At 38.7% G+C, this 288,358-nt stretch overlaps 3 protein-coding genes and 1 long non-coding RNA gene across 6 annotated transcripts; 3 read left to right on the top strand and 1 right to left on the bottom strand.

Moving 5' to 3' along the window:
* The first annotated feature begins 137,161 nt into the window (after nt 1–137,161).
* Nucleotides 137,162–168,345, top strand: CLNK (cytokine dependent hematopoietic cell linker). The gene is made up of 18 exons (XM_030492300.1): nt 137,162–137,186; nt 137,270–137,339; nt 138,354–138,403; nt 142,137–142,174; nt 144,590–144,752; nt 146,547–146,626; nt 146,931–146,976; nt 149,846–149,874; nt 150,197–150,216; nt 151,519–151,647; nt 154,669–154,696; nt 157,676–157,694; nt 158,797–158,872; nt 160,073–160,113; nt 162,527–162,660; nt 163,034–163,111; nt 163,242–163,397; nt 168,031–168,345. The coding sequence occupies exons 1-18, from the start codon at nt 137,162–137,164 to the stop codon at nt 168,175–168,177; spliced, it is 1,329 nt and encodes a 442-aa protein (XP_030348160.1). The 3' UTR covers nt 168,178–168,345.
* A 3,671-nt stretch (nt 168,346–172,016) lies between these two features.
* Nucleotides 172,017–184,898, bottom strand: ZNF518B (zinc finger protein 518B). Of its 3 annotated transcripts, none has more exons than XM_030492298.1 (2): nt 184,715–184,898; nt 172,017–177,561 (listed from the first exon to the last, which is right to left on the bottom strand). In XM_030492298.1, exon 2 carries the CDS (start codon nt 177,351–177,353, stop codon nt 174,111–174,113), a length of 3,243 nt encoding a protein of 1,080 aa, XP_030348158.1. In that variant the 5' UTR covers nt 177,354–177,561; nt 184,715–184,898; the 3' UTR covers nt 172,017–174,110. The 3 variants fall into 3 exon arrangements, with proteins under 3 accessions (XP_030348158.1, XP_030348159.1, XP_030348157.1); XM_030492299.1 differs by lacking the exon at nt 184,715–184,898 and adding an exon at nt 184,568–184,708; XM_030492297.1 differs by lacking the exon at nt 184,715–184,898 and adding an exon at nt 184,057–184,394.
* On the top strand, nt 184,837–221,220 carry LOC115610576. Its single transcript, XR_003992282.1, has 3 exons — nt 184,837–185,102; nt 210,557–210,651; nt 219,842–221,220. It is a non-coding gene; the product is annotated as an uncharacterized LOC115610576 (long non-coding RNA).
* A 15,319-nt stretch (nt 221,221–236,539) lies between these two features.
* Nucleotides 236,540–257,978, top strand: WDR1 (WD repeat domain 1). The gene is made up of 15 exons (XM_030492279.1): nt 236,540–236,855; nt 237,150–237,271; nt 240,939–241,029; nt 244,065–244,212; nt 245,604–245,784; nt 247,642–247,719; nt 249,779–249,859; nt 249,979–250,212; nt 251,060–251,147; nt 252,403–252,559; nt 253,233–253,320; nt 254,370–254,480; nt 254,951–255,124; nt 256,336–256,480; nt 256,773–257,978. The coding sequence occupies exons 1-15, from the start codon at nt 236,840–236,842 to the stop codon at nt 256,880–256,882; spliced, it is 1,824 nt and encodes a 607-aa protein (XP_030348139.1). The 5' UTR covers nt 236,540–236,839; the 3' UTR covers nt 256,883–257,978.
* Nucleotides 257,979–288,358: the final 30,380 nt, after the last annotated feature.

Raw genomic sequence — 288,358 nt, 5'->3', positions numbered from 1 at the left:
CCATCCTTGGAGATACTAAGAAAATGGGTAAACAAGTCTTGATAAGTCTGACCTAGATCAGTCTGCTTCCAACAGAGACTGGCAGGGATCTTTTTCAGCCTGAATTATTCAATTATGTTACAATTCCAAGAAAAGAAAAAAAATCTATCCAGGTCCTTTCTTATGAAAGAGATGGAGCTTGGGAGAAAATAGCTTGTGCTTGAGGGTTATAATATAAGAACAGGTATTCCACTTTGAGAGTGAGCATTAGAGCACAGTCGCAGACCTTAAATGGCCTGGCTGGTAGGCCAGTTTTGTGTGTTTGGTGTTTTCTTTCCCCCATGAAAAAACAATGAAGACAACAGCACAGGAACCTGCAACCAGTGCAAACCCACTTGCTAGCTGTGCTACAGCCTATGCATGAAAAAAATGTTCTATGATATTTCACTGAAACAGGTTTGTTTGGGTTTTTTTTCTTTAGCTTATTCCCTTGCCTCTTTAGTTCTCTTCTATAAGATTTCACTTACGTGTACATAAGCTTAGTACTCTCTGTTGTTTGGACTGTTCGAACTCTCTCATGCCGCTTTTGTGATTAGTATTTATCATGTGTATCAGATTTCTAAGCTAGACTTCATATCTTTCCATATCACCAACTCTCCAGCTATTTCCAAATCTCATTTCGAATCAGGCATCTTTCCATCTTTAAATCTTAATTCCTGTCCCTGCCTGCATTCACAAATAGTTGGGATACAGATTTTTGTTTGCTTATTTGTTTTCCATGATAGCGTCTAAAATAAAGCATGGATTCCATGGTTCATAACATTCCCCAATAATAGCCCAAATAGGCCCTTTTTCCCAAAACCAAGGATCTACAGAACAAACGACATTGTACATATCCCAGTGACGAGGCCTTCAGCCCTCCCTGAAAAGTCCTGATTTGGAACCCATTTCTTTTAGGAAGTTTTGTAGTTCAACTGCTAGGAAACTGGAATCAAATCAGAATCTATTCTTTCATCCCCGAAGACAGATAAACGCTAACTGTGGACTCACTTTTTTTCATGGGCATTCATTAAAAACATTTCTAAGATGCCAGTACTGAAATTACTCCCCACTTGCAGATATTGCAGTAATTATGCAGCACTCTGGTGCTAGCATAGACACCAGAGGCCCTCCCCCAGGTCTATGTTTTGTGCCACTTACCCATACATTTTTCATTATCATTTATTTTTATTAAAAATAGCTAGCCCCAACTGCCAGTTAGTCAGCTTGCACGCAGACAATGTGCTGCTCCCACAGACAAGGAAGTCAGAAGAAGAATTTTAAATGAGTTGTTTCAAAAGCGTTTATCATCTAAACCTACTTCCCAAAGCGGTACCACGGGTAGTTAAAGTGCATCTACTGACCCGATTTTCTACCTGGGAGTGAATTTCCACTAAGCACAAGGATCTCCCTAGTGGTGATAAACAGCCTTGCCATTCACTTCCATGCATTCTTTATTCATACAGATCCACACAAATGATTTTTTTTGTCTCCTCTTCGGAACATGGTTTGGCTGAGAAAGCTTTGTTCGCATAAATCTCTAAACATCTGTTCAAGTTTCTCTCATTCCCAGTCCCCATCTATTAGAAATTCTATGTACAGTCTATGGACAGTTTACTGTATCTTTATCACATAGAAAGAACTAAAAACCAACACCAAACGCAAACCCAAAAACCCCAAATAAACCAACCAAAAAGAAAAGAAACCAAAACTGGAACAAAACCCCCACCACAAACAGAAACACAAAAACCACAAAAAAACACCCCCAAGACCTCACCAGCTTTCTGCACATCAAGCAAATTCAGCTCCATATAAAAGAATCAACTTTAGACCAGCAGTTGAATCAAATACTCTTTAAATCTGAAAAGACAGAATTTAAGATGGATATAGGTGGTGTTAGATGGATATAGGTAGTGCTCAGGGCTCCAAGCAAAAGTGAACATCATCCATTATGAAAATTTGTCTTGAATCATTACGCAGTTTGTCTAGTAGTAGGCGCATCTAGGTCAAATGTTCCCAAGAGCTGGGATGCTAATGAAACAGGTTGAAATCTAGTTGTGTTTTCATTATACATTTCTATACGTTTTTAATGCAAGTTTGTACATCTCCAGTAGTAAACCCAGCACAGCCTTTTTCACAGGCCATGACATGGTTTAGTGGTAGACTTGGCAGTCCTGAGGTAAAGGTTGGACTTGATTATCTTAAAGGTCTTTTCCAACCTAGCTGATTCTATAATTCTATGATTGTACTAATCAAAATGAGTTTAAAATGTAGGATTAAGTTAGTTGGCTTTAAAATATCAATAAAGTTTGTGGGGTTGTTGATTTTTTTTTTCCTCTGGTTTGAATAAAGTTCACAGAAGGAGGACATATCGTAATATTTCTAAGATATTTATGTCTTTATTGAGGTCAGCTCTCCATTCCGCCACAATTTTCAAATGCATCAGAGAGAAATGTCAATCTGTTGTCTCTTGCTAACTCATTCTACTGCTGGTTATTGTATCTCAAGGCACTGCAGAATGGTACTTGAGGAAGCTTGAGAAGATCTCAGCCTCTAGTTTTGTCAAGCGAAAAAAAAAGAAAAGAAGACAGCTACCTATTTATCACACAACAGTATTTGAGTGCCTCATGGTATCTAATGTATTTTACACAAAAAAACAGTAAAGGGGACAGATGTGATACTGCTATAAAAGATAGGAACTGGAGACTTGTTTTTCATTGTTGAGGAGCTCAGCAGAAGAAAAAAAAGAGAAAGTAACCAAAAAGAACTGGTGCTATTTTTGAAAGCCAGTTCAAATATGTGGGATTTTAACTTTTAATTAGCATTAGAAACTGGTCTCTTTGCTTTCAGTTACCACTCTGATTGCATCTGTGGCCAATGGCCCCTACTTGACATCTCATCTGGCTTGGATGTTGCTATGGTAGCTAATACTATTTTCATGAAAGTATATAACTTTCCCAGTATGTTTCACAGATATTCCCCAAAGTGTTACCTGAACCAAACATAAAATTCTTTCATAACTGATAAAAATAAAGCATATCTTAGTCTGCTCAAGCTGCAGCTGATGGATAAACGTTATAATCATTTGCTAACTCTGGCCAGCTTAAATCTCATTCTGTGGAGGTGTTCCCCCATGCTGAGAGACAAAAAAAAAAAAAAAAAAAGAGAGATAATCTTGGCTCTGTGAGACCTGACAATTATTCCAAAAGCATGGAATTCTCCCCTGGATGGAGGTAACACTAACTCACTAACTTCAAAGTCACCTCACCACAGAAAAAAATGAAAGAATCCAGTCTTACAGTATGCTCTTCATTGAGTACAGTGGACCTGCTTCATAATAAGCAAGGAATTAAGTGAAAGAATATGAAACACTCAAGAGGGGAAAGCATACAAATATAATAAAGCTGCTCACACATTTTCAATGCGTCAAAAATGTTCTTTATCTGGCCTGCATAAAACATAGAAAGTTCTAGACTACTTTCAGGGATATGAGAAAAAGCCATCAAACAGAAAAACAGACAAAGTCACCAGCAAAGCCCTACAGAATAATGATCCAAATGTCATTTTCTTCATTTTTTAATTTGGTTTAATTTATCTAACTTGTTACGTTTTTTACCCAATAAGCATTGTACTAGGTAAAAAGACCAGACCACAGAGTCCCCTTTTCTTTAAAAGAAGCCACAATAGCTTTCGATAACACAGTTTTGACCTTATCCCGTTTTTTACAGCCTATTTGCTATTTCTAAAGTATTATTCATTGCCCATTATTATACTAATAAACTTTATTATCTTTTATAAAGCTGCCAATGGTTACATGCTTGAATGGCCCTCACAAAAGAAAGCTATAATGACAGAACAAGGTAAACCTAATAAACCATTCTTTGTTCTCAAAGTGTATTTGTGATAATGGGCCATTACCTTTTATTTATTGTTCACATAAATGCATGAGGGATTTGTACCATCTCCAGTATTAACTGTCTCATCTTGCTGAGACCATCCAAGTTTTTTGTTAACTATGCTTTGAATTTTTGGTCTCTTTAGTAAGAAGATAAAGAAGGTACTGAAAAAAATATATTCAAAATTTTCCCATACTATTCTTTTTATAGTCTCAGCAACAGTACACATGTAGACTGATCTACATGCTAAGCTTATTTTTCCTAGTTTTACACTGAGCTAATACTACCAGTTTAAGTCCCTTAGCTATGTAATAAACAGGCAGAAGATTTTAGAAGGTGAAAACCAGTACTGTTTGGACCTTTGAAATACTGCTGAAATTTAGCGGAGTGTTGCCAGCTCTATAGTTTTATATCAGAAACCAATACTAGACCCTGCATGCATGCCACACAGGCCAAAAAAAAGAGCATAATTAAAAACTAATAATAAACATCCATGGTGCATGTAGTTCCAGTACCACAAGTACTGTCTTCATAATGTCTATATACAATTTATTAGCTTCCTATAGGTGTTTTTCCTATGCTATATGGGAACAGACAACATCTTTCTTTGCAATTTAACTGCTAAAAACTGTTCATTTTAATTATGTTCAAAGTCCTTTTCTATTTAAGACTGTTAAGTATCTCTGTATTAGCAAGACCTAAACTCTTTCTTCAGTTGAGTCAAACAGATACGAAATACTGGGCTTAAGTTCCATCCAAACCACAACATCTTACCTCTTCCAATTCCACTGGAGAAAAAAACCAAACCAAACCAAAACAACAAAACCAAGCCAAAACAAAACCAAAAAAACAACCAAACAACAAATCAAAAGAAAACCACAACAAAATCACTTAAACCAGACATACAGATCAAAAGAGACTTTGTATTTCCTAAAGGTCTCTTTCTCAGTGGTATGAAAAATCAGAAAGTAGATTTTGTAATCCAAAATCTAAGCTAAACTTGTAAAAAACACCTGGGAAAACAGTCAAAGCTCTCAGACTATCAAAACATCAGCTATCAGGCTGCTTCTCAGCAAATTATGAGATCCTCCACTACTTCTGCAGACTCCAGGAGACATCACAAATGCAAATAAGCTCCAAGGTGTACATAATCACACTTATCCTGACCTCCATCTTCTCCTACACATCTTCAAGCTTTCCCTGTCAAACTAGTGGTGCAAGATGTCCTCCTAAACAAGAAAGTAATGGCTCAAAACAACATTATGCTAGGTGCATTTTGCCATAGAGCTCATCATTATCAGTTTTAGTTTTCTGACATCAGCATCTGCACACCATTTCCATCAGCTGTCATACTGAAAACCAGTGTTAAAAAGACAAAAGTCACATCCTAATTTGAACCAACACTTTTCAGCAGCATCTTGTACAACATGGGCCCAGTGCTAAAGACATCTGATGTAAATTTAAGCGGAACACCCATCAAATGCAAGACAACCATTTTTTGCAATCTGAATACTGATACAACGGTAGTAGGTTCAGACCATAGCTTCATATAATATACATTATTCAGCCAAGTTACTCATTGTAAATTATTCTTGGCCTAAGTTTATAAAAATCTTGTGAAGTTTCAGACTGTCTCCCTTTTTGAAAATCACATGGTATTTCTCTGGCTAAAGTAGCATCTGTTAGCTGGAAAGAACTTGGAGGGGGTTATGATGCTTCAGCAACATTTTCGTATTCATGTTAGCTCCATGTGTGCTTGTTCTCCCTTTAGAGGTAGCCATTGGAAATACCTTATCATACAATTAGTTTCTGTTCACATTGCAGTAGCGTGTTTATTTTTTATAAGTATTTTTGATGTACAGTACAAAGTATAGAAGGCAATATATTGTCTATCTGATCAGACAGCATTACACACTCTAGAGAACCTCAGCCATTCTGTCCTTGGATCTGGTTGTGCCATGGAATACATTTTAGAATACCTTTTTATTTTCTAGGTCTCAGAATAACAGACAATCTGCTTCATACTCTTGAAAATTTTTCCATTAGTCAAGCACCCTAGCTATTAAAAGTTAACTCCCTAGACACACACATCATGGTCAAAGTCTCTCCTAAGCAGGTAGATAACCTAAAATAAACAGTTTATCAGTATTATTTTCCTTTTAGATTCACATCAGTGCTCCTCTTAATTAAGCTATTCTTCTGTATGCTAAGTAGCCTCTAACAGGATCTGAGGCACACATAAATATGCTCATTATTATAGAAAAGCAATATTATTTTTAAATTATTCAGCTAGTATGGAAAGAAAGAGCTTCACATTATTCTTATCCAGGGAACCCGAAATAGCAACGAATATTATCAAATCAATATTCTTTGAAACATCATGGTTCTGCTTCTCACTCAACTCTAATTACAGGTAGACATCAGGGAACACATAGCTGCTTTGCCATTTTTTCTAAGTAACTGCTTACCCAAATGGTTGTACAGTGTCATAATTTGCATGTGAATTATTTAGGTTTCTATTATTAAATCAGTCTGCAAATATTCAGAAAGGGCTGCCGACTGGCAAGATTCTCAGAGATGCTATGTGTCTTTGTCAGAGGACAGAACAGCTGCCCACACTTATTAACAAAAGCAATAATTTAAAGACATGTAGGTGTCAGCGTTTGTAAATTATTTCACATAAACTCCCAATTTATCACAATCAAGACCAACTGCAATGCAATTTTTAAAAAGAAGAAAAATCAATTAGAGTGACTTATCAAAGCTGTAATTCCAGTGTGGAAGTACAGCTGACTGTGTCCTCAGCTGCCTACGGGTCCTTTCTAACACCACAGAATTCTGCTTAGGAAATCTGTTAGGAAATCACAACCAGTTTCAGTTTCTCAGGCTGAGGGTCTCATTCTGTATGATCCTGAGCAGTAACTGTGAAGAGCTGTGTGAGCTAAACAGCTCACAACACTGCTTATTTCCCTTTATAAAGCTATAAGCAGCATTCTTTGGGGAAAATGACATTAGAATCCCAGAAGCATTCAGGCTGAAAAGGACCCTGGGATCCCCTGTTCATAACAAGATAAACAGTGAATTCAGACCAGCCTTACAGCTTCGTCTAGTCTGGTCCTGAAATGCTGTATCCCTCCTTGTTATCTTGCCATAAGATGTCTTGGAGGATAATTTACTAATCAATATACACAGTCTGTCTCCTCATTTCCTTTCAGTGCACTTAAAAAAAATAGTATTGTTCTTCATTTCATTTTTCTATGCTACGTGAAATGAAGAGGACAGAGAAAGCTTGTAAAGATTGAGGCAAACGTCTGAGTAAACTCACGAGCAGGAGGAACTCAGTAGGCAGTCAAAGGGTTTGATCCTTCCCAAACAAATAGATATAAGATTTGGTGGTCAAGGGAATAATGCTGTTTCTGTGTTCATCATTTATATGTCTCCAGAAACATTAATTTACCTACCTCTGGAACATTTTTAGTGTTTTCTCACTGGTACTTCAAGCAATATATAACTCTCTGGAAATGGAGGGTAGTACTCTTTATGCTTTAAGCAACATGATACCACCTTTACTCAGTCAGGCATTCTTCCTACATTTCCAGCTGTCTGAGGCACAATTCTTCATTCTATGTACTCTCCTTGGCTTTTCCTTAATTCTCTGGAGAGCTCCATCCCATGTTGCATTGAGCACAACCACCAACAGCATGTAAGGACCATAAAGCAGTCCTCAAAAGACAGCTTTTAGGTAGAGACAATATCCCTGAGAACCAGTTTAGAAAGAAGCATCTGTCAAAGCTAAGCTTACTCTTTCCAGCTTTCCATGCCACTCGTTTGACCATAAGAAGGTTTCCAGTACAAGCATAACACAGCAGCACAAAGTCAGCTAGGCAGTCTCAGAAGCTGCATGTATTCCAGCACATATTTTACACACAGCCAAGTGGACAGGTCTTCCCCTTTGACGTGAAATATTTTTCACCTGGCTACAAGTGAATTCTGTCTTAAGGTCTACTCAGGTGAGACAACTGTTGTAATAATGTAGCAGACACACATGCTTGTGTCAGCAAGACCTAAAAGAGCAAGATTAACTGTTTCTGCAACATGAAAACTGCACATGCAATGCCAGGATGCAAGAAGAGAAGTGAGGCTATGGGCTTTTTTTAATACCATTATTATTATTTTTAATGACTCAGAAAAATAGAAAATGCAATGGGCATTTTCTGAGTTGAGCTAGTTCTGGTTACATTTGTGTGGAGTGATAGTATTACATAGCTATTCACAGCTGCTTCACAGTCACACTGTGCTGTCATTGAGCACCGTTACTGGGCTTCTGGGAACTCTTGCAGATAATGACACGTGCTTTCATTCTAGATAGAATAATCTGCATGTTCTTGAAATCCACAAGGGAGTACATCAATTAACATATCCCAGATATTAATCCATAAAACATGCTTTCATTCAGGGGGCTTGCTTTACTGTTTTTAAACAGTCTTTATCTTTCTGCTTGCATTAAATCTTTGCTTGTTTAATCAAACATTATTAATATTAAAAAAAACAAACAGAGAAAACTTCCAAAACTCCTGAGGAACAGAGGAATTTTCATTGAAGAGAGACAGGAAAATGAAACGGGAGATTTTGCATAGCTTCTATTGAAATATACAGTCTAGAGATGTGACAAATGCTTTTTTTTTCTTTAATTGTCAGATACTAAATAGTTTTATATTAAATTTGTCAGATACTACATATGATTGATGGTAAAAAATGAGTCTTCCTTGTACAGAATGGTATTTTCAGTATGTGCTTCTGAATTCAAAGTTTTTGACTCATTGCATCACCCTAGAAGGGCCAAATTGTGCTTGGGTCCTAAAGAGAAACATGGAAAGGGAAGTTGAAGAAGCTTATCCCCATATACCTCTATGTCCTTCTAGTCCTTTTGCTAAGGATGTATGGATACAAACTAGTGTCAATAGTGCCAAAAGTCTAAGTGATTTTGATATTGTGACTGTAAGTCTGCCTCCCATTCATCTCCTCCCTGACAAACAGTACCAGAATGCCCATCACAAAGGAAATATCTTCCATCCTCCCAAAAGGCAGTGCCATGGCATATACCTCAGAAATATCCCCTGCAATTTCCACCTTTTACAGATAAAAGCATCTCAGGAACTAACAAATGCTGTGGGCATTCAGCTTCCATAAAGATATTGAGATAAGTCATACTCAGTCCTAGAGCTGACAGAAACCAAATGCTGCAAAATGCTGACTTATCAGGTTGTTTTACAGGATTCTGCAAATCTTTTGGAAAACTTTCTTATTGAAAGAAATAACACCAGTAGACTGACAAGGAGACCTCTTACCTAGGAAGGGAGGTTGATGCTCATGGCCTCGCTCCAGCTAGATAAGACTAAGAACTTCCACCTGTGTTCTTGTACCCTAGCTACAGGTTGTGGTAATGGTATGTGGGTAACATATATTCAGTGAAAAAGCTCAGACATTCTTGGGTTTGTCTTAGTATGGAACTGGGGAAAAATCTCTTGAGGGAAGTCTGTGAGAATTATACTCATTAGCAATTATAAAAAATAATTTCAGGAAAAAGCAACAACAAATAACCAACAAAAGTCTTTCTGCATTTCCTGGCAGGAGTTTGTCAGGTGTTTCATCTTCAGCACAATTAAGAGGGCTTTAAAAAGAAAGGATTGTTCACAGAGGGGCAGGTTATTAGCATGTGAAGTCTTGATATTTATACTAATACCAATAAGGGCTTTAGATCTTGTGACCAAAGGCTCAGTGAAATGCAAAGTTCACACAACTGAAAATCTGATTTAAAAGTTCAAAACATTTCCATTCAGCTCTTCTTTGTACCCATATCATGGGATTTTAAGGACTCTAACTGAACATTTATAAAGACTCTATAAAGTATATCTAAAATGTAAACAACCACAAGATAAGGACCAAACCATCTCAGGATATACTCTTCCAGCTGTGTGTTCAGTGCCTCCTGCAGTAGGATTTTAGTCTGATTCTGCAGGTCCTAGATGCCAAAGCAGTGCAAATACTACAGACAGAGGTCCTCCAGTTTGGATGCCTCTGAGAATAATAAGTAAGAAAAAGAGCAAGAATAAAGGTGTTTCCTGGCATGCCAAAATCGCCCTGCAATATCTGGGTAAGTACCTACAGTCCTTCTACAAGAAATGCTTTCATATGTACAGTTAGTTACTGTGCTTTGGAGACAGAAAAGCATTTTCAGTCTTAAATAATCACACCATCACTCTACCAAGGTATGTGAATGAATGTGCAATCTGAGTATATACTGTCAATAGGCCTGCGAAATGGAATAATACTGACATAATGATCTTTTCTTGGAAAGAACTCAAAAAACTAGGTTTGCCCAGGTCATACTGACAGAAAACTGTGATGCAGGGAACAGAATATAGGTCTTCAAAGTCATAGGCTAAATGATTCTCCTACTAGAAATATTCCTCTCATGATTAAAACCAGGAACACACAAAATCAAGAAAAAAAAGACAGAGGAAAGCTCATGGATCTAAAAGACTTCACAGAGATAATTCTAAAATTTTACAGAAATAGAACGTTATAACTGTGCCATTATTTTTTAAATTGTGCCATAAAATTCTACTCAATATATTATAAGACTCTTATAATTTAGGCGATTATTTTAAAAATCCAAAGAGAATTTGTCATTGATTATGTTCTAGGAAAGTTTTCTACAAATAAATCTAAAGTGTACAGAATGGGAAACCTGGATTTACCAGGTTTACCTCTGATCCAGAAAAACATAGAAATGGATGAAGACCAAACAGACTAAAAGACTGATATTTAGATTCATCAAAATCTGGACATAGATTTTGTCCATTAATAATGGACAGTCATTATTAATGAATTCATTTTAATGCATTAGAGTCTCAGTTTTTTTCAAGATGTAAAGGATCACCTGAATAGTTCATTCAGGAGCATGATTCATCACTGTTCTCAAATATATATAGAGACAGACAACATGCACAGCATGTGATGCAGCTCTCCAATGACTTACTAGTTTAGAACCTATGCCCTTTTTGTCAAAAATGATTTAAAATTAGATTCTTAAAGATTTCTCTTCAGCCAAAGCTTTGTTATTTCTAGAGATTCATAAAGCAGCAGATTTATCAATGATAAGGTACAAAATCTCCACAGTCACTATGTATTCTAAATTGCAGAGGTTTTTTTGTAAAACTTACTTACTCCTTGAATATGCTACATCCTCCAAAGCATCTAAGCAGCAATTCTAGACACTGAAATTCTCGTGCTATCTTGACTTATTGGTGTTGCCAGTTTGCTATAGGCTTACTTTATTTCTCTAGCCCAAAGAATGAAATGGCCATGAGTCTGTCAGTTTGGAGAAACTGGTTCACTCCAGTCAGTCTCAATTCCATGAAAATAGATGTAGTAATCTTAAAAAAAACCAAAAACAAAACCAAAAAACCAAACTTTTAGATCTCTTAAATATTTTTGGTTTTAACCTGAGGAAAAAAATAAGCCAGGATAGCACTAAAATTCCTTCAACTTGCAAATGGCTATCAGGTTGGGAAAATTAAACATACTGTAGCTCAGCAAGCCTTGCCTTTTTCTTTCACCAAAAGTATAATTCTGGAGCCCCTGGACAGTGACTATGGTAGATCTCATAGAATTAGTGGTAACTGTTATGGCAATTATAATACCCTGCAACCATATTTTTTGATGTGGTGAATATTAAAAGTAGTACTCATGTAATACATTGAGTCACACTGATAAAAATATGCCAAAGTCCAACTAATGTTAGTGACATCAGCAACAGGCTCATGATGAATGGCATGTTGTGATGCTGTCAGCTCCCTCCCCCAAAGTCACTCTGTGTGCTCCAGAAAGTACAGCAATGACGGGAGCAAAGCACTGACTCAGAGAGATTTTGTTGAACTAGTCCTATAAGTCAGATTCTTACAGTGTTTACATGTGTTCACTTTTGATATTATTAAATAATATCATGATACAGACACAGGTCTAAAGCTCAACTCGTATTACATTTTATTACCTTATTATATGGTAGGTCAGTGCACATAACATGGACTGTAAACTTTAAACTACCTATTTAATCAGTCTGGATTTATTGTGACAACCACCTGTGAGACAGAGACGCCCAGTGATGGCACCACGGCTGACCATAGTGTTGCCTGAAATCAGAGAGTAGCTAAGGGAATAATTTGTAATTCAACCAACCATATCAAACAGTGAAATGGATTTATGATGGTGTTATGTGAGAGAAATGAAGGTCAGTTTTCAGCAGAGAAGGTGCTGTTGACTGCAGAAGTATGTGATGAAATTATATATAATAATATATGTATCTGTCATCCTTAAAAAACAGAAAAGAAGCTGAATGAACTTCCATTGCTCTGTGGTTTAAAAGATTCCCTCTCCCTTTCCACCACCCAAGCCAGATGATCATATCAAGAGAGTGATATGTTATTATTCATCTTACATCAGCTAAAAATAAAAACAACATGTCTTGCTGAATCTAACGTTGGGATGATATTTCATAAATTAGATTTTTTTTTTTAGCATTTCCTCAATGAAATTAATATTAAACTTAAAAAAGAAAACTCATTTGCCATAGATATCTTCTGCACAGATGGACAGAATCTTGCCAATAGTTGTTTTGTAGACTACTGCAAAAATTGGGGTATTTTTGAGCTAAATGTTATCAGAATCTGGGGGGGGGAAGGGAGAGAGGGGGGAAGAGGAAGAGCATGCTGCCTGATATCTGAAAAACTCATTTTCATTTTCTACATTATTTTTTATTATGTTAAATATGCAACTATGATCACAGCATCTCATCATCTTGTTTCACTTCACAGATGGCCGGTAGTATCTTATCTACAGATGCTTACCTGCATAAATATCTCTAAAGCTGCCAGTATAAATATAGACAAATCTGCAACAGATGCACCAGTGGGAAGAATTCTTCATGGACATAAACCCAACAACTTTCCCTGTCCTGTTTTTCTCTTTTTGATCTTGATGTGCACATCTGTGCTATCTTCACTTTAACATTGTGCTTCACCTTTACATTAATGGCCCTACCTTACCTCATCCCCACCTTCTAGTTATAATTGTGAAAATTGTTTTGCTCAGATTCTAAATTGTGCTGTTTTTTAAAAAGTGGAAAAAAAAATCCAAACATATAAAATTCTAAGGGAGGGATGGGAGAGAAAGACAAAAAGGCGTTATCTTCAAATCAGACAGCCAGGTTACCATGGAACTAAAAAAAATTATTGGGACTAGGATGATAAGTAAACACAGACAAACTGAAAGTCTCACTAATGCAGAAGAAAAAAATTAAATTCCGTAGAAACCCTCCTGCCAATTGAACATTAAATACAGCAAGATTTGAGACTTATTAATTACAGTGACACTGAAGTTTGCAAGATTGTCCAAACACTACCTGGGAATTTTATCTGTGGTCCTAGCAACTCAGCTTTTAAAGCACAATCTATAATGAAGGCTCACACCCAAATCCATCAAAGATTCAAGGATCAATTGTTATTAGAATAAGAGAAGCTAAGGTGCTTAGCAATTTGCAAGATTGCTGGAAAGAAGTATGACGTATTCATTTGAATATGGTAAAGAGTGTGAGCTGAATCAAATAAACAGTGGCTTTGTATTTAGTCCATGAGTGACTATGCTCCAGACATGATGAAAGCATAAATTAATCAAAACTAGGTCTTCAGGTGAAAGGAAAAAAAGTCTGATCCTTTTGCTAATCACCAACATAAGACTAAAGTACTGTATGGTGCAGCAACAATTTTGAACACGTCTACTTACACAATTGTGCTGTATTCTATAACAAATGCAATGCATTAGTTATACTCTCTTCTTATCCTATTTGGACCAATGGCTGTAGTTCAAGACAACATTTTGCAAGAAATAGATCAGACAATCATCTTGCAGTTTAGAAAAATAAATCAGAAAGGTATCACATTGCTTAAAAGACTTACAGAACCTTAGAAGCCCAAATAGACCACTGGTGCAACTGCTTTCTGGGGATTCTATCCGCTCACAGTGGAGGGGAAAGTTTTTCCTGACTTCAACAGAACGGTAAGAGGTCACACACAGAGTATCTAAACAGCCAGAACCATTTGAGAGGGAAAACCTGCCCAATGATTTTAAATTCATGAAGGTGTACTGGGGTCTGCAGAAAAGTTCAGTGTATACTCCAGATCTATTTTATATTGTATGTATTTGTAAGTAGGGAAGTTTTAATCAGATGTCAGGTGTTGACACAAGGATTTACAAGTAAAATTGGCTTGCAATGCAGAAACCGTAGACAGTGCATGCAGCTCCATTATGATCTTTTAGTGTAATTTTTCATTCTGCATTAAATCCTAACTTGTGAAAATTGTCTTACCTACACAATACATACGGAACTGCTGTCTGCTCTTGCAGAAGTGCAGTTATTTCTACAACCACCTCCATAAGGCAGTATGGAGTCTGCCTTGCGAACAGACACTTACTGGATGGCAGGGCTCATAAGGGCCATAGCCTTCCCTTCAGGACTGCCCAATGCTGCAAAGCCATAATTGCAGCTGTGGGTCAGCAGCTGCCAGCAAAGAATTTTCATCCTCTCTCTCACAGTACAACTGAGTGCTTGTGGAAAGCTGTCTGCTGATGCTCAACTAAAGGCAGCAACAGCAAGTGTGATTGTTTCATTCTTGTCCTGGGATGAGGATAACAACGGGTTTCTCTTTGCCTAAGAAGTATAAAGAAATATCAGTATAAATATTGATACAATAGTGACTACTGCAGGCTCATAATGTGCTCATGTAATTATAGATAGAGATATATAAAATGGAGTCTTGATTATAATCCAAATCAGATGCATTGCTGATTTATATCATTTGTTCAAAGACATATGCCTTAGAAGAACTGCATTATTATGTTAGAATTAATTACTAAAATCTTTTCCCCACTCTCCAGTATTGAAAGGAGGGGATGGGATGGTAGGCTACCAATCTGGTTTCCTTTGCTTCTAATCAAACAAGAGTGACAGTGGTTTCGGGGCAAGTGCACAGAAATCTTTTTATTTCTTAATGTAATTCAGAAAAATGCCTGCAGGTGAATCATAACAGAGAGTGCAAAATATGGTTAGGGAAGAACAGGTGTTATGGTTTTATTCCCATGCAAAATCCAAAACAGCACTGTACGGCTACTAAGAAGAGAACTAACTCTATCCCAGCTGAAACCAGGACAAGGTGTCTCGAAGCAGACTAGTTATGCTGACCTTGGTAAAGTGATTAAACCATACATCATTATGCTCCACAGTAAACTTATGTTTAGTTGAAAACAGAGTTTGAGAAAAACTATAAGAAAACACACAAAATGCCAAAGGAGGAGGGAGATCTGAGCATGACTGAATGTTGCTTTTAAGCCTATATGCTTCCTTTGGTGAAGGTTTATACATCCAATTAACATTAATGAGAAATGTGTTGTGCCCATATGCAAGCCACGAGCTGAGATCCCCTACTGCCCCTCCAAGATTTCTTTGTATGATACAAATATCGCATTGTTACATTTAAAGGATATTTTGACTTGAAAAGTTTCAGTTTTATGTTTATTCTGCCCTAATAAAAATGAATAGCAACAAAATATAATTGCTTCAGTAGTGTTTTGCAATAACATCAAGGTCTTTTATGTTTCTGCGTTTGAAAAAAACCTTCAGAAATAATGTCAATGTATTTTGCATATATCACATAATCCACATTGTATAAATCACAAAGTGATGTAAATATTGTTTTGTAAGGTGTTCATGTCATATTTCTAATGAGACAAATAATAAATCAAATGGGAGGGGGGGAGGGGGGAAGGGATTCCTTATTTGGAGAAAAAAATTAACCAGAGCTTAGATCTGCAGGAAAACTATTCCTGGTTTCAAGACAGCATGCTTCAAAGAAACAAAAAGTCTCCAAAATAGAATGAAAGACTTCAATTGTTTCCTGAAACAGATTTTAAAATGAGGAAAGTAAGGCATCTGCATTATTAATCAGAAAAACACATCCTACAAATTTTAATACTGTATTTATTATTTTCTACTGAACACAGTGTTCCTCACAACCTGACAGGGTGATGATCCCAGAACCAAAACAGATGGTCTTTAAAAAGATCTACAGATCCTCTCTCCTAATGAATCTCACGAATCCTACAGGATTTATAATAAAGCTACTCATACATATTAAAAGAACTTTACTTCTTCAGTAGCTTCCTTTAATAATATTTCTGTGAAAACAAATACCTATGTCTGGCGGGTTTTATGGCTAACTTGAGAGACATCTCCTTGCTGTTCCACCATTGCAACTGGTGCTGCAATGCTATATTCTAAGCCATAATGATTCTTATTCTTCTTCCCTTCCAGACTGGGGTGTCTGCGTATGTTTCTTCTTATCCCCAATTTCGCGCTGTCAGCTACTTCAAATTCAGACAACTTAATTTTCCCTATTAGACCTTCCATGACTTTCCCATTATACCCTCTTCGCATGGAAAAATAACAGCATCAATTTCACTGCCACTGGTTTCTTTCTCAATCCCTATCACTGCTGTGAGTCCACAGTTAACTCCTCTCCTCTATTAGTTAGACAAATGCTGACCTGTGACTTCTGCAGTTATGCCATCTGCTTCTTTTAAAATTGTCTCCTCATCCCGAAACACTGTATTTTGTTCTACCTATTACATGCTGGAAACCAATTCTATTCTATACCTTGGAAAGAGATGGTTATTTTTGTGATATGGCTTTACAATGAATCCTTGAGAGCCGCTCCTTCAGTCAGCCTCAGCAATACATGTTATGTTGGAGTGACTACATCAGCAGATGAAACAAGCACTTCTCATAGGAAGAAGGCTGTGAGAGTTTGGGTTGTTCAGCCTGGAGAAGAGAAAGCTCCAGGGAGATCTTATTGTCTTTTCAATACTTGAAGAAGGCTTATAAGAAAGATGAGAACACACTTTTTAGTAGAGCCTGTTACAATAGGTCAAGGGATAATAGCTTTAAACTGAAAGTGGGTAGAATTAGACAGAACATGAGGAAGAAATCTTTTATGATGAGGCTGGTGAAACACTGGCACAGATGGTGGTGGATGCCTCATCCCTGGAAACAGTAAGGCTCAGGGTGGACAGGGCTTTAAGCAACCTGATCTAGTTGAAGACATCCCTGCTTATTGCAGGGTGGTTGGACTAGGTGACCTTCAAAAGGCCCCTTCCAAAGTACATATACTTTGTATATTGTCAGTTACAGATAATGAAAGAATTTCTTTCTTAAAACAATATGTTGAAATATCCATCTTATATGTTTATTTATAATATTCGATCAGTGATTTAACATATTTCTACCAGGTAGCTGGTTCCTGAGGGCACCTGCAAACAACTCAAACCTTTCATAAAGTGTTCCTTTGAGAGTTAAGTGCTCCCTGGCCCAGAGAGTTACTGCACTGAAACAATGGGACTCCTAATTGCTTCAGGTTCTTCTGGCTGACCATAAAGGAAACCAGGATGAAATATGTACATTGTATTTCACAGAGTTTATCCAAGCATTCCCATGCTCTTCCCATCATCAGTTCATTATTTGAGTCCAAACACAGCCAAAAAGCCAGTGAAACTCTTAATTGAAAGTTTCAGCTGGCTTCCCACTGAAATAATATGAGACTTCAAAACCAGAAAACAACTCAAATTCCTTAAGAAATCATAGCCCAGTGGAAATCAATAGATTTAAATAGGCATAGATTTATTAAACCATATAACTTAGCACACTGACAATACGTTATCTATCCTTACTATTTTTGGTGCTTTATCCAGTCTTCTTTTTTTTTCCCCTTTTAGTATATATTTGGCTCTTTTAGTCTCTCTTTAATTCTCCCTCTCTAACCTCTGTTGTTTGTTGCTGATGTTCACTGTACCCCTATTCTTTGTGATATTGTGATGCTGTTTGTAATTTTCCATAGGAATCTTTTCCAAGGATTAGATTTTGATTAAAATTTTAAATTAGTGTATTTTACATGGTTTGAGGTCATTATATAAATGATGTGGAGCTCCAATGTACGCCTTCTAATAGCCCTCAGCTAGTAGAAATTCTCTTGTTGTTCAAGAGGAAGAGGCCTATGATTTCAGAGAAGAAAGTTGTAATTTCCTCTTCATTCATCCATTCAGTTAGCTGGTAAATGTGATTTCTGAGTACACAAGCATCCATGAATGGCTTTATAATGATCCTGCAGTAAATTAATGTGATTTAATCTGAAGAGACTTGAAGGCAGCAGCTGCATCAGATGATGTTGCCCTCCTCCTGCAATGCAACAGTAGCTTTGGTGGTACATCAGAATATCTATCTTTTGCAGAGGGGCAAACAGGACATACAAAAAAAAATCTAAGGCCATCATTTCAACTACTTAATGGTAGAACTGCTGATGAGAGAGTATAGTTTCAAAAAGAAAAGAGGTGGGCAAGTAGACCCAAAGGGAGGGAAATGTAGCCAGAAGGAAAATAAAGCTGTTGAATTAGAGCTTGCACTGTGAAACATTAAGAAGCAGAAAGTCTTTGCAAAATGTAGCTAAATTAAACCTGCAGGGCATAGACATGGCCATGAACATAAAAACCTGGACAATCCATTCACTCATAAACACTGCAGATTTTCTTGAAGGTAGAACAAGATGGGGGAAAAAAGGATGAGGAAATCAAAATTTAGAGAAGCTACTAATTATGCAACCTTAGAAAAGCATAGATATAGTAATATTTTCTCTCTGGGAAGACCTATTCCCTTGTACTGGAACCATGACACCTCTCCATCTCATTTTATCATTTTATCAATTGTCTATCTTATTTTACTTTGTCTTCCTCAGGGACTGCTCTCTTTGGTCTCCTGCCTTGACACAGATGACTGTTCTTCATGAATCCTAGCTCTTTGATCTCCTTACAGAAGACCTACGAACATGCAAACAGGAGAAAACAATTGTCCCAACCACTGTATAAGAAATATGGAGAGGATATGTTACATATCCTGCCACAACAGGTAGCAAAAAGAGAAAATAATTATTTTCTCATTTCCACTAACAGTCAAAGTAGGTGGGAATTCTGCTAAAGAGCTCAGGCTTCTGACTCAGCTTTCATATGACCTCCTGTAAAGGGTTAAGCATTCAAATTTCTGAGAGTTCATCTGTACTAACCCATTTGACCAAAACCCTCTTGTGTATGTACAGACTGTGCTTTGCAAGCTATGAATGATAAAACATCCACACATTTCTAAAAACGTACTAGTGTATAGTAATATCATATATTATTGAGTTCCTACACACAGAAATCAATACCTAGTTAAATCAAAGATTAGAAAAATGCAGAGTGGGGGAGGGTTAAAAATAATATCCAGTTAAAGCTGATGCAGCTTTAAGTAACAGATGTTTTTAATAATCTCAGTGAAATTGAATACACCTATTTTTCATTCATTTCAAAGAAAACTTTTCTTTCACAGCTCCATGTCTGCATCAGAATATTTTAATGTATTTAAAGCACTTAGCACCTTTTGTGAAATTCATGTCTTCAGATATACACAGTACTTTTTGAAAAATAAAGGCTTTTTTTTATTAAGCCTTCTAGAATATTTGACTATTACTTCTATGCTACGGTTGTTTCCACAGTCAGATCACTTACCTTCTCTTCAGTATTAGTGATAACAAGTTGGTTTTCTGCACTTATATGCATGCAATGTAAATAAGGAACAGTCATTTCACTGGTAAAAGTTTAATTTGCTGAATTATTTCCATGCTCTGGCACTGTACTGTTACATAGCCTCTGAGTTAACGTGCAGCATATGAGAGAAGTTCCTTGAAAACAGAGATGAGTGTAACTCCTTATTCATTTATTTGTAATCAGAAAAATAAACAAACTCATTTTTCCTCCCCATGAAATCAAGAAAACTCTAAAACCCCACTCTAAAGAACAATATATTCAGCCAGGCAAGTATTACTTACTCATACTTTTTGTATGAGATCAGTTAAGAAATAGACTTATCACATGGATAATGGACCTACACCAGGCAGGATATTTCTAATCTGGAAGGATGCTCTGTTAAAACAAAGATAGCAGATATGGAAAATCACATATTACTGAATTTGTTTTGCTCTGCCTAAACATTCTTGGTTAAACTATGATAATGAACAAAATTGAGATTCCCCTGCAGCCCGTGGTGCAGCCCATGGTGAGGCAGGCTGTCCCCTGCAGCCCATGAAGGTCCATGCTGGAGCAGATATCCACTTGCAGCCTGTGGAGGACCCCACACTGGAGCAGGTAGAGATGCCCTGAAGGAAATTGCCAGCAGCGGAGAGGAGCCCACACTGGAGCAGGTTTTCTGGCAGGACTTGTGACTCCGTGGGGGACCCACACTGGAGCAGTCTGCTCCTGAAGGCCTGAACCCCATGGAAGGGAGCCGCACTGGAGCAGTTCATGAAGAACTGAAGCCTGTGGGAGGGACCTGATGCTGGAACAGGCAAAGAGTGTGAGAAGGAAGGAGCAGCAGAGACAAAGTGTTAGGAACTGACTGCAACCCCCATTCCCCATTCCCCATTCCCCGTGTACTACTCAGAGGGGGGGAGGTAGAGGAGTCGGGGGTGAAGGAGAGAAGGAGCCTGAGAAGAACAGGGAAGGAATAGGTGGAGGGAAGGTGGGTTTAGTTGTTTTTTAGTTTCTCATTATACTAGTTGATTTTTAATTGGCAATAAATTAAATTAATCCTTCCAAAGTCAAGTCTGTTTTGCCCATGATGATAACCGGGGAGCAGTCTCCCTATCCTTATCCCAGCCCATGAGGTTTTTTCATTTATTTTTCACCCCCTGTTCTGAGGAGTGAGAGACCAGCTTGGTAGACATCTGGAGGACAGCCAAGGTTAACCCACCACAACTGAACATGAGGAAGAGAATTTGAATTTGTTAGCAAAAAATGTCATATTAAGATTTATATCCATACATGGGATTCAGGGTTCAAAGTAGAACAAATTTTGCCATTCTGGTGTATGTACATTAAGGTACTAAACTGTAGGAAGTGAATTTCCTACAAGAAGAAAAATCTGTCCGAATGAACTGTCACCCCCACTGCCATAGCACTTAATGCTTCCATCAACGATAAGAGGTTAATGTGAAAATAAAGAAATGTTGAAGGTGAAATTAGATAGGTTTGCAAAAAACAATATTATGCTGGCTTCATGCCAGGTGTCAGGAAAACTCACAGAATACACCCTTCAGGACTCTTCCTGAGAGGAAGGAAAGTTTGGGTGGAGTTTGGCAAAGCATAAAGCAGGAATCCCAGGCATACCCGTGAAAGGGCAGAGTGCTTAGAATAAAAGCAAATTTGCTCCTTCCAGGAAGTGAGTATCAGGTCAGTAGCTCTGTGACGTGGCTAGAAAATCAATAAACTGACTGAAGAACAGAATGTTACCCAGTAGTCATAGTTTTTCTCCTAGAAAGGAGGAAAGAAACTATTTTTTGCTAGGAACCAAGTTAAGAGGAATTTTTGGACTGCCATTTCCTGTGTGTATATATACATATTCCATATAGAGGAAATAAATACACTTATCTACTAAAGTATGACTAACAGATCTTGGAAAAATAACTAAATGTAACACAGATACTAAAAGATTACTTTTCTCAAATCTAGCAACTTGCATAGATGAGTACTACTCAGGACCAAGTTCTTAATACTTTTGGTTGCAGTGGTGGAATGTGATCCTCTTTGAAGACGAACACTAACAAGTAGCCAGAAGGGAAAGAGTGCAAAATATTTACAGGGAATAATTTGGGTCTCAGATGTCTTCATTATGCTCAGAAAGTAGAACATCAAAATGTGTGCATAGGCATGTCAGCATAAAACAGACATAAAATGTCTGCGTGCAAAAAATCTGTGTGCAATTCCCTCTCTCTCTGCAGGAGTACCTGACAGCTATTCTCATCTTTAGATATTTTAGAAGCATCTCTCTTATTTTAGATACCTAACAGAGGGTTAAAAACCAGCAAAAGTAACATTTTTGTATCTTTAACTACAAAGGTTTTAGAAAATTATTTTTAAAAAAACTTTTTGAAAATTATAATTAAGCCAACACTGAGCCCATTTTAAAATCGTGTCTCACAAGTGCGTCTGTGTAAAGGAGATGACAGTAAGTGGGCTGAAACATATGATCTGGGGTTTCACTCGCTCTTTGATTTTATAAGACCTGAAAATGGACTACAGATCACAATCATAGAACTTGGTGTTTGCCAGGGAGCTAGTGAATGTCAAGAATTAACAATTCTGGGGCTTTCTTTTAATCAATAAAACCTGTAAAGCTTAATCCAGTTCTCACAGAAGCCAAAGACAACCTACTTGTTGTCTAGTCACCCTTCTGATCACAGACCTCATGGTAACATCTACAGAAGAATTCCACTCCCATTCACTAACTTCTGCATCATGTTGGCTACATGTTGGTTGGACAAGAAAACATACCCACCTCTTTAAGCCCCACCTTGGTAAAGATTTCAAGTGTTGATAAATCCACACCTTTCCTTGGTTGATTGTGGTAGTAACTAAACAAATGTTAAAGGAGGTGTACTTCAGTTCATGCTTGAATTTGTTTAACCTTATTTCAACACGAAAAACTTCAAACTAGCAAGAACAACCAATTTTGGAAGCATTCCTGTTTCATAACTTGTCCACTTTTCAGTCTCACAGGAAGAACATATTTTGCTTCAATAGTGCTGAAATACAGCACTAGTAATTATCCTGGATTAAGAAAAGGCCTATTAAATCTTTGAGTTTGAGGGAAAGAGCATTTTCAATTCCCTCTTCTAAAAACAAACACCTTAAATCTGAGCTATATAGCAACAAAACTGTCACATAGGGAACTAATATTTAAGCCCAAAGTGGTTTTTTGAGAACACTCTGAGACTTCATCACAGATTAGATATTGAAATATAAACCTCTGCACTTTCAGACCCAGGGTATTTAAATTAGATTAAATCTTACACCATAAGTTTTTGGAGATCTGCTCCAAAACTGGATCTTACTTTCAGCTCCAATTCAGAAGGAGTAGAAACCCACGTTACAAGAAACATCATTAAATATTTCAGTCCAGAGTGGCCTCTCTCTCATAACATAATTGTGTAGAGATAGTCCATCATGAAAAATATATTCAGGAATTTCTACAGCTGAAGGAAGTTGTTTGTTCTAGAAAATTCAAATTACTTTTACTTCCACAAACTACTGTATAAAACATAGGCACTGGATTTTTTTTTAAATATGGCAACATTAATTTGACCTGATTTTAATTATTTTCTTAGCCACTGATGCTTCCTACTGCAAGACTGGAAATATGTTTGGTACCCTCTAGTGGACAAAATAGTATATAACTTCTTATGTTATCCAAAATATGTATTCCAAGACAGTGAAATGGAATGTTTTCAAGTTTAGAATGAACATGAAAATTTCTTAGGCAGATATGATCCAAAAAAGATATAATAAAAAATTATATTTACTATTTAACTTCATGCTTCTAGAGCAAACTGTGTGAACAAAGCCACATAAAAGGTTTCTTTTCTCTCTTACCGGCTGGAATGACCCACTGCAATTTCATGGCACTCATCTTAACTGTTTAGTCCCAAGGTAATGGCTGTGTATTTTTCAGAGTTCTGTCGGTAAAGGCCCAAAAGTCCCTTTCAAATGCAAGCTAAGCAAAAACTCAGCCTAGGAAACTATCATCTATTTTTTTATAATATCCTTTAGAAGAACTACAAAGTGAGGTTACTATTTAAAGATTTTTTCATCATTTTTTTCAGAAAACCAGGAGTTCCCAGCTTCTGCTGAACTCAGATTTGTACACACATGTTTTTTATCTCACTTCAGCTACTCACTAGACATTTAATGTCGGCAGATATGGATCAGACATTGTAGATTTTATTGGTTTTCTCTAAAGAGAAGCTGTGAAGACTTCACAGATTGAATTGAGGATTATTGTGGTACATAGGTGCTGCAAATATTTTTTCTTATAACAGACATTAAAAGACATCATTTAGTGAACCATTACTGGCTACCTGGAGCAAGCAGTAAATCAGATATGGTATATTTACCTTTTTTTTTCTGTAATTTGTTTTTATATCTTATCTGTCAACTTCTTTGAGGAATATGAAATTGCTTTTGGCATGTTTTCATGGTCACTACGTAATTTACACTGACTAATTTCTCTTCGTCCATGCAACTGACTGACATCACTGGTTTGACATATCAATTAACACCTTGTCAGTCTTTCCTTCCCAGATTATTCATTAGTAGGTCACCTTCACTTATATACCATCATTATATCATTTCATTGCATAGCTATTTCCATCACTAATTTGACATGTGTATTATTAGTGCGTCTGTTTTCTGGATGCAAATTAGATGAAATATAATTTGACTTGGAATTCAAGAACGTTTCCTCACGTTTTGGAAAATTTCCTAATACATATTTCACGTTCTCTTTGTCTCAGTACTTTCTTTTTTATTATCAGGTACCAAGGACTTCACACAATAAGAATTTATGTGTTTAAATCCAGTGTAGCAGCAAAGTTACATTCTTGGAAAAAGTAATAGAGCTTCCCAAGGCATAGACTTGGGTATGTCAGAATGGGATCCAAAATAGCTAGCACACAGAGTAAAGACAGATCTGCTGTTAAGCCAGTAAGGGCTCTTGGACAGGAAGATAACCAAAGTCACCCCCTTTGAGAGCACAGATTCAGAGAATCCGTCCCTTCATTGGCTTGTGAAGCAGAGACCTGTGTTCCCTGCCCCTGTGCACTACTGTTCCTACGTGGATTTTGTATTAAAATGTTTCTGGTTACAATGAACAGGAGACAGACACAAGATATGCTGTTACTATGGTTAATATCATTGTCTTTGATTTCAGAAAAATAAACAATCCTGCTTATCTGAAGGAAAGAGTAAAGCTATGCACATGCCATATGAAAATATTCTGGGGAGCCTTCCCCTCTCTGGTCCATATGACTAAACTTCTCTCATGTGAGAACAGACTAAAAACCTTCCATTGCCTTGAAAAGAAAGACGCTCGTGAGAGGACAAGGAAGTTTTAGGACAATTATCTTTTAGCCACAAGCAACAGGTAGGTGTATCCCACTAGCACCAACTCAAGATTAGATTATAAAACCACCTTTCCAAGGTTTATGCAATCTCTGTATTTCAGGCAAAATCTTTTGTTTATCTTCACGTTTGAAGAAAAATACATAAAACTTCCCTACCTCACATAGCTTTTTTTCTCAGATGTTATGATATTCATATTTATAGGACAGATTACATGTATACTATACTCCTGGGAGTTCCTCTCCAGTCTAAAAGAATGATTAGTATTTCTTTCATGCCTGAATTGAGTTCAAAATGATCTCAGCTAGAAGCAAGGGAGGGCAATCCAAATCTTTTTCTCTAACAAATCCCTTGAGCCTTACAAGGGCTCAAAAGGTAAGGCAAAATAAGAACTACCATGTAGAGCAATTGTACCACTATTTTCCTCAAAGAAATGACACCAACTGTTCTTAAAGTCAAAAAATCCAACTGCTTGTAGTAACCCAGAGAAATAACTAAATTTTGAAAACCAGTTTAATTTGGTTACTTCTATGGCTAATCATTCTTTAGCATAATGTGTTTTATAAATACCCCAGCTTTACGTAGCTCCTCTTTTTTGTTTCTATGTAGGTATATTTAACATATGGCATGTTTAGGAGAATGGGATAAATGAAGCCTGCTTCCTCAGTCTAGAAGCCTAGTAGTAACTACTTTCGTGAAGAGTTTAAAAGACCTGGCTTAAATTTTAATCCGAACATTTTTTAAAATTAGCAGATGGCTGCTTGCACTGTAGCATTATCTAACTGAAACGAGTGCTAGAAACTCTAAACACTTGTACAAGCAATGAAAATATTACTGAATTTAAATCATCAAAACAAGAAGCTCTTCTCAAAATTAGCACATCCTTTCGTGACAGAGAAGACATACACATACACCAAGTAAGGAAGACTGCTTATTTTAAGGTGTTAAATTGTACATACTGAAATAATAATGGCTTAATACTTCTAAAAGGAAGGGCACTTTAAAAGTGACAAGACATAGAAAGACATTAGCCTATTTTTCAACAAGCTATTCAGGAGAAGTATAGGCCTACTACATAGCTGCTCTCTTCATTTTTTGTTTCATTTTCACATTGGTAGCAGAAGCCAGTTACTAAAGGAGTTGCGGTTTCTGTTCCTTTAATATAAATGTTCTGATTTAATCATTATTGAGTTGATCACATCAAAGAGACCATTTCCAGTATCTGTAAGCGCTTGTCATAGCCTCTGAACACGTTTCTAGATAGTTTCACCACTTATCTCACAAGGCCACTCACTGGAATAAGGTTTCCCTGACATCATGTCCCTGGAACTGCCTGCACAGTATCCCTGGAGGAAGCTTAAGGCAGGAAGGAAACTGATTTAATAAAGGGCAGAGGCATGGTATCACCCTTTCCTCATGCTGCAAAGGCACGTGAACACTTGTAACAGACTTCCTTCTGTTCAGTAAATCAATCTTTTTTTTTTAACCTGAATATGTGTATTGTGTCACAGTAGTCTGCATATTTATTTTGCTTTTTTATAAACGGATTTCCAGTTTTCTCAATCTTTTGCAAAGAGCATGAATTTCTAAAAATTAATGATCTGCAATCCTCCATAGACAACACTTCAAAAGAAATACAGGTGGGGAACATATGTTCTCTTCTTGCCAATCTCAGCTAATCTTATGGTTTCTCATAATATCTAGCAAGGTCCTCACAGCCCACAGACTGCAGGTACTGCTGCTTATGGATTTTGACATTATCTATGCCAGTTGTGGTTTCTTCTCCCCAGCTGGCTTGTCTTATCTGTAAATGAGCCAGAAAGAATCACCGAAGTTTTTAAACTCTCAAAGAAAAGCTGGAAAAGCAAGTTAAAGGCAATTTTAAGATCTTACAGATGACCCCAAGTATTTTCCACCCGTTTTGCTAAAGATGGCTGCTTTTTATTATATTCAGGGACCCTATGCTTAAAGACAATTGAGTGACTCCCTGACTAAGACATGTGGTAGATAGATAATTTTACTGTCTTGAAGATAGTCAATCTATCTACTTTATTTTCTTATTTATGACACTACTCATACATTCATCTGGATGTAAATACTCCTGGTTCCCCCCTGTGAAAAGTGAATGGAATTAGCTCTCCAGCCACAATTTTCTCTTGTCATGTTTCTCAGCAGATTCTGTGACTCTCTGTCCTCTGACCAGGAATGCTGTCAGCATGCGGTCACCTTATGGGCAATGACAAAAAAAATGGTATCTTTCACAAATCAGTCATCTGAAATTAAAAATCTGGGTAGTGCCAGCCTCAGAGGCTTTAGGTTAGGGATTTCTTTTTCCTATTTTTTTCTCTTCCTATAAAAATAAAAACACTTTGCCTGGAAATCTGTTACAGAATTTTTTGTAGAGTACCCATATTACAAGGATACCTAATCTTGCAATCATGCACTGAATATAAGCTTAACAGAATAAACAGTGGTGTTCTTTCCTCTGCATATGTTCAGTGAACAGTTGCTACTGCAGACAGACTGTGGGAATTCACACAGACTAGCATGCCCATCTTTTGCGCAGCCCTTTTTTAGATTCAGGTGGATGACTTGGTGAGATGCTATGGGACTGTTTGATGTACAGATGCTCTGAAGCATAACAGATTTGATTAGAACAGTAGGAAGCTTGATTTCTTGTATAAGATTATCTTATGGTTTCTCCCTCATGTGCCACAGCAATAAATGAATGATAGCTCTGAAGCTAACTGGATGCTATTCAATTTAGATGATGTTTGCTTTCAAGTCAGAAATAATACAGACATAAACACAGGAAAAGCAATCTAGACAACATTATGTACCTGTCTGACCCAGGTACTGAACTTGAACAACCCAAATGAACTATAAAAATCAGATAGGTAATATTTTAAATACTACTTGAAACTTTTTTTTTCTCCTATTCCTCAGTATTTAAATCCTGCCTTCCAACCCTGCACAGACATTCTCACTTCAGTAGATGTTTCCCCTTTGAGCTTTTCCTATTTAATATATTTCAAACTGAACTCTCAAGCTGCTTGCTCACCTCTCTCTACTTCAACGGATCAGTTGAGATGGAAGGAGAAAAATAGCTCAAGCAGATGTTTCAGAAGTTAGAAATGTTAGAAGGAAAAGTGGAGGTTGCTAATGTGGATTTTATATTTGTGCATGGCAGCATTAACAGATGCTCACAGACTAATAACTACTTCTATCATTTTCCATGGAAACTGATAGTAAATTTGAATTTAAAAAGTTTCTTTGAAAAGCTCACATGGATTAATATGATTTATTGCATACAGTGAAAGGCAATGAAATTTTGCCAGAGAAGCATTTATTGTGTTTCAAACAAATGAAAATGACAGACCCTTGCCCCAAGGAATTTAGCAGGTTGTGACTTCCCTGTATTTAGGTGTACAAAATGCTGATAAGGAGAAATTAACCTCTTTACATTGAGCTTCACAAGACCTAATTATTCACAGGCCTATGCTCCTTTTTGTGTCTTTTAATAAAATAAAAGTAATGCAAAGACACCTCTAGTATATCTTGGTTGCAGTGACTACGCCTCTTAAATACGAGCAAGTAGGCTTAGTGCATGTATTTGTACACACTCCTGATTTGATTGGCTAAAGACAACTTCAAAAAAGCAGACTACCCTGAGCAGCACCAAAAGGTTTATAAACTATTGAAGGTGACTCTCTATAAGTGATGCCCTGGTGGGTGTTAAAAAAAGAAATTAAAAATTTCCAACAATTTATATCCTAGTGCACAAGTCCAAAGAGGGAGTACAAAATACGAGAAAAGCCAAGCCTGTTGATGGACTTGTTAATGCTCATCTTCCTAGTCTCTGTCTGGACTTATGTATCCAGGCTGAGGACCAGAGCAGAGATCAGTTCTAGGGAGTAACAGAAGATAGCTCAATGGAAAAGGCTATCATCTCTGACACAGACAAGCTACAGGAAACAGAAATTAGGAGCACTATTTTAGGATATTTTTTGCAGTCAAAGGTGGCTAGTGAGGGAACAGTGAGAGTTAATACAGGATACAGTACCACGAACAAGTTCAAGTTTGGTACCTGGTGGGTTAGTTACTGCACATACAAACAGTATGAAACTATTCCAACTTACATATTCAATGAGACAGTGAAACTAGGTGGTTCGCCCAAGGCCAGATAGCAAACTGTGGCAGAATGGAAAACAACAAAACCCCACTTCTCTTACACATTCTTTGTCCTATTCTGAGTGTCAGCCATAGACCTTAACTCATAGAGTTCTGGCTTGCAACAACACCTTACATAATCCCACTAAAAACCTCGATCCATTTCCCCTTGATAACAATGGCTGTCCAAAAATCCTTTGATTTCAACAAGATCTGAAGTGAATCCTTTACAAGTGAAAAATTAAGAAACCCCTCAGTTTTCAATGATAGACTCACACTACATACTGAGGTAAAAATGTTACTCATACAGTAAAAGCAGCATATGTCAAACTGTTACGGGGTTTTTTAATGCACTCTTCTAATATGCTTTATGTGTTCTATATGGAGAGATGGAAGAAGCTTGAAGCACCTGAGAGAATAAGAAATGCACAAAGCTGCAGGGAATACACTTCAGAGAATAGTCATTATGTAAGAAGCAGCAATTATATTTTAGAAGAAGTCTAGTTATTTGTGAACCAAAACTATGGTTTAAGTTTTGTTTGTAGAGCAGAAATAAATCTTTACACAGGAGAAAAACAGATTGTCATGGCAGCTGAAAAAATTCAATGGTCTTGCAAAAAATACTACACATTTAATTCAGACCTATATATATAGTTAGCACTGCGGGAGGTTTGTATTATCTTCCTCTATTTTTGAGTTATATAGTCTTTGAAGCATTTTTAATATAGAATAGGATGTAAATACTTAGTCTCTTTGTCCCTTGTTTACTTTCCTTCCCTTCCATTTATTTGTTGGGTCAGACCTTGCATCAGCTAAAGTTAACTACGTATAACTGCGCGAATGGTGTCCCCTTGCCCATGGCAGGGGGTTGGAACTAGATGATCTTTAAGGTCCCTTCCGCCCAAATCATTCTATGATTCTGTGAATTCATTAACTTCACATATGAAGGATTGGGGGGATCTTTCATACTTTTCTCAGCAGATGATCCCTTTTGCATAAGTCTTTTGCTCCGTAATTTCAAATAAAAGGCGCACAAAGTTGTGCTTAAGTGAAATTGTGAATTCCTAAGCTAAATCTGCATCAAATTTTTTTGACATTTTTTAGGTATACTTTATTGTAAGAGGACTACTTCATGAAAAGATCAGCAGGATTCATGCACACTGTTGTTTAGGTTAGTCAAACATATACTCTTAATTCTGAAGATACATTTAAATGCTGTGGTTTTGCCCTTTTGACAAAGGGTTATTGATTAGAGTATACCTACCCATATCTCACTAAAGGTGCAGTACATGTTGCAAGCTTATGCCCCAGTCTGGGCCCACTCTGAGAAGGGGCCGGACCACATGATTTCCATTGGTTGCATAGTGCTTATATTACTCTGTGATTCTCTGCTGAAGATTGGCATGAAAGCCATTTTCAGAAATTAATTTCCTATTCATTTATTAGCTATTAGTGTTTGGGGGCAGGTGATAATATAGGCATAAGTCAACATTTGTGACTGTGGGTGTTCTTTGAAGAAGTCAGTATAGAACTATTAGCATTATCCATTTTCAACACTTGACTGAGTAATGTTCTCTTAACTCCTATGATCTTGGAATCTTATTCTATGAAAAAAAAATCAGATGAGTGCTGGGATTTTACTTAGAGAAAAATAACAATATTCATATTTTCAGAAGTGAATTCTTGTATTTTTATTGGAACTAAGAATGTTTTCCAGCACATTTGCTTTCAGTATTAATTCATTCCTTAAAATACTATTAAAATAATATAAAGGAACTGTTCTTAAACTCACAAAAGCTTAATTGAGTGAAATTTGCACAGAGCTATGCTTAAGTAGTATATAGTGCTTTTCCTCTGAAATACAGTGTGACTGTGTTTTCAATATAACATTTGAGCTGGAAAATCATATCCTAAAATCATAGAATGGGTTGGGTTGGAAGGGACCTTAAGGGTCATCTAGTTCTAACCCCCCTATCGTGGGTAGGGACACCTTCCACAAGACCAGGTTGCTCAAAGTCCCAGCCAGCCTGGGCTTGCTTTAAAATGATGTCATTTGACTTAGACTATATAATTATAAAAATTTGGTTTATTTATGCTTTAAGCATTTAATACAATAATTTAAGAATAAATTAGTAAAAGGTTTTCTATATATATATAAATCTGTGTCACTAAAAATTATTTTATATTACAAAAAGGATCCAGAAATAAGTTCACTTTCATATTGCATATTAGTCTACTTTTTGATTCAATAAAATAATAGTAAAAAAAAAACTTTTAGTGACCTAATTAGTTCCAGAAGTATTGATTGAAAAGGCTCCAAAATTAATTCTACTAGTCGCAAACAAAAGGAAAAGTATCCGCCTAGTTCCTCTACCTCAGACAAGTTTCTTTTTGTTCTGTAAGGCATGCCTTTCCTCCTCTTGGTCATTCTTCTATCTATGACAGGTATTGCTGATAGGGAACCAGGCAGTACCTGCCTCTTGGGGTGTGAAAGCTTGCCTCATTCCTGCCAACACTCCTGTGAATTGGTTATATGAAAACAGGCTGTTCAGTGATCACCTAGAGCCAGAGCATCTGACAGACGTCATAGTATCGCTGAATAATTTAGACCTGGAAGGGATCTCTGGAGGTTATCTCATCCATCATCCTGCTTAAAGCAGGGCTGGCTTTGAAGTTTTATCTGGTTGTTCAGAGTCAAATTCAGTTGAGGTTCATGTACCTCCAAGGACAGAGATTCCACAGCTTCTCTGAGAAAGCTGGTCTGATCTTTCGTCACCCTCACCATGAATAATTTTTTCCTTAGATTCTGTTGGAATATCTCTCATTGAAACTTGTGTCTGTTGCACCTCACCTTCTCATTGTGCACTTCTCAGAAGAGCGGCTCCATCTTCTCTATAACTACTCATTAAAGGAAGTTAAGACAGCATGTAAGTTTCCCATATGTTTGCTTACATATCCATAACTTGATTTTACTCAACTGGATGGTACTTCACTTCGTCAGACTCTGCTGCTTAACACAGGAAACTGTAACAGACCTTATGAGGGAAAAGCTTGCTAAGTACTTCATTCATCTACACTTGCTCTCCACCACACTTACTCGACTTCCTGCATGTTGGAACAGACCACTCTTGTGCCTTGAGGAGGCTGATCTAGACTTTTCCCTCTCTGACCTTGGTGTTCCCTTTGCTGTTTCTCACTCTTTTCCCCTTCCCTCCCTTCCTCTTTTTCTGTTTGATGTTGTCCACCTTTTCTTAAACATGTTTTTCCCATAGACACCACCAACTTCACCAATGGGCTCAGCTGTGTCCTGCAGAGGGGCTGGAGTGGAGCCAGCTGTGTCCAGCATGGGTAGTTCTTGACCTCTTTCCACACTGGCCACCACTGCAGCCCTCCCACTATCTTGGAACTACACCCAGTACAATTCTACTTTTCTGTGTATTTCTGAAAGACTGTGGCAATCATAGTGCTTCCTCCTGAAGACACCCTGAAACTCTAGGGAAGTATAAACCTGCATCTTTCTGAACTATAATAAATGCTGTAAAATGCTTTACAGCTTACAGTGATGTGACTATAGATACCTGTCATTAAGAACTGGATTCAGATCAAAATTTGCAGCATATGATTCACTGGAAAGCTATACATGCTGTGCAAAATTAAAGTGGTGACTATTTCTTCTAACTTTTGCTCTAAATTTGCAATCTGTAACCTAAGATCTTAGTTGTTACTCACTTGCATTAGAGTGAATTTGTTTAATTTACTTAAGTATAATTGCTTGCAATTTATACTAATTTAGTATTACCTCCAGTTCACTTCCAACTCTATATATCATTTTCATTCAAATCTGTAGAGATGGATGCTTTTATTCTTTTGAGACATTATTTAAATGGTAAGGACATTTTTACTCGATATAGTTTTTTGCCAGAATAAAGTTACAAAACCAGCAAAATATCAACAACGCATTTCCTTCAAATGTACTGACTTAGGATTATGTAAAGTAAAAGGTGTGTGGAATTTCAAAATACTGCTCGAAGAGACTTGTATTTATTTATTTAGTCTAAAAATATGGCATTTATGTTGATAAAGATCTTGGGGTGCGAGTGGGTGAGTTGTTAGATTTTTTTACTTGAACTCCAAAATGCAATAAAAGTAAGCTAAAAAGGTAACTACAGAAAAACTTTTTCTTTTGTATAAGAATTGTTCTGTGTTTGTGGGTATTTACAGTGCATAACTGTTTATTTTGATTTCTTTGTGTCCTGCTGTGGCACAAAATTATGGTAGCAGAAGGTCAACAACGGTTTTGTACATTTCTATTGCTTATTAAATGATTGTTCCATTGTGTTTTCCTTTTATTTTTATTTCTCCAAACATAAGCTAATCTTTAGACCAACTAAACTGTTTCAGGTTGCACAACAACATTGAAACCGTGAGCTCTTTAGCCTCCAAAATAATCCCATAATACTTCTTTCCTGTGCCAACATTTTACTTATTATTGGCCCTCCAGGGCCAAGGGGCCAGAGCTACACAAATCCTGGCTCCTCCATGCTGCAGAGCTAATGCAATCCAGCTGTAAAGAGAAGCTGAATGAATGTGAGATTCCATCTCCGGAGCAGCGCACAGACACAGACTGCCTTTGAGAATCCGATCCAGAACATATTTCATTTGATCTAGTTTTTTCTGTCTAAATGCCTACACTTCTTTTTCTGCAGTATCTGTATTCCTATCCCCAAGTCATACTTTGTTATGTGTGCTTTATCTTTTCAATCTCATAAATGTATTAATTTATTTGTATGCCTTTGAGTTTTTATCCTGTCTTGCTTGCTATTCTTATGAAACACTCCTTTCACATCCACAATCTCATTTCTGACAAGTTAGTTTCATTTCCCTTTCCCCCCTACCTTATCTAAACAGTAAACCAGAAATAACATATCTCAGAAGGTAAATTTGATTGTCACCGCCACTACCAAATGTTGACATATAAGGAAGATAGCACATTTCCTTTGCATCTTCATGTCTGTTTAACCAAAGCAGCTGAAATGGAAAGAGGATTCTTGGTGTAAAAATAAGGCTTCAGTAAGGGAAAGTGTTCACCCTGTGCCTTAACAGGAAAACCAACAAATATAATGACGAGGTGCCTGTTCAGCCTCAGGAAAGGTTTCCTAATACCTCCCTCCCGAAGACTCTTTGTGGTTCTAGGCAGTAAAAAGGAAGTAGTAGACAGCATAGAAGCAAGAAAATCGGTCATGCCTTGTTTGAAAGTTCATACTGCACAGTGGTTCCTGTCCTCAAAAGCTGTTTTATTTCAGAAAAGCAGCAGGCTGAGTGCAACACATTTTGCAAAAGTTATTCACTGCAGTCTTTTGGGGGTTAAAAGAGAAGAAAAAAACCCACACAAATGAAAGCAAAACAAAACCACACAGAAGACTAAAACATAACATAGTTGCCACAGTAAAAAAAGAACCTGTGTTTTTCTAGAACAAAGCCAACATTGCATTAAGTAGTTCTGGTCAACTCTTCTTTTGATATAACAGTTTGCTTTAAAGGAAAGAATTTAAATTATGTATGTAGATCTACAGATTTTATCTTGATTTGGCTTAGACAGTAAAACTACTGCCTGGAAGATGCAGAGCTTCACTGACTCAGTCAGCATGCATGCTAACTGGTACTTGCTCACAGATAGTGAGTGGGACTTGCTGATAAGTAGTAAATGTTCCTCCTTGTCTATGACATTTATGCAATAAGGCTGTGGTTGACATTAGCCATGCACAGAATAACAAACATTTAAAATAATTTTGTGGGGTTGTTCTCAATTATTTTTGTGTTGCTTGGCATTGCACTTCCCCTTTCATTACACTGGATCAGTTTTTATCATGATGCTTAGCAGGCTGCAGTGCCTTCACAGTCAAAGCTCTAAAGTACCGGTTATGTCTGCATTACATCTCCTTCCCTGGTAATTTGATACTGTTAACCAGTCTCCTTCTTGACTGCAAAGACAGAGTTCTACAGGTACTTCTCTCTTTGACCTTTCAGGTTCAGGCTCAGAGAGGAGACCTACCTCACAGTGCCCCTTGATAAAGCTTCCATTTGCTGATAACTGTATTTAACCCATAGGGTGCACCAATCTTCTCAGTAATTCACCTGTTGCTATTCAAGCTTCAGCAGTAAAGTAACCTGATGAGCATAGGCTGATTCACTTCAAAGAAGTACTTACCATTCAATCTTCCTGGTTTTTTTTGCAAAGAGGCTTTTGTCTAGTGAGGGGAAGATGCACATCAGTGCAGTTAGTGTGCCTATGGCAGTCGGATTACACTGGCTGCACAAAGGTGCCAAGCTGCATCCAGATATAGCTCTGAGATCACCATGATACGAATCAAGTGTATCCCTCACCAGATGCTGAATGCTCCATGACGTGTGCTGCACATAGTGTTCATACAGAGTCATAAACATACAACGACTGTTCCCCTTCTTTTACTAGCCAAGATCTTATTAGATCACAATTAATCGAATACCATGATCAGTAAGCAATTTTACCTGGTACCCATACACTGAGAATCACATACACATACTACACTGTATAAAAAAACCTAAGGACTGAGAAAAGTGTCAGATAGACAGAAACAGGCAGGCAGAACAGAAGGCAATGGTAGATGCAGATACCAATATTACAAACTCTTATTAAATATTTTTAGTTCAGCTCTCAACGTCAGTGCGGATTATTTTTGAACACCAAGGACAAGTACATGAGTAACATGGGGAAACAGATTAATACAGGGAAATAGAGTAGGTGCTATTAGTAGTGAGATAAACTGATGAAAAAAAATTTTCTCCAACCTCTCCCAGTAGTGTCCAAAAAAGTGAAGAGTTTTCTAGTCACACTTCTGTACTTTCTTTCGTGGTATTATTGTAACAGCAGACAAGGAAAATTGGTCTTTTCCAACTACAGTGACTCCAACTCACGGGTCAGACAATTTGGACAAAAGCTAGGTTGGAAAGCAGGCCCTAGAGTAAAGTCTATGGAAAGGAACAAGTCTGAAAATTCCCTCTAGTCTGATAGTCCTTTTAGCTCTCAGAATACTCTTCAACACTTCTCTTAAAAAAGCCACATTTATTTTTATTTTTACAATGCATATCAAGACATAGGTCTAATTTGCCTATATTGTGTCTTAATTTATTTATGTTCTTCCACACACAACCCATGGTCTGCCACCTTCATGTGCCAGTTTTAAAATTTCTTCTGCGCCTCCCTTCATATGATCCTATTTTCTTTCTCATAACTATGCCTAAAATTGGAGCATCTTTTCAGCCGTTCTACCCACTTCCAATTTTTCTTCTTAACCAAATTCAGCACCTGCCACTAATTCTGCCCTTTTATTGGATGCTCTGATCAACATATTATGGCTCAGACAGAATGCAATATGATCTTAGGAATGCACATGCAGTTTACAAATAATTATGACATACTAAGAAAGTGAGACTGAAATTGAAGCTTTCATGCATTATATGAGAAGAAAAATGATTAAAAGGTTGGGGAGAAAAATGAAAGTAGTCTCACCATTTAAAGAAAGCGAGTGTCCTTAAAAAACATTTCCAGAACAAATCCCACCTAAACCAGAATGGGGAGAACCAGCACCTCATAGAATAATTTCATAAGTAAAAGTTTTACCAAGATCTTCACAGCCGTGCTTTTGAAATCCCATTCTGACAATTAAGACAAAGGCAATTTTAAGGATGAAGAAAGAAATAATGATCCTAGAGTTTGATGAATATGACAATTAAAATTATCTTAATTAATTTGAGATAATGATGGAATCAAAACTTGCAGATTAATGGAAGATGATAATCTAATTGCAAACCTGCTCCAGATGTGAATATACCAGAGAGAGGTAAAAGAAAGTGTCAGAGTTCAGGTTTATTTTGCTGCAAGAAGGAACATAAGGTCCTTTTTGTGAATTATACAAGAGTAAATACATTCAACTTAGGCGGTGAACTGCAAAGCATGCCATTAATATTGCTATTGGAAAACTTCAGAGCCTAGCAAGATGTAAGAAAACTACGTTTATGGAGGGAAGGCATCTCTCCAGACCTTTCCTAAAATTCCTTCCTGTGCCACCCAATAGTTTTCTTCTTCCCTCCATTACTCCAAATACATTCTGTTATTGGAAAATCCTTACTCCCTTAGGGACACTTCAGATTTGTGATATACATCCAGTGCTGCATATTACAGCAAGTGAGAGGATCTTATAGCTTGCATTCCAACAGAGAACAAATAAAAATCAAGTGCAACAGAATAAAAATCTCATACAAGCCATCCTTCTACACAATTCAGCTGAAGTATCAAGTTCTCATCAGATGACATTAATAAGAAGCATGAGTATTGCAAAACTTTTGTCTTTCTAAGCCATTTAGTAAAGTATTTCTCCCTCATGAGTTACTACTTTTCTGTCTAAACTGAGACAGTTTAATTTTGGCAAAAAAAGAAAAGGAAGACATAGACAGAAATACCGCCATTGTCACAGGCACAGTAAAGAAATAAAGTTAAATGTGACAAATTAAAAGCTGAAAGGTAGGAACTTCTCCTACATACTTAAAATAAAGTTATTTAACGAAATCTTACAGTCCCAAAGCTGGAGTGCCTTAGTGCTGACAGAAGAAACAAGAAAGGAGAAGCATGCAAGTAGCAGCCCTCAGAGCCTGCCAGTTACCTTTGATTATCATAGGACAAATATGTTACTACACTGAGATCCCTTTTTTTCAAATTCAAAAGAAGTCTAAAAAGTAAGAGTGGAATATTGCATGCAAATTATTCATAGCTCTATTAATAAACAGAAATATGCACAGAAACAAAGTTTTCTGCTATGCTTATTCTAAAGGAATATTTCAAATTGCAAAATACATGCAATAACGTTGCCTTTGGTATATGTTGCTTACTTTTTGGTCTTAAAGCAGACACAAGAAGGCTAAAATCAAGGAATTCCTATTTATGAATGGAGCTGGAATGACATCTCACATTTGTTTTTGAGAAAGAGATACAGGAGAAGCTGTGTATCACCAACCTTCAGCTGATGAGTTCTCTGCCTTTTGAAATCTTGTCCTGGGTTCAGCTGTAGCAGTCATTTTTCTCCTTCTTAGTAGCTGGAGCAGTGTTATGTTTTTGACTTCCACCCTTTACATTGTACAATTGAAAATTATATTTTGTGGCTTCACAGAAACGAATCTCATCACTGAATTTCAAGGTGTAAACCATTTCTTGTTTATATTGGGTTTGCATGGCAAGGTTTTGGTAGTGGAGGGGCTACAGGGGTAGCTTCTGTGAGAAGCTGCTAGAAGCTTCCCCTAAGTCCGATGGAGCCAATGATAGACCTGCTGCTGGCCAAGACTGAGAGCATCAGTGATGGTGGTAGCACCTCTGTGATAACATATTTAAGGAGGAGAAATACTGAGCAACTACAGCCAGGGAGAGGAGTGAGAATGTGTGAGAAAAGCAGCCCTGCAGACACCAAGGTCAGTGAAGAAGGAGGGGGAGGAGGTGCTCCAGAGATTCCCCTGCAGCCAGTGGTGCAGCCTGTGGTGCAGCCCATGGTGAGGCAGGCTGTGCCCCTCCCTCATAGACCCTGGAGGTCCATGGAGAGCAGATATCCCCCTGCAGTCCATGGAGGTCCATGGTGGAGCACATATCCGTGTGCAGCCCATGGAGGATCCCAAACCAGAGCAGGGGAATGCCCGAAGAAGGCTGTGACCCCGCGAGAAGCCCACACTGGAGCTGACTCCTGGCAGGACCTGTGGCCCCATGGAGAGAGGAGCCCACACTGGAGCAGGTTTGCTGCAGGACTGGTGACCCCACAGGGGACCCACACTGGAGCCGTCTGTTCTGGAAGGACTGAACGCCATGGAAGGGACGCACACTGGAGCAGTTCGTGAAGAACTGCAGCCTGTGAGAAGGACTCACATTGGGGAAGTTCGTGAAGGACTGCCTCCTGTGGGAGGGACCCCACGCTGGAGCAGGCAAGAGTGCAAGGAGTCCTCCCCTGAGGAGGAAGGAGCAGCAGAGACAACATGTGATGAACTGACCACAACCTCCATTCCCTGTCCCCTGCACTGCTGCAGAGAGGAGCGAAAGAAAATTGGGAATGAAGATGAGCCCAGGAAGAAGGGAGGGGTGGTGGGGAAGGTGTTTTAAGATTTAGTTTTTATTTCTCATTATCTTACTCTGATTAGATTGTTAGTAAATCAAATTGACTTTTTCCCCAAGTCCAGTCTGTTTTGCCTGTGACAGTAACTGGTGAGTGATCTCTCCCTGTCCTTATCTCCACCCATGAGCTTTTCATTATATTTCGTCTCCCCTGTCTAGCTGAGGAAGGGAGTGATAGAGCAGTTTGGTGGGCACCTGGTGTCCAACCAGGGTCAACCTGCCACACTTGTGTCACTGTTTTTAATGCACATTCTGTTTTATCAGCTCACTATTTAAAAAAGAATATTATTTTTTTCAGAGACTCATTTCTTATAAATACTGAACTTTGTACATATTGAGATAGACTTTATTTTATTTTGGAAAATGTTTAGAAATCTCAAACTTTTCCTTTCTACTTTTACCTTGAAACATACTGTATTGCCTGTACGTATTTAGTAAAATACATTTTCATTTAGATTTTAACACATTTCTGAGGGAAGAGAAAGTATTTTCCCACTTTCTTTCTAACATGACGGAACAGGACTAGAAGACTAAAATCAAATTTTTTCCTTCCAACTGTTTGGACATACAAAATATTTGAAAAAAGTAATCTGAGAAACAAATTTCAACAGTGCAATTGCTGTTGGAAAATGTTTGGAGAAAAAAAAAATCAGTACTGCTTACAGATCTGGATGTCCAACTGGCTTTCTAGTCTAACAGACAGATTGTTTAGACTATGCATAAAGCAAGAAAATACTCCAAATGTTGTGTGTACGCCACCTCTGCGAGCTACTGGAAGGACATTATTGCTTTTAAAAAAAACCTGTGAAAATACTTACTTATTAATCCATTTTTACCCTAGGAGTTAGATTCTTAATGTTTTATATATATAAAAAAAAAGCTAAATCCCAACTGATTATGAGCTTTCAAAAAAGGGACACAGTAGGTCAACATAAACTGTTTTTTAAAATTGGAAAAGCCTGCAAAGAACAATTAAAAACCCCAACAGAACACTGCAGCAAAACACATCAAATAAGAATTAATCTACAGAGTAATGTTCCATTTTTGCCAAGACCACTATCACTTGCTTTTATATGTGTCAATTTTGTTGACTTCATTGAATACAACTACATACAAGTCTTCCCAGAGTTAAGATCTAATTTATGAATTGGAGATAGTAATAGTAAAAATACAAATTATTTAAGATATCTAAACTTAATTTTGAATTCTGTTTACAACAGAAAGATGGCATTCTATCTAACTACAGCAGAAACTTAATGAAAAGTATTTTCTTTATTCTGTTTTTTTCTTTAGTATTTGGAGTTGTAAAAACACATCAAAATAGACAAGGTTTTCAGGATATGCAAGTATACCACAAAAATAAATCTGTATTTCAAGCCAGAATTTGTGCTAAGACACTATTTCCCATCACAATTTACAAAGATATGTTCCAGGTGTTCTCTAATTAGCAGAGTAGCAGACTTTGCTGTTGTCATTCACACTATCTGTGTTCACAGATCTACATCACATTCAGCAGCTTCTTAATCCCTCAAAGGCATTTTGTAAAATGTAAAGGAAAAAGCAGATTATGAACTCTGAAAGATCATTGTAACCTATGTCAACTCAGCCTTTCTTACAGCAGCTTTATCCTTTTATCCCTTAGAAACATCAAAACTCACTTTTAGCAGCACACAAAAATTCCTGTCTAAAATATTTTTGTCACATACATCTGTTTCTCCTGACAGAAACTTTCACCACTTCCTTTCCCATTAATGGGTTGGATCAATTGTGCCATATTCAGAAAATAGAGAGTAATATCTTTCCTCTTAATTCCTTTCTCCAGTCAAGGACTTGGGGAACTCAGGTAAACAAGAAGCTAAATTACAGGTCAGAAATCCATGATAGCAGGAGACAACATAGCATAATAATAGGTTCTTTCTAATCTATTTAATCACCTGTGTATATTAGTAAGCTCTTCTGTGACATTCAGTCATATCACCCTTGCACAGATTCAGTCTGCTGGGGTTTTTAACCTCTACTTCATTAACTAATCTATTCCTCGCACTGGCACTCATCTGGAATTGGACTCTGAAGCTTCTAAAATGAAGCTGTCATTAATTTACTGTGAATATATTCACACTCTAGATATTTAATTTACTTATGTCATCTTCAAAAAAAGAGCCACAATCACAAAATAATACTGTTCTTTTTTTTTACACCCATTTTTATATAGTGTTTTCAACCACTGATCTCAAGACAATCTTTACAAGAATCAATTATAATTGCCTTCACTTTTGCTCTAGACAATCAATTAAATACAGTTTTTATGAGCTGGTTACCAGTGACTATGTTTGAGTTTCCTAAACGTAAACATAGACTGAAATACTGCTAATGGGGAACCTCTTGTGACACAAAACCAATGGGGTAAGTGTGCAAATTTGCAATGACATTTCCATAGGCTAAGTGCTTAGAAAAAAAATCTGGGGAGGAAAGTGAGGTACAATACCATTTTCTTTCTTGTATTGACTCAGTTTTATTACCACTAATCAGTGCACTTATCGTCATTTTGGTATTTCCTTTACCATTGATTAACTCAGAATTTTGTCTTCATAAGCTAAAAATTACAACTATTAAGGTCAATGCAGTTACACTGCTATAAAGCCTGGGTTAGTTATCAGTTTAAAATATTTCCAGATCATTAGCCATGTGGAGGTTGACATTTCAGCATGCAATTAAAGGCTGGAAATGCATCAGGCCATGTGCAAATAACACTTGGTGTGATATACGATTTCTACTGATGCTTCAGAGATTCTATGGTGACTTTCTAAAATGTTTTCCACGTTACCTTTTCTTTTACTATGAAGAGGAATATTATTTCTTGCCCAGGCATCACTGATTTACTGAGATATTCTCTAGAGCTATGATTCATCAAAGTGAAAGCCAAATAAATGCCACACTGGTGTATATATAAGAACAAGTATTGCCTAGTTGAGCTTGTGTCACTACAAATCACCTCACCAGACACTGGCATTATTCCTTTTCTTAGACTCAGTGGGTCATTTCTACCTCCCGGTAAACACATGTTTGCAGGTAATGTTTGCACCCAGTTGGTTGATTTGAAGTTTCTGCACAGTGTGAAGGCCAGAGTTCAAGTTGGAGCCTCAGGCTTGGAAGCCATGAGAAAAAGCCCAAGCTTTTGAAAGCCATAGCTTTTTTGTCCCTGAGTTAGTAGGGTAGTATGCAAGTTTAATAAGCTAAAATCCTTATAAGGCAGGATTGCTTTCATCATCTGTTATGTTATTATTTACACATAAAAAAGACAAAGACAACATATGAAAGTAGATGTACATCCACTTAAAACTAGGTAGTGACATAAAAGAATAAAGAGGTAAATGCATCACATAAAAGAATAAAGAGGTAAATGCATCACATAAAAGCAACTCTTCCAACCTTTTTTCATGGTAGGCTTTAAAGGAGCATTCATAACCACAGCATGTAGCATATTGAAATCTGGATTTATAGTTCAAGAACCAAAACCCTATTTCAAATGTACAGCTTTGGAGAACAGAATTAAGCACAATATAAGAATTTATTTACTCTACTGCACTGATTGAACTTGTCAAGGAAATGAGTAAATGAAACTTGCTGTATTTGTACTTGCTAGCCAAAATACGGAAATTAAGACATATTACAAACACATTTGAAGCAGTAAAAAATATTCAGACAGTGGCGAAGAAAGGTTAAGGATTGTTGGTTCCAGTAAGACTTACTCAGCAAAGCAAGTTCCATGCTGAAATATAACCACTGTCTATCCAGCACTACAACTTTAAAAAAAAAAACAAACAGGTGCAAACTCTGTGATACGTTTGCATGCAATGTGAACCAGTGAAATTGTATAATATAACTTGTGCTCCAGACCTTTTTACAAGAAAGAACTAGAAATAAATTAATCAAGGCCCCAGTATTAGTAAAATAGAGAATTCTTTTCATTTTAATTGACCAATTCAAATTCTTCAGCATTTGTAGGAAAGGCTGGAGCCTTAAACAGTATAATGACTGGTTATGAGTCTGGATTCCAAATTATTTAAATCTTAAAATATTCTAAATCATTGTAAAATGCTGAGAATATTCAGTATATTCTGGAATTCATCATTCTCAGAAAAATCTGACAACAGTGTTTGTGTGGCCATATGCCATAGGCTTTTAATGATTAAAAGTGCTTAGGTATCTTTGCTTCATAAAACCTAAACAATCAGATGATCAAAACTACTTATTGCAGGTTGTTGTGCTATATGACTTCTTTGTTGTTGCTGTTTGCCTTTAGGAAACTGAAAAATCCAAATTGCTTTGTGGGTATTTCTTGTAGGAACAAATTTGGAACTTTCCAGAGAAATATTTCAGCTACATTAGCTGGGAAAAGAAACCTGGCCTTCACCATCTGCGGTCTAAAAAACGCGGCTTCCTGGTGACATGAAACCAAGCCTTGAAGAAGCACCAAAGCCTCTTACAGAATTTGATGTATTTTTGATCCTGTTAATGCTTCAATGTGAGGATACAATCATATTTGATGCAATAATTATTAACGTGGCTATATATTTCAAATAATTGGTAAGGTTAACACAGTTTATTAGAAGGCTAATAAAGTTTAATCTTATTCAAACAGGTGCAGAGTGCACATTCTTATGGAGAAAAAAGTATTTACAGCTGTTGTGAGCAAGCCTAAAATAATTATGGAAATCATTAACCAGAGCCAATTGAACAAATTGTGTTTAAATTACACACAACTGTGGGCTCCTGGCTTAAAACAAAATTATGTGGTTTATTTGCTTCTCCACATTTTCCTTGCTGTTCTCTCTTCTTTAAAGCATGAATTCCTTTATATTCATGTATTCTTTCAGGCAGAGCGAGGTATTTATCATTAAGCTTCCTTCTACTAAGCAGGACATCTGTGCATGTTTATTTAACCAGCTTCAAGATTGAATCTGCAATTTCCTTATTTGAATGGTTATTCCTAATGCCTCCAATGGAGATGGCTCTGTAAGAATTGCAACTATTGTTTTCAAATCCTGTTCCTTTTCTCCACAGTTCACAGAATTCAGGACATGCTTTTAGGTACAGAAATTAGGAAGTCTCATAAAACAAAAGAATTTCTTGCTTCAAAACAGCAAGAAGAATTATAGGTATAGAAAATATGTCTTTGGTGGCTGGAGAGAAATGAAATATTTGAGTTCTTGTCTTAAAGATATGCTTTGCCTGGTAGCTTATTTCCTCACCTGTTAAAAATGGGCCTAAAAAAGGAAAGCTAATGAAAATGACACGAAGTTCCCCTGATTAAGACTAAAACTGGGAGTGTCAGACTTCTATTCCCAGCCTTACTCTTGCTTTCTCTATGAACAGCTAACTGTAGGAGCAGTCTTATAAAGAGTATGAATATTAAATCGCTTGCTATGTAACAACTTGACTACTACACTAGAGATGGTGTGGTCCTTGCCTAACAGCTGCTTGAAGAGCAGCCTTGCAGAACACAAGGTCCTGAACTTCCTTGTGGGAGCTGGTAAATCCAAGGTTCTTGGTTTTATCCTATTAAGGCTAGGAAGCATCAATGTCAGCAGTATTTTTTATACATATAATCTGCACTGTCAGTATTATGTGTATTCCAAGCAGAGCTGTCAATTTTAGGCCTTTCAAAGAATTTAGGCTCAGGGGTGTCTGAGCTGTAAATTTCAGACAGGCACAAGAGTGAGACAAGTAACAAGCATGCAACTCTGCTGTGAGGGTAGCAGTTCTTCACTTGCCAAGAAGAAATGAAGGCACCTAGGAATTTGATCTGGTAAAACTGAGTCTACTGTACAATTCTACATGTATAAGTAAGACAGGAGTTTTGTGGATTTGTTAGCCACTTAAATTTTGTTGATTTGTTACACAATGACAGATGCTTATGAATGTCATCAACAATTAACTCTTGATCTATAGACAATTTGAGAGAAAAAAACTGCCTGCTGAATAGTTCTCAAGTTGTAGATAAACTGGAAAAGTTTGTAATTATCTGTCAGTTTGTATAGTTCAAACATCAATAATTGAACTGTTAATATATACATAATTTCTCATCCAAAACAAATGTAAGGTTTCTAGTGCCAGTACAGAGGAATAGATCTATTAAGAAAACAGTCGATGAATACATTCAAATTGACGTTCTCTTTAAAATTCTAATAAAACTAATATGTACACATAAGATTGTGCATCGCATATAAGATTGTGAACAGCATATTATGGGATTTTAGCAACAGAAAAGATGACAGCTGGAGTCAGGTGTATCAGAATATTCTGAAGAAAAGTCAATGGAATATTGATTTCAACGCCTCTATAATGTTCCCTAGTAGCCCATTTGAAGAAACAAGAACATACGGATAAAATTAGTAGTTCCACTACATAAACTTCCTGACCAATTACATGACACCATAGTTGTGTAGTAATCCACCACATACAGTCATTCACATGTTTTTTCAGTTTTGTCACAGGAGGTCCAATTAACAAAAAAAAAAAATAAACCTAATTGAAGAGATAATGAAAGGCATTTCTCAGAGAAGGCTCAGACTTTCCTCTGATACTAATTCACATCTTGTTGAGGCAGAGCTTAATCTCATATGAACTTCTTGAGAACAATTAGACAAAAAAAAAAGGCTTCTTCACTCTTTTTCAGTACAGTACTTAACTGCGTTGTAATCAAGTGCACATTATAATTCTCCTCCTTTGATCTTCATAAATCCTCCTTTCTGCTAAACATAGACCTAAGTATGAGTAGGTAACCCAGTAGGTAATAGAAGTGTCATGCAGGCATTTTCCTATATCATGGCGTTTAATTTTAGCATATTTTTTAGGAACAATCTTTCTAGAAGAGCAATAGTATTTAAAACAAAAACTTGGCATAAAGAAGTGGCTGTTTTGCTTTCTCCTTGAATTCTGTATCACCAACACATGAAACTGGTTTTCTTATTGGCAGTTGTCAAATGCCAATTGTTAATTAAAATCATATCAGTAGAATCACTAGTTTCTTTCTTACATATGGTAACTAGTAGTAAAAATGAAATAGTACCTGTACTAGTTTTTTTATTGTCCTGCATTGCATAAAAACAAAAGAACAAATGAAAACAGACATTCAAATGAAAACATGTAGGTATTTATCTCATCTCCAACTACGGCAAAAAAGCAAATGCTTAGGAAATGAGCATAAAATCAGAATTATAATCCAAATTATACTTTGCATATAGTCCCTTAAGTTTCCAAACATAGAATTCTTATGTTTCAGATTCATTAAGGAAGATAAAGAATGCTAGTCTTTTTTGAGGTCAAATAAATTACTGTAGATCTTCATTACATCTACCAGGACCAAGATCTGACTAGCTGATATTAACAAACCTCATTTACCCTGATGAGGTCTGATAACCCTTAGAATTCATTTATTTTTTCTTCAAGTTGATTCCCTGTTCATAGTGATAAGGAAAAGGAATGTCTTCATTATTCTTGCTTGAGTACAATAACCTGCATACTTTCACTAATTGTTATGTTATTTGAGCTGGTAGCATATCCCAACCCAGCTTTTTGGAGTTTGTGCACTTCAGACTCAAAACTTTGAATGAATCGGGCTTTTTGATACACTTTTGTATATCAAAAGCTCATTTTCAAATGCAAAATCTCATGAACTTTTGACTCTCTTCTGTTTCTTTTTATTATATCCGTTTCTATTTTAAAGGGATAAAAATTGCGCTAATTAAATTGGATGTGTGAAAGTGTGTTATAGACCTCTTAAACCACTATAGAGATACAAAAGGAAGACTAACATGTCAGCAGTTGGATTCTTAGTAAATATATCAGCATGAAGGAAAAATCAATATTTTTACAGAAAGTAGAATAAAAGATGAAAACCAATGAATCACATGGAAGCCCATAATCTTGTGAGTGTCATATCAGCCTGGCAGGCATTCATTTTGGATAAGTAATCTTAATATCACAGGATAAAGATTATATAAAGGAGTTGCCAATATTTTGTTATGGAAATGAGAATATTCAGGGTTAAAACAGAGCCGAGCGATTTCTTTTCATCACCGACTGAGAAGATCAGCAAAATCTCACATGGAGCATCTTTCTGCATCTCTGTGGGAATTCTGCTTCTTGTGATCTGCTGCTGCCAGATTTAATGTGCTGAATTTATTATATACGAAGTTGTCTGACTCACAAGTCCTTTTTATTTCCTCAGCACATATACTGCTTTATGCTGTTCAACAGCATAAAATGGTTAACCAGAGCATGATTTTGCACTATATACTCTATAATACAACAAAAAAAGGACATGGCTATCAAATATATTAATTAAGTACTAAAAATAAGTGTGTGTGCCACCTGCATGTTATTCATAAAACAGCCTCTAATTCCTTCTGCAGGTTCCTCTATAAAACGTTCATCACATGCAATGATTCTTGTTGTTGATCTCTGACCACATCATCTGTCATCCCTGAGGAAGGCATTAGTCTGTTCAGAACAAGAAGTCATTTTTTTAGTCTATAAGATATCTGAACAATTAATAACATTAACATCTTTCCTCCATTTTCTTATTTGAACCATAGGAAGCAGAGCCCCAGCTGAGAGCAGGGCCCCTTTCTTACTGGGATTGGTGTTATCACTGCATCTCTCAGTGGTATCAGTGTGGAAGCAAGGGTGGGACTGTGCATAACTGCGCTGCACAGTCACCTTTATCTGGACATCTTTTACCTTGCACACAATGTACACAATTTAAGATTAGTCAGATATCATTTATCGGCTAACATAGTAAATAGCAAGGACTAACATACAGGTAGCATAAGTATTAACCTGCTTACCAACCCCCTGCCGGGGACACATACAGCTAATGACCCTCTCCCAGCCAGGCAACTGTCAGGCCAGTGGGGAAGAGCTGAATGTTACTTCTTGGAACTGACTGATTCTTAATGTTGCTGAGCTGCTGTCTTCTAATGCTCTGCTTTGTCTTGTTTGTTTTATACTTCTTCCTATAGGTATTTTTCCTCTTGTACGCTTGAGCTACTGACTACTATCTTAGCTACTACACTTTTGTTTGTTTTACTTTTCTTATCTTGCACAGCTATAGTTCATATACTTTCTTATTTCTTAATAATTTTCTCAGTAAAACTGAGCCTTAGACACAGACCTGTCAGATACCAAACCAGGCCTGGATGACATTCAGCTGAACCCTTAGGCTATGGGTTACAAGAGCAGCAGCATTCACAGCTGAACAGATTTACTCAGTGTTAATGGATTATACTCTGGCCATCCCTGCTGAACTCAATGCCTTATCTACTAGGCCACATTGCCTACCTTCAATAACGGCACGTACATAGTAGCATTGCCCAAACCACTATGCTAAAGTGGTTAACACCATTAAGATTACAATCATTATTCAACATTTGCAGATGTAGTTGAGTTAGTGATATCACCCACTTCACTGTTTTTTCTATTTATACATTCTGATATAGACTAATCATGTGATCACCCACTCATTTAAATGGGAGTCCTGCATTATTTAGCCCTCATTTAGGAAGGAGCTATTCAATATGCTGTTGCCTTGCACTTTCAGTGCCTTATTTGTTGCACATTATTAAAGACAATTATTAATTGCTTATGTCATTCCCCATGAAGTTCACCCCTGCAGTTAATTACAAAGTTTAACTACAAATTTTGGCTGTGCCAGGATAGTTTCGATCTCCCTTCTAGGCTGGAAGACATTTACATAATACTTATTGTTGCTTCCACTCATGACATTAAAACACTCTAGCATCAAATAACCTTAAATATTGGTTTAAATATGGTTTATTCTTGTATCAATAGCAGCTGATAATCAAGTGTTAACAACCTTTTCCTTCAACTCTTGATTGTCACAAAAAGTAAAGGCATTTAGAGTCAGGAAACACCACAGGTCTGAACGAAGTCATTTAAAAGAGCAAGCCTATAAAAACAGGGCCTACAGCATTGGTGTCAAGTAAGGATTTAACTGCAGTGCATTCTTCTGTTTGCAGGAATTCTCAAACTCTATGCCTGTTCAAGGATCCAGAGAGAAAGAAAGATTGATGAAGAGATATTGAGGGAAATGTATCTGCAAACAGTTTAATTCACTGACTGTGAGTAAAAAAACACAAACCTCTAGGTAACAGCTATTTCCAAGACTGAATTTTACTAGAGACTCCTGGCTCCTTTTAGACCCTGATTTCTTTTTTCTATCTGTACAGCTAGGTCCAGTCCCAGTTCCAGTCTCTGAGTCCTTGAAAGGTGAACCAAAACACCGAATATATATTTTATGTAAGCAAGGGATGTGTACCAAGCACACAACCACCTGTTCTTCTCCAGTTTAACAAGAAAGATTTTATTGTGCTAATTGCTAAGGCAATGTAAGAAATGTGGGTTGAAGAGTAAAACTTTGCATCTGAACCAACACAATAAAAAGGAGGTGTCTAAATCTCACACATAACTCCCATTCAAATAGGTGTATTTGGTGTCTATCATCAGTGCTCATTACCTAATATATTCTTTCTTGTCCCCAGGAATCATGTAAGCAGGACATCCCCACCCAAATCTGGGCATTCTGGATAAAATGAACAAAAATTCTCATTTTATAAGATGGCAGTGAACAGATACCAGTTGTCTGCATGAAGTTTATTTTTGCTTTATATTTTTGGCCAAAATTAGGTGTTTCCTTGAATATAATTTCTATTGTGTTTGTGATCAGCATATCAATTACCTAGCAGTCTTGACTAGTATTTTTGCTATATGTTAGTATTTCCAAAATCCTTAATCATCCCTGTCAACCTACGAAAATCATATTGTCATAATGCACCAATGTAACTCAGTCCATAGAAACCTAAGAATGAATACTCTTCTAGCAAAATAAATAACATGTATATTTTATTTTCTTTCCTATATGTAATGAGCTATGCAGATAAAAATAGGCTCACAGAACAGAGGGTTATACTGTTTCAGTAGGAAATCAAATCCTCCGCTAGGTCACAATCTCATTACGTCTGACTTTCCCACTTAAAGTTTCTTTTCTCAGATTTATTTTAGACTTTAGAAAGCAAGTTTTTTGGAGTACAGATTCGTAATTAATTCGTTCCAATTAATAATGGTATAATTTGGGGATCTATTAATTAGTAATGAGAGGTTGTACTTTCCACAAATATACTTTCAGTTTTTCATTTTCTAGAGTTTTCACACTTACAACACCTTTTTTTTTTTTTTCCCAGCAAAAGCAACATGAGCTAGATATTTTGCTTTCTATTTGGAGAAACTCCATATAGTTGAATGTAACTTGAAAATAACTATGCCCAAAGTTTCTTGAAGTAAGGACTACTGATTATTCTTTCACTTGTGCAGCTCAAGTTCAGTGCTATTCATCTGCTGTATTGCATACATGAGGTATTGCCTGATACAGGATCCTGATTTCTTAATAAGAATTTTGCATTTTGGCAGTCAGTGAGTCTGTCTTGGATAATTTATGAACTCCTTTGCTCACAAATCAAACTGATTCAGTTCTGGAGAAATCCATGGACAAATTTTTTGTGTGCAACAACATGATGCATGTTTTCCATGATGAAGTGATATTCTCCTAACCCCCCATCTTTCTGTAGATGTTAAGCACTGATAATCTCCACTTTGCGGAAAAGACCTCTCTGATTTATAACACTCCTGCTTACTAATTTTGCTATAAAGGCCTATTAGCTGGCTGAAGTGCTCAAATGAGTCAGTAGTAAAATAGCCATTGCAGCAAGGTCTTGTCTACTACCAATGTACCTAACTTCTCCCATTTAATAAGAAAAAAATAATAATAATAGTAACAGCTGTCCCAGGTCTTGTTCACTGTTTCAGGTTCAGTTTTCTATGAGTCAATTATTGTTATGTTTGCTAGAATGTATTTCAACAACACAATTTAGCAGGAAGCAGTAAGTGGGGAAAGTGGAAAGGACACAGCCAGAGGCCAGCAAAATGTAAAACACAAATATAATCTCATACTAAAATTAAACATAGAAATGAAGATTACCCTGCTGATTTTCCTGGCATGAGCACTGTTAAGGTACAAGCTTTCACAGAGCTATGGTTTTGTTGGTGGTTTTTGTGTGGTTTTTGTTTTCGAAGTGTTTTTTGGTTGGTTGGTTGGTTTTGTGGTGTGCTTGGAGGGGGGATTGTGGGGGTTTTTTCACCACTTTACCTCTTCCTTAGTAGTTTAGGCATTTTGCAGGTTTGAAGTTTACCAGCAACAGTACTGCATCTGTTATCATTTGTCATTGAAGTAATTTTCTGCTTAAGAGACACTTGATGGCTTACAGTTTGTTCCTTCCTGTGCCCTCTGCAGTCCTACTAATCTAACAAACCTAAGTTCCTTTATAGCAACCTGTCAATGTGGAAGTGACCCAGGGCTGCTACCCACTTCATTAGAGTTTACACCTTCTTATCTGTCTTTAGTTTGCAGTTATATAGAGAGTTTGAAGGAGATGAGAGAATTACCAGCAAATTGGATATATATTTTTTGTTAGGTAGTCGAATTTATACAGGTCTGTATAAGTAAATATCTGCCTTTAAGGCAGCTTATTTGGCCAAGCCTTTTTGCTTCCATTCTTAGTATATATGCTCTCTTTAAAGTACTGTAAATCTAACCGTCCCCTAAATCACCTTGGAGACTTCTCTTCTGTCAAACAGAATAGGATTAAAGTTATCAAGAGTATTCCAAAGTATATGTCTTTCTAAAAATCATAATACTGGTTTTATTTTATGCTTACGACAATGCAAAAGAATTATTGGTTTATCCAAAGACAGCAAAGAGACTTTCTGAAAGTACTGAAAGGGATTCTGAATTAGAATGATGAAGTGCCTAATGGCAGAAAGCAGCTATCATTACAATATATGCAAGTCAGGCTTTTCCTAAAAAGTATTTTGCTCTAGAATGTATTATTTGGTGAATAAACTTGACTTTCATTTGCCTCTCTCATGTTCTCTTGCCTTTGCTATTATACTAGGGTATTTTATAGCCATGTGAATTCAAACCAAAATGTGAACATTGCAGAGTGTTTCCTGCTAAAGGACTGGTCTAAAAAGTCCAGAAAAATTTACAATAAATGGCAACATATATCTGGTGAAGACTTGCTGGTCGCTTTCTCTAGCAAAGTTATAAGATTCTGTAAGCCTGGCACTTCATTAAGTAAATGTCTTCAATTTTAAAATGCAGTGTCTCACTCTAATTTGGATACTTCTAATGTTACAGAAGATTTTTATGTTGCAGTTACTGAAAATAGCTTAGCTATCTAGTTTCTGAATCATTATTTTAATACTTTGAAGTATAACCATAATAGAATCACTTCATACTCCTGTAAAAATCCAGGAGCAAAGCTAAAAGAAAGCAATAGGATCATCCAGGATTGTTAATAATGATAACGAGTAAATGGACTAAGTAAAGGACAAAGAACATCTCAGGATATAACTGCTTAAGGAAATGGTAAGGAAAAAAAGCTAACACCATGGAACACTATGAAAACTAGGCTCTAGGAGAAAGTTTTACAATAGAAGTCAAAATTCCATTTCCACCAACAGCACTAAACAGGACCTTTAATATCACTGGCACAATGAGCTTTGACAATCACTTTGCCATGAGCTACGGAGACTCAAAGACAAAAACATCTGCTTGAGGCTTTGAAGGCCAGCTAGAGAATTTTTCTATACAACTCCCAATAACTAGTGCATGGCTAAGGTTGTTTGGTTTTTGCAGGGTTGATTTGGGGTGTGGGGGACTGCTTGGGCTTTTTTGGTGAACTTTAAACAGCTTAACCACATTCTTGTCCCAGTCCTACTTAAACCCACAGAAAAACATCAAAACCATTCCTAGCTGCTTCTTCATAGGTGTAAAAGATAACGCAGTTCTTTTCCCCCAGTATCTCCAGCTTGCTGAGTGCCACTCTTGACTAAAAAAAGGAAGCAAACAGTCTAACAATACACATGCTGGAGTGTACTTAGCTATTGATAGCTCATAATGCCTTTTAGAAAAGACGGGTTTAATGGCCCAAAATACAAGGCCAAAATCAAATTCTCTTTCTTCCCTCCCATGCACTAAAGAACAACACATGCGCACATGCACACACACTGGTTGAGAAACAACACACACTGGCTGGGAAAGGCATTCTTCACCCTGGAAAAAAAAGCTGTATAAAAATTAGAAAATAGCTGCCCAAGGGACAAGTTTGGCTTCCTGGTTTCAAAAAGCAAATCAGGTGGACGCTTTTACAAGCACTAGCTCATCTATCACATGGACTTCCATGGACTGATGGAAAGGGGAAAATCAGATAAATGGACTCACAGCTGCACAAATGCATAAAAACAAAGGTAGTTTTCTACACCAAAGACTTAACTCAGCATGTATTCAATCAAGATTTTATTCTTCTATCTTGGTAATTAGGCTGAAGATAAAATGTACTTTCTTCTCACATTTCTGCTCTTTTTTGTACAAACAAAACTGCTGTCCTCTGCTATACTTCCTCTGTAGTTCTTACTTACATTTTAAAAAGCTTAATGAACAATTTATTATAGAACAAGTTACTCTGTGCTGCATTTCATGGAAAAATCTTAGCATGAAAGCTGAATGCCACTGTATTATTTTGCAGATGTTATTGGGTTGGGGTTTTTTTTTTTTTTTCAAATAAGGAAAATATCAAATGAAATTAATTGTGACAAATCACATCAGAAAGAATCAATACAAAAGAAAAAGAAAAAAAAAAAAATTAAACACCTCAAAACTGAAATACAAGCTACCACACCTCACAAGTACAGAAGCAAAGTTTCTGAAGGTGGAAGCTGCTGCTATAGAGTACATCTAGGCAACAACAGCATGGATTCCCAGCTCTGTGCCATAGGTCTGCTCTTGTTCCATATTTGCACTGCAGTGTCACCACTCCTTACCCTCAATATTAAGATTTCACATGCGTTATCCTCTTTACACTTCCTTCTTCTAAAAAAGCAGGGCCCAATCCTATCCCTGCCTATCTTCACACCCCCCATACTCTACCCAGGTTCTCCCACTTCATCTCTAGCCTTTCTATGTCACATTAGCTCAAATGGTACTCAAAAAGTACGATTCTTCTGCAAACAAAACAAGATGGGAAACAAGTTATGTACATATAGAAGCAATTTGCCCACAAGTACAGTTGGTTGTACGTAGAAGTTTATCTTGGAGACCAAATGAGAACTTCCTTACAGAAAATTGCATTACTATCATTTTAAAGTGATCACATTCCCTCATTGGTAAATGTGACACGGGTTCATAACAGCTGATACAGTCACCCTGAAATCACCTAAAATGAAGAATGAGATTTGAAAAAAATAAATAGCCAGCAGTTTGAAGCACTTTATCTACAGTGTATTAACGATGTACTTAAGAAAGTTTAGGAAAGATTACTACAAGGACATAGAAACTATTCACAACTCTTTAAAAGTTATCTGCATCACATGTTTAAAAAAAAAAGTCATAATTTAAAACCATGTACCTCTTTTGCATACGATAGAAGACTGTTCTGTACATATGCCTTCCAGTGGGTGAGGGGGAAACAACCAACATAGCTTACCCAGGTTCAGAAGAGGTACCACTCAAGACTAGTTTCAACAAGATCTGATGACCACAGAAAGATTATGGAGGCTACTTGTCTTCAATGAGCAATTTACACACTACTGGAGTCCATAAATAAACTATAAAAAGAGTAGTGAATTTATTTCTAAAACCCACAACATTTTCAGTAGGCTTCACTGTGCCAGCAAAGGTTCAGATATGCATGGAAAAAGAACTCTTGGACCACATGAAAAGAAGACTGGAAAATCTCCTTAGTGGAAATGATTACCCAGTCTGCAGCAATAGTTCATCAAGATGCACAACCAAAAGCTTGATTGAACACTAGCAGGTGAATTGCATCTTTTTTGAGCTGATATAAAATCCAGTTCTCTAGTACTAGAAACAACATTAAGTTTTAAATTTTCAGGTAGGGGTAACATATCAACATCCTAGTCTTAAACTATATTGCAAGTGCAGTTAAGAAACAAAATAGTCTGTTGGAATTAGCATGTTTGCTAAGGGGTGGTATGCTTCATCAATGTGTTACAGGAGATGATTTCAGCTGCAGAGAGAAGCTAGGACTGACAAGCTAAATAGTCTCGAAATTTCCATGTGGGCAGGATGTATTCTGCTCAGCCTTTACCACTGGAACCCTCCAACAACCTTGGCTGCCAGCCAACATTCACAATCTCTTGAAACAGAATCAGTAGGCAGAAGACCTATTTCTTGGGCTGTTTCCATTTTTTTTGGCTAATAGTAGAATTTGCACTTCAGCCAGCTGGCCGGGGTCTCCAAATGCTCTTAAAATCTGCATAGAAATTCAGTGTAACTAATTTCTAAAAAGGTAAAAGGTATCTGAGATCAAAAACCCTACCAATGCCATTTATTCAAAAACAAGGCTCCCCCATCTGTATTTCTTGCTACTTCCATTATGTTAATTAGAAATATATTTAACAAAGAAGGCCTAATTTTGAGCCTAGTGCAAACCATTCTCTGTGAAACAATGAAAGCATCACATATATCCAATAGCAGAACTTGGTTGTAAAGGAATAGGTTATTGGAATGGAGGAAGCATTGTATCTTATTTCTATAGGTTCAGACAAAAGGCATAATTTGAAGGGTATTGTTGTATAACACTGAGCTTTTGATTTATGGACATTCTTTGGGGTTTGGGGTTTTTTTTTGTGTGTAACATATTTCATTTCAGATAACGGTATTAGCATAAGAAAGCAATATTAGTGATGGAAAGACATCTGTCCTTATTCTTAGGGACAGAGCTTGTGACAATGTTTACCAACAAGGCTGTCCAAATTTCCTAAGGAAAGACCTAGTTTTTACTTGCTCATGCTATCATGAACTTTGAAGTCATTTAGGCTGGAATTTTTCATGCTCCAAATGCCTATGTCAAGTGATTTGGGTGTGCACGTGCAAGGAAAGCTTCAGACCAAACAAGATCAAAGTAAAAGAGCTTGTCTTGACAAACTGACAAAAACCAAAGAATCATTCATTTAAGGCTTACAAACTGTGTGCTTTGTTGCAAAGAGCTGCAAAGCTTATCTTGCATATTCTTTTCACTTAATCTGAGAGCATTTGATCAGATTTAACCACATTTTACCTCTTCACAAAGTGTTACAGACTACTGCAGAAGAAGTCAGAAGCTCCGTCTGCTTGCTATAGCTAAGTAACTCGGGGGAAAAAATTAAAAACCATGTATACGATCATTAGAATCCTGCTGGACTTGGGTAGCTTAATTATCTGCTAATTGTGGCTGCAGCTGTCAAGGGGTCTGTATGAATTTCCATTTCCTTACTGCTCTAGACCATGCTGTGTGCAGGCTGTAAACCGAAGAGGAACACAGAAACAAGATCTGTCCACTATTTCCAATGTCTCCATCTAAACAATATCAAAAAGCAGACAACTACCTTCATCAGCTCTAAAGAAACATAGCATGTCAGAAGTGAAAAAAGGGGAGACAGGGATCCTGGGCAAGAGATTGGGACTGAAGCTGTGGAAAGTACTAATGATGGAGAAGACATGATACACATGATGAATGGCACTGACTGAGGCCAAACCAGATAGCAGAATAATATATGGTCCTGTAATGATTTTATACACCCATAAAACGAGGAAGTCATATTTACATATAATAAAATAGGCCCAAACAAACAGCTTCTGTCATTTTCTGATGTTGGGGTGTTTCTGTTCAATTGTAGTATCATTTCTCCTGTTTCTCCTTTTCCTAACTCAGGAATATTCTCTGTATCTGCATGTACCTACATGAAAAAGACAATTAAATGAGAAACTGTGACATTTAGTATGACCGAGATACACTCTCTACTCACAGCAGCAATTCAGCCCTTTTGTTAGAATATCTCCCCAAATTATTCAGCTTGCATTTTCAGGACTGGAATGAGTTGGTGAAATTAACGAACTTTATCTTTTGACTAATTTTAGGAAATGGCCCTTTCCCAGAGTTCCATCTTTCCCTCTACTGGTATTATTAACAACCGCAGATTTAACTCTTACTGGGAATCTTGTGTTCATGTTTCATTGGTTACTTTTGACTATAATTAAGACAAGTTGTTAACAGTTTATTGTTCATCTTATTATAATGCTATAAATAGGTTGAACTATTATATTAAAAAGGAGACTGAAAGGAGATACAGCCATTCACAAACTTTCTTCTAGTCATAATTTGAATAAACAAGTTTGTTTGTTGTGATAATTCAGTAACATGGAAGAAACTGAAGACACGTCAAGCATTCTTATCAATAGTTTGCTTCTCCCAGTCACCACTCTAGGCTTGGGGCTGTATGTTACCAGGAACGCTGTTCTTCAGAACTTGTAATTGTACTTCAATAGCTAATGCACTTCGAATAGCAGCACCAGGAACACAAGAAGGGCTTTGGAAAATATATATAATCTTGTAATAAAAAAAAAAAAAATTGGTTATTTGATTTTGAGAAGGATTTAAGGATGTTGGCTCGTTAGAAATAAGTTAACATTTTCTTGGGATTTAAGTTAGGATTAGTGTTTATTTATTAAATCCACTGATTTGTAGGAAATATAGTTTCCCACAAAAGTATTATATTCACATAGAACTAAAGCTGATAACATACGAGGAACATAATTAAAAGAGTAATTTTCCCATAGTCAAGTTATGTTAATCCTGGGAATGCATACTTATGTTTAAATTTCAAAGAAGTCCATGAACTCCAGGGAAAAAAAAAAAATCTTAATCAAAATCTACATAAAAAGTACAGAAATTAGTGGGTTTTGCATCTCCTAATGATGTACATCTACACTAAGGTTCTCTTCAGTCTATTTCTTGCATAATTTTAACTATAGGTTTTCTAGGTTTATATGTTCAATTCAAGGATAACTGACATATTCAACCGCTATCTTTTATCTTAAATTAATGTTAATGTGAATTGAGCTAAACTGCAGGACTCTTTTGATTCAAAATAGATAGCACTATTCAACATGATTATAAATTACAAATTAGTTTTTTTAAAGTTTCCTAATTGTTCTAATAGAAATCAGTAGAAATAATTTTTTTTTTAAGTAAGAATGCTTGTACAATCTCAAACTTCCACATTAGGACAGTGAAGTTAATATTTATCAAGAAAGAATTACACAAGAAATACATTTTTACAGAGTTTGGTAAAAGTAAACATTATCTAAATCTCATAATTTATAGTCCCTTTTCAGGTCTTTCTTTTCACCCTGTTTGGAACAGCCCATCTAATTTTCTTTTAGACATGTTTTAAACCATTCAATAAAGAAAATATTGCAACATTTGGATAATGTAAGATTGAAAAAGAAATAGATTTCTGTTGGAAGTTAGTAACTCTAGAGTGTGAAAACAATTCTGCTCATCCTAAGAGTATTCACAGCATTGATTAGGGAAAAGCTAAACTTTGATATCAGCATGATTTTTGTTTCTTTAATATTTTAATGGCAAGGGTTTTTCAACTAGAATTTTTAAGCAAAGATTATTTATACTGCAAGAAGCAATATTATTTAAAATGGTTCTTTCTACCTTATTTGCACAACTGCCAGAGGAACTAAACTATTCTGGATGGAAAAAGCGCAAAACCCAAAACCTGTCAAAAATCAAATGCCGTAACATCAAGGAAAAGATAAAGTTCTTCAGTTAGAAAGATTCAGATATTACTAGGCAAACAAAACTAACACAGCCACAGATTTCTATCAGCTTATAAAACAGCTAGAGATACAGCCTTAAAACAGCAACAAGCTTAATGTACTGCACATCACTCACTACAACAGACCACACACACAACCCCAGAAAGGCTCTCAGTGTTAGTTTTATTCATCATATGTCAAGAACTGCCATCTGTCTTAAACTGCATACATTCTCTCATTTGCTAAAATCAAGACAGGGCAGCAAAATGTTAGCCCAGAACCCTCCTCTGCACTACTTTCTACAGCCACTCCCTAAGGTCCTTTAAACTTAACAGCTAATGACCTGTAAGACCAAATAAATAAATCAATAAATAAAATACTTGCCATGATTTGACAGTTCTTAGTCACATGTGAGAAAACACTACACTCTTCAGCTACAAGGGGAAAAAGAGCCAAGTAAACTACCATTATCCCCTTCATCTATCATGCAAGGCCAGAGACAGCGTACTTTGCTTCCTCTTAATCCAAATTAATTGACTCCAGGTGCCCCTCTGCAGGAGTGGTGGTGGGAAGAATCACTCATTTAAGGGTTTTGACAGGTCCTATATAGTACTGCAGCGTTCAAATGCTTCACTGTTATTAGTATTAACAGCTTATTCTTCAAAAGGTTTTTGCCATCTGAAGCACTAGAAGACTGTGTTTTCACTTCCGAGAGTAAAAATGGGGCAATTATGGGAATTATGAGAAAAAATATAAGGTGAGCCAGAAAGGTTAAATTTCAACAGGCCCAGCTTGTGGAATCCTAAGGCTGTCTGCAGGGGAAAATTCCCAGTGTGTTAGAAGGATAAATAAGACACAGGAAATAAATCCCTCTTCAGGTATCCAGTGAATTTACACCTCCAGTTACTTCGTTCTTCTTTCACCACGTATGCAAGCTTTTAAAGGAGAAGTGCACATTGATTTTAGGTTATGGCAATGTAATATTAAGTTGCGACGTTTCAAAAGTGACACTGACTTAGGAGTTCTACTGTAAACTGCATAATCACTCAGAAGTTCAAGTTCTATGGAAAGCTCTTTTGAATATACGAACAGGAATTGCTAACATAAAACATGCATATACGTTGATATGTACGACAATTTAAATCATATTGGATCAGCCACATAATGATAAAAAATGACCCTGTATATTTTTGAAACTGTCATTCAGAGTTCAAAAACCAGTAGAAATAGTGCAGTTTCACTATATGATTTCCTACACTTCAAGGAGAAAACAAACCATTAGAACATGTACACTCATTTCTAGTCTGCAACCAGATATCCCACCTTAAGCCAGATACACTTTTTAATTGAGATGTTAATAAAACTGACAACTGACCTTGGGACTGTCTAGACTATGTATAGAAACATTTTTGGCCACTATTTGTAGTTTCAGACTGCTGTTTTGACAATAGTCTAGAGCTCTAGAGATTCATGTCTGTCAAAGTCCCTCCTTCTGTACAAAATTTGCTCCACTTAATTTTAAACAGATGGAAATTAGAAAAAAAACAATTATCACTCATAACCATGGCTGGCATAGAACAGATTGGGGTGACATGGCCAGACAATTCTGCTACTTAGAGATGAGGACATTTTTTCCTGACTGCAAGTCAGTCAAGCTCAAGTAACCCATTCAAACCCAAAGAGGAGAGCAAATTATGCAAGTCAAACAAGCACAAGCAGCTCTATAGCCCTCAGGGCTCTAGTTCGTTGTTCCCACATCTCATCTATAACTATAACTCACCCAAAGACCCAAAGAATCAGGGAAAAAACAGAAACAAACCAAAACCAAAAACAAACAAACACAAAAACACACACAAAAAAAAAAAAAACCCACCAAAAAAAAAAAACCAAAATACCAAAAACACAAACCTCAGAACATATCTTGGCAATCTGTAGCTTCTTCAGTTGTCCACACCAAAGCATGCAATGATTCCCTATACATTTGTTTTGCATGCATTGAAACAATGCATCTAGGTCTGTTTTGCAGGAAAAACTCTCCCTAAGACAACTAAAGCAGAGTGACAAATACAAGCAGAATATTGAGGTTTGTTCATTTCTTAGCCCTTAAGCTCTCACCCAGCTTACAACAACTTTTATATTTATTAAAAACTATTCTCAAATCTCATCTATTGTATTATAGTACTAAAGAAACCATGAAGGAGAATTTCTGAAATAGTCTTTAGAACATATCTTAAGAAAACTTTCAAACTAATAATACTCAAAATGTATTGTGAAACGCCAAGAATCCATCATTCCCATTGCGAAGTTCAGAGGAAAAAAATCTGCTCTATAAGGATATTCTGATAATAGAAACCTGGAAAGCTAATCTTAAAAAAAAAAAAAAAAAATACCACTTTTTCCCCTGTTGGGATGCCATGCTATGACATAAAAAGTAAAAGAATAGTAAACCAATTCCAGTCTCTCTAGAACAGGTCCCAAAATCTTTCAGTTACAAAGTCCTGTTTCAGCTCAATAGAATAATTTGTAATTTAAAAGGAAAAGTAATAAACCGGATTTTATACTAGGAGAGCAACCTAATCAAGGAGGTGTTGAATGCTCATAATGAGACTTTACCAGGAAATCTGGAGATTGGTTTATTACCTACTTATATGTTATTTGAATTCAAATCCTATTTATAAACTCAGGCACATTCTCTGCTAGGTCATTCCAATTACTCAGTATATAATTCAGCTTCTGAATCAATTCTATCAAGATGAAGATGATGCACTTGATGAGATCCTATTTGCTGAACAACTGTGGACAAAAGCTTCCTTCATAAAAGAAATTAAAAAACCCCATGAGTAGGTAAGACAAAATGGAAAGTTGCTCTACAAATGCAGGCTTGTTTTCTGTGGTACAATGAGTCACAGCGTAGCGTTTGCATGGTGGAGTGTTACTTACAGATGGAACTGTCAAAATCAGGTTTTCATTATACAGGATGACAAATGTAGTCCTCACAGGAGAAACTTCTCGGCATAATGAAATCTAATCTCTCTAGTTTCAACACTGGTGTCTGTACTTTTATAAATAGATCGAGAAGACTGGAAGGCAAAAGATTCACTGCCTGTTCATTTCTGTTTCCTCAACATCCCTGTGATTACTACTTGTTTTAAAGGGGTTTCACACCTTATCACTATCTTTGCCAGCTGTGACCATATAGCAAGAGAAATGGCAAGGAGACAATGCTCATAACTTAAAAGGTTTCTTCCTCCTATGTACAGCTGGTTTCTTCTGTTTCTGCTCTGTAACTCAGTCGTGCCCAGCTGGTAGAACACAGCAAGTATTACAAACAAGATCTGCCAGACCTATACCAGTTTGGTCCAGCTCAGCTCTCTGATTTTTTTCTCTACCATGAGTTTACGCACATCTTCGGATCCTCTGGTGCATTTGGAATATGTGACTAAATGGACAGTATCACAGTTATCTTTTCTGGCTTTCCTTAATCATTTGCTACAGAATCAGCTTTTCCTGTGACTCCTTGTTTATTCCACAATGAACATGTCTTACTAACAGTCTCATAGCTTTTTTTTTTTCTTGTTTGTTTTACATTGCAACAAGGTAGGAATTTGTCCACAATAATCTTAAACTTTAGCATCTTTAACCTTTTGCGCTGTGACTCCCTTTGAGTATGGTGGGTTTAGTGGCTTACGAACTGAGGACGATGGGAAGGAGATCAAATTAGTGGCTGAAAGTCAAGAAGTGCATCTAAGCTCCAGTTTCTGTACCAAAGTTGTCAAAATGGGCAGTAGAAGCCAGCAAAGCTGGAGGGAGAAGCACTACAGTGAACCTTGGACTCATATCATATAGTCTGCTTTCAGAAAAGATTGAGAATTTCTGTTTTCCAGAATAAAATATAGAAAACAAGAAAAAGTTTTGCTTTTCCACAAAGAGGTTTCAATGCTTATATGGCCATCAAATACTTATGTTTCTCAACTACAACAGAATTCACTCAAGCACCTGTGTATATCCACTGAGCTACATATCTCTCCAAAAGAGAAATATTTTTCCATCCAGTAAGGCAGGTTGGTTCAGAGACTAGCAGACATGCATACTGTCAGGGCAAAACCGGGAGCACAACATTCTGCTTCAATTCCTACTTTCATCTTGGACATTTAATCCACTTTTACTGTATCCTTAGGTCACAAATTATATTAATTAATGCATTATTAATGACAACATTTATTTATAAATATTTTCCCCGATCAGTATCTCTGTGGATAAAGATGAAAGGATGTATCTGCTTCATACTGTGCTTTAGAAAATGAGATTTGCAGATAGACAGCAAAGCCTGTGTTACATAAAACACAACTAATATTTTCTGTTCCATAACCAAAAAAAATATATATATATATCTGCAAAGATTACACAAAGCACAGAATCGGAAGATCACACAATGGTTTGGGCTGGAAGAGATCTCTAAACATCTTCTAGTTCCAGCCCTCCTGCCATGGGCAGGGACAATAACTGGCTGCTAGTCTCTAAAACTGTTTTATCTTGTAAAGCCCACAACTGGAGACATAAGGTTATTTTTAAATTGGATTATTTTGGTCTAGTTTCATTTATAAAATTGAGCAACTGCTCTTCATCTAGTATACCACTTTTTCAAAGAAAACGCAAAAATCTTTCTTAAATGCCATGAAGATTCACATTTGACATATAAGTATCTAAGATGAAATTCATATGTACATTACAGGATCAAATATTCTTAAACCCTGTACAAGATCTCATTGTTTTTCATTGTGGTCATCTACATAGGGGAAGAAAGTACGCTATAAGGAGTTACAGAAAAGGAAAATAAAGCAAGCACGGAGATTCCATTAGATCAGGAATCAAGACAATTGCCAAGATATGACAGTACTCTCAATGATAGTAGGAAAGAATTCACTCTCTTCCTTGGTCTCATCCCTTAAAATTACTGGTTGCTTGAAACATCTTTCATCTTTCCTGTTACAGCCTAATATCCAGTCCAGGTAACAAACTTGGCAATAGCGTTACTACACTTTTATGAAGTTTGATGTTTCCATAACATTTTTTTGTATTATTACCTATATTAATTGAGCTACATGACATGATTACATTGGTATTCTGGTATAGTTTATTCCATTTCCCAATCAGGAGTAAATTCTGTTTCTTGACAACTGGAAGAACACTCAATGGTAAAGTTTATAAACTGTGGTCAATAAGGAAGTCACTATACTGCTAACTGTTTTGAAGGTGAGTCCTTGAACCAAGTCCTTATATATAATCCACCAAGTCTGGAAGAGGTTACAGATCAGAGAAAGTCAATCTCTGCACTATTTGTACATTAAAAAGTTGTTTCAAGCAGGAAAAAGGCAGGTTTGATTAAAATGAGGGTCAGCGACCAAGAAGAGTGAAAAATCCTCCCCAAAAAATAACCATTTGGACCATTAGTAACACCACTGAAGACACACAGCTGAATTTGGACCCTATTGGTTAGTTTGCTTTCAGCTGTTAGAGACAGCATGAGAGGAATCATTAATTTGCTTCTGCTTGTGAATATACCTGATTATATCTGAAAACTGATTTCAAATCTACAGTTTCTCTGGGACAGGAAGAACAGAGGTTTCCTGCTATATTCTGAGAGTGCTGGGACTACTTGCATTCACAGCACTTGGTGAGAAAGCAAATTATGACATCTGATGGATTTACACAATTCCTCTTTTCTTATTTAGTTGCCATGGGCTACTTCTAATGATCCAGCTGCACAAATGTACTTCAGAAGCTACTCTTGGCAGTGAGTGAATGGCTGACAGAAGAATCAGGGACAGTTCTTGCTTTTACACTTAGAAATTTATCCCCAAATATGTAAGTTTTTTTTTTTTTGTTGTTTTAATATTTTGGGATTCAGTTAGTGAGCCATGGCAAAGAAATGTAGATTTTACGTTTTCCTCCTAGCATTACTCCACTGGGGGAGTCAGCCCTGTCATATGACAGTAAGAAAAAGACCATATATTTCAGGAGGAATCGCTTTCTTATAACCGAGAACTCTATTACTTAATAAAGAAACCAGTGTTCTCTTCAGAGCTAGTTGCTGCCTTTCTTCTTCAACCCACTGCCTTTGCTGTAATTTTAAGGAAAACATATATATATAGCTCACAAACTCCAGACAGGTGAATCTTCTGCCACATACATGAAGTATGAACTTGATATTAGGGCTCCATATCTAGATGTTCTGCTGCCAGGGGCTTCAGACCACTATTGAGCCAGAGTATCATTTTAGCTTGTTCACCCTTCAGTTTCCACCCAGTGTCATTTCTGCCCATGTGCATCTTGCCAACATCTGTGATTATGAGAAATAAACGTGATATTCAAGAGAAATAAAAGGTTGAAAGTCAGAGTTATTATAAATTATTATAAATTAAGAAGATGGAGCACAGATTCACTTTTATATCCTTAAGGAACAATGAAGGTTATACTGTGATCAGTACTTAAAGCTGTCTTCATTTGCTCTCGTTCAGCGTGAGTTCACTTTTCAGATGGTCCCTCTTGTGTTTGTTGGAGTGTGTGCAAACTTCAGTACTGGTATATGCAGAAACAAACAGCTGTTTGCTTGTCAAGTCAGTTATAATATCCATAATAACTAGTTTGCACAAACCAACATGCACTTGTATGCAGTAAACAGATGGCATCACATTTTTCCCACCTGATGCAAACACTTTTTAAAAGCTTTTACAAATATTGCTTTAGGAGAGTTAACAGTGTCAAACGCAAACATATTTAGCACCTCTTTTCAGTTCTAATTCAAGATATTGATGCATTTGGTCTTTCTCTATCCATATCCATATGCCTTGAGACATATTATCCCTCAGATACAATCCTTGAATGTAATTGGGCAGTGTTCTAGGGAGAGGGATGTTTGACAATGATGTAACTGGTAAGATTACTTCTCCATAAAAGCTTTTTATTTTAACCATAAGAAATAACTTTGTTTAACCCCCTGAATGGCAGCTGAATATTATTTACTGACCTTGTCTTAGGACACAAGTCATAGTCATTTCCGTGCCTTCTGACCCCTTTCATTTGCTTTTCTTTGCACAAAAGGGACAAGCGCTCTCTGCTTGATCACCTATAGCAGCTTGTGTCAGAACCAGCAGTTCAATGTGCAGGACAAATGTGTGCAACACCACACAAAATAACGAGCTGACAGATCTGGCAGGATTTGCCTCACTTAATTCTAAATTCCTTCATCTGAGCTAGCTTGCTAGCCTCACTTTACCTCAATAAGAAGAAAGAGGCACTGCTGGATACACAGCTCATGTTACTTTATTTAGATTTACTTTATCTGAAAACACACTATATTGATTATATTGACTATAAAGGGTGACTAGGACAATTGACTCCTGATGTAGACACTAGCTGTCTGATCAAAAGATCTTTCTATTTTAAGTGGGAGGCAAGATACAAGTCACTACTGCAAACCCGCAGACAATTGATGTAGATTCTCTCACAGCTCTAAGGCAACAGCTAAACAGACAATATTGACCCGCTTCAACCTGTTGATATAAATAATGACAAATAAGACAAATACTTATTAATAATACAAATTGGTGCAAGTTCTTACACTAAGAGCTTTGCTGTTTTGTGGATTGTTGGTTTTGTTTGTATCAGACTTAGGCTGAAAACAAATTTAAGGCAGTGATTTACATTAGTATAAAACCAATGGCAAACAAACTGCAACCAGACACGCCTAAATTAGGGAGAAAGTTTCTTTTTAAACTGACACGTAATTCAAAAATGATATTACTGAAATTAATAAATATTTCCATAACCCTGTAGAATCTGATTCTTGGAAACTTTGGCTCTAGCCTCACAGAACAGACTCAGCCAGAGAGAGGGAAGTCTCATGTAAGCCACCTTTGTGATCTGATGATCTTGACCTGCAGCTTACTCTAAAGAAATGTAAGGTTTATATCTTCTTTATTGGGCACCCATCTGTGTCCCCCTGCCAGCTCCCTACCTAGAAAGTCTCTTACTCTCTCATTCTCTTTCAGAAGCTGCGATGCCAATGCAGTATTGCTGATAGTCGCCACACTCCATCCCCAAATCCATTGGTTTTGTCATATCTCCAGAAGACAAACATAAAATAAGGAGAGCAACTGGGAGATTGTACCACTGAAGGTCATTCTTGTTTTCAAAACCACTCACAGTGTTATCTGCAGGACTTCAGGGGAAAAAAAAAAAGAATTTTCTTTCATAAAAAGCAGCAAGATTTTGACAGTTGTTCTCAACTCTCATCAGTATAAAACTGAGACATATTTTCATTTCTCTCAAAGGGAAGGTGTCACAGTCAGTTTCAAATCCCTCGTCCCACCAAGCAGAACAGAACAGAAGTACAGTCTTGTCTCATGCATTCCAAGAGACAATGTAAAGGGGCCTCTCATCTTTGTATGCCAAGTCTGGAAAAGCTTTCCAAATTTTATTATCAGAACTATCATTTTTCTACAGAGCATTTTGGTTTCAACAGCCAAATGTTTCATTGTTTTTTCTTTCTGATTTTGTTTTTAATCTACTTTGGTTATAGAGACTGCCAAAGTAGCAGAGAGAGAAGATGCTGCAGTGCTCATGCCTAACTCTATAGACATACTGTTTATTTGGGAAAAAAAAAAGAATCTTCTAAAACCACATTAAAAAAGACAGAGTAAGACTAACGAAGAACCATCAGGAAAAAGGATGTTTGCAATGCTGTGCCTTCACAGTGTCTTTGGCAGACAGAAAGACTTTGAAGAAGAACCAACTCCATCTTTCCATCCACTTCTCTCTCTCACAGTTCCATAAGCAGTATGAAGTAAAACAGTAAAGTCAATGAATAGCATGAAGTAAAGCAGAAGTATGAGCAGTCTGGGGGCCTGTAGCTGATGTTATGTCCTGACACAGTGTTCGTCTGCAAAGCACAGTGCTCTATTGCACAGTCACTTTTCCTGGCTTCCTTTAATAACAAAAATAAAATGCAGGACAATGCAGTGTAGAAAAGAAAAAATATTTACAAGTAGAAATGACACATTTAGAGGAACACAGGGTCTCTGTGTTCTGTATCAAAATGCTCAGAGTTGAATAGATATACAGATGCAGTGTCAAATAAAGAGTCTAAAATAAACAGTGTGATTTAAAAAACCCAACCAAACACCTAGACTGTTGCTGACTTAATTTCTTTTTTAATATGTGATTAAGATTTAATCTCTCATTGTGGTAGGAAAACAAAAATGAAAAATAAAGACATTCAGACAGCAGATTAACAAATTCGTGAGAACACTGGCTGAAAGCACAATGACAATGTTTACCCTCTTCCTCAGTAAATTTATAAGTGAGCAGTCATTGGCAATAACAAATACTGTATATTTCTGTGAGCACATTGTGGTGCTCATTTCTGACAAAACCTGTGAGTAATCGAAGTTTCAGACACTTCACTCTCATGGCACTAGCATTCAGGACAGCAATAAAAGGAAAGTCAGGAGCAAGAGCAAGAAAAGAATGAATTTCAGCAGAGAGTTATTATGAAGGACAGGAGGACAACCTCGCTACAGAAGGAAAGCTGCTGGTAACTTCAGTATCTGATTCAATGATCAGGTACAAGTCACAGAGGAGTGTCTTGGCATCTAGTCCTGTGTAACTGAACTTAGTGTGGAACTGTATCATGAATTTGTAGTTATTTTGTTTGCTGATCAACTATTAACACTAATTTAAAAATAAACAGACAAACAAAAAAAACCCAGAAAAAAAAAAAACCAACTGTAAACCAACTTAACAGCTTCTATTTCCAAGTTATGCCAATACATTTGCATATTTTTATAGAATCCATATATTATGACATACTACTAATACAAACTTTCATTTCAGTGAAGATCAAAGTCTCCTTTTCCAAATGCCGATCCTTTAGATGTTTCTGAAATATAGGATACTTTTATTTAGGTTAGATCTACTTTTATTTAGATCTAGACACCAAAGTATCAAAGTAGATTTGCATCTCGGTTAAAACATATCTTCCCAGCTCACATCAGAAAACTCTGAAAAACACTCCACAAGCTGACGATTGGTTATCTTAATTCACTAAGCCACAAGTCCCATATGCTGAGCCTTAGGACACTGAAATAGAGCATCTGTTCTACTGTACCACATTGCACAATTAGACGACTGTGAAAACCTGACTTCTTCTAAATGGTTCAAAGCAAGTGGGAAACCTATTTCAGATAAATCAACAGACACAAAGAGTCCAAAACCTTTAAGCTGTTTTCCAAATTAAGCTACAGCTCCACTTCTTGCTCTCTTTTTCCAAAGCCATATGTTGCTTTTGCTTTTTATTGTTTAATATACTATTTAAATGTCTCATGTTCTCCTTATCCCCATCAATGTTTATCATTGCTATTCAGTTTGGTGATGTGATGCTCTGCTTAGCTTGTTCCAACTTGTACTTTTCTACATTTAGAGGATTAAGAGTATTATTAACTCAAGCTCCCTGGGAAAAAAAAAAAAAAAAAGAAAAAAGAAAAAAGACAAATTTATAAAGGTTTAAAGGTTATATAAATTATCCTGGAAAATATTATCATGTAGCTGTAAATATGATGTAAGGGAGAGGGGGAAAAAGACTTAGAATACTTCAGGACTACTAGGTATAAATGCAGAATTACCAACAAATGATTACAGAATAATGCTGTAATCTTAGTTTGTCTTTCAGGCAAGCATTAACCACAAAACATAGCAAAAAAGAACTGCAAGAAATCATAGATTTGTAGAATAGTTGATGTTGGAATGGACTTGTTGAGATCATCTAAGTCCAACCTCCCTATTCAAGCAGCATCACCTAGAGCCAGTTCTCCAGAACCACATCCAGTTGTTCTCTGGGCAACCTGTGCCAGTGCTTGGCCACTGTCAGATTAAAGAAGTGCTTTCTTGTGTTCAGATCAAACTCAATATTTTTTCATTTGTGCCCATTGCTTCTTGTCCCATCAGTGGGCACTACTGGGAAAAGCCTGGCTCCTTTGGCTTCATTCCCTCTCATCAAGATGGAATACACACTGATAAAATCCCCCCTGAGCCTTCTCTTCTCCATGTTGAACAGTCACAGCTCCCTTAGCCTCTCCACATACAAAAGATGCTTCAATCCCTTATTCATCTTTGTGGTCGTTTGTAGGCCCTTTGGGCTCACTGTAGTCCGTCAATATCACCAGGTACCGGTGATCCCAGTAAATCCAAATAAGCCCAAATAAGTTTGTGCGTTGCTTTCTAGAATGTTATAGGGGGAAAAAACCCAACAACAACAAAACCCATCACAAAATCTATTGTAAATGAGAAGAAAAAATTACAAGAGGATTTTGCATATCACACGTTCATTTTTTGTATTTGTATTTCATTCTCTTTTAGATCAATGAAAGACTTGGTGGACACAAAAAGCAGAGGGACACTTGCTGAAACATGCAGAAAGAGGACAAACCAGTGAAGAAAAAGGAAACCGAGTAAATCACATAGTTCATGTCTGATTTGTTTCTTACAGATGTACAGCCACCCTGATACAAAAGAAAGCAGTGAGGCAGTGGTACAGGAGCAGTAGTTGACAGTTAACAAAAAGCACAGTCCAAGGCACCCTTGTAAAAATGAGGAAATCAAGTAAGCAATTTACAGCACCAACAATCTGTGGGAAGATTCATCAAAGTATACTGAATGGATACTCTGGAGTGTGTATGCACAAGGAAATATAAGCTAGAAACCTGTTCAAACCTTACCTGGATACTCATTGTTTCCTCACATAACACTTATTTTCTCATTGTTCTGCTCTGGGCTTCTTCCCTGACTGAAATGATCAGACATACATATTGGGTTTACACATATGTGCTCTGGCTCTTTTCTGTGACTATGTTGGATACTATTCTGCTGATACAGGCACCAAAGATGCCTGCAAGCCCAGATTCACTTGTTTTAATTTTTCAGCAAAACCCCAGATGTGCCAAGAAGCTGCCACACTGTCCTCAGTGTAGCTCTGCCTTATTTTGGCCTTCATACCCCATTACAGTATGTTGACAGTCCTACTCAGAGTTTTTATGCCAATGTTGTCCTTAGGTCACCATTCATTGGAGACAACCTACCATGAGCCCTGCCATTCCCAAGATTATGTTTTTATGAGTATATAGCATAAAGGTCTCAAACTCTGTCCCTTGTGACTGCACAATTCTGTAAGAAAGTATACAAGAAAATGGCTGAGGTGTCAGCCACAACCTCTTCACAATACCACCTCTCGTACTCCAACATAAACTTTAGAAGCTCAAAGGCACTGACATGGAGAATCTTGCACCTTTTGCAGTATATGAAGCAAAAGCTATGGAGCACATCTTCTTACCTGAGACACGTAACAAGCAAACAACTAAAGTGTCTTCTTTACTATTTTTAATTCACGTATTTCTCTTCCTCTCACAATTTATGATAGATTTAAAGTCATTATTTTCTCTCTGGGCATAGAGTTCAGGAAGGATAACAACAAAAATTGGTATAAATGGTATAAATCAGACCACTGACTTTTGTGTCAATTCATGACTATTAAGTTTCAGTGTTTTAAGTCTGCTTTCTCTTTTCCACCTACAAACATTTTAAATCATACTTTTGGTTACAACTTTGTCTTTTCCTCTTTTTCTGTCATACATCCACAACACAATTCTTTTGCTGCTCTCTGCAAAGTACAAAGAGCTCTCAAATAGCTCATCTGATGCTACTACAATTTTCCATCTCATATATTTGTTTATTTTTCTCTCTTGCAGGAATTTTGATTTTTTCAAACAGACACATAGGTGCAATTATTTTTACCTCATTTTATGCACCCTGCTGTGTATGTCTATAGGCTCACAGTCAAATGTCTGCTTCCTCAGCAGCTGATAATCTTCCAAGCTCTGTGGGACTTGTTTACTAGTCTATGCCAAAGGGGCACAATGTTTTTTGAGTGGCTCTAGTAGAGAGATGTTGAATTTTTTACCAAGAGGAAAATCAATGGAGAGCAAAAGCCAGGATGAATTTGCGTTCATTTAATTAACTCAAAAAAGCACATTTTCAAATGAGGGTCACATTTACTCAAGTCTGCTACAGTAAAGACATAAACCTCATCATTATTTGGGCTGTTTTTTCAGCTAAAGCATAAACGTCCAATCAGAACCTGAGCTAAGGAAATTAGAATGGGATTTTGTTTCTTTCTTAAAATATCCACATTAAACTACTGGCAGATGATGTCAGATATTCAGCATCAGTATCTAAACCCACCATATAGTCTAAGTAAGGTCTTAATCATGCTAAATTTGTAGCGGCTCTATAACCAGTTTGTGCTGTTGAATCAGACCATTGCTTTTTTTTTTTTTTTTGAAGCAACCACCTACTCTATGACATAAATAAGATGAAAAAAATAAGTTTGGGGTTTTTTTTCCCTGTGCTCTATTGTGTATGGAAGACAAATGGTCCCACTAGACAACAGAACCTAACTATTTCATGTACTTACATGTCCTTTCCTGATTCAGCCTCTGGGTGTGCTGGGCAAGTAATTTCATTTCTGCTTTTCCTGTGAAGCAGTAATAATACTACAGACCTCCACTGCAATTGCTTTGAGATTTAATGACAGAAACAAAATAGAGGAGATGGGAATTACCATAATATGATAATAGTAATTTAATTGTTCACAAATCACTAAAACTAAAATCACGAGGTAGTGCAATAACCTTAAAATAGTATGCAATTTCACCTTTTGAAGACCACTCTGCTGTGCATTTGCTAAACAGTATACAGTGGTTCCAAACATATATTTTTTCAAGAAGAAACTATTACTTGCCACCTAGAGGTATAGCAATTATCAGCAGCGTGACTGATAGGCAATAATTTATGATGGATTATTGATTTTTTTCTGTGAAAGTTGAGCATTTGTTTTAATATACTTGGGTATCTTCAGCATGCTCAGACTTTCCTTTCCTTTCCTACTGAATGGAATAGCTATTAACTACTTCTGTTAAAATACCAACTGTCTGGACAAGCTCTATGCAAAATTCAACACAACCAGATTTGAGTAAAAGGTAGAGCTGTAACAGCATCCCTCTGAGATGCATTCCCTTATGGGGGCAAATGGAGAAATTACCTGCTTTAAATTTATCAGCTGAAAGTTCCCAGTCTTACAAGACTTTTCTAGAGTCTTGCTATTAGAGTCATACTAAACATAATCTTCAGAAAATAATTCTGGTTTTGACATCATTTAAACAGCTTGCATTAGTTGAGATAGCAAGATTTAAAATTATGTGTGCTGAATAGCAGGAATCAGCATCAGATTCTACAGGTCTGGCTAATGTCATAATAGTTACAGTAGGACATTTATACCAAGATACCAGGGTATGTTTTCCCATTTGTTTTCCCAAAAATAAAAATAAACAGGCCCCTCACTCACATCCACCAAGTACCTTTGGTGAGTATAATTTCAGGAATAAGGTGTAAAATAGCTATTCTACTGAAATGCATGAATTTTCTGATTAAGATAATTTCGTGTGTAGCTTTGACTGTGGTTAATTGCTTTACTAGTGCTGAAATATGATTAAGTGGTCATAACAGCTGCTCAAGATACAGCTGTATGTTTCTCTTGACAGTGTTAAAGCACACAACAAATTGAAACAGCTATCTAGGAAACAAAGAGAATGTTTTTTCTTGTATTCTAACCAGAATCTTTTTTCCTATATTCTAACCAATGTCTTCTCTCCCAGGGGGAGTCTGGGAAAATGAAAAAAAAGATATATACCAAGAGAAATTATATGACTGCTTTTCTCCTAGGGTCCTCACCAGAACAAACACATGGATACCAGGGAGCAACCAGTCAGACATCATTTGATATGAAGAATAAAATAAGTGCATCAGCCTCAAGAAGGATGAAAGGAGTAACGGCTCAAGTACCAGATCAAACTTCAGGTATCTTGCTGAGGTAGCTGTCAGATTTCTTCTGTCATGTGTTATAGACTCACCAGATGAAACAAATTGCTATATAATGGTTGAAAACCTTCGCTAATATTCGACTATGATAACCTTTCTTCTTTACACAACATACAATTCAGGTGTTTGAAATGAACAGAATAATATAGGAAGCTACAACACAAGTGATAGACATAGTCATTAGATTAGAAATGGGAAAAGTTATCTTCTGCAGATTGAATATCTGAGACTTAAATATACAAAGTAAAACAAACATCCATAATAGAACAAAGATGGAATGAGGTTAGAGGGTAACAGTAATTAATTCTGAAAATATTTATTTTGTTCCCTTCCATTTGACATATTCACTAGCTTTTTAGTTTATTATTACAATCACTGGATTGTATTGGTAATGAGCTGTGTACTTTGGTTTGATTTTAATATATTGCCATTAAGATTTAGCAGCCTAATGAAATAAGAATAAATAAAATTTTTCATGTGAAAGCATCTCTCATATGCAATATTGCTATATTACAATATGTTTTGTAAGCTCTCTATGTATCTACATAAAGTACTATGCTTAGATGGAATACATAGTAATGAAAATTACTAATTATTCCTTAGCTTCACAAGTTGGGCCATATGGGAGATATTCAGACGTTTTCCTTTAGGGAACCTATATTTCAGAAGAAAGATAGAAACACATTTGAGGGTACATTCTAATCTAATACACAAAGCCTTTGAAATAGTACTATGGATATGCTATACACTCCAGAATTCCGATTTTAAGCAAGCATGTATTAAAAATTTGCTTAGAAAATTTATATTGAGTAATGAACTTTTAGCTTTCTTGACTCAGACATGAAGTTCCATACAGCAAGAACAAGAATCCTTTCTCCATTGGTGTAGCATTTCTTTGAGATAGCTAAACCTAAGTTCTTGCAGAAATTCCCTGCATTAACAAATCAAATCACCAGTTGTTTACACAGACCTTTACCCTTCAATTATTTAGAGTCAGTTAAGACACATTTCTTTACATACACAAGCGGCACGACTGTTGTCACATATACTAACATAAATAGATACATCACTACTTACAAAGTTCAATGCCAAAAATTCATAATATCACAAACTATAAAATTAAGCAGTGGATCCAGGAAGCCTGAACACAGTTCACTGGCCCACAAAACCATTTTAGAGGTAAGGAAGCTGAGCACAGGGCAGAGACAGTGCAATGACCTTTAGACTTCCCAAGTGGATGGCAGTGCTCATTACTGCTGATTCCAACTCAAACGAACTTATAGATAAATTCTTCAGTGGGTTCTGACAGGATAGGTCACCTAAGTTCTGCAGAGAGGTATTTCTGAAACGCCAAACTACTTTCAGCACGATTCTTAAGATTATGCTGAAAATCAACTACACACTTAACATTTGAACCTTTAGGAAGGTCACACACACCCTGGGAGCAATTGTTATTCAAATGATTAGTGGTTTAATATCATTTTTCCTTTCTTTGTTCTTCAAATCCACATTAATTTGGGGAAGATAAAATCTTCAATACCATGTTTCAAAATTGTAAGCAAAACAGTTACCCATGTAATATTTTCTTTCTTAACATGTTTTCTGTAAAATGATAGTATATTTTTTGCAATTCTACTACAAATAACCATTTTACAGAAAAAAGCAGTAGGCCAAATGAAATCTGTGGTGCAATTCTACTGTAAATTGATGGCATTATTCTCAGGATGCACTTGGCCATTATTTTCTGCCAAGACGGCACATTCATGTCTCTAGAAAGCTAAAGGAGTTTAGGTAAATCCTTTTCATCTCTAAACTGGAACCTTTTCCTACTGTGTTTGAATTAAATGCATTAACGCACTGAGGCCCACAGAACAAACTGTATTTCTGGGCCTGGAAACTTCTGTTACATCCAGTGTAATGAAGTAAAATATCCTTTGAGGGTGGGGTGCCAATTGCAACTGCACTTTACTGTGAAGCAAAGGGTATATCTTATAAAAAGATCCCTTCCCAATATGAAAAAGAGGATTTCACTTTTGTCTCTGGTGTGCTTGTAAATTAAGATGGGTGAGTCTCCTTGACATTGATGACTTTCTCAGTTGACTTCAGATCCAAACAATGTTCCATCTTCCCATACAATTCAGTTGCAAGTGTGTGAACTGGAAATAAAGCACATTAGAAACTTCTGTCTCAAGATCAAACAGTTCCACATATTATGTGTTATTAGAGCCAATGATTTCCTTTAACAGGGGGGAAAAAAAAAAAAAAAGAAAAACAAAACTAACCAAACCAAAACCAAAACCACCACATTCTATGTTTGACGTCATGACCCATCCCTGATCTTTATACATCAGGCACGGAAAAACCCACACTCAGAGTACCAAGTGCTTCCCAGTCAGCTCAGGATAGGCACTAGCATTGGCCAGTCAGTCTAGTATTCCTAGTCAGACTGGCCAAAGGCATGGTCTCAAACACTGACCGTGGACTGGGGTCCTTGCTCAGATCATAAAACTCTTCAGTGCACTTGTTTTTAATCCTGTAATCAGTGCCTGGAGCCCACACTCGCATTTGCATACTCTTTGTCAAAGCGTCATGCAGTCTTTTACTATTCCTTGGCTTCTCTGAATTCCACATTAAGCCTTCTTTTAGACAAATAGAGCAGAAAACAGGAGAGCACAAACTTAGCCATGCTCAGCCAGGCTTAAACAAGGAATATGGAGCATCCTTGACTCTTAAAAGCATTTCAGAATTGAAGTGATATTCTGTTCCTCTGTTGAGAAAAGCAGCCCTTTCTTTCTGCCATGCAGGCAAGCTGCTCTGCAGCTCAAGTTGCTGCAAGAAGACAGCCAACTGTTATAAGGAGCTGGACCAGCAATTCTGAAGCAGAGGATGGTCCTTAACTGCTGTATCATGCTTTCCCACAAGCCCTCCAGAATTTGCCACAAACTTGCTGTGGAACACATCATATCAGATTTGCCTGGGCAAGCATAGACACGCACTGAGCACTTACCACAAAATACAGGTCAGGCTGAAACTAGTACACCCCCTGTGTCATCAGCCAGGTTCCACCATTCCTCCTTCAGTTAGAAATAAAACTGAGCTGCTGATCATTAGCAGTCACTGAAGTTCCCGTGTCATTTTTCTTCATTATTTTATCACTGGTTATCCAAGCCTGATTCTGGACAGGTTATTGTATTCTACTTGTGTCATGCTCCTTGTTATCCTTAAATTGAATTGGATATTCTCCCTCACATCCCTTCCTAAACTGATAAATATCTGTAAACAAGTTTCCATTTCACTGCTTCTAACTGACCGATGCAATTCCTGTAATTATTTCAGCCTTTTGCAGTTGTTATACTGAAACTGCTCCAGTTAGTGCTGCTGTTTTTTCCTAATATTCCCTGTATCCAACACTATTTATAAAAGATCAAATCAACATATCACATACCCACACTTGCTATAACTAGAAAAACAACTTATCGGACCAGTTCTTTCTAAAAAATCTGTCCCAAATAGAAATGTATTAAATGAAATTACAAAGCAAAAGAATTAGCATGTGATACCTATTGGATAATGTAACCTTAATCTTACTTATCTCATAGCAATTACGGCACTGATGATTTAAGATAAGGGACACAGCATGAGGTACTTTCATAAAACTGTAAGGATTATAACTGACAATAATCAAAACAATAAATGAAACTGCAATTAGCCTTGTAATTATCCTGTTTTCGTAAATATGTATGAATTTACTGAGGAAAGGAAAGGCTTGGCTATTTTATCTTACTGGCTTCTTATCACTTGTCACAAACAGTAACTACTCTACATTCTGTCACTATATCCCCCCTTCACTCCCAGTCCATGACCTTCCAGTATGATGGGATTCTGTTTTCAGCAGAACATGGAATAGATACAGATTCTTTGCACACCATCAACTTGGATGCTAAAAGCTGGCCTCCACAAATTTAACAGAAACACCTGCCAAAATTCCATAGCCTCCTTTCTTACCTTGTATATTCTGGGACCAAAAGTGTTTGATACATAGTTGAGAAAATCCATGGATAAAATTATGCATATCTACTACAGAAAAATCTCCCAAAACTATTGGATTTTTACCGGAAATAAAGAAAAACCAAGTGATACAACTAAAATGATGTCATTTGCATAGCTCTTTCTGACTATAGATTTTTATCATAAATGCATCTAAAGCCAACTTTTTAATGGCTCACAGTCCCTCAAATCTTCAATTCTAACAGTTCTCATTTTCCTTTCACAGCTCAGTCTCCTCAATCCCCCACATTCTGTCCTTCAAAAGTGTCTGTCTTTCCAATGGCTAGTTTTCTAAGGACACAGATAATTGGTCTCATACACCTTTTAACCTGTTCTCAGAGATGAAGACAAGCCAAATTCTAACATACTGTCTTTAGGGAAAACACATTTAGCTCACCATTGCAGGTCTAGAAGCCCATTTCTTTGAGAGACCTAGAAGGATCCACAATTCCTTTACAGCCTTTCCATTCTGAAGAATTCAGCAAGATTTAATCCCTTAGGTCAAGTTCTAAGGAAAAAAAAAAAATATATATATATAATCCAGTGGAAATTTATGATGTACAGACACTTTCACCAGGTCAGTACCCTCCTGATTTAAAACACTGTCTCTGGGAGTCCTTCCTTATATTTATCAAAGGAAATTAAAATGGAGTATCTTTCAGCTCCAAGCATATAATCAAAACAAAATTGGTTATCCACTAAATCCATTTGCTGATGTGACTAATGGGAATCATTGATCTAGTAAGTGAGCCTTAATTACAGCTTTGATTTGACGATATTTTGTTCTATTTGCAATAGATGTAATAGTAAAAACTCAGTAATAATTTATACAGAAGAACAACTTTGATTTTATTAGAAAGTTAAGCAAGCAATGTAAAAAAAAAAGTACACAAATGGAAGAGCAAATGGATCCCCAATCATCCTCACCACACCACTGTTAGACAACACTGGCTTTGTTTTGGTTCATTCCAACTAGCCCTTTACAAGACAGCTCTTCTATAGAGAGGACAAGTCCTAAGATATTCAGACATGAGCTAGTCATTGGCATTTATACTGAGGACCGATGGTCATTTCTTGGCCTTCCTTTACTTAGCAATATGGACAAGGAACACAAAGGAACACAATCCTGACAAGGAACATAAACCCTGACAGCTTCAGAGAGTTCAGGAAAGCAATCTGTGGACCACAGGACTCTACTTCCAAATTAAACCCAGACCATTCACATCATTGCATAGGGATCACATCGAATTCTTATGGACTAATACGGCAAACAAAATCTGTAAATATACTCTGTCAGCCCAACATTTTAACAAGTTGTTTCAAACAGCTTTATGAGGCTTTTTGAGAAGAGAATAAGAACATGGTCTGAGTACAGTCCTGCAACATGCAAGGTTTAAATAGCTATAGGTCATTTAGATCTTAAATACTTCCACATAAAGAGACAACTGAAATTATGAAGAGACATGATGTAAATTGTATGGACTGTTCAGTGCTCAGTAATAGAAATAGTGACCTTTTAAAACTGACAGAGTGGATTTGAGAATCGATGGCACTACCACTTCCCTAAAATGCAAGTTTTACATCAAGGAGATGGATGTAACAGGATATGCCATCACCAGAACCTAACAGCACAGTTTCTGATTTCAGTAAACAACAGGTCTGTTCCTGGAATACACCTTTCATGTGCTACAATGAAAGCTTGATTGAAGATCCCAGGCTGTCAAGAACAGACAGCATTAGTGACAGGAATTGGATTCCTCTCATCCAAATAGTGATGTCCAGTAATGGAGCTGAAGACCCATTCAGCTCCTTGGAGCGTAAGACTTTTGAGTAGCACAAAACCCAAAGCATTTGGAAGAAAAGGCACAACGCAGAAAGGAAGGAAATTCACCTTTGAAAATTAGTGTTTGTTCTGAGTAAGTATTGCACTGATTATTTGCATGTGGCTGGTTGCAGACCTCAAATAACAGAATAAATTAGGTCTGCATAGGAATATCTAAGCATACTCACTTTTTTAAAAAGCCCGAATTTTATACAGCATCTACCCTTTCTGACTCACCCATCTTCCCTCTTCAGTTCAGATCTTTTAACTTCCTTTTAGTGTAGTTGTTCATTCTTCTCTTTACAGTATGTACTTATTCATCACTGGATTTTTTCTTCTGTGCTGCAGCAGCTTCTGCTTTACACACTTCTGGGTTTTGAGGGTTTGCTTAGTTTGGAGTTTTAACCTTCTCATTATTGTTTCAGCTTCTTTTTCTCCTTTCCTTTGCCTTGTTATTTTTATTTCTCAACTGCTCCCAGAAGACCATGCTTTCTGCTCTATCAGATGTTGATCTTATGCACATCTTTATCATACCCCAATTCTGACCTTTCAATTGTTCCTTTTTTTTTTTTTTTTTTTTTTTATTATTTTGTTTACATTTTTCAGCTGTGGCTTACATCCACATCCTTTCTGTTCCTTTGGTAATACCCCTCTGCCTTTCTCCCACCTGATCTCCACTTTACTTTCCACTAATAGGATCGATCTCCATTCACTGCTTTCAGATTCATGCCTTTCAACACCTTTGAGGCTTCCTGTTCTACCTAAGAGCTAAAGTAAAAGGAACATCAGGCACAATATGAAGAAGGAACCTCATTAAATACAGTATAATTATTATTTTCTTACTTTTGCTTAATGTTATCAACATCTAATTGCTGTGATTCTAATACATACAACCTTTGCTAACATAGGAAAATCCTAGAAATTTTAGTTGGGACTATTCTGTGGTTTCATGAGGTCGTTTAGAAGAAGAGAGTTTACTATACATTTTTACTCATACAACACCGAACAGATGCAATTATGCCATTCTAAACATTTTAATCTCCATATGGAAAGACCTATAAACTGTATTAACTCAGGGCTGTGCTACATTAAATTAAACATATCCCCAAGGAGGTTTCTCAGTGTTATGACTGCAGTTTATATATTGCAACTTCTGTGTACCAGCAAGACCTCAGATGATTTAAATAGCCCTCAGGCTTGACCATTACAACTGAATGCAGTCATTTAAATGATTTGTTATATTTTCCTAACTAAGAGGAAAGTGGAACTGTCTGGTACATAATTTTATTTAATGTAAAAAAAATTATGAATTTATTTTTCTGCTTGTTTCTGCCAGCTGTTTACTCCTTGCAGCTAACAAGATGGTGGCAGCACCTGTTTTTATTTTTAATTCCATAACAATAAAGAAAAAGGAGTATAAATTTTAGGTCAGGCATTATAGAGAATATAAGACTCTTTTGTACAAACTAGAGGTTTCTTCTGTTGTCTACGGTTGATTTTAAACTTACTTTGCTTTATGGATCTCTTTCTGAGGTTACTTTCAATAGCGCCATTAAGGTATAGTTGTATGTACATGGATGCAACATCGAATTTCATGTGCGGTAAAAAAAATGAAATTCATCTTTTTCTAAACCAACATGTTAATATAGGAAAAGACAAAGCCTTTTACATAAAGCAGACTTCTTCATTGCCCATTTCCAGTGGGATCACCATGAAGATTCAGGGGGTTGTTTAAACATTTAAAGCATATACCTATGGCACTTCAGCTAGAGGCAAGATTTTCTACCCAATCAGACAAAAGGACACAAAATCAGCTCTTATCACAGGGCAGAATACTGCTAGCTAGAATGATTTACTAACAACTCTGCTTTGTTTTCTGACAAAGCAGAAGCACTGAGACATAAAACGCTTTATCACACCATTTCTGATAGACAGCTAAAAAAATTCAGAGAGCACATAGTGTTTTCTGACAAAACTGATTAGAGATTGCCGCTGTAAATTCTTTCATTGTCTATCCAAACCTACCGCATGCAGTAATGTACTCACTATTACAGAGATAATGTCTCGCACTGCTCTTCTTCCTCACCTGTCTGCATTTATCTTGACATAATTCTACAAGAGAAGGGGAAAGGCAAAGAAAGAAGATATATTTAATTTGTTTACAAAGTAGGGCCAGTTATGACACTCTTCAGATATATTCATCAGCCTCATGTTTTATCCAATGCGTATTTCTTCACTTTGAGACTTTGAGTATTTTAAAGTGTCTAATATCTCCAGTGCTCCCAAGTACTGTTATGCACACTGCAAAAGGACTCAGGATCAAAAGGACCAAAATCATTGCTAGGTTCATCACTGCTTAAAAATTAACATTTGCTTTTACATTTACGTTGTTCCTCCTTTTGCTTCTACATCCATTTATCTCCCTCTCCCAAGCACACCTTTCATGACAGCATTTATTCTGATTTATTCTATGTCAGTGATATTTTAGGATATATGGGATTGTGCTAGATTCTAGTGGTTCAGTACCTGCATCATATAGGATTATGAGACATAACCCACAACTTTATTGGCATAGCAGTTGCACTGACTGTCTTAGTTACTAATGGGGATAATAATGCTGTGAGCTGTGACATGCTCAGTACAACTACACCACCTATATGCCAGCATACATAAATTCTGAAAATTATCAGGGCTATACATATATTCTGCTATTGTACCTGATGAGTGACTGTTCCAGAAAGATAACAGTAGGATTTTAAAATTCCTGAAATCTGTGCATTCCTCCATTTTATCTTTTTAAGTTAAACTATCCCAGAATTTTACTTCATGCATTCTTAGTCCGGACAAGTTGGAGTAGCTCAGTAGCTGTTTCACATAAAAGCCTTACCCATGTTCACAGTCTAGGCCCTTCTTCCTTTATTTTTAAATGGACACTGACATTCACTGCCTCCTCTTAAGGAGACACTGATTATACGTATTTCTCCTATTTCTTCTCTTTTCTATTATCTAACACCAAGATGTCACTATTATGCTTTTTTCCCCTCTGTGCAAGAGAAAATAGTCTATTAAATATACCTTTTGCTTATGTGGGAGTTTTTTTCCCAACAGTAGTTTTCCTGACATAATTCTTAATTTGTGATTTAAATACATATATTTTACATATAAATTATGGATTGGATGTATAGATTACACAACACACAGGCAAAACAAGAGAGAGACATGCAAGTGGCACTTCAACATACTTGCAATTATTGTGTGTATTTTCCATCTTAATTTTACTTGGATGTGATGAAATGTAAACGTTAGCAAATAGGTATTTCACATATTGAAGATTTTTCTGACTCTGTTTCAGTAATTTGTGATAAGGGTGTATTGCCCCTTCCAAGGATACGTGAAGAAATTATACCCTTCTTCAAATATTATCTCCAAACTAGAGAATCTAGAATTAGTCTGAAACCAGCATAAAGAATATTTATTTTCAGAGTACTATCTAAAAAACACACATTCCAATTCTTTCCTTTTTTATTTTTAGCAGAGGTATTGCAAATCAAGAGCTTTATGGGAGAGAAAAAAATAAACTACAAATAAAATGGGTAAATGGAGTGAATAAAATCACATAAATGAATATAAACCAAAACATATTTATAGAATGGAGGAAAACAAAAAAAAAGAAGGAATAAAACCAGCTTTAAAATTAGCTCTTAAAAGTCTGAGGTGCTGGACCAAGAGCTTCCAAAGCAGATATATAAAGCCTCTTGGGGTTGTACAAATGATCAGTGAAGTCATGAACTTGATGGAAATTCTATTGCAGAAGTGGCTTTTGCAACCAGAAGTGTTGATACCCAATATAAACTGGGAAACAACACCTGCCAGAGAAACCAGGCTCTCAGACTTACAAAGAACTTCACTTAAAATCGTAGACTCACAATACAATGATAAATAAAATATAGTGTATTGCAGATAAAACACAGAGAATTTACATACAAAAGTATCAAATGAGTATCTGGGTAGTAAATGAAAAAGAAATATTTGTGTTCAAAACTTCAAATACTAACTTGAATACCACTAATGAATGGCCATTTCACTGGGAAGGCAGCTAACTTCAGTTTAGAGACACAGTTTCACAGATGCAGGAGACCAAACCCAATGGAAACTGGAGGCTGTTCCTGAATGTAAGCTTAGTGCAAGGCAAATACCATTTTAAAGCACAGCACTTCCTTATAATCCTGTCTCTAACACCAAATTATTTTCTTACTCTGCATGAGGTAAGTGAACATTATTATATGATTCTCAATTACATAAGGCAAATAAATACATCTATTACTAATTTCAAATTGTTTTATATTTAAAAGCAAAACTATTGGTCTATTTTGGATCAAGCCACCTTTCAGTCTTTGCTCATGAAAAGCCCTGAATTCTTTTGTTATTTCTGATTCTTCTCCCTCTTAGCAGTTTCTAGTCATCGTATTTCCTATTCACATAACTAATGGCAAACTGAGGCCGTATTATCTGTGACTTTTATTTATGCTTTGCCTATATTTATTTAAGCTTTTTTAAGATTATTTTGGACTATCAAATGAATTAAGGCTTGATGACAAAACTCAGAAATAAGGTCAAGAGTCTGGAAATAAGGTCACCTTTGAATGCAACTGAAAATGCTGCTGTGGAGAAAGAAGATCTCTCTATATTGACAGAGAGGGTTAAAGAACAGCCTCAAAGCTGCTTTGTCTATATGCGTTATTTAACTCAGATACTAATAACAACTCCAAAACGAAGAAACTTTCTCCCGCTGTCTACATGAATAAAGAGAAAGACAGCTTCACTGGCATGAGATTTCTACTCAAATATCTTCCAAAGATACTTGGCGAACCACCATAACTTACACGGAGTCAGCACTAATTAGCAGTTAAACTTAGGCAAGGATAACTTCCATCTTAAAACCAGGAATTTAGTTTTGGCAACAGAAATTTTGCTTAAGAGTTTCAGATATGTTAATTCTCCGCTTGAGTGTCATATGGACTATACGGTTCAGAAATTAATAACAGATAATGATATGGAGATGATTTTCTGGAAGAGTGCAAAGCAAAGAGCATCTTTACTGAAGCCTCAGAGGACAACAGCACAAATGAGTGATCTCTGCACAGCACTCTCCTAGTCAGTCACTATATAATTTTGAAATCCCTAAATCTAAATGAGATGTGGGAAGTATGAGGACTGGGCCTGGCATCACTTACTGAGGCAATTTTCCTCACAGGCATATCAAAATTGTAGTTATACTTGCTGAAACCAAATTAGAAGCAAGATTCATAGGACAAGAGAGGCAAAATGATAATGGTAAGGATAGTTTGCCTTTTGTAGGCATATGTGGCTAGGCAAAGAATCACTTAATAGCTTCCTGCCAACCTCATGTTCCTTTTTTCTTTTGTTATGGAGGTGTCATACTTTATAATCAACTTTATGTTATTTCTTTTCCTCTCTTCCCTCTGCTTCCCCACTACCTCAGTTCTCTTTACTCCATTTTCAACTTGCAAAATCCAACAATCCAAGCAGACAAAGTAAGAATTTCCATGCTGGGTCAGACAAAATGTCCATCGACAGCATTTGCTGTCTCTGGCTGTCCCCAGTTGCTAATACTAACAGAACAGCTTAAGCCCTGAAGTATAATGTTGGACATCATTTCAAAATAAGGGCCATAATATTTTTTTACACTGATGGGTACTCCTTCTGCCTACCAATATGTCCCTTCCTCCAAACAAACTGCTAGCATCTTGATGTTTGATATTGAGCTAGAGTCTTACACATACAAGGGAAAAGGGTGGGGAAGATGGAGAATTTAATCAATCCACATAGAGAATTTCATGATTTATTTCAGTCTCATTTTCCTCTTGTGTTGTCCTGTTTGCCCTATCAGCCCAACATGCCAGATTTAAGAAAGTTTATTCATGCTTCACTGTCATTTTTCTTCAAACACTATTAAAGCACTGATATTTAGAAATTCCAATTTAGTTAAAGGTGAAGGTTTCGGTTTTGTAAGTATCTATCTTTAGAAATCAGATGCTTAAGCAGAAACATGAAGGTATCAAAGTGTGGCTGAATGTCAATTTCTGGATTACTGGTCTTCATCTGAACTTTTAACATCTGGCATTTTACTCAACTCCCTAAAGAACATGCTTCCTAAGTGATAATACTGTGGAGAACATGACACAAGCTAATTAGCACTAACACTTGAAGTGTTGATTTATCATCAGAAGTGAAACCTGCTATAGGAAGGAAAGGAAGATTACTGGTAAATGTAAATAAATGCTGGTGATTAGCATTTATAATCTTTATTTTACTGGTACACACAAAAAAATGCAAAAGGAGGTTTCCACAGAGAGCCTGTATGGAAATATCAGCACCTGTACCGTGGGGGAAGAAGGAAATAGGTGGTAGCAGATGGAGTAGTCACATAGAATCATAGAATCATAGAATAGTAAGGGTTGGAAAGGACCTTAGAGATCATCTAGTTCCAACCCCCCTGCCATGGGCAGGGACACCTTGCCCTAAACCATGTGGTCCAAGGCTCTGTCCAACCTGGCCTCGAACACCGCCAGGGATGGAGCATCCACAACCTCCCTGGGCAACCCATTCCAGTGCTTCACCACCCTCACTGTAAAGAACTTCTTCCTTATATCTAATCTAAACTTCCCCTGTTTAAGTTTGAACCCATTACCCCTTGTCCTACCACTACAGTCCCTAAGGAAGAGTCCCTCCCCAGCATCCTCATAGACCCCCTTCAGATACTGGAAGGCTGCTATGAGGTCTCCACACAGCCTTCTCTTCTCCAGGCTGAACAGCCCCAACTTTCTCAGCCTGTCTTCATACGGGAGGTGCTCCAGCCCTCTTATCATCCTCATGGCCCTCCTCTGGACTCGCTCCAACAGCTCCATGTTCTTTTTATGTTGAGGACACCAGAACTGTACGCAGTACTTCAAGTGAGGTCACACAAGAGCAGAGTAGAGGGGCAGGATCACCTCCTTCGACCTGCTGGTCACGCTTCTTTTGATGCAGCCCAGGATACGGTTGGCTTTCTGGGCTGCAAGCGCACACTGCCGGCTCATGTTAAGCTTCTTGTCAACCAACACCCCCAAGTCCTTCTCTGCAAGGCTGCTCTGAATCTCTTCTCTGCCCAACCTGCAGCAGTGCCTGGGATTGCCCCGACCCAGGTGTAGGACCTTACACTTGGCTTGGTTAAACTTCGTAAGGTTGGCATCGGCCCACCTCACAAGCGTGTCCAGGTCCCTCTGGATGGCATCCCTTCCCTCCAGCGTATCAACCGAACCACACAGCTTGGTGTCATCAGCAAACTTGCTGGGGTCGCACTCAATCCCACTGTCCATGTCACCGACAAACATGTTGAACAGGACCGGTCCCAACACCGATCCCTGAGGGACACCACTCGTTATGGGTTTCCAACTGGACATCGAGCCATTTACCATAACTCTTTGCGTGCGGCCATCGAGCCAGTTTTTTATCCACCAAGTGGTCCATCTATCAAATTGATGTCTCTCCAATTTAGAGACAAGGATGTCATGCGGGACAGTGTCGAACGCTTTGCACAAGTCCAGGTAGATGACGTCAACTGCTCTGCCCCTGTCCATCAGTTCCGTGGCTCCATCATAGAAGGCCACCAAATTGGTCAGGCAGGATTTCCCCTTAGTGAAGCCATGTTGGCTGTCACCAACCACCTCGTTGTTTTTCATGTGCCTTAGCATGTTTTCCAGGAGAAACTGTTCCAAGATTTTGCCAGGCACAGAGGTGAGACTGACTGGTCTGTAGTTTCCTGGGTCTTCCACCTTCCCCTTCTTGAAAATGGGGGTTATATTACCCTTCTTCCAGTCATCGGGAACTTCACCTGACTGCCAGGATTTCTCGAATAAGATGGACAGTGGCTTAGCAACTTCATTCGCCAGCTCCTTCAGGACCCGTGGGTGGATTTCATCAGGTCCCATGGACTTGTGCACGTTCAGGTTCTTAAGATGGTCTCGAACCTGATCCTCTCCTACAGTGGGCCTAAGGTCTTCATTTTCACAGTCCCTGCATTTGCTTTCCAAGACTTTAGTGGTGTGGTCAGAGCATTTGCTGGTGAAGATGGAGGCAAAGAAGTCATTAAGAACCTCAGCCTTCTCCAAATCCAGGGTAGCCAGTTCTCCCAATAGCTTCCGGAGAGGGCCCACATTGTCCCTAGTCTGTCTTTTATTTGCTACGTAGCTATAGAAGTCTTTCCTGTTATCTTTTACATCCCTTGCCAAACTTAATTCTAGCTGGGCCTTAGCTTTCCTAACCTGGTCCCTAGCTTCTCGGGCAATGCTCCTGTATTCTTCCCAGGCCGCCTGTCCTTGCTTCCACCCTCTATAAGCTTCTTTTTTCCCTCTAAGTTTCCTCAGTAGCTCTTTGTCCATCCATGGAGGTCTCCTGGCCCTCCTGCCGCACTTTCTTCTAGTCGGGATGCAACACTCTTGAGCACGTAGCAGGTGATCCTTGAATACCAACCAGCAGTCTTGGGCCCCCCTGCCCTGTAGGACTATATCCCATGGAACCTTACTAAGCAGGTTCCTGAAGAGGCCAAAGTCTGCTCTCCTGAAGTCCAGGGCAGTGAGCTTGCTGCATGCTCTTCTCACTGTCCTGAGGATCTCAAACTCAACCATCTCGTGATCACTAGAGCCAAGGCTGCCCTGGAGCGTCACATTTCCAACCAGTCCCTCCCTGTTGGTGAGCACAAGGTCCAGCATGGCACCTCTCCTCGTCGGCTCCTCTACTGCTTGAAAGAGGAAGTTGTCTTCACACAATTGAGGAACCTCCTGGATTGCTTGTGCCGGGCCGTACTGTCCCTCCAACAGATATCAGGATGGTTGAAGTCCCCCATGAGGACAAGGGCCTGTGAGCGTGAGGCTGCTCCTATCTGTCTGTACAGCGCTTCATCCACAGAGTCCTCTTGATCAGGCGGCCTGTAACAGATCCCCACCGTAATGTCCCCCATTGCTGTTTTCCCTTTGATCCTGACCCACAAACACTCTGTTACCTCATCACCCGTCCCCAGACAGAGTTCCATACTCTCTAGCCTATCACTGACATAGATAGCAATGCCCTCTCCCCGTCTGCCTGGCCTATCTTTTCTAAACAGCCTGTAACATTCCATTCCGACATTCCAGTCATAGGAGCCATCCCACCATGTTTCTGTGATACCAATGACATCATATTCCCGTAGCCTTGCACACATCTCTAATTCCTCTTGCTTGTTCCCCATACTACGGGCGTTTGTATAGAGGCACCTTAGCCGAGCTCCAAATGCAGCCGACTCAACGGCTGGGGCAGCTGGAACATCTCTACATCACTCCAAGCACTTATTACAGCTGCTGGCAACTGACCAGGAGTGTTGGGATGGATCAATGCTCCCCTCCCCCAACACATCTAGTTTAAAGCTCTCTTGACCAGCCTGGCAAGCCTCCTACCAAAACAGCTCTTCCCCTTCTTTGTCAGACCAGCTCCATCAGCCTCCAGTAGATCTGGCCTCCCAAATGGAGCCCCATGTTCTAAATAGCCAAACCCCTGACTATGGCACCAGCATTCCAACCATTTATTAACCTGCCAAACACGCCTAGCTTTTTTAAGGTCCTCCCCTTTGTCCTGGAGAATCTATGAAAAAACTATCTGAGCTCCAGAGCCCCTAACCACCTCTCCCAGGGCTCTGTAGTCCTTCTTAATGTTCTCCAGGCTACTGCTATCTATATCTCTAGCACCCACATGGACCACTAGAAGGGGGTAATAGTCAGCAGGACTTACTAGAGCAGGCAGCCTCTCAGCAACATCCTTGATCTGAGCCCCCGGCAGGCAACACACCTCCCTCGAGACTGGATCAGGCCGGCAGATGGGTGCCTCTGTGCCTTTCAAAGTAGAGTCCCCTACTACTATGACCCTCCGCTTTTTCCTGGAGGCACCAGTAGTGATCCTCTTTACTGGTGCATCAGCGGGATGCTCATTAGGTGTGGTGGGTGCTTTCTCATTAGCCCCCTGCAGAACTGCGAAGCGGTTCTGGGTGGGGACATCAGATTTAGGAGGAAGCCCCTTGTTGTTAATTGTCCTCTTCCTCCTTTTTTTGTTAGTTTTTCTCGTAACTAATTCCCAGCTTCCTGGGTTGCTGCCCTCCTTCTTTCCTATACGAGCAATGCTGGACATTTGCGGCCCCTGCGCAGTTTGGGCCTGGAGCAAGCAGCCCAGCTTCCTCTCAGCTTCCCTGGCATCTTTTAGCTCTCCAACAGCCTCCCGCAGCTCAGCCACCTGCTGCAGGAGGACCTCCACCAGGGCGCACCGAGTGCAGAACTGTCCATTGCGCACCCTCGCCTCAAGAGACCAGTCGAGGCACTTTCTACACTCCGAGGTCTGCGCCGCAGCCTCCCCTCTCATCGGCTCTGTCTGGGTGCCTACGCTGGCCACCGCCGGGGCAGAGCTCCCAGAGCGGGCCCTGGTCCTGAGGCGAGCGCTCACCATCCCTCTCGCTGCCCGCTCGCCCTGCCTGCGCCAACTGCCGTGCCACGCCCTGACTGCCCGCCCTGGTCGCTCGCGCTCCCTGGGATGGGTTTTTCCCCACTGAGGGCTGGTGCCGTCACTCCTGGCGCCGCCCCCTGTGAGTCAGCTGCTCGCGTGAGCTGAGCTGCCGGCTCCTGGGCAAGTCCTGTAAAGGACTTGACGCTCCCTCGGTCGCTCTTCCCGCTCTGAACTGAGGCTCCAGGACGCTGTGCTTCCCCCCGCTCCGGTGTTAAAGGCGTCCTCTCTGGAGATACTCACCTCGGCAATTCATGGCCTCTTCACCTTCTCTGCTTTCAAACAAGTGCTTTCTGTTACCAGTTCTACAGCTAAAATGAGAAGGCATGGCAGGTACAGGCTACATGAGAAGCCGGAAGAAAGTATGGGTTCCAAATCACAAGAACCCAGTAAGCCTCTATACTGGAAGGGATTTGAATGTGCTTTCAGTGCACTGGTTGGAATAGCAGCCACAAAGGAAGCTGTAAAAATTACCAGGTAAACTCTGCTGATTGATGCTGGATTGATGCCTGTAGAGATGCTAACTATGACATCCTCACTGGGTTGCCTTTTAGACTCACAAAAAGTAAAAAGCCTTGAATTGTCCTTGCACTAGACATCTATATTTTGAAGAACAAAGGACTGGAGAAATAATCTCATTCTTAGTCTACATTAGCCATCTACACTCTGTAGTCAATGAAGAAAGATGGATACTGAGAAAGGTAATTAATCTCATCCATTTTAAGGTGGAATGAAGCTCTCTGGAGATATTTCTCACCACTGACTAGAGAGTGAACTTGGAAGACTACCTTAGATTAGAGATGTATCTTTTTTGATGGCTGAATTAAACAAGATTAATCTAGGCAAAAGTTACTAGAACTTCTAGAAATCCATTTATTTTTCTTTCAAATCAGGTTCCCTGCAATCACTGGGAACAGTACAGATGAGTACATTTTCTCTGCTCATTAATTTTAATTCAATAACATTCCTTACTTAGCCTAATATAAATTTCTTCAAAGATGCCATATTCTGCTCAAGCCTAATAAATTTCTACTAACCCTTCAACTCTTTAATTTTTGAAATAGATTAGTTTAACCCTACATCATAAATTATGCAGTATTTCAGTTTATTTTAAAAGTCTGAACAGTAGTGATGAGATGTAAAATTTCTGTTCATTAATTCTCTGACAAGTTTCCATTTTATCTTTTTAACTGTTAATGGCTGTTTAAAAGAAAAATCTATAGGCACTATCATATTGGAGAGCTAGCATTAAGTAATTAGTAAAAAATGTTATTTTAGTTCAACAGAAAGACTTTAGCAGCTTGCTTTTCTTTGCTGGAATGACTTTAGGTTTTAGTTGTACATATCCTGCCAGGGCCTGTGCTTCTTGCTTTGACATATGAAGATGTAAAATCCTCCCATCAAACTTGCACAGGGTAACTTTTGATCAAGAGGCACATGGATAGGCAACACTCCATATTTTTTCTGCTTAAAATCCCTCTTTTCCTCTCTGGAGCAAATGCAAAGGAAAGGTGAAGAATGAGTTGGACTTTGGTTAAGTCGTTAGCAGACCACTCTGCACCACTGAACTGGCATTAGCCAGCAGCTCATTAACAGTCCATGGAGCTCGACAGCATTTGGATGAACAGTATTTCAGAAGAATGCCTGGGTAGAATACCACGTAGAAAGGATAATAAGTGAGGAAACTTGAATCTTGATCCAGTCAGTAATTGAAGAGAAACAATCTATCCCTCAGTTATTAGTTGTTAGCAATGAAAGTTAACATAAATAAATAAATAAATAAATAAATGCACTAAGTTTTGCTACTTCTAATGTTTATGGCTGAATGATAAATATTACTATAAATAACACTACTGATTGAACTATGGGAACCTTTTGGATGACCAAAACTCAAGAATTTTCTGCAGATTGCTTATTTATGGCGCTATTTGGAAATTCCAAATTCTTAATGAACTTTTGTACATTTTGTACCCCTTCGGGGGAAAAAATCCCCAAAAACAAACCAAACTACAAAAACCAAACAACCAAAAACCAAATTGTCAAATACATTCCATTCATCAAATCCAGAAATATCAGTAACATCCTTCTGCTTAGGGGACATACAGTGCCACCTGGGTACACAGTGGTAACAAATAGTATAAAACTTGAAGAGTTAAAAGAACAGTTTGCCACATGCCTTAAGAATAACTGGCTCAGAGCAACCCAATCAGTCTAGGCCTGCCTGAGCAGGGGGATGGATTAAGATGGGCTCTGGTTGTCCCTTTCCACAAAAATGATGATTCTGTAACATTACTGTCACTGGGTGCCAACAAACAGTCTGTAATGCTGCTCAGCAATAAAGCAGATGAAGTAAAGCTATACTGTTAGCTTGACCCTTGGAGATTCATACAGGCAAAGCTTGTGACAGGAGGTGATGCAGTGGGACAAAGCATAATATTATACACTTGATAAAGGTTAATAATTAGATGCAAGTCTAAAAGGGCCTAATTCATATATTAAGATGCTTAGAAGAGACTCCTCAAACTTATACCTGAATGTGGGCCACTACAGATTGCTGAGTAGGTTGGAATCACTACCTTGGCTTTACATTTATGATGCTTGTCAATACTCAGTGACATTCTAAATGGGCAAGGAATTAGACAAGGAAAAGTAAACAAGAAGAGTTGTGAATGGGAAAGGCAAAGAACAGATAAAAGAAGTATGTGATATTTTAAAACAAAATTCAATGCTTTATAATTAGGTTTTTTATATATTCAAGCATAAATCCATTAATAATTATATAATCAGTGAAATTTCTGTCAATATGGGTTGTTACTTCACGAGTTAAGATTTGAAAGACATTTCATTGACATTTAAATGACTGTATTTTTTCTTTTTATTGTTGAGAATTTGACAAAGGTAGTAGAAAGAAGTGGTGTTTGGAGCAAGGCTCCTGTGTGCAGGTTTCTGCTAGAACCTCTCAGAAGGGTACCTACGTGGTAGGTAGCTGAGAACAGAGAGCTGTAAAGCCTTTCACACCACACATTATGTTTCTGACTGAACCCTGCAAACTAGGTCAGGCCCCAGATGCTTTCACAGGGATTTGTCTCATCTATGTGAGGTGTGTGAGACTGCAGAGAAGATTTTTAACTTCCTGTGGGCCACCTCAGCAGTTAAAACACATTAATACTGGTGGTTTGGTGGTTAGCATCTGCTCCATAATGCTGGTGAATGCTGCACTAACAGTCTTACTAGCTCATGCCCACTGTTTTCTTTCTTTTTTTTTTTTCTTGAGAAAAACAGAGCAATTGCCCATAAGTTTTATAGTATCGTGGATGGTTCTGAAGTAGTGTTTATCTAGAAATCACCCTTTCCAGGGCTCAGCTGACACCAGTCATACCCAAGTGCTCCTGACACGCCTTAAAAACATGGGTCTTCACAGTCCATTACTTGATTCAACTAAATTATCTATAAAATGTTTTAATTAATTTCCAAAGGCGTTGCCAATGTTATTCTGTGTTCCCTGTACAAATACTCATCTATCCTGATTGTTATGAAATATCTGAATAAATAGAAATACCTTTAATCCTGCATGAATAGCTGAGGTTTAGATTCTATTTTCTGAAGAATGACTCTATAAAATGAAATCCTACTACTAATTAAAATTAGCATACAATTAAAAATGGGAAGAAAATAATACAGAGTTTAGAAAGTAATGACGTTCCCTCCACAGGCATACTTGTCCCAGGATATTTCCACATAGCTGTTCCAGAAGATTCTTGGATAGAATTAACTAGTGCAAAGAACAACAGATAAGCAAGGCCCCACTTTGTAAATGAGTGTGATGTTACTGTTATTTGTAAATAAATCTTTTGTTGCCCTTTTCTTGTCAGAAAGCTGTCCTTAGAACTGAATTTTTCATGAACTTCAGATTTTTTAACTCAGTTTTTCTTATTAAAATATAGTTTTCAACTTCCCAGTTTGCTCTATTTCAACCTGCTCAGGAAAAAAAAAAAATTTTCTAATACTCCCTATAGGCATTCTAAACCAGTTGTAATGTAGATATAGCATATCTATATGACTATAAAGATTTAATATGTAACTCCAGGCTACATTGATTTAGCCTTTATCATACTATAGGAACAGTTATGTATGTGCTTCTTTTCATACTCGTCCATAATTTCAATGACTCCCACAGCACACTGCAAGCAGGAGGAAGGGCTCCCTCTTTCCCTCACCTCCCACCTCTCATTGCCTTGACAAAGAGGCTGATGTTAATTCATGGTTAATGCAGGTCTATTAGTGATACACACGTCTTACTAAGTAAGTTTCCTGCTTACCATTTGGCAGTTTTACCACAAGCTGTGTCGGGAACATGCTGTCACTTATTTGAAGAGGCTCCATATTTTTGTTTTGAAAATGAGCATGCATTGCTTGATTGTTAAATTTAAATATGAACCACCCTCCTATCAAGCATTAATAGCTAGGATAGAATAATTTACGAACCATGTGGCCAAACATTGCATTGACCATTGGATTGCAACTAACCTTGTCCAAAAATACTTTCAGGACATTTGTTAGAGGATTCTTGGAAAAATTCCTTCCTGATCAATCTCCAACAGTGAGGCGTTTTAGAAGGGAATACTAGCCAGTGAATTGGTGTTTTACATATCAGCTCTTCAGGACTTTGAAATGTTTACCAGCAGTAAATTTAAGAATTTGATTTTTCAGGGAGAGAGTTAAATCTGTGTCCAAAAAAACCCATTGTCCAATACCATATGATAATCTGATTTTGGGACTATGCAACCCCTGTTATCCTCCTAACATAGGTCTAGTTGATATCTACACCTGGATCCAGACCAGTTTATTTTTATCAAACATTAAACTTGGTATTTCCAGTATTTTTAATAGTGCTGCTTACTGTGCCAGTGTTTGTTTTCCACTAACACTTACTATCTAATGGAAAGAATTTAAGCTTTAAGCTTTTTTCCAGTCTGTTGCTCAGCACATGAAAGCACTGCCAATTTTCAGTTTTCTTAAGATAGATTTTAAAATAGAAAATAGTTGATACCAGTGCAATATTTGCTTGTAAATAATGGGAAGTTTACACAAGTCTCCCTTACTTCCTTCATGAGTCCAGTCCTTCAGTTTTGGCAAATATCACTGAAATGATGCATCAGGATCAAAGTGTCCTGCACAGGTGGAGTCAGGGATGCCCACTTTAAGAACCCAGCCTTCAAACATTAAAGTCATTGATTAAGTAGCAAATATAGTTCTGATAAACTAGAATCAACTGCCAGTAATGTAAGGCATGTTTTCTGAAGAAAATTGGTGGTAGGAAAGAATGTCCTCATGAGAACATTGTGTCACTATGGTGTAAAAGGCACAAAAATCCTTTTCTTCCCAGATATGAAAGCCAAAGTAAAAAACCAACCTTTAGGAATTGTATGATTTTCTAATTCCTCAGAACAAGAAAGTGTTTTTCCTTCTGGATTTACAGTTTCCAGATGTTTCAAGATTATAATGCCAGCCTAAGTTCTGATTTGACATCAAAAGGAAAAAAAAAGAATAACAAGTTTCAAAGAGAAGAAAGGGACAAAACATGTTTGTTGGAAACATCTTCATACATTTTTAAAAGAAATTATTACTATTAAATGTCACACATGTTTCCCTGCAAAAGTGACTTCTTCCAAAGCACTGATACTTCATACCCACAGAATAGATCCTGGGCAAACCACTCAGCTATTTTATGTCTCCATTTACGCAGTTATAAGGCTCAGGAGGATACGAGGTTTACCTGCTGAGCCTTACAGGATCCTTACTTTCCTCACACCCTTTCTGTTACAGGCTGTGTAATTGTTTAATTTGTTTATTCAGAATTACTACAAGTTGACATGGGTTTGATCCTTTACAAGGTTATATCTGGGCAGCAGGTAGAAAAGCTGTTTCATTTTCTTTGGTCCAGCATGTGCACGCTGAGTCAAGGAAACCTGGAAAATGGGGAAGGTTACTCCTTCCTCCAGGGCAGCTGAGGAAGAAAAGCCAGTGGGAAAAAAGCAATACTCAGCACTCTGGTGGTATCAGATCCCAGAGTGCTTTCTTGAAAGAAAGGCACCTTAAACAATTCATCAATATGTAACCAAGCTGGGCATGTGCTAACTTTTTTTTTTTTTTTAATAGATTTGGATAAATAAATTTTGGATCACTTAATCCAATATTATCCTTTTTTAATTTAATAACTACTTTGTATTTTTACAACAAAACCTGAATTCAGGATCTTTGGTAAAATCCTGTTTTTTTACTAAGCCTTTCAGGGATAAAGAAATCAAAACAGCTTTGTGTTTCACAGCTACAAGGCACTTTTAGTCAGTACTCTGCCACAAACTCTCTCAAGGCTTGTGTTTTTGTAGTCCTAGCAAGTTTTGGCATCTTCAGTTTTTCCCTCTGCACTTTGGCTTGCTTCTGCCTATCTTTGAATACCTCCTTGGCACAAATTGACCAAATAAAAACATTCTACCTAAACAGGTCCAACCTCTAAGGGATAATACACATGTGTTTTTTTCTATTTGGAAAATTTTATCTCCTACTGTTTCCGCAGTCATAAGTTCAAGGCAGGGCTATATCCACACTCAGCCAAGCTTTTCTAAGCTTCATTAGCTTTATACTAATAAGTATTGAATTTATTTCTTATTCTTTAAAATAGGCTATTCTTGTATTCACTTTGAGTTTCCCATTAAGATAATGAATTTTTAAATACCTTTTTTACCTCAGTATCTTTATTGTCTTGGTAAAACTTGCATATTTCAAAATTACTTAGTATTTTTTAAAAAGGGTATTTATCAGAGGTATTTGTTGGTATTGAGAGATATTTATTGCAGTGCCAACAAACACCTCATCTTCCTTTGTGACAAAGAAATTCTTTCATCCCTCTTCTGCCAAGTGGTTGTTAGGGGAGTTTAGACAATAAAAAAATGGTAAAGGTTGGTGGCCTCTCATTGTGAAATGCAGTATGTGGTTTCACATACTGTGTTAGAGGATGAATTTTGGTCTCCAACCTCTGTGTGTCCCCAGCTCCTGGCTAATGCATAGCACTGTTCTGGGGTATTTCCCCTCTTAAGCAGCTAACTGATTCTTGTGAAACCTGATTCTTTTTTCCCATCTTAGAAGAAGACAGCTTCTCCCTCCAGCTGCTCTCTCCTTTGAAAGTGTCACACAAATTCTTTTGATTGATTTATTCTACCTTCTAACTTGTGTCAAATGTGTATACTCATACACACTTGTTCCGGTAACAATTTTGTTTAGGTTAAATAACTCTTCCCTCCCTGTTATTTTCCCTCCTAGTACAGACAATCTCCTTCCAGACTTTGTTATACAAGCTGTTGCTGTTCATTTTCATCAAATATCCATCTTCTTCTTCATCTCCTTCCATGTGGAATTTCATTTTATTTCCAAATAAGATACTAGGAATCATTCTTGTTCCACACCAACCTACAACAATATTTACTTAGGGATCTGTGTTGGGAAACCATGTCATGAGAAAGTAGATGTTGAACATTGTAATTCTTTTTAATTTATGAGGGAAAACAGACTTGAGATGATTCAAAAAGAAAGCAGATAATAATGGCAACACAAACACACCCATATCCACCTTAAGCCAAATTTTAGCAAAGAGCTATCAATGACTAGGGAAACCTATAAAAATTTAAACCCTGTGAACATTCTGATAAAAAATTCACAGTAAAACTGTGGCTTCTCTAGAGTGATAAAATAATTGGCCTCTGTTTTCCTAGGAATGTGAGAATTTTTTTTAAGTCTTCTAGCTGTAACCATGTAATCTTCTGTTAAGAAACTTTCCAGATTTTTCTTCCAAATGAAGAATACAAATGGCCATCTCCTACCAGCCCTTTTTATGCCCCATTTAACATCTGTCTTCCTGTTTCACAAGCTACAAGTTATCTGTTTCACACTAGCAGTTAAACAGGTACTTAACTTTTCTGCCAAATTGGCAGCTGTCAGGAAAAGAGTAAATTATTTTACTTAAGCCCACAGTTTGGAGGATAAAATAATATGCCTAAAACATTTCAGTCATTGTATAGCATCCAACTCGAAGCCAATAAAATTTCATACAAGCACAAAGATGTGTCTGTGTTAGAGTGGTCTGAGACTAGGACCACAAACTGCAGGACTCAGAATCCATTATGGAATGATGTTCAGAGGAAGGTAATTTCCCTGTGATGTTCACATAGGTTAAATGTGCAAAAAAAACTTACTCAGCATGAGTCCCACCCACATACAACTAATAAGAACATTATAGTTGAACATGTTTGTTTCCATATATTCACCCTAGGTGCTCCTGTCTCTCCTGATTGCAGGATAGAGGTTATTTCTATCCCTACTATTCTTTTCATATACATTTGAGTCATATGCCAGTTTTTGTACAAAGGTATACCATGATATTTAAACATTAGCTGTATCAATCTACATACAGCTCTATGAATTTGTTTCCTACCCTAGTTGTCCCCCTAAAGTTGACTAGTTGTCCCCCTGAAAGTCAGCTTCCCAACAAGATATGATTCCAGTGAGAATTTAGTACAGAAGCCTCAGCCACAAGAATACAAGACTACTTCTTGTGGCTGGCTCAACAGAACCTCATTATTTTCTGACAACTCCTTAGGTACACTTGTTTTGAAAACACTGTGAAATAGGTTGCATTTAAATATGTAGTGGTGCTGAAAACACAGCCTGATTCAAAACAAAAGCAACAGAATGTCAAGAGTGGCTAATTTTAGAAGAGGTAAAACTGAATAGTTTAAAACTTATCTTTTCAATGCCAGTTTTTCAGTTTCCAGCTCAGCTTAGGTCTATTCTTCATCCTCTTTTTCCCTCACCAAAGCTTTACTCCTGCTTATCCCTGCCTTTCTATTTAAAAAAGAAAATGAACAGAAAACCCACGCTAACCTCAGCTCCCCAGCTCCAACCCTAAACTTGAGCCCCCATGCCATTCCTCATTTTCTTGAAAACTATGAAGCCCAGTATGAGAGTGTGCAGTACGTGTCAGTACATCTGTAGGTAGCCTCATTGATCTTCATCTCTGGACATTCAAAGCAAAGTTACTAAATGAGGCCATTCAAGAACTGAAGTATTTGGAAGTATTTTGGATGAGGAAAAAATTACTGAACATTGAAGGCTGCTGGAGGAGTTTTTGAGGGGTTTTAAACAGATTTTTAATTCATGTCTCCCCAGGTTAGCACACCATCACTTTAACAACCAGTAGCCTGATTCTCTGCTCAACCCATTTGCATAGTTTACTACCTTTTTGCATAGCTTGCAATGATTTAAGAGATATGTAGTAGAAAATCAACATCCATATCCCAGATTTCTTCACCTAGCTAGACTAAGAAAGCCTTAAAGTCAAAAAAATATTTCAGCTCTAAGTTTGTTTTCCAGATTTCTCTGTATTTGAGCAAATTACTGGTTTTAATTTTAATTATTTTCTTTTTACTTTTAGGTTCTTTCTGTTGCTAGCCTCATGATTGTAAATGTATGTCACTAAAATTGTATTCCATTGCCTTTAAATAAAAAAATAAATCCATACATTTTTATTTTAAAACCCCTCAGTATTTATTTTGGAGGGTGTTTGTGGTTTTTTAATAATATAGGATTTACATATTCAAGCTTTCCTCTGAGGGTTAGAAACAATTCTCTTTTGAGGGAAAGCTGAATGTCACATAAACACATGACCTTGGGCCTATGGTCTGTTAGAGAAAAATAATATATATTGCAAGACTCACCCATGAGAATTGGCAGCAGTGAGTGCAATGCTGATCTTTCAATCATCATAACAGAATGTTTGGAATAAAATATATAAAATCAGAATAAAATGTGACAAATATTTCTATCGGTCTCAGTTGTATAAAAGTCTATTTATATGCAGTGTACAAGCCAAATCTAAGTTGGCATAGTCCCTGTAAACCAGAATGTGGAAGAAAGTTGAAGACAAATATGAATAATACTTGTTTAAGAGCAAAAGCTTCTCGGAATCTCAATAAAAGTAATTCTGTTGAAGCCAAGATAAAAATTTCTTATTTTATTTTCCTCATGTCATGTATCTCTAGTGACTGTTTAGTAAGCTGTAGAAATGGATTTTTAAAAACAGCATTAACATGTAAAGATGGATATGTGAGGCTTTGCTATGCTTCTTTCCATAGCATAAAACAAAGTCACAGCATAAAATAACAATTGTAAGCCATAACTTCTAAGAAATTGAGAGTCACACTCTATCAATTTGTCCATAACAGGATGATGTTTTTCTTACAGTACTTAACACCATGATGCCTTCTCGTGGTACATACCTGAGTTTATTTTTCAGTATTTTCAGTGCACTTTAAGCTAGGTTCTACTTGAGAATCCCAACAAAATATATTATGTTATCTGAAACAGATGTATCTGTTGTTTCAGAAACTTCAGCCACTTATGAAAGTGATTACTTGAGTGCCCAGAAGCAATAATCATTGTCTGGGAAAAATATACTGAAAAAATTGGAATTATCCAAATCAGGTTTTTGTCACACACAGCAGTAGCGGAATGAAGAACTTACTGGAAGTTAGTTTGTGATCAGCCTTCCCCCAGTAACACTGTTCATTGCTGTAAGAAAGACAGTTCTCATTCTGTAGACTGCTATTTCATAGGGTCATCGTTCTTAAAACACCTGCTCTTTTCTATTCTTACTTCATTCCATGCACTTTTAGGAATCATTCCATGGGCTATTTGAAATAACCATCTGCATTTACATTAAATATGTAGTGGTAAAGCACAGTACTGCTCACTGGTGTGTATTCTTGACACGCATATACATAACTAAACACACGGCCCAATTAGTTGACACAGTCATTCAGTTCAAAGCATCAGACGTGAAAGTCCTAGAGAACATTTTCAATATAATTGTCTTCTCAACATCCTTGTCAGGTGGAGAAATTGTTTGCTATTTGGGAAGAGTTAGCTTTTGGTGGAGAATACTGTTGAATTACATCCAGTCAGCAGAATGGAAGGATATACACTGAGAAGCATGGGCCAAGATGAAAAATGCTGTAGGAACTGCACACTGCATAGAAACAGAGTCTTATGTGATCAGCAGTGGTAAGCAGTCCTTCAGTGTCTTTAAGGACTAAACTTAAAAAATCAATCTGAAGAACGAAAAAAAAGCTAAAACCACATATATGACATCAGCATAAGAAGACACTGACACACTCATTCTGGTATATACTGAAGAACTCTTTCTCCTTTGGTTTGCTAAATGCTTTTGATCTCATTTAGTATAATGGCAGGCATTTTTAACTTTTGTACTACCATGTTATAAAAGTTACCTTTCCTGTAGTATATAGGAGGGAATTATATACTGGAAATTAAAATAATTTACAGACTCATTTTAGCATATTAAATAGATAAAGCAAATATAAGTAAAGCAAATGCAAAGCAATAATAAAAATATGAAGCTAGCCTGTAGGTTTGCTTGCAAAATGGTGAATACATTGTATACAGCTAGATCCCTAGAGTGGTATTTCCTCTATATTTTAAAAGAGGAATATTATAGAAAAGTTAACCTGGAAATGATTGTATGTAACAAAACTAACAGTACATAAGAGACTCTGCCAAGAATGACAGGCTAATTAGAGGTTCTGTCAATAAACAATTATGGGCTAACACCCAGTGTTAGTAAGACCACTGCTGGCAATGATGTACCTTCTCTGTTATCCACAGATGAAGGATGCGAAAATGCAAAGGCAGTTCAAAGGAGGGCCAAAATAATGAACTAGGGAATAGGAAAAATAAGCCCCATGATATGAGACTTAAAGAGCTCAACTTAAAAAATAAGTGCTTGATCATGAATACATGAAATAGCTTCTTGAGAGTGGGAGGCCTTTGAACCTTGCTGACAATGACATAACAAGAACCAATGACTGGAAATGGAAATTAGATGACTCGACTTCAAAGTAGCTGAAAGTTCACAAAAGATGAATTTTCCGAGAAATGACACCGATTAAATACTTCAACAACTCAGCTTTACTAACACCTTGAGCCTGTAAAGTGAGATATTTCTCCAGAACACAATTAATTTCTCTTTGGGAAGAAATTGTGATCATGGCTTGTGATCGTGGTATGAAAGGAAGAATAAGGCTGAAGAATCTTTCTGGGTTTGAATTCTTTGGACTGGATTAATATCAGTCATGTCTTTTATTTCTGAGCTCCAGGGAGACCAACAGTTGCATGCACATCCCCCACATGCTCTGTAGTTCTGCATTAAGATAAAGAATAGAAATTTCATGCTTTGGGATTTGTCAAAATGCCTGTAAAGTATCAAAAAATAACAGTTTTTCCTCGATGCTTTCTTGGGTGCCAAGTGGTCAAGGGTTCTTACCTCCCTCAGAAGCAACAGAGTTTAGCTATGGGGAAGGGTAAGACATGTAGAAGTATAAACCTATGAGCCTCCCAACTAGTATAATTTATAAATAAATTAAAATATAAAAATTAAGTTGGTGTAGGGAAATGAATTTCCTCTCCAGTGAGAATGGAAGAAACCTTAATTTTTCACAATTTCTGACTTAAAATGAGTAGTTCTCTTTCTCAATGTCCTTGTCACTGCAGAAAACTCACTTCATAGTTACATGTCATAAACATTTATGTTCTGAGTATTTAAATATTGGTCTTGCCTGATGATCTGTAATATAAACAAGATCAAACAAGATGTTCTCATGGACTACTGGCCTTTGACCTACTTAATTTCTTTAAATTAAATGAATTAAAAGTAATTTAAAAATTTTAAAAACTTACATTTACCATCTGGCTAGTGTAAGCAAAAGGTGAGATTTACATATATACAATATCTACATATATATATATGTATGCATGCTGTATGTATATGATTAATGTACCCAAATAGGGAAATTTTACTAACATAGCCTTCCTTTTCCTTGTGCTACTAAAATGTGATCAGATTTCTATATGTGCTATTACTAATCCATTTCTTATAATTTTTATGTTCTTGTAGCACTCAGAAACTCAGAATCCAAACCAAGAACAATATTTTTCTCATTTCCTGCCTTGGCCCAAATGACTCGGTTATTTCTAAGCTGGATACAAAGGATGATTGTAATATTTTGCGCATGTATAAAAAATTTTAAATATATTTAAACTGTATAAAAAAAACCCTCACCTTTTTATGTACAAATCTAGTATTCCGATACCCAGACTTTAAAGCAGTTTGGGAAACAGAAATTACATTTATGTTACAGATTTTTTTCTATTCGGAAAAAATACCTGTATTTCAAAATTTTATGCAAACTAAATAGTCCCATAATTCTGTAGTTGCTTAGATGAACTGACATGTAAGTTTTCTGAATTTCTAGGGGAATCTTGCCAGTGATGACTCTGAGAAGTCCCCTCCTTGAAGACTACTTAGAATGCTTCGATGTCTTAGCTCCCTTTTGTGAAGGTGGAGCTGAGCTGTGTGGCTAGAGACTGCGTTCCTCAGTCAGAGATGTTTAGATGGTGCTGCCTGAGGTTGTGGCCTCTGGAGCCACATCAAGGCAGGTTGCCCAACAGCTGGGTCACCAGAGCTCCCAGGCTGCCTTCCTCTGGAAAGATCTCTGGCAGAATGGACCAGTGTTTCCAGAATGCAGTGTTTCCCTTGGGAAATGAGGTACCCAAGGTTTTCAGAGTCAGAGCTGCCAGCTATCTTGTGTCAGAGCATCCTGTATGGGATGACTACATTGGTGAATTGGATGTGCTTTGGAGTTCTATAGAATGATAAGCATTCTGAAAACTTAGATTTTTGTCATGTTAGAGTGGACTTCCAAAATTAATGGAAGTTTTTTACCTGGATTCCTCAGTTCCCCATCAGTCAAATTTGGATAATATCATGCCGTCACCTCCCAAGGGTGCTGTGAAGATTTATTAGTTAGTGTTTATGAAGCACTCAGATACGACAGTGGTGGTGCCATAGGAAAGTCTGTTAAGACTGTCAAGAAAGTAAGTAATTACTCTGGCTTCAAAGCACACTTCCATCAACATGCACTAAAAAGACGAGGCACGAACTGAACAGTGAAAAAAGAATAAACTGTTTCTCAGCAAAACCTACTTACTGAATGTATTTAGCAAGGCATCCTAATGCTTTTAAATAAGAAATTAAACTGGGGAAAAGAGAATCTGAACAAGTTTATCCACACAGAAATTATGGCATTTCTTAAAGTCTGAGTGCTGACTGTGCAACTTCCACAAAGCTCTTCTAATGCTGAATCTTTGTATAATCTCTCAAAGATTAAAACATAGTAAGATATGGTTTACCATATTTATTTAATGTATTTAATGTATCACACATCCAGTATTATGTTTTAATCTCTATGTTTACCTAAATGATAATCTAGCTGCTGAACTCTACAGTGAACATTCCTTCAGCAAATAGTTTTATTAACCAAAATCTTAGTTTAAGTAGCGTGTTTCAGGAAATATGACCAACCACAAAAAGTTTAAATTGAAAGAAAAGTACCTACAAAAAGCATGAGCATATGCAGAGTTCTTCAAGTTTGTTAAACACAGTGTGAGTTTTTACTAATTTCTTTCTAAAATCAGTCAACTCCCATTTGATTAAGTGTATCACCAGTAAAATTTTGATGTATTAAGTCTTGAGTCATACTCAAGCACAAGATATGTTAATTTTATTAAGAAAAAACTCTAATCTTATGTTGCAACCAAATATCACAAAAGGGATGCTCAGAATTCACTGCCCCAGCCATTGAACCTAAGTTCCACTTCTGGTAGAAAACACCTAAACTGGGAATGTGCAGGAACCCAACAAGAGGTACTGAATTGTCATATAGATAGGCCAGCTCAGCTCACCAAACATTATATTTCACAAAGGAAAAGATAAGTGATCATCTGGTCAAGAGTATTTTGTCTTGGTTCCTGACTTGTGCTTCCTGCTGAGCTTTGAGCTTAGCATCAGCTGAAAGTCTGTTATACTGAGGGTGGACACTGCCTTTTGTACAGGCAGCAAGTCCTCCCTAACGCTTTTTTTTCACCTCTATACCAGGCCAGAGCCTCATGCACAGGTATAATGCCTAATGAGAATTGTGCATCTATGTAGACAATGTTTAATCAGTCCTATATCAATGAATCAATGTATTTATGTCTTCAATACCTGATACTGAGGTACACAATGTACTGATGGGCTAATTTTAACAGCTTGAAAACCCTTCATATGAAACCTTTTCAGCGCTTGCATAAAACTTAAAAATAAAAAATAAAAAAAAATAAAAAAAAAAAAAGAAACCTTAAAGTAACCTTACTTCTCATCTCTGGAATTTGGAGTCCAGGTTGACTGTGTTCTGGAAAAAAATGAAAAGACAGAATATGGCATGTTATTTTTATGCATATGGGGATTATGACAGTGACACTGAAACATAGATGTATTAGAAGATACAGAAAAGTAACTGCCCCAGCTGTTCCTTCATGCCCCAGTGAGACACTGAATAAGTTATCTTGTCATATCAGCAGAATTGGAAGAGACAGAAATGAAGCAGGTTTTTCATTTTTTAAATGCAGAGGAATCAGCAATGCTTTGCTGTTCCTTTTGGCAATCCCACATTAACACCAGGCAGCCGTGCGCCAGGGTGCATCCTCCTCCCAAAAGCATGCTTATGTTGATGGGGAATTTCAAAATATTTCACAAAAGTATCCCTGGCTTTATTTAAAACTTAGCATTGAACTCCTTTTCCTCAAACCCAAGCTTGATCAGAGAGACATTCACTGCAAATTACATGGACGAACCAAAACACTCTTCTTTCCACAAAAGAATTGTTTTCAGCAACTTTTACCCAAGCTCATATTTGACAGCTGCATTATTTAAAGCCACAAATTGAGTACAAAGTACTACCTAAGTTGAAAGGAGCTAAGCTGCTAATGATTTGTGCTAAGTTTTTAAATTAGCATATTCTAGAGGTAGCTGAATTGGAATAAAATATGAATGGAGACTATAATCATTGTTCAGCAGGCCTGATACGGTTTTATTTCTTAAGCAGTGTTAAAACTTTCATCTGATTTAAATCAGGCTTCCTGGCAGCACAGTGTGCAGATTTCAAATGCTGTGGCTCTGGAAAAGCAAAACAAAACAAAACTCACTCAAATGAGTTAATATCAATGAAACTTGATTTGTTACCAGTCAAAACTGTTTGCTTCAGTAAATTTTTGTACCTCACAGACAGACATTTTTGCTACATGCATATATCACATTCCTAGTCAACTTGGAAGAAAGTGGATGACTGTAATGAAAAGAAGTAGACCAAAAATATTCATAAACTTGATCAAAGTGTGATGTCCAGGTCCAAAAAAGGCAGCATTTATCTTTGCCAAGAAAAAAACTTTTAATAGAATTTAATAAAGTGAAACTTTTCAACGTGATGAGAAGAAGGGTTTCATATTGACCTACAGAAATTTACATTCTCTCCAGGTTCTCTGTATAGAGAATGGAAATAGAGCACTTCAGAGAGCATAAAAGGATGCTGCTCTGAATCGTTAAGAAAAACTCAGTCTCCCTCCATTGCCCATAGTGAACGGTCTCGGGCATTAAGCTTGGCACCTAAAGCTTACACTGTACAAATGGAAAAGGTTAAAAAGAGTTATCAACTGAAACAAAGCCAAACATATCATTGTGCTCCAAAATTTCAGCTTTTTCACTTCTCCAGAAGTTACTTATCTTTCATTTTGACCTGGATTAATGTAAGTGATGCAAGTGATCCCCATGGTGGGATGGCTCCTATGACTGGAGTGTTGGAATGGAAGGTTACAGGCTCTTTAGAAAAGACAGGCCCAGCAAACAGGGAGGGAGAGTTGCTATTTACATCAGTGATAGGCTGGAGAGTATGGAGCTCTGTCTGGGGACAGGTGATCTGTCAACAGAGAGTTTGTGGGTCAGGGTTAAAGGGAAAACAGCGATGGGGGACATTACTGTGGGGATCTGCTACAGACTACCTAATCAAGAGGACTCTGTGGGTGAAGCGCTGTACAGACAGATAGGAGCAGCCTCACGCTCACAGGCCCTTGTCCTCATGGGGGACTTCAACCATCCTGATATCTGTTGGAGGGACAGTACGGCCCGGCACAAGCAATCCAGGAGGTTCCTCGATTGTGTACAAGACAACTTCCTCCTGCAAGTAACAGAGGAGCCGAGAAGGAGAGGTGCCATGCTTGACCTCGTGCTCACCAACAGGGAAGGGCTGGTTGGAAATGTGATGCGCCAGGGCAGCCTTGGCTGTAGCGACCATGAGATGGTCAAGTTCAAGATCCTCAGGACAGTGAGAAGAGCATGCAGCAAGCTCACTGCCCTGGACTTCAAGAGAGCAGACTTTGGCCTCTTCAGGAACCTGCTTAGTAAGGTTCCATGGGATATAGTCCTACAGGGCAGGGGGGCCCAAGACTGCTGGTTGATATTCGAGGATCACCTGCTACGTGCTCAGGAGTGTTGCATCCCAACTAGAAAGAAGTGCGGCAGGAGGGCCAGGAGACCTCCATGGATGGATAAGGAGCGGCTGAGGAAACTTAGAGGGAAAAAAGAAGCTTATAGAGGGTGGAAGTGAGGACAGGCGGCCTGGGAAGAATAGAGGGGTATTGTCTGGGAAGCTAGGGGCCAGGTTAGGATAGCTAAGGCCCAGTTAGAATTAAACCTGGCAAGGCATGTGAAAGATAACAGGAGAGGATTCTATAGATATGTAGAAAATAAAAGACAGACTAGGGACAATGTGGGCCCTCTCCGGAAGCTATCAGGAGAACTGGCTACCATGGATTTGGAGAAGGCTGAGGTTCTTAATGACTTCTTTGCCTCCATCTTCACCAGCAAATGCTCTGACCACACCACGAAAGTCTTGGAAAGCAAATGCAGGGACTGTGAGAATGAAGACCTTAGGACCACTGTAGGAGAGGATCAGGTTCGAGACCATCTTAAGAACCTGAACGTGCACAAGTCCATGGGACCTGATGAAATCCACCCACGGGTCCTGAAGGAGCTGGCGAATGAAGTTGCTAAACCACTGTCCATCTTATTCGAAAAATCCTGGCAGTCAGGTGAAGTTCCCGATGACTGGAAGAAGGGTAATATAACCCCCATTTTCAAGAAGGGGAAGGTGGAAGACCCAGGAAACTACAGACCAGTCAGTCTCACCTCTGTGCCTGGCAAAATCTTGGAACAGTTTCTCCTGGAAAACATGCTAAGGCACATGAAAAACAACGAGGTGGTTGGTGACAGCCAACATGGCTTCACTAAGGGGAAATCCTGCCTGACCAATTTGGTGGCCTTCTATGATGGAGCCACGGAACTGATGGACAGGGGCAGAGCAGTTGACGTCATCTACCTGGACTTGTGCAAAGCGTTCGACACTGTCCCGCATGACATCCTTGTCTCTAAATTGGAGAGACATCAATTTGATAGATGGACCACTCGGTGGATAAAGAACTGGCTCGATGGCCGCACACAAAGAGTTGTGGTAAATGGCTCGATGTCCAGTTGGAAACCCGTAATGAGTGGCGTCCCTCAGGGATCGGTGTTGGGACCGGTCCTGTTCAACATCTTTGTTGGCGACATGGACAGTGGTATTGAGTGCGCCCTCAGCAAGTTTGCCGACGACACCAAGCTGTGTGGTTCAGTTGATACGCTGGAGGGAAGGGATGCCATCCAGAGGGACCTTGACAGGCTTGTGAGGTGGGCCAATGCCAACCTTATGAAGTTTAACCAAGCCAAGTGTAAGGTCCTACACCTGGGTCAGGGCAATCCCAGGCACTGCAACAGGTTGGGCAGAGAAGAGATTCAGAGCAGCCCTGCAGAGAAGGACTTGGGGGTGTTGGTTGACAAGAAGCTTAACATGAGCTGGCAGTGTGCGCTTGCAGCCCAGAAAGCCAACCGTATCCTGGGCTGCATCAAAAGAAGAGTGACCAGCAGGTCGAAGGAGGTGATCCTGCCCCTCTACTATGCTCTTCTGAGACCTCACTTGGAGTACTGCGTACAGTTCTGGTATCCTCAAGATAAAAAGGACATGGAGCTGTTGGAGCGAGTCCAGAGGAGGGCTACGAGGATGATAAGAGGGCTGGAGCACCTCCCGTATGAAGACAGGCTGAGAGAGCTGGGGCTGTTCAACCTGGAGAAGAGAAGGCTGCGTGGAGACCTCATAGCAGCCTTCCAGTATCTGAAGGGGGTCTATAAGGGTGCTGGGGAGGGACTCTTCCTTAGGGACTGTAGTGGTAGGACAAGGGGTAATGGGTTCAAACTTAAACAGGGGAAGTTTAGATTAGATATAAGGAAGAAGTTCTTTACAGTGAGGGTGGTGAAGCACTGGAATGGGTTGCCCAGGGAGGTTGTGGATGCTCCATCCCTGGCAGTGTTCAAGGCCAGGTTGGACAGAGCCTTGGACCATGTGGTTTAGGGCGAGGTGTCCCTGCCCATGGCAGGGGGGTTGGAACTAGATGATCTTAAGGTCCTTTCCAACCCTTACGATTCTATGATTCTATGATTCTATTTACTCATTCCGGCTTTCCTCAGCACAGAGTTTGCATGTACCCAGATAAGACAGAAGATTCCTCCCAAGCACACATACTTTGAACCCTTTTTTCAGCCCTTTCACTGACATGGGAAAGGCAACAAGTTTTTATTCCCTATATGTCAAAGCTGAGCTTTTTCTTCATTCCAGTTTCTCTAGATCCCTCTACATTGTGCTGTAAAAGCTGTCTCTTTGTGCTTACTTTCCCATCATAATTCATCAGCTCTTGCACTCAAAAATCGTTATGTTGTTAGAAACCAAGTTTGGCAATTCTGGCATTTCATCCTCTGTTGATGGCTACCTGTAGTACTTCAAAATGTAAGGGATGTCCCCAGGCTGTTATGACTAACAATATAATTGACTAAAAAGAAAAATAAAAGGTGCAGAAATAAAAGGGAAGTTAAATGGACATCTGAATGTAGGACTTTCAGCTCTTCAGCCAAGAATTAAAGGGAATAAAGAGAAAAGACAATGTCCTCCAAACCAGAAAGAGTAATGTACAATCCATTCTTATCTCTGCATCATAGAGAAAAAAATCTGTATATCTATTTAGTTCATTAAAGGGCACTTCTACTGGCCCTGTTAAGCCTCAGGTCTTCAATATGGTAGGCCTGCAAGAGCAGGGGAGAGAAGAGCATCCTCCTCAGTACATGAGGACTTGCAGGTCCAAGGGTGCCCAGCATGTTCGGGCACATTCAGCCTGTCCCGCAGGCAGTCTATAGGTTGCATACGCAGGCAGCCATGCAGATGGAGAGCTTGCAGGAGACAAAGCATGCTGTGTTTACATCTGTCCTGAGATGATGCTCTTTCAGAGGCATAAAGACACAGACACTGAGTACCTCCACTGTAAATGAGACATTTTCTTGCAATGAACAGCTTGGATATTAAAGTAGTAATGTACCATTTACTAAAGGCAAAGTAATATCGATGTCAACTATAATGTCAAAAGAACTTTTTCTGAAGAGACTTTGAGGGAATTTAGCAGCTAATTACTTCAAGATGCTGAGAAATTTTCTGAGGAGGTGAGATTTTTCAGCTTCCCCTGATTGATATAGCAGCTCAGTTCTTACAGTTAAGCTTTTGTCAATGCCTGTTACTCCGGGACAACAGTTACCAAAGAAATTTGGAGACTAGTCACTCAACAGCAGTGGCATGTACCTTGCTGTTCAGCTTTAAAAAAGATGAACATTTCTCACAAATACTTTTGTATGATCCACAAAGTCATTAAGGAAGGTTTGTTCCCTTGGAATCAAGTAGTGCTTTTATAAATGGTACCTATGTGAACTTTCTGAACACAGTCTGAAAAAAACCAAACGTTTAATTTGAAATACCAAAATAAACTGTTTCAAAATGGCTGATTTTTTTTTTCTTCTTCAATTTTTCTTCAGCTGAACAATTACAGTTACCCAGTGGTAACTGAGTCTACAAGTGGATGCAGGTCAACTGAAATTATTTTGATCAGCAACTAAAGCAAATAAACCTAGGCAAAAAAATACCATAGTCATAGACTCGTAATCACAGCACAAAAGACAGTCCCACCAGACACTGCCTTAGAGCTCCAGACCTTTCTGTTCTGTAAAACATGAGCAAGGACAGACTTCTGGAACAAAAACAAAAGTCACGTTAGAATTGCTTCAGTCAAATGAAACCCTGATCTGAACAGAGAGTAAGAGAGGATGAACAGCTCTGGAGGCACCTCAGCATTATGCAACCAGAAAGGTCCAACCTGCAATGGACAGTATTGGTGCCATCATGCCATTTTTCCTGTGTTAAATCTCCTAAGAATTCCTGTAGTCCCTCCCCCTCAGCAGGACAGCTGCCCATAGCACCATGAGAAAAGAAAGAAGAAAACTGAATTTGCAGGTTGTTTTACAAATGACATCATAGAGTTCATCTTCAGTCTCCAAAAGAACAATTAAAGAACAGTAGGACTTCTGTTGACTCCAATTATTCTAAATCAGGACTCTAGTTTTGCAGCATATAATTATAAATATTTCCATCTGCCATAATGATGGCTCCATGTAACTTATGAATTATATTTTATTTATCCAAACAGTACCATAAATGCAATGGCTTCAAATGTTTGCATTGAAAATACCAAATAAAAACATAACATGCTTTCCAAATACAGACAACATATAGATTGATTTGGGGGCCATATGCTGAACTAATTGAGTATTGGAATTACCTATTCCATTTTTAACTGATTTCTTGCATGAAGAGCAGATTTTCAGATAAAATACTCTTTTTTTCCTGAGAAATACAACAAGCGTACAACAAAGCTGTTGTAGGGGTAGTCAGCATACAACTGAAGCTATTTGTTTCAATGATTCCATTACAAAGATTTATTGGGGCTATTCTGTGAGTGCCCCATGCAGGATAACTTCTGGGCTCTCTCAAATGCTGCCATCTTGTTATGCTGGACACCATTGTATACTACAGACAGATGCTCTCAAGAGGTACAGCTTTCTCCCACAGCAGCATTATTTTTTTACCAAATGGGTTTTTTAGTAGAAAATATATATTTATCAAAGTATCTTTTAGTAAATTACATACATTTTTCTATTTACATATAGGTCTTATGTTTTAAACTGCAAGGAAAAACACAGTAGTCCCATACATAGGTACAAAAATCTACTGAAATCCTTTAAAACCATATGTGAGAATAAGCACATTGCTCCCTAAATACTAATTTCTTTTGAGAAACAGAAAATGGAAATAGTTAAACATGTCTTAAAATAATTTATATGCTCTTTGAAAAGCTTAAGAAGATGAGAAAATTTAAAATCAGGAGGAATAATTATTTCCCCCCCCCATCCCTCTTAAAATTAAGAAGCAGACTATCAAATGAAATTTTCTCTTTCAGTGCTAAGATTTGAAATGGCTATTGCCACGGAGACAGAGTCACTGAATGTGGGTTAAGGTAGAGAAGAGTGAGAGAGTGTGTTCTCTGTCTTATCTCGCTCTGAGGCAGATTCACAGAGAGGAAATATCGGGTATTTACCGGTCAGGTCTTATAGTGCTGATTGGTGCCTGGACGTGTGGTAGCCATCCACAGGAAACTCACCAAAAACCTGCAGAATATTCTTCCACTTACACTGTTTCAACCTATCAGTATCAGTGACTGTCAGATAGCTTGTTGAAGCATTTAGCAAGGGTGCACAAAAATTGCTAGACAAAGGAAACCATCTCGGCCTTGTGCTAGCTCCGAACCCACTCGCCCTGAAAGAAAGCATCTGTGAGTTGCCCTTATTTCTTCCTACGCTCTTCTGCTTTTAAAAGGTTTCTGGTGAAGAAAATAGTTTTAACCAAGGCATTAGCTTGTGTTCCACAGTCTGCTTTTGTTCCAGCAGGTACCTACTGAGACTTGAAACACAAGGATTGCATGGGATGCAGGTCCTGGAAATAGTCTGCCACCTTGGGCAGCCTCATGGCATACAGCAAAAGCTTGTGCCTGCCTTTTTAAATTGCTTCCTTTTCTTTTCCCTTAAGCAAATCAAGAGAGCCTCTACCACGCAACTGGGACTTTTTTGACTAATTCCACTGCATGTGTTTTCTGCATTGCCAATTTATGTTTCCGGGTAGAAGTAATGTGTTAGAACAGCATGATGAAGTTACACTTAATAAACCAACGCAAATAGTTTCCTAAATAACTGTCTTTACAGAGAACTTTGGAACCTCCTATTAGTGATATATTTTATTACTGTGAAGCTTCTGTTTGCATTCCTGGCAAAAGAAGGAATCTAATTAATGTGGTATTAAAATAAATTGAGCAACATGCTAATTATTGCTAGAAACAAATTAGTGAAACCAGATTGTATCATTTAAATCAGATAAATAAGTACTTCCTCCTACATGTGACTGTTTGCTGTTGTTGTGAAGACAGACTTTGCAAATAATCTTGACAGTGCCATTTGACAACTGCCTTACACTTTCCGGCAAAATGACTTTCAGTTTCTACCATTGTTCCCTCTTGTACTAAATACAATTGGCCTGGTACTACAGAACCCTTCAAAAGGAGATAGAGCAGGACACCAGCAGCATAAAAATTAAACTTCCAAACATTCCTGCACCTTAACTGTAATCTTACAACTGATTTTCTGAACCAGGCATACAGTGGAGCCTACATCAGCTTTCATTTCTTTCCATTAAACTTTATTGTGAGAACACAGAATAACCAGTGTAAAGTTTACATGATGCCTCTGTAATGCCACTGTCTCTGCATGAAGATCTGGCTCCTGGTAGACATTTTTAGCTATTTATAACTCTTACGATACAGGAGACAGATTGAGTTAATTATTTACAGAACTGAAACCCTTGACTAAGGTGACAGCTTTTGACACTTAGCTATGCTTTTTACAAACTCTTAGTGGCTTGGAGTCTTCTTTTTCTTGCTTCTTTTTAAATTGAATGGAAGCACCCCATCCGAGCCCCACTTATGGGAGAGTATTTTGTTGGTTATTCTGACTAAGATGAGCACGACTGCCATGTGCCCCTGCATCAGTTTGCTTGGCAAGGGGCCTCTGCACTGTGGGGTTTTAGCCAAAAGAAACAGACACTCTTCTTGACTCCTGCACAATGCGCTGCATGTCTCTGTGTCCCCGCACTCAATGGACAGAAGGAGAAAGGCAGTGTAAAGCACATCAAAAGGCCATTGCATTTTTGTTGCCTGCAAAGTATTTTTGTGGCCCTGCTGAAAAACAGACACACAGCTATGATTTGTTGATTGTCAATCACCTACTCCTCTTTTAATCCATGGAACACCTACATTTACAATTTGGGTCAAGTCAATTTACTAGTCTAAATGATTGCAAAACTTTTTCTTAATCAATAACAGACAACTCTGGTAATTTGACTAAGTGTATTTATTCCAAGAATTTTATTTCCAAAGACCCCCATGCCTACAGCAAAGGCAGCCACCAAAATTCAGTAGGTGTAGACTGCTTACCACAACAGTTGTATGGAGGAACTTTGTATAGTATTAATTCTGTGCTGTGAGTGATTTCCAGATAGGTTTAGTAAGAAACAAGAAGGTATTTCTATAAATTAGCTGAATAGTATTTGGATGATCCACCAAGTTCTTCCTAGAGCTCCCTGGCATCTTTCTCAGTTGAATCCGCTAATGTTTCTGAAGTTTTCTCCCTACTTCATCTTACATCCCCACTACTGACAACCTCAATCTTTCAATCCTATCAAAGCAAGGCTTAGAAATATTGTAAGGTTTGATATTTTTCATGTGAATTTTCTCTTTTTGTCTTCCCTCTAATTTAGACCTTCTACTTTTAAGCTCCATTCTACATCAAAATCCTTAGAAATATTCAAAAAAAGAGATTATTACCTAACTCTATGAAATTATTAAATTCCAATAATCCTTTCATTTGCAATACTGTAAATTACTGGTAATTGTTGGAATTATAAGTTTTGCAATTTGGCTTATGCTGTCTTTGAATATTTTGAAACAAGTTTAACAAGTGAAAAGACCCAAGCTTTTTACAGATGATCTTTTTGATCCAATATCTCACATTCGATAGCCAATTTTCAGATAACTTTCTTCAGAATATTAAGCTATTTTCAGATATCTGAAGCATAATGTTTGATATTTAAGACAGGAAAAATAGCTTTTCTTCTCTTGTTATGGATTAAGAGAAGTCAACATTCTTGGTGAACTTTTTAAGAACCAGTCATTTAGACAAAAGTGCTGTTTCTTGCACATCTTCCAGAATTTTAATCCTTTTTTAAGTTTAAAAAGTAATTAAGGAACACTTTTTCTAGTCAGGTGTTCCTCTGTTTCTACTGTGACTGCTTACTGTGAATCACAAGCCCGTCGGCTATTTCTGCTACCACAAAGACATTATTGTGATTTCAGATAAAGAGCAACCTGCCACAGAAATCTACCAAGATTTGTTCCACAAACACAGAATAAATATAATCAGTACAGGAAAACAGCAGGAGAAAATTAACTGTAGAAAAACAAACCATTTTGGTTCACTGCCGATATAATTCAGCAATAGCTAAAATTGTGTTAAGGCATTTTTAACTAAACTGAATGTGCATACTCCCCTGTAAATAGAAAGCTTAAGAATTTTTGTCTGTGAATTTAAGGCCAATTTTAAATGAAAATGTGAAATAGGGCAGTGAAGATAGTAGAAAGCTCAGAAACAGTTGGTATCATAAAGTTGTGAGGCCCTGCCATTTGACAAGTAGCTGCACATTAGGAGAGAAGATAACAAGTCTATTTTTTACTCTCACTACAGCTATTAAGCTGAGAGAAAATAATGGCAGTGGACAGTACTAGAGACAGAGTAAATGGAAAAAGTTATAAATTCCTTTTTTATGTCCAAGTTATGTGACTACTAAGGTTTCTATTAGGAAATCCCAGGCAGAGACAAGCAGACAATTGAAAAATTGATTGAGTCATCAGCTTAAAAGACTTGGCAATACAATAGCTGACAACTCTGAAACAGCTTTTAGAATTCTACGTTTCCCCAAAAAAACTGTAAAACCAAACTTTTAAAAATTGTGTGTATCGTCTATATTTTAACTCCTTCATGGTGTACAAATGGAGATAACATTAAAGCCACTTTTAAAAACATGATCACGCTATATACTTTCTGATGCTGGTCATAGTTGTCATCACATCTTCAAACAGACTAACTCCTGTCAAAATTGACGCATTTGCTCTTCAGAATAGATGATAACTCAAATTAAGTCCTTTTCTAGTCTAGTTAAAAGTATTCAAAAAAACCAAAAAAAACCCCAACCAAATGCATACATCTTGATTTTTAAGACTCTAAATAAAAAATGTATTCGCTTTTTTTCACAGCGTCTTTTGAAGATTTGCATTTCCGTGAATCAGGAATCATGAACAAGGAGTAAGTACTGTACCTGAATGTTTGCCAACCTCTTTGGCACTCTATACTTAGCTGTTTTTGCATTTGATTAGTGATGTTAATTTTATGCTTCACTCATGCTGAAGGTTATGTGGCAGTCTCACAGTCTATCCATGTCTTCTGTAATCTGTTACTGCCTTCTACTTTTGTCCTTTCTGAAACCGCCCTCGCCTGCTTTATATCCTAGTTCTCAAATCACTCCTTCAGGATGATTTCTGAAGGGTGTTCTCAATTCCACCATACTTCCTCTAGCATCCAGTATATAAAACTCATCCGTCCTTCTAGCAGAGCATTTGAGGGATTTTAAAGGTTAAAGAGCCATCAGCCAGATGCTACTCATACAGTGTGATTGCAAGTGCTGATGGAATGCAGCAGGGCAGTGAAGCCATGAACAAATTACACATATGCAACTTTGAGCAAACGTCAGAAGAAAAGGAAACCTACAGATCTTCTGATTTCTGGGAAAAACAGCTGCAGCACTCTAGAATCATAAAATCATAGAATTGACTAGGTTCAAAAAGACCTTTAAGATCATCAAGTCCAACCTTTAGAGTTAGCTTGTAGGAACCTCTAGTAGTAACAGTGTGGATGGGCAAACAAAGTCTAGGCTTGATTCTGAAGCCAGCTAAAATACACTGAACACATGGCCAGAGTCATATAGGGATTCAGTAGCATGTGCTAGCAAGGAATGCAAGCTTTTCAAATCCCACTGTAACATTCCTCTTCATTGAGAAACTGTCTCCTTTTCAACAGGGACATTTTCAAAGCAGTTCCAGAATCATATATTAATGGATAGCTCTAAGAATATGTTTAAATAACCATGGGTAATAAATGTACCTTACAATTATTATTGTGTTACAAATTATCCCTAAAAATATTTCTCTTGTGTAAACCTCTGAAGTGAACAACTCATCTGGGAGATGGAGTCAATAACTTCTTGCTTTCTTTATGTGTTTTGTTGTGGGTTTTTTCCTCACATACTTCTCCAAATTTATATCTGCCCCTTGCAAAAAAAAAGAAACAAAACATTGAGACAGAACTGAGAGGAAAGGACTGAAAGGGGCTTTTGTGTTTGAGATATTTTTCCTAAAGGAAATCTAATTCTCTAATAAGGTGACCCATCTTTCTTCTATGATGTGAAATCTTCATTTTGCCTCCTACCCATAGGGAGTATCTGAATTTCCACTCAGGCTACCTCACTTACACCACTTACATTGGCGTTGCAATGTTGTACCACTCTAATCTATCTTCATTTTAGGGTGGCTTTGCTTCTGGGTAGCATCACAAATATGCTAGGTGTTCATGCAGTGAACACCTAGCAGCATATTGACTGCCTGGAAGTGCTATGTGCTGCATCAGGATTCAACAGCACACACAGAAAGGAAATATTCAGCACTGAAGTTTATTCCCTTTGTTGCAGACCAATTCAGTTATAAGGAACAGAACAACCCCAATGCTGCCAGGAATGTATTTTTTATTTCAAAACATGCCTTAGGTAATTGAGAGTAATTGTTAAAATTGACAGTGGGAAACAACTTCCCAAATCAGTCTTTGGTGTAAGATTTTTCTGTGTCAGACTTCTCATAGATTTACCTTCTTTCTTCTTTATATTTCTCATGCTTTACCTTTTGCATCTCTCCCCACATTACCTCTTCTCCATGTTTTTTTTCCCATGTTTCCTCCAGCACACCCAAATGATAGGAGCCACCATGTACAACCTTCCTTTAAAGACACCCATTCTTTTAACAGCTCCTCTGACTATCATGAAAATGTATTTCAACAATTGTAAAGCTTTAATTTGCTGTAATACATAAGTGAACAAACCACAGAACGGTTGAGGTTGGAAGGGACATCTGGAGGTTATCTAGTCCAGCCCCGCTGCCCAAGCAGGATCAGCTAGAACAGGCTGCTCAGGGCTGTGTCCAGTTGAGTTCTGAATATCTCCAAGGATGGCTACTCCACAATATCTGTGGGTAAACTGTGCCAGTGTTTGACCACCCTCAGAGTAAAGAAGTTTTTTCTTGTGTGTAAACGGAGTTTCCTGGGTTTCGCTGTGTGCCCATAGACTCTTGTCCTGTCACTGCACACCACTGAGAAGAGCTGGGCTTCCTCTTTGCTCCCTCCTCAGGTATTTATAAACCCCGATAAGGTCCCCCCCAAGCCTTCTGTTTTCCAGACTGAGCAGTCTTGGCTCTCTCAGGCTCTCCTTGTATGAAAGATGCTCTGGTCCCTTAATTATCTTTGCGCCTTTTCACTGAACTCATTCCAGCAAGTCCATGTCTTTCTTTTACTGGTTAGCCTGAAGTTTCATACTCTAGGTGTGGCCTCGCCAGTGCTAAGGAGTCACCTTCCTTAACCTTGCTGGCAACACTTCTCCTAATGCAACTCAGGATGCAGCTGGTCTTCTTTGTTGCAAGGGCTTTGTTGCTGGCTCATGTTCAACTTGGTGTCCACCAGGACCCCCAGGTCCTTCTCCGCCAAGCTGCTTTCCATCCCCAAAGTGGACTGGTGCATGGAGCTACTCCTTCCCAGGCACAGGACTCTGCTTTTCCCTTTCTTGAGCTTCATGAGGTTCCTCTCTGCCCATTTCTCCAACCTGTTGAGGACCCTCTGAATGGCAGCACACTCAAGTGGTACCAACTACTCCTCCCAGTTTTTTATCTTCTAAAAACCTGCAGTCTGAACTCCGACACATCGTGCAGATCATTAATGAAAGTATTAAATAGTATGTGCCCCAGTATCAACCACTGGGGTGCACCGCTAGTGACTGGCCTCCAGCTGGGCTTTGTGCTACTGATCACAACCCTCTAGGCCTGGCTATTCAGCCACTTTTTGATCCTCTTCACTGCCTGCTTATCTAACCCACATTCAGCTTGTCTGTGGCATGAATCATATATGTAAACCCTATTATGCTGCAGCTCCTTTTCCTGTTCTTTTCTCATTCTTCTGATAGCATGTTAGAAGGGATGTTATCTTATCCCATACATATTTCAATGCCCCTGCAATTCCCAGAGTGGGGCAGGTGTGTGTGTGTGTTTGGATGGAGGAATCCACCCTCTGAATAGTGTAGGAGCTGTGCAGCTCAGGGGGCAGTAATAGTTGAGCATTTAATTTTGCTTCAAGTTTTGAGTTATGCTAATCGGTAGTTTTCTCCCAAGGACACAACCATATTTCACTTTTTTCATATGTTGGCTTCAGGGTAGAACTGAAATTTGCAGGGAACATAAGGGAGGCCATGTAATTTCTTAGTTACAGGCTTGCAAAACCCTCAGGTTGTGCATATCACAGAGGCTGTGACAGAAGCTGTAATTCAGAACACATTATTTCCAGCAGCAACAGATTGTGAGTTGGAGAGGGGGAGTTGTTGGGGTTTTATGAAGCTATGGCACTCCTTTGTTCAGGTTCAGGTCCATCAGTCAGGATCACTTCACGACATTTCCACAAAGAGCAGGATGCTGCAGCTTCTGCTTACCACCCCACTAGAAATGATACAGATCTGTGAAAAAGGTTTGTTTTCACAGAAAAGTTCAGCCTCTACTTCATTTTCTGCTGTGGTTATTTTTAGGCACTCCAGACACCAAGAAAATACTACTGCAGAAACACCCTGTAGCTACCAGATCTTGTAAAGAAATAGCCAACTTACTTAAACTAGTTAGCTCTCTACTGATGGTAACATACTGACAGTAGCTCACTGCTCAATAAAACCAGAGTATTTACCCCCATGAACAGGCAAGGCTTGTAGCTCTCAATTTAACTTTAGCTTCAGCAGATTCACCTCGGCTGAAGTCCCTCTAGTAACTGAATTAAAGATACGCAGTTAGGTTTTATGCATGGGGTGGAGGGTGAATATCATAGGGGCAGTACCATAATAACCTGTGAAAAAATCATGTTCTGCCAGGTAACTCTGGTCAATTCTTTACAGTAAAAGTTGTGCATATAAATGGCAATATTGGGTCATTCTGGCTTAAAAATGATACCTATGCTGCACTTGCAGATGTTTTTCTTGTTCAGCTGGGAAAAGGGAGACTTCAATTATCAGTGCTCAGGCTTAGCTAAAGGAGAAGACTTCACAAATACCCATTTTCTGAGCTATCACAAAAAATACAATGCATGTTTTAGGAAGTTAGGCTTTCATGGCCCACTGGACCTAGGAACAAGAAGTGGCAAATCTGATTTAGAAAATTATGAACAGTTCCTGAGGTCTTGCCAGGTTTATCAGACATATACTTTGCTATAGCTTTTATAGATGTAAAATATGTAGCTAGTCAGCTCTCCATCCTAGTTTGCCTACCTTTCTGAGACTGATTTATCAGTAGGGGGACTTACCCAATGTGAGCCTATAATTTTGAAGGTGTTCAAAAAAGTATCTGAAATTATGATAAAATATGAATTTGGACCACAACACACAGCATTCTGTAAATACAGAAATTCACTAATCACTGAATGAACTGCTGTAGTCCCTCTTCCGGCAGTAACCGGAACCAGTTACTGGCAGTCACTGGCAGTTACTGGTTACTGGCAGTAACCAGTTACTGCCTAACCAGTATAATTTTTGTGTAAAAACCTATGTATATAAAATCACTTAGCATTTGTCATATCAGAGTTATAGTAAGCAAAATAATACATAACACATAAGAGATGCATAAGATATTTTTCTCTCCTATCAAAAGAAACCAAAACAAAACAAAAACCCAAAGCCATTTATTCCCTCTAACTTAGAAATCAATGAGAAATAAATACCTAAATACCTTTAAATCCATAAGCTTAAAATATGTTAAAGTCAACATCCTCTTTCATCCTCAAGCAAAGACATTCTGAAAATCTCGCAAAGCTTTGCTGCAGTCAGGCCTCTAGCACAAAAAGCAAAGGCATAACCTAATACTCTTGATATTTTTAACTAAGACCATGAAAGAAAATAATGTCTAAAATGGTATTGTCTTACAAAATAACATAAAAGAGAACAACCTTTGTGGTTCACCCTTCCACATACTCTCGTTCTGTGTGTGCAATATAGAAATGGGGCCAACACAGAGTTTCTCATCCTCTTTTCTGTTTTTATTTCATTTTCTCACAAAGCTGACCAGAGGGATGGAACGTGTGGCTGAGATTATCCTCTTCAAGGTCTCATAACAGCCATGCAATATATCACCTTAAAAAAATGTTTTTTAAATGAACAAGTTGCCCTTGAGGCCGAAGACTGGTGAAACCTCCCATGCTAGATAAAACCACCACTTTCAGTTTCAGCTACAGCCCCTGCTGTGACTGCTCTTTTGAAGTGCTCACAGGTAGGGGCAGCTCAGCACAGAAAGCCCTGCTGTTTTAAAGCAAGGAGCCTGAACCCAGGGAGCAGCTTACTTTCTACCTCTTCTGGAAAAACTCCTGCTGAGCTACAGGCAGAGGTATTCAAATATAGTGATAGGTACATTGGAAATTTTGCAACTGATTAAATGAAACTTTGCATGGGAAAGAGGCTTAAATTTAAGCCAAGGTCTTTGCACCGAACTGTAACATAGTTATAAACCGAATTTTAACCTGTGTTTTAAGGCTGGTGGCTTACCTTTGCTATGGAAGTGGATTGTTAACTACACCTGAGACTGAAGATGTTGTGGTATCACCTGCATCTAAAGTAGATACAGGGATGTCTCTCTGCATTGAAAAGCAAGTCTTTAAGTCAAGTTCCAACTAAGCTACAGCAAATATAAAGCCAATGTTTTAAGACAGCAGGTTTCTTTTTCTGCAGAGAGGAGCGTCAACCCCAGCTGTGAGTACTTCAAAGGCATAGATGCCACAGCTGGAACTAGAGCTAGAATTAAGATGCCAGCTTCAACACATGCTAGGTTTTATGATCCAAAGTTTTCCAGCATCAGTTTTATGAGTGTACACATTTTAATAAATTACAAGTCATCTATAACACTAATTTGCAATTTTAAATATAGCTACACTCTAAAATATTATTTAGATGAAATAGACGTTTTAGCATTTTTGAATTATTTACATGTCAGAGGCCTTCCTTTCCAAAGGATCACAAATATACCTCCTGTAGTTTTGCAAGGTGCTGAAAGTAAGATTTGCCTTTACTGCCATGTCAGGTAGAACTGTTCCTATGATCAATCAAGGCCCCTGAAATATTTATACAATATACTGAGGAATGACTTCACAACCTAGCCAAGTACAGTGTTCACTGCAAAAAGGCCAGTGCTGCTATACAGAGAGATAGCATTATTCCTCAGACTTTATTCAGAAATCACCAAAACACTTCCAGAACACAGCCTGTCATGTGAAGGGAGAAGTAAGAGCAAGACTGCAGCTTTTGCCACTCTGCAACTGGCAAGGTAAGTGAGAACAATCTCCTCACCACAGAGACACTGCATTCAGGGGAAGCTCAGTTCATGCTGGGGAAAAGCACTGATTTTATAATATTATTTAAAAAAACCCCAATCCCTATGATACATTTTCAAATAGTATTTCCTAGATTAATCCCGAGACCTCCCTATGTTATCCCTGTTCCACAAACAGGTAATTCTGCCATTGTCCATCTGCTGAGTTTGGAGTCTAAAGAAAAGATCTAGACATAGGCAAGACACACAAAAGGAAAACTCCCTGCTGGTCCATTGTCCACAGGGTATTTAGCCAGCAGGAGTGGAAAAGTATCTTAAGAACAGGCTTTTTGGAGGCTGTCAATTCCAATTTTTAGTTGTGGGTTTTCTTTCCTCTGAAATGAAGCTCTGCTTTTAAGAGTTTGCCCTTTTATTTTTAATGAAAAAGCTAAGTCAATAATTTACAGCCTTGCTGACAAAAAGGTCTCTTAAAAAACTTCTGAAGATTTTCCTGGTCTTAATTATTTGGTGAACAAAGCATTTTGGTTTATTTGGCTTTATTTATATGTTTCCCCTCCTTCAGAAATAAAATTAAGAGGACAAAAATATAGAGAATGGGATGAAATTAGAAGGGAAAACTAAAATAAACTGATGTTTGATGCTTCCTGAGAGTCCTTTCTACATACTCATTACAGCTTCCATTTCCTCCCTTCCTCCTCTGGGCAAGAGGCAATACTCCATTTTACTAGCCCACAATGAGAAACAATACAACGTTTTCTATCTGGCCAGTCTAGAATTACTGTCAATTAAGCTGCTCTGTGCAAGAGACATTAAAGGGTATCTCTTGTTCCATACTGGGGTTTACATTTTGTCCACAGCTATGAAGCTTTTTCAGTCTTTTTAACAAGGGCAGTATAATGTCTTTGGAGAGAATATATGCTTGCCCTTTTCTTACTGCGACTTAAAGTATAATAGAGAGCTATGGAGTAAATATAATGCTGTAATTAACTGGAGTGGCTCTGCTGATGTTATTAACCATGAGCGTGTAACTCAAGTGGCTTCTGAATAGCCTCAAAGCCCCAGGAGTGAAATACAGCTCTGTATTCACTTCATAGCCATCTGTTATTATTAAAATATGCTGGATTTTTCAGTTAATGCTGGAAGTTTTAAAGTAAGACATTGCTATGAGATGTTGGAAAATGCGTTTCTAGATGGTACATGATTGCGGGGCCAGGCAAAAATTATAATACATTGGTACTAAACATTAGTTTTACTTACTGTGTCACAGCAGACATGCATGTAATGCTGATTACCCATTTTTTTCCCAATGCAACATTCTTTTTCATTCTAATTCTTCATTCTGAGCAGTTTATGTACTTCCAACATAACTATAGCCTGCATTAGGGAGGAGTGGAAAGCATATAGTTCAAAGCCACTATGGCTCTCCCTGCTCTGTGGTACAGAGCCCAGCTTGTGTGAGTTGTTGTAGCTTTATTAAGGTCAATGTTCCAGCAACTAAAAAGCAGCTGATGCTCCTGTGGTTTTGATCTGAACACACTCATGATTTTCTTCTCATCTGCTTCCCTTCACGTACTAAACATTTATATTTCAGAATTGCATGCTCAAAATTTCACCTTTCAATTCACATGGAAACACTTGAAAGTTTTTATTTTTAAGGTGCTTATGCCATCTCTGGCCCCTGAGAAAGCAAGACAGGAACCCTGGCTGGGAGACCAAAGCTTTAGCAGGCATCAATCCTTAAGCTTTTAGCACAGAATTGGAATTTCCTGGTTTTTTTGCAGCTTCCCTTATTACATGCAACATCACTGCAGTGCTATTTTTAGAAATAGAAGATATTTCAGGATAAATTGTTGAAAAATGAAACTGGTCACAACAGGTTACTAATCACTCAAAAGAATCTAACAAACTGGGCAAGGCAGATCTCACCTTTTTCCTTTATAATAGTACTCTGGCCAAGTGTCTCAAGTACAGCCAAGTATCCACAAGCCTCTGTCAAGCCACTGTAGTTGTGTGGAAAGAACTGGGAGTTGAGATGAAGACAGTCAAGTAGAATTCTGAATCCAGTTGCTGACAGGTGGGGAGATGCGATTGTGGAGCATGTTTAATCAGATCTAGGACTGGAGTTTGAGACTAAAGTAACATGACTCTGCAAGATGTTTGGGATTAGATGAAGGATGATGCTGCTGCTGCTATGGATAAAGACATTATGTTTGTTTGGGGCTATATTAAAACTAGCACTAGAACTGGAGTTAATGTAAAGTTCTCAGTAAGAACTGAAAAGATAGTTGTGTTGTTGAATGCCAGTGCAACCCACAAGGCAGCAAATGCACGTTACCGAAGGTGGCTTTACAGATGGATATGTTTTGTTGAGACACAATAACATCTGGGGCAAAGATGAGGGAATTAGATGAGCATGAACTGAAATTAATATGCTGCTGGATTTGATTGAACTGGTAGAGTTAGGATGAGAACAGCCTCCAGGGATGCAAAGCCAGGAGCCAAGCGAGATGCTGGGACCACTGGGGAAGAGGTCTTGTCAGCCAGAGCTCATCATACCACCCCAGTGGGACAAGCATGGTATACCCAGGGGTGGTAGCCAGGTTCAGCCAAGGGTCCACATCAGACAAGTATGTGGCAGTGAGGCAGGGCCAAGGCCAAGCTGGGAAGTCAGTTTTGCTGGTCAGGGTTACAATCATGTCTGACGAGGGTAATGAGGGTCAGACACAGCCCAGTGGTTAGTGGGCAGGTTCAAAGTCAGGCTGGGAAGTCCTTTTGTGAGTTAGGATCTGAAGCAACAATGTCCGTGGACAGACATGGGCATGACTGTGGCTGAGCTGGAGACTGAAACTTCTGTAACATTCATTGTGTAGGGTCTGACAGCCCCCAGGTGAGATGAAAAAGGGATCCTGGACCATAGGCAGGGGTGGGGAAAGGCCCCAAGTGAAGCTGGTCAGGGCCTTGAGAGTAGAGATGATGAGTAGTTGCAGGAGTCCCTGAGTACCTTTAGGTTTTTCAGAACTGGGATTGAGGCTCAAGACCTAAACCCCATGGAATTAGGATGTAGGCTGACAGCAGAGGCAGCATGATTATGTCTGTGGAAGGTTTCACAGAAATATAGTTAAGGTTAAGTTCCACTCAGAGAATAAGTGGTTAGTAAAAGGCATGGTTCTCACCTGGTTAGTCAACACTTAAGAGGATCCGCCAATCTAACTGTCCCCGCCCAATCAAAACTTTTACACATTATAGAAAGGGATAAAGTCCCTGTAGTGCACATAAAGAACATGCTGGGGACATGCTGGGGACAGATGAGGTTATGCCTGCCTTGGGCAGAGACAAAGCCATCCTTGAGATTACTTTCCACCAGGACCTGGGTGCATTTGGTGAGTAATGTGGAAGGGTGGGGAAGTCTGATGTGTACCTCAAAGGGATTTGATTTTGGCTGAGAATAGCCACTGATTTGAATTGTATGTTTATTGCTATATGATAATGTATGTCATCACTACTATAGTTGCTATATGTCATATCAATGGTATTACAGTAAGGGTAAGAATTTCCCAGATTAATGAAGAATGAATTCTGATGAAACTGAGCAAAGTGCAGTAGTGACAGAACTGAACAAGCATAGCAGTGATGGAAGCAGAACTGGCTTCAACAGTTTTTAGTATGTTAATTCATGTTAGTGAAATAAAATAATCTTCTTGCAGCACACGCTCAGACTTGGCAGCCTTTCAGCTGCCAAAGAGTTCCTTCTTCTTTCGGTAGCATCCTGATGATGCTACTGGTGACATCTGCAGAGAAAAGTACAAGATTTTTGCAGCCCTCTGTCTGCAACATGAAATGTCTATTGCTGTCAAAAGAGAATATCTCTGTGGCTATCATTGACACCTTGACAGCAGGAAGGAAAAATAAAAATTATTGACGCACAGGAATACAAATGCAAAATCAAACAACCTCAGAATAGATGTTTTTAGTAATAGAAAGTAATTCTTTTGAAAAAGTGTAGGCACATGCAGAGCAAGGTACAGAGTTTGTGGAATGGTTTTGCAGTGACGGCCATGAGGATAAATGTTGCTTTCCTTTTAATTCTCCTGGACTTCTTTCTCTAGGTTCTGTTCCCTATTCTTATGAATGAAAGAATGCCAAAAATGGTCATTTTGGATGTATAGATGTTATTGAATAAAGCTTTTAATTGTTGTAAATTCATTAAGTTTTACTTTAAAATATAGCTAAGCTCTTCAGCTTTCACCAAAGATACTGCTGAAGTATCTTCTCCCCTGCGATGGAGCCCACCAGTTCTCATTTGACTGCCTTTCCCAGCATAAGTTTTTATTTGCAGGTATTTTGGACATGCTTCCTGGACATTTAACCTTGCATTGTTCAGTTTGGGTGTGGAGGTCAGAGTTTGACATTTTTTTAAGTATCATGTTACGGCTATATGGTGAATCTCCATTTCATTTTGCTGTGTTCCTTTATTTAGCCAGAATATATATCTATGCAATAGCATGTGCATATGAAAGTATTCTGCAGTATGCTAGAACAAGGACATGCAGTAATGGTACCGCTATCGAAAATGGCAAGTTGGAAAAGCATTTCCTGTTTTTTGACAGACTTCTATTGTAAAGAAAGATATTATAGGAATCTGATCAAAACCCTTTTGAAATCAGTAGGGATTTTCCCACAAACTTATTTGGCTGTAGGTCATTCATTGGATTATGAATGAGCTTGCTGATGAAATGATGTAATATTAATGATTCTGCCATTAGTGCAGAAATAGCAGAGGTGAAGGAGATGTTTTGAGAAGGTTATGCCATTAAGTCAGCACTATTGATTTTTACCAAGTAGCCTAACCACTGTGCTCTCCCCAGATATGAAAACACTATGTTTGGTCTCTGCTCCTCTAAGCAATGTCTAACAGCAACTGAAGTTGCTACATGCAAGAAATAAACACAGAAATAAAAAATAAACAATTGAGTATAACTGGAAGAAATTAATTAGTCCAGTGTGGAGCCAAGCCCCATACATGGTCTGATTCCGAAACCACTTCATGCAGAAAGGATGGCTATTGAGAACTTAGAGGTTTTATCCCCTTCAAATCTCCATGCATCACAGACAAACTTGACCTAAGAAGTTTGTGCTGATACATTATGAGAACCCAGTGTCCAGTTATTCACAGAATAGTTTGTTTGTAGTTCCTGGACTCTGCTTCTGCTTCTGTTGAATGCCTTTCAAGGAGAGAAGGACTGGGACAAGGAGTAAAGATCAGGCTGCAGTTGAAAGTGATGATTTAAGAAATCTTTTCTAAAAGGAACTTTTTGCCACTTGTAAAATGTGTCTGGTTTTCATCTTTGCCAGCTGCCAGAATCAGGCACTTACAAAAGCTTCAGAAACAGCAAGCTCTATTCCCCCCCAGTCCCTCACCTTTTGTAAGCTTTTCATGTAGACATCTAACATTTCACCTACATACGTGTCTGTAGCTGTCAGGCAGCATGAACTTAAGTCCCAGGTAGACTGGGTAGCTGGCAGCGCACTGCCAATATCCAGCCATGATTTCTGTAGGGTTTACGCCCTGCAGAGTGGAGTACAACTGCTGAAGAGTGGTCAAAAGCAAGAAGAGGATTTATCTGGGATTAGTCAGGAACAGATGCAGATGGCAATCTAAGCCTGATCAAGAACATGATTTTTTTACATTAAGTTGGATAATTGACAAAGAAAGAGGAAAAGAGAGAAAAAAAATCTCCAAAATGGAGTTTTGTTTGTTGTTGGTTTTTAATTTTCAGGGGCGCTTAGATAGAGCTAGAGAAAAGCCAGTCTTCAAACATGAATGCCTACAACGGCAGGTTAATTCAAACGTGTAATTTATACATCAGGAGTGATATGAATGTTGAAATAAGCAAATATAACCTATTCAGGAAAGACCCTTCTCTTTCTCCCAAACTGTAGCACTTCTTACATTTGATTGTTCAGTGTGAGTTCTACAGATTGCTACATCAAGACACAAAATATTCTGTGAAAATTACAGGTAATTAATAGATGTTGTTTTCCAGTCAGACCCTTACAGAAGCCACTAGTTTATTGTTTGCTGTCCTCCATGGAGAACTTTGTGTTTAGGAAATGCTGATGGCTGTTTTTCTAACAAAACACAAAAAGGTAATTTATTTATTTTTTTAATCATCAAATTAATTATTTTTGTTTATTTGCTGATTATCCAAAAATTCCAAAAAGATGCATATAAATGAAAGAACTGGCTACGCAGGTACTTGCTTGCTTTCATTTTTACTTGGAAGAACAACTGTTACACTTTAATACAGCGTGGAAATTCCTCCTGTGAGAATACTTGGAGCAATCATTTTCATTCACCTATAAACTGGATTTCATTGGCAACCTGTAACTACAGTGTAATGCTGTTGGTTTCACAGATACTAAGGATGTGAATATAGGTTTACACTGCAATAGCTGTAAACTGGAGTGCTTCAGTGTACACTGTTCTTTTCTCTAGATACGTATTTCTCTCCTACCTTGGGCAGGGTAATTTTATTCTCCCTGGATACGAAAAGCCATATTTTAGGTTGGACTCTGTGACTGTGAGGGAGGGATCAAGCACTTACATTATTATATTTATATGCAGATTACTCCACCTTGACTCAGAATGAAATTAAATTAAAAAAGCTGCTTACCTATTAGTGCCTTCCTATAGCAGACAGCAAGGAAGGACAGAAATGGCCTTTTCTTTGAGTTCTATCTCATTATTTGCCTGTCATGCACTATAGGTCTGCTCAAGTTGTTTTAAGATTTGCTGTTGTACAGAAGCAGCAAACCATCAGCATAACAGGAAAAAGGAGGGAGTTTTGATTCAGGCACTTAACTCTGAGCCAAATGTCTTCTGAAACAGCAGGTTTGCCTAGGGCTAAGGGGAAGATTGCCAGACTCTAGCATGCGCTAGAAAGAGCATACACCCTGGGTGTAATAACAACAACCTGGGCAGTGCTGGGTTGCACAGCACCTCCCCAAATTCTCTGGCAAGTAGCTATAGCCAGCACAGCATCCTCTGAGATAAGATATCATCTGTCTGGCTTCTTGTCTGCTACCAGGATGTTGCTCATCTGCAGAGAAGGGAGATAAACCGTCAGCTCCTCTGACCACTGAGACTAGGATACCTAGGTGAATAGGTATTTAGGCAAGTGGGGAAACCTTTAGCTCCCTTTTTCACACCAAGAAGTTCCCAAAAGGTCTGGTAAAAGGTAACCCCAAGTTTTCAAGCACTAGTGAGAGAAGCAAAAAGTTAAATATTTTCCCTCTAACTTTCCCGGGTAAATAGGGGTTTTCACTCTTCATTACAAAATGCAATGGCAGAGATAAGCAATGTATCCTGAACTGTGGACTTAAAAAGTCAGTAAAAATAACTTGGTAGGTAACAACATAGAACAAGTCTGAAAATTGTACTGCTTAAAAGAGAGAGGCAACAGAGAAATTAGTTTAAATTATATATAGATGAACATTCTGAAGGACATATATTGCAGGCAGAACTATCTTTAGATGGAATGTTTTCCAATTTTGTATGTCCTCTGAAAACGTTTGCATTAGCAGAATCTTCATGAAAAACTAACCCACGATCTTTTCCCATTCACATCTTTGCTCTTTAATCCAAGAGAAACTCTCAGCCATTTAGATATGAAAAAATCCCAAGGGGTTGCACAGAATCAAAGCAATGTAAAAATGAAAATAGTCACAGGGATGCAACCCTGAACCTCTACAAAGTGTTAAAATCACCCCTGGACCAAACTGAGATGAGGCATTGTAATTGAATGACTCCCACTTCTATGATCAAAACCCACAGTGTTTCAAGAGCCACTTTTTGTTGTTACTTTATTACTATAAGCCATTTCACATGCACACTCACTTCAGTATTTAGCTGCTTGGACTGAAAGATGTGAAAGCCCTATATGATAGATTTGGTTCATTTGTGGTTTTCCTCATCTTCTCATAGAATACATAATTTCAGGTGAGTTCAAGAAAACTTGCTGAGAGACCAGTTTTATTCACACTTAACAATCATTTCTATTTCAATCCACTATTTGCCTAATTTTCCTGCTCTATACTGTGCCATGGCAGAGCTGCTATTGTAGATAAGAAGGTGCTTGGCACAAACATGCACAGTAATATGAACAATAACCATGGGTCCCAAAGCCTCCCACTAGCATTCTTTTCAGTGTCAAATGTCTATGGTTACCTTTAAGGTACCTGCAGCCCCTGTCTCTCCTGACAGCATCTCTTCTGCCAGCAAGTCACTGCCAGACTTGTAGTTTAAACTACATGAACTACAAACTACATGCTTAAGCAAGCACATATTATTAATGAAGCTGCATGGTATTACCCTGTGCAATGAATACCACTAAGGAGACATACAGGAAGGGTTAGGCAAGGAGAAGGCAGGCTCATGATTCATATTATTTTATTCAGGGGCAAAACTTTCATGCCACACCTCCCTGAGGAATCTTTGCAATGTGGTTCAGATTATATTGCAGCACTTCATAGAATCGTGTCATATAATGGTTTGGGTTGGGAGGGACCTTAAAGATCATGTAGTTCCAACCCCCTGCCATGGGCAGGGGCACCTTCCACTAGAGCAGGTTGCTCAAAGCCCCGTCCAATCTGGTCTTCAACACTGCCAGGGATGGGGCAGCCACAGCTTCTATGGGCAACCTGTGCCAGCGCCTCAGCACCCTCACAGGGAAGAATTTTTTCCTAATACTTAATCTAAATCTACCCTCTTTCAGCAGCCTGATTTTCCATCAGACTGCCAAGCAGATCTCTTCATTGGAGCACATCTTGTGACTGACCCATTCTCCCATTTAGCCTGGAGAAGAAACAACTGAAAGGGGATCTTATCAGTGTGTACAAATATCTTAATGGCCGCTGTCAAGAGGATGGGGCCAGACTCTTTTCAGTGGTGCCCAGCAACAGGGTAAAGGGTAATGGGCACAAACTGAAACACAGGAAGTTTCACCTGAATATGAAGAATTTTACTTTGAGGGTGACAGAGCTCTGGAACAGGCTGCCCAGAGTGATTGTGGAGTCTCCTACTCTTGAGATACTCAAAACCCACCCAGACATGATCCTGTGGGACATGAATCCTGGACATTCAACCTGTTATAGGTGAATCTGCTTTGGTGGGGGTTGGGGGGGTGTGTGTGGTTAGACTAGGTGATCTCCAGAGGTCCCTTCCAACCCCAACCATTCTGTGTTTCTGTGAGCCAGCACCCCCAAGTCTCTTCTTGAGTCTTATCTCAACCCATTCTCCATCCAGTTTCTGTCTGTGCTTGGGATTGCCCTGACCCACACACAGGACCTTGCATTTGGCTTGAAGCGTCCAAAACCACTCTGTTGCAGTGTGAATGTTTTATCTTATTCAATAGGAGTTGTGGGAAGAAAACTGTGCCAAACACCAAATCTTTTCCAGGCATTTCTCTGCACAGCATGGTGTCACGCATAACAACAAAAAACAAATCTCAGTTTTGCTTTAGTAATGGCTTAGAAGTCTCTGTGACTATTTGCAATTAAGGTTGAGTAAAATATTTTCTTCTTTTACAAGATCATGCCTTACTATAGTGCCATCCTTTTCTTAGCCACAAGATCACAAGTGATCACTTATCACTTTTTGTTTTTAATCTCTCCTATCCAGCACAAAGTCACCTGGCTAGGATTCATTACAGCAATTCCCAAAAAGATACACATAAAGGTACATTCTGTGTATTCTAATTGTCACCCTGAATACTTGTATTAACCACTACTAGAAAAGTGGGATTCATAAGACATTTGCCAAGGGACCTGTTTCCCTGATAAAGCTAGTTTGAATACTTTTTAATATTTTGCTTATTAATGCAGTTTGGCACTCAGGAAATGTCTGTATTCAACATTCCTAAAATCTGCTTTTAACCAGCACAATAATTAATTAATGTTCATTGCATTTGTGTTTCTGTGGGGTTATCTGAACTGATATTATGCTGATTGGTTGATGTATTTATACATATAATTTCAAACGTTGCCAGGGAAACCTAGAACCCTCTTTTTCTGAAGAAAATAATTCACATTAATTGTGCCAGTCATCATTTTTTAATAGTTTTGCCAGTGATCAGTAACATAATTATTCTAAGAGAATATAGCCTTTAATATTTATTATTATATTCCTAACACTTTAGGCAAAAAAGTCCAGAACAAGTCTCCTAGATGGCACACTTGGAGGACCACAGCTGTAGTAAATAAGTTAGTTAATCATATGAGCATCTGTTTTATGGGTTTTTTTTCTAATGTCACAACATTAAATACATTGCTCCTGCGGATGATCTTATTACTGATTCATAAAACTGACCTTTAAAAATTAAAAGCAGGAAAAAAAAGCCCCATTTTAGGGCAATATCTGGAACATATTTCAGAAAAGTGGTTAGGCCCTTACCTCAGACCCAGGCGATGTTTATATGCCTGTGTCAAAACTGTGATCCTGAAACCCCTGTGACAGCTGAAAGGTCAAATGACCCTTCCCTCCTTTCCCTTTGGCTTTGCCTGCCTGTGTACATGTGGCGGGCTGACCCTGGCCGGCAGCAAAGCCCCACACAGCCACTTGCTCATTGCAACCCATGGGACAGTGGAGACGGAAGAGTAAAAAGGAGAAAAGATGTGGGCCGAGATAACTACACTTTAATGGGTAAAGCAAAAGTAGGTCAAGGGAGGGGATTATCCTTCTACTCAGCATTCATGAGACCCCACCTGCAGTACTGCGTTCAGGTCTGGGGTCCCCAACACAAGAAGGATGTAGACCTGTTGGAGCGAGTCCAGAGGAGGCCACAAAGATACTCAGAGCGCTGGAGCACCTCTGCTATGAAGACAGGCTGAGAGAGTTGTGGTTGTTCAGTCTGGAGAAAACTCCGGGGAGACCTTAGAGCAGCCTTCTAGTACCTAAAGCGGCTGACAAGAAATCTGGAGAGGGACTTTTTACAAGGGTATGTAGTGATAGGACAAGAAGAAATGGTTTTATGATGACACAGGGTAGATTTAGATTAGATACTAGGAAGAAATTGCAAAAATAAGTAACCACAAAACCAGATAATCACTAATATTTAACCAATAAGGAACTGCTTCTGAATATTTTGGGCTAAATTATGTCATTTACAATCTCGCATGAAGAAGGATTTGACACATTGAGTATTGCAGGGCTTTGGAATGTAGTAATTGATTGAACAAAATGTCAGGCAGTATTTAACTGTTTCATGTAAAGAATTGCAGTCAGAGGAGAGCTATTTAATACAATAGCTACTTTTGTTGTTTCACCATTGAAAAGGAAGAAAAAAGAGAGAATAAAGATAGGAAAAAAATGGGCTTTTCTATCCTTTAATGATCTGTACTTCAGCTACTGACTTAGCCACCTTTTATTCCTGGCAAGTAAAATTTACCCTAGTAATAATCCCCTTAAATGCTGTGAAATAAATCAATTTTCAAATAGAGTGACTTACAATTTACCTCATCATTTCATGACTCTTGGAAATCTTACGATTTTTGAAACAGAAACTTTTAGACATCCAATTCATCATAAATTAATCATAATTTATTACAACAGAACCCATCAAGATGAATTGAGTTGACATTAATGTAAATGTCATCCTCATTTCTGTAGGTGTTCCATTACAATTTGTCTGCAGTTAAATATTAGTCAATCATCACTTAAAATGAATCCCCTTGATTTCTCTCCCCAGTATATCTTCTGGCCATACATAATGTAACTTGAATCTTGAGCTGAATGGGTATTGCTGCTCTGTTTGTGCCACTAAACTGCACTGTCATGGACACACAATTTAGGGTTTTGTATCTGGTCAGTCTGGATTGAGTATAATAAAAGGAAAAGTTATAGAACATAGCCAGTTAAGTGAAATTCCACATTCCCCTTAAGTTCAAAAAGGTGAAAGTGTCTTAAATTGCACAGAAAAAGGTCCCACCTTTGTGCAGAAGGGAGCAATCTTGCTGTAACACTGGCCAGCTTTGGCCTTATAATTACATATGGGGATTTTAAAAATGGTATAGCTGTATTTTAAGGAAAAAATGGTGAGACTTCTTGTAATCTCTTTAGGCAAGGTGGGGGTTTTATTAACATAAATCATCCAAAAGGTTCCAAAAGTCCTCACAGTCTGAACCCATGATAAGTTCCTGACAAATCCTGTACTTCTGAGCCATTTGTGCTGCTAGTTACCAGTAACATGTATGTAGTTCTGAAGGACACATGGAAATAGCCAGCAACAGAGGTATTGAACCTCCGTGCAGCATCTCACACAGGGACAAAACCCAAACTAAACAGACTAAAATAGTTCCCTGCTGCAGGCAAGGGAGAACCTGCAGAAGGTCACTCTTCAGGTGTGTGTTGGGAAATTCACCACCAGAAGTGTCAGGGAGGAGGAATGAAGTAAATTCAAAGGCACAAAAATCATATTTACCATATGTATAATGTTCATATGCAATAGATTTTTGCATTTGTAATATACACTGCCTTGGAGGGTGTTCAGGAAAGATTTTTGCAAAGAAAGAAATTATTCTTTTAAAAGACAAAAAAATTACACATGAATGATAAAAAGCATAGAGATGGCAGAAATCAGTTACCTGTTTGTATTCCTGATGCTCCAGAGAGAGAACTCAGCAGTATAGATTCAATCATTTAACCAAAATTCTCTATGGTTACAGCAACTCTCCAAGCATTCCTCTCCCCCTAACTCCAGAGCTGAAAATAAAATCCTATCTTCCTATTCTTCTAGAATTTGCATCTTTGCATTTTTGCCTTTTAGCATTTCCACACTGACAGAGAGAATTAATTATTAATGTGCACATTCAGATATTGATTGAAGTGGGGGTTTGTTGTTGTGGTGGGGTTTTTTTTTAATGGGATTTGGGGGCATGTTTATAAAGAAAATTTGAAACTTGATTTGGCAACACTGATTATAGGATCTATGAATTTAAAGGAATTTGGGCAGGACTAGGTCCAAGTGACATTGTTCAAGAGATCATCTTTAAAATCTGTAGGAATTATTCAGTGAGATAATCCTAACTCTTTTGATGCAAACACTGAAGTCTCTGGTTGATAAAGGGTAACACCTGAAATCATCTCAGTGTTTGTTTCAAGGATTTACAGATCAGAATTATTTTACATGAGTAAAATTATGAGCTCTAAGTGGGGCTCAAGAGCAACCAGAAGTAGAGAGGCCAAGAGAACTGTCCTCTGTTGCTTTGATAGCTACGTCGGTGGTGTTTAGCAAGTATTTTATTAGCAATAGAGAACTGTGAATAGGTGTCCCTGAGTTTTAATTTCTATTCAGTTGTACAAGAGTTTAAGTGCCCTATTCTAAAGAAACCAAAACACTGGATGCAGAAATTCCATTTCCAGCTTTTTGTTCTCTCAGCAGGAAATTATTCATTTTCCCACACAGAATCATAGAACGGTTTGGGTTGGAAAGGACCTTAAGATCATCTAGTTCCAACTCCCTGCCATGGACAGGGACGCCTCACACTAGACCATGTCACCCAAGACTCCATCCAACCCGGGTTGAACACTGCCTGGGGTGGAGCATTCACCACATCTTTGGGCAACCCGCTCCAGTGCGTCACCACCCTCACAGTAAAGAACTTCTTCCTTATACCTAACCTAAACTTCCCCTGTTTAACATAGTTGAAAACAACAAGCAAATCAGCAAAATATTTAGAAAATGGAAATATTTGAGGTAGAAAATATCTTTACATATATGCATTTCCCAGATTCGAAAATTTGTCTTTCAATTGTCCTCACGCTCATGCTTCTTTCCTACTAACTGCCGCTTCCTAACAGTAAACTTTGCTCAGTTCTGTCAGAGCTAACAGGAAAATGATAGTGCATCGCCCAGCAGATTCAAACAGCAGGAAGACAACTTTGCCAGAAAATAAGTAAGTACATAAATTACTTTTTAAAGCACTGATAAGCAACATCAATACAAGTTTTATTATTGATGTGTTCATGCTTTAAGCTGCAGATAGCAAAAGACCAGATGACTTTTATGTGGTTTACAGCCTGCTCACTGAACAGGAAACCACTCAGCTCTACTCTTTGTTCAAAAGCTGCTGCTAACCTACATTATTTGTAATTCTAAGAGTGGGACACTTGAAACTCACATATTTGTGCTGGTATTTCAAAACTTTGGCAATTTGAGGGTGAATGCTTAGATACTAGGCAAAACAAGTGTGCATTAAAGCAGTCTTTATGTGATCCCTGGCCATAACTTCATTGAAAAACTTTGTTATTGCTGTTGTTTCTTAATACTAAGCACTACTACTGCAATGATCCATAGATGTTGCTGGACAGGCTGATACAGAGCTAAGGTCCAGTGGGTAAAGAGGTTGATGGTGAGAGAACAATCATCCAGTGCACCAGAGTAAGGTCAAGATCCATTTATGTGTTTCTTCCACACTCAATTTATCTCATATATTCCCTATGGTACAGTAACAGCAGGATGGAAGAATATCACATCAGGACTGGGGGAAATTATTATGCTTATTCTGCTGGCTGGCAGAATGGGAAGGGAGCCACGTGCAGTGGCACAGCTGCATGCTAAAGAGAGGTTTAGCTCCTATCTCCCTAAGCAAATTCATCCCTTGAACAATATACTGAATATGTTAAAGCATCAATAAGGCTATTACGATATTTATGTCTAAAATGAATGTTTGTAAAATGAGCAGAGCTCTCTGTAACTGCATCAAACTTGGAGCTACAAGTAAACAAAAATGTAAGGCTTGACACAAGATTGTTGAATTTCTAAATCTGCCAACTCATTTTTCAAATTTAACTATTATCCTTGTAGCTTTCACTCATTCTGTTAAGCTAGACACTTCGAGAAGTTTCATAGAACAATGGCAATTTCTAATATTTAAATGGATTGTTTTTTTCTTTTTTTATGTCTATAGATCTTGCCCAAACATATGTGCAGGAATGAATTTGGATATACATCCAACAGGTAAAATTCTTTCAGTACTGAAAAAGGAAGTACTACAGCCTGTCTTTTTACCATACTTATTACTCAGCATCAGTGATAGTTTGTAAGATGTAGGCATGAATAGATCAGACCATTGTATGACCATAAAAGTTAAAATTAATTGTAAGAAAAAAGGAAAAGAAATAGATACCCACTAAGTGGAAATTGGATAACCACTAACAAAGAAAGCAAAAAGGTGTTTACTGCTGGAGTACTGCAAAAAGCCATCAGCAACTCATCCACTTGTTGGAAAACATTAATTTGATTGATGACTTCAAGAAAGCATCTGAGGGATGCTTTCCTTTTTCCTCTGCCACCAGTCATGAAAAAGTCCCCTCTTTTTGCTGTTTGCTGTTCAAAAACAATGTGACAATTACACAGGATCTCAAAATCTGATTCCATGACAGGTTATGGTCAGCAGTAAGCATTTGTTTGAATCACACTGATTTCAAAAGTAAAACACTGCTACTATTTAAATCAGTGGAAAATGATACCACATTTCACAACTGTAGCTGAGCTAAGAGATACTTAATGCAAAACATATGAAACTATCTAACTAAACATGGGCACAACTTGTCAGATGAATGTCTTTGGTATACCATATCTTTATTGTGTTATGTGAAGTTTGCTTAAATGCATTCAGTATCCATACAATACAGAAAATTTAGATCTAGGGCTGGAAAAGAAGTTCTGGAAAAAAACCCAGCAGCCAATCACCTTATTGCAAATCTTTTATTTCCTGTGGGTAATTAGCCATATCACAAAAGCTAGCCATAACTGGCATTTATTCACATACCTTTTTCACATGCTCTGAAGTGAAGCCTGCCTAGCCTTTTTCTTGGTCCTGGAATTAAACCTATGCAATTCCAGAAGCTTCTACGACTTTTACCTAACCCCTCCAGAGGCTAAAGGAATATGCCCGTATACTTAACAGGACAAGGTTTTACATCATACTTTTGGACCAGACAGAAATAAAGTGACTCTGAAAACTCCTATGCAGGTTCTTCCTTGCAGCATTTCCAGCCTCATTTTTCTCTACTGAAGTGGTTGGGAGACACCCTGTCAGGATCACAAGGTTTATTAAAATACAACCCACAATACTGCTTTCTGTCACTGGCTAAAACACCACAGTGACTAAAAAACAGTGTGTTCATGACTCATGGAAGTCTATAGGAACAGATTTACCTTCTGCTTTCTCATTTAAAGAAGGGCTATGTTTGTGACATTGGGTTTTCATGTACAGATTGCTAACCTGTCACCCTTTGGAATAGACTTTTTTTAGATCACTATGAAAAGCAGGCAAGGCTGCCACAAAATGTACACCATTTTATTCCCTTGCAAATTAAAGACAAACTAATTCCTTCCCTTTTGTTCTTTGACATCAGGCATTTTCTTTCAACTGGCAGAAACACACCCAATGCCTTACTATTTTTGTAACTGATATACTCCGTTTATTAATTTCACAGAGGATTGTAGCAAAGCACCAAAATATTTTCAGACTGAATAAAATATGATCAATCCCTGTAGCTTGTGGAGACTCTGACTCCTGCCAGCTCTAAGACTTCAGCTTGCAGTGAAAAAATATTGATGCCAGAAGGTCTAGCTGATTGCAAGTACCTGGTACAAAGATTTTGTCCTCTTTCATCCCTGTACAACAGTGCACCAGAAGCCAGGATATTTGAAGATGTCCCTGCTCATCGTGGGGGGGTTCAATAGATGACCTTCCAACCCAAACAATTCTATGATTCTATGATAAATTGGATATTCCAGGGGTGAAACTCTTCAACAGTCTTCCTCTACCCAGGTGACACGCAGCACTTCTCATTCTGAAGGCTGATATGTACAGCGTAGCTGACAGTGAAATTTTCATCTTCACTACCAAAATGTCATCCTTAAATAACAGGAGGAGTAGGTTCTAGATGGTTTCCACACCTCAGCTAGAGCAGAGCAAATATATGGGCATACACCTTATGTAAAGGGAATGCCTGCAGGAGAGCAGCAATGCTGCCTCTCCCTTCACTTGCACTGTGCACATGAGGAGTTAGAAGAAAGGGAGAGAGAGGGCCGGAGTTCATCCAAACCATAGTGATTCCTGCGTAACAGAATAGATTATAAACTAACCTGGACATCAAAGTGTAAACTGATGTTGAATAGTAATAAATCACCCTAAAGGTTTGTGTCAAACAGTCTCTTTTAGCATTAAGCCATGAAATACATGGCTAGTAACTTTGATATTTACCACTGTTACTCATTTCCTATTACTGAGGATAGAATAACCATGTGTTTAAGATACTGACTGCCTTTTTCCATTATTATATTGCTACCACCTAGTTATCCTTGTCTGCATCAGTTTTCCTCAGTGTTGTCATTGCTTTAACTGGGCTTACTTCTGATTTGCACAAGCATAACTAAACAGAAAATCAGGCAACTAGTTTGCATGAATAATTCTCCCTTCTCTCCCCCCGTGGATGACCCTCCAGCAATAAAAGTACTCTGTATATTGAATAAATGAACATTCAATGCCATCTGCTGGGGTACACAAAATTCTGCAATACCAGGCTCATGCAGTATCCAGAACTTAAAAGTACAATAGTGACAAATGTAAAGAGGCTGTTTCAGTAAAGACTGGCTTCTTCCACAGCTGGTAGGGAGGGTTTTGGGATGCTGCCCATCCTTCTCACTCTTCAACACAGGGTACAACACTTGGGCCAAATGTGGGTCTGGTTTTAACTCTCTCCTTGACATAAAAACATTTCAGTCCACAACTGTCCCTTCCTCCTAAGCATTAGAGCATGTTGTAATTATATGTTATAGGTTAGGCTTAACAGAAGGACTTTCATGCTCTGCTTTTAAAATCAGGTTATTATGTAGTCACAGATGCAAGATTTCTTCATGCAAGAATTCAAGGTGCAAGGACTGCTTCAAGAGTCCAGAATAGGAGCATGTACTGGGCAAGGAACCATGGCTGTTCTGCATTAAACAGTCACTGGATTAAATGTGTAAAACAGGTTAAGGGCAGAACTTGGCAGCCTTTACTCAAGCGAACTCACTCTCCTGTTCACGAGCAATTTGGCCCTGTAACTCATGCTCTCCTGGCTATACCATAAGAAAACTTCCATGGCTGACAGCCACTACCTAGAATAGTTTACAACCTGATAGCTGGAATGTTCTCGGTTTTGGACAATGTGAATTTGGAGCTTCTCAAGCTGAAACCAGGAGGCCAATTTCAAGGGCAAATGCTGTACTACTACTGAAAAGACATCAGCACAACTCATTTTCCAGTTCGGTCTTGAAAGCAGAAGATCAGATTTTCTTCTGCCACTAAAGGAACAAGATATGTTTCTATTCAGAAGTGAGATTTCCAGACCAGGATCCCCAAGCTCACCAGGGTGAGCCCTTACCACTCTTCTGCGTTCTGCACCAAGCAGCAAAACTCAGAAGAGAGAAAGGAGTTTAAGCACATCCTTCTCTGGGTATTTTCTGTGGGCGGGCTTAGATGTGCTAGTGGTTGTGAATCCCATTTCCACACAGCTACTTCGTCATGCATGGCATAGATCAACAAATTCATGGGTAGATTTGCTTTATCTCCTTCATTTTAGTATCTGTAAAATACTCTGCAGTTGGAAGATTATTATTCCTTTACATAACTTATTAGTAATTGTATCATTTTCTACAGAATAACACCTGCTGATATTTTTTTCTCCATTTCATACAGAAAACAGAAGAACTATTCCTGCTAATACCTGTAATTTTGTAAGTATCACACTGTTCTTCCTAAAATTTTACTTTTCTTTCACTTCTTGATGTCTGTTAATACTGTCTTGGCTATAACACTGGTAACAGAAAATGTAATCCTCACTGTTTGTTAATGCAAAATAAAGCATGAGAATTTTGAAGTATATATGAGAACATTTACCTTGTTTCAGTGGGAGCTAGATTTGAGAAGTGACTCACTCACTTGTCAATTCTCCACTTATGGTCTGAATGTAAAACACACCTTTATCATAAGATTATGCGAAAATAACAGGATTCAAACTGAACAAGCATGTAAGTCATAAACCTCAAGGTTTAATATGTAACCAATGCAAATGAAAGGTGAAAAGCTAACAGTACACATTTCAATGTCTTCCCATTTGTATCTGAAAGCTGGTTTTGAGTTTCAGCTCAGGCATACAAGAAAAGACTGCAAACACATCACAAGTCAGAGAGAGATGAAAAGAGAGCACAAGTCTATTGCTTAATAAGCAAGTAGAACAAGTAAAGATGACTAAAGAAGGTTGATGCAATCAATACTTTGGCTGCTTCAGGTTTCATAGAAAGGTTAATTATAATCTGACATTGTATGGCATTAATACCAACTAGAAGGCAGTAATAGCGTGGAGCGGAGTAAGGAAGGAACAGCTAGGAGAATATTTACTTATGCTTAAGCACTTAAGGAACTATTTGAAGTATTTTCTGAGACATTAATTGATTATCTTTGCAAACTCTCCAAGGAGTCCTGAGTTCCTAAAGCAATGGAAAAGAACAGTGGCAACCTCAATTTCTTACAAGAATGAAAGCAAATCCTGAGGTTCATTGGACACCTGGAAAGACTGTTAAGCAAAGTCAGTCTGAAAGCATCTTTTGGAAATAATAAGTCTGACTATGTAAAAAATTGCTAATGTGAACATGAAGAACATCTCATCAACTCCTCAAACCAAAGTAATTTCCTTCTCAACAGAAATATGACCATATGGGGAGAAAGAAAATGATAGATGTAATGAATCTTCATGTTTCTTAGGTCTTTGACATTTCCCGGAAGAGTGTCACAAGTAGAAACCCAGAAACCTGGTCTAGATGAAAATGTGTGAAGTGTTTGCACAATTCAGCCTAGCTGACAGTAGTCTACTATTGAACTGGAAAGTTATGCAGCAGCAGAGCCTGAAAACCCAGGTGTCCTGCAGGGGTCTGTCTAGGCTGTGGTGAGGGGTTTTTTAGGTACTGTTATAAAAAGGCAAACCTCACCCTGAAATGTACTGTCAAGAATACTTCTTGGAGGTCTGCCTGATGTTGTATTAAAGATGCATACAACGTGGAGAGAGTTCACAGGAAAATAACTCTGGGGATATGAGGTTCAAAATCTTTTAAGCTGGTTGGCAACTTGTGAAAGCTTTAAAGAATTGTACTTGCTTACTGGGAAGACTAAGAGAAAATATAATTATAGGCATTAAGGATAATAAAGGTTGAAATAAAGTGGAGAGTAATCAATTTTTTTAGTGTCCTTTGAGCGTAAAACAAATTGGTTTAATTTTTAGCACTCAAGAAAAAGCATGAACTGAAAGGAAAGTTAACTAGTGGAAGAAACCTCAGGAAGCTATTGATTCCCCATTACTAGCGAGTTCAAGAAGATATTAAAACAATCAGGGAAGATCCAAGTGCATAGATGCACCTATACTGTCTCTGGTAGCAAAATGTGACTTACAAAGACACTGGGTACCCTCAGGTGAGGTCACTCAGCAGTAGTCTCAGCTCAGTGCTGTGTGTGCATGTCTCCTCCTGAAGGAAGTCAGCAGTTACATTCCAGCGTGTAAACAGTGAGTACGAAGGCTGGAGCAGAACTCCAGAAAGTAATCTTGAACAAATCTAGCACAAGTGTACAGACACATCCAGAGACATCCCGCGACACTCTCAGCACCACATTTCTGAGGACTCCATTTGCTATGGTGTTCACTTGGACTGCACAGTTGCTAGCACAAATTCCCCAAAACAGTGCATGTTTTTTCTTTAAAAAGTGTGACATTTTTGATGAGCTAGTTAATATGTTCTTGCAAGTAACATATGTAAACAGTCAGTACACTATAAATACCACATGGATAATAATATAATGAAAGGCACAGTTTCAAATGTCTGCAATAATCATAAAATTAAACACTCCTATTATATTTTTAAGAGTGGTGACAGGCCAAATTCAGAGAGAAATCTAAACTGTCTCCCAAATGGGTATTTTATTAATCTAAATACAAGTTTAAATCCTCAAAACCCTTGCTCAACTACTTTCCATCCCTTCAATTTCCACCAGAAATTTCTCTGTGCACAAAAAAAGTATTGTTCTGGTAATCAAGTATTTCTAATCTGAAATTAACCTTTATCTTAAATTTGTATCATCTGTGTATCTCTTCTTCTATACAGAATGAAGATTTGACAATCAAGGGCAAAAATGACTTACAATCTTCCTCCAAGGTATCTGAGGAAGAAGAAGGTGATTATGAGACTGTAAATTCTTCCACTCTGGAGGCCATCCATGCTTTGAAAATCCTTCCTGCCAAACCTCTACAAGAATCCGAATATGCAGGTAATTCTTGCTGTCTGTGGGAAGTGAGCCAAACCTAGAGGTAAATAGGAACAGTACAGACTTGGGGCTTTCAGGGACGTGGCATCCACAGCATCTCTGGGCAACCCATCCCCATGTCTCACCACCCTCACAATGAAGAATTTTTTCCTAATATCTAATCTAAATCTGCATCTACCCTCTTTCAGCAGTCTGATTTTCCATCAGACTGCCAAGCAGATCTGTTCATTACAGCTCCATCTTGCAGCTGACCCCATTTGTCACCCTCTTTTACTGATTTTTCATGACAATTGATGAAATGCAGCAGGAATATTCTTTGTGTGGCACATTGCTTTTGTAATTTTAATATTACCTTTGCAGGAGAAATTCTAAGATCCCATTCCTCCTGGAATGTGCAAAATAATGACTGCTCAAACTACAACCATTTCAGAAAAGCTCACTGCTATTTAAAACCTAGAAAACTACGATGGAAAACGTATTAATGAAACTTTCCTCCAGATGATAATTTGCAGATGAGGAAATGTAGTATTCTTTTTAAAGGCTTTCTCTGCCACTTTCAATAGCGGCAATAAGCAATTACTTGGAGTGTATTTCTCAGGCATTCTTAGCCTTGCAAGATAGCTGCATTAATCAAGTTTGGGTTTACTAAAGCTATTCTAAGTCACATTTAATGCCCAAACATACATAGCCAATTAATATCCCGTTTATGGAAGTGAAATATCATCCTAGCTATCCGTTGCTCAAAGCCATTATAAACACTCTGTGGAGGTTTTAAATCATTCAATAACAGAGGAAATCCAGGATCAATATATGTACGAAAGCTTACTCCAGCTCACATCAAAGTCAGCAAATATTTTTGTGGGAGTTTGATATTTAAGCAAATAGGTCAATTTTAACGCAAATAAATTTATCAGTGTGTGAGCAGATAACAATCAGTCTGCACATCCAGATATTCTTCATTATGTTCCAAACACTCATTTGCACATTTTAGTTGGAAATCTGAAGTAAATTCCAAATACTGGTTTTATTTTGGTTAGTAGAAAAGACTTTCAGTCAGCATCTTTAGTTGCTTATGTAAGACTGTCCTGAAATACCAAAAAGACAGCATTTTTGTTTTCTGATTTCAAAGAAAACACATTAATCAAAAAGCTCTTTTTTGCCTGTGTGTTATGCCCTGTAACTATAATGTGGCAGGATACAAGACTGAGAAAAGGTCTGAAAATGTATTTCAAACAGGCAAAACTCAATGCTAACATCCCATTTTGCCACCTTTCCTAGACAAATAACGATACCCTTGAGATGATACAAAATTAATGACTCAAAAAACCATGCTAGTGTATAACCTGTGCATTTCTTTTAAATGGCCATGGGTGCAATATTCGTTAAAAGACAAATTGAAAATTAAAAAGCTCTCCAGAGAGTAACCCCCCCAAACACCCTTTGCAAAACCAGAACAACACAACAGCATTACCAAGAACAAAGCTTTAAATGAAAAACAAATTCACTAATCTATTCACAGTTTAGGTCAAATGTCTGCCTTAACTGTGTATCAGCTTATGAAGACTTTTTTTCTTAACCACAGTGAGGAGGTTAACTGCAAAGCTTTCACCAGGGTCATGCTTATGTCCTCAATACAGCTCCTAAAGTAACAGTTAATTTTTTTAAAGGAAAAAATTAACAAGCAATAAAAATGGTAAGTTCTGACCTGAAAAACATATTTTGAACATTAAAACCTCTTCTTCTTAAAACATTGTATTACTGAATTACACAGGCTTGATTTTTCTTCCTCTTTTACAGATAAACGTTGTTTAAGGCCTTCAGGTACCACTTCCCCAATGAACAGTCAGCACGCATCTCAGACCCCTCAATACTTAGCTGTAAGTAAAGATCTTAAATGCTATTCACAAATAGATTTCCCATTTTCTGTAATATCATTTAAAGTTAAGTGCAGTCTATTTACAGTCTTAGCCACATAACATTCGATTGTACAAGGTCACACAAGTTCCTGTGAGTCGTTCCTGTTTCACTTTGCGCCAACGTCTTCACCACTTGCTTTCACTTTTTGATGCTGGGGATCTACCAAGTATTAGGGGCATCCCAGTCAGGAGCGGTGCCATTTCCACTAGCCATAGTTTCAAAGACAATGACTAACATCACATCTCTATTTTGTTTTATTAACAGAAACACCCATCTGTTCCGGAGGGGAGGAGCACACCAAGTGTTAGAGGTATAATAACAAAATATACCCATTTCTGCAATCAGAAATACAAACTATTGCTTCCATATTTAGCTTATGTACATGAGAAGAGATTGTAGATGATAGAGTAGACATGGTTTTCAGAACAGCAGCTGCTTTCCAGAATAATCATACTGCAATTTTCACGATACTGTTTCAACTATCTGATATCAAACTATTTGCAAAAGGAGATAGATCTATCTTATGAGCTCCCTATTCCTCAAGGGGAAGAAAAAAAGCAATTCAATTTAATAATCAGGTTTTCCTTTTTCCTACAATCGTTAAGACATAATGGGGAGGTGCAGGGGAAGCCTGTGTGTCCTAAACTGTTCCACCAAAAGACTGCAAGATCCCTGCTATGCTTTCCTTCTCCTTCTCATGATTTCATGGGTTTTGGCTCCCTATCTTTCTCAGGCATTTTGTATTAATACATTGTAAAGCATAATCTAATAAGTATTTTTAAACAGTAATATCAACTTTAGCAACTCCTATTAAGGATTTACATTTACAACTATTTACAAAAATAGTTAACTATTTACAAAAGCTATCTGACAATGTTCTCCTACTAAGAATATGCTAATTACATGGTATATCACCTACCTTATACTTTTTCTCCACTGTTTTACCTTTAACTGCAAATTTGCTCCAAAACTCTATAATTTTGAGTCACAATTATACCTTTAGTTTTTGTTTCTTCTGTTTTGTTTCTTGTGGTGAAATCAGAGACAAACTGCTATCTTATTCTTCAAGAATCTAATGAGGTGTCCAACTATTAAATCCTTTAATTGATGGGTTTACAAAATCATAAGATTATTTTAAATGTAAGTTTCCATGTACTTTTCTTTATTCAATATACTTTAGATGTAAAAATATCTCATAAAGCCAACTACTGAAGGTTTAAATATCTCATTAACCTTGAAAAGGAATTATATTTTTTCTTATCATTTTCAAATCTTTGAACCACATGCTAAATACGGTCAAAAAGAATGCAATTACCAAGCCAGGAAAATACAATCCTTTCTATATTTGCTGCAATGGCTGATTTTCTGAGAGTAATATTGTACTTGATCAGCCAGGAAAATAACACAAAGAATTCCATGCAAAACAGAATTTGTTTATCTTTTTCCTTTTAATATAACAAGCCAAATAATTTTTACAGGTTATGAGAAAATGAGCACTGTAAAGCTTGCAAAATGAAAGGTTAGATTAACTTTTGTGAGCAAATCCTGATGTAGTTTGTAAAAAAGCTGAATTGAGAGAAATTTGAGCAAGCCAGCTTCAAAATCTGCAGAAATCGGTTGGCAAGGTCCCACTGACAGTTTGCCAGTTTAGATAAAGCTTCAGATTCCACCAGGATTCAGTAGGTTGGATCTACATGTTAGTCTGCCTCCATGACATGTGTGCTGACATTAAGAAAGATGAACCAAAGACAGTGTAAGCAGGTAAAATAAACTCTGCAGTTTGGGAATGCAACTTATGCATATTTTTAGTACATCCTGAGCTAATAGTGCTTACAGAAGACTCTATTATTTTCAAATAATAACTACACCATTATTAAATGTATCTCAACATTTGTTCTCCCGCTCAGTGCTGCTAAGTGGCTTTGCCACAAGATGGCATGAACAGCACAGAAGAATTTTTATCAAGTTATTCTCTAGAATTGTTAAACATTTAAGGTACCATTATTTTATTCAGAGCAATTTGTTATGGTTTACTTGAAGGAGAACTTCCTGCATCTCTGTTTGCATTAGTTAGGATTTCAGTATGTAGGACTTCTGAAAATATTTTCAGAATCTAAATCTAACGCAAACAGAGTAAGATGGGGATCTCATTAATAAGATGTCCTATGTTCATTTAAATAACCAGTCATATTTTGATACATTTAATTGCAAAAAGAAATAGATCTACTTTCATTGCTTTTCAAGATTTTTATAAATTTCTGTACAAAAAAATCAAAACAGACAAAAAAATGCATTCCAAAGAACTTGATAAGATACATACATAAAGTCTTTGAATAATATTTAAATTTACAATACCTGAACAAATATGACCCTCTAATGTTTCATTCTGAAAGCCAGGGGCAAAACCAAAGCTCACCCTCTTTTATCAAGTATCATGACAAATTTTTAATTTTATTTTATAATTTAAGCTGGGGGGGGGGGGGGGGGGGGGACAAACAACAACCGAGCTTGGTTTTTTTCCTGCTTTAGCTGATTCTTAGTTATGTCTCTTAAGAATGAGTGTTTGTGAGTGATATTAAAAGATTTATTTGCTGCATCACAGGAAGTTTCTCTATATTTCTATGATCACCATAATTATCTAAGTACACTTAGTTTTGTGTTTTATGTGGAGAGAAACACAAATGGTTGAGAATAAGATGGACCTGAATCCATCTGTGAATCCATCCTTAAGACTAAATAAAGTACAGATCAAATAAAATCTACTTGACTTCTAACAAGCCTTATCCAGAGCCCATCGGCCTCATGTGCAGAACAGCTAAGAAAACGGGCGCTTGCGTGACCTCTATCTTAGGGCTAGGCTGTGACTCGCCTCTATTCCCACACATAACAACCTCCCACTGAACCTCCAAAGCTTCCAGCTTCTAGGTTCACAGAAATTAATGCTCCCTCTTAAGTAACAGTAAGAAGATGCAGATGTGAGAGAGAGGATGAATGCTGTTCAGACAGCAACATGACTGTGGAGCAGAGAGTTCTGGAGGCAGAGCCACAGCAGGGTTGGGGACTTATTATTATTGTTGTTATTATTGTCATTCTAACAATAATACCAGAATAAAGCTATACCTTTATTTGTGAATTATATGGGTAGCACACTATTAACAATTATTAATAATTATTTTTAGGAGAACGAATGAAAATACATGGACCCCAGGTAAGCAGAATATCTCATCAATTAAAATTTTTGCCATTTAATATATTTTTGAAAGCAGGCTGCAATTTTGCTAGCACTATATAAAGCATATGAGAACTCAAATTTGCAGTCCTACCTTATCTCACTAACTTGCATTCATGGCTTATGTAGATGCCTTTTACCCCTTGGTGATTTTAAAATGGCATATTAAAGTATGATGGTATGTCCTCTAAAACCTTTAACTGTTGACACAGGCATGCCTGCTTCATCTAAATTCTTTACATTTCTCTTAGTAAAACAAGGAAAAAAGCTGACACAGATTTTTGTTTCCTCTCTTTCCCAGGAACCTGTGCCTCCCCCACGGTAAGATCACTTAAGAGATTGCTTGCCTGCGGCCCTTGGGGAACACAATGCTAATGAATGCTCACATCCATCTGCACCACTTATGGTAACAGATGACTGGAAGTGAGACTGCATCCTTTTACTACCTGGTTCTGTCTGGACTCCTTTATGTTCTGATATGAACTTAGGGAGAACAAAACATGAGCTGTAAGTGTTCATAGCAGGAGCTCAGGCCTGCATCTTCAAAATCAACTTGGCTGGGCCTACGACCAAGTCAAACCCCTAGAAATCTTGAATCTGGTTCAACCCAGATTCAGACTGTTGGGAAAAAAATCTTCCATCAATTTGTGTTGGTGCCTTAGGCTCTGTTCACCATGATATTACTGACTTCATTGCCCCTTAAATCTTTCTGCTATTTTTTTTTTGCTACAACTCTAAATCACGTCCATAGAAATCAAGTAGGATATTGCCACTTACACAGAAGATGAATCAAGCTCTATTCCACGAATGTATTCTTCTGTTATGCACATTTGCAAAAAATTAATCACTTCTTTGAATTTTCAACCCCAAACAATAACTCCTACCATTAAAACATCCTTCCAACAAGTTATCCAGGACTAACAAGCTTACTCCTTCATGCCTACACTGACTGCCATAAAAGCTATAAAGAAATTTAAAATATTATTAAAAGTACAGACATATTTAATTATTCCTCAAGTTAAAATATGAAGTAGGAGCATAAAAGGACAGTGTAGCTTCACGGTACCTCCCCAGGAGCCCACCACTGAAGGGCAGGTCTGCAGCACAGCATGAATGCACCTCCGGTTTGACTCACCCAGCTCTATGTGCTGCAGCTTCCAGCTGGAGCTGGGCTGCAACTGGCTGGGCTCAGAGCACAAGCAGACTGTGCCCACACCTGCCAGAAAACACTGGGCTGGCATTAACTGCAAGTCCTCTGGCATGAAGAGCATTTTGTCTATGTGTCAGAACAGCAGCATACTCCCTGGCTGGACCTTAAACACAGCCATATCCACCCAGAAATATCAGCACTGGAGAGCTGCACTGGGCACACAGTGGTGAAGCACACAAAAATGGGGTTAAGTGGCATGTAACACAGTAACGTCTTGCAAATGTAGAATATTATCCGATATTACTATTGTTACTGAAGGGCCCCAGGAAGCTCCTGGACCAGAACTAAGCTCAGCACAAATACATTGAAATGCTCTCAGAAAATTCCAGTGTTTTACTTCTTGTCCTCAGAACACTGTTCCTTGCCTCCTTTATTCTCTAATAGTTTTTCAAATTCTCCTTTGACCTCCCTAGGCCTCTGAAGACACTGCCAAAGCAGTATCAGCCACTTCCTCCAGAGCCGAAGACAAGCAGCCAGTTCTTTCACACAAGGAAAGTGCTCAGCCAAGCTCACACCTTCCCAATATCAGCAAAAGTCACAAGGTAGGACTGCATTCCTCATCCTCATTCCCCAAGAACCAAAACACTGTCCCCAGTCAAACCACAAGGCCTTACCTCCATCACACCTCTGCTTTTACTTAAGAAGAAAAAACGTTATTCTTTTGACAGCTGTGAATAATTGAGAAGTGGAATTTAGCGTAATGTGACACTAGCAGTTTTTAAAGAAAAAACTGCCAAAATAATGGTGAAGAAGTAAAGGAGCAGAAAAGTAGGCAGAACTTTCATTAACACTTTCAGGTTTGTCTTACTTTTTCTTACTAACATTTAGAGGTTTTGCAACTACTTTTAAGCAGAAACAATTGCATCTGCTTAGCACAGCTGGTGAATCAAGGGAAGGAGGAAATACACTGACCACACCAGAAAAACAGAAATACACTCCACATTCCAAGGACATTACATTCAGCAAAAGAAATGACTAATCTGTAGCCAGAAGTCTTTCTCCATCCCTTAAGACCAATGAATAGAGGCTACGAGTCACTTCTTGCTCTTTCCATCTTGCCCTCCTCTGTTGTGCAACGCCCATGTTCATCCAGCATCCTGACACAGCAGTGTGGATGAGTCCTGAAGCACAAACTGCTTATGTCCAGCTGTATGACCAAGCATCTGTCTGGTTATGAGTCTCATTGCTTTTTTCACACGTGTATCTAGTCAGAGGCATGTCTGCTCTTGCTGTGTGACCGCAATGCACATTCATAAATGGGGATGGTGGAGGACACATGGTAGGAAAAGGAATGACACACATCCAGAGGCCACAGGATAAAACACTCAAATGCCTCTTGACAGAAATCTATTGCAGCCAGAAGTTTGGACACAACTGAGCTGTGTCAATCCTGTCCATTCTTCCTTAAATGGTTTTAATTTCAGTTCATCTGAATGGAATTTTGATTCATTTTATAAAGGTCACTACAATTCCTGTGAGGGGAAGCTTACAAATAAATGAAATAATCTTCTGCTTATAGTTAAGTATATACTTAAGAAGCAAGCTCTAAGTATGGGTTGGTGGGATTTTTTCCTGAATGGTGCTTAAATTCTTTCTTGGATTAGCTTCCAAAAACTGTTGGTTAAGACATTTTATTAATATGAATATCAGGTGTGTGATCTGACCTTCAGCTGCAAAGTTCCCAATCCCACGACTGATCCCCTCCCTCGGTAGGGCAGCACACACATTGAAAGCTCTGTGAGAACTGTTATAAATTGTGTTTGCCAGCAGACATCAGTACACAGAGCACTTGGATTTGAAAGGTCCGATTATAAAGCCAAATTCTGTAATATAAATACATGTCATTTCTTATTCTAGAAGTAAAAGGCAGCAGCAAATATCATAATCACCAAACTCCACTTCTCATTGCAGTTATAGATACCGAAATATTTCTAATAGTTTGTTTTGGGGATTTTTATAGTGTTAGGTTTTTAATCACATGAGTAAGAGAGCAGTGGCACAGTCTAAGACCACACATGATCTGGGGAAGGCACACAAGCACTTCACTCAAAATATTTCTCACCCATCTCCAGTCCAGTCACAGCTTTGTAAGGAGAAAACATACATATAAGATGCAGTGGGGAGGAGTACGGCACTACAGCCATTATCTGCTAGACTGTAAGCAGAGCTGTCAAACCGCAGATGTGACTTAAGAGTCTTGTTTTCCAACAAGATTTGGAAGACTTATAAAATTAAACACTTCATTATTTACACACTTTATAAATACCATGATAAAAAATAATAATAATAGGTATGTCCAGGATCCTGGAATGTATCTTAGAAGCTTTGGTGTGATTTAAACATTTAAGGCCTGTGGTAATCTGGCCGTGCAAGTGACAAGTCCCTGGCAAGACCGGCGAGCACACCTTTATTACCCCTGAACTGTACCATGCACCCAATGTCCTCAATATAAGCTTTCACACATCAAATAATGACCTTGGAAGACAAGCTAACAAATTTTAGAAGCTAACACAAAGGCAACTATTCAAACTCAAAACAGTTCCTCTCCTTTCTCCTAACCTTCCCGAAACATTCACCTAGCAAATAATTCCCAAATTTCTCAAGTCTTTAACCCTCTATGCTGATGTTTTCAGCACAGACACCAGGAAGAGACTCATTCTCACCAAACAAGTGTTGAAAAATAGCTCCCAGAGTTTTCTATACTGTGTCTTCCTTTTGCACTCTCTCTGATTTGGCAAAATAACTCCATGTCATTCTCTCACAGTCCAGGAGGTAAGCTAAGCAGGGACTAAATCCTGGAGCCTTCACAAAACTACTCAAAGTTTATCCACACCTTATGTTGCAAAAAAACTTCTAAAATCTGGTCCTCTGCCTCTTTTATTACAAGATACATACTGCTAAAAGGCATGAGTGTTCACCATACCCAAGACATCTAACAAAAGATGTTATAATCAATACATTGTCACTTTTTGTGGGGATAGTACTTTCTGACGAACCTTCTCAGGAAAGGCAGATAATCCTGTTGATCAGCATGTCAGAAGGCAGAAAAATACCTAAACACCTACTTGAACCAGGACCATGAGGAGCACTCTCCATTCCTCTTTTCCTGGTTGCACTTCTTTTCCTTTACACTTTCCATTCTGCCTCTCTAAATGTTTCATTTTTGAAACCCTTCAGTCTTAAAGGAAGCAATCTCCATTAATAGTTGACTTTAAAGTTCATAAAACGACTTTTTGGCATGAGATTGGAAGTGTTGAAGAAAGCTGATAATCATTTATATCTCTTCTCCCCTCCTCCCAGAATAAATCCTTAATAAAGACTTCTCTCATTAACCATAATGAATTCAGAGGATGCAATTCCTTTTTATGGAAGCCCATAACCTTCTCCTGCAAAAAATTTATGGAAAAAAATAACCAGCCTCTGCACTTCTATAGCAGTAATAAAATCCTTCTCTCGCCAAGGGCTGTTAATTTTCAGTGATGATGTAATCAAAGTATTTAAGTACCAAAAATTATTTTTATTTTATGATAATGAAATGGTTTGTATATAATTTTCTTTTCCAGACATCTATCTGTTAAAGAACTAAACAAAGTAAGTAATCATCTTTGTATATATTAGGACCATAAAAACCACACACATTTCATGGTTGCACAGCTTCTCTTGTTACAGTATTTTAGCCTATTTGGTAAAAATACTATAATGATCATATTAGCTTTGGGTCATAAAAGTATCTTTAACGTGTGTAGCATTTTCAATACCACTACTTTCTGAATGGTAGATCAGTTCCTGAAGTTGCTTGCAGAAATAAAAATATACATACAGTGCAATGCTACCTTCCCAAGTATCCACATAAAAGCATATCTGACAACTGCCAGACGTTGCAGACGCCTATGAATGATGAGCAGTGGGAGAGACGTTATGTTCCAGAGAAATAGAGATTCCACAGCTTTTCAAAAGCAGACAACTAGAATTATAAGGGCAATAGAGGAGTATAATAGTATTACTTTGATGTAAATACAAGGCTACCTCAAAAATAAGATGATCCTGTTCAATAAGAGAAATAAAAATCAAGATATTTTCTATCTAGAATGAACCTCATCTGTTACTCCTCAGCTCCTTTCCCCCTCTCCTCCCCTTTCTCCTTCCCTAGGGCCTCTCACAAGCCCTGTGCAGCTGGCTGTGTCCAGAGGGCAGAACCTGAGAGGCGCGATACTGGGAAGGCACCTATAGGCATATATAAAGCAGAAAGCCATAACTTTTACAGAGACTGGCAAAGACAAGTGATTTGGGTTTTTTTCCTCCAGATCCCAATTTCTGTAAAAAAAATTTTAACAAGTTCCTTCACTTTCTGCTTGGGCCAATGAAGTAAAGCAGAGGTGCAGCATTAAAAGGGCTTAGATATGGCAAGTGGTTTCCTATAAGGCGTATTTAAGAGATACACTCCCTACAATAATGTTCTATTTACTGCACTAATACATTTCCATTGCATTGGTTTTTTATCTCATTGCAAGGGAAAGGAAGAAAGAAAGGAATTCCTACAGTAGCTAAGCCCACCCATTTCCTACCACAGCAGACTGTAGCACAAATCCATAGACTGGTCTAGCTCTAACTTTGAAATCCTTTTGAGTTTTTCTTCTCCACAGTTCTGACTGGGAACCTGTCCCAAACCTCACTCCTCCTGTGGTTAGAAACTTTTTGTTTTAAACATATTGATTTGATTGCAATATTGTAATTAACATTAATTGTAAAAAAATGATATATTGGCAAGAAAATATTTTAACACGAAATGCTTTGTCGTGTCCTAGATACCAACTCATTACAAACAAGACATGAAAAAACCCCCAAGAACAATAAATATCTTACTTCTGTAACTAATATTTCTGGCTGGGCACTGTACAGCTGCACAGATACTGCAGCTCCTAACAGGCTCATAGTTTGGCTACATCTTAAGGAGAAATATTGTGTATCTCAGAACACGGAAAAGATAAGATTTAATTTGGATCACTTCCCATTCATGTAGCTCTGAAGACATAAATAGTTTCAGTGTAACCTAGAGGAGGAGACAGTGTGCCCTTGTCAGAGTTTCATACACCAAATGGCAGGTCGATAGGTTTGAGGGTAGGAGTACCCTTCACCAGGTGCAGACAGGCTGTCAGGAAAGGGTCAAAAGGAGCTCAATTGGAAAGGACAAATGAAAAATCCTGCCCCCAGATGAACTGGCCCCCTTGACAGCAGCTCTGCTTTAAAGGACCTGTGGACCATAGGCTGAACTTGAGCCACTGATGTGCCCTTGGTGGCCATAAAGCTAAGACCATATTGAGCTGTATCAACAGAAGAACAGCCAAGAGACCAAGGGAAGGGTCTATTCACTTTTACCCATCACTCACTAGACAACACCTGGAGTACTTTACAAGGCTACAGCTGACAGAGAGGAGTTGGTCAGCAGAGGCTCACCAGTACAGCCAGGGAGCACAGCACCTCCCTGTGAAATGAGGCTGGTGAGGCTGGGCTTTGGGGGAACCCAATAGCCTGCCAGTGCCTAAGGGATGACTACCAAGAAGGCAGAGCATGATACTTTACAGGGTGCACAGTGAAAGTACTAGAGGCAATGATCTTGAGATGAGAGAGGTTACAACTAGAAGTAAGGAGGAAAAATTAATTTTGAGGGTATTTATGAGGGTGTTGGAACAGGTTGCCCAGAGAGGTTGTGAAATCTGGAGGTTTGCAAGACCCAGCTGGTCAAAGCTCATCTCACAGTTCACCGTGCTTTAAGCAGGAGCTTGGACTAGAGACCTGCCTGCCTAGGTCCCTTCCGACCTGAATGAGACTGAATTTCTAAGTAATGGGTAAACATTATTCAGGAAGTAATCTTTAAGGAAAGCTCAAAGTGCAATATCTACAAAGAGTAAAACATTTTATCCTTTAATACTTATGTATTATAGTCTTGTATGTAACAAATTAACAAAATCATTACTATTCCCATATCAAAACAATACAGAAACACAGTGAATTTATGAGTCAAACTCCGGTCTTCAGATACCTGCCTATCATTTACTTCTTTGTAATATAATATGCTGAATTAAGACTCACCACATAGTGATTTTGAACAAAGTGCCAAATTATTTTTGATATATTTTTAATATATTTTGCATTATTTTGACTGCCATGACAGTCAAAATAATTGTACTGCCAGTTAAGGAGCCTGAAAAGAAATGACTGATTTTAATCTTTGCATACTGTACCTCCAGTCAGTCAAAATCAATCTCTTGATTTAATACAAGATCAATGAAGGAAAACCATATTGTGAGTTAAACTGATGCACAACAGTCAATATGAAATGGTGATCACTGCACTAAACCATTATGTTCACTTATACACCTAAAAATTCAGTTCTCGTTGCCAGTGGACTGAGATCAGCATTCCACCTGAGTTTTTGACAAAGTGATCAGGTATTAATGATTGAATGCCTATATATTGTTTTAAAATTAAAAGGGAGTTGGGCCTGTTGGGGTAAGTTCAAGTTGGTAATCAAAAGAAAAATATTTACTCTCTATGTTCTTTTATATATAGGCACCTGGAAGAGAACAAGGTTAGTATTTAATACTCTGGCATTAATTTGTTTGTCTTTCCTTTACATTCCAAGAACAAAACATTCTGCTATTAAAGTTCCAGCTGAAGTAACCAGGATAAGCCCCTGACATCTATCCTGCTATGTAGCATCAGGCTGTCTGGCTCTATATTTACGAGTAAGAGACACCCCTCAGGTATATGTCTACTGAGAACAGAGAGATTTAGAGTGACCTCAAGAGTTGGGGAAGATGTAATGGAAAAGGGGAATTAACTTGGCATTAACTACAGCTATCTGGGGAACCAGGGTACCACATTCGTTCTAAGCAAATCAAAGCCTTAAGGTTCTGAGGAAAATAAGAGTGCTGGAACCTAAACCTGAGGGAAGGATATCCATAGAAGAAAAGACCAGATTAATCTGATCTGCACAGAGAATATTTCTCTTTATCTTGCTCTTCTACCATAATTTGAGGGTGAGAATTTTGAAAGAAAGTTTTTTAACAGCTGTAGGTTTTTAAAACTACAAAACAAAACAAAAATGTTTTGAAAACATGTCAATTCTTTAGAGTACATTTAGCTTTTTAAAAACAGCTTAAGCCACTCACTGTGTACATATGCATGGAAGGTCCATTAAAAAAATGTTACTCTGACATACTTTGAAGATAGATACAGGCTACACAATTTTTATGCTCTTTATACCTTCGTGTTTATGAGTTCATAATTTCCTCTGGCATTTCCTTTTGCAGATTAAGGCAGTTTCCTGATTTTCAGCTAGAAATAGTATTGACTGCATTAATACATTCAATGCCTATCTATCCTGTCCTATAAAAAGGATTTATGAACCCTCCATATACTTCTAGTACACCATTCTACATTATTTACCATTACGTTAAGCCATATTTGGCATCAGCAAAACCTGTAACATTTGGTACCAGTATAAATGTTTCCCACTGAAATCGTTAGCTGACTCATTTAAGCCAGACTGATGCAGCCTACGAGGTTTTCCTATTGAACTGCCTCCTCCTCCTCATGTATGAATTTAGTTAATTTATTTCACAGTAGTTACTAGATACTGTCAAAGTTACATGTTAGAGGAAATAAGTTCTTATTCTTTTTATGAATAGTTACAGATTTGGGGAAGAAGCCTGACATATATATTCAAGCACAACAGCATAAATCAAAGCATCATCCTGAAGCCAGGTAAGAATACAAGAATTTCATGAGTTTGTACTACATGCTTCAAGGACTAAACATTCTACCCTAGAAAATAATATTTCACTATGCAATAAAAGCAAGATATCACTTTCTGATGCCATGTACTGATATATTATGTCTTGCCCTGATGTGTGACAAGAATCATCTTTGGGAATTGCTTTCAAGCTATTGTAATTGCACATTCAACTTTTATCTTTAATAGCATACTACTGTATTACATTTTTGCCTCACTTTCCATGATAGGGTGTTAGATATACTGTATAAAGCAGCTCTGCTATCTCCAGCCTCAACATTTCCTCTTCCCTTTATTTCTTGTTTTCATAAACAAAGAATACACACCTGGCCTTTCAAAGGACAATTATTCTTCCACAGACATCTGCCACAGCTGCTCCTATTTTTCTTTCGTAACCTACACAAATCTTTCTTTTCTAAATGTGCTTTATGTTCTTTTATGTTCTAAATGTGCTTTTTTAAATGTGCTATATCCTCCTAAAGTACTCAACAAAAACCAGAAGTATAGGATAAAGTATATAGGAAATATATGAATGATTCAATATCTTTCCTAGACAAATACTGAATCTTACATCTAGCCTTGTTTCCAATGATGGCATTTCTCCAAGATAAAATTATTGTCTGGAGTACACATGACAGTATTTGTGACCCCTACTATTTTGTTTCTTCTTGTGTGGCACCAGTGGCTCTCTTATGTGAAGTTATTTGGTCGGTGCTCGTCCCAGTGTAACCATTCTAATTAATAGCACAACAAAATACCAGCTGGGTACTCAGCAGCGGTCTAGAAAATCAGGAAGGACAGGGAACAACTGATCCCTGGGTCTTCCTATAGAAGGATGGGGAACATCAGGGAACATGCTCAAAACGGATAAAAGCAAATTGTGCTTCACTACACACGCAGTTAAAATGTGAAACTCTTGCCAAATTCTCTTGCGGAGGGTAAATATTTATACAGCTTCAAAAAGTGGCTCATGAAATTAATGGGAAATCTGTCAAAAGATGCTAAATAAAAAATGACCACCCAAAACTCAGAAAGGCCCAAAGCTGCAATTAGTAGAGGAAGGGGTATTCTGGGGAAGCACAGCTATGCATTGCTCTCTAATTTGCCTCTTAAATACTGCTGCTAACAGAAATAGTTTTCTGACGTTACTTTCATTCATTGCTTTTTCCTAGCCTTCAGTGCAAGCAGAGCTCTAAAAACATTTGCAGCTCAGGTAAGAACCAGAGATTGCTTTGAAAACTAGATCAGGTGTGGATAAATAAGAAACAGATCCATGTTTCTATGTGTGTATGTCTACAGTGAGGATTTTCAATGCATGGAGTTAGTACAAAGGGAATGTAAAAGCAAACCAGCGGAAAACAAGTAAAACAATGGCACAGGCAATAGCAATGAAGAAACAATCAGAGTTACTTGCACAGCTACACCCCATGCCCAACCTTGAATGCAAGTGTTGAATCATTGTAGCCCCCAAACCCAGAATAGGAAGGGGATTTAGACAAGCTACTAAAGGACGATGGGGAGAGGAAAAGAAGGCAAATTGCTTGGGCACAGAAAGAGCCACAGAGAAAGTGCATGCTGTGAGCACAACTGTCTGCTTTTCCAGGCAGAGATTAAATCAGCTGGGCTAAATGGAAGCTACAGATGTTCAGGACATTGTAGAGCGGTTACTATGGGTTTAATGCCTTGTGTAAACAAATAAACTGATCTTTGATGAAATTGCTTTAGATTTATCCCAGATTCCTAGAGGGAAGGACTTGTAGGTGCCATTATCAGGCAGGTCTGTCAAATAATTATGTTTGAAAATAGGACTTCCCCTGGACTGTGTGGCTTTACCTAAAGGAACATCCTGCAAGTCAACATTAATATTGTTCAGTTTTGGCCCCCGCTATACAAATGAGAGCTGTTGTTAACTCCATTCCAGCCAGACCCAGAACATGAGCATTGCAAGATTATTTTCCACTTCTTGTCCCACAGCTTAAGACATACCAGAAAAAAATTGCACAGAACATACACAGCACCAGTCACAAAGCAAACATGGTCCTAGCCATGGGGTCTCTTATTAAAAATAAAATATTTGGGGATAGCCACAAAAAATGCAATGTGAACACAAATGCCAAAATCAGGAGCCAAAAAGCTGAAGGGTGACACACTCACACTGTGACAGCTCAAACTGATTACAGAAACAAAATGTAGATGTCTGGTCCCAGACCCTTTGTACAGTGATTTCATTTCTGAATGCACCAATTGCCTGCTGAAGATCATAGCTGTTTGTCTACTGAGATCAGCAGACATTTTTTACTGTCTTAAAAACAAATGTAATGCTGTTATAAACCAGAACATGCTAAATGTATGTATGAAACAAGGGAACACAGTGAAAATTATTACTCTTCTGTAAAAGAATATCTTCCACATAAGATTTCTTTAGTATTCTGTGATATACAATGTACAGACAGAAAAATAATAAACTGATAAGCATGAACAATAGATAAAACATAATGAAATACTACTTTGGCAAACAGTGCTGTCTCTTGTGACAGTAACCAGAAGGAAAAGATGGAAGCCATTGATAATAGTTTTTCTCATTTACTCTTAAAATAGACACTATGTCATTTCTCCCACCAGCATTGCATGAAATAAACAAAAATGCTTTCTATTGTAGAGCAGGATATGATGGTTTTTATCTTCAATTAACCATTTTATCCCCATGTCACGTACCTGCAAACTGCATTTGACCTATACATTGAAAGCAAGCCCTTGCTTTTCTCAGGCTGTTTCCACTGAATCCTCTTTGGTCTCAGCCCGAGCCTCCCACATTACCCCACACTTTGTGTTCCTGACCCATGCGAGCTTCCCAGTGACCTGGCAAGCTGGGTCCAGCTGGTAAATGGCAGCCCTAAGCCTACAGACAGTAAATGACATTTGCTTTGGGAGGGCAGTTTTCAGATATGTGCACTCCCTCAGTCAGTTGCCATCCTAGCAGTGAAGTATGAACCAGGAACACACAGCCAGGGACTATCACCTTCATCTTTTTCCTAATGCAAGAGCAACCTCACTTCTTGGTCCTAAATTTTTTAATTGAAACAAGCCCCAGAGCACACTGAAGTTTCTCAGCATGGCAGAACCTCTGAATCCTTTAAGGTTTCAACAGCTGGGTAGAAATAATGCTAGCTGGTAATGGGATAATAAGGGGCTTTAATATGATCCAACATAACAGCAGCTCTGATCCAACACAAATAAAAGGGGCTCAAAAGGTGGCAGTAGAACAGAATGAACCATTACACTTCTCCTATATTTATAATTTTATTTAGCATTTGCTATTTTATTAGTAGTTTATCTTGAATATTTTGCTATGTGCGCAAGAACCTGGCAGAGTGATGATAATTAAAAACCACCAGGAAACCAATGTGTTAAATCTCTTGGGGCATGAATCTGAAATCACTGGTTCTGCATTAGTACAAGACTACTCATGACTGACTGCTCTAAATTTTAAAGGTTAATATCACAATAGTGTACTTCTAAAATGTAAATGCTATTCTCAGACTTACTAAATAAAACTGAGGGTAAAATGAAACTATGACTTTAGTTTAAAAAATACAACTTTTTTTCTTCTGAATTTACTTTTACAGGGTCCATGTTAAATGTAGCAAATTTGTCAGTGAAGAAGTCACCGTCTCCTACACAGTACACAGCATGCAAAACTACTTCAAAACACTCACTTGCAAACCAGGAAATGCAATCCCCTACTCAACCCACTGAAAAGGTAAAGAACACTTTGCTTGATGGAGACAGGTTTCTAGAAAGCAGGATTATCCCTATAGGGCACACACCCAGACACCATTAAGAATGGATGTCTTCTGAAAACCCAGGAAGTTAAATGGTCTGGAAGCTGTTGGTATTCAGCACTCTTGAAAACAGTCCAATATGAGCTCTTCAAGCCACTGATAAGAATTTAGATGTATAATTTGATTCAGATTTCCTAAAGTACTTCTCAATAGAGATGCATTACAATTATTTTTATAAACTGCACTAAACTTGCTTTAAATGCAGATTAGATATAGTTTGTTTTCACCAGCTTTTGCTTCTGCCAGCTGTGGTTAATTTCCATACACTGATTATGCTATCTTAAAATTAAGGACTTAAACAAATATGAATGGTACATTGGAGAATATGGTCGCCATGAAGCAGAGAAGGCACTGTTACAGGAAAACACTGTAAGTACAATTTGTCCCAAATCCTAGGGTGTAAACTCTTGGAGAAAACAACTGTAAACTGTCCACAATGGTTTAAAAGTTTTGTTGTGAGCTAACCATGCAATCAATAATTTAAATCTGTGTCATTCAGGATGAGACATTCTTGGTTAGAGATTGTTCAAAGAAATCAAAAACTGAACCGTATGTTTTGGTTGTCTATTACGGAAGAAGAGTATACAACATTAAAGTACGTTTTCTGGAAGACAGCCAACAATACGCACTGGGAACAGGGCTTAGAGGAGATGATGTAAGTAAAATCCAATCTACTCTTACAAGTCTATTGCTTTTATGTCACATTTCACAAGTTCTTAATACTAAAGATTAGTGACAAACTCTCCCATGTAACAAACTTGCTAATTCATTGAAGTTTCTTTCACAATACTCTCATTTTGACAAGTTTCACCAACTTCAAAATAATAATTTAAAAACAAATTTTACGCATCAGGCTCAAATTCAGTTTTAAATCAATGTGAAAATTTTCCAAGTACTTATAGAATACTTCTACTTTAAGTAACGCGTGCAAAGTAAAAAGTCCTCCTTCACAGGTATACATATTTTTTTGCATATTTTTTGTTACAAATACAAGCAGGTATTTTAAAATAGATATAACTCCACGTATCTGACAGCAAAGTCTGTGGCTTTTATTGCCACACAGTATTTCTTATTGTATGTCTCATACACCAAAAGGGGAATTAGTATCTTTTTTAAAAAAATGAGGAAATAGGACAAAAGTTGTCATGGATGTTCAGAAGCAATTAAACCATGTGAGTCCCCACCAACCAGTTTTTTAGATATAGTAAATTTCAATTAGGAAATCCTTTTAGATTAGTAATACTTTTTTATGTAATTAAATTCAATTATATTCATGAGAAGTGTCCAATTAAATTAAATTAAATTAAATTAAATTACCTGAATAACATGTAAAAGAAAATTACCTGAATAACATGTAAAAGAAAATTACCTGAATAACATGTAAAAAATTTTTTCTGAACTAGAAAGAAGGAGAACATAATCCCTTCCCATCTCAGGAAATACCAAAATATATGACTTTGTTCCAACGTGTGCCAGAAAGTACGCATCTTGAACAGTGGGTCTGGACTGATAATAGTCAAATTGGAAAGTTATAATTCCAGAATAAGGATTTCAGGCATCTAGTTAACAAGCAACAGTATGTCTAAGACTTGGCTCTACCAGGTCAAATCTGTAATCATGACATATTACCTTAAGCCTTCTTTTTTGAGTATTGTTTCTTTTTAATTCAGAAATGCTCCCATAGATCAACTACAACACAAAAATTTCAGAACTGCTTTGCTAGTCAGATGTGTAGTGCCAGGGAGCCACAGAGATGACAGACTCCTATTTCTATGCATTACTCTCAGCAGCAGACATGAAAATAGAATTAACTGGGCATGAAGAACATAGGCAATCATGAACAATCAGTGGCACCAACCTTGCTCAGAAGATCTACTTCCACCTCAAGCAGTCTCAAAGGATTCACAAAAAAGCTCTTTCTTGAAAACTGCCTCCTCAGCTTCTACAGCTTGCTTACGGTTCTTATCTCAGGAGGATGAAAACAATTTGTAATGCTGTGAATTACAGCAAAATTGCTGCCTGTACTTTTCCGGTGCCTGTTAAAACAACTTTCCAGAGTGCTCTACATTATTCCTCCACAGGGAAACCCTTTGTTACACTGTATTTTGCAGTATGTGATGCAGACAGACCAGCTGCTTTATCTAGGATAGCTGAATATTCCCTCTTAACCTGCCAAAGAGAAAGAAACCTAAACAACAATAAACAGGTGCAGACCTACTACATTTCTTTCCAGTTGGTGATTTTATTCAGAGGTTCAGCTCTGCAGTATGTTTGCACTTTTGGATTAGTCTATTTTCATCCACTAAAAATACGTTTTTCCTTACATGTATTATTCAAAGTTTTCCCTGTCCTATTGCAACTTCTGATTTTTCATGTACAGTTTACAAGATGTTAACACTTTGTATCATCAAAGATTATTTTTGATTAACAATTATTTTTTAAAATATATTTTAAATTCAACTTTCATGAGGGCTTTCATTATTAGTTCTTATGGAGCCATAAAGGGTCTATAAGACCATAAAGGGGGGAAAAAGCATTGCTCATCAGACTTTTATGTTAGAAGTAACTGAAGTTCCACACAGCCAAATTAGTATCAAGCTAGAATATAATGAAATACAATTGGGGGGGGGGAGGGGAGGAGGGGAAATCCACCACTATGTTAGTGGAGCTGTATCTTTTGTTAGCAATTTAGCCACAGATGTTCACACCTACATACATATTTAACATATTATACTGAGCTCACGAAAGGCCAAATCACATAAAGCTATAAAGATCAGGTCCCAGATGGATCATATGCATGAAATTTAAGCATTTACATTCAAAACTGCTGTCCTGAGCACCCTTTACTTGGCTGCCGCCTTCTCTACTCCAGTCAGTTTCAATATTAAAGATCCAGAGATCCCTGTAACTATGCTTATTTCATATACATAGTTCTTTTGAAGAAATCAAAACCTTGCTCACATTTAAAGTTGATCATGACAAAAAAATCGAGATTTTTATCTCCCTTGCAAAACTAGATCTCCCACACACAAAATACATGTTTTAGCATGCAGCAGGAGGCTGAACTCACAATGCAGCAACTGAAAACCAAAGGCAGAAGTAGGCTCCTCTTCAATTCAGTGCCTCTTTGACACAGAAGCTTAGAGCACAGCCTGATCTAGATCTCTGGATCTTGTTGTTCTGGCCACAGATATTTCCTCCATCCTCACCGCTCCCTATCACCATTTGCAGCTAATTTTCATTTTCAAAACATCGGTCATACAGGTCATATCATTTCAATTCAGTTCATTTCAAAGTGAGTCAAAGTGAGATGGTAGCTCCATCTACCTTCATCAGCCATTAAAGTGGCCTGACTCATCAGAATAGATGAGGGAGCACTTTCACCATGCCTTCCACTGACAGCATTATGTCAAAAGCTACCACCAGGAAAATGGACTCTGTGATCACCTCTCAGGGGATGCTCTGCAGCTTAAATGACAGTTCAAGGATGAACCACTCTCATTCAGAATGTGCAACATATAGCCCGGATTCCTACCACCATCTCAACACAATTCAAAACCACGCCTTTCACAAGCAATCCTTGCAACCTTATTCTTATCTCACCAGAACAGTCTGGAGACCAAACCTAGGACATTCCTATGACAGCAGAGATCGGTTTGAGTCTCTTCAGACAATGAAGGGAAAATAATGAATCAAAGTATTGAGTTTTCTTCATCTTTATGCCTAACAAAGCGTAGGGTGCCATTAAAAGAGCTGAAAACATAAACTTCTGGACTATCAGTGCTAGTCACCTTAACGTCTAAGTCAATTTCATGTTCTAGCAGCCAAGAAGAGACTCAGAGCTTAGTATTTTAAATCTCACTGAGTACAAGATGAAATAAAACAGGGGGAAAAAAAAAAAAACACAACAAAAAACCCTAAGTAACACTGGAGACATTTTTCCTTCATTACCAAAAAGCTACAGCTTAAAAGTACACTGATGAATAACAAGCAAAGCCAAGTTAAATTTCCAAAGCAGGTGAAGAATTACAGTAAGACCTTTTACTTTTGCAACCAACAAAAAACATTAGAAAATAGGAAAAGAGCTGGCACTGACAAAGAGTAAGTTTAGAATTTAAAAAAAATTAGGATTACTTTGGTTTGGCATGAAATACAAATCACAGGTTTCCCTAGATGTCTAGTAGCAACAGTGACCTTGAACAGAAGACAAAGACAAAACAGCGAAGTGGAAGAAATGTATAGAAGTAAAAATTATCAAAACTAAAGTTTGAAAATACACTGGTTTTGAGATCAAATAGTCTTCATCTTAATTCAGGAACAATTTCATCTCATCATAGATTTAATCAGATTCTCTATTAGCTAGATGTGGATCAGTTGGAGATGACAGAGACTGCCATAAGATACTATCACATACACAATGAATGCCATGCCTGCAGTAAACGTGATATAAGACAGACATAGGATAAGTATTAATGTACCAGTAAGCTTTCATTACTGTGTACAGTTCTAGTGATGTCATACCAATGAGTCTAAAGACTAGCTCAAGAGGAGAAATAGTGGTGTGATGAGAGCATAAGGAAGCAAACCATTTAAACTGAAGCACTGCTAACTGTTGGAATGGCAGGATTAAGAGACTCCCACACCAGGACAGATGATTTTAAATACCTCACATAGCTTTCTGTTGCTGTTTGATCAGTTCAGGAACCTTGAACCACACCTTTATCATTTTAGGAATGAGCTTGGAGGATGTAATTTTTTTGAATACTAGAAAATAAGACTAAAACCCTGTGGAGACCTTTCTTGTTCCATAAATTAAAGGGATTTTATAGCAACTTTCTCAGTAAACTGAATGGGAAAATAAAAGGTATATTTAAAAAGGTACAAAGAAACCTGCAGTGTAAAGTATTACGTACTGCTAATTAAGTGTAACTTTTGACAGTGAGTAATGATTTATATTTGCTGTATCTTTACAAAATCTATGATTACATCTGGCATCACAAACTTTTACATGTGATACTGCATTCTCAGGGCTTAGACATGCTCCCCTTTTGCCCTAAGCAGCCAGCTGCCTTCTCTTACAGAAGAGACACACACAAAGGGAAAAAGAGGATTAAAATCTGGTGGTTTTCCTTTTATGATTGCTTTAATCTAATCTAATCTAATCACAATTCTATGCAAAGTATTACCTATTTCAAATACTGTCATTTGCAAGTCTTTTAATGGTATAGATAAAACCATCTAGCAATTTCATTTTCAGTCACTGATTACAATTTTTCTTTCTCCCTCAGAAATTTAATTCTGTAAAAGAGATCATTGACTTCTACAAATGTGTTCCCATCACACTCATTGATGGAAAGGATAAATCAGGAATGCAGAGAGAACAATGTTACCTTACATATCCATTCCAGTTGCGCAAAAGATGCTTTCTGCCTTAATATTACCGATGTGTTTGTATAGAACAATTATTTAAATGTCTCAAAAATCAGATTAGCCTTTGAGTGAAGAGCTCCCCATAATATTATGAAGCACTCCAAATTGTTCCACTAAAAATTCCTCTCTAACTGACAACACAGATCAACTCAATTTTTTTATTTGTTTTTAACTTCAAGGATACAGGTAAAGTATATGCCACTATATTAATTCACAGACAATTGTTAAAAGAGACTGATACCTTGACAATGATTGAGCAATTTGCTTATCTTGCACTCTACCTTCTAACACGAGATGAAAACTGAACTCAGTCTTGCTTACTTAAATGTTACCGAAGCTGTTAGTAGCAAAACTTAATAAAGCATTCTTGTCACATAAAAAGTATTCTTGCTTCTAAAAATACACGTGAAATGCTACTTATCCGAGTCCTCACTGTTTAACGATTTCATTCAGTGTGTGCATGTGTTTGCACAAGAACAACCTGTGCTCAGCAGCCACTGAAGTCAGTGGGTGTCAGATGATGCTCACAGTTATCGGAGCAGACTATAAAGCTAGCTTTAATTATGCAAATTCTATTACTTAACTAACACTTATTCTTTAGCTTAAGTAGCAGATACTCCATATCAGAGTCTTCAAACACTTGGATAGTAAAACCATTATGCAAACAGTCCCTTTGAATTCATATCACGTGCAAATAATAGAGATAAAAATCATCAGTAGAAACTGTAGATGTGCTTCAAACTCATCAAGAAAGCATGTTCCAGTGTGTATTTTTCCAGTTAAAAAATACATTAATATTTATTCATATAATTTGAAGTTTGGGAGGCTTAACTAAATTCATTTTAAATATGAAGGCAAACTTAGTATCTCTCTGCAAACCATCCATAATCTTCCTTTTTAAACACACTCAGAATCATAGAATCATAGAATAGTTAGGGTTGGAAAGGACCTTAAGATCATCTAGTTCCAACCCCCCTGCCATGGGCAGGGACACCTCGCACTAAACCATGTCGCCCAAGATTCCACCAAACCTGGCCTTGAACACCGCCAGGGACGGAGCATTCACAACTCCCTTAGGCAACCCATTCCAGCGCCTCACCACCCTCACTGTAAAGAACTTCTTCCTTATAGCTAATCTAAACTTCCCCTGTTTAAGTTTGAACCCATTACCCCTTGTGCTATCACTACAGCCCCTAATGAAGAGACCCTCCCCAGCATCCTTATAGGCTCCCTTCAGGTACTGGAAGGCTGCTATGAGGTCTCCACACAGCCTTCTCTTCTCCAGGCTGAACAGCCCCGACTCTCTCAGCCTGTCTTCATACGGGAGGTGCTCCAGCCCTCTTATCATCCTCGTGGCCCTCCTCTGGACTCGCTCCAACAGCTCCATGACCTTTTTATGTTGAGGACACCAGAACTGTACACAGTACTCCAAGTGAGGTCTCACGAAAGCAGAGTAGAGGAGCAGGATCACCTCCTTTGACCTGCTGATCACGCTTCTTTTGATGCAGCCCAGGATATGGTTGGCTTTCTGGGCTGTGAGCTTACACTGAAGCCGGCTCACGTTCAGTTTCTCATCAACCAACACCCCCAAGTCCTTCTCTGCAGGGCTGCTCTGAATCTCTTCTCTGCCTAACCTGTAGCTGTGCCTGGGATTGCCCCGACCCAGGTGTAGGACCTTGCACTTGGCTTGGTTGAACTTCATGAGGTTGGCATTGGCCCACCTCACAAGCGTGTCAAGGTCCCTCTGGATGGCATCCCTTCCCTCCAGCGTATCAACCAAACCACACAGCTTGGTGTCGTCGGCAAACTTGCTGAGCGTGCACTCAATCCCATGGAGGTGTCCATGTCACCAACAAAGATGTTGAACAAGACAGGTCCCAACACCAATCCCTGAGGGACACCACTCGTTACTGGTCTCCAAGTGGACATTGAGCCATTGGCCACACCACTTTGAGTGCGGCCATCAAGCCAGTTCTTTATCCACTGAGTGGTCCATCTATCAAATTGATGTCTCTCCAATTTAGAGACAAGGATGTCATGCAGGACAGTGTCGAACGGAACATTTTGCACAAGTCCAGGTAGATGACATCAACTGCTCTGCCCCTGTCCATCAGTTCTGTAGCCCCATCATAGAAGGCCACCAAATTGGTCAGGCAGGATTTCCCCTTAGTGAAGCCATGCTGGCTGTCACCAACCACCTCATCGTTTTTCATGTGCCGTAGCATGCTTTCCACAAGAATCTGCTCCAAGATTTTTCCAGGCACAGAGGTGAGACTGACTGGTCTGTAGTTCCCTGGGTCTTCCATTTTCCCTGTCTTGAAAATAGGAGTTATATTACCCATTTTCCAGTCATCAGGAACTTCACCTGACTGCCATGTTTTTTCAAATATGATGGACAGTGTCTTAGCAACTTCATTCACCAGCTCCTTCAGGACCCGTGGATGGATTTCATCAGGTCCCATGGACTTGTGCACGTTCAGGTTCTTAAGATGGTCTTGAACCTGATTCTCTCCTACTGAGGGCCTAAAGTCTTCATTCTCACAGTCCCTACATCTGCCTTCGAAGACTTTCGTGGTGTGGTCAGAGCATTTGCTAGTGAAGACTGAGGCAAAGAAGTCATTAAGAACCTCAGCCTTCTCCAAATCCAGGGTAGCCAGTTCTCCCAATAGCTTCCGGAGAGGGCCCACATTGTCCCTAGTCTGTGTTTTATTTGCTATGTAGCTATAGAAGTCTTTCCTGTTACCTTTCACATCCCTTGCCAGATTTAATTCTAACTGGGCCTTAGCTTTCCTAACCTGGCCCCTAGCTTCCCGGACAATACCCCTGTATTCTTCCCAGGCTGCTTGTCCTCACTTCCACCTTTCATAAGCTTCTTTTTTCCCCTCTAAGTTTCCTCAGCAGCTCCTTATCCATCCATGGCGGTCTCCTGGCCCTCCTGCCGCACTTCCTTCTAGTTGGGATGCAACAGTCCTGAGCACGTAGCAGGTGATCCTTGAATATCAACCAGCAGTCTTGGGCCCCCCTGCCCTCTAGGACTATATCCCATGCAACCCTACTAAGCAGGTTCCTGAAGAGGCCAAAGTCTGCTCTCTTGAAGTCCAGGGCAGTGAGTTTGCTGCATTCAGAAGTTTAACTAGGAAACTGGAATATATTGAGAAAGCAACCTTAGAAAGCAACTCTATCCTTACCAAACAGGAACAAGAATAATAAAAACATTCAAGCCCAAAACATGACATTCCAGTTTATGATGCAGTATGTAGTGGCACAAACGAACTCTAAAAAAAAAATAAATCAGCAGTTGCTTATCTCCTCACAACCTTTTTATTTCTTAATTCTGCACCAAAACGAAAAAGAACATTCACTGTAATTATTTCTCTCAAACCACTGAGACTGTTAAACTTGAAGGAAATTATTCTGACATGACATTATCTAAAAATAAGAATGAAAACGAACAAACCAGAAGCTGCTAAGTAGAGTTTGGCAGAGCTCATAAAAAGGAAAAGAGGCGTGTTGTAATCTGCTTTAAGAGTTTCACAGCCACTATCCAATTTAACTGACAAAAGGTTTTCATGTTAAAACAAAAAAAAAAAATCTAAATTAAATCTATGATTTAATCATTAAATCATATCTACGATTTAATTTAGATAACAGATTATGGCAGTGACATAGAAAGCTTCGCAGATGTTTACTAAAACGGTAAACCTGCTTACAAAAGACAAGCATTACTAGTATACTTAAACCATCTAAAGTTTATAAAGCTGAGGAGCAACACTTCATTTATGCCTCCCTCAGCACAGCTTTCATGAGGACTGTTCTAATTTTGCCAGTGAAAACCCATACGAAGCAAATTCAAAACTATTTATTTAGTAGCCTCTACAGAAACAAAATTAATTCAAACAGGAACCTGGACTGAAGGAGTTAAAACAAAGGAGTAATTTTAACCATGTTTTTTTCTTCTGTTAACAATTTCAGTATTTATTACATGTGACATGCTGCAATTTTAAAATGAAACCTGTTTTCAGAACTGAAAATGCAAATAGTACTGTTAGGTTTGGCATCAAAGTATATGAAGTGAAAAAAAACCCTCTAGTGTACTTATCTAAAAAAATAGAATTCCATTTGAATACAAAATGAGAACTGTCATTTCATTTTTCTTGACAAAACTGACAAAAGAAAATTTGTTCTGTGGAACAGGTTAGTCTGATACAAATAATACAAAAGTTTTCCATGTGTACATGACGAAAAAGATCTTAAAGCACCATCTGAAGGACTTTAACACTGTATTGCAAAACGATGGGAAAGCAATGTTTTAACTAGTTTTGAAAATAAGCCTCAGTCAGATGTAGTTTTAAAATATATACATTTCAATGCAGATACAATACATACTTTATCAAAACAATGTATAATCTGCTGAAGTATATAAAAAAAATATTCCCAGCTTAAACTGTTTACAAAACCACACCAACAGTGAAAAGAGTTAGGGACTATGAGTTTTTCAAGAGTAGTCCCAGTTAAAACACAGAACACACATCCAGCATTAGAGTCAGTATTGATTTTCTTACCTGTAAAACTGTAAGAAGCTATTTTAACTGTAAATATGTGCTTCAACATAGTTCGTTCTATATGGTTTTAAAATTATTTAAAATTGACAAGATGAATAAAAACATGTATTGTTCATGTACAGAAACATTAGACTTCAGTATCATCTATCCCTTTTCTTCACTAAAAACTTCAAATTTGGCCCTGATTTAGTAAAGTGTTCAAGCAACTGAGTGATGTTTACACTGCACTGAAGTCAGTAGATACACGTTAGACATACTATATGTAACTAGGCACATGCTTGTATGAATTAAGACCTACAAAAAATATATTCTAACAATATCTAAATTCTTAAGATTAAGAAAGATGAAAGATTGCACCGAAAATCTGGTTCAACACTGTCAATGTAAAGGCTGTGCAGCATCGTTTCTCATTTTGAAAGTCGTCTTCTTCAGCAAGTTCCCCCTGTAAATAAGCATTAACTCACCAACTAGAGTTCTAACCAAATGCCCAATTATGTAGATGTGTTTCTATCAGGCTATACACACATGGTGGTAGAGGGTTTATGTTTGGTTATTACTTCCTTAGATTTCAGAACAGTCTTGAGTCCATATAGAGAAAAGCTTCACACCTATCAGTCCAAGCCTGACAATACTCCGGCTCTGCCTATTCAGAACAAAGACGGTTCAGAAAGCTCACAGTGTCCTGCTCTCTCACATCTACCCAATACAGGCTAGGTAAAAACTAAGTACTACACAAAATTAAACTTTTCAGTGCTATCTGACCTAGTGGGAGTAACTCTGATCCCCCAGATTGTTCATTTGCACCCTTGTATCTCCTCTGAAGTCAGCAGAAGTGGTTTTGTTTCACTGAAACAGAGTACTTGATTTTAAGTTTTACTTTTTATATGTGGTGCTTAACTCGCCACTAAAACCTATCGTACACAATTGCTGCCCACAGAGGATCAGAAGTGCTTTTCAGTACATGTATGCTCAATCTCTGAAACACCATGCTGTAATAAAACAATCTAAACCCTGTTAAATTTACAAAGATATCATCACCTAGGATTTTAATCCACACAGACCTAGCACAAATGAGTTACAGCACAGTATCCTAGCACACAGAGAATGGTAACTAGAAAGATGTTTGCATAGCAAATCTTTTCCAAATTTCTCCTATAGACAGATGAAGTTGAACTCCAATACAGTTTTCAAACATTAGAGTGCAAAGTAGTGCTTAATCCTATCAGCTTTTCTGTATTTCTAACTCTGCTCTCTTCTTCCACTTCGCTCACAGTAGACACCTTTTGGCAAAATAAAGCAGTTATCTGAATCTTCCTTTCCAAGCAAGTTAGTGGCACTCATTAAAATAACAGGGGAAACTTCCCCTAGTCTCTCACTTAATGCTTTTGTGATGGAAGAGAAAGAACATCCCAACCCTTGGTTGCCTCTATCAAGTGCCTCTGTCCATGACTTATCCATTCTTCTTGGTCCATATACACTCTTCCACAAAACCAACACTTAAACAGACACTGAAGAGTTTCACCTGGTGAAGTTTCCACCACTTGGTAGTTGTTTTTATGGGTCTTTTTTAGTTTCATTTTTAGCATACTCCGCTTTTTTGCTTGATTTCCTGTCTCAACGTTCTGAAGAGTAAGACGCTTTCGATAACGTTTGATGCCAAGACAACTACTTGTCCTTTCTGACAAAACTACTTTCAGGACTTGACCTTTATACTTGTTGATAGTCTTCATGACATTAATTATCTCTGGCGTGTCAACATCAGGATGGTTTAGTACCACAACTGGCTGGTTACGACGAGGGCATTTTATCAACTGATTTGTTCTCAGAGGGACAAGCCGAAGACGTCTTGCTGTCAAAAGATACGACATGTCAGAACTTGAACTGTTTTCTGATTGGGTTCTTGTTTTCCTCCTAGGAAGTTCCCTGAAGCCTGCTTGTTTTACCTTGTTTTTGGGACCTAGCTGACTTTTTGAATAGGGTTTGCTTTGCTTACTCACATTACTGCTTTTCTGCAACAGTACACCAGTTTGTTTGCTATTATTTTTAACACTTGCCTCTCGCTTTGGTCTTTTCCTGAGCGATATAGTTCGGGACTCAGCATTCATCTCACTCTGATTAGGTAAACGTGGCAAATTACTGCTAGCTGTCTCAGAAACACTCACAGGAACCGGGCGAGGCAGAAACATTTCATTGCAATACACAGAAGGAGCTGATGTTTCACTCCTGTTTTCTATTCCATTTGAGTTTTGACTGCTAGTAGCATTCAGCACTCTCAGCATTGTCCCTTTAGGGATAAACACTGGAGTAGCAACATGTGAATTTTTAGTTACCCTGTTTTTAGATGTACTTGCAAATGTAACCAGCCGATCTTTACTGTGTTCTTCACTACTAATCACACTGTTTCTACCATGCGCTTGAGGTAACAGCGCAGGCTGTTCCACTTCAGAGGCAGGAACAATCCTCTCACAGCTCACTGAATTTTCTTGAGGGGAAATCACCTTTTTACTAGAAGCTTGACATCTCAAAGGCATGGATTTTATGTTAGATTCAGCAGCAGACATGAGCTGAGCAATCTTCCTACACAGCAATGTTGCTGACTTCTTATTGCATGTTGAGTCATCCCATCTGACACCCTCTGGAACGTTTTCAGTCCCAGAGCTAAGAGAAAATACAGATGAAATAACAGGTCCCTCAAAAGGATTGCCTTTATTTTCCTTCTTCTGTAGCTCTAATGATTCCAGAAGACGAGCATTCTTTCGACTTATGGTTCCGGCTCTCTTCACTTTGCTAAAGCCAAAAGTCATGTCCTCACAAGGTGGAGTTTTAGCGACATGCAAGTTTTTTCCTGCTTCAGAAGATGTAACAGATTTTTCATCAAAACCCTTACCACCTAAATGTGTTTCTGTAGAGCTGACTGGCAGACTCCTACATTCTTTGTCATCCCTCTTTAGAGGCAATGTATCCTTTTGTTTAATGACTGCAGAAGAAGAATTTTTTCCCTCCTGACCAGCCTCTACTGAAGTGTTCTTGGAACTTTTATCTTCAGAAATAGCAGCATATTTTGGAGGGGGTATATCCACACCTTCGTAACAATGAAGGTCATAATGTAAGTTATTTTTTCCATCTACTTTCCACCTTGAGGATTTAAAATCACTTTTTTTTTCCGTATTATTCATCACCAGAGACGGAGAACAAAGTTCTATAACACCTGAATGGACATCAACACCCTTCACCAAATGAAAGCATAATTTTGATGCATCTTCTCTCTGTATACATAGAGAGTTACAGTCCGAGAGTTGAGAATCAGAAAAACAAAGACATTCAGAATTCTTGTCATGTGTACTATCCAAATTAAGCTGGTTACTAACACTGGATAATTTGTCTACATTCACTTCCATCATTAGTAACTCATTTTGAGATACAGAAGATGGGTTTTTTCCTTCTGCAGATCGTTCTATACTTCCGTTCTCAAGTTGTTCTTCAGCACTGTTCACGGGCTTACAAGTTGCTTCTTTCATAGGGATTAGTTTAAGAACCAGCTGTTGTGCTCCATTCACTATTTTAATCTCTACTATTTGCGCTAAACAGTTAGAAGGAACTACAAATTCAGATGGTGCAATTACTGTTAAAGGCATCCCAGGCTGTAAAGGCTCTGTTTTTGGAGAATAAACCTCGACTTCCACACTTTGATTCTCACATATGCCTATTTCCGATGGCTCCAATATTGGTTTATTCTGGACTGATGCTGTGTTTATGCTACATTCTACATCATGAGACAAACAGGCCCTTTTAGTTGCTTTACGTGGAATTTCACAAACCACATTTGAAGACAAATTTGAAAGTTCATTCTGAAAAGGAATTTTATCATATTTCAGCTTTTCAAATAAAGTGCTTTGAGTTGGCTTCTTTTGCTTGTGGTTTATGATAGTATTTGACAGTCGTTTTGTGGGTGTTTCATGTACTCTTCTCGTATGTTTTACTATGTAGTCATGTCTAACAGCACCATATTCGCAGTACTTACACTGATACGGAAAAGTTCCAGTGTGTTTCACCAAATGTCTCTGGAACTCTCCTTTGGTGTAGGATACGTAACTACAGTGGGAACAAATAAATTTAATTTCTTCATGTTGACCTACATGCTTTTTATACTGTAAAGGATCCTTTGTTGAAAATCTGCATTTATCACAGTAGTATTTACCTGGCAGAAAGTTTTTAACTTTAAATGTTTTCTGGGTTTTACTTGGAGATTTTTTTTCTCGTCTTTGAAAGTCTACACCATTAGCACCCTCAGGAACAAAATGGAAAGCTGGTGGTGGAATATGACTGCACTTCTTGCAGATGAAATTTTTGTCTTCAGTCCACCCAAGCTTCTTACGTTTTTCTATATCTTGCACTGAAATTTTCTGAACACTTCTGCATTTTATACAGCTTATCAGTGACAACTTATTGTTCTCAGCCTCAGTCCCTTGGTAACAGCAGTTTTGGTCATCATCTCCTTTTGACGGATTCGTTTTATCCTCAGAAGATTGCTTTGGGGATGTAGTTAAGGAATTATTTTTATCATTAACTTGGCCAGGGTACAACGTTGGTAAAATTTCCCTCATCTTTTTCAACTGCATTTCAGAAGATGTGACTCTGCACCAGTTTTGTCAAACACAGCAGCAACAGACAGAATGTTTTCTTGGTATTAGTCTTGTGTATGTTGCTTATCGATCAATCATTCAGGCCACCAATCTGCAGAATATACACTTTGGAAGAAACGGCGCTCAAGCAACTGCATCCATATTATATTCCGTGTTCTTAATTTTATTCAATCAACTTGCAGCACTAAAGAATAAAAAGCAGAAGATTAAGTCAGTTACAATTCACTGACTACTGAAATACAATGAATTAGTAATTTAACTATTAGTGGACTACAGCCGGATTACAGGGTGCAACTCTACTGTTAATATACCACTGACTGTATTCTGCACATACAAACATCAAGAAAAACATACCAAATTCAATAACCCTTTAACATCTGCTCTTATTAAAAATGTTCACAAATTCATACAATTATCTGCTATACATCAAAACCTAAAGAGCTCATGCTATTTCTTCCATGTCATGACACATTTCACATTTAAGAAATGTATTTAGAAGCCTAACAAGAAAGACACTTGGTAACAGAACTGAGCAGCAGAATATGATTTCAGTTCATATACAGCCCTTAACTCAGGAAAAGATACTATGAAACACTGCAAGTGTCACTTACTTGTGATTCGCAGTAGGATCACAAAAGGAGAGTGATTACAGTGATTAGTAGAAACACGCAACTATGAGTTTGATTTTGAATACAAGGGGTTTTAAGTTGGCATGGAATTCCTGAAGTACAGAAGGAATTGGTGCCAATGTTTCAGATCCAGTCTTTAACAGTAATTCATAAAAAGATGTGATTTGTACTTCACCTATTCTGAAAGTAATGAAGTCAAAACAATCTGCAGCTGCAAAATTAATTCCTTTCACTTTTATTAATATCCCAGTGTAATCGCTACTCTGTATGGGGACAAGCATATAAATAATTCACTCCATCCTGATAATACAGAATGTGTCCATCAAGCAAAATAAACACTCCCTCTGCAGTGACAGGCAGAAAGAGAACAGTAATATCAGTGTAAGACCAACACATTAACTAGTGCTGTATACTTGGCCCCACAGGTTCCAACACTCTTACTGTCTCTCTTCTATATTTAACATGAACAAGATCTCAACCTTCAAGCTTCTGCCAAGACTATGAGACCACTGTTATTTGGAAAATAAACAACTAAATTAGCCTTTTGAGAAACACATAAACCAAAACAAGATCCAAAGCTAACACCAACAAGTAAAATCTGCTGAACGTCTTTCTTATCCAAACATTCTTACTTACAGACATGCTGTTGCACAGATCTGCATTCATGTATAGAACCTATTTGATGAGGTTATTTCAGGACTCCTTGAGTTTTCAATACATCTTACAGAAGACATATGCTTCTGAAATCCAGTTCCTCTCCAAGTCTATCAACAGTGAACAGGTCCTGATTTGGGCTCCAGAAGTACAGCACTGAGATCACCTAAGTAGCATCCTGTTACAATAATCCTACACAAATGAGAAAAATTTACACTATAGTACATCTCCCCAATGGCTTGAGACAGGAGTCAGCATCTGATCCAGAAAGCTTTTCTGGCAGCTCCCTATACTCCATCTGCCAATAACTGCTATAGGAATGCTGACCTAAAGATGGGGCTCTGCAAAGAGCAAGTATACAATGTAACCTCAAATAACAGTAAACCTAAGTCAGAAAACTGGTTAGGGACAACATAATGGGCTTTCCGCTCTTTAGCACATGGATGGCTGCACACCTGTGAAACTCCCCAGTAGGTAGTTCTTAGGACTGTAATAATCTCATCTCATTGCAATGCAGACAGCTGTACATCCTCATGTGCAAAATCCCTACTTCCTGATGTGAAAAACAAATCGATGGCAGCCTCCCAGGAAGGAGGAAAGTATACATGACTACTGTATCATGATCTGAAGATTTACTTTTTTACGCAATTCTAATGTTGTTAACATTATGCCCTCTATTATCCAGACTCTAAAGAGGAATGAAAAGCAAATGTTTCTGGTAGTCTCTGGTGGACCATTCTTGCCCTGCTACTACCACTTCTTAGACTTAAGACGAAGCTTGCTGACACATTAGTGTGATGGTAGGCCTATGTTCAGGAGATCCATTGTATTATTTCAGGAGAAAGACAGAGATCTTGATTAGCTCAAGATCCAGACCAAAGATAGAATCATAGAATGGTTAGGGTTGGAAAGAACCTCAAGATCATCTAGTTCCAATCCCCTGCCATGGGCAGGGACAACTTCCACTAGACCAGGTTGCTCAAGGCCCTGTCCAGCCTGGCCTTGAAGACTGCCAGGGATGGAGCCTTCATACTTCCTTGGGCAACCTGTTCCAGTGCCTCACCCTCTCACAGTAAAGAGCTTCTTCCTTATATCTAACCTAAATTTCCCCTGTTTAAGTTTGAACCCACCACCCCTTGCCCTATCACTACAGTCCCCGATGAAAAGTCCCCCTCCGGCATCCTTGTAGGCCCCCTTCAGATACCAGAAGGCTGCTATGTGGTCTCCATGCAGTCTTCTCTTCTGCAGGCTGAACAACCCCAATTTTCTTAGCCTGTCTTCATATGGGAGGTGCATCTAGCAAAGATGCTTTGAAGATTTCTACATGGCTTTAAGAAAGACCTAAAATTGCATTTGAAAGGAAAGGGTGAAGTTAGATCAATATTTGCCTTTTTTTGCTGTTAACAGCTATCAATTGATACTGAAACTGCCCTCCATATGAAAAGATAAGTATAGAGCATTCTATGCCATCAACATCCTTGACCACAAAAAACAGTTTAAAAACACACGGAGTTTTCTTATGTTCTTTTAACACTGTAAACTTTATCTGACAACATGAAAAAGGATCCACTACCTTTAAAGTGCAGGAAAGAACAAAAACCACTGTGAAACATTTACTAGACAGATCTGGGCCTCTCAGTCCAAGAGGATACTAGGAAAATTTAAGAGGTAATTCAAAGAACAGGCTGGTAATGCTTCTAAACTTTACTAACTCAAACAGCTTTATATATGAATGTGAAAACAAACAGGTTTGTCATGGTTTAAACGCAAATGCAAGTTTTCACCTGTGACAAACAGCATGTTGCTAGAATCCGGGTTTCTAATGTTGGAGTTACTGCAACTGTATTTCAGATGTATAGTGGGTTGATTTTAGCCAGCAGCCAAGCAGCCACACAGCTGCTTGCTGGCTCCCTTCTCTTCCCTGGTTATCAAAGGAAGTGAATTGGAGAAAAAGAGTGAGAAAACCTACGGGTCGGGACAAAGGCAGCTTAATAGGTGACAGAAAGAGGCGGGGAGGTTATGCAAAGGAAATCAGTCTTCCACCTTCCACAAGCAGACCGATGCCTACCCAATCTCCAAGTAACAGCCACCTTGGAAGCCAATCCCCCTCTCTGCTCATTCTTCCTCTACTTCCAGTTTTCGCTGCTGAGCATGACATTATACGGCATGGACTATCCCCTTGACCAATTCTGGTTAGCTGTTCCAGTAGTGTGCCCTTCCAGTCACTTGCCCACCCCATGCCTACTCGCTGCAGTGGAGGAAGAGAGGGGTATAAAAGAAAACCTTGACATTGTGCAAACACAGTTCAGCAACAATCAAAACACCGGTGTTTTATCAACACTGATTTAGCCACAGATCCAAAACACAGCACTGTACAGGCTGCTATGAAGAAATTTAACTCTATCCCATCCAGACCAAGTACAAGCTGAAAAAAAACTGAATAACCATTGATGCTGAAGTGACATAGCTGTTGTATCCCTACCTAGTTATTCACCAATCTTTCCTGAACACTGAACAGTTAATATGAAAAGGTTTTATGCTAACAGGTCCACTTTATTATTATTTTGGACAAAACAAGCACAAAAGTACATTGTAATTTCATTTTTATATTAAACATATATATATATTTGGGGGGTTTTGGCTACTTCAGAAGAATGAGATCATCAGCTTAGAGAGGTGATGCAATCCAGCATCCATTCACTCTGCATGGGGAGGGGAAGCGGGGAAAAAGATTCCCCTGAACATTTGTTTTGACATTTAAAGAGTTAACAGAGACATGCTTCAGAAGATCTAATTAGAAGATACATATTCAATTTTTCAAGTTACAATCAAACATAGCGCACACAGACCAATCCAAAGATATCATTAAAGGAAGACCTGAAAGTCTACATGGAATCTGAATGGCAAACACGGGAACAGGACGGCTGAAGAATGGAGTAAGAAACACTAGCAGTGTTAAAATCAATTCCAGTCACTGTTTTTACAGGAATGGATTCAAAAAAAGTTTGTAAGAAATATTCTGCAATGCAATAAGGTACCTGAATTAGGAGAAATTTAAAAAATTTACAGGCCCTAGTCTGGGGGGGGGGAGGGGGTGGGAATAAATAAATTGGAAGCAAAAACTTAGAGGCACATGGAAAAAGGACAGCAGAAGGAAGATAAACCAAACTTTCTCACTCACTCTTCCTATAAAACACCTACAATTCAGTGACATAAAGAAGTTGGGTATCATAAAAAGAAACATTCCCGCCTTTCACACACTAGAATATCCTGAACCTTGCTGCTCAAGACAGAGATCAATAGATCTGCAGGAGTCAAAAGGCATTCCAAACAGTGGATACCACATGTACATAAAGGTTAGAAAACAAGGATCAATTAAACCCAAGAAAAAAAGGAAGAAACATCCTCTGCAGCCTGGCAGATTCATGCAGCACAAGGTTGTTTGCACTGCAGTAGATTACAAATCATTAATGTGGCCACTGTCAGACAAGAGCTGCCAGTGTCTTCCCATTATTCTGTACTCCTGAAATATCCATTTACTTCAAATATATTAATCCTTTGTTCATCATTTAAAAGAAAAATATGCATTCTCTAGTGGTTTAGTTCCCTTTTTTATCTCAAATTCTATACTACTATCAATAAAATGGGTGTGACGAGCATCATGCATTTATCATATGTGACCAAATAAATAAGACCTGACTTTGGTAAAACACACACCACACACATGAAATTCACGACTGCATCCAACAAGCAAGGCCAGCTTCAGTATTGAAAAGCCCATATAAATGACCTCCTAAGAGAAACAAGCTTAAACAGGATTGGAAGACACTGAGCATCACTGCATGAGGAAGATGCAGTGTGTAAAACTGGAGTCTCTGAAAAGCTTAAATCACTTCGTAAACTTAAAATTATCATGTCTGTTTTTTACAATAATATATATAGCATATACTGCCCATTTAGCATCAGCTATCTCTGTTAAGCAGAGGTAACTGTTCTACTGACCCAACTATGTGGCCGCCAATTACCCAGTCACTAATTTTTGGCCTAATGACTGGGAAAGATCCAGCGTGCTTCACTTAGGTGTAATATATTGTCCTAATTAAAAGAATTGATTCTGTATTTTAAAAAAGCGATTCAAATACATCAAAGAAATTTCATCTACAATTATTTCTTCTTAAAAAGACACCTTGTTTCACAATAACAGCTAATCACAGTCATAACACTTTTGAATCCTAAATTCATATTAATTTTTTCCATCAAAATGAATGGGTAATGTCAATGCAGAGAATTAAGAAGAGCAAAGAATACACATCAGGTTTTTAGAGCTTACTTTTATTATAAAAAATACATTTATTTCACTCTACAGAAAAGAATTAAATACATTCAAAATTTTTACTACTTGTTAAGTAAAATACTGTTTAAAAGTAGATCACTTTTCTGAATGTATAGGTGAAAAAATGTCCAGTTTATTGACATTTATTGACGTTGTATAAAGGCAAGTACATATATGCATTGTACTGAAATGGAGGTCTGCTTCTCTGTGGCTCTAGGACTGATGCTTAGGTTTATCTGTATCTGAAAGATATACATTTCTGACATACCATTCAACTGCTTGGTGGTCTTCTTGCAATAAGCTTAGCTAGTTATTCTCATCTAACTACTGTATCACAAGTAGTATTTTAGAGTGTGCTCAGAGGTGTTTATACAGTCATTTATCATTATATATATGATAAAACTTTAAATTTATGCTGCACATCTCATCATTTCACACAACTTGCAACCATTTTCAAAATCTTTCTGTATATCCAAAGCATACTGACTAATATTCAGCATCACCTCACTCTAAGCTTTAAGGCCTGTATGCAATAAAGCAAAGAAGTATGGCACTGAAGAAAATGGGAGAGGAGGAGGGAGAGTTCCATTAAAACTACATATTCCTCCATTCCCAGTTCTCAAAACGCTCATGCAGATGCTAAAATTCATTTCCACAGATTTAATTCTTGCTAGAATTAGCCATATGCTATCTGCACGTGCAAGAAAAGGGCCTTGCCTCTAACCATCTACTGTAGTAACAATGCAGAACAGAATGCTAGCAAAATCCTGAATATACCATTGGTCTTCTTAATAATAAAACAGACTTTTTTATTGAATATGTATTTCAGGACACTTTGGCTATATCTATGGTAACACTGGATCACTTATTTAGAAGAAATCCAAGTCGTTTTATATGTCTAAATTATCTTAAGTTTCCAATGTAATACTTTGCCATGATAGAACCTCTTGCAACAAAATTTAATGTAGGATTTAATTAAGCAAATCCTATGCCCAAAGAAGAGCACAATTTACGTACAAAACACAGGATTTTTCTATTTTGCTCAATAGCACAAGTTACTAACCCGAAAGCTTCTTTTCTTCAGGAAGACGACCAAGATGACAAACCTGGACAACAGCTTTACAGTCCAGAGGAGTCTGAAGCAGTCTGATGGCGTCCACGAGACAGCAGCACCCGGCAGCCAACACCACAAAACCCCCTTTGCTTGGGCAGCCAGCCCACCCGCAGAGACGTGCTGCCGCCCCTCGGGGGGCACAGGGGCCTCCCTCGCTCCGAGCCCGTCCCCACAGCCCGAGCGCCGCCGCTGCCCCAGTGGAGGCGGCCGCGCGGGCGACGGACCCTCCGCAGGCCTCGCAGCCCTCCGCCCGCCGCCGCCGGGGTGGCGCCTCCGCCCTCACAGCCGCGCAGTGCCGCCGCCGGCCCGCAGGGGGCAGCACCGCGCAGCCCGCCGGGCCGCAGCCCGCGCTCTCCGCCGGGACCCCGGGACCCCCGCGCGGGGCGGGCAGGGCGGCGGCGAGCAGAGGGCGGCACGGCGCTAGACCGGCTGGCACCGGGAGAGGGTGTACGAGGCTCACCTGGCTCGGAGGAGGAGTAGGACGAGGACATAGCGGGGCTGCCTCCCTCAGGGGCAGACCCCGCCACCGCTCCCCTTGTCTCCAGGCGCACACGAAACGCCGACCCTCACCCTCCAGGGCCCGCAGCTCCCGCCCTGAGGTACTTACCCCAGCGAGGGCGCGGGCGAGCCCCCCGCCGCCGCCGCCGCCTCAAGACGGCCCACCGCCCACCGCGGCGACGGAACTGACCTCAGCGGCCGCGGCGGCGCCGCGCCGCCCCATTGGCCAGCGCCGCAACACCGCTCCCGCCGGCGGCGCCGTGTAGAGCTCTACTGAGGGCCCCGGTCGCGGCGGCGGCGGCGCAGGCGCGGTGCGGTGCGGTGCGGTGCGGTGCGGTGCGGTGCGGCGCGGCGGGGAGGGCCCCGGCGCTGAGGTAGCACCTCGGGGAGCATGGAGCTGTCAGCGGCGTGGGGCTCCGCACTGCCCGAGGGCACAGCATGGGCCGTGGGGGATGAAGGTGGACGGGTCCTGAGGCACCTGCGAGGTGCAGGCGAAGGTATGCATGGTGCGCGCCGTCGAGTTGTTGCCTGCTGGCTGTCCCTCAAGGGTTCTGGCATGACAGCAGGCGGAAGGAAGAGCGGTTGTTCCCAGTAATCTCTCTACGCTCCCCTTGGTACCACCGTGTGTTACTAGGCTATGGCGTGGGCATACCCTACAGGTGAATTGCTCAGTTCAGTGGTACGATGACAGTAGTTGCGTATTTTCAGCTGCTTTGTATAAAATCCAAATTTCCCATCAAATAAGCTGTTCGCAGTCAAATTCGAAGGGAGGAACAAGAATTTTGGCTGCCAGCATCTTGCCCCCTAAAAGTACCTTTAACATCACTGCAGTATCTGACCGCTCTGCTTAAAAAGAAAACCATATTTAACATGGGGCTCAGTGTCTTTCTGGGTGGCATCTATGAAATGGAGCATTTTGGTACATGCCTTCAGAGTTAAACCCTGTTTTGCTGATTGTTCTGTTAGCATGGATTTCTCTGTGATAAGAGGAATCATGAGCAAGTTACAACTTCAGATCGGTTTTGCACTGGAACGGTTGGAAACGGGGATTGAGCAATCCTTACCATTATCTATGCACAAACATGGATCTTCAGGGATCTCGGATTTTGGGATGGGCTCTTCAGGTCACAAAAAAAGGAAAGGGAGAGCTAAAGCTATCAGACAGGGAACTCTGGGGGAAAAGAATCCGCTCAGCTATGAATTTTTTAGTTCCGAAATGAGATTATGCCCTCAGCCTGTTACATGTTTTGATCAGCAGAGTTAACAGTGTTCTTTGGAACACTGTAGTTTGTTGAACGTTTTTAAAACTTGTGAAGAAGGTCTTCTGGCTGATAGAGCCTATTGGGATTTCTAGAAAGCTTTTGGCAAAGGCTGTCAAAGAAACTAAGCGGTAATGCCATAAGACCAAATGTCCTGGAATTAATAATTGGTTAAAGACAGAGCACAGAAAGTGGGAGTGAGTGTGCAGTATTTGTAGTATAGAGGTCACAGGTGCACTGTTGTAGCAACTCCTGCTTGTACCCATTCTACATGCTCACAGGTGACTTGGGAAAGGGGCTGGTCAATCAAGTGACAGCCTTCTGATGATATATGAAGCTATTCAGGGGCTTAAGGAGAAAAGCCCACTGAAGATCTGCAGAAGGATCTTATGAAACCAAATAACTAGGCAGTAAAATGCCAGATTGCATTTTGAATAGATAAGCGATGCACTCTGGAGAAGAACATCCTAATTTCAAATATAAAATGATGAGCTCCAATATGACTAGTACTGTGCAGGAGCAAAATCTTGGACTTACCATATGTTTCTGTGAAAATCTCACTTCAATGCTTAATAGAGTTCAGAAAAACAAACTGTATCCTGAGATTTGAAAAGGAACAGAGAACAAAGCATCCTTATGCAGCTGTGTAATTTCATTATCTGACCACATCTTGAAAGCTGTTAGTGGTTCTGAGTTCCCTCAGCTCAGCAAAGACAGAATAATAGGGGGAAAGTTTCAATGAAAGGTAAAAAGGATGAACAAAGGTACTTTGCTCTTAACTTCCATGAAAGGAACAACTAAGCTTCTGTCTGAAAGAACAAAGACGATTATTGATATAACAAAGGGCTAAAAATCGTGTACATTGTAATGTAAAGAATTGTGAGTGGAAGTTGTGTATGTGGGTCCCATGAAAGCCACCAGGGACAATTTGCACTTACTGACTTGTGTCAGCTACTCTGAAAAGGTGATTGTGTGATGTTACAAAAATTCACTTTCCCAACTATTATGTCAGTCAGTCTTTATAATATGAAAGTGTATTGACTTTGTTAATATGTATTGGTTCACGTTATACACTGCAATGTAAGGAGATGGTGGAATTTTACTGGAGGCTTCGATATTGTTCATGCTCAACTAAAACAAACTAAAAGATAGCCCAGCCCTGGAAATAAGGACTTTGTTTCTTGGGAGCAGAGAGCTGTCCACAAAGGATAAAGGATACCCATGGACAAGCCAGATAAAGCCAGCACCTTAGCCCCTCTAAAATGTCTTTGAAACCCTCCCAGTGTTCTCTGGCATCATAGATAAGTAACTGTAGCAAGACTGACTCCAGGGATGTCTGGATCAATAGGCAAGCAGCAAGAACGCTGCAGAAATACAGCTGCTTTGCAGCTTTCACTATGATTAGTAACTGGTAGTGTGGGTCTTAGTCAAATTATAAGAGCCCTGTGTAAAAATCACATTCTTGGTGGCCCAACTTGGCTGGGACACCTCGTGCTTGTGAATAAATATTTACCCTTAAAATTCTATACTTTGTTTCCTAACCTCTCTTGGTCTGCAGGCCAGTTGCACAGTTGCAAATTTTTGTAACAGTGAGCTCCACTTAACAGATTGCTTTCTTCAAAACCAGCAAAATTAGAAACATTCCTAAAATAAAAGACGATATTCTGTAACAAAGGTCATAAGTCAGTAAATAGTTTGCTAGTTAAAATATTTTTCCAGCTCATCTCTCTGTATCTGAAACAGTCCAGAGTGTGATAAATAGTCTTCATATCACTAAAATGGAAACAGTTATCTGATACACAGCACTGATAAAGCACTTTTACTGCTCTTAGATATATCTAGCTATATGTCTAGCTAGCCTGCTCTGAACTTAGAAAAGCAATTGCCTGTAGCAAATGCAAATAGATTGTTCAGTATTTAAATAAGGACAAACTAAACAACGTCATCCAGAAGAGGCTTTGCTATGGAAAGCTTGAGAGTCAATTTGCATCTTCCTCAGTGTTTTTCAGCTACATAAATTCAGTCCCTTCCCTGCTTTTTCTAACCTTGCCTTCAAAGCTACTCCATTTCCTTTCCCTATCATGCGAATGCTTCCTGCAAAGATGAGTCAGACCTTATCACTCCGTTTGTGTTTGCCATTTGCCAGTCTACTTTAGTGACCTCTGAATTCCCAGGTCTTTTGTTCCTTCTCAATTTGTCCTGTGACTCACCTACCCTGCAGGGCTAGTTAGGCACTTGCTGAGGACCTAAAGTCCTCACTTAGTGGTAAGGGTTGTTACCCAAGTAGGAGATGCTGGTGGTAATGCTACTAATTGGCAAATAGAAGCAGCATCCAAGCAAGTAGCCTATTTTACTTCACAGTGGGTCTTAGTTTCTACAGCAAAGACACGATGCCCTTCCTGCATCCTTTGCACCATTGCTGTCCCCAGTGAGTCTGGTCCCGTCATGCACTGTGGAACACCCACATGCCAGGAATTCACCACGACTACTCTGCTGCTATTGGACGTGTTGTCAGCTTGCATTTCTTTTCACCCTCTAACAACATAACATGAAAAGCTGATCGTGGCTTGTAGAGCCATGAGAGCCACAGGCAGACAGTTGCTGCTGTAGAGCTTCGGCTTTGCAGCTCTACTGCAAAGCTATGAAACAGCTGTGTTTGGACAAGGCTCAGGAGGAAAAAGAATAAAGAGGGTGAGTAAATGGGCTACAAGATTAACCAGGTGCATTAGGAGCTTCTCTTGGAACAGCTTTGCTTACTAAATTCACAAGCTCTCCCAAAAGTAAGAAAGCAATGTACTTGAAAACCCAAGAAAACCAGCAGAGATAACCCACACTGAAAATGAGAAAGGACACTTTTTAAAGACATACAGAATTTGTCTCTGAGCCGCTGCAGTAATATGACAGCTTCTCCTACCCCCCTTCAGGACACTATCATAACGATAGTCAGGTGGATATTTTTATTCACTCTAGGCTGCAATAATGCAATAGCAGAGTCTATTGAACTCTGGGAATGGAGAAGAAAGAGCTTCTTTTGGGTATATATTATGTGAATGCACTTTGTAAATCTGAATTATGTTGAGTGGGACATTTTGGCTTCCAGGGTGAAAATATACTACTTTGAAAGCGTTCAGAGCATTTAGAAAAGAAAAATGCGATCTTTGTTTTCTGAAATGTGCAAGCACAAGCTGCATACAGTGACAATACTCAGGATTTAAAATAGTAGCAAAAGAAGTTTCAATTCTGGAAGTTTCCCAGCACCTCATAATGCAGGCTTGGACTTTGAAACTGAAGGAACCAGCTTAGCTGTTGCTTTGCATTTCTGCAGGTGATCTTAATGCGGTAAGATTCATTCCTGCTTCAAGGGGCTAAGCAAAGTGCATACATTATATGATGCATTCTAGAGGTTTCTTTTAATATGGGTTGCTGCTAATTACCAGAGTGCTCCCTCCTGCTATTTTGTGTGATTGGAGGGCGTTAGGACTGTTAAAAAGAGTCAAGAGGGTAATTTTACATTATGATGTTAATTTCTGCATCTGTATTTTTAAAAGCGTTGCATGGCTGTAGGAGGCTCGGATTTTGCGGTACCAAGCACACAACTACTGGTTATCTGTTGCTCTCTAGTGGCCAACGTGCAACCCTGCTGCTGTACTCTATCAAGATTGCCTTCAGGCTTTGTTATCGGAGTGTATTACTGTCACATTATAAACTCCTCTGCAGACATTCACCCTCAGTTTAAGGAAATATAAGAAAGAAATGTTTTTTCTCTCCAGCCTTGGGGGAGAAAAAAATACAAGTCTCTTGCATTTTTCTGTCTTCTCTTGCCCCAATATTTCTAGCATTTCCAACATTTCCACCCACCTCCCTATTTGTCTGGGACCTCACGAACTCGTAGATAGCATCTCTTTTCTCCGCACCAAAACGTACACAGACAAAGCCTCACTCCCCTGTTCCTGAGCTACATGGCAGTGCCTAGTTCTGCCTATTGCCAAGCAAAACATGTTTTGATGGGCTAGTAGCAAGCAAGGCAGAACAGCTACTAGTTGGGTTAATTTAGCTGTCACTCCTTCAGCAAACAACCAGGTTTTACAGTCTTACAGGGAACCCATTCTCATATAGACCTATATTCATTTATCAAGTTGTTTCATTTGGGAAACAGATTTAAGCATGAAGACGAAGACTGTGGGCTGTGTGATCACATAAGCCCTGTTCCCTTGGGAAATCAGGTTAACAGATGAAAGTTAAGGTGAAGAGAGAGAAGATAACTGAGATTATGGGCAGGGCAGAAACTGGAGTGAGGTTCTGAACTACAGGAGATGGGAAGCTTCTGCAATGGCTTTTCAGCAGACAGACTGTGAGCAATCATTAATTTGGGGGTGACTTGGGCACTTCTGTGAAGAGCAGCACGCAGTGATTACCTGCAGGAAAGAGACCAAAGTTAAGCCAGAGCCCCTTCCAGCTCTGTGTTCCCTGTTCATGGTTAGAGAAAAGCCCCTGGGATAAGGACCCACGGACCACCACTGTCAGCTGGCACATTTCCAGTGGCAGCCCCACAGTGGCACCACTGCCAACAGGCAGTGGTGGGGATCCCAGTGCACCCCATAGTTTCCTAAAGGAGAACAGGGATGAAATATGAAGTGAGAGAAAACAAAAATTAAAACTAGATTAAAAACACACACAGTTACAAGTGACCAGTTCTCTCTCACCACTTATTTTTATGGCTTATGGCTATTCCTTAACATTGGAAGCTATCTAAGGATAGAAAAACAGTATTAGCCAAGCAATAAAATGTGCTCATGATAAAGATATATCCTGTAAACAAATACAGTAAGAGAAATCTGAAACAGTATTGCATTTTACACAAAAAGTAGAAAAACAGTGCTTAGCCAGATACCATTAACATGTCTTAATAGTCTTTTCAGACTTTTCATATACAGTCTGCAGGTTCACTAATAGTGATAATAGTATATTTTAGGTAGAATAAATACACTGCTAGATATTTGTTTCATTTCTAAATATATACACATAGAGTAACACAAGCCATTACTACTGTATGGTGGTATAATCTGGTGAAAACAAACCTTGCAGTAATCCTGTTCAAACAGCCATGAACACCCAGTGCTTTCCTAGCAACCACTGCCATCAGCAGTGGCCCCTCAGGCTTAATTCCTCTGTTTCAGATTCTCTCAAGGGGTGTTCATACAAGGAAAAATATACCTACCTGGGAGAAATAGGAGAGGCTGACCACACAGTGAGCAAACAGGAGGAAAAATCACTGTGGGTGTTCTCTTACCTATATTAGCGCTAGCTGCTATGAGATAACAAAACTACATCTTTTTTCTTTAGAAATTAACTGTTTTCATACTTTGGTGAAAGCAGATTTGCCTCACTGCGGTAGGGGCCTCATTCCCCTGACTTACTAAAATTTCAAAGGTGCCTTAACTTCTTTTTCAAGAATTGTAACTATTATAAGAGCAGGTAATTGGTCATTCTGTGAAGTTTCTGTTTTGTCATCTATGAGGAAATTAAAGACGGGGGAAGATCATCCCTTTTAAATCTATACATATGCAAATTCTGCAAAAGCAGTAGAGGAGGTCTTAAATTCCTGGCATTCCTTTATTTAAAAGTATTTGCCCTATGACTTTTTATAAAAAGATCCTAGTTCAATATTAAAGAAAATATTCAAGAGTAATGTAAATCCTGAAGACTGCGCAGTGTGTGCCTTTTTCTTTAGAATAAATGAAGCAGGGCCAAAGATAAATTTCAGGCAATTGTTTGTTTTTCTCCAGTAGCTCAGAAATTCAGGTCATCATTGTTGCTTGTATCCATGCGGTTTAATTCCTGAAGAAATAAAGGTGATGAATTAATAGAAATAAATGGGTTTAGTCATTCTTAGGATTCTAGAATTAGTAAATACCTGCTTCAGTCAAGCCTGAGAAATGCATTTTCTTTCTCCTTCTCAACATCCCAAACCACTGAAGCTGCTGTGTCAGCACAGAGCACTGAGAATGGCATGAGACATGGGTGTGCTTTATGAAATACAAGCCCTTCAATACATCCTTGAGACACAATGTGATATCAAAACTGCCTCATTCTGGATCAAAATCACATTTAAGGGGCATCTTTTAATTTCTTATCTTAGCAAGGCATGAGAAGATTAAAAGTTTATAGTTCTAGCTTAAATTTTTCCTGAATCTGTAGATTGCTGGAAAATATCTCAGACGTCTGATAGTTAGGGATCCCAGTGCTGCACCCATATGGTTTAAGAGAGAAGAATGTAGTTTTTGGGTCAGTTTTGCACAACCTCACTACTGTCAAACTGGTTTATCGTTTGACACAAAAGAGCCTGTATTTTAGAAAATGCTCCAGAGTCACAGATTTTCCATACTTGAGACCCATGGGATTTTAAAGTTTCCTGCTGCTATGACAACTGTAGCAATAAATTCATGTTAAATAGCCTTTTGATGAGTCACAAGTGTTTATTAAACTCTTCGTGGTGAACTACTGCTTCCATTCAAAGAGTCACATTGCTCTTTCATAGTAATGTCTTAAGGGGAGTGAGCAAGCGGCTGTGTGGTACTGAGTTGCTGGCTGGGGTTAAACCACGACAAGTAATTTTTCACTCTCTACAATCTAATATTAAGGAACAAAAATGTTTTGGGTTTGTGCAGTCACAAAAGAAATCTTTGCAAATTCCTTGATCTTCAGACATAGTCCCAAGCGCAGTGAGAGGAAACATTGCGTCACATTACCAAACAGCTGCAAAATAAAGCACCAAAATATTGGATATTCACAAATCTAAAAAACAACTTGTTAAGCATCAAATACAACATACTGAATTCTATACATTCCGAGTTATCACCTCTACTGTTGATCAGAAATTAGATCTGATAAACACTATCACACTTGCTCCCTATGCACTGCAACTATAGATGTTTGTATTTTAAATGTGCTATAAGAGAAAGGTGGTAAACAATAAATTACTTAAAGGAAGGCTAAAAAATAAGGATTTTTTTTTTTAGTATAACCACTTTCAGTCCCACATACTTAATGTTGCTTTCTCCCCTTTGGAGCTTTAAACCTCCTTAGCTCTATAGACAAACTCAAAAGGCCAAACATAACTGGTGCTGTGCAAGAGCTTGGATGAGTAATCGGGGGAGTCTCTTAGGCTTCAGCATTTAGCTGCCTAAAGTCTAGTTTGATGGCATCAGACATGTTTGAGGACTGATATACCTCATTCCTTTTGCAGCTTTTACATGCTACATTGGAAGGAAAAAGATTTGAGCAGCTTATGATGGGGGGAGACCTAGATATAAATATATTCTGAAATTTTATTAGTTTTTTACACAAGTTTAGTGTTGTAATCATCACTGAAAAAAAATGCGTACAGTTCTCATTTTAAATAGAAGTCAGTTAATTGACTTTGAACAGGTAACACATGCAGCTAATCTTTTTTATGCACCTAATGAGCTTATTTGGCTTTTTGAAGTCAATTTGATGTCTCAGCAGGCATCCTTAGTGATATTTTTAGTTGCAGTAAATAATTTCGTAAAGTAATGAGGTAAACAACAGGGAAATCTTTAGTCAAATTAGAATTAGAAGAGTAGAATACATTTCCTAGCACTGCAAATTGGTATTTTTTGCAAGAAAAATATAGTCTTCCATCTCCATTCCTGGAAACCGTTCAATATAAGGGAACCAACAACAATAACATTCCAATGGAGACATTCTTTATGCTGTTACTTTACTGTAGTGCATTTAATTCTGCATTAATATTGCTCTGAGTTAAAATTGTTTAAATTCATTGAGTCCTTAAAGGGAACTATTCTTCTGCATAAGATCTCGAGTTTAGAATTGCAACTTTAAGCAGTGGTTTTACTGTAGAAGGAAGGAATTAGTCTGGTTCCACATTATTACTGAGACTTTTTCTTGGAGTCCTGCCTAAAAAAAACTAAAACTGTAGAGCAGTTCAACAAACATGGATTAATTTAAATTAATACTATTTTTGGATATTAAGAGCTCCAAAAATGGTTTATTTAAGGTCTTTTAGTGCTTATAAATCTCGATGGCCCCAAGACCTTATCTACCTCTTTAGTTACTAACAGGACTTTAAAGCCCTTACCCAGCACACATCACTGACTTATTTAATAACACAAAATGCTATATTGTTTGCGATACCTTTGACTATATTTCTTCAGAACTAAAATTAAGATGTGCAAATAGCTCCCCCTTTTACATTCTGTCACCCAATTTTACCAATGTTAATTTTATCTCATTTCTGTTCCTATTTTTTTATGATAAATTCCTATCAAGACACTTCAATTAGAAACATCATGAGGCCTGTATTCAATTCTGTATTTAAAAGTCCATCATCAGTGGATCAAAACAAAATATGGAAGTATGATCTGTTCTTTTTATGCGCAGAAATGGATTCCTTGCTGCCATCTTTATTCCAAGTTCCAAAGGCAGGATTCAAATCCGCTAAAGCTGATGGAAGTCTTTCCAGTGATTTTCACTGGGCTTTGGTCAAGCTCCAAATGACCTAGATAATTATGTCAATGAACAGGCTGAAACTCATTGAATCTGCTTGTTTACAGAAGCGATGAAGCAGGTCAAAATTCTCATTTAATCCCTCTATACTAGATAGACCACTGATGAAACAGCACACTCGTAAAAGGGAGATTTTAAAGACACAGACCTGAAAGAACCTGCTGTACATGTCACTTAATTACTTTAGTTCTCTGATTTTAATTTCTCTTCATACAACCTCCTTCAAACTGGACATTTCAGAATTAACTTAAGAATGCTATTTCTGCTCCCTGTCTTTGTTTCCAAGTATTTCTGACATTGGCAAAATGGATGCATGCACACAATGTTGTAGAGTGCAGTGCAAAGACCTTAAAGTTTGAAGGGAGTTTTAACCCATCGGTACCCCGAGGATATGGTTTAGTGGCAGACTTGACAGTGTTAGGTCAGTGGTCAAACTCAATGATCATAAAGGTATCTTCCAACCTAAATGAATCTATGATTCTGTGAATATTCTGAGTGGTCTCAAAGACTAAAAACTGTAAAATGGAAAAATATACTGGATTGATACTGCTGTACACCTCCACTGGAATGCTGCAAGTAGAGAAATGAGATATGATCATAACAAAATTTAAATCTATTCAAAAGCCTTTTTGTTACCTCTTTTTCTTTAGCCTGTAACTGCACATACGTAAAATCTGAATCAGGTATACCACTGTTTCAGTGCACTCTTATCCACCACCACCAGGACAAGAAATATTGCCTGTTTTCCATCTGTTCGCCTTATTCAAACATCACGTGTTGTACCTTCAAAATTGCTGATAGCCTCTTTCCCCAGGGAGGTTTCTTTAACAAATGTTTAGTATAATCAGCAAACAGTTAATGATGAATTTTGGTCAGAACAGAAGGTGTTTGTTGTGAAAGAAGGTAAGACAAATTGGGAAGACACATTTCCAGCAGTTTCCAGATCTGTGGTGCTGGCACAACGGAGTTTTACACAACAGAAGAAAAACATCTCTATCCTTAAGGGCGTAAATGCACAACATCATAGGTAATGGCAGGAGAATTAGTGACAATATGGAATGTTGTATGGATCTATGAACTCACAATTGCTTCATATGTTCCTGAATCTCAAAAAATATTGCAACATGACCAACCATATTTTGCCAGATGACAATATAAGTTTTGTAAAAAACAATAATCCAAAAAATCAGGAAATACCATACTTAGTACATTCCACATGGAATATACATGCTACTGAAGGAAAAGTGGGTATTTATAAAGGACTTCCAAGGAATGAGAAAAGCAAAGTGGGATCAAAATAAAGGATGATAGATGTAATTTAACAATAACAAAAAGATGAATATTACCTCATGAGAAAAAGCATTAGGACATTTTTATTTTTTAGAAAGAACTGCATATGGCCCAAGGTAGAAATCTGGGACTGTCTTGCGTGATGAAAACCTTGTTGAATTAAAATCTGCTTCTGGATAAAAAGAGGGGATATTAACCTTTTCTATTCAAATTAGGCATGGATTTGAAGCAGAATTTAAATTGAGTAGTAGCCTGGAAGCTTTGATTTGCATCAAATAATTGGATATGTACTTCCAACATGCAAAGCAGGCAGCAGCTGAAAATGATCTGAAGCACACCAAGATTTTCAAAATCATCACTGGATCATTGGTAACAAAGGCCAGGAGTATTGGGAACAAAACCAAGAGTGAGAAAAGTATTAAAGATCAGATGATTCACACAGAAAAACTTCACATATAAAATAACAGCCTCTCCAACTGCTCCAACCATTCAGGGGAAAGGTCTTTTCATTGGAATTGAGAATTTTATTAAAATGTCAACTACGTGCTCAAGTGCTGAGGTCAGACAAACAAACCAAATGCTAGAAATGGGAAAGAAAGAACTAGAGAACAGAACGGGGAACAGTAATTTTTCTTTATATGAAACCTGTGTGTCTGCACCTTGGGTATTCTGGGATGTTATGACTCTCCCACCCCAGGGATTAGAATGGGTTCAGAGAAGGGCAACGGGGGTGATCAGGGTCTGGACCGGCTCCGTGAGGAAGAAGTGCTAGCGTGAGAAAGAAACTGCTGAGGAGGGAATACAATAGAGGCCTCTACAGCCATTAGCAACACAGAGAATACATAAAGGACAATTGTTTTTACAATCCAAGAGACAGGGGTTTTATTCACAAATAAAGCAAGCAGGCAGCAGATGCAGAACAAACAGGAGGCAATCTTTCACACAATGAGTAAATAAACTACAAAAATCCTAGTGATAGTGCTGTTCATTGTAAAAGTGTATATGAATTCAGTAAGTGACTGAGCAAATGCAAGAAGAAATATCTACAGAGGCCTAAGTACAGGGACATCACTCTCAGAATCACTACGTAACTACTGGTTTTTGTACTGTGCACTAGGCATCTGCTGTTGATTGCTACAGGTTGCTGAGTTAGAAGGACCTTTGGCCCAATGTACCATTTTTATGCTCTTGGGCTGCTGCAGTTATGTGCTTGTATCTTAATTTGTATTGTGCATCAGGTTGTTGCGTCAGGTTGATATACAATACAAATTATCTTCCACCCTGTTAGAAAGAAACTATAGGAACAACAGAGAGCAGTTACTAGGGATCAGTAAGCTGTAATAAATAGCAAGCTATTGATGGTGATTTTACCATCAAAAATAGCAATAGGCATTTCTTACAGAAGGGCAGATTTGTTACCACACAAGCAGAAGCAATAAGTTGAAGTGAAATAACAAGATTGTAACTTACAAGTCCAAAGGCATTTGGGATTCTTTAGTATGCTGAAATTTAAGTTGCTCATTGATGTTTGGCTCAGATTTCAGAAAATAGCATTATTGCTTTATGAATTCTATATAATATGAATACCTGCAATATCTATTTTTATATTTTTCCTCCATAAACCAATTTTATAATCCACAAGAATGGACTCAAAGCTTGGGACACTTTGTTTGTGGACTTTGGATGTTAAAAAAGGTGGAAGCTTAGAGACAGAGACAAGAAGTTTATTAAATAAGCATAGGAATGAACACTAGTAGTGTTAAAGTGAGAGCTCAGTGAGAAGGTCTGTCCAAAAAATCTTTTCAGATGTAGCAGTAGAATGGTGAGTGAGAACAGTTAAGACAAACCTCTCTGTCTTTTAAAGGTTCTCCAAGAAGACTTTTAAAGACTGTAGTGATACTATGATATTTCCAGACAGAAAACCTCACTCTTGATTTTACAGGGATTAAAGCGTATCCTTCAGATGTTACTGTTCCTCTCTCTGTTTTCAATACCTGAATTCAGTTCCTTGGCTGAACTAGTTTATGGGAGGATTTATTGTTCATATCATCTGTCTGTGCTGCACAGCAATCCCACACTGATTGCTCCTCAGGATAATTATGCTCCCTTAGCAAGGCTGTGGAGGCATAGATGGGGCCTCCATATGTGGGCACCATATTCAAAGGCTAATATAGCCTACTGACACTGATCTTGGGCTCCTTCTAGTGTCAACAGTCGAAGCCGGGATTCTTCAGCAAGAGCTTCAGAAGGGAGTGAAACTCCAATTTCGCCACTTTGAATTTCACTCTGGAGAGCTTCTCTCTCTACACTGATACAGGGAGCTTGGGCAATGGGGCTTATGCTAATACTGAGATTTGGGATGTTATTCCCCTTTGAAGATCTGGCACTGTGTGCCATAAGCCCACTGAATTTCACAGTAGCATAGCAAAAGACCCTGAGAGTGCAGGCAGAAGATAACAGCGTGGGCCAGGATCCATGCTGGAGGGTAAACGCAAACCACAGAAGGTCAGTGACTCATCAGTGCAGGAATTCAGCCCTGGGAGCTGAGCAGAGCTGGTTTTAGGGCACCATAGAGAACAGAGATGTATCTAACCATGTCAAACATCCCATATACAGTGAAAACACAAAGATAACAGGGAACTATAAATAATAATTACAGTCTCTACTAGGGAACAAAGGAAGAGCAGAAATAAAGGAATGGCTCCAGCATCCTCTCTTCCAGTTACAGGGCAGTAATGTCTGAGAAATGTCACTGCTCCACCACAGCTGCCACCTCCATCACCTTCAGTACAGAAGGAGCACATTCTGATTTGCCACTCCCCACATTTTGCTCCTGTGATCCAGCAGTTATATGTAAAGAGTTTCTTTTACCAAATAATCAGGTTATGTAAATAAGTATGTTGAAGAGCAACTTTTACACATGACAGTGTGATTTATTACCACAGCGCTTGAACCCTCTAGCCAACTCCCTCCAGTTCATATACTGGGTATGACGTGCTGTGGTATGGAATACCCCTTTGGCTAGTTTGGGTCAGCTGTCCTGTCTTTGCTCCTTCCTGGCTTCTTGTGCCACTCCACATTGGCAGAGCATGAGAGACTGAGAAGTCTTTGATATAGAATAAGCACTACTTAGCCACAACTAAAATATTGGTGTATTATCAACATTATTTTCATACTAAATCCAAAACACAGCACTGTACCAGCTACTAGGAAGAAAATTAACTATGCCAGCCAAATCCAGGACAACTGTGAAAATACCTGTTAGTGGAGGGAGACAAAAATGAAGCAATGACTTCATAAATCTCAATAGCTTTTACATAGTGTTTAAAAAATTAACACTTGGACACGCACAAAAAATCATTTCCAGAGTATATAACTCTATTCTACCTATCAATGTACAATAGTCACCAATGAATAACTGCTAAGCTGTGAAACTGTTGCTGTATTCCTTCATTAGTAAAATATGCCATATATAGTGTATCCCATTGCTGAATGGACTGGATTTTGTTGCCTGCCTAAAAGACTTCTTGTGTATCATGAAATAGTCTTCCTGGTGAAGTAAAGGGAACCTTATTTCCTCCTGTAGGACTATTCTGACAGTAGAGCAAAATATTCAGGTGCTCCTTGAACCATGACACTCTTTGAGAGCTTTAGTAGCTAAGCTCCTAGAAATTTCCTGCAGTCTCTCCTTTGCAGCACCCATCATTATTTCCCTAATTATTTTCTTAAGGTTGTTTCTGGCATTATGCCTGATGTACACCTAGAAGTTTGCTTCATATGAAGTTATACTTTTATTACCGCACCTTTCAATGATAGGCTCTGGAATTCAGTCATTATAATGCTAATATCACCCTAGATTAGGCAGCTCCCATACTATCTGTTCACAGCTAAGAGCCAGTGATGCACTGCATGGGTGAACCTCATCTGCATGTTTCTATTAAGGATGCTCGTCAAATACACGAACTTTATAGCTCATCAGGTACACACACTTGCACTGGAGTAGAAGTTGGGGAATGTTTACTTCTTAATATTAAGAACCAACATAATACAACAATGAAATGCAGGATATATCTGCCAAAATGATCTTTGTTGAGAGAGATGAGACAGTCCTTATTTTAGGGGAGAAGTGTCATAAGAAATCTCCAAGTATGTTAGAGAACTTCAAGGAAAGGACTGATAAAGGAGAATTGTTCTGATAAATGTAACCTTTGACATAAAGCCTGGATGAAGAGAGAGGTTCCTGACTGTTGGGGCCAGCAAAGAGCCTACAATAGGTTGGCTGATTGCAAGCAGACTTTAGATTTAATTTTTTATATAAGAAGATTAAAGCACAGTTTTCTTTCCCTTTTTTTCTACTGATGCCTTTTACAAACACTTGTAACCGTGTAGCAGTTCTGACTGTTTGAGATTTGCAAATAAATACTTTACACTCCACGTATCTTAATCTAAATCAAGTGAAATGTGATGTCAGCCTTTGGATAATATTATACAACTTTATTCCTGTGGCGGTTATATTCCTTAAAAGCCGGAAACTGGAATTTTCGATGAGGACATTATTTCCCAACAGACTGTTGCAGGATATTCAGCTGGTAATAGGGTGGTTTTACACAAAAGCTACTCAGGACAGTTTAAGATCTGGGATCACATGGGTCAAAGACAGACGTTTCTTCTAGTGATTAGCAGAAGCTCTCTGGGCTAGTGTAATACACTGAGGACTGTGCCTGATACCCAGCAGTCCCCGGGGACAGACAGCTTAGCACACTTTATTCATTAATTGTGAGAATGCATTAAGAATTCTTCTCCTACTTTCTATACAGTAATCATTATTGCACTCATTACTGAGTTGATTGCAGTAAGCAGTCATGACTTTAATACTTATCACATCACCTCTTTAAAAGAAGTACATATAAGCACTAAATAATACAGAGATTTAGTAACAGCATTGGAAATGAAATCCAGGTATCTAATGAAATTATACTAATCTAAGCTCACAATGTTAAAATGCAACACAAAGCAGAATAGGTAATTGGAATGTAGGCAAAAAACTTGTTACATTTAAATTAAGGGACAGTTTTTATGGCTCGAGTTAGACTAAAACCATACAAAAATATAAACCAAGCTAAAACTTCCCATTGCTTCTTATTTTCGGTAGAACTACAGCCTGAACTTAGCATATGAACAAAAGAATAGAGCATGTGCCTCTATAAAAAAATAGAGTGAACAAAAGAAAAGAGCCAGCATGTTAAATTCAAATGACAGTTGTCTCATATTTGTAATAGTGAAAAACAAAATCAGAATAGAAACAAAGTCTAAGAAACATCACTTACTTTCTTCATGTTTAACCTTTTTTCTCTATGTGAAAGAAAAGGCTTCTTGGAAAAAGGACAATTAAATAGGACAAAATCCTTTCATATGTTTCATATTGAAAAAAAAGAATTAAAGTTCCGGTAGTTATAAGAAAAATACAGTAATACATTATAAACTGTTTGCTAATCAATAGGAGAACAATATTTGAAAAGATAAATGTCATATCCAGTCAATACAAAGGAAATCCTCTTGGTTTCACCTTATATTCTGAATAACATAAATATTATTTTATAAATGTGTCCCAGCTCATACCCTGTTGAAAAACTGCAGGAGAAATGGTTCAGAGTGGTAGCAGGCCACGAGGTTGCTTTGTGCCTGCGCCTCTGCCACTGCACTGCTTTGTCCTACTTCCAGTGCAGGCTCTTTGGAAGACAGCAGGAGCCTGATCCCATGCTTTTTGTTCTCTGTCTTTACATCATTTTTCTGGTGTTACTGCTCTGGTGGGTGTGCTCAGCCCTGCTACCTCAGCAGCATGAAGGAGTTCCCAGCAGCACAGGACCTAACAGACTCAAGAGATGAGATGCTGTGTGCTGAGTATTGACTGAATCACTAAACTTTTTTGTTATGGCTCCATCCAGGATATTTGCTAAAAGCTTCCTGTCAGTGACACACTGCAACAGTGAAGGCTTCAAATGTATCGCAACTGCCAGCCAGCTGTAAATAGCAACCAGTTGCATTTGACGAGTCAGACCAGTGCAAGAATAGAGCTTGAGGAATCTATTTTTGTTTGGAATAGAACCAAACCTTAACCATAATTCTGTCCAAATGATAAAACTGAAGCTGCAGTGCATTTGAAAAAGAGGATTGCTATTAAATAAAAACTGAATATTGAAAACCTTCTTGATGAGGACAAAAATGTCAAATAAATGTTTGCAATCTGGATGTAGCTGTGGAAAGTTGTCACGATTAAAGTCACTGATTGAGGTGTGAGGCATAAAACAGATAATTCAATTACTTCTTCAAAGAGAAGACTGGAATGAGAGGTAGGTATATCAGAATTCTTTTATTTACCCCCCCAACAGCACCAAACAACAAAACATGGCTCAACCATGAGGCAAAATTTGCAGTTAATGACCAGTAATTAAAAAAGTGAAAAACAAATCTAAAATAAATGCAAAGTGAGGCAGAAACAGAGGCAGCACTATTTGGGGAAGATGGTCAAGAAGATACAGATTAACATCACAATGACTAACTCAAATGGCAGCTGTGGCAGCAGTCAGTTGATCTGCTAACACTGAGGGGAGATCGTTCCTTTGCACAGAGTTGCAGATACAGACTTCTTACTGAGAGAAGCAATATAACTTTAAATAGACGTCAAATTATAGTAATTAGAAAATGTAAATTATAGAGCCTGATGTTAGATTATTCTCCTAGACGTCAGATGATTTGTAAGATGCCTGAGCTACTTCTGAAACCCCGGGGATCCTGGCAGGAAATGGGCTTGCCCTGGCAGAGCAGGATGTGATGTGTTACCAGCTCTACTGGAGCCTGCTAAAACAAAAGCAAACATTTTCAGATGGAATAGCTGACCTTTGGTTACTCTTATAATGTTCTATTACAATGCCAGCTGGAAACATCAGCCATCTCCTTTATTGCCAAATCCTTACCAGCTTCAGTAAACACTGCAAGGAAATAAAAAACCCTACCTGAATGAGCATTTTTGGCCCATGTATATATGCAAATATCAATTTCTGCTACCAAGAGGTCAAAGGTAGAAGTTAGTGTAATATGGCCTTCATATTTTACAGTTGAACTCCCCCATGAATGTGTCTAGATTATAGTTTCTTTTTTTTTTTTTTTTGTCTGATAAATGCTAAAATCCTTCTATTGTTGGCAGGTTGGAACTTTGGTAAAATGGAAATTTTGCACAGAAAGAAGTAGATAATTTAGCAGAGGTACCACTTTAACCTTGGTGGAAAACAGAAAGCTAAAAAGGGCCATTTTTTGCTGAGCTTAAAGGGAGCTAAAAATGTGGGTTTCCTTTCTTTAAAAGATTGTTTGGAGAAATGCCATCAGAACAAATCTTTCTACATCATTCTTTACCAATAAATAAACATTTGCAGTATTTAATGCAGTTAACAAACAAGACTAGTTCCTCCAAACTGGAATTCAAGATGTCTTTTATTTTACCAGACCTCCTACTCCCAGCCCATCTGGAACCCATTCTGGCTCTGTGTTCTGGAATGTGTAATACAACTATTGATTAACCATTTCTTAAAACAGCACCATTTACAATACAGTACTAAGTGTCCATTTCCCATAAGGTTAAACATCGGCATGAACTGATTTTTCAGTTAGGCAGGATGGATTTGTCTTTACTATTTTCTATGGGTTGTTGTATGGTTGTTAGCTTAATTTTTTTTCCATAATGACCCAATTCTTCTGGAATCAACAACACTCAGAAGGTTCGTTACACTGCAACACTCAGCTGAAATGCTGTAAAACTGCCCAAGATTTCAATTTATTTGAGGACAGTATTTTAGTTCACAATTACATCTTCGAATCTGACGTTTGCAATACATCAAATTGTGAGATTTACTTGCTTCTTAACAGGGAAAGATAATCTCTGTCTGTCCTAAATAATTTCAGAATAGTAGAAGTTATTACTATGCTTTGAATCTTTCCTCTTATGTGACTTACAGCCTGTTTTCAAGCTCAGACTAGGCAGAGTTTCATAGCCTTTGAAATCTAGTCCATTTCTTGTCATAGGACTGTGGGTGGATTTGGCTAGAAAACTTCTTGATGATAGATATTGTTGTGGTATAATTTCATTCTGAAGACACACCAAATTTTTCTGCCTTGTATTCCCTGTCTTGTCGATCCCTGTTTGACAGCCAGGATTTTTAAACTACTTTTAGCCTTGCCAACAATATGTTTTATTCAAATATTTCATCAGCTAAAGGGAATTTCATTCAGATAATGTGAGTGATGTGAAAGCTAGATCCCTTGTTAGACTCCTTTTTTAAAGATTTTCTTGCAAGTCTCAATGAATCAATGTCTCCTGGATGTCACTTTCCTCTCTATTTCGGTCACAGCAACAGAACACTGAATTGCATAGATTAGTACTACAAAAAGTCAAAAATGCTGAAGTTTAGAGAAATTAAAAGACTGAATCTGAGATCCACCAGCTGCCTTTTCCTCAGAATGACAATGCAGACTAGTTCACAGCTATTCTCTAAAAGCTCAGCCTGCCATTCCTATAAATGAAAATAACTTATACCCTGCACTTGTAGCCGATTTCTTGTAAATGGTCTGAATAATAATCACTCTTGGGACAATGCTTAAATTATCCTTCTGTGCCATGGGTTGATTTCTCAGCATGACAGTTCTCATATTTGTGTGGTTGTTTACTTCCTTTCCCTTTAACAGATAGGGAAGGAGCATATGCTGTGGCCTCAATACGACACAGGCAGAGCATGTTTCAAAAACCACATGTATAGTCTTTGTGGAGAACTCGCACATGCTGCTACAAGGCACAGAAAGCTAGTTTCTTGCTAAATGTAGCTATCTTGCTTCATAGGGCAAAAAAAGAGATGTGGGAGAAAGGAAGAGAACTGGGAGCAGCTGAAGCCTTCTCCTACATCCTTCTTTATTATTTTGCCATGCTGACCCACCTTGGGTAGGTGACCCAGGCTCAGGAAGAGTAATTGGAAAGCTGACTTTCACAAATCTTCACTATGCAGATGATGCACTAAACTGAAAGAACATCAGAAATACTTGAATACTTGAATGCAGACTGCCCTGGTGAGGTCATCTCATCTCCTCATCTCATCTCCAGAGTTGAAAACAATTACATGCAGGTGCAACACTGCTCTTCCAAGGCCTGCAATGCTGCCCTCCCGCTTGGCGTTCACACTCTTCAGCTACAACTGCCTCTGTATTGAGACTGAGCTGCAATACGTGTCCCATCATGTATAGCTGTGGCTTAGATGGTAAACTGATCAAGAGATGTTGCTGTCTTCTGAGGCCATGATGCTGAAGAGCCATCTTACTGCATCTTGTGCCTATGTTCAGAATGGCAATTGTATTGGTGTCAGCACATAAAGGATGTGGTTCAGAGCAGAATTCAAAGCTCCCAAAAACATGCAGTGAAAGAGCACAAGAAGGAACAATGCACTGTCAAGTTACTAAAGCCTTTTGAGAGAATAATTATAATTTTTGTTGGTCCTCTGTCCTTGTGAGACCCCTGAACACTGACTGTCATTTCTTAAAATTATGTCTGTCTTTTTACAGCCTTTTGAAACTTCACGAGTGTCTGTCAGTCCCGCCGTGAGCCTCAGAGCATCAGGACTCACCATTTAAGCAGCACTGCTGGGCAAATTCCCCTTCTAATTATGTGCATGGAGAGCACAGAGGAAAATTTCCCCCAGATGTGCTGCAACACTGGCAACAGGCAGCTCAGAGCAGTGTAGGTAGCTCGCACACATCCATGGCAACACTGTGCAAGCAGTGCCTGAGGAATGGTCTGAGCTTCTCCCCTGCAGTAGGGCTTCAGCCTTGACCAAGGAGGTGAGGGCACAGTGGTTGCTGCTGCTTGGCACAGTAGTGACAAGCCCTCAAGCAGGGCTCATGTATATATGGAGTTATTATTCACTTCTCTCCTAGGAAGCTTACAGCGAAGACAACATAAGACAACATTTAATGTTGACAGCTGCTATTTAAGACTGCATTTAAGCATGTTTTCCAAAATTACAACATTCCTGTAGCATTACACTGTCAACCAATTAATTACACAGGGTGAACTACCTTGGTGTCTTGAGTGTGAGACCTTTTACAGAACAATCATTTTATAGAACAATCCCTTAACCCACGGGAACGCAGGTATAAATGCATAATACTGGATCTACAGAAGCTACCTCAAAATTTATGCTAACATCAGTGCCAATTATTCTGGAAAAAAAGAATTGGCTTGATTCAGTGTTTGAATACTGTCTGATAGTAACATACAGACATTTAGAGCAGGCTGTGCAATGTAGTCACTGGGACTCTATGCACAGGAATCCTGGGGACTTTTCTTTTGTCTGATGGGCTTGTTGGTTAATTTGAGCAAATCGCCTCATTGCTGGTCCTATGTCACCTGCAAGAATGCTACAAGGAGCAGTGTCTAAGACGGTTACAGGTGTCTTAATGCAGAAGACAATGAGAAACCATATATCCTTCTAGAAATGAGAAACGGACCTGGCTAGAGCGCCTCAGCTCCTCAAAGAGACAGCTAATCCTGTGCACCAATACATATCCCTGAATTTCAAACTGAAAGTTTCAAAAATAACTCACACAGGTAATAATTATTCTGTGTATTTGGAGATTTGACAAACAGAAAATAATACAGTAGACAAAATCCCATTAAAGCAAAGAAAATGCTCTGTAGCAAAACTTCTCTTGCACTATTTCTATTCTCTGCATGGCAGAAACATATACCACAAAATGTCAAATGGGGATAAAAAGACTGAACTCCTCCAAATTTCTTTAGGATATCTTTCAAAAATTAAACATGGATGGAGTTTTGTAATTTCTGATCACACCCCAATACATAGCGAAGTGCAGAAATGAAGATCTTCCCAATTTGCCCATAAAATTCAATAGCAAATTTTTACATGACAAATGATGTGACTCATGGAAAGAAGCAGTAAATATATTCTTAGAAACTGACTACAGCTACTTGTTATTTTGACCAGCAATGCAACCAATCTTGCAGTTCAAGAGAGGAGCAAAATTTTAGGCAAACTTACTTAAACACTCTCTGTAGTCTAAGAAACATAAATAAACAAGTAAATGGGGGAGAATACTGAATCAGTTGCGTAGAGATCAAAACCTTCAACAGATATTATATAGAGAGATATAGATATTCAGATATATTGATATATGGGGAGATTATGCATTCACATAAATGTATTTAAATAAGCAACCATGCCAAATCGGTCACTGTTTGAAATGCACAATATTACAAAGAAATCTGTGTTCTTAGAAAACTGCTACAAAACCAAAAATATGAGATAGGTCAAATTAAGATAAGTGAGAAGGTGTTTCCTGGGCCAAATAGCTTTATGACAAATGTTTATAGCATGAGTTAAAAAATTAAAAATAATAACAGGAGGTGGGTGGTGTTTTTATATCTCTGAGAAATTACAATACCCTAATGCTTGCACCAAATTTGGTGAGGACTGACAGCTATAATGCTAATGAATAAAAAAGAAAAATAATATAAGCTTCTGATTTGTACATTTGAAGAATGTTAGATATGATGACTAATGATATCTTATACAAGATTTTTATTTAGAAGCAGAGATTCAGAAATATGAAGTGACAGTCTGAAAAAGAATCAAATCAAACCTCTTTAAGTACAGAATTCATATACAATCACATCTATAATGTCAAATGTAACCCATACAACTATAGAAAATGGATTTGATTGATTGTGAATTGTAACACATTCTGCTGCTTATTCATTGTTTAAACAGGGAATGCATAAAATGGAGCATGACATAGTACCAGAAACTACCACAATAATGTCAAACCTACAGTAGACCAACAAGCCTGCTTGAGCCAGGTTTCAAGACATGCACATATGAGCCAACTCTAGTCTTAGAGTTTTGTGGTTGCTCCAGTATAAGTTAACCATAAAAATAAAAGATTAAAGCCTCTTCTGAGAAACATACCTGGACATGGCATAACCCTGCTATTGTGGCACCTCACTAGTTCAACTTGCTCCTCAGGTTAGAATTTTAATGAGGAGCAGTGCTTCTTGGCACTTCTGCTCCCATTCTTACTTTGCTGAACTAGCGAAATGCAGGCTATCCAGGAAATCAGACCACTGATGTGTGGTATGGCTCTATAAATCAGGAGGCTTGTTCCTGGACCATTTAATAGGAGTGTGCAAAAAATAATAGAGAAAAATAAATACATTTTGAGGCTTAAATCCACTTCAAACAACTCTCCAGTGCTGGAAGAAAATATTTATGACCTTGCAAATTGAAAAAGTTACAGATACTACAAGGATATTTCACCATGAGGCCTAGCTATGAAAGACAGTGAAACCAGGAAAGAGGAATTGCAGTATTTTATAGACCACACTAGCCACTGCACTAGTCTTTGACTACACTACAAGGTATCTCATCTCCAAAACAGGCAGTAGATTATTCATGTATGCCATCTGTAATTGTCCCGAATACAACCAGTGACTCCAGTAACCAGTTAGCAATTATAACTATGGGAATAATGACTGTAGCAATTATGATGACATTCTTCTTCCTGCTAATGGTAAACTATGACAGGAAAGATGCATTTTTTACATGCTATAATAGTTAATGTGAGGGATGTTTTGTGAGTCCAAATATATAAGCTTTGAATTCAGGCCTCTTTGGACCAGATGCTACTAGTTAAAATGCATCCTGCTCCACACTGTTCCTGGATAATAATATGACTTCGGACTCCTGACTACTCATTAGGACAAAGATAGGCTACATTAATGTCTTGCCTTTCCAGAGTTGCATGTGAAAGAGGAAACATGAGTCATGGTGTCATGAGCCATGACAACAACTCCTGGAAATTTTAGACATCTTCATCACATGTACATTATTGATTTTCACTATGGGAGGTATGCAAACATTCCTTTACTCTTGCCTTGCCAGTTTCTTTTACTACCCCAGTAATCCAGAGAATCAAAAAAATGGATTAATTAATTAATGTTTTATTCAGACAATACATACTAAGAATGATATATCAATTACAAAAACCAGCAACCGGTACAGAAACATCCAGTGCTGTACTAGCACAGGTTTATCCTCTGAACATCGGTTATGAGTAGTATGTCTGTTTTTACAATATTAATAAGCAATGCCACAATGGATTGCAATATGGATAGCTTTCCCTAAGAACATTCAGAATATTTTGTGTGCTATGCCTATGAAGATGCAGCACTTCTAAAAGAAGTGACCAAGAGAAGTGAAATTATTACCAAAGTACCAGCTTAATATATTATGTACAGGAATAGGACTGTCATCGTTTTGAGTGAGGTACCATTAAATGTACCACAGGTGACTATGGACTATGTGGTTTACACACCTCCACACTACAAAATGCAGCAAGGGCAAAGAATGGAGTCCAAAGGATATTTCTTCAACTGTTTTTCAAATCAAGCTTGTAATACATAATACTATCCTTTGCTTGAATGTGTTGGACATGTTTCAGACAATCTATGAATGAAATAAGTAGCTGTGGCTCACAGATTTCAGTTACTGAATGCTCATCAGTGAAAATATACACATCATTCTTGTGCAGCTTTTATCAACCCTAATATAATTAATGCCCAAAGCTCTAATTAATCTGACATTCCTCTTTTATATGGCAATGCAAATCCCCTCTCCCAGTGGGTCAGAATACAGGATTCTTGCCATTTTTCCCTGTGTAAAACAAGTTTTCCCACCAGTGTTCATCAGTCATTTTATAGTGAATAAACCATAATGTCAGCCCTAGCAGTGGTTTTCTGGGCATACACTAAGTAAGGGCACAGGCGAAGAACAGTGTTTGTGACTGCTCCTTTGCTAAGCATCAGGCTCACCTAGTTTATTATTTTCAGGATCAGGGCGGAATTATTCCCCTTCCTCCTCTGGCAGACAGTCCTGAGCATTGAGAGTTCATCCTCCATGAAGCAGGGAGGGGTTGAGATGGGAGATTTCTGCTGGTCAGTGGAGTGCTGCTGCTTTGCAGAAGGTAAAAGGAGCCTCAGGGGCTGTGACTGACTTTATGAGATACATGGAAATTGTCACTGTAATCCATTGGCTTGCAGGCTCTCAGGCCTTTCTGTTGTCGGTCACCAGTCTGCTATAGCAATGGTCTCTGTATAGCTAATTTCCCTCCAACATCCACAGCTGAGGTGTAGCAAACAGACCAGCATTTTGTGAGACCTGAACACAAGCTAGCTGACACTGCTGGAAGAGATCAAAGCGAACTTTAAGGAGTTTAAGGCATTAAGGAGAGGGTTGAGAATAAAGGAGAAGAGAAAGGGTGAATTATTACTATTATTAATAATAATAATAATAATACAGAAAACTGAGAGACCCCTGAGGGCACTAACAGGGTTTAATTGCCCAGACCAGCATCCACAGTGACCCCAACCCACGCACACAGGATCCACAATTCAGCTCAGACCTGGGTACTCCACCCCGCTCAAGCTGCCTTGCCAAATGTGTCTGTCTCTGGTCCCATCTCCTTTTGCTGCTCACCAGCAGCTCATGCAGCGCATGTCTGTGGAGAAGAAGCATCACTAGAAACACCATAAGGTGGTAGAAGAGATCTGTAACAGGAAAGGATTGATGAGGAAGTGAGATATAACCATAATAATGATATTTCTTGCCTTTTCTAGGTGTATTTCTTGCAAACTAGTCTGTTTCTTTCATTATTTTTAAGGAAAAAAAGTATAATGAAGAAAGAATCTAATGAAGCTTGTGATCGTGACTAACCATTCCTTATTTTGTTTTAAAATTTTATAGTTTTCCGGATCCAGCCAAGATGAGAAGGCACTTACAATTCATTCTTGGGGTCAGCAGACAAAGGAGTAAAGAGTTCTGGTGATTGGAATTCAAAGGTGGATATTTTATTTATTTATTTATTTTTAAATAGTACAGGGTTTCAGAAAGTAATTACTGTATAACAGAAGGCAGGTTTGATTTGTCTACAGAGCAAAAACATCTCTGCCAGCAATATTTCTATCAAGGGATTGCAGAGTGCTACTGTTACAATGTAAGCCCATTTGCAAATACCACGAGTAATAAACTAGGGCAACTGTGATTATGTTTGAGGAAAGCTCTATCGCCTGACAGTTTTGTGGGCAGTTTTTTCCACCTTTCCACCATTTGTCCCTGCCCATAAGCAAAATACAAATTATAGTTTCAAAGCCACAAAGATGGGTTATTTTTAATTTCACAAAATTTACCAGTTTTTATACTCTGGCAAATCTTCAATGTCAATAAAGAAAAATGCTCAGAAAGGATAAGGAAGGGAAGACGAGCTCTTTCTTCATTGCTCAGTTCAAGGAAGGTCGGCACTGGGGGACTATTTCTCTGTCCTTTTCGCAAAACATCATTCTTCTTCTTCCAAATAGTTAATGACAGTTTACATGGTTCAGAGAACTTGTAGTTTGACTGGAAGACAGTAATGTGCTGCAAGATCGAGGGTACATCTGAAGGTGTGTTACCATACAGATCAGGCATTTCATCCCATTCATTCTGTATAACTAGGCAAAAAACCCTATTCTTTTAATGCTATTATATTACTTTAAGGAGAGAAATAATTACAGCTGTATGTCCAGTGATCAAAAATAGCTGTCATATCTCTAAGAGAAATTATATTTTTGTGGTTGGAGATCTAGATCCAATATAGATGCTTCAAAAGCCTAATGGTTAATTCTTCTTATCCACTCCAACCAATAAACACCTGCTAAAGAGGTTAGGGTGATATAAGCATGCCTTCAAAAGCCACTGTTTGCTCTGAGTAGACTCCCCTGGCTGAAGCATCCTGTTGAACAGATGAGAACCTGCTTCCCTGGGATCTCCTTGCAGGTGGACTCAGAGGGACCCAGCACAGAAGCACACAAGACATTTTCTTAAGTATTTTCATGACAAGGGTATATATCTCTTTTTTGAGGCCAACTTTATTCTTACCTTAACATAGCTCCTCTCTTACTTGTGAAGGATGACTTGCATCTGACAAGACCTGAGTACAAGACCTTGAACTTCAATTTTGTGCTGTGACTTTCATGCCAGCTTTAACTGTAGAGTAGCAAAGGTTGTTTAGTTCTTACTCTGTGAAATTCTGTCCCTCTTATGTTTTGACAATGCATTGAAGTCCAATGCAATCAGAATTTTTCATTTTGAAGTACTTACTGAGTCACAGTCGTAAGAGAAGGTTTCAAACAAGACCAGTCCGAGGACTGATGGTCACAGGCCTATCTCGGTCACTGCTCTGTGACCTGATACATTCCATTGCAGCACAGCCCACTGTTGCCTCCTTTTTCACCAGTTCATTATCCATTCTTGTTCTAATTCCCATCTGCTATGCCTTAGCTAGCACTTTCCCATATAGAGCCTTTGGGTTATAGGAAGGCTACTAGGAGAGTACTTGATTAATAAACCCTGACAGCATCCATCTACCTAATATTTAACAACTTGAACAGAAATGTCAAGGACATTTTAAAACAAAATGAGTCAATAACATGGTGTTTACAGAAAGCTGTATGAGATCCATATCGTTTCCTTTCCCTAGAAAATAAGAAAGAACTATCAAGACAGCCGTATGCCATCTACCCTGGTACATTTATATTGTATTTTATCCTGCTTTCCAGGGTAAAATGTTTTTAATTATTCTTTAAAATCTGTACAAGAGATTTACATGCTTCATGAGCTTCAAAATTTATACACTTACTGTTGTTGCTGTAATTGTCCTAATTCAGGTGGCTTGTCAGGCCACAAAAGTCAGGGTGGTTTTCTGAATCTGGAGACTTTAGTTTACCAAGAAAGATCTCCTCAACACAAGCAGAACAGCCAAACAAGAACTATGAGCTATATTTTGTTTTGTTTATTTTAGCACACTTCAGGTGAATTAAAGAATAAAACTGATCAGGCTTGAAAGAGTTTCTTTTGACCCACATTCGTCACAGCTAGTGCGCATCATCTGCCAGTTCTGAAGGGAAGCAGTAATCAAATGTGACATGCACAAAAATAAAACAAGTTAAATTGTATGAATAAGAGTGTTAGCAGGCAGTAAGGCAGACACTTGAGTATCTTTGCCCCTTGAGCATGCTCAAACCTACCTCTTTGCTTCCCAACTTGGGACGCAGATCCAAGGATAATTCCAGGCTGTGCAGCCCTGAGCTGATCCTCTGTTCCTCACTGTAGGATCCAGTCGGGGCCGTGTTTCAGGAAGGGCTCTAACATTTTCTCCTGACATCACCAAAGACCCTCCTCATTCTATGGCCAAGAGAAAATCCAAATTTAAATCTAAAAGACATCATAAGCCCAGACTTACACTATTATATGGGATCTGGCTGGGGTGGGTTTAATTTTCTTCAGGGCACCCCATATGGGGCTATGTTTTAGATTTGTGCTGGAAACACTGTGGATAATTCAGGGATGTTTTCATTACTGCTGAGCAGTGCTTACACAGAATCAAGGCCTTTTCTACTCCTCACCCCGTGAGCAGACTGAGGGTGAGCAAGAGGTTCGAGGGGACACAGCCAGGACAGCTTACCCTAACTGACCCCATAGGGATATTCCATACAGTATGACATCATATAGAGCAATTTTGGGGTTTTTTAGTTTCTTTCTATTTTAATCCCTTTACTTATTAAACTGTATTCTATCTGAACCCGTGACTTTTCTTATTTCTGCCCTTCCAATTCTCTCCCCCACCCCACTGAGGGCAGTGAGCAAGCAGCTCTGTGGGGCTGAGCTACCATCCAGGGTGATCACACCACAGTCCTTTTCAGCACCCAACATGGGGCACAGAGCATTCAGGACAATGACAAGATCAAGATTTGATCAGAGCATGCCAGGGGGAACTAGTTATTATACCTCATTAGCAGTTGCAGTTGCTGGTTGTAATGTTGATTGACTTGTTCTCAACACTTATTTGTTGCCTTACCTGCTCTGTGCCATGCTCCATCTCTTGCTGAACATCAAATCTGAGAGTTTTTTAGAGGCTGGTTGTGTGTTTTGCAGTTTGCTGTGCTGTGCAGCACTTGGTTGTGTTTTGCCAAGGAGAATTATGCTAAAAGTTCACTGGCCTTGAGACTAATCTAATATTTGGCCCCTGCATTGCAGCCATCTCGGTACCTCAGGAACCATCTCATGGAGATAATTAATAACTACACCTTTTCCCTCTGAGAGCAAATTTGCGGATGAAATTAAGAATGACACCTTTCCCTTCTTCTCCTGTGAGAAGGTGGCTCTTCAGTCCCTTCAGCATCCTTGGGTAACCAGAATGTCCATGCTATGTGTCTCAAGAATCTGTTTCTGGCTTTTCCTAAGGTTAACCGACTATTCAGGAATTTCACTCAGGGATATGGCCTGATGCAGTGTAGTCATTGGTAGCAACATGCATGGGAGAATATGGGCAGGTACCTAGAACAGTTTTCACCTCTGAGGGTGTGGGACTTCACCCCAAACAAGTGCGGAACGAAGGGGAAATCTGATGTGTACCTCGAAGAGCATTAACCTTGAGTGAAAATAATCCACGATTTTAATTACATGGTGCCATTGCTGTATGATGCCACTGCTGCATGATGATGTACATCACCACTAACAGCAGAATACCATCAAGTTAAAAAGGCTGGTTTGGTCCAAAATGAGCAGCGAGCATACAGTATACGAAAGACTGGAGTCTACCTACAGGATCTGGCTTCTGAACACTTTTCTTTAAGCCAAAGTGACTCCACATTTGACCCATTAGAGCACTGCTGTGTTTAAGGTGTCTCACCTACACTTGGCCCTGCGTATAATGCGAGCACATATACAGCATCAGGAACTGGCTGGCACCAGTGCGGGGTGAGGCAGGGCTGCTGGGTCACAACCGTGTAAGGCAGAGAGCCAAACCCAGCCAAAAGGGGAAGAGAGGACATGATTAAAAACCCAGATCTCATCTTTACTAAAACCAGATCAGCCTGATCACCCCATCTGCCCAAAAGGAAGGCTATGCCACCACCTGTCCATAAGGAAAATCCATCTGGACCTAGCAGAGATGCTTGTTTGTATAATAAATGAGTTTGCATTGATTACACGACTCTGTCCTCCTGTCCCACTTTTACTCACAGGCCAGTACTGTAATGCTACATGTAACACTGTCTGACTGATCAGGCCAACATAATGACATCCAGGGCTGGCATGATAAGCACAATACATATATATTCTCTCATCCTCTCATACAGTTTAACTCTGTATTTTCAGATTGATTTTTCACAGCAGTAACAGCATACACCAAGTACCTTTTTGCTTCCCAACTTATGCTTTCTGCATTTTTATATGGAGAAATACAAAGTTTAAAAAACAACTCCAGAACTAGAGAAAATTGCAGATATTAAATATACACAGATCCACAAAATTGTTTTGAATTGAGACTGCACACTTTTAACTGAGAATGAGCTCTGTATTTTACATACTGTAAAGGATGAACCTATTGTTCACAATTACTGACTGGCCTCTAGCAAAGAGCACTTACAGCTCTGGGAATGCAACTCCCCAGGCTGGGAAAGACAGGATTTTATAATTAAATCACAGCAGCTAGTAAAGAAAATGTTTAATTGATTATTTACTGTTTTAATAGACATAATACTAACATAATATAAGAAAGCTCTCTACTTATCATCAATATGTTACATGTGTGTATATATATATACACATGTAACAAATATATATGTTACATATATATGATCTTAAGGTCCTTTCCAACCCTAGCTATTCTGTGATTCTATGATTCTATGATATATATCCAGTACATATATACACACTGGATTCAGATTCTTCTCCATCCATAGCTTTGTAAAATGTTGCCTTTCATGGCTGTTGTTAAAATTCCTGTTTGTTTCTAAAAAAAATGTAAATAAAACACTTTTCATCCAGTTTAATTTTCATTAAATGTTGGTTTACTAGGTACATTACAGGTCCTAGTAACACAGGAATGTTGCAGCTAAATCAGCGTGTATTATTTCAATTTGTGATGGTGAAATAAGAACCACGTGCAAGTCTGTTTGAGCATGATAAGAACAGGAACAAACGTTCAGTCTATGTTTGGCTTGAGATTGTCAGCATTTTAATATTATGTGGCAGGCAAAATGCTACAATGGAAGTGGGAACAGATGGGGAAAACATTAATGCTTTCCTAGACTGCAGAACACAACTGGATATTGCACTTCAATTGTCACAAGGCTCTCCTATGCACATATCATCTCACATTCATCTGATAGGCAAAGTGATGAAAGGTAATATTTTAATAAGTTAAAACTACGGCATTCATGCTGCAAATGAACATCACAGAATCATAGAATCAGAATTATAGAATCATAGAATGGTTTGGGTTGGAAAGGACCTTAAGATCCTCTAGTTCCATCACCCCTGCCATCATCTTCCTTAATGAGTAGGTATCATCAGCTATGAGATAAATGTACAATGGGGTCAGTGAGGAAGAAATATCAGAGGACTTCACCCAAATTTAAAGGTATTTTAAATGCAGGGGCAAGAGAGATCTCTCAGCTCCTTTTCTGGAACACTTACAGAAAAAAAGCCCTGGGATTGAAAAATATTGCCAAAGAAACACATTTTATTCTGAAATTTGTTCCCAGTGTCCGCACTTGCATTCCCAATCACCATCTCAACACAACAAGAAATGTCACCCAGTATAACAAAAAAGGTTGCTCATATATGCAATATAATAAAAAATACAGCTTGCATCTTAAAACCTACAGCAGTATGTTACCAGATTTCTCACAGTTACTTGTGAGGCATTGCAGTTAGGCAGGTAAAAGAGATAACAGTCAGAGCTAGACCTTTGGAAAGCTTGCAGTCCTGCAGATGGACATAGGTTAAGACAGGGAGACACCAGAGAGTCAAGCCTTTACGCTAGCACATTGTTAAAGAACTGGTAATGTGTGAAGTTTTATAGAGTCTCTTGGGTTCCCAGAAATACTTCATGAAAGTATAATACTCTTTAGGAAAGTTTTGAACCTCTGATGGCAGGTCTGGCTCTAAATATACAGTGTGGAAGAAGTCCTGCAGAGATAAATAAAGTAAGAAAATAACGCAGAGAAAAGACTGGAGCCATTACTGGAGCAAGGGAGCAAGAGAGATCAGACTGCTGAATGAGATAGAGATACAAGGGCCTTCAAGACAAAGATAAGACTTTTAAACCAGCCAGTGGAAATGGGCAAAAAGGGGAAACCATGGCAGGTGTAGCAGAGTGTTGTGTTGTGAGTGATGGGGAGTGAAGAGAGACAGTTCCCAGCAAGGCTGCAAGGAAAGAAGTTATAGCAAGAGAGGAGAGATACCTGAAGGACGGCGGGTATGGTTAACCTGTATTTAATTGAATGGAGGGAAGGAGCAGAAAGACATGTTATGAGCCTGAGCATCAGGATGGAGCTGTTCTCAGAAGCAATAGAGAAGGGCAGCAATGAGAGGGTTAATCCCGAGCTGCTGGCGAGTCACACTCTGCCGTGCCAGGGACAGTCTGCAGCACAGCACTGGACACACAACGCAAGGACAGGTGGATTCATGATTCACCAGTGAAAAACAAATAACAAATAGTTCAAGAAGTTGTTCAGGGTTAACACAGAAAACAATGAGTTGAGCGCCATACCACAAACTGCAGAACATTTGCTGTCTTTGTCCAAAGCTGTGTACTGATGTCCTGGATTCTGCTGTGACCTAACTCCAACTTTTTCCATTTTACTTTCAGCTAGGCTGTCTGATACAAGCAAGAGGGAATTTTTTCCCTAATGTGAGTCTTTGCCTTATAATTCAAAATGGACCAGGCACTTAACAGATATATAGGCAAACAAGTTATCTGTACCACGTCTTATATATGAAATACTAAGAAGTTGTCAGTTACAAGAAAATTCATGAACATATTAAAAAATCTTGAATGCATGTATGTATAGTAGGAAATTATATTTTAGGATATTCCTCTAAGGCAGGTTTTATTAGCTAATAACTGTTGCTGCCTAATTTCTTCAGATAAAAATAATTTTTGAAAGATTAACAAAAGAACAGAAGCAAATACTCAGAAAGAGAATTAAACAAACTTGTTCCTTATTCAGTAAAATACGATTAGTAATATTTCTATGTCTTAATCTGCCTCCTGGAGGGGTACTTTTAAGACATGCAGCATATAACTAGGCATTAATGAATGTAATCCTGACATTTGTTCGTACAATAAAACTTAACAGATACCACTGTCCCATTCTTTTCAGGATAACTTGGAAACCTGAATAAATTTAGAATTAAGAAGTAAAATTGCATAGGGGAATACATTTGACAGAGCTGTTGTTAATCTCTTCTCTATGGACCAAGGCTAAACAGACACTTCTCACTTTCAATCATCCAAATATCAACCACCCAGCAGTTTATGGCTGGCAGCAACAGCTGTAATACAGTTTAGGGGAGTAAACAGCAGCCAATAAGAGTTCTCATCACCTTCTGATCACTGTAGGAACCAAAAAGTTTATGTCAGCAATTTCTAAAAGTATAGTGGATTTTAATTCTGTACCAGGAAGAGAGATGAATTGAAAGTGAGGGCAGTGCTAGACAAGGAGAATAGGGTCAGAAGAATACCTGTATCTTTCCTGCCCTACTAGAAAAAGTGCAATATCATCTACCAGGCAGTGTCCCCTGCCCAGCATGGAGCAGGCAGCCTCACACTTTGCATTTAGGTTAGCAGCTGCCACAAAAAGCTCTTCAAGCAAGCCTGAAGCTGCCATTTCCCCAAAAGGTGCAGAAAGCCCACTAACCAATAACAGAATATAATACTATTCTGATAATAAAGTTAAAAGATAGAGTCGGCTTAGTAGAAAAGGATAACTACTTATACACACAGCAAAAATTGTCTATATTGTTGGTATGGTCTCTAAGGACTAAATTTAACTGGAGTTATTGAGCAGTTTCAGAGAAGATATCTCTGCTACTTCTTGCCTCCAGGAAGACAGGTGTACACTCCTGGGGGGTACCAGGAATATCCCTGGGAACAGTGTCACAAAACATGAACTCACCAGTTTTGACTGGTAAGAAGAACAGAAATTCCTGGATTTCAGCCTAAGATCTCAGGAGACAACATAAGCAGGGATGAGACTGGCAAGTGAATGAGCACCAGTTCAGAAACATCAAACCTACTGTAATATCTCCATGTCTCAGTAAAAATGGATGCAGGCAGATACTATAAATATTTCATATGTAATTGGCTCTACATTTAACAGTGATTGCAATGGGGAAGAGTAAATTCTGACTCTTGTCATTCTGAACAAGGACTCTCCTGGAAGACAGGCATTGATTAATGATACCATCCTCTGAAATCCGAGTCACAGAGTCCTTCAGATTTCAAGAACATTATAAACTGAATTTATGCATCCTTCCCAGTTCACTGAACTCACTGTTTCATTATGTCACATTTGATTGCAAGAGAAGACTCTAGACCATAACTGGCTGATATTTTTCATGTTTTCTCATTGCACATTGACATAACATTTGGAAAAAGTTGTATTTTTGAGCAGGAAATTTTATAAGGCGGCTGTAGTCACTCAGATCAAATATATTTGCCTTTGGTCTTTATGCTTCTAAGCTATTTTCAGTTCACATTTTTGACCTGATCTTACCTGTGTCTCATAATGGTACTCTACTAATGAGACTGGAATGTATTCTCAGCAAGAAGATAAGCTACCCTTTGACTTCTTTTAGAGAGAGATTCTCACAGTTGGAGCATCTTCATTGTCTAGGAACATTTATAACTGGCTGAAGGATTCCTTTCATGTCTTCACTTACTTAACCAGATCCAAAGTGCAGATAATGGCAAGTCCTGGAATCCTGATCACTGCAAAAAGCCATTAAGGTCACTGCTAGGGATGAGCATTGGAAATTACAGTCTCTGGCAAAAAGAGCTCCAGATAATGCTCAAGATGATGCCCAAGCTTACCCTTCCTTTAAATTCAGAGCAAGTAGGTATAAGCAGGAGTATAATAACCTCAGCTGTTTAACTGCTGTTTTCATTTTTTAAATTAAGGTTTTAATTTTTACTTTTTTTAGGCATAATCACTAAAAAGATCCTAAGAAATCCACATGCTTTTATGTCACTGGATCAAGTCAATCTGTCTGGACTGTCTGCCCATCTCCAGGACAAGAGGAAGAAAAGGTGTGATACTACAGGCAGAAAATCTTGCTCCATTTGTTCCTCTCACACGCAAGTTGATAGAATCACAAAACCCCATAGAAATCACCACATTTCTTCTGAGCACACAGTAAAAAGACCTTATTATTTAGACATTATAAGGTAGATGTATCAGGTTACAGAGGTCATAGCTTCCCGGCATACTCTTGTCTTGTGTGGTAGTTCTGCCACTGGAAAATCTTTCTCCCCTTCTAAAGACAAAGTTCTCCCTCCTCATCCTGGATGCAGTCAACCCTGACACCATATATATATGGGAACATGAGAAACAATCCTGATAGATGAAATAGTTTTATTTTTATCTCCCTCACTTGTGACAGATTAAATGGATAAAAACACTTAAGACCACTGACAATAAAATAGTGGGCAGAGACAATCAAGATTGGCAGCTGGACATAATTTCTACAACCAAACGAAAGAGAAACTGTGTCATCTGCAACATGGATTCTGAACCTGGCTAACTATTTTCATTGTAACTTCAGTTGGGGATGCACTGCTTTGCATGTCCCATCTGTCTACCAACCACATACATGTGGTAATACATAACCGAAGTTAGACCCTTGCCATGTCCTATGGAGGTTGCAACCTCAAATCCAGTATCTGCTATAAGAATGAGTTAAAAAGATTACTGGGGCGGGAGAGGAGGGAGGAGGAAAGGGGGCTGGGGAGGTATGATACTGGGAAGAAAACAAGGCTAAGACAGGTTTCATGGAGTGGAGCAGATCCTGGTTTGAAACCTATCTAAGCTCTTGACACTAGATGTCGTTGCCACCACGTCTCCCAGGGGGACAGCCGGCTCCTGGTGCAGGGCTGCTTCAGAGCTTTGCTGGCAGAGGCGTGTCATTTGCAATATTGAGGAATATAAACCTTTTGCTCTTGTTGCTGTAAATTCAACTGCCTTTTTCTTCAGCCTGTTTTTAGTACTATCAGACATAGACTGATGCCTGCACAGAGATGGCCAGTCAGGAAGAGACACTATGGAGAAGCCTCGATTCCTTGGGAAAGTCCCCAACACCCAGGAGGGATGTCACATGCCTACAATTCTGCACCTGAGTTATGTCTGTGTATATAAGGATATACATCGATAGATATCACTGTCTGTGCATGCACATTGCTGGCATGAAGGCTTGTTCCAGTTTCACAGGCGCTGTTGGTGGGGAGGCATGTGGCAGCATCCTCTTCAGTGCCTTGCATTTTTCTGTGAGGGTGATGAAGGATTTTCTTCAATCAAATCAGCATTCCATTGGTCCCTGATTCGTTCACATGCAGGATTTAAAATTTTTCATCCTTCGGCGTAGCGCCAAGAAAATCCCCCTGCTCTCTGTCATACTGACCCAGATGTAGCTGGGGAGGTTGTAAATAGTGTATTAAGGTTGCACCATGAAAAATGCTAGTAAATTAAAAATAGGAAACAATCCTATACAGCTGGGAGGTGGAGCATCATGTTTAGGAGAGGAAAAAATACCATATTAAGTTAGTGGAGCATCCAATTAGCTCAGTATCTGTTTTCTAACAAAGTTTTTCTAAGAAGGTAGAAAAAAGTGATGCTCTTGATGATTAGAGAATTACTGACCTCCAGGAAATATTACCATTGAATCCTCAAGAATTACAAGTTTCAGTTTGCTCCAATACAGAGAATTTATATTTTTATAACTCTAGTCTTATGAACCATAAAACTCTCTTGAGGTATTTAATGATTCTCAAAAACAAGTAACTCCAAGATTTTATTAACTAGATTTTTGTACCTTTTAAAGCATTGAAACTCACAGTTGCATACTGCAGTTCTCACCCACCTTTTGAAGAATGCTTCAATAGAAGGAATTTCTTTAACTGAAAGTGGTGCATTTCTGAATCCAAAGAATCTGAAAGAGAATTTATTTTGTCCAGTTTTGGGTCACCTACTACCAGAAAGATAGATGAGGCATCCCAGAGGGGGATCAACAAGGAGGTCTTGGGCTGGAGCACCTGCCTTAAGTGGAAGGGCTGAGGGAGCTGGCCTTGTTTAGCCTGAAGAAGAGTCAGCTTCAAGGGAGGCCCAATAGCAGCTTTCAAATTCAGAAGCTGCACTGAGATTCAGCTCCGTGTTAGTGCAGCTGCCTCTGCTTTTGGATAGCTGGGCACATGGGAAGGAGCAAGCTTGCCCCTGCTATCACAGAAACAGAAGGCCACAGTTCCTTGCTTTCCTGTGCTTTTATCCCTCCCTCTGTGAAACAGGAACACCACAACCTCTTTTTTCACCTTTGTCTCTGTCTATCTGAGCTGCAAATTCTTTGCCTGTCACTATCAATGTGTGCCGTATCTAAAGCAGCTGGTCTCCGTTAGGGTTTCTCATCACAGTGATGACACAGATAGATAGTCAAAGTCACTGGAGTGCTCAGTTAAATCTGCAGGAGTGTTTTCAGAGGTTGAGGGCTGCCATCTGCAGTTTTTAGCTATGTTTTCAAGGATTAGGATTTTCATAAACCAGATGTCAACAGAAGCTATTGTTCTCAGAGACTGCTGCACCACTTGTAAGAAAAATTCCAAGTTATTTATCATCTGCATAACAGGCATAATCTGTCAGACATCTCCATTTTCAAAGAAAGTGTATTGAGACATAGAGCAGGCATTCTTCATCTGTAACTGGATTTCTTAATTTTGCCTTTAGATACTTTTCCCTAAAACTGTGACAATCCTATTATGCTCTTCTTAATTTTTCAGAAGGACTTTTTCTTTCAGTAATTTATTAATGTTCTTTGATCTACAGGCAGCATTAGCAGAACAGTATTTTGGCAGTAGCTCAAACTGCATCTTTCATTTCATTATGTTTATTTTTATTCTCAAAATAATCCTTAAGCCATCCTGCACATTTTTGTGTAATACTAAGTGGTTCCTAAAAAGGACTTTTTATCTTTTGGTTCTCTGATGCTACTGGGTTTGACGTTGATCCATATATGGATGCAGTACATTAACTTTGCCAGATCTGAAGTACTGGCAGCCTTCTTCACTCATTTCTGCAGCTAGGGGAAGCTCTATCTCCACTCCAGCCATGCATCCTGCAACTTCACTGTTTCCAGAAATGTATCAGAGAAGTTATCATGGGGACCTCTTTCTTTGCAGGAATGAATCAGCTTAACCAACAGGATCTGCTTTGTTAAACTCTAATTTGCTGCAGAGATTCTGGTTTGCCAGAATGAAATGTCATGATAGGACAGCTAAACAAACACTTATACTTCCCTCATCCCTAAACAACAACCAGTGGTTCTCATTGAGGAGCCACTTTCTGCTTCATTCAGAGAGGCCAAAGAACGCATTTTCAATGCAATCCAAAATGCTGTGTTTGCTTGTGCAGATCCTGAGAGCGTAACACATCAGCCCATGTAATGGTGCAGTATGACTGTGGGGAACATGGCTGACCTGACTTGAACACAAGGAAGAAATCCTGTGTTTTCACCCTTCTATGTTTTGCTGCTCAAAGTACACCAGCAAGATAGATGTTTACTCAGGAGTGTCTACAGAAGCATGGTTCCTGTGGAAAAGCCCTAGCCCAGCACACAGAGTGAAAAACAGTTCCCTCAGATTTACACTGACCTCATGGCAGAGCTGCTGCTTCCCAAGCGCACTCACTCAGTTCTGCGTTCCTCATGTTCTCACATCATCTGCATTTCTCAATCCCCACACTCACACACAGGCAGTCCTGCTGGGCTGAAGTTAATATTGCATGACTGCTTTCTGAGGAGAAAAGGAAAAGAAAAAGAAAATAGAAATTCCTTTTATTTTTAGACTATGGCACAGTTTCAGATGATCCTGGACTCATTTCTACACCGACTGACACTTGCCATCAATCTCACTGATCTGTAAAGAAAACAGTTGTAAATTTTTTTTAATCCTGTATCCTTGTTAGAAAGGCCCTGGGAGTAAGCTGAAACCCAAGTGAGAAGCAAGAGCTACTTTTCCCTCTTGCTTGTTCACCTGTCAGCATCGCCTCTGCCCATTCCCTCAGCAAATTCAGGCTTTCTGGAATGTGGGAGGCATATCAGATGGTGTCTGTCTACATCAAAGACAAAATAATGCTGTTACACAGAATGTAGAGCTCTTATGTTTTGGTCCTTTTCAATAATTCTTCCTGGAAAATATGCCTTCACAGTCAGAATATAACTTTTATAAATGCTCCTTTAATAATGACTAGTCTTCCTTTGGGAAACCATAACCACCCTACCGTTTTCCTTCACTTAGGAAATTAAACATCTATCTAAACAGAGGTTGTTTATGCTTAGAAGTCTCAGAATGCTAAGGCAGTGCTGCAAGGTATCTAGTCTTTAATATATCTCACTGGGTACAGACCAGCTCTATTATTTGAAAGTATTAGCATCTGTAGGCAAAGTATCATTGTCAGAAGGCAATGTATTCCCAGTAGGCACATGCACACAGTGTGCATATATATGACGTATATACATACCCAGACATACAGATAACAGATACAAAAAGCATTCACACAAATACACTGAGAAACCACAGGAAATTTGCTTCTCTTCTCTCAAGGCTCTTTCTCCACTGCCAAACTACAGCACCGGTAACTTTCACACCCCAAGTGTCTGTGCACAACTTGATTGCCTATTTCTTTTCCCAAAACCAGAGAAACCGTAATGCCTGTTGCCACAAAATGCCAAAAGGAGTTGTTACATTTGGCTGCCTCTATTTGCTAAAATTATTAATGCTGCTTAACAATTTAGTTTTATTGATGATACATTGGGGCAGACTTGTTTTCTATTACTTAAATGCAAACAACCAATAAGTAAAGCATTTCCCTATTTTTAGGTTTTGGAAGAGACAAGTCATGCTGCATTTTTAGACTTTGAACATATGCCTGAAGCAAGCCATTGCTGCATTCTAGTTTCCTCAGAAATGGGCTTTTGTGACTGTAGTGAGCATCCATCCATCCATCCATCCATCCATCCATCCATCCATCCATCCATCCAGTCAGCCAGCCAGCCAGCCAACCAGCCATCAATGCCCCTCACAATTTGTGAGCCATTGTCTAGTATCAGCCAGGTTTGACAGAGAATTGTAGTCCCAAAGATAATGAGATTCCTACAAGTTTCACCAGTTGTTCCAGTATTTAAACGGTGGCTACAACAAAGATGGAGACTCTCTTTTTACAAGGTGTCATACGGAAAAGACATGGGGTGATGGATGTAGGGCATAACTTACTCCTGGGGAGATTAGACTGAACACAAGAGGAAAATATTTCACAATGAGAACAATCAGCTACTGGAACAATCTCCCCAGGGAAGTGGTGGATTCCTCAATATTGGACACTTTTAGCATTCAGCTGGACAGCATGCTGGACATCCAGTCTAGGTCATGCTTTGCCGAGAAAGGTTGGACCAGATGATCCTTGAGGTCCCTTTCAATTTGGTATTCTATGATTCTATGATTATGATTCCATGCTTATGATTCCATTTTCATGAAACCTGTAGGAACATAATTGTCTTCAAAGCAGAGGAAAACAACATAAATTAGAGTCCCTCAAGGTAAGCCCCCCCCCCGCCGCCACCTCCCCCCATAAAAACTCAACAGTCTTCTGTCTGCCCTGCCAAAACCCAAACAGCATCACCATAGCTCCATACTGGACACAGCTGTACTGAAGTAACATATGAGAAAGACTTGTGTGGCAATGATGGTTAGCTATTAAGTGAAGGTTACTGGAGGCATTACAAGTGCAAAGAATGTCACAGGGGACACAGGAAGAGAATCCTGATGTAGTACAGCATGAGGAGTGTATATAGAGTACACTAAGCCTTATAAATCAGGCATTATGAGTTCCATCATTAATGCAGTAAGTTATTCTTCTGAGACTTTAATGTAGAAAGTATCTCTCTGTTTTCCTAAAGAAATTCAATTTGAGGAAATGTTCTAGTGTCTGAATTTCCACTTCAATATGCAAAAAGAGCTCTGTATTTGTGCTGTCTGAGCTGAGATGCCCCATGTAAAAGCCGAAAAAAAGAGCACTTTGGATGACCAAGCTTGCCTGAAATGTGCCTTTCTTCATTGCTTGTCGTCTTCAAAACTAAACTATTTTACTGAAGCTACTAACATGCATTGGTGTGTTGCCATAGAACTTCTGGGAAAAAAAGCATTAATCCAAATTTCAAAGGTCCTTCGGTACACATAAATGAATAATTTAATATGAGTTTATCTAAGGTGTTTCTTATGTGTGCACAAAAAGCATTCTGTAGTAAAATCAAAATTGTGTGCTGTTTCATGACTACTTACAAGTTACTGCTTCTGCACTGCTGTGAATGAACAGCAGCAATACTGTGCTCTGAGTCTGGTGAAGGACCATTAGGATGCTTTTTGAAATTACTAAGATATGACATTTATGCAAAGAAAGGAAAACAAGGATACTTGCACAGCTCAGGAAGATGGGCTTATTAGTCAGTGCTTATTCATGCACTGACTAATGTGAGATGTCACTTGTACAGAACCAAATGTCTCCACAGCCTGCAGCACTGCAGGCCCACAGGTGGTCTCCAGACAGTAGCAGTCTTCCCCTTAGATCAGAAAATACTCTCTTTAAACTATGTTGATATTTTTCACAATGCACAGTTAAAAATTATAGTCAGCCTGTCCCTGAGCAGCAATTGTCTTCCCCCAGGCAATTCCCCCAGTTTATATACTGGGCATGACGTGCTGTGGTATGGAATACCCCTTTGGCTAGTTTGGGTCAGGCGTCCTGTCTCGGCTTCCTCCTGGCTTCCCGTGCCCCTCCTCACTGGTAGAGCATGAGAGACTGAAAAGTCCTTGATCAGGGTAAGTGCTACTTGGCAACAACTAAAACATTGGTGTGCTATCAGCATTGTTCTCAGACTAGAGCCAAAAAACAGAACTGTACCATCTACTAGGAAGAAAATTAACTCTATCCCAGCTGAAACCAGGGTAAGGGGACATATGGTGACTGACACAACTGTTTGCTCAAAAGCCATATTTTATACAGCTCCATTCTTTGCAAATTATAACAAGAGACTCAAAACTCTTGTCCATTGTGACTCTGAGGTTCACAGAGCATGTATAAAAACAGTGACTAGCAACCACCCTCTGTTAATCACAATTCTACTCTTCTGTGAAGGTAACTGTTTCTTTACATACTCAATACTGCAGTGTACTTGGCCATGTCAGGGTGGTCTCTCTCTTCTCAGTACTGAGTCCTGCAAAGCCTGATGTGGTAAATAATGGCTTTTAGGTGCTGAAGTTCATGGTTGAGAATATATCATACCTATAAATTCACTGTTCTACACTGAGAGAACCAGCATCTGAATGATTTAACAATTCTATCTGCCAGAAATGTTTTTAGAACATAAATCCTCAGTGTTCCTGAAATAGCAACAGTAAAAAAAAAAAATAAAAAAAAATAAATAAACAAAAATCAAAGCTCTTAGCATGTATTTTACTGTGCTATACTGGGACTTGTAAACTGGGTGATTTAAAAAGTTCTTAAAGTCAATACCGGGTGCCCTAGATTATGGATGCTGCATTAAATTTGAATGTGGGGAGAATGTGCTCTTAGTTGCTTTCCCATATGTGTAAAAGCTGGGTACAGCATCATGATGCAAGAATAGATGTTTCCATGCAAAACAACTAACTGTAGATGCAAATCCAAATGAAAGTCCATACTTTGAATAATTCAGTCTTGACCTTAAAGCAACAAGAGTGAATTTGTAAGAACACATGGTGTTATTTATAATACCTTTTTGAATTAAATGGCCAGGTGTATGTACGTGCATGTGTCCTTGTGCCTCTGCATGTAACTGATAAACGGATTGCTAAAGGGTTAATTGTGTGTTGCTAGAATTTGGTATATATTGTGGGTTAACCAGAACTATACTAGCTGACCGCCCATTGACTAGGGAGGAATGGACTAGACCATCTCCGGAGGTCCCTTCTAACCTCAACAATTCTGCTATTCTGTGATATTTTATTTAAGTATTATGTACAGAATGAAACATACTTGCTATCAACCATTTGGTATTTAAGATATCATTAAACCCTTGGAAGCAGATTAACTGAGATGCAGTGTGAATATACATTAATGAAGTAGCTATAGATGCATTCCCACCTCAAAGCACTTTGCGTGTTTGTTCAGTTTCATCCACCTGCATCTCTCATTATTCTGCTCTTCAATTGTGTATCCTCAGTAGAAATGCCCCTTGTGTATTTAAATCTCTGTGGACACCCACAGCTACATGCTGCCCTTTGACTTCCAATTCATGAGCAATTCTCATATAGGAAAACAACAGTAGTGTTGCCTTGTAATGAACGTGGCCCCACACTGAGACACAGGACTTTTCTTGCTCCAGCGTAGAGCTTTTCCCAGTGTCCATCTCAAGACCATGCAAGCAAGTGTGCGCAGCCAGAAAGGCGACCTGTTTAGAAGGGGAAAACTGAAAGAAGAAAATGTCTGCGAACATGTTCTGCCACAACAGAAGTGAAGATGTGACCATCTACAGGAAATATTCTCCATCACAAACTCAATCATTTCTAGAATTTTTCCTTTTTAGTGAGGAATGTCATCTAATGTCATCTAACAAACAGGCACACAGGACAATCTAGTGCTCCCGCCAGTAAGTGCTGTTAAGCCTCTTGTCTAAGAACGTGCCATCATTAACAATCATGTCAAAATCCTCACCAACATCACAGAGTTCTCTTTCTAAAAATTCAAAAGTCTTCCTTATAATATTTGGCTAACATGAGTTGATCCAAGAGGTGTATGCCTACAGTAATTCATAGATATGTTGTCTCACATGTAAACTGATCCAAAATCTATTTTCCCTCATTTTCAATTGTTACATAGCCCAAAGATGCTCACAGGTGGCACAACAATCAATATATGACTTGATAAAACAGTTTAATATCTCCCTACGATGTTTCCATTAGATGCACAGATATTGCAGGTGATTTCTTTGGTGCAACAACACAGAAACATTTAGGTTTTAACTTCTATGTAAAGACCTAATTCTCAGTGGTTTCAGTGGGAAGAGGTCAATTTAAATAGGATTTAAACATTTGATTCCCTTAAGGATGTAAGCCTTTGTCTTTCTATAGCAGATAGATCACTGATACTTTCTGGACAGTTCAGTGTTGATGATTTTAGCTTTTGGCTCTTTAGGCGTTGTGAAAGTTAGTCATTACATATGATCAAGAAATTCTAGGAGAAATTTAGATCATTATCAACTATATTTAGCAACCCACTTTTAAAGCATGAATAACTCCACTCTTAAAAAAACAACTCTGTCATAATGTCTGCACGCAGAGGAATAGAGCTGTGGTGGCCATGTGAAGCTTCACAGCTATATTTAATTTTTGTTCTGCCACTTCGCATTGCATTTTCTGCATGTACATTAAAGCCTTCCGAAACAGAAGTTTTCTTTTTGTACTGCCTAGCAAGTATTAAATTTGTGAATCATTGAACTTTACAGACCTAAAGTTATTGGAAAGACTCTTACTGAATATACTGCAGTTTGATTAGTAGCATGTTAGAACTACTTGCTATGCAATAGGAGGAGTTTCCTGACATTTAACACATTGAATCCCCTGAGTATAGTCATTTAAGAAATTGGTTACAAATAGAGTTAATCTAATCTCACTTAAGGAGCTTCTCAGCTAAGAGGCTTTGATTCCCCTTCCAGTGGGGTCATCTTGGCAGACTCTACTTAAAAATCAAGCTCAGAGAAGCTCATGGAAAACAAAGGTCTCTTAAGAATACTTAAATAGTTCGGAATCAGATTTTCACAACATGGAAAATGATACCAACCTGGCTATAGTTCATTTCAACACTGTCCTTGTAAATGTTGCACAAGTAAGAGTTCCCTTTGTTAGACTGAGTAATCCCCCACGTACATGAACATTTTGGTGGTTATATATTGGAGCTGAGAAAGTGGCACTTCCAGAGCTCTTAGTATTGCTTTTTGGATTACACTTTTTTCTGGATACACCATCACATCTTCTTCACTACACTCATTTCAGTAGTTCCCTGTAGTTAGAGGAATTATTCTGTGACACTACTGCTTTTCTGAAGTCTTTTGCCTCTCTTTCTTTGTTCCTCTTGCCTACCAGGCTTCTTTCTAATTTGCATATGTCAGTCTTTGTCTGACTCATTTGCTTAATTAAGATTACAGTTTTGCTCTACTAATGAGAACAAAACCCAACTCCTAAAGAGCTTGTTAATGTAGAATGGAGAAACAGTGTTAGGATTCTAATTCTTGGAAAGCAATCTAATCTCCAGTGCAAGATTAATATTAATATTAATATTAATATTAGGAGGAAGAACCTTTTTATGCCTCGAGAGATAACAAATATTCCTTATGTTATTAACTATCCTATAGGAACTTTAACTTACATACAGGCTACCACCAGAAGGCTAAAGAACAACTTTCAAATTTGGATTCCTCAAGGTAATTACTTTGAGTTGTTTCTTGTATAGGTCTGATTTTTCTGGTGGTACACACATGCACGCATCTTAATGGAGGTGAAGCAACATGCACATATTCACTTCATCTGAAAATCAGGCGACCTTATTTAGACACCTAAATGACATTCCTTTACATTCTCAGCTTTGACAATTTTAGTTTTGATTCCAGCTGTTAAAAATCAGAGCACACTGAATCCAAGCAAGTACAGAGAATGGCACTGGAGAACTACTGTACCCCAGAGAGCTGTATTTTACAATGTGCAGTGTCACATGGCAGGCAAAATTATTTTGGTTCTTATTAGTGGCATTAGTGGTATGCTACAGGGAGCAGAGACTAGGTCACCAGCAAAACGTGACAACTATAAATGGAGTTGCACATTATCAGTTGCAAAGCTTACATGTAGGAAAGAGCACCATGACTCAAAATAAAATGCTGATGTCAGATTTGAACACCATATATGGCATCAAGAGCTCCAGCAAATGAAGGACACTGCCCTAAGCCTCAGGGGCGTCCCAGGCACATGCATGGTAGCTGGAAGTCAATGCATTTTTTAAAAGTCTGTATTTGGCCATAATACTGTTAATTCTTTTTTGAAATAGCTAAAACTCTTTGTATGATGAGAAATTTCAAAGATTTTTATTTGTCTCCAATATACTTTCACATTTCTCCTTATGTTGATAACAGCACTGTAACCAAGCCTTTCTTGTCAGACCAACAATGAACATTTAGAAAGGGATATGTTTTGTTTGTAGCTCCGTCTTACTACAGACAGTGTACAATACATCTCTGGGAAGAACAAAAGCTTGCCTGTTTTAGAAGCAGCTATGTATTCCTTTTGTTAAGACAGGTATGACTTCTGTGCATGGCAGTAGACATGGAAACATTGCTAATATCAGTGCAGTCGTCGTAACAAATGTATAATGTGTTCTGTTACATGACAACACTGTCTTGTAATCCCAGATATAATAAAGATCCTTTTTTACGCCACTTAAGCTTATTAGGAAGATGGGAGCTTTAACTGCTCAACAATTTTGGCACTCGTGAATTTTCTTATTTAATGTGGTTTAGGCTGGAGGTATAAATATATATGGTTCTCCAAGCCTTCATTACAAAAGATCATGATCTCATCTGCTGCAGTTAGGATAATTTTCAACAAAATAGAATACAGTAGCCCATAACCTGTATCATGTTGCAGACACCAGTCAAAGCTATATGCTCGAGGACACAGAATTCCCACAGTACATTCAAGTAATAATTCACATGGGCGAATTTATGCGTACTTCCAGGTGATGTATACTTTATGCCTTTAATCGGGAAAACAATCGTTTTTCTTCTTAGTTAAGGCAATTACAGATACCATTCTAATGTATACATCATCTTAAGTGTTATCTTTGTGACTGAATTCAGTGAAGGAATTCGACTGGAAGTTAGCCTGTAGCAAAGAATTCCATGGGTTAATTATACAGCACTCCTTCTATCCCTTCTAAATCAACTGCCTCTTAATTTCAATGACTGTCCCCTTAAGAAGGTGAAAAGAATCTAATTGCCTCCCTGTGGAAAACTTGTAACTGCCTATGCCTCTGATACTCACTTTTATACTCCCGTGCTGTATTTTTGTGCAGTTTAACTCGATCATGTATCAAAATGTCTTCCTTCCCCTTAGCTGTTAATTATTTTGTGATATCCTTAGGTTATTTCTGACACATTTCCTGACAAGATGGCCAAAATAGGGTGCTATATAACTAGTAAAAAACACAGACTGGGCCAATACAACAGATTTATTCTTTCTTTCTTTTTTTCTTTTTTTTTTTTTTTTTAAATTTCCATATCTTTTTCCTTTCCTTTATACAGCTGAGGATATTACAGGTGTGTCCTTACAGTTTTGTCAGTGTTACTGACAAAAACTACCTTTGTTGAGGCAGAATTTAGTGTAATGATACATATTCTTGTCTTACTAATAGCTCCAGGTAAAGCTATATTGATTCATATTGATTCAAACATAAAGAGGGATATAGCTTCTGGAGAAGGAGGATCAAACCCAGTACTTTATCAGATAAACCTGTACTTCAGAGTATCTGAGCTTGACGTTATGTATCTTGAAAAAGAGCACAGAACTTTGGCCTTTCCAGAAAAGTCCTTATATGATCCTCAGCCTAAAGTGTCAACTGCCAAAACCTTTTATTGGCTTTTTAGGGCTCCCAGAGTTCTTTTCAACACACAGAGGTCATAGAAAGACAGGGATTCTGCAATCATTTCTTATTGCTGGGGCACATGAAGTGCACGAGTGGTTACTATTTCAAATGTCTCATGTCATTCAAGTTTTCCCTCATATTTTCCCTTGGCTCTCTAACAAAGGTGAGAACCCATAAAAAAGAACTAACCAATGGTTAGCTCCGTAACAGCTGAAATGAATCTATAACGGCATTGCTGATTTTGTAGTACCAGAGTATTTGTCTTGTTGGTATCTGTAATAAATACTTTATTTATAACATCTAAAGAACCTACATATTGACATCTGTCATTCTAAAGTCTCACCATAATAGCAGTAGATATGATGTGTAACATTGCCTTTCATTTCAAACTTCTTGTTCCATTTCTATTTGACTATTTAGAAGCAGTTTTCACCATTTAGACCTCAAAATAAGGAGATCTTTAAACCAGCTGCAGCCTGGAAAGAAACTGACAGCACAAAGAAGTATTTTATTTAACATTCCTTTTAGAAAAGCTGATGGCTACTCAGCATCAGACAAAACTTGTGTATAAATGCAATGCTATGCTAAGTGATGTGGAAATACCAAAAGACTGTGAAGTACTTTCTAAGGAGTTGTTAACGTGTGCCCGAGGCTATACTGCTGAGTTGCAAATTTAAGGGGTGTGTTTCCATCAGTATTCAAGTCATATTTGTCAGTGAGCAAGGAGAACAGTAAATAAAGCTAAAAAACCATGAAAAGATGCTATAAATTTTAGAAATGCCACGTGCTGAGCAATGCAGCAGCATAATCTTTGATTTATTTTCATTACTTTCTTAGCTAATGGTCTGAAGTCCAGCCCTCAGTCCACACACCTTCTTCACACAATGTTGTCATTTATGTGCATTGTTATCTTAAAGCTGGCCCGGAGCCTTAAGCATAACATTAGCATTCAACCCTAAATACCTTAACAACATCTTTGATACCACATGCCTAATGATAGACATCTATATGCCTGAAGAACTGAAACTGCAGGTTATGAGCCTTCTGGAATAGAAATTGATCATTACATATTTTACAAGCCAGTATATGTATCTGTGACCAACTAAATAACTTTTGGGTATTCTTTAAATTAACCTAATATGAAGTCCATGCCGTCACCATGTAATTAATGCTATGAAGATGAAGTATATGGGCTAACAGTTGGCACATTCACACTCTTCAAAAATACATAGTGAAACTTAGCTTTCCAAAATATAAAGAAATGTCTTAATAGATGCCAAGCGCAAGCCCAGGGGTGGTGGCCTTTTCTGGCAGGTTTAATACGTCAGAATGAAGCAGCTAGCACTTGCTGCCCACCTTTCTGCCAAAGACTACCATCTCCACAGGTATGCTGGTGTAAACTGACATTGGGCAGACAGATCCCCATGTAGTCATTCAAAAGAAAATCCCCACAACAGCTGGGAGCAGCAACTTCTTCGACTATTCCAAATAAATCTGCCACCAAATACGAGTCAGCTGTGATTCCCCAAGAGGCTGAGCACTTGCAGCTTGACCTGGCTGGAAATCTCTGTTCAAACACCAAGACTGTTAAGCATGAGGACAGTTGTGGAAACATGAAAGACTCGCTAACCAAATTAACAAAAATTAAGTCAAGTCTTTGCAGAGGGAAAGTAACAATTAATCAGTTCCATCCCCCTCTATGAGCTGAAAAATGGAACACTCCTGGAACACCAGGGATGCAAGGAGTCTTACCAGTCTACCTCAGATCTGGATATCTTGCCTCTTAAGTACTTGAGGCACCTAAAAAGAAATAAAAATCACTTCTGAAACTGACTTCACATTTTTCACAGGAGTATCTGCAGACATACTTGCTACTTCCAAGCCTAGGCCATTAGTTGGATATTTATGAGAAGCTAATGAATAAGAGATCTGTAGTACATTAGCTACATCATTTCAAGTCAGTATCAAACTTAAACTAAAAATCTCAAGATGTAAGCAGAGGTTGGCACTGTAAGAAACTACAAAAGCAACCCTTACAGGGAAAGAAAATATCTTCTATGAACTAACGTAGCTGAAAACATGTAAACATGATTCTGGGCACTTAAGATTTTATTAATGTACATAAGAGATAATAGAGCTCTGGTGCACAAAAACATCTTACGGCCAACGCAGAATCTTTGTCTTCAGCAGGAAATACTGAGGTAATAGATACATTTATTCATTTATATAGATTCATTTATTTTTGAAAAAAATCCAAACAGGTAAAGAAAAACACCACTCTTTTCACATGGATAATTTGGTTTTTACTGGGCACATGGCAATCATTAAAGAAAAATATAACTATGAAGCCACACACTGGACAAGCGAGAAGCCCCAGTCTGTATAGTGCACAAGTGAAAAATACAGAAACCTCTTACAGCAATCCCAACACAGTTGTACGCTGCCCTCAATACTCCTTAAGTATAGTGGCTACACAAGCCAACTCAGGACAGATTCTTGGGAAATTTCAGCATCCTTTTGTCCTGAAATGCCCATACCTGTGTGCATGAAAACCTCTATAACTCTGTACTGCAATGCAGATTCTTTCTGCATTTGAGAATCTAAAGCTTTATTTACCTTCCCCTCCCCCCTGCTCTCCCAGCCCCTAAAAGAAAATCCCACAGCACTTCCCCCATGCCTGTTTTACAGGACTATTGGCCAAGAACATATCAGGAGCATTGCTACTTCTATATACTATATTCACATGCTGTGCAAGGCAGTCCTCTCATACCCACCTGCCCTGATGCTTTATGAAGCAAGTTAAAGGGACATCCCACTTTATGAATGTGACAAAAGCACAAACCAGCACCCATTTCAGGAGTTTCTGCCAATTATGTGTAAATGCTTTGCCTCGCTGAACCAAGGAACTGATGGTATACTCATGATTTATATTAATTGCATTAGAAGGAAAAAAAAAATCAATTTATTCAAAGCTATACAGGAGACATTAATGAGATAGTATGTGATTCTCCCTAAAGCTTGCTGCCCACGTTAATTTAAGTAGACATCCCACTTGGCCTCAGGGTCAATTCTTGAGATGAACTTCCCGTTTGTAAAGCACATCAGCAATATCTGGACTTGAATGGCACAAAACTGTGGGGACATGTCCCGTTAATAAATGTTTAAGGGGTGAGGTTAAGACTGAGCTTCAAGGGAATACTGACCGTGGACAGGAAGTGCCTTCCAACACGTTTGTAAAAGGAGGAAATCAAGGAGCAGAAGACCTGCATAGCCTCTCTTGCAGAAGGGTACTAAAGCAGGCTCCATCCCTTCTAACAGGTATGACGGTTCCCAAGCAAAACTAAAGGTCTGTCCTGCCCTCTCGGTAACTTAAGGCACACACGCGGTGCCCCAACAGCTATCACCGGGACAAATCCCCCACAGCAGCCACGTTTAGTGATGCCGCGGGAGTGAAGAGAGCGGGAGCTGCCCCACAGCCGCTCACCACCCACAAGCGGTGAGAAACGGGCGACAGCGCAATGCAGGGTGTCCCCCCACCTCCTTCTCCGCACAGGCGCAGCTCCCGCGGCATTCCCAGGCCCGCCCGTCTCCCCGCTCCCCGCCTTCCCTCGGGATCAGCGCGGATTTCCCCTCACGGCTCCCCCGCTGCACACCCTCCGGGCTGTCACCATGGCAACGCCGCTGACCGTCCCCTCAGCGGCTTCACCCGCGCTAGCGCGCATGCGCCTGCCCCGCGCATGCCCCGAGGAGACCCGCGGCTGGGTGGTGAGGGGTGTGTATGCGCATGCGGAGCCTGCCTTGAGGCTCTCACTGTGAGTCCGGGCAGAGCCAGCGTGTGGCGCCCGCCGCGGCTCCCCCGGACCGCCCGCCCTCCCTCCCGCCGCGGCCTGTGCGCAGCTCCCTGCCGGGGCGGGGCCGGCTCCTGCGGCCGCCCCAGCGCAGCCCCCGCCGGGCCCGTCCGAGCCGACGGCATTTCCGGGGGAGGGAGCGGGGCGCGGGCTGGCGGGGAGCGGCGCGGCGCTAGCAGAGTTGACTATATATGGTCAAAGGCAGGGGAGAGCGGCGGGCCGTGCGGGCGCTTCCTGGTTCGTGCCGCTGGGCGCCGCGGGGTTGAGGCGGCGGCGGCGGGAGCAGAGCGAGAGGCCGCTCCGCCTGCGCCGCGCCGGGCTGCGCTCGCCGCCCTTCCTTCCAGCGCCACCGCAGTAACAAGTGGGCGAAGATGCCGTACGAGATCAGTAAGCCCGCCGGGGGGGACCGGAGCGGCGAGGGGATGGGGACCGGGACCAGGGCCGGGGGGCGGCGGTGGGGAGCGCTGTTGGCGGGGGAAGCGCCGGGCGGCCCGCCGCCGCCCTGGAGGCGGGCGCGGAGCCGGCGGTTCTTCACAGCCCGGTGACAGCAACAAGTGACCGCGCCTGCCGGCAGGGCGTTTGGCTGCGAGGCTGATGTCTGGTACGGCCACGAATAAACCCTATTTTCCTTTTCTGTTTATGTATTTTTTATTCTCTTTTTTTTTTCTCCTGTTCCTATAGAAAAAGTGTTCGCCAGCCTCCCGCAGGTTGAACGAGGCGTTTCCAAAATTATCGGAGGTGATCCTAAGGGCAACAATTTTCTTTATACCAATGGAAAATGTGTCGTCATCAGAAACGTTGATGTAATGTATCCTGATTTATTTCGTTTCGTAGTGTAGAGCTTTCGCTAAGTTTCGTTTTGTTTCCCAGCCCCTCTCCTTTAATAGCCCGTGTTTCATTCTCACTTTGTGATTTCCATTGAGGTCACGGATCTGTGATCCGCAGCAGGGCAGTAAGCAGGGTGCATGACTTGGGCAGAAAACCACGGACAGACACTGCAGAAACCTGTAGCAAATCTCAGTACAGTGTGCAGTTCTGTCCCTCCCTTTGCATAGGAATTACAGACAAGAGACTGGTATATTCAGGTTGGCCCTGTTCATCTCCTCAAGTATTGCTATTAAGTTGAGTGTTGTGTTTGCCTAATATATGAACACTTCCCCATTTGCTGTGTTGGGCCTTCAGCTTGTAAGAGAAACATGCAAATACTTGCAAACCCCGTCTTTAAATGTATTAGTTATTTAAATGTATTAGTCCGTAGCTTCTTCCTCCACCCCTGCACTCCAGGAATCAAAACTGTTGTCAGTTGCTTTCAAGCTGCATGCATGTTGAGTTCTCAGCCTTGGTCACAGGGAACTTTCCTCATCTATTAGCTATTAGAATGCCCCAGTTAATGTTTTCAGTGGTGTGGAGGTTTGGGTTATTTAATTCGCTGGTAGTAACTAGAGAAATGTTAAGGGAGTTATTTAAATGACTTCTTTTCAAAGATGGCATCCCTTTGAGAAGTACGGAGGAAACATGTCTAGGCTATTGTCTTGCTACGGCTTCTCAGAAATACTTTTCTTCAAAGTAAATGCTTGTTCTTTAGAAAATCAGATTCTCCTCTAGATTTACTTTCCTCTCTTACTGCAGATTTGGCCTGCAGTGAGGAGGGCTGCAGGGGGCCAGGTCATACCTCTCTGGAATTTTTAGGTCTCCACAACAATGGATTTGTTTATGGCTGCTTCTGTGAATTACCTTTATAAAGTTAATTTTTTATGAGCTGTTTTCCTGATTTATCTCATTGCTCCCATTATATTCGGATTATCTCTTCTGTCATGCTGTAATATGGAAATGCTATTAGTACCTTACTACTTTTTGCAAATTTCGTGTTTGGTAACAGTTTAAATTCATCCACTTAAAAACAAAACTAAGCTTGCACTTTGGTTTCAGTGCCTCAGTGTAATGTTGTAAGAGTGTTTCACTCTTAGTAGCAAGTGAAGTTCAATTTTCTGAAACCAGAAGCACCACTTAAACACTGTAGTGGCACATAGAGTGATGAGAGAAGGGAGAAAAGCCACTTTGCTTACGTTAAAGTTTTTGCTGAAGTTATGAATTGTGACTTCTCCACTGCACTGTAATTAGTGCTCATCTGTCCCTACTTTGGAGGTTAAATTAGAAGTAAACAATTTGCTTTTATCTTCCTGAATCAGCTCACTGAAGATTTGCCTGATGCAAATGTCAGTCCTAGTGTGAGCCAGAGCTCTGAGCACACGGCACAATCTGAGTACAGGCAAGGTGGGATTGTGGGAATTCAGATTTAGGCTGTTTAAACTCTCAAGGGAATGAAAGTCGTAAATCCTTGGGTTTTATGGTGTAATTGATGCCGATAGGCAAACTGACCTAACTGGCAAGGAGAATCTGCTACTGTTAATAATTGACAGGTGATGTTCTGCAGACAAATACAGAATGTATTGTAGCAGTGACACAAAAACTGACCAGATCCTGTGCTATGGCTTTTGTGTTGGAGAATGTTGCGGTTTGTTCATAACCCAACATAGAAGTGCGTCCACTTGTAGTTGAGAGCCATGCCTTTTCTGAATAATGTAGAAGCCTCTATCATAGTTTGCAACAACGAAATTAAATACTGGGAGGTCTGTATGTAATCCCTCAGTGAACAGTACTCCAATGAAATGGTTGTGTTCTAATTAAAAAAAAACCAAAACAGGTCATCAAAATGCGTTGATCACCTTTCTCTTAAGTCTGAAGCTGTCTAGTGTTAGCTAATCAGTGGTGATGGGTATAGGATTCAGGATTAATGCTTGATCTTTGAGCATGATGTAGAGGCTTTCTTTAGCAAGAGAAAGTCCGGGAACAGTTCTGGAAAAACACTGTGAGGACTAGTGATATTTGTAAGGTTTCATACCTCATTAATATTTTACTGTTTTCGTGGATCTAAGCCTACTTTGAAACTTGGAACTTAAACTGCTCACTTTCATACGTGGCTCTAGTTTCAGTGTTCAAAACAAGCCACATAAGCTTGCTCTTCTTGTTGAATCCGGAATTAGGAAAACTCTGTTTTCCGCAGCTAACACTATAATCTTATCCTAAAATCTTTTTTAGATTCTTCATGAATCTATTTACTGTATCTTAGATTTGGCAGTCTGTCTTCCATTTAACCCCTTAAGTCAGTCTGTTAAGACCAGTCTCTTATTAGCTTCCTGGACTCTTGAAGATTCTTGCTGTAAAATAGCAGCTACTTATGTATGCCATTAATAATGAAGGGGAGGGGGGGTATTTGAGCTCCCTGAACTTGTGGGTGATGCAGCTACAGAATGGGGAGAACATTATCATGTCTTGCTTAGATAAAATCAGTTACACACAAAATGGAGAGAGGTACATGCTGTAAATGCAGATGATTGTGACTTAAGTAGGGCTATAATGCACTCAAGCAATTTATAAAAGCAGGGATGAAAAAGAGCTTCTTGCATGAGTAAGCTGTATTCTGTCTCCTGAGATGTAACAGTACTGCATCAGCAAGAACTCTTGCAAGCAGGAGGTTGTCTGCTTTCTAACACAGAGCGGGTGTTTTAGTTTTTCCTGATTGGATAGCTGAGTCGTACCATAATATCAGGTGGTTTTCTGGTTTGGTTGAATAAATCTGTGTTAATAAATCATAGCAGTTAAAATGGACTTTTGGTTTGACCATATGAGTCAAGTTTCTGGAGCTTGAAGATACTTGTTAACTTGCAGAATTTTATTTTTTCTAAGGAATGTATTACTGTTGTGTATTACTGCTCTATGTACTGTATTTGGAAGAGGTGCAGAATGTCTGTTTTCCCACGGTTCATCTGAGAGCAGATTTTGCCTTGATGTCATCCTTTTCTGATTTGTGTGGCACCTCCATAGTTTAACACTTACTGAACTGTTAAGACACAGAGTCAGTTTTACTGTCAGACCTGAAGCACTGGAAAACATGTTTTAAGACTAAAGAGAGAAAATCATTATGAGGTGGCACTGAATTTCTTTCAGAATTCCAACTCTTGGTATTAGGGAAAATATCTTTTCCTGTGCTATTCTACCAGCTTTCTAAACAGATTGCAGTCAGTAAGAAAGAGCAAGCCTTGTACACCTCATAGGTTACTGAGTGCACTTGGGTACATGGTGATGATTAGCAGCCATGCACTGTCATTAACCATATGCTTAATTTTCATACTCTACTATAGTAGAACTTTTGGATGTGTGCTGCAAAGCACAGCTTGTTTAGTATTCTGCTTGGATAGCTGACTTACCTGGGCCAGTCCTATAAAAAGAAACCTGATGCTTGGCCTAATATTTTCAAGGTTTTTCTACCTTTCAGGAGGTATTGGAGAGGAAACGGTCACAACAGTTCTGGCTGTGTGAGCAGTTGTTCTGAGTTTTGTCTTTGAATGTCTGATTTTATTCCTTTGAAAACCAGGAAATACAACTTTTCTTTTTTGTTCTTTAAACTAGAATCCTGCAATTGCTGACATCTACACTGAGCATGCCCATCAGGTTGTAGTTGCCAAGTATGCTCCCAGTGGATTCTACATAGCATCTGGAGGTAAAGTATCAGCGTGCATGCTGCATGGGATATGTGGACAGAGCTGTTGAAGTGCTTGATGCAAAACTTGCTGGCAAAATAGAGTAGTAACACTTCACGTTTGTGTACAGAAGGTGCACAGTTAATGTAACATGCTTCAATGGAATTACATATACATGCCTGAGGAAGGAATGATTTCTGTAGTAGTTCCTCTAACCTCTTTCCAAAGTAGTGAGTTTAATGACATGCTTGGTCTTAAAAGTTATTTAAATCAAAAAGATCATGGAAATGAACTTTAAATACTTGTTATGAAACATTAATGAGAACAAATCATTAGTGTAATGAAGACTTGTGTATGTGCAGCAGAATGGAAACTTATTTCTGAAATACAATACTATTGTCTTTGTTAATAAACTTTGATTCTTTGGCAGCAGGGGCAGGATTCTTGAAGAGCACATACCCCTTTCTTTTCCCTCTTCTGTTCTTCCTGGCTAAACTTGGCAAGACTTGTCATGACTTTTCTCGCATTTGTAACCTGAACTAAAAAAGCTTTCTTTGGCAAGTTGACAGGGGAAGAGGCTGATTCTCAGTTTCTATGTAATGCATGTGAATCAACCTGAGAATGGGTAACATAAATTTCTACAGCATAAGTTTCCTGGATTGTTAGTGGAAGTTGCTGCAGTTTTTGGTGACTTAGAAAGACCTAAACTCTCCCCCCCCGTGCCCTTTTAAATAGAAGCTTGCTTCAAATAATCTGTTTTTCAAGAGGACTGGTATACTGTTGAAGAATATTGATAAATATAATACTATAACTTCAATTTCTTAAAAATTTTTGCAGCTAATCAGTGGATTTCTTTAACATCTGCTTGCCATTGTCAAATAGAAATGCTTCAGAAGCACATAATGTGCCCAGATACAGAAATACTTTCTAAGTGATATATCTGAAAAAAAACCAAAACCATTCTGAGTATGAACTCCTTAGAAAGGGAGTCCAGACTCATGCAGAGGTCTTAATAGAATTAGTAGAATTAGAATTTCTCTTTCAGCAATGTAAAAGGTATAGTATTTTTAAAAATGTAAAATTGGCTTTTTGCACATCAGAGACGTATTAGAATATGTATCTTTTGAGTACTGAGGAACTCAAACAGTGTTTTTAAGAACAGTGATAGCACAGCTTCTTGAGTTTTCTTTTCATTTTTTTCTCCCATCCCAGTCTGAAAGGAACCAGAGCCAGGACTTCCTTGGCTCAGTCTCGTGTGTGGACCATATGTCAAATTGAATACCTTCTTAAAATCCAGTTTGCATTCTTTATTCTACAGCTCTAGGTTTATGCTGTACTTATCCCTCAAAATGACCATGTATTCTGTTCTTGTAGCCTTGTAGATTTTCAGTCCTCTATAAAAGAACAGTAATATATACATAGTCTGATCTGTGAAGAAGTTTTTCAGTAATGATCAGCTTAAGGAAGCTCCTTGCTCATCAGGGAATATTCAGTTGACTTTTTTTCAGATGTTGTGTCATACCCAAGTAAAGGAGTTTAGGCTGCAGTATTTCCCTTAGAAAGTGTCTTCTGCATGTCATTTATAAATAGTTCTGTGGTACTGCTGAGCATGGGGTCTGAAGATAGTATCAGGCTGTTTAAGCTGTTTCTAAGTATAACATGTAAGATTCATTTCTCTATCTATAAATCTGCAGTAGCTGTGCAACCTGCATTAATACTTCATGTGCTTGATGAGACAGACCTTTGGCAATCTGCTTTGTGGCTTTTATGGTAATTTCTCTTACTGCAGTCGTAACAGATGTAGTAATGGGACATACCACAAAGTTAAAGCTATATGTGTCCTATCTATTAATAGATGGAGCAAACAATTAGATTTTGAACTCTACATTAGAATTCTGCTTCAATAACGCATTCTGTAAAATGGAGGATTATGTGTCTGTCCTTTTAGCAGAAGGGTGAGGGGTCCATGATCAGGTCCCACAGATGCAGGGTTGCTGTATGTTTAAATTGAGCTGTAAAGATGCACCAATAAATGGCGAACAGAACTCAAAAGTGTTATGCTAAGGTGACAGATACGTGTTTTAGCACGTGGTTTGTTCTAAAACAGTGGCGTTTATAAAGGGTTCCAATACGCACAGAATTTGCTGTGTGGGTATAGAACAGTTCCTCTGGTAATTTTTAAACCTGATAATGCTGCAACACAGTAATTGCTCTGAATAGAAGCAAGCTCTAGGGCTATGCAAGGAAATTTTTATTATATTAAGCCTTAAATTGTTATGACCTGTGCTGTGTCTGCCACTTGTGACATTACAACGCTTGAACATAGTGTTGGATTCCTTTGTAGTAATCCAGAGAGTGTGGATATCCACTCACAACGTGAAGTGTGTACATGCTTCTGTATAGAAAAACTATACTGGTGTGTGCATGAATTGAGTTCTGTGGGAAAAAATTGCTTTGTGTGTTTAGATATACGTGGTATTTGGATGCAAAATGGGTTTGTTTTGAAAATATAAAAAAATCTGAGATATTAATTGTAGTGCATCAGCCGCTATCTATCAGATTGCTCGCTTACTGTAGATGCTGGGTGGCTTCCCAATGAGTATGGGTAAGCTATCTTGTAGTTGTTGGGGGGGATAGGCTAGTATGGTTGTTGGTTTTGTTTGGTTTTGGAATTGGGGCCGAGGGGTTGTGTGGATTTTGTTTTGGGGTTTTCTCTGTGTAGCACAGATACTGAACACATACTGGCTGTACATTAGAGTTGCTACCCTCTTACTGTGCATTTTTTTTACATGTCTGCAAAAGTTGTCTCCGTGTTGTATTTATTGCTGCCTGTCTTGAACATTAGTATCTGGTTAAAAACATAGTTCAGTGAAACAGATGTAGTCATCAGTGCTCCTCAATCAAGTAATTTGTAGTAATTGTAATAGGGCAGGAAAAGAGGTTCCCTAGTACAAGTGTTCACTGTAGCTGAAAATCTGTATCCTGGCAGATTGCTGAGTCATGTGACTGAGTCATGCTGGAACAACAATAGTTATATTCTATTTTATTATGGCAGATGTCTCTGGAAAGCTGAGAATCTGGGATACTACACAGAAAGAACACCTACTGAAGTATGAGTATCAGCCATTTGCAGGAAAAATAAAGGACCTTGCTTGGACTGAAGACAGCAAAAGAATTGCTGTGGTTGGAGAAGGAAGGGAAAAGTGAGTAATTGTTTTTTGTGTGTATACGTGCATAGATGGTAAACCTCTGTATTCTAACAAAGCAGGTTCTTTGCAGAAAGCTTTTAACTGTTCAAGAGAAGAAAATCGTGGCCTGTTCCCTGTTTCAACTTCAAGTTGTGCTGTTCTGCAGGAGAATTCTTTATGTAGTCTTTGACAGCTGTAAAACTGCTTGAAGAGCACAATTGTTAGAATTGCTCAGTTTAAAAATTCTGGGGATCTTGTTTGATTTTTAGAGTTGAGTATTATGTTCAGTTGTAGCTGTTAGTATGCCTTCGGTATAAGAAGGTATTCTAATTCTGATAGAGTGGGAAGGAAGAAACACCAGACAGTTCTCCTCCTCCTTCTCTTACACCTCCTATATTGAGAGGACATGACTGAATAAGAGTATGAAAATAAAGGAAAAAAAGTGTATCTGAATTTTTGCCCTTGGCAACACACCCATATTTTTAGGCTTTATTATGGTAATTAAATAAAATCACAACCAGTTGTCCTAATCTGACCGAGGTGCCCATTAATCAGGCTTGTGTCCTTTTTTCGTGTTTAAAGACTTGACAGATCTTTAAGGCAGAGTAGTCTTATGCCTAAAGGTGTGAAAAACATAGTGTGGTCCTGTTCCCTGACCTCCTACATAATTTTTTAATCACAGTCATGTACTGTGTCTTCATATTTGAGAGAGATTTTGTCCTTCATCACTCCCTCCGCCTCCACCTGCCCCTGGGTACATACTGTGTATATTTGTTCTCTTACCTCAAACTCTCCCAGTTTCTTGTTAGGTGAGTGCACTTTCAGTCTAGAATTTTGCTGAAGTTATTCTATAGATTCCCTTTATAACAGCGTTGCTCTGGTACTTTAATCCACTGTATTGATTATACTGTGGGGTTTTTTTTTCCCCAGGTAATTTTAAAGGAAGAACTGACTAATACTGTTATAACTCTTCTTCCTTAAACCTTTAAGTAATAATAGTTGTAAAAGTGGTGTACCCAATTTAGACTAAATAATCAGATTAATGATCTGTTGTAATTGTTATCCTAGCTTTTCACATTTGGTGTAATGACTAGGCAGGCAGAATAATTTATTGCTTTTTAAAACTGACTGAAGACTACCTTTTTGATCTCTGAATTTTAGAAGCTTTATACATAAAATTTGCTTGTCTGTCCCCTTCAGCAAATGTCTCCTATTGAAGATTAGATTCTCTCTCCAGCAAGGTCTCAAATAGCCTTCAGGGAACTATGAGGAGCTTGCATGAGATTAATAAGATGACCTATTTTCTTTTCTTTGAGTGCGCTCAGATCTGCTGTTTGCAGATCCTCAAGGAGTTAATCTACGTGTAACTTTTATGAATTGTAGTTATTGTGTGCTTCTCTAACTAGATTCGGAGCAGTGTTCCTGTGGGATAGTGGTTCTTCTGTTGGCGAGATTACTGGGCACAACAAAGTGATCAATAGTGTGGACATTAAACAAACGAGACCATATCGTCTGGCAACTGGCAGTGATGACAACTGTGCCGCTTTCTTTGAGGGACCGCCATTCAAGTTCAAGTTTACAATGAGTGTGAGTTTAAATTGAGCTGTAGCTCTGCTAAAATGTGCAGCAAGTTGACTAAAAGCTTTCCAACAAGCTTGCAGTTCTTGTCACAGCTAGCTGTCATTACAGAAGTTCTTAGCTCCCCCATTTGAGGCATAGTTGGTGTCAAGTGGCCTTCTTAAACCTGTGCATAACTGAAGGCTTGCCTTAGGCCAAGAGAACTGAAATAAATGATTAAGAAGAAAACCTGAAGCACTTTTTTCAAATTTCTTTTTTGGCTCTTCATCCTCTTCCATAACAGCAGAAGCAGGATGTTTCATTGGCCCTATTGTTGCTTTCTGAGCGTTGCTTCCCAGTGCAGACATGTAGAATTTCTTAATACTTTCCAAGGTGCTTGGTTCAAGAAATTTGGTGGTGTGAATGGAGTTTTCCAATCTGCTTAAGAGTGCTCAAATCTGAAATCCCATGGCAGCTTAGAAAAGGGCGTGTGTAGATATTTGAAAACATAACTGTTTTCTATAACGAGGAATGGGCATGTAACTTTTGGGGTCAGTTTTTGTTTCTGCATTTCTTTTAACTTTTTGTTTCATATTCTATGAGTTAAAATCTCTTATGTAAATGAAACAAAGCCTGGAATTACCACATTTAAGACATTCATCATTACTGGAGGCCAAAGAAGATAAAAAGCCAAAAGCTACTGCGGCTGTTTCTGGTGGCAGAAGACATGTCTCTTGCCTCAAAAAAAAAAAAACCCACAAAACCAAAAAAACCCCAAACAAACCAACGATTGCAGAGATCCTGGATGTTACTGTAGTCATAAATTCAAAATATTTAGTTCTTTTATTTTTAAAACAACAGTAGTAGGCTTTTTATTTTCTTAAATATGTGCCTTGAGTACTCTTCATACACTGACTTTTAGTAAGGATTCCATTGCGGTTCTAGAAAAGGAATTGTTTTGAGCTCTGCAATCCAATGAAATGATGTAGTTGCCTAATATATTTCTGAACTTAAGTTGATACTTGCATTTTGCTAAGCTGGTTCTTTTTGAACTCTCAAGTCTGAATTGCTTACCAGTGCTGCTTAGACTTGTATGTGATGCAGTCTTTCTTTTAAAGTGATATTTGAGTTGATATATCTGATTCTGTTATATGGTTTAGAGCTTGAGGTATCATCAGGAAAAAGAAAGTATAGTTAAAGTAGGTTAGAACCTGCCTTTCATAATACTAAAAATAGTCTCCCAAATCTCTTTGCATTGGCCTCATTGTGGTGCTTCCCTATTTAACGCGTGTTTTCAAGTTAACATGGTTTGAATAGTCTCCTACTTGTAAATAGGCTATTTGGGGAGCATACATCAGTCTTGCCTGGCTACTTCACAGAGCTACCATTAATGCAGTCTCCCAGAAATGAGATTCCGGTAAAATAATGATCTATTCTTCATGCCTGTGTTTTTTTACAATAAGAAAGATGAAATATTGTTCTATGAATAAAACTTACTTGTGCAATGAAGCAAGAGTTAAAATCTGAACAATGTTGCAGAAGAAGACAGTGACCAGAGGGGAGGAATCCCATGTTTGCATCTAGCCTGCAGCTGAGGGTTTTATTTCCTGCCTATCCCTGAAACTGGGTACTCGTTCATGTGGCATTGTGCTAAGTTGTTTGAACTACATGGGTACTGATGCCACAGTTTGTTCTCTGAACTATTCTCAATCCCTATGATCCTCTTCAGATAGAGGCTAGACTTGCTCCATAGCAATTCTCTCCATCTTTCTACACAGCTAATTTATGGCTCGCATGTAAGAGAACTTCATTGTTACTGGATTGTCTTCTATGTAAAAAGGGTCTGTTCTTATTTTGTGTTCTGATTCTTTCTTTTTTTCCCTACAGGACCATACGCGGTTTGTAAACTGTGTGAGGTTTTCTCCTGATGGGAACAGATTTGCTACAGCTAGTGCAGATGGCCAGGTAAAAACAAAGAAACTCTTTTTGTAGTGATTTTAGCACAAGAAGACTTTCTTGTGCATTTTGGGAATAGAGTTAGTATTGTAAAATACATGTTGCTTTTTTTTTCATGCCAAGAAATGATTGGCTTAAACTTTTAAATATTCTCCTGTAAAACTGTAGCAACTGACAACCAGACTGTTCTTACTCAGCTTTTTTCTCTATACTATCTCCCTAGCATATTACTTCTCCTACAGGTTATTTTGGCAAGAGCATATTAGACTTTTGGGATATATATGTCCTTATGATTGTGAGAAGTCTGGTTGAAATACTGAACTCATAGGTAGCCCCATGTGGACTCCCTGCTGATAAGGGCAGGTTTGACAATGATACTGTTACCATAGGTAGCTCTTCCTCCTAAGAAGGCACATTCCCATGACTGTAGTGCTAAGCGTCACAGGAGGAGCCAAAAATCTAACATCTTCCAGAATTTCAAATGTCAGGATCCAATGTACAGAGTAGCTTGTTGTGATTATTTACAATCGGCATCTCATTTGTTTAGTCTTAAATACTAAATGCAGGAATATTTGTGCTGCTTCCTCAAAAATCTAGTGTTTGATAAACGTGTAAGCATGCCATGTAACAAAAGAATGAGCAGATTCTCCTGGAAGGCATGCTAAGGCACATGAAAAACAATGAAGTGGTTGGTGACAGCCAACATGGTTTTACTAAGGGGAAATCCTGCCTGGCCAATTTGGTGGCCTTCTATGTTGGGGCTACGGAACTGGTGGACAGGGGCAGAGCAGTTGACGTCATCTACCTGAACTTGTGCAAAGCGTTCGACACTGTCTCGCACGACATCCTTGTCTCTAAATTGGAGAGACATCAATTTGATGGATGGACCACTCAGTGAATAAAGAACTGGCTGGATGGCCGCATGCAAAGTGTTGTGGTCAACGGCTCTATGTCCAGTTGGAAACCCGTAACGAGTGGTGTCCCTCAGGGATCGGTGTTGGGACCTGTCTTGTTCAACATCTTTGTTGGCGACATGGACAGTGGGATTGAGTGCGCCCTCAGCAAGTTTGCCGACAACACCAAGCTGTGTGGTTCGGTTGATACGCTGGAGGGAAGGGATGCCATCCAGAGGGACCTTGACACGCTTGTGAGGTGGGCCGATGCCAACCTTATGAAGTTTAACCAAGCCAAGTGTAAGGTCCTACACCTGGGTAGGGGCAATCCCAGGCACTGCTACAGGTTAGGCAGAGAAGAGATTCAGAGCAGTCCTGTGGAGAAGGACTTGGGGGTGTTGGTTGATGAAAAGCTGAACATGAGCTGGCTTCAGTGTGTGCTCACAGCCCAGAAAGCCAACCGTATCCTGGGCTGCATCAAAAGAAGCGTGACCAGCAGGTCGAAAGAGGTGATCCTGCCCCTCTACTCTGCTCTCGTGAGACCTCACTTGGACTATTGTGTACACTTCTGGTGTCCTCAACATAAAAAGGTCATGGAGCTGTTGGAGCGAGTCCAGAGGAGGGCCATGAGGATGATAAGAGGGCTGGAGCACCTCCCATATGAAGACAGGCTGAGAAAGTTGGGGCTGTTCAGCCTGCAGAAGAGAAGGCTGCATAGAGACCTCATAGCAGCCTTCCAGTACCTGAAGGGGGTCTATAAGGATGCTGGGGAGGGACTCTTCCTTAGGGACTGTAGTGGTAGGACAAGGGGTAATGGATTTAAACTTAAACAGGGGAAGTTTACATTAGCTATAAGGAAGAAGTTCTTTACAGTGAGGGTGATGAAGCACTGGAGTGGGTTGCCCAAGGAAGTTGTGAATGCTCCATCCCTGGCGGTGCTCAAGGGCAGGTTGGACAGACCCTTGGGTGACATGGTTTAGTGCGAGGTGTCCCTGCCCATGGCAGGGGCTTTGGAACTAGATCATCTTAAGGTCCTTTCCAACCCTAACTATTCTATGATTCTATGATCTGCATAGTGCAAGTAACAGTGTTTCAGTTCTTTGTTTTTTGGTTTGTTTTTTTTTTCCTTGTTACTGCTTTTCTTTTTAATTTGTATGTCTGTGTGCTCTCTTAAGATTTTTATCTATGATGGGAAGACTGGAGAGAAAGTGTGTGCTCTTGGTGGAGGCAAAGCTCATGATGGAGGTATTTATGCAGTAAGTATCACTTCATTTGTGCAAATGATCCGTAGTATTTCATTACCAAGTTCATGGACTGTTAAGTCTTGCAATAATAAATGCATTTACTATCTTGTGGTGACATTTGTTTTTTACAGATTAGTTGGAGCCCTGACAGTAGTCAGTTGCTTTCTGCTTCCGGAGATAAAACTGCTAAAATCTGGGATGTTGGTGCTAATTCTATTGTCAATACTTTTAACATGGGATCAAACGTGTTGGATCAACAGTTGGGTTGCTTGTGGCAGAAAGACCATTTACTCACTATCTCCCTGTCCGGCTATATCAATTATTTGGACAAGAACAATCCAAATAAGCCTTTACGTGTCATAAAGGTAGGTTAAACTTCTTGTTGCACCCATTTCTGCAATAAATGACTCAGTGGTTGAAGCTGTCCAGATGGAGCAGTAACTGTTGAAAACTGGTTTTGTTAAGTTAGCATTACCAGACAAGCTGTGTGTTGCTGACTCTTGAAGTCACACAAGTCACGTGAATCGAGAAGTTAAAATGTTACATGCGTGAGGCTGTACTTTGTGCAAACACTACAGGCTGATTTTGTTTTCAGTTAAGGTTATCAACTTATCTTTCATAGCAGCTTTTAACCATTCTGGAGATGCAAAAAGAAATAGAGCATAAATAGAAAACTACCAGTGGTGTCTCATTCTATCAGACCTAGTGTATCGTGAACAAGGTGACCAGGGTTACTGTGCAGTTGAGCTTTAATTTTAGAATTTAAAGAGTTCTCTGACACAGCACTCTCCTGGGAACTTACATTTTTACATGAACTAGAAACAGACGTCCCAGATTCTTGCTATTGGTGCTATAATTCAGGCAGTTGATATGGGTACGTGGCCATATTTCATCCTCTTCCATGAATCATAAAGTGCCTGAAAATCGAACTTTGTCGATGAAAAGGCCATGAAAGTGTTCTGGCCCAGCAGGCTAATAAGGATTTTCATAGTGCCCATTCATTCTCTTTAAGGACTAGTAAATGGGAATAGCAATTCTGCAACTGTTAAGTGACTGCAGTGTTAATTAATGATTTGTATTCTGGGTAATTTTTAATGCTTATGAGAAAAAATATTTTCTGAATAACCTGTAGTTCTTCTGAAATAGGTTGGATCTATGTATGTGTTAGGATGAAGAATTGCCCATCAATAATTATTTGTGTTCTATTCACAGGGTCATAGTAAATCAATTCAGTGTCTTACAGTGCATAAAAACGGTGGAAAGTCCTATATTTACTCTGGAAGTAATGATGGTCATATTAATATCCTTTGAATGATAGTGGTATTTGTTCTAGCCTTATAGTCTGAGAACTCATTAGGAGGAAAAAAAAAAAAAAAGCTTTGCCAGAGACGCAAACTTATGTTTATTGAACTCAACTGAATAGAAGTTAATTTTGCTTTCCCTTAACTTGCCTGTTGTACTGTTTGCCTTTACACTTGCCTGCTAAATATGAACCAGTTCTAAATTTCCAGTTGTCACTTCTTTGTGGTACATAAATTGTTAGTATGGAGGAGCAAGTAAATATATAAATTAGCTTCTCATAACTTTTCATGTGTTGTCATACATGCAAAATATGTATTGCTATCAGTTACATACAATAGATCTTAGCATGTTCTGAAAGTCGCGTATCTTGTTTTTCAGATGTTCAGGACAAAGAAAAGCTTTCTGACCTATCTCTGACCCATTAACATGCATTTCTTTTTACAGTTGTGTTTTTCCTCTACTGTATTATGGTGTGGTTTTGAAGTTCTGTGACATACTGATTGTGTTCTTCATTTGGTATCCCAAATGTCATCAGGCTTTCTCACTGATGACTTTCTCACTGAAGAGAACTTGTACTACTTTTGAGACTTTATTTCAGTCCTGTTGGTTTCTGGAGCAAAACACTGGGAATGCAGCCTGGTTTGCAAAGGGCAAGTTAAAGGGTGAGGTTGGGATATGTTCAGCTAGGAGACTGTTGGCTTTAATTCAGTGTCCTGAAGCTTATAAATAAAACTGCAGTCCTTCATCCTGCCTGCTGTGGGGCATTAAAATGGTGTCACATTGGCAGAAATGATAGTAAATATAGGACTGGTGTCTTTACAAACTTGTAGTATAGTGTTAGTAGTTCAAACTGATGTTAACATATAGCATCAGGGAAAGCCAGTGTTGCAGGACTTCTATGATTCTTTAAAAAGTATTTCCTGTTCTCAGAGCTGATGCTAATTGCTCCAGGATTTGCTACTGTTTGTGATAGGTCATTTAGCTCATTACAGAACAGCAGAGGTTCATTTAATAAATATTTTGAGGGTGTGAGGTTGGCTGAACCCTGGATTGTCGAGTCTCCATCCTTAGAGATACTCAAAACCCAGCGGAATGGGCAGCCTGTTGTAGCTGACACTGAGTTGAGCAGCAGGTTGGACTAAATGATCTCAAGAGATACCTTCTAACCTTAGCTATTTGGTCAATTTAACTTTTTATGATGCCATATCTGACTGCACCAGTAACTCCAAATGTTCCTTAATTCTATTGTGCACATTATTGGGATTCTGAAACTGGAGAGAATGATGGCTTTTCTGGGAAAGGTCATACAAACCAGGTTTCTAGAATGGCAGTGGATGAAATGGATCAGCTGGTCACCTGCAGTATGGATGATACTGTGCGCTACACCAACCTTAGCAGAAGGGACTACAGGTTAGTTAAAATGTTGCCTTTTATTGTAGCACTGCAGCCCTAATTATTTTACACCAAGAGTTTTGTTGACTTATATGGCAAAGAAATTTATGCTACAATTTATTCAGGTTTTAAGTTACCATGGAAACTGTATAGAAATGATTGCTTTACCAACCTTGCTTTTTTCTGTGAGAACAAGAAATGCATCCCAGACTTTTCAATTTGTCTCATCCCTTCCACAGGTTAGATAGAGATCAATCTTGTATCGGGTGGTTTAGTTAGGGGACTGTGGGAAGGCTGCCCACTTTCTGATTCACAGATACCCAGGAATATTGGTAATAAATGTGGTTAGGAAGGGCAGGACATGGCTGTTTCTTCATGTAGGCCACAATTGAAGCAAAAAACTTCAAGAAATCTAGTAAGATCACCAATTAGTTTAAAGAAAAATAAATGAATTCCAGTGTAGTAACATTGACTTTCACTTAGCAGGTATACTATTTGATCAAGATACTAATGCTTTAAACAGTAAACAGAAGGAAGCTTTGCAGATTATTAAAAAATAAATCTTTAAATTATACATGATCATTAATATCATTAGTATTACCTGAATAGGCAATTCTAAGTAATGTTAGTGTGGAATAATTTTTTCTGCTTTGTCCTTCATGCTTCTCCATTTTGGCGCACCTTCCTCCAGTGGCCAGGATGCTGTGAAAATGGATGTTCAGCCAAAATGTTTAGCTGTGGGTCCTGGTGGCTATACTGTAGTGCTATGCATTGGACAAGTAAGTATTGACTTGTGACTTATCAACACAATTGCTCTGTTAATAGTGCTGTGTATGGTAACATGATAGTTTCCAACAAACTTGTTTAGTATAGGATCACCTTGTACATCTGCAGAATTTCCTAGTGAGAGCTATAGGGAACATAATTTAGCAGGATACTTGCTAGGCTTGTCTTTTCGCATCCTGTAGCAATTTGACAGTCTTATGTATAGATTTAAATCTCACATGGTCGGTTGTGTGAATGCATCAGTTATCAGTACAGTTTTGTGCTAGAAGGCTACAGCATCTGAATCATGCTCTTGCCTGATCTGTTCAGTACCGTGATTTTGGGGAAAGGATGTCTTGTTCCTGCGTTATGTGGGGTTTTTTTGTGTGGGGGTGTTTTTTTTTTTTTTTGTAACTAATCCAAGTAGCCCATTAACTAATGCTGTTGTACAGCATAGGTAGCTCTAGCTTGCTTGCCAGTAATATTAAGATGACGCAAAACTAGAGACATTGCACCAAGGCTATCTTGTATCAAAGCATGCTTAACTTCAAATGATTCGTGCCTTCTCTATAGATGCTGGTTTTATGCTTGGAACTTTGAGTAGGGTTGTCCAAACTTGTTTTCCATGTGAGTTATAATTCCAGTTGTCCATAGTATAGAACTGGATACAAAGTAGCCCTTAAAATTTAACACTGCAGTATTAACTTGCTACTAATTTGGTCTTCCAAACCAGGAATGGAGTAAGCGTTGCTAAAAATACTGTTTTGTCCGTGGTGTTCATGTTCAGACCAAATGAGGCAAAGCTGAAGGCAGTAGAGCATGCCCTGCACTACCTAATTTAGAGCACATAGGTACTGCAGTACAGCAGATTAGTTAGTCACCACACGTAGGCATTTATTTCTCTTGATTAAAAAAATTGAAGCTATTCCCTTAAGTTCAGAATATAGTAGAGTTGTGAGCAATCGGAGAGTATTTGTATTTATGACTGAACTTTCTGACTTAGTCATAGTTTTGCATTGCGCACTTTGAAGAAGGGTCTTAGTTTCTAGTTTTGTATTTGCAGATTGTCTTGATGAAAGATAAGAAAAAATGTTTTGCAATGGATGACCTTGGCTATGAGCCAGAAGCTGTAGCCATTCACCCTGGAGGAGGTACAGCAGCAGTGGGAGGAGCGGTAAGGTTGCACTTTCATAAACCTGTATTGATTTGAACATTGTACCTAGTAACAGAAACATTTAACTCTAGGACATGTGTTGATTGTAGGTAGGAGATTGTAGGTGGCAATTTATAACAGCAATGTTCCAACAAGTAAACTATGTCTAATAGGTATTCCTGGACTTCTAATTCCCCAGGTTCTCCTGCCATTGTCACCTAACTTTTTATCTTGTATTTGCTGGTTTTAAATTGTCAAATTGTTTTTACTGACTACTGTTACTTGAAGTAGGTAAATTCTAGAAACCAGGTCTGTATTCGAGACTTGGTGGATTGTAGCCAGTGTGAATAACAGGTTCTTTAAACTAGTTTTTAATATAAACACTACCAGATAGAGCTGATGCAAAACATTCCTGAAATTCAGTAAGCCTTCCTCTTTCTATTGCAAAGTGATTTTTGTACCTTTTCCCCTTCTTCACTATTAATTTGCAGGATGGGAATGTCCGTTTGTATTCAATCCAAGGAACCTCTTTGAAAAATGATGAGAAGTCTTTGGAAGCTAAGGGTCCTGTTACTGACCTGGCATATTCTCACGATGGTGCCTTTCTTGCAGTCTGTGATGCAAACAAAGTTGTCACTGTCTTTAGTGTTGCTGATGGCTATGCGGTAAGAATTGTTGTTTAAAAACAAATTGGCTTTTCATGTCTAAACCTGTTGTGGTGAAATATAGTGCAGCAGCTGAGACTTAATTGTTAAATCACTGATGTATATTTGGTGTTTCTGTGACTGTTTAACTGATATTTTTAGTTAGTGTCAATTTTTGTTCACAACAGCCTTTGTGAAGCTTCCACATCGTAAGAATAGATGAGGAAATGTACAGCATGGGTTGGCTACTGGGAAAACACTCAAACCCATCTAATAGCAAACACATGGTGAAAGGCTTGGATCTCCACAGGCCAGCAGTAGTTAAATATAAAAGATTACAAAGTAATCAGTACAAAGTGATTACTTGTTCCTTGTTTTGACCAGCTGAATCACTAGTGTGGCAGGGTGTTTCTTTTTGTGTGGGGTTTTTGTTTGGTTAGTTTGGGTTTTTTTGGGTGGATTCTTTTTTGTTATTTTGAGTTTGTTGGTTTTTTTTAAGGGGAAAAAAGGTCAACAAAATACATGCATGCCTGTTAGAGAACTGGTGTGCATTTCTGTAAAATAGACAAGAATACAGGTTCAGCTTGATAAGAATCATGCAGTATAGCAAAATTGAATTAAATAAAGCAGACTTGGCAATAAAATCCTGCTGGCTGTGGCACACGGTTTACCTTGGTAAGAAGTAAGCAGTGAAAGGGATACATTAGGGCAGGGAATCTTACTTTATCCCTCCATTTAGTGTGTTAACCAAGAACCAAAGAATGGGCAGTTTCCAGTTTTCAGCTGAGTAGTCAGTATGTGTATCAGCCTGTAAAATCATTCAGGTAACTGAAACCACACTGAACTAAAAAACGCAGATGGCATTTCACAAAAACATTCCATTTTCTAAGTAAAAATTGAAAGAATTTTGCTTTTAGAAACATCTGTGGGATTCTTTTAAAAGTCTCTAAACGAAAAGTGACTTATTGCATATGCACTTCACAGATCCAGCTTTCATAAAAGAAGTCTTAGCTCTTTTTGCAAAAGGTTTGGATTTTATTGGCCTGATAAGTGTTTAAATAAATAGCATAAGATGAAGCCACCAGTTGGTTTTAGGGCATCCATCTGTACTGAGATGTTCATTGTCTGAACTATTGCACTAGCTTCTTGTAATGCTACAAGTTAAAAGCCAGGGATTTCCTGAAGTAGCTTAAGCTAATGAAGTAACACTGTATCTTTTAACTTTCAAATAGGAACATAATGTCTTTTACGGACACCATGCAAAAATTGTTTGTGTTGCCTGGTCTCCTGACAATGAACACTTTGCTTCTGGGGGCATGGACATGATGGTATATGTTTGGACTGTAAGTGATCCAGAGACTAGAGTGAAGATACCAGGTATGTTTCCTTCGAAAGATTACTTTTGAGAGTTGCTAGTAGTTCTCGAAATCCAACACAGTACCTGCTTTCTAGAATTAAGCTTTGAATGTTTTCCCAAGCTAATTTAGCCTTCATGTTAATCTCTGTGTAGCTACAATAGCCAGAACTCTTCTGTTGTTTTTGTAGTGACTTTTTAAAATATGAAGCTACTATTTAATACAGCTGAAAATCACATCTGGAATATGTACTAAAGTTGTTTGGTCAGCCTCACCTTCCTAATTCTCTTCCGTTATTTCGCACTGCCATACAGATGCACACAGACTACATCATGTAAGCGGCTTGGCATGGCTGGATGAACACACTCTGGTAACAACATCCCATGATGCTTCTGTCAAAGAGTGGTCTATCTCCTACAATTGAAATAATCCCTCTCTTTGGAAGGACCTAATCAGGGACTAGAACTACTGCAGTGGAACATAGCATTTCTCTTAAAGAATCTGTATTGGCCTCTGGGTCTGCTATCATATCCTCATATCTTTACAGGGTGTTCATATCTGTAATTAAATGTACTTTGAAAGCTTTAGCCAGTAACAGTTTGCACATGAAAAGCACTTAAATTATGTCTGGAGCTTAACCTTTGTGCTGAACATTCCAGAGGCAACAGCCAAGTGAGTTGGTGTGAAAGATTCAGGTGTGAAAGATCCAAACTCAATCAGTTGTTCTTTTCTAACCAAGAAACATGAGACTGTACAGCATGAGAGTAATACTTCTCATTTTTTCTAATTACAGAACATTTCTGTACTAGCGGTCATAGTAAGAGTATTTAGTTGTGATCCGAAACCAATCAAGCTGTGTGCAGCTACTGTATATTGCTTTGCTTCTCTGTACTGCACCAAACTGTTGCCTCAGATTTTCTCCTCCAGATAACAAAATGGGGTACATACATAATAAACTTTTTATGTATTTCATGTCAAAGCTTTGTGGTTTATTTTAAGGTGGAAGTGTGGGGTTTTGATGTACTTACTGTTGTGGGTATAATGTTTACAAATAATCATTGTGGCAACTTCTTGCTTCAGAAACACATTTGTTACTTTCATGGATTAAGAATGTCTGGTCATTTCAATGTCAGAAAAAATCATTCTGTTTCAAAGATTAAAGATATTTTCTGTTTGAAGGAGGAGAAGCATGTTATTGTTTAAAAAAAATGCAGTACTTCTACCACCTTTTTGAAAATACAGGAATTAAAGTGAAGCATTGTTATGACTTGAAGTGATTTTTTTTAAAAGGTAGTGTTTGCTGAGTAAGTTTTATGCCTTTGCATGTGCAGAACAGTTGCATGGAAGCTGTTATCTCCTGCGAACAGGTTGTGATCTTGTGTTTAGTTCCCTTCTCACACTCTACAACACACTTCAATGATGTGAAGCCAGCAGTCCAACAAGGGTGGAGGAGGACACTCTGATGCAAAGTGATAGGAAGATTTGTTACCATCTCTAGTGGCCAAAAGAAGCTGGTGTTGTCCAGAACTTTAGAAGACTTAATAAAGAAAAGTTTGAGGGTTTGTTTTGGTTTGGGTTTTTTTTTTTTTTTTCCCCCCCCTAAGTCATCACTTAAGTCTTTTTTAAGTCTTCTTCAGTGCTCTTTAATTTTTATTAAGCTTTCTTTTCTGTGTGGACTTGTGTGGTGTTTTTTTGTTTTGTTTTTTTTTACCAATCATATTTCTAATGACATTAATTATACAGCAAATAAAAGGCTTTTGCTGCTTCTCATACTGTGGACCATTGCTCAATTGCTGAAAAAGAATTGCCTGTCATAAATTACTTTGAAACATCTTTTTAAAAGGAAAAATGTTTATTTCTGTTCAGAAGTGGTGACCGGATGTCTTCTGGCATGCAAACCAATATACACATTAGAATAGTTGACATGGGTTTTAGCTAAGCAGCAGAATATTTTGCATCATGGTTTCTTTGTGCTTGGTGCATCTGTCCATTAGCAGTTTTGCCTGTCTGTTTATTAACAATGCAAGGATAAGTTTCAGAAAAGGGCATGTTTGAAATCAGGCAGAAGATCCAAATGAACAAGATTTCTCAGTGTCTAGCTCCTAACCCTTGTTCTGCTGTTGCTGGTTGTACCAGTCCCTGTGCAATTCATCCATTGTTCCCCAAGTCCCATCTGAAAAAGTTGCTATTGAATCTGCTCAGTGGGTTCCTGTTGTAGTTGAATCCCTGTCAGTTAAGTAATGATAAAAGACGGAAGAAACAAAGTTATGTGGATGTTTGTGGGCAAAGAACAGAATTTGCTGGAAAATGCTTTTTGTAAGAGGCGGGCCTGCTAGTGAAACACGGTTTTTTTGAGGGAAATGGCATAATTTGCTGAAGCCTCCTACCACTACAACTGGTTTCTTTCCTGCACTTCAGAGCTTGTGCACCATGTTTGGAAGGCGATGTATAGGATGAGGTATTTTTTTGATACCTAAAAGACCTTGTAACACTGCTCCTGCAGAATGCTGGTTAGCTAGAAACCCTGTATTGAGACTTGTTTGGTTGCCTGCCTTTGAGGGTGGTTGCTCATGCTTCAGCTTCCATGGGATTTGTTTATTGGCATACGGCTTAAGCTTCTTATTCCGTAAGGACTAAAATGGTCTTTGTAGTTGGATAGCAAATCCTGACTACAAAACTGAAAGGATATTCTACTCTTGGACCAAATGTCATAGCCCAGGCTGATTGTTGATCCAGCATTGGCAGCTTACAAACCGAGTCCAGCTGTAGCCCTGAATCAGGCTTCTACATTCCTTGTATTTGCCCCAGACGAAAAAGTCTTGCACCAAACTTGAAAATCAAGAAATAGCCATGGGGCAGGAGCACATAGCTACAGCATGACTCTTGCTTTCTAATCTCAGTTGCACAAACAACCCCAAAGTTGGGTTTTCTTTCACTTAAAATGCCAGATGTATTATATTTCTTTTTTTTTATTTATTTTTTTCCCTAAAGAAGAAACAAATACTGAACTCTTAGTTTGCTTTTTACAGCCAAGACCCTTCCCTGAGAGACTGTAGACCTTTCTGTAGATAGCCGTGTGAAAGCACAGCATTGCTGAGTTTAAGCTTTTCTCCTCAACAGCCCTGTTTGGTCTGAGAACTGCAGGCTGTCAGTCTCTGCAAAACAATGGAGATAGCTATTCACTGTCAGGGGGACTATAAAATGTATGTGTAGGAATGGAAGCCATTCTCTCCCTTGTACAAATTGTGATTGTTTCAGCCATCGTTTTTCTTTCTCATTCTCTGTAAGCCCTGTTCTGCTTGTGATGGGAGAGGGGGTGGAGATGGCAGCTGCTCATGCAGCAAGTGATTGACCCTGTGGCCTGCTCTGGAACAGAGAAACAACAGGAGTAGACTGGATGAACTGTCATGAGGTCCTGGCTTTCATGAACCCCAAATTCTGTTCTTCAGCAGTACTGTACAGATTGTAGCAACCTCAAAAGGAAATATGTGAGATACTTGATGTGAATGTGAAATTAGGATGTAAGTGCAAATGCAAATTTAAAAAACCCCACACAACAAGGTGTTGCTGTGTTAAGAGTTGTATTTTAATGCTGGTTCAAGCCCTGCCCAAACACCGCTTCTGAAGCCCTGTTACTCTTAAAGGTTTCTGTTTTAAGCATAAACATGCTTTCGAGCTCTAGCTGACAGTTACTGAAAAGCAGGTTTCACTTCACCGTGATTGACAACTTGCCTGCTTTACAGTGAAAATGCAGCTTAGTTAGGCCAGGGATAGATTTGGAGATTTAATGCGATCACTAGCTCCCCACAAGGTTGTACTTCAGGCATTCTCCCCTCCCCCTTTGACAGTGTGATTTAATCCCAGTTGCCTGTTCCATTTCTGCCACACTTGTACAGAACATTGGCCTTTCAAGAAGCTGGTCTATACTGTCAGCCAGAAGCTAACAGCAGCTGTTCTGTGGAATATCATTATCCGATCCTAAATGAGATCTTTAATTGGCAATGGGTAAATGGAAAGGTAAAGAACATCACAAATCCATCTGGAGATGGAAGTTTGTTGTTTAGAAAGCTGGACATATGACAGAATTATGGATGGACCCCACTGGATGGTCTGGCACCTCTGTTTCTCTGCTAAATGCTTTTGCTCTTAACTGCTGGAGCTTCTTAGAGTGATGATAACTGCCTAAAATTCTTATTTACATGAATTCTTTTCTGAAGCAAAACGCCAGAGCTGTGGGAATTTAGTTTTTTGAAGCTGTTTCATGTTTGAAGCATGACACTGCAGATGCTGTTTCATGGTTGTGGCACAAGGAAGGATTTCCTGACCAAACCTTTTCCCTACGATAAATTTAGCTATGGCTATCTCTACAGTGAAAGTATATGGAGGAGAAAATAGTGCCTTGTGGCCAGGAGTGGAATGATGCGTTTAACTGGCTGGGCTGAAAAAAAGTTACAAATTTTTTTATATAGAGAGAGATATCAGATGCTTTTGCTAAGAGTGCAAAGTGTCATCGTCCCCCCCAGGTAATTAGTGAAAGAATCATAAAATATCTCAAGTTGGAACAGACCGATAAGGATCATCAAGTCCACCTCCCTGCTCGTTGCAGGACTACCTGAAACTAAAGCGTATACTAAGAGTCATCCAGATACTTGTTAAACTCTGACAGGCTTGGTGCCATGACCGTCTCCCTGGGAGCCTTTTCCAGTGACTGACCACCCTCTCAGTGAAGAACCTTCTCCTAATGTCCAGTCTAAGCTTCCCCTGATGCAGCTTCATTCCATTTCCTTGTGTCCCATGGTTGGTCACCAGAGAGGAGAGAAGTAACTCTCCCTTCGCTGCTGCCCTTGAGGAGGTTGTAGACTGCAATGGATAAATGCGTGTCCTTAGCTTACTAAAGGCAGTTCCTTTGAGATACTAATGTTTTTACTGACAGGAATGAAATTAGTTATACCAGTTCATAGACATGTTGGTGGGAGGGAGCCTGAAGATCCTCTTCATCCCTCCATCTAGTCTTGTCTCACGTACAAAGTAGGGCTATGAGCAGTACTAGACCAGGACCACTGTGTTTTGTTTTCTAGCCAAGTCTTAGAAAACTTACAAGGATGGAGATTATGTAGCCTCTTTGAGTAATCTGTTCCTGTCAAATTTTTCCTAATGTCCAACCTGAGATTCCCAAGCCGTATCATGTGGCTGTTGTCCCTTGTTGACATTTTCTGTTACTAGCAGGAGGAACTTAAACACTATGGCCTTTGTATTGCCCCCTGGACTAGTTTCTCTGTTACCTGCAGGCCGCCAGTTGGATATTATGTTGTTGATTGCTGCTCTTTGAGCCTTGTGGTCCAGCCCACATTCCTCACGTTCTAAGGGAGACTGCTGTGGGAGGAGGTGTCTGGAGTCCGGATGTGCTGCATTACATCATTCACCCCATCTGTACTGCTATCAGTGGTGAACTGCATAGCTATCAAGTGGTCAAGTGTGATTTGCCTGTGGCAAGTCTGTGTTGGCTATTCCTTTGTCCTGCAAGTATTTAGGATTGAATTCCAATGTGAAGTGCTCCTTCACCCCTGTGGGGACTGCAGTGGAAGCAAACTAGCTCCTGTTCCCTGCGTCTTCCTTTTATTCATAGTCGCAGCAGTATGTTGGGTACATTGTCCTTTTTCAGGCCACTGGGGCCCTCCTATGTTAAATGTGATTTTTTCATGGGTGGCAGATAACTTATTTCATAATCACAATTCATAATCACCTATTTCAACAGCTCTGGGTGGAGAGCTCATGACAGCCCTATGGACTTGAACGCATCCAGTTTTTAGGTAGACTCTAACATTGCTTCCTCCTGGTGGCTGCCCCTCTCCTCTCCAGAGCGCACTGGCACACACAGAGGTCCGGAAGCAGGCCTGTCTGTGAAAACTAAGGCTAAAATGGGTTGAGTACTTGAGCTTTTTCTATTACCTGGAGCCAGGTTATTTCCCCCATTTAACAACAGGCCCCCACTTTTCCTTGAAAAATTCAAGAGAAAAAAAAGCATTGTGCACTGTTATAAATACCTGAAGCACTGCCACAATTCCCTATTAAAGCAGAGACAGTAGAAGAAACTGTGAGGTTTTTTATGGGCTAGTAGCCTGGGACTTGCAGGAAGCATATCGAGTTTGAGGAATATGCCTCTGTTACAAGCTCATTGCTGTCTTTATTTATGAATATTCAGTCATGTAGCTGTAATGGCAATTACATCCTGATGAGAGGAGATTCATCAATCGCTGTAGGTTAATGAAGTTCTGCAGTTCATGGTTCACACTAGCTCTCTATAAGACAGAACACAATGCAGGCTTAGCTGTTTTCTCTTCCCATTCTGTAGGTTAGCTGGCAGCTAAGTATACTACCTGTGGGCATCTGCAGCAGGGTCATTTACTGGTGCTTCAGACCAGACAGCTTGTGCTTTGGGCAGCCAGCCCTTAGTGTCTGTGTCGGTCAGCTCTGATTTCCCTTTCAGAAAGATAAAAGTTTGAAGTAGTTTATCCCTGACACCAAAAGGGAATTTTTCTGGGTACCCAAAAACCCTTGTCATTCCTGATTGCCTTGTCTGCAGGATTGCCAGCAAGTTCGTTCCACGTGAACAAATGAGCCATCTGTATTTAGCAACCCCTGAAAACATGGCTTATCAACACTATTCAGGCTGGGCTGTCAGAGGACCTGACTACCTGAGTGTTGCTTAACATGGTCAGCCAGGTCTCAGTGTTCGCCTGTTGATTTGCTTTACCCCCAAAAGCTTGCAAGCATTAAAATGGGAAGGGGGAAGTCTCCTCAGAGTAGCCAGGGTGAACATTTAGGCCAAATAAGTGCTAACAGGTGTCTATGCTGTGATTCACATGCTCTGAAGACAGGCGAGACATCACACACATGTCTCTGTTGGTTTACGTAACTTTTGTTTCCTGTACCCTGTTGCCTATATGCAGCCTGCAACCTGTGCATGGTCCATACAGAACTCAGGCGCTTGCTGTGTAAGCTGCCTCTGAAGGTCCATCACATGTCCACTGACATGGGAGGGGCAGCACTGGCTTGCTGCTGTTCTGCTAGAGTCTCAGTGTCACTATTAGTGCAGAGACTCTAGAGGTGTGGGTAAAACCCCACAAGGCAGGGGTAGTGATTCTGGGATGGGGAAAATCATGTGGGGAAGTGGCTGCAGCCAAATAAGTTAGAGCATAAGGTATTTAGACACAGTCTTTCTATAGCCTTCTCAACAGCATCTGTTTGGAGGTGCAAAACAGTCCCTTCTGCTGAGTATTTTTTATAATTTTCATGAAGAATCCACTTCCAAGCAGTTAAAACCCAGATCTTTAGTGCGTGCAGCAGACTAAGCTGTGCCTCAGTTTGCAGCTACAGAAACACCTGCATCATATGAAAATGTAAAATAGAAAGATCGAGGTAAGGAAGGGGTTAAGAGCACACCTAATCAGAGCAAACATGTACATATTTGATACTTTTTAGACTTATGCGTTAAGAATGAAAATAATGCCTATAAATGTCCAAAAATGCCTAGCTAGTAGGTACATCTTTGCTAGCAGTAGTTAGCCCATTCTAGGAAATGGTTTAGTCACCAGCACGGCCCTGTACAAAGACGAATGATAACTATTAGTATTAGAAGTCACAAAGGATTAAAGAGCATTTTTATAGTTACATGTAGTAATCTGGTGCACGTATTTCTTAGGCTGCCAGATGCGATGCCAGGAGCGGCACTGGGTGCCAGGTTTGACCCAGCTATGAGTGCCATGGCCGGAGGGAGGGTGGCTGCGGTAACCTGCCAGGACAGGGCTCCAGCACCAGGTGGCAGAGCAGCACTGCCTGTGCATCTCCGGCTTTCCCCACTATTTCCAGCGGACTGCCCTATCCAGACTGACACTTGGCAATTATTCCTGATTTGGAAATGATTTAGCGGTTCCCGTGTGTGATTGCTGCCTGCAGCACACACAAGTAGCCAGGATAGTTGACAAGTCACATCTTGGTTAGGTCCATATGCAGTGCTCAGCTCTCTTCTGCTGCTCCTCATTTACCCAGCACTACCAGTGAGCAAAGGCCCACGGAGCAAGTCAGTATGTCTAATGGGGAAGAAGACTTTGACAAGGAGTTGATAGTCCATCATGTCAGACCAGTGTATTGCCAAAGACAGTTCTATTACATACTATATAGAAAAGGGCCACTAAGGGGGCTGGAACTTAAACAGGCAAAAAGAAATAAAGAGATGAAGGGTAGGCAGTGTCAGAAATATGCATTAATAAATTTTTACTATATTTATATGCCTATGTTTAAGGGCAAGTCTTTAACAATCTTTCCGTACAAGAGCAGAGAAAGTGATGCCTGACCAAACTTGTATCAAAGACAAGATGATGAGTCTTCAGTTCGCAAGGCAGGCGAGAGGAGCTGGTGGAAGATGCATGCACTGGAGCTTTGGCACTGTGGTCACTCTGGGGGTTGAACAGTGTTGAAAGAATCAATGAAGTGCTTGATCAGTTAGGTAAAACTCAAAGCTGAAAACAATGGAGGTTTGTACAGTGGCTTTGATACTGAAACAAAATATGAACAACTGAGCCTTTATTTATCAGGGGACCAGATAATATATGACTTACCAGCAAAACAAGTTAAATCAATTCCTCTTTATTGTGGCCAACACAGCTTGATTTATTAATGTCCAGGTTAACAGAGTCAATGAGTGTGTAACAAGGTTGTGTATAAATCAGTTGTATGAAGAGCTGGAACCAGAGAGAGTTGCTGACCCTGCCCTGATAACCACGAATGCACATAGAACGTCACAGCTGGACTGTGCCAGAGTCAATGGCCAGCTGAGCCAACAAAGGACTGATATGAAGGAAAGGTCTTTCAAGGTTGTTAGATTACACTCCTTGGCAGAGGAGTGCAGCTGGGTTTTGTGGGCAGCTGACTGGTTTGATCATGCTGGGTTGTCAAGGTCAAGTCCGAGAGAGCACATCCAGGCACTGTGCTGGACCATATAGCTGCTTGATTTGCATGTCTAGTGTGAGCAAGGCTCTGTGCCCCAGCAGCTGGCTGGGCAGCAAGGAGAAAGGTTGCCAGCTAGCCCTGCCTGGCCTATGGCACCCTGGTCCCTGCAGAGCATGCTGGTGGGATGGAGGGGCTGTGCCTGCTCTCTCCCTACCAGGACACCTTTGGTGGAGACAATGAGAGCGCCAAAGGCAGGCACATGAGCTGGCAGGCCCCATGGGGAGAGTGCCAGGGTCTGCAGGGCATTCACCTGGGGACAGAGGGAGACAGTTTGCCCGTGTATCCAGAGGAGACTATATAGAGTTGTCCAGATTTGTTTACAAATATTTTCCAGAAGATGAAAGTTTATCTGAAAGGCCATAGTTCGCATTTGTGTTATAATCTAGAGTCAAAGCTCTTTCCATGTGCCAACAGTGTGCATTTTAAGGAAGAAGCAAACACAGCTGCATTTTTGAGTCAGGTTCCTGTTGTAGCAATTGAGATTGGGATGCAGGTTTTGTGCAATCTCGGTTTTGTGCAATCTCAGTTTTGTGTATCTTACCTGGCACTTCTGTATTTCCAGAAAAAATAACTGGGAGCTTGGGTGGGGGCCACCTATATCATCAACTGTTATCAGTTCCCACTATTTCGGCTGTTAACGAGTTCAAGGGTTCTTTACCATTCCTTCTCAACAGCAGCCCAACTGCAGAGAATAGTCACCGTTGCACAGCCATATGGGCAAATGGCTGAAAGAGAGCATTTTTTAATAGCGAATAGCAGAAAATATCCAGCTCAGACAGACTGCTCTGTCTTCTCCAAGAAGTTCTCGGATTTTGTTTGATACAGTTTTCAACACTGACAACGATAAGAATCTGCTATTTTTTGCCAGCGTCTAGCCAGACCATGGCTTTTGAGTAGTGTATCTTTGAAAAGGACCTCCCTAAGATCAGCCTTCCAAAAACCAGGCCTCTGCTTCTCAGAGCGTTTCTGATAGATGTCTATTTTATTCCTTATACAGATTAGGTGTATGACTGGGTGCCCATGTGCTTGCTTTCCCATTCTGTGTGTTCCACAAAAAGAAACAATATCACAAGCCAGCACTCACTAGCTCCAATGTGACTGTTTTGGTTCCCAGAGGGTCTTAGCTTGGCATCGCAAGGTCCTGCTAGACCTTTGGAAATGCTCTCAGAGATAGAAACTACTTAATTTAAAGTCTTTAGGTCATCGCATCTCCTTCTTGAGACACTACTCTTTTGGAGTAGTGTCTGAACGACCGGATGAATGCACTCTCTTCCATAAGATTGAAGATGCACAGCAAGATTCACCCCATTTCTGTTCCAAAGTTAATAAGCTACTGCCAGGTTTATGAAAGGAAAGTTTGAGAGAAAGTACACCATGTGCTCCTACTGCTGCTTTTTTCCCATATCCATGGAGGGTTTAGTGGAATGCAGCATCCACCCAGCACTGCAGGACAGATATCACGTTTATGGGCCAATCCTTTTTTTGACATCTTTTCCTTCTGCCTGGCAATACATGGAAACGTAAGACTGGCTTTGAGTCATTATTTAAACAGTGGTGAGTTTGCTTTCCCAGGTATCATTGCTTTCAAGCCGTTGTATCACCTTGGCACTAAACTAATACAAGTATTAACCTCTGTCAAGGATGGAGTAACGCACTTCACTCCTCAGAGAGAAGCAGCAATATGTTTATTGATGTAAAACAGTGATTTAATAAAGTATATTAGTAAATGTGACAGTGGTTTAACAAGATTTGATAGCAAAGTACACTTGATTATTTACTGCATAGAGGATAGAATCAGACAAAACTGACAGGGAAACCTTCTTATGGAGTCATGAAGTTCAGAAAGGACCCCCTTGTGCTCTAAACTTCTCAGAGAGGAGTCTAGGTGTGGCTGGATCCAGACTTTGTCCCAGATTTGGTCCGTGGTTTATGTCTCAAGGATTGTACATGCACAATCAATCCTTTATAGCACTTAGCTAAGATTTCAAAGTTTAGCATGCTGTTAGTCACCAAGAATCTGTTGCGGCAAGGAATCTCTCAAGCTCAAGAAGTAACCTTGAGAGGTGTTCCCCGCTTGAGGCGAGATCCTCGTGTGCAGTCCCTGCCATGCAGGAGAGCTCAGCGGGCCCTTGGCTGTCCACTAGTTATGGAGTAGGATAACTGACTCACAGTCATGTATGCATACCAACTACAGAAACCTGGATTGAGTCAGCCCTTGGCCAGGACTATGCCTGGGGGGTGGTGCACCACTTTTTCAGATTAGCCCTTGGCTATTGTGTTGTTATCTGTCTCCCCCAGTTTCAGCTGGATGTGGCCATCATGACCCAGACGCATCCATTACCACCACCACTGGTGGTTATCACTTGAGCAGAGCTATGGGAAATAAAGGTCAGGGGTGTGTGTGAGGGGAGCACACTACCACAACCTCTGGGATACCTGCAACATACATTACACAGCAATGCTGAAATACTGGGTATTAGGATGTAGTGTGCAATCAACAAATGTAATTGCTCTGTCAAGTATTTTTAACTTTCTGGATATTTTTAGGGAAAAGAAAAGCAAGTTTGGATAATGGGAATCTGAGTGTCAAAGATAACATCTCCTAGGAGTGGTTTTCTAAATGGTGCCAGATTCTAATAAGTATAATAGACACCCTTTTTGAATATAAATACATTTGTCTGTTTTGGCATTGGGTTTTGTGAAGTTCACATTAAATCATTAAACTTTAGATTATTAGATTATGAGGACAGCATAAAAAATTTTATGCTTCTAAGAGGGATTAATATAAAAATCATAATTGTCCTAATTCAACATATAGTCATTTGATTTCTCCATAGAAACTAGAATTTTAAAGAGATAAGCTCTTAAAAAGATCGGTTAATTTATATTTCTAATACTCTTTTACGCAGAAGACAATAGCTTAAAATTCTTCAGCTGTAAAATCCTTCTTTACCATGACCTACTCAGGCCCTGTAATAACAACAATGCACTTACTGGTATGTGTGCTGGAACGCAACTTCTTAAAAATTAGAATTCTATACCTAAAAATCTTCTTCCTGCATTTTTACATGAATTCATTATTGGCTAATGCAGGAAGTATCAAATACTTAGGTGACATGGTTTTGTGACCAGCAGGATGCTAGTTCAGTATGTATTATTTAAAGTACGTAGAACTGGTTTGCACTATTTATTTGTCCATGTAACTCCTTGTTTTGCTGTATTGTCTCTCTTGTTTGATATTAGTACTTGCCCTTTCAATACAAAAAGAGAGGCCAAATGTCCACCAGCAGCCACATTATGAGTATCTGGGGAGGATTACCCTTTGGAGATGTGCTGACGTGTGCCCACCTCCCATTCAGAGCACGAGAGGTCTCACTTCAAATGGTCTTCGTAGAAGAGGAGCGTATCATCACCACTGTATTTCTTTGCTGAGTCACACGCGCCTGCCTCACAAGCATGGCAGGATTGGTATTGTGCCAGTGTGCTGCTTTGCCAAAATTGTTTTCTGCACAGTGTAAGTGCCCATTCATCAAGTGCAATTGATGATATCCTGACGATTTAGTCAGGTTTATTTGACTACGGAAGAGAGCTTTTCGTTTGCGTGCTCTAAGCTGAGCAATTTCCTGTTAGTTGTACAACATGATCACAGTTTCCATGTCTCTTTTGCAATCAGTACCATCATGTTACACCTAAGATAACACCTACATTATAACCATTGCTGCATGCCAGGAGTTTTTACAAGAGTATTTTACTAGATGTTATGTTGCTGTTACCTTATTTAACACAGTGCTGTGTTAATACTTCTTTTCTCGTAAATCATATAATTTCTTTTCTTAGGCAAGAAAAGGCTTCCCCTGACATTCATTACCTGAGAAGATAGTAATGTGTCATGCTAAAAAAATTGCTGAAGGAAACAATCCAGGCCACTCTTCCATGGGCTGTAGTTTGCTTCCCAGTGCTCCTGCATGGCACATCTCATCAAAGTTAAGGTCAGAAGGAACAATTAGATCATCGAATTTGGCCTGATGCATATCAAAGGCATTTAAATTTCACCCAGGAATGTCTTGTTACATCTTAAGTTTTCAGGTGATAAAACTACACCACTGTCTGGTGCTTAACAAGATTGATCCCTCCCTCTACCCACAGCAGAAATATTATTTCTTGCTCTCACTGGCACCAACAAGCCTGGAGGTGAAAGACCCCATGGCCACACACATACTGCAAAATAAAGCAGGGCCAGCTACATACTACAAGATAATGCAGGGTCAAAGTGGAACAGTTTATTCATGTCCACACCACATAGTGCTTGGATTTCTACCTCTCCTGAGCATTACAGTTTCTGGGTTCCTAAGACACAATTTTGAGTTCAACATGTCTGGAATAATAGAAGAGATGTGTTGCAACCCATTAGGGACATAGTTTGATAATGTGACATGACCTGGGTGTGTTGCATACTTTCAGGGATCACCTGTGGGTGCAAAATCTGCTGGGATGGTGCTGGAGGACTGTGTAGGGTGGAGAAGCCAAACATGACACACTTTTGTTCATAATGCCTACTGTGAACGGTTCTTGTAGTCTGCTGTCTTCCAGACTGGGCACAGTTATCATCTCATAGTAGGCTAACTGGGACAGGTCAAAACCATGTCACATACCGACAGTCACTATAGTGCCTCTCCCTGTTGTTCAGCAGCACACCCGTACCTTGTAACTGTGTCAAGCAGCAGTTCTGATTTAGGGAGAAGGTGATTCCAGCCCAGATTAAGAACCAGTACAGAAATGGGACCTAGAGTCCCAAACCTAGTAAGATCTGACACATATTTGCACCCTGGTCTCCCAAACCCATGAAAAAGTCACATGCTTTCCTGGCAGGCAGAGAGGAGCTTTTCATTGACCAAAGATGGAATTTCTTGGAACAATAAGTTATTTAATAAATAAATAAAAAGAGTGGATGGTGATGGAATAATTCTGTCTTTTCCCTTAAAAGCACCAACACTGAACGAAGGACTAAGCTACTTAAACATCACAGGAGCTTCCTTGATTCTGTAACAAACTGCTAGACAAGGAACTGGCTGGATGTAGAATCCCCAGAGATACCAGAATAAGCTGGTTTCAGTCAAATTATGCTGACATAAAAACTGAAGGAACACAGTCATTGATCAAGCAAAAACATAGAGCCAATATTTTGTTTCTGTTTCCTCATGCTCTTTTCTCTATGGTTTTGCCACAGCCATTAAAATAACTTGATTCTTAAAAATAATCATTCTTTTTTAGTATTTATAGTATTTATACAGAATCATAGAGTGGTTGATGTTGGAAGGGATGTTTGGACATCATCTTGTCCAAACCCTCTGCTCAAGCAGGGCAACCTACAGCCACTTGCTGTGCCTAGATCATGACTAGACATCATAACAGTAGCATAAATATTTCCTCCTGACACTCATGCACAACTTTTAGTTATCATCTCATATTGCCTCTTTGTACGAGAAAACTTGTCCTTTCCATCATCCTCAAGCCAAACTCTTCGAGTGTCTTTGAGTAAGACTAATAACTCCAGCAGTGCTGATCTTGGGAGTCTGTGTACTCCATGATTCCACATCAGAGACCCCAGAAAGAATATTTACCCATTTGTGGAGTATTGTTTGTGGTTTTAAATTAAGTTAGTAAAAATATTTTCAATTCCTTTGTCCGGGAAAACAATTTTGGAAATACGGAGTCTTAGTCATGACTTTGTCATAGTCATGAGTCTATCATGGTCTAGATTGGTCTTGCTGAACCTGCCAGTTCCTTGGAAAGACTGTTCACAGACTGTGAACTGCCTTTTGGGATTCTTGGCAACGCAGCCTACCATACTGTTTGGTATTTATTTTCTTGTATTTTTGAAAGACCTACTTTGCCAATGTGTCCTAAATTTCCCAGTTCATACTCAGCTCCAGTTTGATTCATAACAGCACTGAGCACAAAACATCTGTGACCAGATCAAAACCATGAACTAGCAGCAAGTCAATAGCATTTAATCTTTAAGTAACTAACTGGGGTGCTGCCCATGACCATGTTATTCAATAAAAAGGGAGGAATTCTTTTTTCTGAAAGCCATGCTACTGCACACAACAGCCTTCCTGGCCTTCTCATGTATTCAAGGCTTCTGCTGCAGATTTCAACCCAGTTTGCTATGTCTTAGGTTATGAAATGTTTCTCACAATGGGTCTTGAATATTGAACACGAGAACAGAGTTAAATGTAAGAATGCTTTCCCAGCAGAATCAGAGCATGGTCTCCCCTCTGCAGCCTGGTGACTAAATAGGTCAAGGCACTTCACTGGTCCCTAATGCCCCACTCACTGCACAACAGGATCAGCCTGTCTTCTCTAAAAGTCCGGGTGCCTTGTAGTTTAACACATTTTTAAATAGCCGGATTGAGTCCTGCTGTCACTATTATGAACACAGCTCATGCAGCCTTTAATAAAAACAATCATCTAGACATAACAAGAAATAACACCAAAAAGTGCTTCTTTAAGAGCAAACCAGGCTCCTTGTCCATGTGTGTGGTTTGGTTTTCACCTGCCTCAAAAACACAACAGCAGAGAAAAACTTTGAGGTCTTACCTGTGAAAAGTAGCAACAGAAATCTGAAGTGAGGTAAAGCTATGGCATCTTTGAGCAACTATGGCACAGCAAGGTTAAGGTGAGTATTGAGGTTAAATATGCGGTGGCAATGCCAAGCCAGGTTATCAGGTTATTAATTTTGCAACAGAGGTGCCCTCTGCAAGTAAGTCAGGAGAGTAAATGTTAGCCCATCCCAATTCCAGTACCATGACTTTCAACTGCAAGGGACTCATAACAGTAATGAACTGTTAAATAAAAAACATGAGAGTAAGAGGTACAGTTTTTAAAACTTGGACTTACGAGTAAACAAGAGCGATGACTTTTGTGTGTTTTTTAGTGTATCGATACATTATAACATTTTTTCTTATTGCTATGACCAACCCAAGACTGTCCCTAGTAACTGTCCCCATCTATGACAAGATGCAAAGGTTTGGAACATGCCACTTTATTGCTTCTGCAATTATTTCACATCTACTACAGTGGTTTGGGTTCAACGGTTAAGCTTTTGCTAAATACTGCTGAAGCCTTATCCTAGATATGACAAAGGAATACATACTCCACCTTCTGCTTTCTTTTTTAAAGAAAAATCAGCACAAATCAGCACAAATTTTGAGCCTTTTGAGACAGGAGTGCAAACATCTACAATTTTGAAGTTCTATTCCTAATTTTAACCAAGGAACCTCACTGGCATCTTTGGAGATTACATGCAGCTGCCTCTAACATTTGTCTATGGATTTACAATGTGGTATTATTCTAAAATCTGTTAGAAAGGAGGGAACTGGCACACATACTGTCATACCTTGTTTCATATAAACTTCACCCTCTGTAATTGACTGGACCCACCTCTGTGCTCTCACTTGGTGCTAGCATATGGGATAGTACTGGAAAACCGATGAGTTACAAAGGTTCTCTGCAGTTTCCTAGCATAAGCTTTCCAGTAAAATATCTGGTGTCAGATGGCCTTTTACCTCTGACTGACAATGAAATAGCTGACACCTCTACAAAGGGACTCTGAACCCAAAGAAATATCCTCTCTGAACAAAAGAGGGTTCTTTTATGTTTGGAGGCATCTTTCAGTGCAAGCTTCTGAAGTGACTCTTTCCTCCAAACAAAGTGTTCCTATAAGAGTAGGCAAGGAATCTCCTGAAACTTACCTTCTTCCTTTCCATCTGAGGTGGTAAGCTCTTTAGGGAAGGAAAGGAAGTGTTTCTGAAAGCCCATGAAGAAATCCAGGGGTCTGCAGAAATAAGCCTGTACTTTGCAGCACTCAAAAATGCACAGCTATATATGCTTTTATCATAGCTAGACAGCTGTAAGACTCTACGAATAATTTGTATCAAATCAGTTGTTTATCTCAAATGGGCCCATAATTTTATATTTTCATCCTTGTTTATGCCATCCTGAATTTTAAAGGTTCCAGTTAACCAAGTTTAACAAAGAAGCAGATAAAGAAAGCTCCAAATTTGCAGTTTATTGAGTTCCCTTCCCACTACTTTTCAAATTGAGCTGAAAGATTGTGTTTTATCCAAAATGTAAGAAAAAATGCAGAAGTCGTTATGTAATTGATGCCAGTAACAAAATGTCCATTGGTTTCAATAGGCCTAGGATTCATATGAAGTAATCTGATTTTCATTCATTTGAATTTCATTATCCATCACAAATCATGGAATCACAAATCCAAGATCCTGTTGCTTTAAATTTTGTACAAATGTGAAAGACCTCTTCACTTCCTGTCCTTCTTTCTGTAGAAGTGTACTTCATATTTGTATGTAAGATACAAATCTACTTAAATGAGAACTCAATGTCGTGTGACTCAGAGCTGTAAGTGACAGCCGGGCCCATGTTTACACCCAGGTAAATTCTTTGCTGTTAGGAAACTCAGATTATGCTTAACAAGTTCCAGTAATTTTTGAGCCTGTGTGTAACAAAATCATTGGTCTTCTGCTTGTGTCTCACTGTGGATCTGCCCAGAGCATTGCAGTGCCAAATACCGATGACTGAGCTACCTCAGGTGAAACAAGGAGAAAGTCCTTGTTGGCTCAGTGCTCCCCTAAGCTGGTGAAGCTGGTGGACAGATCACCCAGTGTGCTTTGAGCCATTTGGAAGCACCTAGGGATATATCAGTGCCACACAGAGTATGCAAACAACCACGTTCTCTCTCGTAGAAGGAAAGCTGCATCACAAAACTCCTCAGAAGACCTGTTTTAAAAGGTAAATTTAAAAGAAATCAAAGCCTTCATTTTCTAGAAAATTTTTCAAATTAATTAGTAATAGATATAAGGCCAAACTCAGCTTCTGAAGTGCTGAAAGCTGTGGTGAGGGCAATTTCTTTCAGAGCTGAGTCTTAGGGCACTTAGACAACAGTAAGTAAGCCCTATCATACAGTATTTGATGTAAAGGGTAGATTTAATCGTTACTAATGAGTCAACAGGGGTTTCACTAGAAGACTTACATTGAATTAATTTATTCCCAGCTTCACTGACCATGCTTCTCAGCCAAGAGCACTCAATTTTGAGGTCTTGTGATTAAATCTGACCTGATGTTTCCATAGAAATTGCCTGCTCATGTTACTGCTCAGCCTCTTTGATGTGGTGCCTCTCACAACAGCTGTTTGGTGCAGTTAGAGGGAAAATATTCCTCATTTCCTTCTCAGAGGATATGGACAGCCCTATACTAACCTGTTAATATGTTAACATTTTTCCCCTTTTAACATTACTTTAAATATTTAAAGTGCAATCTTCACTTAATACAACTTAGAACCTAGTGAAGCATGCAAACTTCAGCTGAATGTGAACTCACAGCAATTTCTCCTTATTGAGCAGCACCATTTGAACAATGTAGAAGATTTGTATTTCATGTTCAAACACACACATACAAATAATCTAATTTTAGCCTTTATCCTTGTCTATTTTAATTGTGTTCTTCTTTTTTATTCAAAATGTTTTTATTTATAGGATGACTTGTAGTAGAATTTCACTTCGATATGTACAAATTAGCTGGTAAGAAAAGCCTGACTCAGACGAGATTAGGAGAATGTTGCCAACTCACTTTGCTTCCAGTGTTTTCTGGCATTTTCTTGAATTTTTGAGGTATTCTGATGTTAAAAAAACCAAAGGAGTCCGTACTGAAAGCTCAAGATGATGAAAATTTCATTAGATTCATTAGATGTGTCAGATCTCTAAAGAGCATGCATATATCACATACATCCATGCCAGCCAGCAGACAGCAAATAATTGAGGCAGGAAGCTGCATGCTGCCTCTGCCTCTTGGCTGTCACAGCCATTTTGGCATCCGTAAAATTCTCATTCCCAGTGCTGAAATCCTTTTTATATATCAGAGAGATCAGTCACTGCAGACATGAATCAGTATAGAGGTGACTGCTGATCTGATTGCTTACAGACTGTGTTTGTTCATCGCCTCTAGCTTTTACAAAGAACTTTTGAACATAGACTTTGTTTTCTCTACTTCTGGAAAAAAAAGTTCCTTACAGTCTCTCACGATTCTTCTAGGTCATTTATGAAGGAGTTCTTCAAATAATAACCGTTCCTTCACAGTTTTTTCTTATCCAAGAGGAAAAAGGTGCTCAGACCTTCAGGTTAAAAAATTAATAATTAACAAAAAGATTCACAGCTGAAAAAATGCCTTTAATCATTCCTGTTTTCAGCAGGTAGTTTTCGTATCTGCTATCACAGAATGTAAAAGACCTCACACTGTTATACAAGTTCAAATGCAGTTGCTATCCATCTCACAGTAACTTTAGTCAATATATGGAAAGATGTAACTATTCTCTCACTGTTCCAGAATAAGATGGAATTGTCCAAGAGAGAGAGAAGTGTAATATATGATGATGTTTCACATCCCCCAGTCCCCAACCCTTTGCTTCCTTCAGGTTTCATCTTAAAACAGCTTTAGAGCATTTTTCTTCAAATGAACATCTCAATAAGACATACTTCTAAATAGGAAAAATTAGCCCAGCTAGGAGTGTCTTTTGGGATTTTAAAAAAAACAAATAAAACCAACCAAAATAAAAGGATGAAATCCTTACCAGCAGTATTAACAATGTTTATTTTTCTATTGAAACATGGGTTTGTGTGAGTTCTACATTTTAAATATATTTGAGAAGGCACTTAAAAAGGTAAACCAAAACCAAACCAAAACAAAATTGATCATTAAAAATAGGGAAAACAATCCTATCTAAAGCAGTAACTATTCTAGTGTTTTAAAAAAAATGACAGTTAGAATGAACCAGGAGAGAAGCTCTCCAAAGCATCTCCACTTATTAATGTGCTTTGTATTAACTGTTCTGTTTCTTGCTGTTCTCATCTTTGCTTCTTCTTCTCCCCACTTCCTTTCTCAGGAGGCCTTTGCATTTCCTGACTCACAGTTTATTTTTTGAAGCAAATATATAGAAACAGAGAAAACTATAGACTATTAACAATTCAGGAATTATTAACTAGTTAATGATAACCTGGAAGAAAAGGAAGAGAAATTAAATGAGATCATTTCAAAGGATAATCAAAGGATTAGGATTCATAGGTCAAAGCCAGTTAGAGGGTCTTGACGTCATGATATGCAGCTGCAAGAGGCTCAAGGGTGTAAAAGGTAGAAAAATGGTTTTCCCCAGGCAGTTGTTTCCTGCAACTAATACGTAGTATTTATATTAATCCCAGGAAACGGAGTGGTTACTACTTTTTTTTTTAAAATGCTTGTATTTGCTCTTTGCACCATTCACTCTGTGTAGGAGGAAAGAAATTCAAGACATGTAAGGTAGTGGAAATGTCACAAGTAACGGAGATGGCTATAAACCTGAGTCATGCTCTACCTGTTCACCACAGTCTGTTACTTTACTGTTTGCTCAAAAAAATCTCTGTCATATTTATCTTAAAATGTTGTGTATTTTAACTTTCTAGATTACTTTATCCGCTTAGTGGGATTAGTGAGGAACACTCTGATAGTTTGTATTAAAATTTAAGATTTCTGAAAATATGTTCATTTGGACTAAACTTCCACTGAGAATCAGGAGAAAATGATGATGGTAACTCTCCCTGTCTTGCCTAGAGTAAACAGACTGCAGCATGGTGACTGGAGCACTCTTTGTGACAGAAGAAACCACTAAAGTAGTTTCTTGTTAGTATAGGAAAAGCAGAAGATAAGAAGGTATATTAATTTCATTTCAGGGGGAAATCCTGTGGCTAAGGCTTGTACAAAGCTAATCTCTTAACCTGGGTGTCGTTGCAGTAAAGCATTTCTGACATTATCATTCTCAGTAATAGACTCAGCAGCTGACATAGAGGATGAAGAATTTTGTTTTTTCTGCAGATAGACTTTCAGACCTTGATCCTATTCTGCTCAGCGTCAGGCACTCACATATGGGCCCTCTGCTGACTGCAGGGTTTCTGCAAGTGCATTTTCAATGCAGATAGAGAAAGACAGCAAAAGGCAGTGTTCCTTTTTTTTCCCCCTAAATCATTTATTTGGCAACTTATTGCTACATATCTTCAGGAATACACTCTTCTCGTTGAACATTGAAACCTATTAAAAGCCCAACAAGAAGAAGTGTGAGCTATTTCCTCACTATTTACAGTGCAGCTTTTGTCCTAGAAGCTGTGGCCAACTCTTGTCATTTACAAGGAGTTACTCTACAACTGAGAAGCACTTAATTTAACATACAGTCTTTTAAGGTGGACTGTGAGGCTCTACACCACATCATATACTTTGCACAGTGTTGAAGTATCACATTTCTGAACCTGCTTTTAAAAGACTGCGATCTGAGTTGATGACAGCTCTTATCCAAGAATCCATGTAAAAAGTGATAGAAATAGCTACTCCAGTTTATGGTAGCTCTTGATAGCTCCCATGGCCTGTTCCCCTAGCTGAGAAACTACTACACTAGCAAAGCATTTTTGCATTCCTTTGCCCAGAAGCTGGAGTTGGGGAAAATGAACAGGAGATCTCAGGAAAGAAATTCCTGTCCTGAAATTAGAATATAAAGCCAGGTAAAGAATCCCACAAATTATTGCTGTGTTGGTCCTTACTGCTGGATTTACAGTAATATCTGTTTACATATGTATTTTTCCCCTGCTCCCCGAATTCTTCTTCATAACAGCCCCATTCAGGGATGCTGCCTCAGTCATAGTGGGGCAGTACTCCAATTGAAGGAGAAAAAGACAAGATTTATTAACAATTGTGCTGTGACCAATGAAATGCCTGAATTGTCAAGAGTTGGCATAAATCAGAAAATAAATTAGTTTTCCACTCAGAAGATGCCTCAGAGCAACACGACATTATCCCTCAGTGCCATGGGTTAGTGGTGGCCTTGGCAGTGCTGGGGAATGGTTGGACTTGATGATCTTAAAGGTCTTTTCCAACATAAGTGATTCTAGAATTCTATGATTATCAGGATCTGAACAAAGAAACTAGATGTTAGAAGAGAAAAGAGTACATCTTGCACAGGAAGACTTTCACAGGAGAGAGAAAAAAAACCAAATAGGGTTTGGTCCTCATCCAGACAAAAGTTCAACAGGGGAACTAAGCTGTGCTTAGAGTAGCCTGATGAAGTAGGGGGGACCTGGCTTTTCTGGGCTTTAAGAAATGAATCAGATGTGAAGGGTGAACATTTCTAAATGATTTTTACTTTCTTGTTCCTATCCTGAGAACAAAATGCAACAGAACATTAAACACTCCATCCAAAGATTATCTCTGTGCATCTGCTTGTTTACATCGGTCATCTATAAACCTGAGATTAGCAGTAAATCAGAAGATTTGGACTTTAAAGGGGATCATCTCAGTCTGAGGGGCTACTACTAGACTCAGGGATAAGCAACTGGATCAAGAACTCTTGTCTCTCAGGTGGCTGCTGGAGGCAGGAGACATATTTGGTAAGACAGGCGCTAACAGCCTGGGGGACCCGAAACTTTCTGAGGAGTTGGTGGTAGTATCTTCTTAAGGAGTGTTTAGCAGGGGAGCTCACATTGAAATGGCAACCTGGAGATCTGATGTAACAGTAATCTCCTTGTATTATTTTCAGTGACTTAGAGAAACATGTCTTTGTACCATAGTGCTGAAAAGGACAATTAACTTTGTCCTAAATCCTTTTCATTTCTGTCTTGATCTTCTTGGAATAGCATGAAATTGAGTGAAAAGGCGGGAAATTATAAGACTTACCAATAGGTTTGAATTCTGAAGATGGAAACTGCAATAAATTGTAAGATTGATATAATCCAATAGATAATAATGCATTTTGTAATGTAACATAGAAGTAAATTATATAATGCATATAATTTATTGGCATATATGAAATGAAATGTAATGATGTAGTAAGCCACAGAAAATTGTAAGGCTAAGGACTCTGACATGCTAAATGCTGTACCCAGCTTCCATACATTGCAGGCTATCCCACAAGGTGATCTTTTCATACATTAACTGATAAGAACTCAATGAGAATTAATTAGATACTTTATTAATCAGAATTTTACAGAATCTAGATGGAAAGTTTAGTATCCACTATTTAACATGCTTAGATTGCATCAGTGTAGTGTGAAAGCAGTGACACTGAAGATGCTTTTCATACATGAAAAGCCAAAGGCTTGAGTCCTTGGAGTTTCTGTCCTTAGGCAGATCAATCTTTGCATCCTCCATGAGCTTCCAGTCCCAAAACATTCACAGCAAAAGTCCTCATATCTTTCACCAAAGCTGGAGAGAAGTGCTTATTTTTAGCCTAGAAATGGGAGATGGAGGTCAGCTGCAATCTACGTTTGTTATTCTCATGTATAAGTATAAATGAGGAATCACATTTTATGAAGTACAAGTGCAAGTGTAATTTGAGTTTGTGGCTATTGATGTCAAAGGGAAGAACTGCACATAAAAGAAAGTCACGACAGCAAATTTTATGGTTTTATTGCCTATAAACTGTGGCTGTTTAGAACCCTCCACACACTTTTTATGTGTGTTTCAATGTATAAATGTTGCCCTTTTTTCTTTTTTCTCTCTGTGAGCTCTGTTACATGGATGCTTTATTGGGCAATAGCTAATATGGAGTATTTTTTGTGTTCTAGAAAAATTTTTGGCAAAATCTGTTGACCCCACAACAACCAACAATTAACCATACAGCTTATCTGTTATCTAGAATTTTCCATCTACTAATAACAGCTGTTACCAGTGTGCTAGAAAAACAATGGATAAAATAAAAGTCCAGCTTTACACAAAATAGACATGTCTTTTTCGATTATTCAGAGACAAAAACTAAGACTTGGCTCAAAATGACTTGTTTCATTTGCATGGTGAATGTAATTCTGAAGTGACACATTTGATGATCAAAGGGCTTGAGAACCTGCCATGTGAGGAAAGACTGAAGGAGTTAGGTCTTTTCTCCCTGGAAAAGAGAACACTCAGGAGGGACCTCACCACAGTATATCAGTATCTAAAGGGCAGCTACAAAAAGGACAGAGGCTCTCGCTTCAGAAGGGGCCACATGGAGAAGGCAAGGGGCAACAAATACCAGTTGCATGAGGGGAGGTTTCATTTTGATCTAAGAAAGAATTTTTTTCCAGTGAGAACAATCAGCGGAACAACCTGCCCAGGGACATGGCAGGGTTCCCATCACTGGAGGTTTTCAAGGTGCAATTGGACATAATGCTAGATAAATCCATCTGGGCTCCCTTTCCTAGGAAGGGCTGGACCAGACCGTCTTCTGAGGTCCCTTCCAACCTGGGTTGTTCTACGAGTCCATAATTCCCCAAAATTACCTTTAAATATATATATATTTCCTAGTGTTCAAGAATTTAATTTTAGATGCGTTTAAAAGTCCCTGGGCAATATAACTGAATTATATATATCTACAGGTATTCATATTTTCATATTTGTCATTCATGAAAAAGCATGCTAAAAAGACTAGGATTCATAAAGCAGTATGAATTAAAACATATTAAGACCACTAATAGAAGGTCAAGTCTGGTAGGAGACTGAGTCTCTGTATTGTAAAACTGTAGAAAAGTATATGATTTTATAGTTCAAGACTATACCATCGTATATATACAAAAAGATCTCCCAGGAACGTAAGTACATTCAACATTAACTTCTGAGTCTGAGTAGTTGAGTATTTTACTATGCAATTATAAGGTACAGGTGAACAGAGGGAGAGCATGATCATTCCTTACTCTTATACATCAATGGCTCTTCAGTATGGGCAGTTTCTTTCAAATCCTCATGTTTATCTTCCAGTGAAGGGAAAAGGGACAGAGTGGGTTCCCTTGAGTCCTTGTCCTTCCATGAATTTTGGACATTAAAGTGAGCGCACCGCTAATACTGCCAGCTCAGAGTTCAGTCAAGCAAACAGCCCAGCTAGGCCATAGCAATTGCATACAGGTTTTAGAGAACCACAGGTCTTCCCAGCTCGATAAACACATTAACTTCTGGTTGTATTTTCTCAACCACATCTGAGAATTATGTGCAATTATCCACAATAAAATTACAATTAAGAACAGTTATGTTTCTAGTAAATGTGTTTCCTTATGTCTTTACAAATGCCAAGTCTGACGAACCAGTCCAAGTTCCAGTAGGAAGCGAATACCATTACTGATATATTTACAGTGTGTCCTAATTTTCAGTGAGTCATGTTTAACAGATAAAGCAAAAGAAATCACTTCTCAGTTGTGGCTGTACAAAAAATAGTCCCTCTGGACTGTATGGATGAAAAGTGCATTTAAGGAATGGACAAACTCCATATATAAGCAGCAAGCTGAAATAAATGGAAGGACAACCATGATTTACTCCACAATAAGAGCAGTCTGCATAGCCTGAAAACAGAAGTGAGTGGAGTCTAGCAAATGTTTCCTGGCATCATCTTCCACAGTTTTCCTAATCCTCCTCTAACCTTAAGGGGAAAATCAGACATGTTACTCTGCATGCTCTGTGAGAACAGATAGTACCCTGGAAGATCTCTCCTTGGAGCAGAAAACAATCCTTCATGAATTAGAGACATCCCTTTCTGAGAGAAAAACAAAGGAAGAAATTACTGTATGGTCACTGACAGCACTAACGGAAAATAAAGTAGGTTCACAAGAGCCTGAGGAAGAATTACAAGGATTTCTCTAGAAGCAAGTCTGTGCAGACTCCAAGGCTTCAAACCTTCAAGTGAACCTCCCAAGCTATCATTTTCAGATGAATCAGGAGAAATCTAATATACACAAACCAGAGGAGCAGGATTTGAAAGGATCCTAGATGTGGACTCAGAATCTCTGTTGTTCATCCAGTGACGTTTTAAGAGCTTAGTGACAGCTGACTCTCTTTCCAGGAGACAGATGTCAGGATTGTCTTTAATAAATAGTAGAGGTTTATTCTGGTCTGTAATTCAAATTTGAGCATTATTTCTTCATCTGAGGATCATATTTCTACTTTTCATTTTCACTTTACTTTTTTTAACATACTGCATTTTATATTTATTTTTTGAGACACTGATTTTGAGTTTGGGCTTAAATATGATTTCTTTATGTGCCGGAAAGAGACACTTTAACCTAGCCAGACAGGAGAGGTCAGGATTGAACAGATGCTCATAGCCTTAAAACCTCTGTCCAGTTAGGTCTTCATGTATTATGGCATGATGGTAAGTATCAGAATTGTGGACTTTACAGTTTCTATTCCTCGGTTTCCTGATCTCTAAACAAGGGTTGATGATAATAGTAAAATTATTAATGTACTTTAATCAAGTACATTAATACTAGTGTCTAATATATGTATAATCTCTCAACCTGAAAATTTCTTGAGTTTAAAAGGTATTTGAAGATCCACCATAGTTTCATTTCTATCAGAGGGAGAATTCTCCTCTCAATTCTACATTGTTATATACAAAATCGAAGTATTCCTGCTGGCAAGCTGCTGGCTGAAAAGCACAGTGGTGGGAGGTAGGTGAGATACCAAGAACCTCAGCTACTGTGCAGTACGAGTAGAAATAAACATTTGCATGCCAGTGCATCTGGGGATGGCAATAGAAGGGACTGAACCCCTGAAGGTGAGCAAGCTGCCTCTGGGCAGAACAAGACTCACAGAGGGCCAAAGAGAAAAAGAAAGGGGAAATGGGTCATTAAGAACCAAGTAAGAAAGATTAGAGAGCCGAGAGTCTCATCATGAGCAGAGGGCATTAGGTGGCCAAGGGCCATCTTCCCGGCTTCTTGCCTATCACAGAATCCTGGAATTGTTCAAGTGCGAAAAGACTCTTAAGATCATCGAGGTCAGGGACAACTGGGTAACACTGTGTAAGAAAGGTCAGGACTTCAGTGGATGAGGGCTTTTCCCGAGCATACGTGCCCAACTCCAGGGAAGGATGGAGAAGAGGATAGGAAAGTAGTGTTAAATGCAGCTGGACTAGAAAGAGAGAAGACTAAAAGCACAAATAGCAGGAAAGAAGACTAAATATCTATTTAATTGAGTAAGCTATATAATCAGAATAGGGTACACCAGGAACAGGTTAATATTAGGGTGGGAACAGATCTTTATTTTCTTTCTGTGAACTGCGCCAATTCATCAGCTATACAGTCAAAATAACGTCTAATATGAAAACAATTCATAATTATTATCCAACTCCAACATTCAGACTATTTCTAAACCCTTATCACAGGCCATGTTTACAGACTACAACACCTGGCTTTACCTGCAGTGCAGCCAGGCTACAAAATGAAGCAGAAACAAAACATTACTTAGGGTCATGGAAACCATGTTACATTTGTAATTTGGCACGGAGATCTCAAACACATTAAAATCTGTAGGAGTTATTAACTTTAATCTTCAGTCCCCTTCTCCCCAAACCTAATGGAGCTGAAGTCTGTAAAGAGAGAATTATATTTTTGAGGTTTGCATGATGAACAGGTGTTTCTGTCTTTTAGATGGGTATATGATGTACAAAGTAATTCAAGTACCAGTTTGGGATATACATCCTGATCCTTCAACTCCTACGTTTTAAATGGGTTTCTAATTTAAACATGTCAATGAATCAATTATTTCTAGGATGATTTTTTGAGTTGCCTGGAACTAAATACTCAAACTACTAACTTGCCAATGGTTATGGAGTTGCTAAAACTTGCCTTTGGCAAACATCAAGATGTAAAGAAAATATGACTGGCAGACAACTAGTTTTAGGCATATAATGTATTATAGAAGCAAAAACCCGAAGTATGATAGGGGAACATTTTGGGGAAGAATTAAATCTGGGGATAGACAACAAATTAACCATTTATTGTAAATGTGGGAAGTGCTTATTACAATGCACTTTTCATTTGTATCAACTATAAGTCCAGCGGTTCAAATTCCAGTGGAGAATGATGGCTAGCCTGAAATATTCTGTGGCTGTTAATGTGTTTTCCTCAAGACTTGATTTCATTTCTACACTTAATCAGCAAGATTCAGGATATGTGCATGAATATTCCTCATGCTGACTAGAGATTGAGACTGGAATTACAGTAAACAGTTGTCAGTAATATCTTCTATGTCTTCAGTTTTATTAATTTAACTGCTTTAGTGGTCTTTATATACAGGAAAAGCCCTAAAATAAATTGAAGTATGCCAATTAGGAAGCACTTATGGTAGCATAATTTATATACTTAAGGGAATTTGTATAATTTATGTTATCAAGAGCTATGTCTATTAATTTTTTTGATTATCTAATCATGAAATAATTCAGGTTAGAAAGGACCTTTGGACTTTACCTAGGCCAGTTGCCTGTACTAGCAGTGTGGGGCTAACTTCAATACTAAAGCAGGTTGCTCAGAAGCCAGTGCTTCTCCAGGTACTTTTTCCACTGCTTCACCAACCACTGTGAAAACTGTCTTTTTGTATATACAAACAGAAATTCCTTTTCTGCACCTGGTGATCGTTGCCTTGAGGAGAGCTTGGTTATGTCCTCTCTCAGACCTCAGGAAGTGGAAGACAGCAATTAAATTCACACCTAAGCTGCCTTTTCTCCAGACTGAACAATCCTGGAGCTCACTCAGCCTCTGCTTCTATGTTGGATGCTCCAATCCCCTGAGCAGCTTCGTAGCTCTCAGCTGAGCTCCAACTCGTCTGCACATCTCTCTCTTGTCCCAGGGGACTCAGAGCTTGATAGCATATTGCACAGGCAGCGTCACAAATGCGAAGTCACTGCCCATTATCACTTCCCGTGACTTACAGCCTAGGGTGTCATTAGTCTTTCTCGTGTGATTACATTGTAAGTCCAATGCTTACTCATATAGAAATCTCTTTAAATGCTAAAGAAATAAACTAACAAATTATTGAAAATATGTCAGAGCCATAATTTTTCTTTGAGAATCTAATTTGGGAGTTTCTTTAAGTTGTGTGAGTTTAAAGATCCGTATTAGTATCTCAAAGTAGCTAAATCCCTACCATAGAAATGCTTAAATGTAAGTGGTAAGTATTATGAAAGAATTCAGGATTAGCTCATCATGTTTCTATGGAAATCACCAACCATTTTTTAAATGTTTCTTTTTCTAATTTTGCTTTGTTTGAAATCAGAGAGCTTTTGAAAATACTGAACAAAAGGCAAATTTTTCAGTTGGTTTTGCTTTAAATTGAATGTAATTCATAATTTTTTTTTTTTTCCAGAGCAATATCCATGTAAAAAACTCAAGGAAATTGGTTCATTTTTCCCAACAGTCACTAAGTGTGAAACTTCCTCTCCAAGTAGGGTTAGGAGTTCCATCCCTTCCAGGAACACTTGAAGCAGAGGAATGCAGCTGAACGGCTTTGCTTAATTGGTCAGTTTATCTGAATTAAGGATGGACTAGCACTCCTATGACAAGCAATATAAAAGAGCGTTTGCAGTGCTGAACAGGAAAAACTGAAGACTTGTTGGAAGAATGTGTAAGAGAATAAATTTCAGCTTGAAGTAAGACCTTAGTAAGTAGAAGACTATATGTATTAAAATAGGTGCTTTTAACCCATATATTTATATATTTTACAACCTGGGATGTTGAATTGGGGCATTCTGGGCTAATATGTTATAAGAAGACCGTATGTGTTCTTGCTGGCATAGGTTGTGATCTGTTTAGAGCTTGTGTGACCAGACTCCTTACATGCTGATTGATGCTCCTTCTTTATAATCACTTGGCTGTTTCCATATAATTATTTTTGTCTTGAATTTTAGGCAAGGGTTTAATTTATGAAATATGCTTTTTTTTTTTTTTTAATATATCTACTACAATTTTCTTGGCACACATCAGATTCCAGGTCTTTCTTACATTTGTATGCCATCTTTATATCTGTTATTCGGTTCAAGTTACTCAGGAGATGGCTTCTGGGTCAAAAAATTAAATATTTCTGAGCAATAGTAAACTTAAAAAAATTATTTATAACAGACCTTAAAACTATGAAATGTTCAAGTTCCTCGACCTGCCTACAGCACTTGCACAATTTCCAGAAAGGGTCTTTTCCTTTGGATAACTTTCCAGTTGCTACTACCACTGCATAACTGACACTGTGGTTGTTTGCATTAGCAGTAAGAACCCCAGAAGTCCTATCATTTCAGACAGATAATTAACCACAATTTATTCTTCAATAAAACTTAGCCCTTACCATAAAATCCCAGAGGTATATTTTTTATTCCACAAAATCTTAGTTCATCACATTATGCATAATGAAGTATATTTATTAGCATAATTAGTTTAGCAGTGCTACCTCTCACATTAGCATGTATTTAGTAGGATTAGAGAGAGGTGTTAGAACAGGAAATTCTCATGCAACACTAAACTGTTTTAGGTGCAGATAATCTTCCTAAGAAGTAAAATAAAGCAACAATCAATGCAAAGAGAAGCAGAAAGAGCCATTACATTAATGTTGCATTATGAAATAGTAAATACAGCTTGTGCTTCTTACAATTTCAAGTAAGCATTAATGCATAGTTAACATAGTTCTTGAAAAAGAAACCAAGTTAATTTTAAAGGCCAGATCTTCAATTGTTCAAAACATAAATACTATACTCTGAAACTAGATTTGGGTTTTTCCTCATCTTCTAGGGTTGTTCCTTATCTTCTACTCCTTGTTCTCTGTTCCATGCTTAAGTATGGCTTGTTCTGGTTCAGCATAAAGTTTGGATACATACAGGAAAAGATTCCCTTTGGAAAATAAGGATATATGTCTGGACTGCAAACACCTGAGCGAGTACTGAAGTCCATGAAATTTCTTCCATTATTTCATCAAAGTTTTGGTCTCTGAATTAAGCTCTCATGAAGTTCCACAGAGAATCCTTTCTGGTACAGGAAACATGAACAACATCATGACCATCAGCACACTGTCTTTAGGGATCAAAGATTAATCATTGGGTTGAATACTTGTATATTGTCTTCAGCTACAGCCTGTGTCCTTCCAGGCTATAGATAAGCTCAGTTTAACTTAACCAGTGGGGGTTTAACAGCCTTTGATACTTACCCTGCTAGCTCAACATTTTCATCATCTTGTCTTATTAATAGGAAAACTCCATAAAACTTCTTTTAGTGCCGTCTGCACACAGCCTATTTTTTAATATCTGCAGCTACTTCTGCAGTGACTATCGGCACATAGTGCTGAGACTCTCACACTAGCACAGTGGGTACAACCACCACCAGGTCTGAAGATCTGGTTCTGTGCTGCATGCAGCTCTGCAGTCACTGGCCTGCTGTGTCTAACACTGCCTCTTGTCTCTGAGACAGTTTGGAACGGTCCAAACAAATCTCCACTCTAATGTCCAATAAATCCAGCTCCAGGCTGGAGTGATGATCAGTTGGTGATTGCAGATTAACAGGATTATATGGATATTTATTTGGCATATTAGGTTTAGTTTAACATAGGACTTGGATGGAATTGCAACACTGGAAACTGATGTTCTAGAAGTCCAGCCAACTTTGATTTTAAATTCGGTTGTGTGAATGGGCTAGCCCTAAGCACCGCAGATAACTCTGTAAACATTTGCTGTTTCTGCAGCATTAGTGCTCAGTTTGACCTAAGTGTGAGAGAGAGTCTCAACCAGGAATCTGCTCTGAGCATGCTAAGAAGCTCTGAGCACTTATTGCATGCCCTAATGCAGCAGATGGGACCAGACCTGCCAAAGAAGCAGCTGGAGGAGCAGCTTCAATGCCCTCTTTACTCCAGCAACCTCCAAAGACTTGCTCGCCTGAAGTCACAGGCTGTTGGCTGCTCTTGAATGGCTGAGGGGATTAGAAACTGTGTCACTTTGCAAAAGACCACACCAACAATCATCCTTCTTGTGCCTCTTTGGTAAGAGTGTCTCATAGGCTGTGACCCTGGCTCTGTACTGGAGTGCCATACCCAC

Source organism: Strigops habroptila, chromosome 7 (assembly GCF_004027225.2).
Source record: "Strigops habroptila isolate Jane chromosome 7, bStrHab1.2.pri, whole genome shotgun sequence".
Lineage (NCBI taxonomy): Eukaryota > Metazoa > Chordata > Aves > Psittaciformes > Psittacidae > Strigops > Strigops habroptila.
The sequence above is the reverse complement of the archived record's forward strand: the minus strand, read 5'-3'. Positions and strand labels throughout refer to the sequence as shown.

Bases quoted from the DNA above. Each gene is read 5' to 3' on its own strand.
- CLNK (XM_030492300.1), top strand. From the start codon at position 137,162: ATGCATTTCCCAGATTCGAAAATTT. The intron at 137,187-137,269 runs GTCTTTCAATTG...GTTCTGTCAGAG, and splicing joins TTTCCCAGATTCGAAAATTT to CTAACAGGAAAATGATAGTG. The intron at 146,627-146,930 runs GTAAGTAAAGAT...TTTTATTAACAG, and splicing joins AGACCCCTCAATACTTAGCT to AAACACCCATCTGTTCCGGA.
- ZNF518B (XM_030492298.1), bottom strand. From the start codon at position 177,353: ATGCAGTTGAAAAAGATGAGGGAAATTTTACCAACGTTGTACCCTGGC.
- WDR1 (XM_030492279.1), top strand. The intron at 244,213-245,603 runs GTGAGTAATTGT...TTCTCTAACTAG, and splicing joins GTTGGAGAAGGAAGGGAAAA to ATTCGGAGCAGTGTTCCTGT. The intron at 245,785-247,641 runs GTGAGTTTAAAT...TTTTCCCTACAG, and splicing joins AGTTCAAGTTTACAATGAGT to GACCATACGCGGTTTGTAAA.